The sequence below is a fragment of the Rhinoderma darwinii genome, unplaced genomic scaffold (assembly GCF_050947455.1).
Source record: "Rhinoderma darwinii isolate aRhiDar2 unplaced genomic scaffold, aRhiDar2.hap1 Scaffold_454, whole genome shotgun sequence".
Taxonomy (NCBI): Eukaryota; Metazoa; Chordata; class Amphibia; order Anura; family Rhinodermatidae; genus Rhinoderma; species Rhinoderma darwinii.
Window position 1 is genome coordinate 1 of NW_027463961.1, and position 215,887 is coordinate 215,887.

The 215,887-nt window shown below is 43.9% G+C and overlaps 2 long non-coding RNA genes across 4 annotated transcripts; one reads left to right on the plus strand and one right to left on the minus strand.

Moving 5' to 3' along the window:
* Positions 1-42,454: 42,454 nt before the first annotated feature.
* On the minus strand, positions 42,455-43,112 carry LOC142717120 (uncharacterized). Its single transcript, XR_012871788.1, has 3 exons — positions 42,928-43,112; positions 42,757-42,844; positions 42,455-42,664 (listed from the first exon to the last, which is right to left on the minus strand). It is a non-coding gene; the product is annotated as an uncharacterized LOC142717120 (long non-coding RNA).
* Positions 43,113-79,098: 35,986 nt separating this feature from the next.
* On the plus strand, positions 79,099-188,372 carry LOC142717121 (uncharacterized). 3 transcript variants are annotated; one of them, XR_012871791.1, is made up of 4 exons: positions 79,099-79,191; positions 79,357-79,471; positions 90,616-90,721; positions 188,074-188,372. It is a non-coding gene; the product is annotated as an uncharacterized LOC142717121 (long non-coding RNA). The 3 variants fall into 3 exon arrangements; XR_012871790.1 differs by lacking the exon at positions 188,074-188,372 and adding an exon at positions 139,777-141,034; XR_012871789.1 differs by lacking the exon at positions 188,074-188,372 and adding an exon at positions 111,473-112,966.
* The last annotated feature ends 27,515 nt before the right edge of the window (positions 188,373-215,887 follow it).

A 215,887-nucleotide genomic window follows, 5' to 3' on the forward strand; every position in this document is an offset into this window, starting at 1 on the left:
CACACCGCGCAATCACCGGGAATATAAAACCCCTCACACCGTGCAATCACCGGAAATATAAACCCCCCCCACACCGCGCAATCACCGGAAATATAAAACCCCTCACACCGCGCAATCACCGGAAATATAAAACCCCTCACACCACACAATCACCGGAAATATAAAACCCCTCACACCGCGCACTCACCGGAAATATAAAACCCCTCACACCGCGCAATCACCGGAAATATAAAACCCCTCACACCGCGCAATCACCGGAAATATAAACCCCCTCACACCGCGCAATCACCGGAAATATAAACCCCCCACACCGCGCAATCACCGGAAATATAAAACCCCTCACACCGCGCAATCACCGGAAATATAAACCCCTCACACCGCACAATCACCGGAAATATAAAACCCCTCACACCGCGCAATCACCGGAAATATAAACCCATCACACCACGCAATCACCGGAAATATAAACTCCTCACACCGCGCAATCACAGGAAATATAAACCCCTCACACCGCGCAATCACCGGAAATATAAAACCCCTCACACCGCGCAATCACCGGAAATATAAAACCCCCCACACCACGCAATCTCCGGAAATATAAACCCCCTCACACCGCGCAATCACCGGAAATATAAACCCCTCACACCGCGCAATCACCGGAAATATAAACCCCTCACACCGCGCAATCACCGTAAATATAAACCCCTCACACCGCGCAATCACCGGAAATATAAACCCCTCACACTGCGCAATCACCGGAAATATAAACCCCCCCACACCGCTCAATCACCGGAAATATAAACCTCCCCCACACCGCGCAATCACCGGAAATATAAAACCCCTCACACCGCGCAATCACCGGAAATATAAAACACCTCACACCGTGCAATCACCGGAAATATAAACCCCCCACACCGCGCAATCACCGGAAATATAAACCCCCCCCCCCCACACCGCGCAATCACCGGAAATATAAACCCCTCACACCGCGCAATCACCGGAAATATAAACCCCCCCACACCACGCAATCACCGGAAATACAAACCCCCCACACCGCGCAATCACCGGAAATATAAACCCCCCCACACCACGCAATCACCGGAAATACAAACCCCCCACACCGCGCAATCACCGGAAATATAAACCCCTCACCGCGCATTCACCGGAAATACAAACCCCCACACCGCGCAATCACCGGAAATACAAACCCCCCACACCGCGCAATCACCGGAAATATAAACCCCTCACACCGCGCAATCACCGGAAATATAAAACCCCCCACACCGCGCAATCACCGGAAATATAAACCCCTCACACCGCGCAATCACCGGAAATGTAAAACCCCTCACACCGCGCAACCACCGGAAATATAAACCCCCCCCCCCACACCGCGCAATCACCGGAAATATAAACCCCTCACACTGCGCAATCACCGGAAATATAAACCCCTCACACCGCGCAATCACCTTAAATATAAACCCCTCACACCGCGCAATCACCGGAAATATTAACCCCCCCCCCACACCGCGCAATCACCGGAAATATAAACCCCTCACACCGCGCAATCACCGGAAATATAAACCCCTCACACCGCGCAATCACCGGAAATATAAACCCCCCCCACACCGCGCAATCACCGGGAATATAAAACCCCCTCACACCGCGCAATCACCGGAAATATAAACCCCTCACACCGCGCAATCACCGGAAATATAAAACCCCACACACCGCGCAATCACCGGAAATATAAAACCCCCCACAACGCGCAATCACCGGAAATATAAAACCTCTCACACCGCGCAATCACCGGAAATATAAAACCCCTCACACCGCGCAATCACCGGAAATATCAAACCCCTCACACCGCGCAATCACCGGAAATATAAAACCCCCACACCGTGCAATCACCGGAAATATAAAACCCCTCACACCGCGCAATCACCGGAAATATAAACCCCCTCACACCGCGCAATCACCGTAAATATAAACCCCTCACACTGCGCAATCACCGGAAATATAAACCCCTCACACACCGCACAATCACCAGAAATATAAAACCCCCCCACACCGCGCAATCACCGGAAATATAACACCCCTCACAACGCGCAATCACCGGAAATATAAAAACCCCCACACCGCGCAATCTCCGGAAATATAAAACCCCCCACACCTCGCAATCAGCGGAAATATAAAACCCCTCACACCGCGCAATCACCGGAAATATAAAACCCCCCACACCTCGCAATCAGCGGAAATATAAAACCCCTCACACCGCGCAATCACTGGAAATATAAAACCCCTCACACCGGGCAATCACCGGAAATATAAACCCCTGATACCGCGCAATCTCCGGAAATATAAAACCCCCCACACAGCACAATCTCCGGAAATATAAAACCCCCCACACCTCGCAATCACCGGAAATATTAACCCCCTCACACCGCACAATCACCGGAAATATAAAACCCCTCACACCGCGCAATCACCGGAAGTATAAACCCCTCACACCGCGCAATCACCGGAAATATAAAACCTCCCCACACCACGCAATCACCGGAAATATAATCCCCCACACCGCGCAATCACCGGAAATATAAACCCCTCACACCGCGCAATCACCGGAAATATAAAACCCCTCACACCGCGCAATCACTGGAAATATAAAACCCCTCACACCGCGCAATCACCGGAAATATAAAACCCCTCACACCGGAAATATAAAACCCCTCACACCGCGCAATCACCGGAAATATAAACCCCTCACACCGCGCAATCACCGGAAATATAAAACCCCTCACAACGCGCAATCACCGGAAATATAAAACCCCTCACACCGCGCAATCACCGGAAATATTAACCCCCTCACACCGCGCAATCACCGGAAATATAAACCCCTCACACCGCGCAATTACCGGAAATATAAACCCCTTACACCGCGAAATAACCGGAAATATAAAGCCCCTCACACCGCGCAATCACCAGAAATATAAACCCCTCACACCACGCAATCTCCGGAAATATAAACCCCTCCACACCACGCAATCACCGGAAATATAAACCCCTCCACACCGCGCAATCACCGGAAATATAAAACCCCTCACACCGCGCAATCACCGGAAATATAAACCCCTCACACCGCATAATCACCGGAAATATAAAACCCCTCACACCGCGCAATCACCGGAAATATAAACCCCTCACACCACGCAATCTCCGGAAATATAAACCCCCCACACCGCGCAATCACCGGAAATATAATCCCCTCCACACCGCGCAATCACCAGAAATATAAAACCCCTCACACCGCGCAATCACAGGAAATATAAAACCCCTCACACCGCGCAATCACCGGAAATATAAAACCCCTCACACCGCGCAATCACCGGAAATATAAAACCCCCCACACCGCGCAATCACCGGAAATATAAAACCCTCCACACCGCGTAATCACAGGAAATATAAACCCCCTCACACCGCGCAATCACGGGAAATATAAAACCTCTCACACCGCGCAATCACCGGAAATATAAACCCCTCACACCGCGCAATCACCGGAAATATAAACCCCTCACACCGCGCAATCACCGGAAATATAAACCCAAAACAGATAAAAACAAGGACATTTATTCAAAAACACCGAAAAAGGCCATACTTACAAATGGACACAGCCAGGTCTGAAACGCTGATGAAGGCGAGTGAGCAGGTGCTTTAAATAATAATAGCCACTCCCACTAGTCTTGAGGGGAGTGGTATGTGGTGCATGGGATGTGTAGTAAGAAATAATAAATGAATAGTGTATGTGCAAGTGTAATAATGTGAGTGAAATATAGGGGGCAGTAATGAGTGAAGTGCCTAAAAAATAAATGAATAATGGGATGCAAGTGTGTGAAACATGGAGGAATAGTGTGTAAGTCATGAGGCGCAACGTGACTAGCCAGGTAGAAGCCTATTTGTGACGCCTTGATAATTCATAGAGCGGGCTACCCTGCTTGCTAGGCCAAACAACAACACACCATGCTCTCCCAGCATCAAAGACCTGGCCGTGTCCAAAAGAAGCGAATATAAGTAATAATGAAAAATACCTGGGGTATTAGTGATCATTTTGGCCAAAAGGACGCAAGCTCGCAATCCACGACAAGGATCCCCAGACTTGCGAGTCCCTAACTGGAGCGAAAAGCTCCTGATGTACAGACAAAACAGATAAAAACAAGGACATTTATTCAAAAACACCGAAAAAGGCCATACAAAGGGAAATATAAACCCCTCACACCGCGCAATCACCGGAAATATAAACCCCTCACACCGCGCAATCACCGGAAATACAAAACCCCTCACACCGCGCAATCACCGGAAATATAAACCCCTCACACCACGCAATCACCGGAAATATAAACCCCCCACACCGCGCAATCACCGGAAATATAAACCTCCTCACACCGAGCAATCACTGGAGATATAAACCCCTCACACCGCGCAATCACCGGAAATATAAACCCTTCACACCGCGCAATCACCGGAAATATAAACCCCTCACACCGCGCAATCACCGGAAATATAAACCCCCCCACACCGCGCAATCACCGGAAATTTAAACCCCTCACACCGCGCAATCACCGGAAATATAAACCCCTCACACCGCGCAATCACCGGAAATATAAATCCCTCACACCGCGCAATCACCGGAAATATAAAACACCGCACAATCACCGGAAATATAAACCCCTCACACCGCGCAATCACCGGAAATATAAACCCCTCACACCGCGCAATCACCGGAAATATAAACCCCCCCCACACCGCGCAATCACCGGAAATATAAACCCCTCACACCACGCAATCACCGGAAATATAAAACCCCTCACACTGCGGAATCACCGGAAATATAAACCCCCCCCCTCACACCGCGCAATCACCGAAAATATAAACCCCTCACACCGCGCAATCACCGGAAATATAAACCCCCTCACACCGCGGAATCACCGGAAATATAAACCCCTCACACCGCGCAATCACCGGAAATATAAACCCCCCTCACCGCACAATCACCGGAAATATAAACCCCCTCACACCGCGCAATCACCGGAAATATAAACCCCTCACACCGCGCAATCACAGGAAATATAAAACCCCCTCACACCGCGCAATCACCGGAAATATAAAACCCCCACACCGCGCAATCACAGGAAATATAAAACCCCTCACACCGCGCAATAACCCGAAATATAAAACCCTCACACCGCGCAATCACCGGAAATATAAAACCCCTCACACCGCGCAATCACCGGAAATATAAACCCCTCACACCGCGCAATCACCGGAAATATAAACCCCCTCACACCGCGGAATCACCGGAAATATAAACCCCTCACACCGCGCAATCACCGGAAATATAAACCCCCCTCACCGCACAATCACCGGAAATATAAACCCCCTCACACCGCGCAATCACCGGAAATATAAACCCCTCACACCGCGCAATCACAGGAAATATAAAACCCCCTCACACCGCGCAATCACCGGAAATATAAAACCCCCCACACCGCGCAATCACAGGAAATATAAAACCCCTCACACCGCGCAATAACCCGAAATATAAAACCCTCACACCGCGCAATCACCGGAAATATAAAACCCCTCACACCGCGCAATCACCGGAAATATAAAACCCCTCACACCGCGCAATCACCGGAAATATAAACCCCTCACACCGCGCAATCACCGGAAATATAAACCCCTCACACCGCGCAATCACCGGAAATATAAACCCCTCACACCGCGCAATCTCCGGAAATATAAAACCCCTCACCGCGCAATCACCAGAAATATAAACCCCCCCACACCGCGCAATCACTGGAAATATAAACCCCCCACACCGCGCAATCACCGGAAATATAAAACCCCTCACACCGCGCAATCACCGGAAATATAAAACCCCTCACACCGCGCAATCACCGGGAATATAAAACCCCCCACACCGCGCAATCACCGGAAATATAAACCCCTCACACCGGGCAATCACCGGAAATATAAACCCCCCCCCACACCGCGCAATCACCGGAAATATAAAACCCCTCACACCGCACAATCACTGGAAATATAAACCCCCTCACACCACGCAATCACCGGAAATATAAACCCCTCACACCGCGCAATCACCGGAAATATAAAACCCCTCACACCGTGCAATCACCGGAAATATAAACCCCCCCCACACCGCGCAATCACCGGAAATATAAAACCCCCCACACCGCGCAATCACCGGAAATATAAAACCCCTCACACCACACAATCACCGGAAATATAAAACCCCTCACACCGCGCACTCACCGGAAATATAAAACCCCTCACACCGCGCAATCACCGGAAATATAAAACCCCTCACACCGCGCAATCACCGGAAATATAAACCCCCTCACACCGCGCAATCACCGGAAATATAAACCCCCCACACCGCGCAATCACCGGAAATATAAAACCCCTCACACCGCGCAATCACCGGAAATATAAACCCCTCACACCGCACAATCACCGGAAATATAAAACCCCTCACACCGCGCAATCACCGGAAATATAAACCCATCACACCACGCAATCACCGGAAATATAAACTCCTCACACCGCGCAATCACAGGAAATATAAACCCCTCACACCGCGCAATCACCGGAAATATAAAACCCCTCACACCGCGCAATCACCGGAAATATAAAACCCCCCACACCACGCAATCTCCGGAAATATAAACCCCCTCACACCGCGCAATCACCGGAAATATAAACCCCTCACACCGCGCAATCACCGGAAATATAAACCCCTCACACCGCGCAATCACCGTAAATATAAACCCCTCACACCGCGCAATCACCGGAAATATAAACCCCTCACACTGCGCAATCACCGGAAATATAAACCCCCCCACACCGCTCAATCACCGGAAATATAAACCTCCCCCACACCGCGCAATCACCGGAAATATAAAACCCCTCACACCGCGCAATCACCGGAAATATAAAACACCTCACACCGTGCAATCACCGGAAATATAAACCCCCCACACCGCGCAATCACCGGAAATATAAACCCCCCCCCCCCCACACCGCGCAATCACCGGAAATATAAACCCCTCACACCGCGCAATCACCGGAAATATAAACCCCCCCACACCACGCAATCACCGGAAATACAAACCCCCCACACCGCGCAATCACCGGAAATATAAACCCCCCCACACCACGCAATCACCGGAAATACAAACCCCCCACACCGCGCAATCACCGGAAATATAAACCCCTCACCGCGCATTCACCGGAAATACAAACCCCCCACACCGCGCAATCACCGGAAATACAAACCCCCCACACCGCGCAATCACCGGAAATATAAACCCCTCACACCGCGCAATCACCGGAAATATAAAACCCCCCACACCGCGCAATCACCGGAAATATAAACCCCTCACACCGCGCAATCACCGGAAATGTAAAACCCCTCACACCGCGCAACCACCGGAAATATAAACCCCCCCCCCACACCGCGCAATCACCGGAAATATAAACCCCTCACACTGCGCAATCACCGGAAATATAAACCCCTCACACCGCGCAATCACCTTAAATATAAACCCCTCACACCGCGCAATCACCGGAAATATTAACCCCCCCCCCCACACCGCGCAATCACCGGAAATATAAACCCCTCACACCGCGCAATCACCGGAAATATAAACCCCTCACACCGCGCAATCACCGGAAATATAAACCCCCCCCACACCGCGCAATCACCGGGAATATAAAACCCCCTCACACCGCGCAATCACCGGAAATATAAACCCCTCACACCGCGCAATCACCGGAAATATAAAACCCCACACACCGCGCAATCACCGGAAATATAAAACCCCCCACAACGCGCAATCACCGGAAATATAAAACCTCTCACACCGCGCAATCACCGGAAATATAAAACCCCTCACACCGCGCAATCACCGGAAATATCAAACCCCTCACACCGCGCAATCACCGGAAATATAAAACCCCCACACCGTGCAATCACCGGAAATATAAAACCCCTCACACCGCGCAATCACCGGAAATATAAACCCCCTCACACCGCGCAATCACCGTAAATATAAACCCCTCACACTGCGCAATCACCGGAAATATAAACCCCTCACACACCGCACAATCACCAGAAATATAAAACCCCCCCACACCGCGCAATCACCGGAAATATAACACCCCTCACAACGCGCAATCACCGGAAATATAAAAACCCCCACACCGCGCAATCTCCGGAAATATAAAACCCCCCACACCTCGCAATCAGCGGAAATATAAAACCCCTCACACCGCGCAATCACCGGAAATATAAAACCCCCCACACCTCGCAATCAGCGGAAATATAAAACCCCTCACACCGCGCAATCACTGGAAATATAAAACCCCTCACACCGGGCAATCACCGGAAATATAAACCCCTGATACCGCGCAATCTCCGGAAATATAAAACCCCCCACACAGCACAATCTCCGGAAATATAAAACCCCCCACACCTCGCAATCACCGGAAATATTAACCCCCTCACACCGCACAATCACCGGAAATATAAAACCCCTCACACCGCGCAATCACCGGAAGTATAAACCCCTCACACCGCGCAATCACCGGAAATATAAAACCTCCCCACACCACGCAATCACCGGAAATATAATCCCCCACACCGCGCAATCACCGGAAATATAAACCCCTCACACCGCGCAATCACCGGAAATATAAAACCCCTCACACCGCGCAATCACTGGAAATATAAAACCCCTCACACCGCGCAATCACCGGAAATATAAAACCCCTCACACCGGAAATATAAAACCCCTCACACCGCGCAATCACCGGAAATATAAACCCCTCACACCGCGCAATCACCGGAAATATAAAACCCCTCACAACGCGCAATCACCGGAAATATAAAACCCCTCACACCGCGCAATCACCGGAAATATTAACCCCCTCACACCGCGCAATCACCGGAAATATAAACCCCTCACACCGCGCAATTACCGGAAATATAAACCCCTTACACCGCGAAATAACCGGAAATATAAAGCCCCTCACACCGCGCAATCACCAGAAATATAAACCCCTCACACCACGCAATCTCCGGAAATATAAACCCCTCCACACCACGCAATCACCGGAAATATAAACCCCTCCACACCGCGCAATCACCGGAAATATAAAACCCCTCACACCGCGCAATCACCGGAAATATAAACCCCTCACACCGCATAATCACCGGAAATATAAAACCCCTCACACCGCGCAATCACCGGAAATATAAACCCCTCACACCACGCAATCTCCGGAAATATAAACCCCCCACACCGCGCAATCACCGGAAATATAATCCCCTCCACACCGCGCAATCACCAGAAATATAAAACCCCTCACACCGCGCAATCACCGGAAATATAAAACCCCTCACACCGCGCAATCACCGGAAATATAAAACCCCTCACACCGCGCAATCACCGGAAATATAAACCCCTCACACCGCGCAATCACCGGAAATATAAAACCCCTCACACCGCGCAATCACCGGAAATATAAAACCTCTCACACCGCGCAATCACCGGAAATATAAACCCCTCACACCACGCAATCTCCGGAAATATAAACCCCCCCCCCACACCGTGCAATCACCGGAAATATAAACCCCTCCACACCACGCAATCACCGGAAATATAAAACCCCTCACACCGCGCAGTCACCGGAAATATAAACTCCTCACACCGCGCAATCACCGGAAATATAAACCCCCTCACACCTCGCAATCACCGGAAATATAAAACACTCACACCGCGCAATCACCGAATATATAAACCCCCCCACACCGCGCAATCACCGGAAATATAAAACCCCTCACACCGCGCAATCACCGGAAATATAAACCCCTCACAGCGCGCAATCACCGGAAATATAAAACCCCTCACACCGCGCAATCACCGGAAATATAAAACCCCTCACACCGCGCAATCACCGGAAATATAAAACCCCTCACACCGCGCAATCACCGGAAATATAAAACCCCTCACACCGCGCAATCACCGGAAATATAAAACCCCTCACACCGCGCAATCACTGGAAATATAAAACCCCTCACACCGCGCATTCACTGGAAATATAAAACCCCTCACACCGGAAATATAAAACCCCTCACACCGCGCAATCACCGGAAATATAAACCCCTCACACCGCGCAATCACCGGAAATATAAAACCCCTCACAACGCGCAATCACCGGAAATATAAAACCCCTCACACCGCGCAATCACCGTAAATATTAACCCCCTCACACCGCGCAATCACCGGAAATATAAACCCCTCACACCGCGCAATTACCGGAAATATAAACCCCTTACACCGCGAAATAACCGGAAATATAAAGCCCCTCACACCGCGCAATCACCAGAAATATAAACCCCTCACACCACGCAATCTCCGGAAATATAAACCCCCCCACACCACGCAATCACCGGAAATATAAACCCCTCCACACCGCGCAATCACCGGAAATATAAAACCCCTCACACCGCGCAATCACCGGAAATATAAACCCCTCACACCGCATAATCACCGGAAATATAAAACCCCTCACACCGCGCAATCACCGGAAATATAAACCCCTCACACCACGCAATCTCCGGAAATATAAAACCCCCCACACCTCGCAATCAGCGGAAATATAAAACCCCTCACACCGCGCAATCACCGGAAATATAAAACCCCTCACACCTCGCAATCAGCGGAAATATAAAACCCCTCACACCGCGCAATCACTGGAAATATAAAACCCCTCACACCAGGCAATCACCGGAAATATAAACCCCTGATACCGCGCAATCTCCGGAAATATAAAACCCCCCACACAGCACAATCTCCGGAAATATAAAACCCCCCACACCTCGCAATCACCGGAAATATTAACCCCCTCACACCGCACAATCACCGGAAATATAAAACCCCTCACACCGCGCAATCACCGGAAGTATAAACCCCTCACACCGCGCAATCACCGGAAATATAAAACCTCCCCACACCACGCAATCACCGGAAATATAATCCCCCACACCGCGCAATCACCGGAAATATAAACCCCTCACACCGCGCAATCACCGGAAATATAAAACCCCTCACACAGCGCAATCACTGGAAATATAAAACCCCTCACACCGCGCATTCACCGGAAATATAAAACCCCTCACACCGGAAATATAAAACCCCTCACACCGCGCAATCACCGGAAAAATAAACCCCTCACACCGCGCAATCACCGGAAATATAAAACCCCTCACAACGCGCAATCACCGGAAATATAAACCCCTCCACACCGCGCAATCACCGGAAATATAAAACCCCTCACACCGCGCAATCACCGGAAATATAAACCCCTCACACCGCATAATCACCGGAAATATAAAACCCCTCACACCGCGCAATCACCGGAAATATAAACCCCTCACACCACGCAATCTCCGGAAATATAAACCCCCCACACCGCGCAATCACCGGAAATATAATCCCCTCCACACCGCGCAATCACCAGAAATATAAAACCCCTCACACCGCGCAATCACCGGAAATATAAAACCCCTCACACCGCGCAATCACCGGAAATATAAAACCCCTCACACCGCGCAATCACCGGAAATATAAACCCCTCACACCGCGCAATCACCGGAAATATAAAACCCCTCACACCGCGCAATCACCGGAAATATAAAACCTCTCACACCGCGCAATCACCGGAAATATAAACCCCTCACACCACGCAATCTCCGGAAATATAAACCCCCCCCACACCGTGCAATCACCGGAAATATAAACCCCTCCACACCACGCAATCACCGGAAATATAAAACCCCTCACACCGCGCAGTCACCGGAAATATAAACTCCTTACACCGCGCAATCACCGGAAATATAAACCCCCTCACACCTCGCAATCACCGGAAATATAAAACACTCACACCGCGCAATCACCGAATATATAAACCCCCCCCACACCGCGCAATCACCGGAAATATAAAACCCCTCACACCGCGCAATCACCGGAAATATAAACCCCTCACACCCCGCAATCACAGGAAATATAAAACCCCTCACACCGCACAATCACCGGAAATATAAACCCCCTCACACCGCGCAATCACCGGAAATATAAAACCCCTCACACCGCGCAATCACCAGAAATATAAAACCCCTCACACCGCGCAATCACCGGAAATATAAACCCCTCACACGGCGCAATCACCGGAAATATAAAACCCCTCACACCGTGCAATCACCGGAAATATAAACCCCCTCACACCGCGCAATCACCGGAAATATAAACCCCTCACACTGCGCAATCACCGGAAATATAAACCCCTCACACCGCGCAATCAACGGAAATATAAACCACTCACACCGCGCAATCACCGGAAATATAAACCCCTCACACTGCGCAATCACCGGAAATATAAAACCACTCACACCGCGCAATCACCGGAAATATAAACCCCCTCACACCGCGCAATCACCGGAAATATAAACCCCTCACACTGCGCAATCACCGGAAATATAAACCCCTCACACCGCGCAATCAACGGAAATATAAACCACTCACACCGCGCAATCACCGGAAATATAAAACCCCTCACACCGCGCAATCACCGGAAATATAAACCCCCCCACAGCGCGCAATCACCGTAAATATAAACCCCTCCACACCGCGCAATCACCGGAAATATAAAACCCCTCACACCGCGCAATCACCGGAAATATAAACCCCTCACACCGCGCAATCACCGGAAATATAAAACCCCTCACACCGCGCAATCACCGGAAATATAAACCCCTCACACCGCGCAATCACCAGAAATATAAAACCCTCACACCGCGCAATCACCGGAAATATAAACCCCTCACAGCGCGCAATCACCGGAAATATAAAACCCCTCACACCGCGCAATCACCGGAAATATAAAACCCCTCACACCGCGCAATCACCGGAGATATAAACCCCTCACACCGCGCAATCACCGGAAATATAAACCCCTCACACAGCGCAATCACCGGAAATATAAAACCCCTCACACCGCGCAATCACCGGAAATATAAACCCCCTCCCACCGCGCAGTCACCGGAAATATAAAACCCCCCACACCGCGCAATCACCGGAAATATAAACCCCCTCACATCGCGCAATCACCGGAAATATAAAACCCCTCACACCGGGCAATCACCGGAAATATAAAACCCCTCACACCGGGCAATCACCGGAAATATAAATCCCTCATACCGCGCAATCACCGGAAATATAAAAACCCCCACACCGCGCAATCTCCGGAAATATAAAACCCCCCACACCTCGCAATCAGCGGAAATATAAAACCCCTCACACCGCGCAATCACCGGAAATATAAAACCCCCCACACCTCGCAATCAGCGGAAATATAAACCCCTCACACAGCGCAATCACCGGAAATATAAACCCCCCCCACACCACGCAATCACCGGAAATATAATCCCCTCACACCGCGCAATCACCGTAAATATAAACCCCTCACACCGCGCAATCACCGGAAATATAAACCCCTCACACTGCGCAATCACCGGAAATATAAACCCCCCCACACCGCTCAATCACCGGAAATATAAACCTCCCCCACACCGCGCAATCACCGGAAATATAAAACCCCTCACACCGCGCAATCACCGGAAATATAAAACACCTCACACCGTGCAATCACCGGAAATATAAACCCCCCACACCGCGCAATCACCGGAAATATAAACCCCCCCCCCCCCACACCGCGCAATCACCGGAAATATAAACCCCTCACACCGCGCAATCACCGGAAATATAAACCCCCCCACACCACGCAATCACCGGAAATACAAACCCCCCACACCGCGCAATCACCGGAAATATAAACCCCCCCACACCACGCAATCACCGGAAATACAAACCCCCCACACCGCGCAATCACCGGAAATATAAACCCCTCACCGCGCATTCACCGGAAATACAAACCCCCCACACCGCGCAATCACCGGAAATATAAACCCCTCACACCGCGCAATCACCGGAAATATAAAACCCCCCACACCGCGCAATCACCGGAAATATAAACCCCTCACACCGCGCAATCACCGGAAATGTAAAACCCCTCACACCGCGCAACCACCGGAAATATAAACCCCCCCCCCCACACCGCGCAATCACCGGAAATATAAACCCCTCACACTGCGCAATCACCGGAAATATAAACCCCTCACACCGCGCAATCACCTTAAATATAAACCCCTCACACCGCGCAATCACCTTAAATATAAACCCCTCACACCGCGCAATCACCGGAAATATTAACCCCCCCCCCACACCGCGCAATCACCGGAAATATAAACCCCTCACACCGCGCAATCACCGGAAATATAAACCCCTCACACCGCGCAATCACCGGAAATATAAACCCCCCCACACCGCGCAATCACCGGGAATATAAAACCCCCTCACACCGCGCAATCACCGGAAATATAAACCCCTCACACCGCGCAATCACCGGAAATATAAAACCCCACACACCGCGCAATCACCGGAAATATAAAACCCCCCACAACGCGCAATCACCGGAAATATAAAACCTCTCACACCGCGCAATCACCGGAAATATAAAACCCCTCACACCGCGCAATCACCGGAAATATCAAACCCCTCACACCGCGCAATCACCGGAAATATAAAACCCCCACACCGTGCAATCACCGGAAATATAAAACCCCTCACACCGCGCAATCACCGGAAATATAAACCCCCTCACACCGCGCAATCACCGTAAATATAAACCCCTCACACCGCGCAATCACCGGAAATATAAACCCCTCACACACCGCACAATCACCAGAAATATAAAACCCCCCCACACCGCGCAATCACCGGAAATATAACACCCCTCACAACGCGCAATCACCGGAAATATAAAAACCCCCACACCGCGCAATCTCCGGAAATATAAAACCCCCCACACCTCGCAATCAGCGGAAATATAAAACCCCTCACACCGCGCAATCACCGGAAATATAAAACCCCCCACACCTCGCAATCAGCGGAAATATAAAACCCCTCACACCGCGCAATCACTGGAAATATAAAACCCCTCACACCGGGCAATCACCGGAAATATAAACCCCTGATACCGCGCAATCTCCGGAAATATAAAACCCCCCACACAGCACAATCTCCGGAAATATAAAACCCCCCACACCTCGCAATCACCGGAAATATTAACCCCCTCACACCGCACAATCACCGGAAATATAAAACCCCTCACACCGCGCAATCACCGGAAGTATAAACCCCTCACACCGCGCAATCACCGGAAATATAAAACCTCCCCACACCACGCAATCACCGGAAATATAATCCCCCACACCGCGCAATCACCGGAAATATAAACCCCTCACACCGCGCAATCACCGGAAATATAAAACCCCTCACACCGCGTAATCACTGGAAATATAAAACCCCTCACACCGCGCAATCACCGGAAATATAAAACCCCTCACACCGGAAATATAAAACCCCTCACACCGCGCAATCACCGGAAATATAAACCCCTCACACCGCGCAATCACCGGAAATATAAAACCCCTCACACCGCGCAATCACCGGAAATATAAACTCCCTCACACCGTGCAATCACCGGAAATATAAACCCCTCACACCGCGCAATCACCGGAAATATAAACTCCCTCACACCGCGCAATCACCGGAAATATAAACCCCTCACACCGCGCAATCACCGGAAATATAAACCCCCCACACCACGCAATCACCGGAAATATAAACCCCTCCACACCGCGCAATCACCGGAAATATAAAACCCCTCACACCGCGCAATCACCGGAAATATAAACCCCTCACACCGCATAATCACCGGAAATATAAAACCCCTCACACCGCGCAATCACCGGAAATATAAACCCCTCACACCACGCAATCTCCGGAAATATAAAACCCCCCACACCTCGCAATCAGCGGAAATATAAAACCCCTCACACCGCGCAATCACCGGAAATATAAAACCCCTCACACCTCGCAATCAGCGGAAATATAAAACCCCTCACACCGCGCAATCACTGGAAATATAAAACCCCTCACACCAGGCAATCACCGGAAATATAAACCCCTGATACCGCGCAATCTCCGGAAATATAAAACCCCCCACACAGCACAATCTCCGGAAATATAAAACCCCCCACACCTCGCAATCACCGGAAATATTAACCCCCTCACACCGCACAATCACCGGAAATATAAAACCCCTCACACCGCGCAATCACCGGAAGTATAAACCCCTCACACCGCGCAATCACCGGAAATATAAAACCTCCCCACACCACGCAATCACCGGAAATATAATCCCCCACACCGCGCAATCACCGGAAATATAAACCCCTCACACCGCGCAATCACCGGAAATATAAAACCCCTCACACAGCGCAATCACTGGAAATATAAAACCCCTCACACCGCGCATTCACCGGAAATATAAAACCCCTCACACCGGAAATATAAAACCCCTCACACCGCGCAATCACCGGAAAAATAAACCCCTCACACCGCGCAATCACCGGAAATATAAAACCCCTCACAACGCGCAATCACCGGAAATATAAACCCCTCCACACCGCGCAATCACCGGAAATATAAAACCCCTCACACCGCGCAATCACCGGAAATATAAACCCCTCACACCGCATAATCACCGGAAATATAAAACCCCTCACACCGCGCAATCACCGGAAATATAAACCCCTCACACCACGCAATCTCCGGAAATATAAACCCCCCACACCGCGCAATCACCGGAAATATAATCCCCTCCACACCGCGCAATCACCAGAAATATAAAACCCCTCACACCGCGCAATCACCGGAAATATAAAACCCCTCACACCGCGCAATCACCGGAAATATAAAACCCCTCACACCGCGCAATCACCGGAAATATAAACCCCTCACACCGCGCAATCACCGGAAATATAAAACCCCTCACACCGCGCAATCACCGGAAATATAAAACCTCTCACACCGCGCAATCACCGGAAATATAAACCCCTCACACCACGCAATCTCCGGAAATATAAACCCCCCCCACACCGTGCAATCACCGGAAATATAAACCCCTCCACACCACGCAATCACCGGAAATATAAAACCCCTCACACCGCGCAGTCACCGGAAATATAAACTCCTTACACCGCGCAATCACCGGAAATATAAACCCCCTCACACCTCGCAATCACCGGAAATATAAAACACTCACACCGCGCAATCACCGAATATATAAACCCCCCCACACCGCGCAATCACCGGAAATATAAAACCCCTCACACCGCGCAATCACCGGAAATATAAACCCCTCACACCCCGCAATCACAGGAAATATAAAACCCCTCACACCGCACAATCACCGGAAATATAAACCCCCTCACACCGCGCAATCACCGGAAATATAAAACCCCTCACACCGCGCAATCACCAGAAATATAAAACCCCTCACACCGCGCAATCACCGGAAATATAAACCCCTCACACGGCGCAATCACCGGAAATATAAAACCCCTCACACCGTGCAATCACCGGAAATATAAACCCCCTCACACCGCGCAATCACCGGAAATATAAACCCCTCACACTGCGCAATCACCGGAAATATAAACCCCTCACACCGCGCAATCAACGGAAATATAAACCACTCACACCGCGCAATCACCGGAAATATAAACCCCTCACACTGCGCAATCACCGGAAATATAAAACCACTCACACCGCGCAATCACCGGAAATATAAACCCCCTCACACCGCGCAATCACCGGAAATATAAACCCCTCACACTGCGCAATCACCGGAAATATAAACCCCTCACACCGCGCAATCAACGGAAATATAAACCACTCACACCGCGCAATCACCGGAAATATAAAACCCCTCACACCGCGCAATCACCGGAAATATAAACCCCCCCACAGCGCGCAATCACCGTAAATATAAACCCCTCCACACCGCGCAATCACCGGAAATATAAAACCCCTCACACCGCGCAATCACCGGAAATATAAACCCCTCACACCGCGCAATCACCGGAAATATAAAACCCCTCACACCGCGCAATCACCGGAAATATAAACCCCTCACACCGCGCAATCACCAGAAATATAAAACCCTCACACCGCGCAATCACCGGAAATATAAACCCCTCACAGCGCGCAATCACCGGAAATATAAAACCCCTCACACCGCGCAATCACCGGAAATATAAAACCCCTCACACCGCGCAATCACCGGAGATATAAACCCCTCACACCGCGCAATCACCGGAAATATAAACCCCTCACACAGCGCAATCACCGGAAATATAAAACCCCTCACACCGCGCAATCACCGGAAATATAAACCCCCTCCCACCGCGCAGTCACCGGAAATATAAAACCCCCCACACCGCGCAATCACCGGAAATATAAACCCCCTCACATCGCGCAATCACCGGAAATATAAAACCCCTCACACCGGGCAATCACCGGAAATATAAAACCCCTCACACCGGGCAATCACCGGAAATATAAATCCCTCATACCGCGCAATCACCGGAAATATAAAAACCCCCACACCGCGCAATCTCCGGAAATATAAAACCCCCCACACCTCGCAATCAGCGGAAATATAAAACCCCTCACACCGCGCAATCACCGGAAATATAAAACCCCCCACACCTCGCAATCAGCGGAAATATAAACCCCTCACACAGCGCAATCACCGGAAATATAAACCCCCCCCACACCACGCAATCACCGGAAATATAATCCCCTCACACCGCGCAATCACCGTAAATATAAACCCCTCACACCGCGCAATCACCGGAAATATAAACCCCTCACACTGCGCAATCACCGGAAATATAAACCCCCCCACACCGCTCAATCACCGGAAATATAAACCTCCCCCACACCGCGCAATCACCGGAAATATAAAACCCCTCACACCGCGCAATCACCGGAAATATAAAACACCTCACACCGTGCAATCACCGGAAATATAAACCCCCCACACCGCGCAATCACCGGAAATATAAACCCCCCCCCCCCCACACCGCGCAATCACCGGAAATATAAACCCCTCACACCGCGCAATCACCGGAAATATAAACCCCCCCACACCACGCAATCACCGGAAATACAAACCCCCCACACCGCGCAATCACCGGAAATATAAACCCCCCCACACCACGCAATCACCGGAAATACAAACCCCCCACACCGCGCAATCACCGGAAATATAAACCCCTCACCGCGCATTCACCGGAAATACAAACCCCCCACACCGCGCAATCACCGGAAATATAAACCCCTCACACCGCGCAATCACCGGAAATATAAAACCCCCCACACCGCGCAATCACCGGAAATATAAACCCCTCACACCGCGCAATCACCGGAAATGTAAAACCCCTCACACCGCGCAACCACCGGAAATATAAACCCCCCCCCCCACACCGCGCAATCACCGGAAATATAAACCCCTCACACTGCGCAATCACCGGAAATATAAACCCCTCACACCGCGCAATCACCTTAAATATAAACCCCTCACACCGCGCAATCACCTTAAATATAAACCCCTCACACCGCGCAATCACCGGAAATATTAACCCCCCCCCCCACACCGCGCAATCACCGGAAATATAAACCCCTCACACCGCGCAATCACCGGAAATATAAACCCCTCACACCGCGCAATCACCGGAAATATAAACCCCCCCCACACCGCGCAATCACCGGGAATATAAAACCCCCTCACACCGCGCAATCACCGGAAATATAAACCCCTCACACCGCGCAATCACCGGAAATATAAAACCCCACACACCGCGCAATCACCGGAAATATAAAACCCCCCACAACGCGCAATCACCGGAAATATAAAACCTCTCACACCGCGCAATCACCGGAAATATAAAACCCCTCACACCGCGCAATCACCGGAAATATCAAACCCCTCACACCGTGCAATCACCGGAAATATAAAACCCCTCACACCGCGCAATCACCGGAAATATAAACCCCCTCACACCGCGCAATCACCGTAAATATAAACCCCTCACACCGCGCAATCACCGGAAATATAAACCCCTCACACACCGCACAATCACCAGAAATATAAAACCCCCCCACACCGCGCAATCACCGGAAATATAACACCCCTCACAACGCGCAATCACCGGAAATATAAAAACCCCCACACCGCGCAATCTCCGGAAATATAAAACCCCCCCACAACCTCGCAATCAGCGGAAATATAAAACCCCTCACACCGCGCAATCACCGGAAATATAAAACCCCCCACACCTCGCAATCAGCGGAAATATAAAACCCCTCACACCGCGCAATCACTGGAAATATAAAACCCCTCACACCGGGCAATCACCGGAAATATAAACCCCTGATACCGCGCAATCTCCGGAAATATAAAACCCCCCACACAGCACAATCTCCGGAAATATAAAACCCCCCACACCTCGCAATCACCGGAAATATTAACCCCCTCACACCGCACAATCACCGGAAATATAAAACCCCTCACACCGCGCAATCACCGGAAGTATAAACCCCTCACACCGCGCAATCACCGGAAATATAAAACCTCCCCACACCACGCAATCACCGGAAATATAATCCCCCACACCGCGCAATCACCGGAAATATAAACCCCTCACACCGCGCAATCACCGGAAATATAAAACCCCTCACACCGCGTAATCACTGGAAATATAAAACCCCTCACACCGCGCAATCACCGGAAATATAAAACCCCTCACACCGGAAATATAAAACCCCTCACACCGCGCAATCACCGGAAATATAAACCCCTCACACCGCGCAATCACCGGAAATATAAAACCCCTCACACCGCGCAATCACCGGAAATATAAACTCCCTCACACCGTGCAATCACCGGAAATATAAACCCCTCACACCGCGCAATCACCGGAAATATAAACTCCCTCACACCGCGCAATCACCGGAAATATAAACCCCTCACACCGCGCAATCACCGGAAATATAAACCCCCCACACCGCGCAATCACTGGAAATATAAACCCCTCACACCGCGCAATCACCGGAAATATAAAACTCCTCCCACCGCGCAATCACCGGAAATATAAACCCCTCACACCGCGCAATCACCGGAAATATAAACCCCCTCACACCGCGCAATCACCGGAAATATAAACCCCTCACACCGCGCAATCACCGGAAATATAAACCCCTCACACCGCGCAATCACCGGAAATATAAACCCCTCACACCGCGCAATCACCGGAAATATAAACCCCTCACACCACGCAATCACCGGAAATATAAACCCCCTCACACCGCGCAATCACCGGAAATATAAACCCCCTCACACCGCGCAATCACCGGAAATATAAAACCCCTCACACCGCGCAATCACCGGAAATATAAACCCCTCACACCGCGCAATCACTGGAGATATAAACCCCTCACACCGCGCAATCACCGGAAATATAAAACCCCTCACACCGCGCAATCACCGGAAATATAAAACCCCTCACACCGCGCAATCACTGGAGATATAAACCCCTCACACCGCGCAATCACCGGAAATATAAAACCCCTCACACCGCGCAATCACCGGAAATATAAACCCCTCACACCGCGCAATCACCGGAAATATAAACCCCTCACACCGTGCAATCACCGGAAATATAAACCCCTCACACCGCGCAATCACCGGAAATATAAAACCCCTCACACCGCACAATCACCGGAAATATAAAACCCCCCACACCGCGCAATCACCGGAAATATAAAACCCTCCACACCGCGTAATCACAGGAAATATAAACCCCCTCACACCGCGCAATCACGGGAAATATAAAACCTCTCACACCGCGCAATCACCGGAAATATAAACCCCTCACACCGCGCAATCACCGGAAATATAAACCCCTCACACCGCGCAATCACCGGAAATATAAACCCAAAACAGATAAAAACAAGGACATTTATTCAAAAACACCGAAAAAGGCCATACTTACAAATGGACACAGCCAGGTCTGAAACGCTGATGAAGGCGAGTGAGCAGGTGCTTTAAATAATAATAGCCACTCCCACTAGTCTTGAGGGGAGTGGTATGTGGTGCATGGGATGTGTAGTAAGAAATAATAAATGAATAGTGTATGTGCAAGTGTAATAATGTGAGTGAAATATAGGGGGCAGTAATGAGTGAAGTGCCTAAAAAATAAATGAATAATGGGATGCAAGTGTGTGAAACATGGAGGAATAGTGTGTAAGTCATGAGGCGCAACGTGACTAGCCAGGTAGAAGCCTATTTGTGACGCCTTGATAATTCATAGAGCGGGCTACCCTGCTTGCTAGGCCAAACAACAACACACCATGCTCTCCCAGCATCAAAGACCTGGCCGTGTCCAAAAGAAGCGAATATAAGTAATAATGAAAAATACCTGGGGTATTAGTGATCATTTTGGCCAAAAGGACGCAAGCTCGCAATCCACGACAAGGATCCCCAGACTTGCGAGTCCCTAACTGGAGCGAAAAGCTCCTGATGTACAGACAAAACAGATAAAAACAAGGACATTTATTCAAAAACACCGAAAAAGGCCATACAAAGGGAAATATAAACCCCTCACACCGCGCAATCACCGGAAATATAAACCCCTCACACCGCGCAATCACCGGAAATACAAAACCCCTCACACCGCGCAATCACCGGAAATATAAACCCCTCACACCACGCAATCACCGGAAATATAAACCCCCCACACCGCGCAATCACCGGAAATATAAACCTCCTCACACCGAGCAATCACTGGAGATATAAACCCCTCACACCGCGCAATCACCGGAAATATAAACCCTTCACACCGCGCAATCACCGGAAATATAAACCCCTCACACCGCGCAATCACCGGAAATATAAACCCCCCCACACCGCGCAATCACCGGAAATTTAAACCCCTCACACCGCGCAATCACCGGAAATATAAACCCCTCACACCGCGCAATCACCGGAAATATAAATCCCTCACACCGCGCAATCACCGGAAATATAAAACACCGCACAATCACCGGAAATATAAACCCCTCACACCGCGCAATCACCGGAAATATAAACCCCTCACACCGCGCAATCACCGGAAATATAAACCCCCCCACACCGCGCAATCACCGGAAATATAAACCCCTCACACCACGCAATCACCGGAAATATAAAACCCCTCACACTGCGGAATCACCGGAAATATAAACCCCCCCCCTCACACCGCGCAATCACCGAAAATATAAACCCCTCACACCGCGCAATCACCGGAAATATAAACCCCCTCACACCGCGGAATCACCGGAAATATAAACCCCTCACACCGCGCAATCACCGGAAATATAAACCCCCCTCACCGCACAATCACCGGAAATATAAACCCCCTCACACCGCGCAATCACCGGAAATATAAACCCCTCACACCGCGCAATCACAGGAAATATAAAACCCCCTCACACCGCGCAATCACCGGAAATATAAAACCCCCCACACCGCGCAATCACAGGAAATATAAAACCCCTCACACCGCGCAATAACCCGAAATATAAAACCCTCACACCGCGCAATCACCGGAAATATAAAACCCCTCACACCGCGCAATCACCGGAAATATAAAACCCCTCACACCGCGCAATCACCGGAAATATAAACCCCTCACACCGCGCAATCACCGGAAATATAAACCCCTCACACCGCGCAATCACCGGAAATATAAACCCCTCACACCGCGCAATCTCCGGAAATATAAAACCCCTCACCGCGCAATCACCAGAAATATAAACCCCCCCACACCGCGCAATCACTGGAAATATAAACCCCCCACACCGCGCAATCACCGGAAATATAAAACCCCTCACACCGCGCAATCACCGGAAATATAAAACCCCTCACACCGCGCAATCACCGGGAATATAAAACCCCCCACACCGCGCAATCACCGGAAATATAAACCCCTCACACCGGGCAATCACCGGAAATATAAACCCCCCCCCACACCGCGCAATCACCGGAAATATAAAACCCCTCACACCGCACAATCACTGGAAATATAAACCCCCTCACACCACGCAATCACCGGAAATATAAACCCCTCACACCGCGCAATCACCGGAAATATAAAACCCCTCACACCGTGCAATCACCGGAAATATAAACCCCCCCCACACCGCGCAATCACCGGAAATATAAAACCCCCCACACCGCGCAATCACCGGAAATATAAAACCCCTCACACCACACAATCACCGGAAATATAAAACCCCTCACACCGCGCACTCACCGGAAATATAAAACCCCTCACACCGCGCAATCACCGGAAATATAAAACCCCTCACACCGCGCAATCACCGGAAATATAAACCCCCTCACACCGCGCAATCACCGGAAATATAAACCCCCCACACCGCGCAATCACCGGAAATATAAAACCCCTCACACCGCGCAATCACCGGAAATATAAACCCCTCACACCGCACAATCACCGGAAATATAAAACCCCTCACACCGCGCAATCACCGGAAATATAAACCCATCACACCACGCAATCACCGGAAATATAAACTCCTCACACCGCGCAATCACAGGAAATATAAACCCCTCACACCGCGCAATCACCGGAAATATAAAACCCCTCACACCGCGCAATCACCGGAAATATAAAACCCCCCACACCACGCAATCTCCGGAAATATAAACCCCCTCACACCGCGCAATCACCGGAAATATAAACCCCTCACACCGCGCAATCACCGGAAATATAAACCCCTCACACCGCGCAATCACCGTAAATATAAACCCCTCACACCGCGCAATCACCGGAAATATAAACCCCTCACACTGCGCAATCACCGGAAATATAAACCCCCCCACACCGCTCAATCACCGGAAATATAAACCTCCCCCACACCGCGCAATCACCGGAAATATAAAACCCCTCACACCGCGCAATCACCGGAAATATAAAACACCTCACACCGTGCAATCACCGGAAATATAAACCCCCCACACCGCGCAATCACCGGAAATATAAACCCCCCCCCCCCACACCGCGCAATCACCGGAAATATAAACCCCTCACACCGCGCAATCACCGGAAATATAAACCCCCCCACACCACGCAATCACCGGAAATACAAACCCCCCACACCGCGCAATCACCGGAAATATAAACCCCCCCACACCACGCAATCACCGGAAATACAAACCCCCCACACCGCGCAATCACCGGAAATATAAACCCCTCACCGCGCATTCACCGGAAATACAAACCCCCCACACCGCGCAATCACCGGAAATATAAACCCCTCACACCGCGCAATCACCGGAAATATAAAACCCCCCACACCGCGCAATCACCGGAAATATAAACCCCTCACACCGCGCAATCACCGGAAATGTAAAACCCCTCACACCGCGCAACCACCGGAAATATAAACCCCCCCCCCCACACCGCGCAATCACCGGAAATATAAACCCCTCACACTGCGCAATCACCGGAAATATAAACCCCTCACACCGCGCAATCACCTTAAATATAAACCCCTCACACCGCGCAATCACCGGAAATATTAACCCCCCCCCCACACCGCGCAATCACCGGAAATATAAACCCCTCACACCGCGCAATCACCGGAAATATAAACCCCTCACACCGCGCAATCACCGGAAATATAAACCCCCCCCACACCGCGCAATCACCGGGAATATAAAACCCCCTCACACCGCGCAATCACCGGAAATATAAACCCCTCACACCGCGCAATCACCGGAAATATAAAACCCCACACACCGCGCAATCACCGGAAATATAAAACCCCCCACAACGCGCAATCACCGGAAATATAAAACCTCTCACACCGCGCAATCACCGGAAATATAAAACCCCTCACACCGCGCAATCACCGGAAATATCAAACCCCTCACACCGCGCAATCACCGGAAATATAAAACCCCCACACCGTGCAATCACCGGAAATATAAAACCCCTCACACCGCGCAATCACCGGAAATATAAACCCCCTCACACCGCGCAATCACCGTAAATATAAACCCCTCACACTGCGCAATCACCGGAAATATAAACCCCTCACACACCGCACAATCACCAGAAATATAAAACCCCCCCACACCGCGCAATCACCGGAAATATAACACCCCTCACAACGCGCAATCACCGGAAATATAAAAACCCCCACACCGCGCAATCTCCGGAAATATAAAACCCCCCACACCTCGCAATCAGCGGAAATATAAAACCCCTCACACCGCGCAATCACCGGAAATATAAAACCCCCCACACCTCGCAATCAGCGGAAATATAAAACCCCTCACACCGCGCAATCACTGGAAATATAAAACCCCTCACACCGGGCAATCACCGGAAATATAAACCCCTGATACCGCGCAATCTCCGGAAATATAAAACCCCCCACACAGCACAATCTCCGGAAATATAAAACCCCCCACACCTCGCAATCACCGGAAATATTAACCCCCTCACACCGCACAATCACCGGAAATATAAAACCCCTCACACCGCGCAATCACCGGAAGTATAAACCCCTCACACCGCGCAATCACCGGAAATATAAAACCTCCCCACACCACGCAATCACCGGAAATATAATCCCCCACACCGCGCAATCACCGGAAATATAAACCCCTCACACCGCGCAATCACCGGAAATATAAAACCCCTCACACCGCGCAATCACTGGAAATATAAAACCCCTCACACCGCGCAATCACCGGAAATATAAAACCCCTCACACCGGAAATATAAAACCCCTCACACCGCGCAATCACCGGAAATATAAACCCCTCACACCGCGCAATCACCGGAAATATAAAACCCCTCACAACGCGCAATCACCGGAAATATAAAACCCCTCACACCGCGCAATCACCGGAAATATTAACCCCCTCACACCGCGCAATCACCGGAAATATAAACCCCTCACACCGCGCAATTACCGGAAATATAAACCCCTTACACCGCGAAATAACCGGAAATATAAAGCCCCTCACACCGCGCAATCACCAGAAATATAAACCCCTCACACCACGCAATCTCCGGAAATATAAACCCCTCCACACCACGCAATCACCGGAAATATAAACCCCTCCACACCGCGCAATCACCGGAAATATAAAACCCCTCACACCGCGCAATCACCGGAAATATAAACCCCTCACACCGCATAATCACCGGAAATATAAAACCCCTCACACCGCGCAATCACCGGAAATATAAACCCCTCACACCACGCAATCTCCGGAAATATAAACCCCCCACACCGCGCAATCACCGGAAATATAATCCCCTCCACACCGCGCAATCACCAGAAATATAAAACCCCTCACACCGCGCAATCACCGGAAATATAAAACCCCTCACACCGCGCAATCACCGGAAATATAAAACCCCTCACACCGCGCAATCACCGGAAATATAAACCCCTCACACCGCGCAATCACCGGAAATATAAAACCCCTCACACCGCGCAATCACCGGAAATATAAAACCTCTCACACCGCGCAATCACCGGAAATATAAACCCCTCACACCACGCAATCTCCGGAAATATAAACCCCCCCCCCCACACCGTGCAATCACCGGAAATATAAACCCCTCCACACCACGCAATCACCGGAAATATAAAACCCCTCACACCGCGCAGTCACCGGAAATATAAACTCCTCACACCGCGCAATCACCGGAAATATAAACCCCCTCACACCTCGCAATCACCGGAAATATAAAACACTCACACCGCGCAATCACCGAATATATAAACCCCCCACACCGCGCAATCACCGGAAATATAAAACCCCTCACACCGCGCAATCACCGGAAATATAAACCCCTCACACCCCGCAATCACAGGAAATATAAAACCCCTCACACCGCACAATCACCGGAAATATAAACCCCCCCCCCCCACACCGCGCAATCGCCGGAAATATAAAACCCCTCACACCGCGCAATCACCAGAAATATAAAACCCCTCACACCGCGCAATCACCGGAAATATAAACCCCTCACACGGCGCAATCACCGGAAATATAAAACCCCTCACACCGCCAATCACCGGAAATATAAACCCCTCACACTGCGCAATCACCGGAAATATAAACCCCTCACACCGCGCAATCAACGGAAATATAAACCACTCACACCGCGCAATCACCGGAAATATAAAACCCCTCACACCGCGCAATCACCGGAAATATAAACCCCCCCACAGCGCGCAATCACCGTAAATATAAACCCCTCCACACCGCGCAATCACCGGAAATATAAAACCCCTCACACCGCACAATCACCGGAAATATAAACCCCTCACACCGCGCAATCACCGGAAATATAAAACCCCTCACACCGCGCAATCACCGGAAATATAAACCCCTCACACCGCGCAATCACCAGAAATATAAAACCCTCACACCGCGCAATCACCGGAAATATAAACCCCTCACAGCGCGCAATCACCGGAAATATAAAACCCCTCACACCGCGCAATCACCGGAAATATAAAACCCCTCACACCGCGCAATCACCGGAGATATAAACCCCTCACACCGCGCAATCACCGGAAATATAAACCCCTCACACCGCGCAATCACCGGAAATATAAAACCCCTCACACCGCGCAATCACCGGAAATATAAACCCCCTCCCACCGCGCAGTCACCGGAAATATAAAACCCCCCACACCGCGCAATCACCGGAAATATAAACCCCCTCACATCGCGCAATCACCGGAAATATAAAACCCCTCACACCGGGCAATCACCGGAAATATAAAACCCCTCACACCGGGCAATCACCGGAAATATAAATCCCTCATACCGCGCAATCACCGGAAATATAAAAACCCCCACACCGCGCAATCTCCGGAAATATAAAACCCCCCACACCTCGCAATCAGCGGAAATATAAAACCCCTCACACCGCGCAATCACCGGAAATATAAAACCCCCCACACCTCGCAATCAGCGGAAATATAAAACCCCTCACACCGCGCAATCACTGGAAATATAAAACCCCTCACACCGGGCAATCACCGGAAATATAAACCCCTGATACCGCGCAATCTCCGGAAATATAAAACCCCCCACACAGCACAATCTCCGGAAATATAAAACCCCCCACACCTCGCAATCACCGGAAATATTAACCCCCTCACACCGCACAATCACCGGAAATATAAAACCCCTCACACCGCGCAATCACCGGAAGTATAAACCCCTCACACCGCGCAATCACCGGAAATATAAAACCCCCCCACACCACGCAATCACCGGAAATATAATCCCCCACACCGCGCAATCACCGGAAATATAAAACCCCTCACACCGCGCAATCACCGGAAATATAAAACCTCTCACACCGCGCAATCACTGGAAATATAAAACCCCTCACACCGCGCATTCACTGGAAATATAAAACCCCTCACACCGGAAATATAAAACCCCTCACACCGCGCAATCACCGGAAATATAAACCCCTCACACCGCGCAATCACCGGAAATATAAAACCCCTCACAACGCGCAATCACCGGAAATATAAAACCCCTCACACCGCGCAATCACCGTAAATATTAACCCCCTCACACCGCGCAATCACCGGAAATATAAACCCCTCACACCGCGCAATTACCGGAAATATAAACCCCTTACACCGCGAAATAACCGGAAATATAAAGCCCCTCACACCGCGCAATCACCAGAAATATAAACCCCTCACACCACGCAATCTCCGGAAATATAAACCCCCCCACACCACGCAATCACCGGAAATATAAACCCCTCCACACCGCGCAATCACCGGAAATATAAAACCCCTCACACCGCGCAATCACCGGAAATATAAACCCCTCACACCGCATAATCACCGGAAATATAAAACCCCTCACACCGCGCAATCACCGGAAATATAAACCCCTCACACCACGCAATCTCCGGAAATATAAAACCCCCCACACCTCGCAATCAGCGGAAATATAAAACCCCTCACACCGCGCAATCACCGGAAATATAAAACCCCTCACACCTCGCAATCAGCGGAAATATAAAACCCCTCACACCGCGCAATCACTGGAAATATAAAACCCCTCACACCAGGCAATCACCGGAAATATAAACCCCTGATACCGCGCAATCTCCGGAAATATAAAACCCCCCACACAGCACAATCTCCGGAAATATAAAACCCCCCACACCTCGCAATCACCGGAAATATTAACCCCCTCACACCGCACAATCACCGGAAATATAAAACCCCTCACACCGCGCAATCACCGGAAGTATAAACCCCTCACACCGCGCAATCACCGGAAATATAAAACCTCCCCACACCACGCAATCACCGGAAATATAATCCCCCACACCGCGCAATCACCGGAAATATAAACCCCTCACACCGCGCAATCACCGGAAATATAAAACCCCTCACACAGCGCAATCACTGGAAATATAAAACCCCTCACACGCGCATTCACCGGAAATATAAAACCCCTCACACCGGAAATATAAAACCCCTCACACCGCGCAATCACCGGAAAAATAAACCCCTCACACCGCGCAATCACCGGAAATATAAAACCCCTCACAACGCGCAATCACCGGAAATATAAACCCCTCCACACCGCGCAATCACCGGAAATATAAAACCCCTCACACCGCGCAATCACCGGAAATATAAACCCCTCACACCGCATAATCACCGGAAATATAAAACCCCTCACACCGCGCAATCACCGGAAATATAAACCCCTCACACCACGCAATCTCCGGAAATATAAACCCCCCACACCGCGCAATCACCGGAAATATAATCCCCTCCACACCGCGCAATCACCAGAAATATAAAACCCCTCACACCGCGCAATCACCGGAAATATAAAACCCCTCACACCGCGCAATCACCGGAAATATAAAACCCCTCACACCGCGCAATCACCGGAAATATAAACCCCTCACACCGCGCAATCACCGGAAATATAAAACCCCTCACACCGCGCAATCACCGGAAATATAAAACCTCTCACACCGCGCAATCACCGGAAATATAAACCCCTCACACCACGCAATCTCCGGAAATATAAACCCCCCCCACACCGTGCAATCACCGGAAATATAAACCCCTCCACACCACGCAATCACCGGAAATATAAAACCCCTCACACCGCGCAGTCACCGGAAATATAAACTCCTTACACCGCGCAATCACCGGAAATATAAACCCCCTCACACCTCGCAATCACCGGAAATATAAAACACTCACACCGCGCAATCACCGAATATATAAACCCCCCCACACCGCGCAATCACCGGAAATATAAAACCCCTCACACCGCGCAATCACCGGAAATATAAACCCCTCACACCCCGCAATCACAGGAAATATAAAACCCCTCACACCGCACAATCACCGGAAATATAAACCCCCTCACACCGCGCAATCACCGGAAATATAAAACCCCTCACACCGCGCAATCACCAGAAATATAAAACCCCTCACACCGCGCAATCACCGGAAATATAAACCCCTCACACGGCGCAATCACCGGAAATATAAAACCCCTCACACCGTGCAATCACCGGAAATATAAACCCCCTCACACCGCGCAATCACCGGAAATATAAACCCCTCACACTGCGCAATCACCGGAAATATAAACCCCTCACACCGCGCAATCAACGGAAATATAAACCACTCACACCGCGCAATCACCGGAAATATAAACCCCTCACACTGCGCAATCACCGGAAATATAAAACCACTCACACCGCGCAATCACCGGAAATATAAACCCCCTCACACCGCGCAATCACCGGAAATATAAACCCCTCACACTGCGCAATCACCGGAAATATAAACCCCTCACACCGCGCAATCAACGGAAATATAAACCACTCACACCGCGCAATCACCGGAAATATAAAACCCCTCACACCGCGCAATCACCGGAAATATAAACCCCCCCACAGCGCGCAATCACCGTAAATATAAACCCCTCCACACCGCGCAATCACCGGAAATATAAAACCCCTCACACCGCGCAATCACCGGAAATATAAACCCCTCACACCGCGCAATCACCGGAAATATAAAACCCCTCACACCGCGCAATCACCGGAAATATAAACCCCTCACACCGCGCAATCACCAGAAATATAAAACCCTCACACCGCGCAATCACCGGAAATATAAACCCCTCACAGCGCGCAATCACCGGAAATATAAAACCCCTCACACCGCGCAATCACCGGAAATATAAAACCCCTCACACCGCGCAATCACCGGAGATATAAACCCCTCACACCGCGCAATCACCGGAAATATAAACCCCTCACACAGCGCAATCACCGGAAATATAAAACCCCTCACACCGCGCAATCACCGGAAATATAAACCCCCTCCCACCGCGCAGTCACCGGAAATATAAAACCCCCCACACCGCGCAATCACCGGAAATATAAACCCCCTCACATCGCGCAATCACCGGAAATATAAAACCCCTCACACCGGGCAATCACCGGAAATATAAAACCCCTCACACCGGGCAATCACCGGAAATATAAATCCCTCATACCGCGCAATCACCGGAAATATAAAAACCCCCACACCGCGCAATCTCCGGAAATATAAAACCCCCCACACCTCGCAATCAGCGGAAATATAAAACCCCTCACACCGCGCAATCACCGGAAATATAAAACCCCCCACACCTCGCAATCAGCGGAAATATAAAACCCCTCACACCGCGCAATCACTGGAAATATAAAACCCCTCACACCGGGCAATCACCGGAAATATAAACCCCTGATACCGCGCAATCTCCGGAAATATAAAACCCCCCACACAGCACAATCTCCGGAAATATTAACCCCCTCACACCGCACAATCACCGGAAATATAAAACCCCTCACACCGCGCAATCACCGGAAGTATAAACCCCTCACACCGCGCAATCACCGGAAATATAAACCCCCCCCACACCACGCAATCACCGGAAATATAATCCCCCACACCGCGCAATCACCGGAAATATAAACCCCTCACACCGCGCAATCACCGGAAATATAAAACCCCTCACACCGCGCAATCACTGGAAATATAAAACCCCTCACACCGCGCATTCACCGGAAATATAAAACCCCTCACACCGGAAATATAAAACCCCTCACACCGCGCAATCACCGGAAATATAAACCCCTCACACCGCGCAATCACCGGAAATATAAAACCCCTCACAACGCGCAATCACCGGAAATATAAAACCCCTCACACCGCGCAATCACCGGAAATATTAACCCCCTCACACCGCGCAATCACCGGAAATATAAACCCCTCACACCGCGCAATTACCGGAAATATAAACCCCTTACACCGCGAAATAACCGGAAATATAAAGCCCCTCACACCGCGCAATCACCAGAAATATAAACCCCTCACACCACGCAATCTCCGGAAATATAACCCCCCCCACACCACGCAATCACCGGAAATATAAACCCCTCCACACCGCGCAATCACCGGAAATATAAAACCCCTCACACCGCGCAATCACCGGAAATATAAACCCCTCACACCGCATAATCACCGGAAATATAAAACCCCTCACACCGCGCAATCACCGGAAATATAAACCCCTCACACCACGCAATCTCCGGAAATATAAACCCCCCACACCGCGCAATCACCGGAAATATAATCCCCTCCACACCGCGCAATCACCAGAAATATAAAACCCCTCACACCGCGCAATCACCGGAAATATAAAACCCCTCACACCGCGCAATCACCGGAAATATAAAACCCCTCACACCGCGCAATCACCGGAAATATAAAACCTCTCACACCGCGCAATCACCGGAAATATAAACCCCTCACACCACGCAATCTCCGGAAATATAAACCCCCCCCACACCGTGCAATCACCGGAAATATAAACCCCTCCACACCACGCAATCACCGGAAATATAAAACCCCTCACACCGCGCAGTCACCGGAAATATAAACTCCTCACACCGCGCAATCACCGGAAATATAAACCCCCTCCCACCTCGCAATCACCGGAAATATAAAACACTCACACCGCGCAATCACCGAATATATAAACCCCCCCCAACACCGCGCAATCACCGGAAATATAAAACCCCTCACACCGCGCAATCACCGGAAATATAAACCCCTCACACCCCGCAATCACAGGAAATATAAAACCCCTCACACCGCACAATCACCGGAAATATAAACCCCCCCCCCCACACTGCGCAATCGCCGGAAATATAAAACCCCTCACACCGCGCAATCACCAGAAATATAAAACCCCTCACACCGCGCAATCACCGGAAATATAAACCCCCCACACCGCGCAATCACCGGAAATATAAAACCCCCCCACACCGCGCTATCACCGGAAATATAAAACCCCTCACACCGCGCAATCACCGGAAATATAAAACCCCTCACACCGCGCAATCACCGGAAATATAAAACCCCTCACACCGCGCAATCACCGGAAATATAAAACCCCTCACACCGCGCAATAACCGGAAATATAAAACCCCTCACACCGCGCAATCACCGGAAATATAAAACCCCTCACACCGCGCAATCACCGGAAATATAAACCCCTCACACCGCGCAATCACCGGAAATATAAAACCCCTCACACCGCGCAATCACCGGAAATATAAAACCTCTCACACCGCGCAATCACCGGAAATATAAACCCCTCACACCAAGCAATCTCCGGAAATATAAACCCCCCCCCACACCGTGCAATCACCGGAAATATAAACCCCTCCACACCACGCAATCACCGGAAATATAAAACCCCTCACACCGCGCAGTCACCGGAAATATAAACTCCTCACACCGCGCAATCACCGGAAATATAAACCCCCTCACACCTCGCAATCACCGGAAATATAAAACACTCACACCGCGCAATCACCGGAAATATAAACCCCCCCACACCGCGCAATCCTCAGAAATATAAAACCCCTCACACCGCGCAATCACCGGAAATATAAACCCCTCACACCCCGCAATCACAGGAAATATAAAACCCCTCACACCGCACAATCACCGGAAATATAACCCCCCCCACACCGCGCAATCACCGGAAATATAAACCCCCTCACACCGCGCAATCACCGGAAATATAAACCCCTCACACCGCGCAATCTCCGGAAATATAAAACCCCTCACACCGCGCAATCACCGGAAATATAAACCCCCTCACACCGCGCAATCACCGGAAATATAAACCCCTCACACCGCGCAATCACCGGAAATATAAACCCCTCACACCGCGCAATCACCGGAAATATAAACCCCTCACACCGCGCAATCACCGGAAATATAAACCCCCCACACCGCGCAATCACCGGAAATATAAAACCCCACACACCGCGCAATCACCGGAAATATAAACCCCTCCACACCGCGCAATCACCGGAAATATAAACCCCTCACACCGCGCAATCACCGGAAATATAAACCCCTCACACCGCGCAATCACCGGAAATATAAACCCCTCACACCGCGCAATCACCGGAAATATAAACCCCCCACACCGCGCAATCACCGGAAATATAAACCCCCCCACACCGCGCAATCACCGGAAATATAAACCCCCTCACACCGCGCAATCACCGGAAATATAAACCCCTCACACCGCGCAATCTCCGGAAATATAAAACCCCTCACACCGCGCAATCACCGGAAATATAAACCCCCTCACACCGCGCAATCACCGGAAATATAAACCCCTCACACCGCGCAATCACCGGAAATATAAACCCCTCACACCGCGCAATCACCGGAAATATAAACCCCTCACACCGGGCAATCACTGGAAATATAAACCCCTCACACCGCGCAATCACCGGAAATATAAAACCCCTCACACCGCGCAATCACCGGAAATATAAACCCCCTCACACCGCGCAATCACCGGAAATATAAACCCCTCACACCGCGCAATCACCGGAAATATAAACCCCCCCACACCGCGCAATCACCGGAAATATAAACCCCCCCACACGCGCAATCACCGGAAATATAAACCCCCCACACCGCGCAATCACCGGAAATATAAACCCCTCACACCGCGCAATCACCGGAAATATTAACCCTTCACACCGCGCAATCACCGGAAATATAAAACCCCCCACACCGCGCAATCACCGGAAATATAAATCTCCTCACACCGCGCAATCACCGGAAATATAAACCCCTCACACCGCGCAATCACCGGAAATATAAACCCCCACACACCGCGCAATCACCGGAAATATAAACCCCCCCACACCGCGCAATCACCGGAAATATAAACCCCCCACACCGCGCAATCACCGGAAATATAAACCCCTCACACCGCGCAATCACCGGAAATATTAACCCTTCACACCGCGCAATCACCGGAAATCTAAACCCCTCACACAGCGCAATCACCGGAAATATAAAATCTTCACACCGCGCAATCACCGGAAATATAACACCTCACACCGCGCAATCATCGGAAATATAAAACCCCTCACACCGCGCAATCACTGGAAATATAAAACACCTCACACCGTGCAATCACCGGAAATATAAACCCCCCACACCGCGCAATCACCGGAAATATAAACCCCCCCCCCACACCGCGCAATCACCGGAAATATAAACCCCTCACACCGCGCAATCACCGGAAATATAAACCCCCCCCACACCACGCAATCACCGGAAATACAAACCCCCCACACCGCGCAATCACCGGAAATATAAACCCCTCACACCGCGCAATCACCGGAAATACAAACCCCCCACACCGCGCAATCACCGGAAATATAAACCCCTCACACCGCGAAATCCCTGGAAATATAAAACCCCCCACACCGCGCAATCACCGGAAATATAAACCCCTCACACCGCGCAATCACCGGAAATATAAAACCCCTCACACCGCGCAACCACCGGAAATATAAACCCCCCCCCACACCGCGCAATCAACGGAAATATAAACCCCTCACACTGCGCAATCACCGGAAATATAAACCCCTCACACCGCGCAATCACCGGAAATATAAACCCCTCACACCGCGCAATCACCGGAAATATTAACCCCCCCCACACCGCGCAATCACCGGAAATGTAAAACCCCCCACACCGCGCAATCACCGGAAATATAAACCCCTCACACCGCGCAATCACCGGAAATATAAACCCCCCCCACACCGCGCAATCACCGGGAATATAAAACCCCCTCACACCGCGCAATCACCGGAAATATAAAACCCCACACACCGCGCAATCACCGGAAATATAAAACCCCCCACAACGCGCAATCACCGGAAATATAAAACCCTCACACCGCGCAATCACCGGAAATATAAAACCCCTCACACCGCGCAATCACCGGAAATATCAAACCCCTCACACCGCGCAATCACCGGAAATATAAAACCCCCACACCGTGCAATCACCGGAAATATAAAACCCCTCACACCGCGCAATCACCGGAAATATAAACCCCCTCACACCGCGCAATCACCGTAAATATAAACCCCTCACACCGCGCAATCACCGGAAATATAAACCCCTCACACAGCACAATAACCGGAAATATAAACCCCTCACACCGCGCAATCACCGGAAATATAAAACCCCCACACCGAGCAATCTCCGGAAATATAAAACCCCTCACACCGCGCAATTACCGGAAATATAAAACCCCTCACACCGCGCAATCTCCGGAAATATAAACCCCCCCACAGCGCGCAATCACCGTAAATATAAACCCCTCCACACCGCGCAATCACCGGAAATATAAAACCCCTCACACCGCACAATCACCGGAAATATAAACCCCTCACACCGCGCAATCATCGGAAATATAAAACCCCTCACACCGCGCAATCACCGGAAATATAAACCCCCCACACCGCGCAATCACCGGAAATATAAACCCCTCACACCGCGCAATCACCGGAAATATAAAACCCCTCACACCGCGCAATCACCGGAAATATAAAACCCCTCACACCGCGCAATCACCGGAAATATAAAACCCCTCACACCGCGCAATCACCGGAAATATAAAACCCCTCACACCGCGCAATCACCGGAAATATAAACCCCCCACACCGCGCAATCACCGGAAATATAAACCCCTCACACCGCGCAATCACCGGAAATATAAAACCCCTCACACCGCGCAATCACCGGAAATATAAAACCCCTCACACCGCGCAATCACCGGAAATATAAAACCCCTCACACCGCGCAATCACCGGAAATATAAAACCCCACACACCGCGCAATCACCGGAAATATAAACCCCCTCCCACCGCGCAGTCACCGGAAATATAAAACCCCCCACACCGCGCAATCACCGGAAATATAAACCCCCTCACATCGCGCAATCACCGGAAATATAAAACCCCCACACCGCGCAATCACCGGAAATATAAAACCCCTCACACCGGGCAATCACCGGAAATATAAATCCCTCATACCGCGCAATCACCGGAAATATAAAAACCCCCACACCGCGCAATCTCCGGAAATATAAAACCCCCCACACCTCGCAATCAGCGGAAATATAAAACCCCTCACACCACGCAATCACCGGAAATATAAAACCCCCCACACCGCGCAATCATCGGAAATATAACCCCCTCACACCGCGCAATCACCGGAAATATAAACCCCCTCACACCGCGCAATCACCGGAAATATAAACCCCTCACACCGCGCAACCACCGGAAATCTAAAACCCCTCACACCGCGCAATCACCGGAAATATAAACCCCTCACACCGCGCAACCACCGGAAATATAAAACTCCTCACACCGCGCAATCACCGGAAATATAAACCCCTCACACCGCGCAATCACCGGAAATATAAACCCCTCACACAGCGCAATCACCGGAAATATAAAATCTTCACACCGCGCAATCACCGGAAATATAACACCTCACACCGCGCAATCATCGGAAATATGAAACCCCTCACACCGCGCAATCACCGGAAATATAAACATTTTACATATATCCTGATGTACCCCGCACAGATTACATATACCCTGATGTACTCCTCACATATTACATATACCCTGATGTACTCCTCACAGATTACATATACCCTGATGTACTCCTCACATCTTACATATATCCTGATGTACTCCTCACAGATTACATATACCCTGATGTACTCCTCACATCTTACATATACCCTGATGTACTCCTCACATATTACATATACCCTGATGTACTCCTCACATATTACATATATCCTGATGTACTCCTCACAGATTACATATACCCTGATGTACTCCTCACAGATTACATATACCCTGATGTACTCCGCACAGATTACATATACCCTGATGTACTCCTCACAGATTACATATACCCTGATGTACTCCTCACATCTTACATATACCCTGATGTACTCCTCACAGATTACATATACCCTGATGTACTCCTCACAGATTACATATACCCTGATTTACTCCTCACAGATTACATATACCCTGCTGTACTCCGTACAGATTACATATATCCTGATGTACTCCTCACATATTACATATATCTTGATGTACTCCTCACATCTTACATATACCCTGATGTACGCCTCACATATTACATATACCCTGATGTACTCCTCACATATTACATATACCCTGATGTACTCCTCACAGATTACATATACCCTGATGTACTCCTCACAGATTACATATATCCTGATGTACTCCTCACAGATTACATATATCCTGATGTACTCCTTACATATTACATATACCCTGATGTACTCCTCACATATTACATATACCCTGATGTACTCCTCACATATTACATATATCCTGATGTACTCCTTACATATTACATATACCCTGATGTACTCCTCACATATTACATATACCCTGATGTACTCCTCACATATTACATATACCCTGATGTACTCCTCACATATTACATATATCCTGATGTACTCCTTACATATTACATATACCCTGATGTACTCCTCACATATTACATATACCCTGATGTACTCCTCACATATTACATATATCCTGATGCACTCCTCACATATTACATATACCCTGATGTACTCCTCACAGATTACATATACCCTGATGTACTCCTCACATATTACATATACCCTGATGTACTCCTCACATATTACATATATCCTGATGTACTCCTTACAGATTACATATACCCTGATGTACTCCTCACATATTACATATACACTGATGTACTCCTCACAGATTACATATACCCTGATGTACTCCTCACAGATTACATATACTCTGATGTACTCCTCACATATTACATATACACTGATGTACTCCTCACAGATTACATATACCCTGATGTACTCCTCACATATTACATATACCCTGATGTACTACTCACATATTACATATACCCTGATGTACTCCTCACATATTACATATACCCTGATGTACTCCTCACATATTACATATACCCTGATGTACTACTCACATATTACATATACCCTGATGTACTCCTCACATATTACATATACCCTGATGTACTCCTCACATATTACATATACCCTGATGTACTCCTCACAGATTACATATACCCTGATGTACTCCTCACATATTACATATACCCTGATGTACTCCTCACATATTACATATACCCTGATGTATTCCTCACATATTACATATACCCTGATGTACTCCTCACATCTTACATATATCCTGATGTACCCCTCACAGATTACATATACCCTGATGTACTCCTCACATATTACATATACCCTGATGTACTCCTCACAGATTACATATACCCTGATATACTCCTCACATATTACATATACCCTGATGTACTCCTCACATATTACATATACCCTGATGTACTCCTCACAGATTACATATACCCTGATATACTCCTCACATATTACATATACCCTGATGTACTCCTCACAGATTACATATACCCTGATATACTCCTCACAGATTACATATATCCTGATGTACTCCTCACATATTACATATACCCTGATGTACTCCTCACAGATTACATATACCCTGATATACTCCTCACAGATTACATATATCCTGATGTACTCCTCACAGATTACATATATCCTGATGTACTCCTCACATATTACATATACCCTGATGTACTCCTCACAGATTAGATATACCCTGATGTACTCCTCACATATTACATATACCCTGATGTACTCCTCACAGATTACATATACCCTGATATACTCCTCACAGATTACATATACCCTGATGTACTCCTCACATATTACATATACCCTGATGTACTCCTTGTTATCGTTTCTTTCTTTTTGAATATAAAGAAATTTTGAGCTAAAACAACTTTTTATTTCCACTGCTCAATTCTAATACAATCGATGTAACACCTGTGGGGTCAAAATGCTCACTGCGGCCCTAAATGCTCACCCTGAGGGGTGTAGAATCCAAAATGGGGTCATTTGGGGAGGGTCTCCATACCTCCCAACAGTCCCAGATTCCAGGTGGTGTCCCGATCGGCCGCTGGCATGTCCCGGTGTCAACTACATCTACGTTCTCAGGACACAGATCAGGGCCACCGTACACACATGGTCGAACCGGGCAAATGCCGGGGCCCCCTGCTCTTATACGAGGGTCCACTCAGCTGACGGGTGCTTTATGCTGCCCAGCTCAATCTCACTTTGCACAAACTGGGGGTCTTTCATATTTGTTCTCCCGTTTCTGCCGCCGCGTGAGTTGCTCCGCAAAGAGTCCAGTAAGTCACATGGCACACTAAACACTGCAGAATCGGGGTAATAAATATTGAGCTGTGATTCTCTGTTATCATCTGCTGTGTTAGTGAAATAAAGGAATAAAATGATATCTGCAGAATAAGAGAAACATTCGGACATTTCACCCCCACTTTTTATGGGGGGGGGGGGGGGGTAATAGATTGTCCCTTGTTGGCATTACTTTATCTGTCCTTCTGTTTTATGTCGTTAGAAAATGTATAAATTTACCAGCAATTGTTTATATTTTCAAGAAAAATTCCAAAAAGCCTCCAGACAGATACAGAGTGATATATTCTGCAGATTATTGCACCACTGTCCTCTCTAGATATCTGCAGAACATTGCTCTGTCCTCTCCACCTCCTGACAGATACATAGTGACATATTCTGCAGAGTATTACACCTATAACCTTCGGACCCCCATAGAACACAGGTTCCCTGGATAAATTCCCCAATCTAGAAATGAAAACACTAAAAATGGTAAAAATAAATCTGTTTATTATAGAATCTGGTAGAATTTCTGTGCGGTTTTCTGTGGCTCCGGCCCTTTAACATGCGATGATCGGTGAGATGAAGAGGGGGAGGGTCCTTCTTCACCCGTGGATATGGCCGCCAGTCCACCCTTACACAGCTCGATCCTGGATCAGAAGAAACCGGAAACTTTTTTCATATTTTTCAAAGTCGGATCCTAGAAAAGGAAAAAATACAAATAAGCAAAAAAATTCACAAAACCTTCACCACAAGGAGAAGATGAAGACGAGCGGAAGACGTCAGACTTACCGGATCTCACGTCTGCTCATCACTGGAGGAGTCTTCATGGGAATTTCTGATGGTTTAGGTGGTAAAGACCACGATGTTGGGGTGACAACTGCAAAACAAATCAGAAATTCAGTGTCCAGGCGGCTGTAGAAGAGTCGTGAGGTGAGAAGATCATCAGTGGACGGCACTTACCTCACCTAAAGATGGTAACTGGGCCCCGAGCGGCAGATGGAAATAAGATGGCCGCTATCTCTCCCAGGGGTTGGGGGCCCTGATGGTAAATGGGCCCCAAGTGGCAGATGTTACTAAAATGGCCACTTTCTCTTTCGGGGGTTGGAGGCCCTGATGTTAAACGTAGCCCCCGAAAGGTCATCCATCTCCACATCCATACTCCCCCACCCCCACCTGCTCCTTGTAGACAGTGCCCCAAACACCAAAAAATTGTAATCCTCTAGGCCCCGTTCCCAAGACGAACTGAGCTGCTCCGCGACGGGATCCTTGCGTAGGCCGGCGTGATCCTGTAGCCTAGTGCAGAGTTTCCCATCCTTTTCGGACTCGAGGCACCACTGGAAAAATAAAATTTCCTCAGGGCACCCCTACCAAAAATTGTTTCGAGAAAGACAGAAAACAGCTAAAAACAAGCACTACACTTAGAATATGTTCACACAGCGTTTTTTGTAAAGCAGAAAATATCTTCCTCTAAATTCCTTCAGGAATTTTAAGGCAGATTTTGAATTGACAGCGTTGTTTGACTTTATTTTTTTTTTTTTTGCGTGATTCTTTAAGCCGTTGAAGCTAACGGAAAAGACGTAGGCAAAAAAAGCTCAAAACGAATGCCACAGGTATTTTCTGCCTCCTATTAACTTTAATTGGAGGTCAGAGGTGAAAACCACTTGAAGACCATCAGCCCCCCACTCACAGTAAAATGACCATTAGCCCCCCACTCACAGTAAAATGACCATCAGCCCGCCACTCTCACTTAAATGACCATCAGCCCACCACTCACAGATTCTCCTGTAGATAGTGCCACACAGCCCCATTGTAGTGCCACAGAGCCCCCTTGTAGATGATAGAACCCCCCCCCCTTCCTGTACATAGCGCTACTGTAGCTCCCTGAAAGAGCGGAATCCCCCTGTGGCCGGAGATTCCGCTCCTGGACGGAGCGCTTGATGACCGTCTATTTATGGACCGTGACGTCAAGGGCCTCTACTGAAGTGGAATCCCCGGTCACCGCATCAGCAACGCAGTGGACGGGGATTCCGCTTCAGGAGTTGTCACTGTCCATATATGGACAGAGACATCAAGCGCTCAATCCAGGAGCGGAATCCCCAGCCACACAGTGGCGCTAGCAGATAGCAGAGCAGGGAGATACCTTCCTGCTTTGCTATAGTATTCAATAGTACCTGTGTACTAATGACGCAGACACTATTGAATGTGGCTTTGCTACAGCTGTAGCAGCTGCTAGCAGTGCCGCCGGCCATGGGGGGCCCATCCCGACTGGCAGCATGGGCGTCCCCATGCCCGATGTAGCCGCTATTGCTGCTACGGGCGGAAAGGCAGATGCTGAGTCGCCGGGCCCGGGCGCTTCTGAAACGAGCAGGGGAAAGGTAGCCAGCGCAGCGCCCCCTTCCACCTGCTGGAGTGATGCACCCAGTGCAATGGCACACCATTCTGGCCGTCCCTTTGTGGCACTATGTACAAGGGGGGTTTGTGGCGTTCTCTACAAGGGGATGTTTGTGGCACTATCTACAAGGGGGGTTTGTGGCGTTCTCTACAAGGGGGGTTTGTGGCATTATCTACAAGGGGATGTGTGTGGCATTATCCACAAGGTGACGTGTGTGGCTCTCTCTACAAGGGGGCTGTGTGTGGCGCAATCTACTGGAGGGCTGTGTGCGGCGCAATCTACAGGAGGGCTGTGTGTGGCGCTATCTACACGGGGGCTGTGTGTGGCGCTATCTACAGGGGGGCTGTGTGTGGCCCTATCTACAAGTAGGCTGTGTGTGTCCCTATCAAGGGGGGCTGTGTGTAGTGATATGTACAGGTGGGCTGTGTGTCCCTATCTACTGGGGGGCTGTATGTGGCCATATCTACAGGGGGGCTGTGTGTGGCCCTATCTACAGGGGGGGCAGTGTGGAGCACCATCTAAAAGGAGCACACCATCTACAGTGTGACACTATCTGCGCTGGTATTTACGCTGCCAGTAGTGGTCAGCACATATCACCTCGCCCTAGTGATAAAGTGAGACATCACCTGCCTGTAAACAACCAGATAACCAGAGAGATACCGGCCACCATAGTGGTTGTCAGCCAAACTAGTGCAGACGGTTTTGTTTGTTTATTTGGATGCAGAAATTCTGGGAAGAAAACCATGCCCCATTACCCAGACCCATGAGATAAACCACGCCCCATAAGACACCCACCAAAGAAGCCACACCCTAATTGTCCTTGGAAAGAAATGTAAAAAGTTGACAACTATGTATAATCAGAACCAGAACCTTTTTTTTATTTTTCTGTGGATGTAGCGGAGTGAGGGCTTATTTTTTGTGGGACGAGCTGCAGTTTTTGATCATTTTATAATATTTTTTATTTATATTTTTAGAGCTGCTAGTCTTTTTTTATTTTACTGTTTTTTCTAAAAAAATGTATTCCTGTTCTGGGGGACTTGAACTAGTGATGATTAGATCTCCGGTACAAATCACTGTAATACTAATGTATCGCAATATATCGTGATTAATATTAAGGGGTTTATAGGAGCAGAAAGATGGCGGACCTTCATTGCCCCCCATGCTGCCATGACAACCATCCATCGTGTCACGTGGGGACGATGAGCTGTCAGGGAGGACCCCCGTCTTTCTTACAGCTTAGTTTCTGCAGTCGCTGTTGACCACAGAATCTAAGTATATAAATGGCCTTAATCACAGTTCTCTCAGGTTTCCAGCCTTTGCAGGTTTCCAGCCCAGGGTGTCAGGTGTTCCCTTTGTCGGTAAATGTCCTGTTCAGGAAGGGGTTAAATGAGTAAAATACAAGTTTATACTGAATCTTATCCCACAAAACAATGTATCAGTGTGTGTGGTAATATCTACAGGGAGCAGTGTGTGGTAATATCTACAGGGAGCAGTGTGTGGTAATATCTACAGGGAGCAGTGTGTGTGGTAATATCTACAGGGAGCAGTGTGTGGTAATATCTACAGGGAGCAGTGTGTGTGGTAATATCTACAGGGAGCAGTGTGTGGTAATATCTACAGGGAGCAGTGTGTGTGGTAATATCTACAGGGAGCAGTGTGTGTGGTAATATATACAGGGAGCAGTGTGTGTGGTAATATCTACAAGGGGCAGTGTGTGGCATTCCCTACAGGGAGCAGTGTGTGGTAATATCTACAGGGAGCAGTGTGTGGCATTCCCTACAGGGAGCAGTGTGTGGTAATATCTACAGGGAGCAGTGTGTGTGGTAATATCTACAGGGAGCAGTGTGTGGCATTCCCTACAGGGAGCAGTGTGTGTGGTAATATCTACAGGGAGCAGTGTGTGGTAATATCTACAGGGAGCAGTGTGTGTGGTAATATCTACAGGGAGCAGTGTGTGGTAATATCTACAGGGAGCAGTGTGTGTGGTAATATCTACAGGGAGCAGTGTGTGGTAATATCTACAGGGAGCAGTGTGTGTGGTAATATCTACAGGGAGCAGTGTGTGGTAATATCTACAGGGAGCAGTGTGTGGTAATATCTACAGGGAGCAGTGTGTGGTAATATCTACAGGGAGCAGTGTGTGGTAATATCTACAGGGAGCAGTGTGTGGTAATATCTACAGGGAGCAGTGTGTGGTAATATCTACAGGGAGCAGTGTGTGGTAATATCTACAGGGAGCAGTGTGTGTGGTAATATCTACAGGGAGCAGTGTGTGGTAATATCTACAGGGAGCAGTGTGTGGCATTCCCTACAGGGAGCAGTGTGTGGTAATATCTACAGGGAGCAGTGTGTGTGGTAATATCTACAGGGAGCAGTGTGTGGTAATATCTACAGGGAGCAGTGTGTGGTAATATCTACAGGGAGCAGTGTGTGGTAATATCTACAGGGAGCAGTGTGTGTGGTAATATCTACAGGGAGCAGTGTGTGGTAATATCTACAGGGAGCAGTGTGTGGCATTCCCTACAGGGAGCAGTGTGTGGTAATATCTACAGGGAGCAGTGTGTGTGGTAATATCTACAGGGAGCAGTGTGTGGTAATATCTACAGGGAGCAGTGTGTGTGGTAATATCTACAGGGAGCAGTGTGTGTGGTAATATGTACAGGGAGCAGTGTGTGGTAATATCTACAGGGAGCAGTGTGTGGTAATATCTACAAGGGGCAGTGTGTGTGGTAATATCTACAGGGAGCAGTGTGTGTGGTAATATCTACAGGGAGCAGTGTGTGTGGTAATATCTACAGGGAGCAGTGTGTGGTAATATCTACAAGGGGCAGTGTGTAGTAATATCTACAGGGAGCAGTGTGTGTGGTAATATCTACAGGGAGCAGTGTATGTGGTAATATCTACAGGGAGCAGTGTGTGTGGTAATATCTACAGGGAGCAGTGTGTGTGTGGTAATATCTACAGGGAGCAGTGTGTGGTAATATCTACAGGGACCAGTGTGTGTGGTAATATCTACAGGGAGCAGTGTGTGTGGTAATATCTACAGGGACCAGTGTGTGTGGTAATATATACAGGCAGCAGTGTGTGTGGTAATATCTACAGGGAGCAGTGTGTGGTAATATCTACAGGGGGCAGTGTGTGTGGTAATATCTACAGGGAGCAGTGTGTGTGGTAATATTTACAGGGAGCAGTGTGTGGTAATATCTACAGGGAGCAGTGTATGTGGTAATCTCTACAGGGAGCAGTGTGTGTGGTAATATCTACAGGGGGGCTGTGTGTGTGGTAATATCTACAGGGAGCAGTGTGTGGTAATATCTACAGGGAGCAGTGTGTGTGGTAATATCTACAGGAAGCAGTGTGTGGTAATATCTACAGGAAGCAGTGTGTGTGTGTGTGTGTGGTAATATCTACAGGGAGCAGTGTGTGTGGTAATATCTACAGGGAGCAGTGTGTGGTAATATCTACAGGGGGGCTGTGTGTGTGGTATTATCTACAGGGAGCAGTGTGTGTGGTAATATCTACAGGGAGCAGTGTGTGGTAATATCTACAGGGAGCAGTGTGTGTGGTAATATCTACAGGGAGCAGTGTGTGGTAATATCTACAGGGGGGCTGTGTGTGTGGTATTATCTACAGGGAGCAGTGTGTGTGGTAATATCTACAGGGAGCAGTGTGTGGTAATATCTACAGGGAGCAGTGTGTGGTAATATCTACAGGGAGCAGTGTGTGGTAATATCTACAGGGAGCAGTGTGTGTGGTAATATATACAGGGAGCAGTGTGTGTGTGGTAATATCTACAGGGGGGCTGTGTGTGTGGTAATATCTACAGGGAGCAGTGTGTGTGTGGTAATATATACAGGGAGCAGTGTGTGTGGTAATATCTACAGGGAGCAGTGTGTGTGGTAATATCTACAGGGAGCAGTGTGTGTGTGGTAATATCTACAGGGAGCAGTGTGTGTGGTAATATCTACAGGGAGCAGTGTGTGTGGTAATATGTACAGGGAGCAGTGTGTGTGTGGTAATATCTACAGGGAGCAGTGTGTGGTAATATCTACAAGGGGCAGTGTGTGGCATTCCCTACAGGGAGCAATGTGTGGCATTCCCTACAGGGAGCAGTGTGTGGCATTCCCTACAGGGAGCAGTGTGTGTGGTAATATCTACAGGGAGCAGTGTGTGTGGTAATATCTACAGGGAGCAGTGTGTGTGGTAATATCTACAGGGAGCAGTGTGTGGTAATATCTACAGGGAGCAGTGTGTGGTAATATCTACAGGGAGCAGTGTGTGGTAATATCTACAGGGAGCAGTGTGTGGTAATATCTACAGGGAGCAGTGTGTGGTAATATCTACAGGGAGCAGTGTGTGTGGTAATATCTACAGGGAGCAGTGTGTGTGGTAATATCTACAGGGAGCAGTGTGTGGTAATATCTACAGGGAGCAGTGTGTGTGGTAATATCTACAGGGAGCAGTGTGTGGTAATATCTACAGGGAGCAGTGTGTGGCATTCCCTACAGGGAGCAGTGTGTGGTAATATCTACAGGGAGCAGTGTGTGTGGTAATATCTACAGGGAGCAGTGTGTGTGGTAATATCTACAGGGAGCAGTGTGTGTGGTAATATCTACAGGGAGCAGTGTGTGGCATTCCCTACAGGGAGCAGTGTGTGTGGTAATATCTACAGGGAGCAGTGTGTGGTAATATCTACAGGGAGCAGTGTGTGTGGTAATATCTACAGGGAGCAGTGTGTGGTAATATCTACAGGGAGCAGTGTGTGTGGTAATATCTACAGGGAGCAGTGTGTGTGGTAATATCTACAGGGAGCAGTGTGTGGTAATATCTACAGGGAGCAGTGTGTGGTAATATCTACAGGGAGCAGTGTGTGGTAATATCTACAGGGAGCAGTGTGTGGTAATATCTACAGGGAGCAGTGTGTGTGGTAATATCTACAGGGAGCAGTGTGTGGTAATATCTACAGGGAGCAGTGTGTGTGGTAATATCTACAGGGAGCAGTGTGTGGTAATATCTACAGGGAGCAGTGTGTGGCATTCCCTACAGGGAGCAGTGTGTGTGGTAATATCTACAGGGAGCAGTGTGTGGTAATATCTACAGGGAGCAGTGTGTGTGGTAATATCTACAGGGAGCAGTGTGTGTGGTAATATGTACAGGGAGCAGTGTGTGGTAATATGTACAGGGAGCAGTGTGTGTGGTAATATCTACAGGGAGCAGTGTGTGTGGTAATATCTACAGGGAGCAGTGTGTGGTAATATCTACAGGGACCAGTGTGTGTGGTAATATCTACAGGGAGCAGTGTGTGTGGTAATATCTACAGGGAGCAGTGTGTGGTAATATCTACAGGGACCAGTGTGTGTGGTAATATATACAGGCAGCAGTGTGTGTGGTAATATCTACAGGGAGCAGTGTGTGGTAATATCTACAGGGGGCAGTGTGTGTGGTAATATCTACAGGGAGCAGTGTGTGTGGTAATATTTACAGGGAGCAGTGTGTGGTAATATCTACAGGGAGCAGTGTATGTGGTAATATCTACAGGGAGCAGTGTGTGTGGTAATATCTACAGGGGGGCTGTGTGTGTGGTAATATCTACAGGGAGCAGTGTGTGGTAATATCTACAGGGAGCAGTGTGTGTGGTAATATCTACAGGAAGCAGTGTGTGGTAATATCTACAGGAAGCAGTGTGTGTGTGGTAATATCTACAGGGAGCAGTGTGTGTGGTAATATCTACAGGGAGCAGTGTGTGGTAATATCTACAGGGAGCAGTGTGTGTGGTAATATCTACAGGGAGCAGTGTGTGGTAATATCTACAGGGAGCAGTGTGTGGTAATATCTACAGGGAGCAGTGTGTGGTAATATCTACAGGGAGCAGTGTGTGGTAATATCTACAGGGGGGCTGTGTGTGTGGTATTATCTACAGGGAGCAGTGTGTGTGGTAATATCTACAGGGAGCAGTGTGTGGTAATATCTACAGGGAGCAGTGTGTGGTAATATCTACAGGGAGCAGTGTGTGGTAATATCTACAGGGAGCAGTGTGTGTGGTAATATATACAGGGAGCAGTGTGTGTGTGTGGTAATATCTACAGGGGGGCTGTGTGTGTGGTAATATCTACAGGGAGCAGTGTGTGTGTGGTAATATATACAGGGAGCAGTGTGTGTGTGGTAATATCTACAGGGAGCAGTGTGTGTGGTAATATGTACAGGGAGCAGTGTGTGTGTGGTAATATCTACAGGGAGCAGTGTGTGGTAATATCTACAAGGGGCAGTGTGTGGCATTCCCTACAGGGAGCAATGTGTGGCATTCCCTACAGGGAGCAGTGTGTGGCATTCCCTACAGGGAGCAGTGTGTGTGGTAATATCTACAGGGAGCAGTGTGTGTGGTAATATCTACAGGGAGCAGTGTGTGTGGTAATATCTACAGGGAGCAGTGTGTGGTAATATCTACAGGGAGCAGTGTGTGGTAATATCTACAGGGAGCAGTGTGTGTGGTAATATCTACAGGGAGCAGTGTGTGGTAATATCTACAGGGAGCAGTGTGTGTGGTAATCTCTACAGGGAGCAGTGTGTGGTAATATGTACAGGGAGTAGTGTGTGGTAATATCTACAGGGAGCAGTGTGTGGTAATATCTACAAGGGGCAGTGTGTGGCATTCCCTACAGGGAGCAATGTGTGGCATTCCCTACAGGGAGCAGTGTGTGGCATTCCCTACAGGGAGCAGTGTGTGTGGTAATATCTACAGGGAGCAGTGTGTGTGGTAATATCTACAGGGAGCAGTGTGTGTGGTAATATCTACAGGGAGCAGTGTGTGGTAATATCTACAGGGAGCAGTGTGTGGTAATATCTACAGGGAGCAGTGTGTGGTAATATCTACAGGGAGCAGTGTGTGTGGTAATATCTACAGGGAGCAGTGTGTGGTAATATCTACAGGGAGCAGTGTGTGTGGTAATCTCTACAGGGAGCAGTGTGTGGTAATATGTACAGGGAGTAGTGTGTGGTAATATCTACAGGGAGCAGTGTGTGGTAATATCTACAGGGAGCAGTGTGTGGTAATATCTACAAGGGGCAGTGTGTGGCATTCCCTACAGGGAGCAATGTATGGCATTCCCTACAGGGAGCAGTGTGTGTGGCATTCCCTACAGGGAGCAGTGTGTGTGGTAATATCTACAGGGAGCAGTGTGTGGTAATATCTACAGGGAGCAGTGTGTGTGGTAATATCTACAGGGAGCAGTGTGTGGTAATATCTACAGGGAGCAGTGTGTGGCATTCCCTACAGGGAGCAGTGTGTGGTAATATCTACAGGGAGCAGTGTGTGTGGTAATATCTACAGGGAGCAGTGTGTGTGGTAATCTCTACAGGGAGCAGTGTGTGTGGTAATATCTACAGGGAGCAGTGTGTGGTAATATCTACAGGGAGCAGTGTGTGTGTGGTAATATCTACAGGGAGCAGTGTGCGTGGTAATATCTACAGGGATCAGTGTGTGTGGTAATATATACAGGGAGCAGTGTGTGTGGTAATATCTACAGGGAGCAGTGTGTGTGGTAATATCTACAGGGAGCAGTGTGTGTGTGTGTGTGGTAATATCTACAGGGAGCAGTGTGTGGTAATATCTACAGGGAGCAGTGTGTGTGGTAATATCTACAGGGAGCAGTGTGTGTGTGTGTGTGTGGTAATATCTACAGGGAGCAGTGTGTGGTAATATATACAGGGAGCAGTGTGTGGTAATATCTACAGGGAGCAGTGTGTGGTAATATCTACAGGGAGCAGTGTGTAGTAATATCTACAGGGAGCAGTGTGTGTGGTAATATCTACAGGGAGCAGTGTGTGTGGTAATATCTACAGGGAGCAGCGTGTGTGGTACTATCTACAGGGAGCAGCGTGTGTGGTACTATCTACAGGGAGCAGCGTGTGTGGTAATATCTACAGGGAGCAGTGTGTGGTAATATCTACAGGGAGCAGTGTGTGGCATTCCCTACAGGGAGCAGTGTGTGTGGTAATATCTACAGGGAGCAGTGTGTGTGGTAATATCTACAGGGAGCAGTGTGTGTGGTAATATCTACAGGGAGCAGTGTGTGTGGTAATATCTACAGGGAGCAGTGTGCGTGGTAATATCTACAGGGATCAGTGTGTGTGGTAATATATACAGGGAGCAGTGTGTGTGGTAATATCTACAGGGAGCAGTGTGTGGTAATATCTACAGGGAGCAGTGTGTGTGTGTGTAAAATATCTACAGGGAGCAGTGTGTGTGGTAATATCTACAGGGAGCAGTGTGTGTGGTAATATCTACAGGGAGCAGTGTGTGTGTGTGTGGTAATATCTACAGGGAGCAGTGTGTGGTAATATCTACAGGGAGCAGTGTTGTAATATCTACAGGGAGCAGTGTGTGGTAATATCTACAGGGAGCAGTGTGTGGTAATATCTACAGGGAGCAGTGTGTAGTAATATCTACAGGGAGCAGTGTGTGTGGTAATATCTACAGGGAGCAGTGTGTGTGGTAATATCTACAGGGAGCAGCGTGTGTGGTACTATCTACAGGGAGCAGTGTGTGTGGTAATATCTACAGGGAGCAGTGTGTGTGGTAATATCTACAGGGAGCAGTGTGTGGTAATATCTACAGGAAGCAGTGTGTGGTAATATCTACAGGAAGCAGTGTGTGCGTGTGGTAATATCTACAGGGAGCAGTGTGTGTGGTAATATCTACAGGGAGCAGTGTGTGGTAATATCTACAGGGGGGCTGTGTGTGTGGTATTATCTACAGGGAGCAGTGTGTGTGGTAATATCTACAGGGAGCAGTGTGTGTGGTAATATCTACAGGGAGCAGTGTGTGTGGTAATATCTACAGGGAGCAGCGTGTGTGGTACTATCTACAGGGAGCAGCGTGTGTGGTAATATCTACAGGGAGCAGTGTGTGGTAATATCTACAGGAAGCAGTGTGTTTGTGTGTGTGTGTGTGTGTGTGGTAATATCTACAGGAAGCAGTGTGTGCGTGTGGTAATATCTACAGGGAGCAGTGTGTGTGGTAATATCTACAGGGAGCAGTGTGTGGTAATATCTACAGGGGGGCTGTGTGTGTGGTATTATCTACAGGGAGCAGTGTGTATGGTAATATCTACAGGGAGCAGTGTGTGTGGTAATATCTACAGGGAGCAGTGTGTGTGGTAATATCTACAGGGAGCAGTGTGTGGTAATATCTACAGGGAGCAGTGTGTGGTAATATCTACAGGGAGCAGTGTGTGGTAATATCTACAGGGAGCAGTGTGTGGTAATATCTACAGGGAGCAGTGTGTGGTAATATCTACAGGGAGCAGTGTGTGTGTGGTAATATCTACAGGGAGCAGTGTGTGTGTGGTAATATCTACAGGGAGCAGTGTGTGTGGTAATATCTACAGGGAGCAGTGTGTGGTAATATCTACAGGGAGCAGTGTGTGGTAATATCTACAAGGAGCAGTGTGTGTGGTAATATATACAGGGAGCAGTGTGTGTGGTAATAGCTACAGGGAGCAGTGTGTGTGGTAATATCTACAGGGAACAGTGTGTGGTAATATCTACAGGGAGCAGTGTGTGGTAATATCTACAGGAAGCAGTGTGTGTGTGTGTGTGTGGTAATATCTACAGGAAGCAGTGTGTGTGTGTGGTAATATCTACAGGGAGCAGTGTGTGTGGTAATATCTACAGGGAGCAGTGTGTGGTAATATCTACAGGGAGCAGTGTGTGGTAATATCTACAGGGAGCAGTGTGTGTAGTAATATCTACAGGGAGAAGTGTGTGTGGTAATATCTACAGGGAGCAGTGTGTGTGGTAATATCTACAGGGAGCAGTGTGTGTGGTAATATCTACAGGGAGCAGTGTGTGTGGTAATATCTACAGGGAGCAGTGTGTGGTAATATATACAGGGAGCAGTGTGTGTGGTAATATCTACAGGGAGCAGTGTGTGGTAATATCTACAGGGAGCAGTGTGTGTGGTAATATCTACAGGAAGCAGTGTATGGTAATATCTACAGGGAGCAGTGTGTGTGGTAATATCTACAGGGAGCAGTGTGTAGTAATATCTACAGGGAGCAGTGTGTGGTAATATCTACAGGGAGCAGTGTGTGTGGTAATATATACAGGGAGCAGTGTGTGTGGTAATATCTACAGGGAGCAGTGTGTGTGTGGTAAAATTTACAGGGAGCAGTGTGTGGTAATATCTACAGGGAGCAGTGTGTGTGGTAATATCTACAGGGAGCAGTGTGTGTGGTAATATGTACAGGGAGTAGTGTGTGGTAATATCTACAGGGAGCAGTGTGTGGTAATATCTACAGGGAGCAGTGTGTGGTAATATCTACAGGGAGCAGTGTGTGGTAATATCTACAAGGAGCAGTGTGTGTGGTAATATATACAGGGAGCAGTGCGTGTGGTAATAGCTACAGGGAGCAGTGTGTGTGGTAATATCTACAGGGAACAGTGTGTGGTAATATCTACAGGGAGCAGTGTGTGGTAATATCTACAGGAAGCAGTGTGTGTGTGTGTGTGGTAATATCTACAGGAAGCAGTGTGTGTGTGTGGTAATATCTACAGGGAGCAGTGTGTGTGGTAATATCTACAGGGAGCAGTGTGTGGTAATATCTACAGGGGGGCTGTGTGTGTGGTAATATATACAGGGAGCTGTGTGTGTTTGGTATTATCTACAGGGAGCAGTGTGTGTGGTAATATGTACAGGGAGTAGTGTGTGGTAATATCTACAGGGAGCAGTGTGTGGTAATATCTACAGGGAGCAGTGTGTGGTAATATCTACAAGGAGCAGTGTGTGTGGTAATATATACAGGGAGCAGTGCGTGTGGTAATAGCTACAGGGAGCAGTGTGTGTGGTAATATCTACAGGGAACAGTGTGTGGTAATATCTACAGGGAGCAGTGTGTGGTAATATCTACAGGAAGCAGTGTGTGTGTGTGTGTGTGTGGTAATATCTACAGGAAGCAGTGTGTGTGTGTGGTAATATCTACAGGGAGCAGTGTGTGTGGTAATATCTACAGGGAGCAGTGTGTGGTAATATCTACAGGGGGGCTGTGTGTGTGGTAATATATACAGGGAGCTGTGTGTGTGGTATTATCTACAGGGAGCAGTGTGTGTGGTAATATCTACAGGGAGCAGTGTGTGGTAATATCTACAGGGGGGCTGTGTGTGTGGTATTATCTACAGGAAGCAGTGTGTGTGGTACTATCTACAGGGAGCAGCGTGTGTGGTAATATCTACAGGGAGCAGTGTGTGGTAATATCTACAGGGAGCAGTGTGGTATTATCTACAGGGAGCAGTGTGTGGTAATATCTACAGGGGGCAGTGTGTGGTAATATCTACAGGGGGCAGTGTGTGGTAATATCTACAGGGAGCAGTGTGTGGTAATATCTACAGGGAGCAGTGTGTGTGGTAATATCTACAGGGAGCAGTGTGTGTGGTAATATCTACAGGGAGCAGTGTGTGTGGTAATATCTACAGGGGGCAGTGTGTGGTAATATCTACAGGGGGCAGTGTGTGTGGTAATATCTACAGGGAGCAGTGTGTGTGGTAATATATACAGGGAGCAGTGTGTGTGGTAATATCTACAGGGAGCAGTGTGTGTGGTAATATCTACAGGGAGCAGTGTGTGTGGTAATATCTACAGGGAGCAGTGTGTGTGGTAATATCTACAGGGAGCAGTGTGTGTGGTAATATCTACAGGGGGCAGTGTGTGGTAATATCTACAGGGAGCAGTGTGTGGTAATATCTACAGGGAGCAGTGTGTGTGGTAATGTCTACAGGGAGCAGTGTGTAGTAATATCTACAGGGAGCAGTGCGTGGTAATATCTACAGGGAGCAGTGTGTGTGGTAATAGCTACAGGGGGGGCTGTGTGTGTGGTAATATCTACAGGGAGCAGTGTGTGGTAATATCTACAGGGAGCAGTGTGTGGTAATATCTACAGGAAGCAGTGTGTGTGTGTGGTAATATCTACAGGGAGCAGTGTGTGTGGTAATATCTACAGGGAGCAGTGTGTGGTAATATCTACAGGGGGGCTGTGTGTGTGGTATTATCTACAGGGAGCAGTGTGTGTGGTAATATCTACAGGGAGCAGTGTGTGTAGTAATATCTACAGGGAGCAGTGTGTGTGGTAATATCTACAGGGAGCAGTGTGTGTGGTAATATCTACAGGGAGCAGTGTGTGTGGTAATATCTACAGGGAGCAGTGTGTGGTAATATATACAGGGAGCAGTGTGTGTGGTAATATCTACAGGGAGCAGTGTGTGGTAATATCTACAGGGAGCAGTGTGTGTGGTAATATCTACAGGGAGCAGTGTGTGGTAATATCTACAGGGAGCAGTGTGTGGTAATATCTACAGGGAGCCGTGTGTGTGGTAAGATATACAGGGAGCAGTGTGTGGTAATATCTACAGGGAGCAGTGTGTGTGGTAATATCTACAGGGAGCAGTGTGTGTGGTAATATATACAGGGAGCAGTGTGTGTGGTAATATCTACAGGGAGCAGTGTGTGTGGTAATATCTACAGGGAGCAGTGTGTGTGGTAATATCTAGAGGAAGCAGTGTATGGTAATATCTACAGGGAGCAGTGTGTGTGGTAATATCTACAGGGAGCAGTGTGTAGTAATATCTACAGGGAGCAGTGTGTGTGGTAATATCTACAGGGAGCAGTGTGTGTGGTAATATCTACAGGGAGCAGTGTGTGGGGTAATATCTACAGGGAGCAGTGTGTGTGGTAATATCTACAGGGAGCAGTGTGTGTGGTAATATCTACAGGGAGCAGTGTGTAGTAATATCTACAGGGAGCAGTGTGTGTGGTAATATATACAGGGAGCAGTGTGTGTGGTAATATCTACAGGGAGCAGTGTGTGTGGTAATATCTACAGGGAGCAGTGTGTGGTAATATCTACAGGGAGCAGTGTGTGGTAATATATACAGGGAGCAGTGTGTGGTAATATCTACAGGGGGGCTGTGTGTGTGGTAATATCTACAGGGAGCAGTGTGTGTGGTAATATCTACAGGGAGCAGTGTGTGTGTGTGTGTGTGTGTGTGTGGTAATATCTACAGGAAGCAGTGTGTGTGGTACTATCTACAGGGAGCAGCGTGTGTGGTAATATCTACAGGGAGCAGTGTGTGGTAATATCTACAGGGGGGCTGTGTGTGTGGTAATATATACAGGGAGCAGTGTGTGTGGTATTATCTACAGGGAGCAGTGTGTGGTAATATCTACAGGGAGCAGTGTGTGTGGTAATATATACAGGGAGCAGTGTGTGTGGTAATATCTACAGGGAGCAGTGTGTGTGGTAATATCTACAGGGAGCAGTGTGTGTGGTAATATCTACAGGGAGCAGCGTGTGTGGTAATATCTACAGGGAGCAGTGTGTGTAGTAATATCTACAGGGAGCAGTGTGTGGTAATATCTACAGGGAGCAGTGTGTGGTAATATCTACAGGGAGCAGTGTGTGTAGTAATATCTACAGGGAGCAGTGTGTGTGGTAATATCTACAGGGAGCAGTGTGTGTGGTAATATCTACAGGGAGCAGTGTGTGGTAATATATACAGGGAGCAGTGTGTGTGGTAATATCTACAGGGAGCAGTGTGTGGTAATATCTACAGGGAGCAGTGTGTGTGGTAATATCTACAGGGAGCAGTGTGTGGTAATATCTACAGGGAGTAGTGTGTGTGGTAATATGTACAGGGAGCAGTGTGTGTGGTAATATATACAGGCAGCAGTGTGTGTGGTAATATCTACAGGGAGCAGTGTGTGGTAATATCTACAGGGGGCAGTGTGTGGTAATATCTACAGGGAGCAGTGTGTGTGGTAATATCAACAGGGAGCAGTGTGTGTGGTAATATCTACAGGGAGCAGTGTGTGTGGTAATATATACAGGGAGCAGTGTGTGTGTGGTAATATATACAGGGAGCAGTGTGTGTGGTAATATCTACAGGGAGCAGTGTGTGGTAATATCTACAGGGAGCAGTGTGTGTGGTAATATCTACAGAGGGCAGAGTGTGTGGTAATATGTACAGGGAGCAGTGTGTGTGGTAATATATACAGGCAGCAGTGTGTGTGGTAATACCTACAGGGAGCAGTGTGTGTGGTAATATAGCAGTGTGTGTGGTAATATATACAGGGAGCAGTGTGTGTGGTAATATCTACAGGGAGCAGTGTGTGGTAATATCTACAGGGAGCAGTGTGTGTGGTAATATCTACAGGGAGCAGTGTGTGTGGTAATATCTACAGGGAGCAGTGTGTGTGGTAATATCTACAGGGAGCAGTGTGTGTGGTAATATCTACAGGGAGCAGTGTGTGGTAATATCTACAGGGAGCAGTGTGTGTGGTAATATATACAGGGAGCAGTGTGTGTGGTAATATCTACAGGGAGCAGTGTGTGTGGTAATATCTACAGGGAGCAGTGTGGTAATATATACAGGGAGCAGTGTGTGTGGTAATATCTACAGGGAGCAGTGTGTGTGGTAATATATACAGGGAGCAGTGTGTGGTAATATCTACAGGGAGCAGTGTGTGTGGTAATATATACAGGGAGCAGTGTGTGTGGTAATATCTACAGGGGGCAGTGTGTGGTAATATCTACAGGGAGCAGTGTGTGTGGTAATATCTACAGGGAGCAGTGTGTGTGGTAATATCTACAGGGAGCAGTGTGTGTGGTAATATCTACAGGGAGCAGTGTGTGGTAATATATACAGGGAGCAGTGTGTGTGGTAATATATACAGGAAGCAGTGTGTGTGGTAATATATACAGGGAGCAGTGTGTGTGGTAATATCTACAGGGAGCAGTGTGTGGTAATATATACAGGGAGCAGTGTGTGTGGTAATATATACAGGGAGCAGTGTGTGTGGTAATATATACAGGGGGCAGTGTGTGTGGTAATATATACAGGGAGCAGTGTGTGTGGTAATATCTACAGGGAGCAGTGCGTGTGGTAATATCTACAGGGAGCAGTGCGTGTGGTAATATCTACAGGGAGCAGTGCGTGTGGTAATATCTACAGGGAGCAGTGCGTGTGGTAATATCTACAGGGAGCAGTGCGTGTGGTAATATCTACAGGGAGCAGTGCGTGTGGTAATATCTACAGGGAGCAGTGCGTGTGGTAATATCTACAGGGAGCAGTGTGTGTGGTAATATCTACAGGGAGCAGTGTGTGGTAATATCTACAGCGAGCAGTGTGTGTGGTAATATCTACAGGGAGCAGTGTGTGGTAATATCTACAGGGAGCAGTGTGTGTGGTAATATCTACAGGGAGCAGTGTGTGTGTGGTAATATCTACAGGGAGCAGTGTGTGTGGTAATATGTACAGGGAGTAGTGTGTGGTAATATCTACAGGGAGCAGTGTGTGGTAATATCTACAGGGAGCAGTGTGTGGTAATATCTACAGGGAGCAGTGTGTGGTAATATCTACAAGGAGCAGTGTGTGTGGTAATATATACAGGGAGCAGTGCGTGTGGTAATAGCTACAGGGAGCAGTGTGTGTGGTAATATCTACAGGGAACAGTGTGTGGTAATATCTACAGGGAGCAGTGTGTGGTAATATCTACAGGAAGCAGTGTGTGTGTGTGTGTGTGTGTGTGTGGTAATATCTACAGGAAGCAGTGTGTGTGTGTGTGGTAATATCTACAGGGAGCAGTGTGTGGTAATATCTACAGGGGGGCTGTGTGTGTGGTAATATATACAGGGAGCTGTGTGTGTGGTATTATCTACAGGGAGCAGTGTGTGTGGTAATATCTACAGGGAGCAGTGTGTGGTAATATCTACAGGGGGGCTGTGTGTGTGGTATTATCTACAGGAAGCAGTGTGTGTGGTACTATCTACAGGGAGCAGCGTGTGTGGTAATATCTACAGGGAGCAGTGTGTGGTAATATCTACAGGGAGCAGTGTGGTATTATCTACAGGGAGCAGTGTGTGGTAATATCTACAGGGGGCAGTGTGTGGTAATATCTACAGGGAGCAGTGTGTGGTAATATCTACAGGGAGCAGTGTGTGTGGTAATATCTACAGGGAGCAGTGTGTGTGGTAATATCTACAGGGAGCAGTGTGTGTGGTAATATCTACAGGGGGCAGTGTGTGGTAATATCTACAGGGGGCAGTGTGTGGTAATATCTACAGGGAGCAGTGTGTGGTAATATCTACAGGGGGCAGTGTGTGTGGTAATATCTACAGGGAGCAGTGTGTGTGGTAATATATACAGGGAGCAGTGTGTGTGGTAATATCTACAGGGAGCAGTGTGTGTGGTAATATCTACAGGGAGCAGTGTGTGTGGTAATATCTACAGGGAGCAGTGTGTGTGGTAATATCTACAGGGAGCAGTGTGTGGTAATATCTACAGGGAGCAGTGTGTGGTAATATCTACAGGGAGCAGTGTGTGTGGTAATATCTACAGGGAGCAGTGCGTAGTAATATCTACAGGGAGCAGTGTGTGTGGTAATAGCTACAGGGGGGGCTGTGTGTGTGGTAATATCTACAGGGAGCAGTGTGTGGTAATATCTACAGGGAGCAGTGTGTGGTAATATCTACAGGAAGCAGTGTGTATGTGTGTGTGGTAATATCTACAGGAAGCAGTGTGTGTGTGTGGTAATATCTACAGGGAGCAGTGTGTGTGGTAATATCTACAGGGAGCAGTGTGTGGTAATATCTACAGGGGGGCTGTGTGTGTGGTATTATCTACAGGGAGCAGTGTGTGTGGTAATATCTACAGGGAGCAGTGTGTGTAGTAATATCTACAGGGAGCAGTGTGTGTGGTAATATCTACAGGAAGCAGTGTGTGTGGTAATATCTACAGGGAGCAGTGTGTGTGGTAATATCTACAGGGAGCAGTGTGTGGTAATATATACAGGGAGCAGTGTGTGTGGTAATATCTACAGGGAGCAGTGTGTGGTAATATCTACAGGGAGCAGTGTGTGTGGTAATATCTACAGGGAGCAGTGTGTGGTAATATGTACAGGGAGCAGTGTGTGTGGTAATATCTACAGGGAGCAGTGTGTGTGGTAAGATATACAGGGAGCAGTGTGTGGTAATATCTACAGGGAGCAGTGTGTGTGGTAATATATACAGGGAGCAGTGTGTGTGGTAATATCTACAGGGAGCAGTGTGTGTGGTAATATCTACAGGGAGCAGTGTGTGTGGTAATATCTAGAGAAGCAGTGTATGGTAATATCTACAGGGAGCAGTGTGTGTGGTAATATCTACAGGGAGCAGTGTGTGTGGTAATATCTACAGGGGGCAGTGTGTGGTAATATCTACAGGGAGCAGTGTGTGGTAATATCTACAGGGAGCAGTGTGTGTGGTAATATCTACAGGGAGCAGTGTGTGTGGTAATATCTACAGGGAGCAGTGTGTGGGGTAATATCTACAGGGAGCAGTGTGTGTGGTAATATCTACAGGGAGCAGTGTGTGTGGTAATATCTACAGGGAGCAGTGTGTAGTAATATCTACAGGGAGCAGTGTGTGGTAATATCTACAGGGAGCAGTGTGTGTGGTAATATATACAGGGAGCAGTGTGTGTGGTAATATCTACAGGGAGCAGTGTGTGTGGTAATATCTACAGGGAGCAGTGTGTGGTAATATCTACAGGGAGCAGTGTGTGGTAATATATACAGGGAGCAGTGTGTGGTAATATCTACAGGGGGGCTGTGTGTGTGGTAATATCTACAGGGAGCAGTGTGTGTGGTAATATCTACAGGGAGCAGTGTGTGTGTGTGTGTGTGTGGTAATATCTACAGGAAGCAGTGTGTGTGGTACTATCTACAGGGAGCAGCGTGTGTGGTAATATCTACAGGGAGCAGTGTGTGGTAATATCTACAGGGGGGCTGTGTGTGTGGTAATATATACAGGGAGCAGTGTGTGTGGTATTATCTACAGGGAGCAGTGTGTGGTAATATCTACAGGGAGCAGTGTGTGGTAATATCTTCAGGGAGCAGTGTGTGTGGTAATATATACAGGAGCAGTGTGTGTGGTAATATCTACAGGGAGCAGTGTGTGTGGTAATATCTACAGGGAGCAGTGTGTGTGGTAATATCTACAGGGAGCAGTGTGTGGTAATATCTACAGGGAGCAGTGTGTGGTAATATCTACAGGGAGCAGTGTGTGTAGTAATATCTACAGGGAGCAGTGTGTGTGGTAATATCTACAGGGAGCAGTGTGTGTGGTAATATCTACAGGGAGCAGTGTGTGTGGTAATATCTACAGGGAGCAGTGTGTGGTAATATATACAGGGAGCAGTGTGTGTGGTAATATCTACAGGGAGCAGTGTGTGGTAATATCTACAGGGAGCAGTGTGTGTGGTAATATCTACAGGGAGCAGTGTGTGGTAATATCTACAGGGAGTAGTGTGTGTGGTAATATGTACAGGAGCAGTGTGTGTGGTAATATATACAGGCAGCAGTGTGTGTGGTAATATCTACAGGGAGCAGTGTGTGGTAATATCTACAGGGGGCAGTGTGTGGTAATATCTACAGGGAGCAGTGTGTGTGGTAATATCCTACAGGGAGCAGTGTGTGTGGTAATATCTACAGGGAGCAGTGTGTGTGGTAATATATACAGGGAGCAGTGTGTGTGTGGTAATATATACAGGGAGCAGTGTGTGTGGTAATATCTACAGGGAGCAGTGTGTGGTAATATCTACAGGGAGCAGTGTGTGTGGTAATATCTACAGAGGGCAGAGTGTGTGGTAATATGTACAGGGAGCAGTGTGTGTGTAATATATACAGGCAGCAGTGTGTGTGGTAATACCTACAGGGAGCAGTGTGTGTGGTAAATATAGCAGTGTGTGTGGTAATATATACAGGGAGCAGTGTGTGTGGTAATATCTACAGGGAGCAGTGTGTGGTAATATCTACAGGAGCAGTGTGTGTGGTAATATCTACAGGGAGCAGTGTGTGTGGTAATATCTACAGGGAGCAGTGTGTGTGGTAATATCTACAGGGAGCAGTGTGTGTGGTAATATCTACAGGGAGCAGTGTGTGGTAATATCTACAGGGAGCAGTGTGTGTGGTAATATATACAGGGAGCAGTGTGTGTGGTAATATCTACAGGGAGCAGTGTGTGTGGTAATATCTACAGGGAGCAGTGTGGTAATATATACAGGGAGCAGTGTGTGTGGTAATATCTACAGGGAGCAGTGTGTGTGGTAATATATACAGGGAGCAGTGTGTGGTAATATCTACAGGGAGCAGTGTGTGTGGTAATATCTACAGGGAGCAGTGTGTGTGGTAATATCTACAGGGGGCAGTGTGTGGTAATATCTACAGGGAGCAGTGTGTGTGGTAATATCTACAGGGAGCAGTGTGTGTGGTAATATCTACAGGGAGCAGTGTGTGTGGTAATATCTACAGGGAGCAGTGTGTGGTAATATATACAGGGAGCAGTGTGTGTGGTAATATATACAGGAAGCAGTGTGTGTGGTAATATATACAGGGAGCAGTGTGTGTGGTAATATCTACAGGGAGCAGTGTGTGGTAATATATACAGGGAGCAGTGTGTGTGGTAATATATACAGGGAGCAGTGTGTGTGGTAATATATACAGGGGGCAGTGTGTGTGGTAATATATACAGGGAGCAGTGCGTGTGGTAATATCTACAGGGAGCAGTGCGTGTGGTAATATCTACAGGGAGCAGTGCGTGTGGTAATATCTACAGGGAGCAGTGCGTGTGGTAATATCTACAGGGAGCAGTGCGTGTGGTAATATCTACAGGGAGCAGTGCGTGTGGTAATATCTACAAGGAGCAGTGCGTGTGGTAATATCTACAGGGAGCAGTGTGTGTGGTAATATCTACAGGGAGCAGTGTGTGGTAATATCTACAGCGAGCAGTGTGTGTGGTAATATCTACAGGGAGCAGTGTGTGGTAATATCTACAGGGAGCAGTGTGTGTGGTAATATCTACAGGGAGCAGTGTGTGTGTGGTAATATCTACAGGGAGCAGTGTGTGTGGTAATATCTACAGGGAGCAGTGTGTGTGGTAATATCTACAGGGAGCAGTGTGTGTGGTAATATCTACAGGGAGCAGTATGTGTGGTAATATCTACAGGGAGCAGTGTGTGTGGTAATATCTACAGGGAGCAGTGTGTGGTAATATCTACAGGAAGCAGTGTGTGTGTGTGTGTGTGTGTGTGGTAATATCTACAGGAAGCAGTGTGTGTGTGTGTGGTAATATCTACAGGGAGCAGTGTGTGTGGTAATATCTACAGGGAGCAGTGTGCGTGGTAATATCTACAGGGATCAGTGTGTGTGGTAATATCTACAGGGAGCAGTGTGTGTGTGGTAATATCTACAGGGAGCAGTGTGTGGTAATATCTACAGGGAGCAGTGTGTGGTATTATCTACAGGGAGCAGTGTGTGGTATTATCTACAGGGAGCAGTGTGTGGTATTATCTACAGGGAGCAGTGTGTGTGGTAATATCTACAGGGAGCAGTGTGTGGTAATATCTACAGGGAGCAGTGTGTGTGGTAATATCTACAGGGAGCAGTGTGTGTGGTAATATCTACAGGGAGCAGTGTGTGTGGTAATATCTACAGGGAGCAGTGTGTGTGTGTGGTAATATCTACAGGGAGCAGTGTGTGGTAATATATACAGGGTGCAGTGTGTGGTAATATCTACAGGGAGCAGTGTGTGGTAATATCTACAGGGAGCAGTGTGTGGTAATATCTACAGGGAGCAGTGTGTGTGGTAATATCTACAGGGAGCAGTGTGTGTGGTAATATCTACAGGGAGCAGCGTGTGTGGTACTATCTACAGGGAGCAGCGTGTGTGGTACTATCTACAGGGAGCAGCGTGTGTGGTAATATCTACAGGGAGCAGTGTGGGGTAATATCTACAGGGAGCAGTGTGTGATAATATCTACAGGGGGGCTGTGTGTGTGGTATTATCTACAGGGAGCAGTGTGTGTGGTAATATCTACAGGGAGCAGTGTGTGTGGTAATATCTACAGGGAGCAGTGTGTGTGGTAATATCTACAGGGAGCAGTGTGTGTGGTAATATCTACAGGGAGCAGTGTGTGGTAATATCTACAGGGAGCAGTGTGTGGTAATATCTACAGGGAGCAGTGTGTGGTAATATCTACAGGGAGCAGTGTGTGGTAATATCTACAGGGAGCAGTGTGTGGTAATATCTACAGGGAGCAGTGTGTGTGTGGTAATATCTACAGGGAGCAGTTTGTGTGGTAATATCTACAGGGAGCAGTGTGTGGTAATATCTACAGGGAGCAGTGTGTGGTAATATCTACAAGGAGCAGTGTGTGTGGTAATATATACAGGGAGCAGTGTGTGGTAATATCTACAAGGAGCAGTGTGTGTGGTAATATATACAGGGAGCAGTGTGTGTGGTAATAGCTACAGGGAGCAGTGTGTGTGGTAATATCTACAGGGAACAGTGTGTGGTAATATCTACAGGGAGCAGTGTGTGGTAATATCTACAGGAAGCAGTGTGTGTGTGTGTGGTAATATCTACAGGAAGCAGTGTGTGTGTGTGGTAATATCTACAGGGAGCAGTGTGTGGTAATATCTACAGGGAGCAGTGTGTGGTAATATCTACAGGGAGCAGTGTGTGTGGTAATATCTACAGGGAGCAGTGTGTGTGGTAATATCTACAGGGAGCAGTGTTTGTGGTAATATCTACAGGGAGCAGTGTGTGTGGTAATATCTACAGGGAGCAGTGTGTGTGGTAATATCTACAGAGAGCAGTGTGTGGTAATATCTACAGGGAGCAGTGTGTGGTAATATCTACAGGGAGCAGTGTGTGTAGTAATATCTACAGGGAGAAGTGTGTGTGGTAATATCTACAGGGAGCAGTGTGTGTGTGGTAATATCTACAGGGAGCAGTGTGTGTGGTAATATCTACAGGGAGCAGTGTGTGTGGTAATATCTACAGGGAGCAGTGTGTGTGGTAATATCTACAGGGAGCAGTGTGTGGTATTATCTACAGGGAGCAGTGTGTGTGGTAATATCTACAGGGAGCAGTGTGTGGTAATATCTACAGGGAGCAGTGTGTGTGGTAATATCTACAGGAAGCAGTGTATGGTAATATCTACAGGGAGCAGTGTGTGTGGTAATATCTACAGGGAGCAGTGTGTAGTAATATCTACAGGGAGCAGTGTGTGTGGTAATATCTACAGGGGGGCTGTGTGTGTGGTAATATCTACAGGGAGCAGTGTGTGGTAATATCTACAGGGAGCAGTGTGTGTGGTAATATCTACAGGGAGCAGTGTGTGGTAATATCTACAGGGAGCAGTGTGTGTGGTAATATGTACAGGGAACAGTGTGTGTGGTAATATCTACAGGGAGCAGTGTGTGTGGTAATATCTACAGGGAGCAGTGTGTGTGGTAATATCTACAGGGAGCAGTGTGTGTGGTAATATCTACAGGGAGCAGTGTGTGTGGTAATATCTACAGGGAGCAGTGTGTGGTAATATCTACAGGGAGCAGTGTGTGTGGTAATATGTACAGGGAGTAGTGTGTGGTAATATCTACAGGGAGCAGTGTGTGGTAATATCTACAGGGAGCAGTGTGTGTGGTAATATATACAGGGAGCAGTGCGTGTGGTAATAGCTACAGGGAGCAGTGTGTGGTAATATCTACAGGGAGCAGTGTGTGTGGTAATATCTACAGGGAGCAGTGTGTGGTAATATCTACAGGAAGCAGTGTGTGTGTGTGTGTGTGTGTGTGTGTGGTAATATCTACAGGGGGGCTGTGTGTGTGGTAATATATACAGGGAGCAGTGTGTGTGGTAATATCTACAGGGAGCAGTGTGTGTGGTAATATCTACAGGGAGCAGTGTGTGTAGTAATATCTACAGGGAGCAGTGTGTGGTAATATCTACAGGGAGCAGTGTGTGGTAATATATACAGGGAGCAGTGTGTGTGGTAATATCTACAGGGAGCAGTGTGTGTGGTAATATCTACAGGGAGCAGTGTGTGTGGTAATATCTACAGGGAGCAGTGTGTGGTAATATATACAGGGAGCAGTGTGTGTGGTAATATCTACAGGGAGCAGTGTGTGGTAATATCTACAGGGAGCAGTGTGTTTGGTAATATATACAGGGAGCAGCGTGTGGTAATATCTACAGGGAGCAGTGTGTGTGGTAATATCTACAGGGAGCAGTGTGTTTGGTAATATATACAGGGAGCAGCGTGTGGTAATATCTACAGGGAGCAGTGTGTGTGGTAATATATACAGGGAGCAGTGTGTGTGGTAATATATACAGGGAGCAGTGTGTGTGGTAATATCTACAGGGAGCAGTGTGTGTGGTAATATCTACAGGGAGCAGTGTGTGTGGTAATATCTACAGGGAGCAGTGTGGTATTATCTACAGGGGGCAGTGTGTGGTAATATCTACAGGGGGCAGTGTGTGTGGTAATATCTACAGGGAGCAGTGTGGTATTATCTACAGGGGGCAGTGTGTGGTAATATCTACAGGGGGCAGTGTGGTATTATCTACAGGGAGCAGTGTGTGGTAATATCTACAGGGAGCAGTGTATGTGGTAATATCTACAGGGAGCAGTGTGTGTGGTAATATCTACAGGGGGGCTGTGTGTGTGGTAATATCTACAGGGAGCAGTGTGTGTGGTAATATCTACAGGGAGCAGTGTGTGTGGTAATATCTACAGGGAGCAGTGTGTGTGGTAATATCTACAGGGAGCAGTGTGTGTGGTATTATCTACAGGGAGCAATGTGTGTGGTAATATCTACAGGGAGCAGTGTGTGGTAATATCTACAGGGAGCAGTGTGTGGTAATATCTACAGGGAGCAGTGTGTGTGGTAATATCTACAGGGAGCAGTGTGTGTGGTAATATCTACATGGAGCAGTGTGTGGTAATATCTACAGGGAGCAGTGTGTGGTAATATCTACAGGGAGCAGTGTGTGTGGTAATATGTACAGGGAGCAGTGTGTGTGGTAATATGTACAGGGAGCAGTGTGTGGTAATATGTACAGGGAGCAGCGTGTGTGGTAATATCTACAGGGAGCAGCGTGTGTGGTAATATCTACAGGGAGCAGCGTGTGTGGTAATATCTACAGGGAGCAGCGTGTGTGGTAATATCTACAGGGAGCAGCGTGTGTGGTAATATCTACAGGGAGCAGTGTGTGTGGTAATATCTACAGGGAGCAGTGTGTGTGGTAATATCTACAGGGAGCAGTGTGTGTGGTAATATCTACAGGGAGCAGTGTGTGTGGTAATATCTACAGGGAGCAGTGTGTGTGGTAATATCTACAGGGAGCAGTGTGTGTGGTAATATCTACAGGGAGCAGTGTGTGTGGTAATATCTACAGGGAGCAGTGTGTGTGGTAATATCTACAGGGAGCAGTGTGTGGTAATATCTACAGGGAGCAGTGTGTGGTAATATCTACAGGGAGCAGTGTGTGTGGTAATATCTACAGGGAGCAGTGTGTGTGGTAATATCTACAGGGAGCAGTGTGTGTGGTAATATCTACAGGGAGCAGTGTGTGGTAATATCTACAGGGAGCAGTGTGTGGTAATATCTACAGGGAGCAGTGTGTGTGGTAATATCTACAGGGAGCAGTGTGTGTGGTAATATCTACAGGGAGCAGTGTGTGGTAATATGTACAGGGAGCAGTGTGTGTGGTAATATATACAGGGTGCAGTGTGTGTGGTAATATCTACAGGGAGCAGTGTGTGGTAATATCTACAGGGAGCAGTGTGTGTGGTAATATGTACAGGGAGCAGTGTGTGTGGTAATATCTACAGGGAGCAGTGTGTGGTAATATCTACAGGGAGCAGTGTGTGTGGTAATATCTACAGGGAGCAGTGTGTGGTAATATCTACAGGGAGCAGTGTGTGGTAATATCTACAGGGAGCAGTGTGTGTGGTAATATCTACAGGGAGCAGTGTGTGTGGTAATATCTACAGGGAGCAGTGTGTGTGGTATTATCTACAGGGGGCAGTGTGTGGTAATATCTACAGGGGGCAGTGTGTGGTAATATCTACAGGGAGTAGTGTGTGGTAATATGTACAGGGAGCAGTGTGTGTGGTAATATCTACAGGGAGCAGTGTGTGTGGTAATATCTACAGGGAGCAGTGTGTGGTAATATCTACAGGGAGCAGTGTGTGGTAATATCTACAGGGAGCAGTGTGTGTGGTAATATGTACAGGGAGCAGTGTGTGTGGTAATATGTACAGGGAGCAGTGTGTGGTAATATGTACAGGGAGCAGTGTGTGTGGTAATATCTACAGGGAGCAGTGTGTGGTAATATCTACAGGGAGCAGTGTGTGTGGTAATATCTACAGGGAGCAGTGTGTGTGGTAATATCTACAGGGAGCAGTGTGTGTGGTAATATCTACAGGGAGCAGTGTGTGTGGTAATATCTACAGGGAGCAGTGTGTGTGGTAATATCTACAGGTAGCAGTGTGTGTGGTAATATCTACAGGGAGCAGTGTGTGGTAATATCTACAGGGAGCAGTGTGTGTGGTAATATCTACAGGGAGCAATGTGTGTGGTAATATCTACAGGGAGCAATGTGTGTGGTAATATATACAGGGAGCAGTGTGTGGTAATATCTACAGGGAGCAGTGTGTGGTAATATGTACAGGGAGCAGTGTGTGTGGTAATATCTACAGGGAGCAGTGTGTGTGGTAATATCTACAGGGAGCAGTGTGTGGTAATATCTACAGGGAGCAGTGTGTGGTAATATCTACAGGGAGCAGTGTGTGTGGTAATATGTACAGGGAGCAGTGTGTGTGGTAATATGTACAGGGAGCAGTGTGTGGTAATATGTACAGGGAGCAGTGTGTGGTAATATCTACAGGGAGCAGTGTGTGTGGTAATATCTACAGGGAGCAGTGTGTGTGGTAATATCTACAGGGAGCAGTGTGTGGTAATATCTACAGGGAGCAGTGTGTGGTAATATCTACAGGGAGCAGTGTGTGTGGTAATATGTACAGGGAGCAGTGTGTCGTAATATCTACAGGGAGCAGTGTGTGGTAATATCTACAGGGAGCAGTGTGTGTGGTAATATCTACAGGGAGCAGTGTGTGGTAATATCTACAGGGAGCAGTGTGTGTGGTAATATGTACAGGGAGCAGTGTGTGTGGTACTATCTACAGGGGGGGCTGTGTGTGGCCCTATCTATAGTGGGCTGTGTGTGGTGATATCTACAGGGGGGCTGTATGTGGCCCTATCTACAGGGGGGCTGTGTGTGGCATTATCTACAGGGGGCAGTGTGGAGCACCATCTACAAGGAGCACACCATCTACAGTGTGACACTATCTGCGCTGGTATTTACGCTGCCAGTAGTGGTCAGCACATATCACCTCGCCCTAGTGATAAAGTGAGACATCACCTGCCTGTAAACAACCAGATAACCAGAGAGATACCGGCCACCATAGTGGTTGTCAGCCAAACTAGTGCAGACGTTTTTGTTTGTTTATTTGGATGCAGAAATTCTGGGAAGAAAACCATGCCCCATTAGCCACACCCATGAGATAAACCACGCCCCATAAGACACCCACCAAAGAAGCCACACCCTAATTGTCCTTGGAAAAAAAAATAAAAACTGTATAATCAGAACCAGAACTTTTTTTATTTTTCCGTGGATGTAGCGGAGTGAGGGCTTATTTTTTGTGGGACGAGCTGCAGTTTTTGATCATTTTATAATATTTTTAATTTATATTTTTAGAGCTGCTAGTGTTTTTTTATTTTATTTTAAAAATGTTTTTTACGGTGTTCACCGTGCGGGTAAATAACATTATATTGTAATCGTTCTGACTCTTACGGATGCGGTGATACCAGTTATGTTTATGTTTTTACGGTGTTCACCGTGCGGGTAAATAACATTATATTGTAATCGTTCTGACTCTTACGGATGCGGTGATACCAGTTATGTTTATGTTTTTACGGTGTTCACCGTGCGGGTAAATAACATTATATTGTAATCGTTCTGACTCTTACGGATGCGGTGATACCAGTTATGTTTATGTTTTTTACGTTACTTTAGAGAAAAAATGGGAAAAGGGTTTGTGGAGGTTTTTTTTTTACATTTTAAATTATTTTTATTCATAAATGAAAACTTTATTTTACTGTTTTTTCAAAAAAAAATGTATTCCTGTTCTGGGGGACTTGAACTAGTGATGATTAGATCTCCGGTACAAATCACTGTAATACTAATGTATCGCAATATATCGTGATTAATATTAAGGGGTTTATAGGAGCAGAAAGATGGCGGACCTTCATTGCCCCCCATGCTGCCATGACAACCATCCATCGTGTCACGTGGGGACGATGAGCTGTCAGGGAGGACCCCCGTCTTTCTTACAGCTTAGTTTCTGCAGTCGCTGTTGACCACAGAATCTAAGTATATAAATGGCCTTAATCACAGTTCTCTCAGGTTTCCAGCCTTTGCAGGTTTCCAGCCCAGGGTGTCAGGTGTTCCCTTTGTCGGTAAATGTCCTGTTCAGGAAGGGGTTAAATGAGTAAAATACAAGTTTATACTGAATCTTATCCCACAAAACAATGTATCAGTGTGTGTGGTAATATCTACAGGGAGCAGTGTGTGGTAATATCTACAGGGAGCAGTGTGTGGTAATATCTACAGGGAGCAGTGTGTGTGGTAATATCTACAGGGAGCAGTGTGTGGTAATATCTACAGGGAGCAGTGTGTGTGGTAATATCTACAGGGAGCAGTGTGTGGTAATATCTACAGGGAGCAGTGTGTGTGGTAATATCTACAGGGAGCAGTGTGTGTGGTAATATATACAGGGAGCAGTGTGTGTGGTAATATCTACAAGGGGCAGTGTGTGGCATTCCCTACAGGGAGCAGTGTGTGGTAATATCTACAGGGAGCAGTGTGTGTGGTAATATGTACAGGGAGTAGTGTGTGGTAATATCTACAGGGAGCAGTGTGTGTGGTAATATCTACAGGGAGCAGTGTGTGTGGTAATATCTACAGGGAGCAGTGTGTGTGGTAATATCTACAGGGAGCAGTGTGTGGTAATATCTACAGGGAGCAGTGTGTGTGGTAATATGTACAGGGAGTAGTGTGTGGTAATATCTACAGGGAGCAGTGTGTGGTAATATCTACAGGGAGCAGTGTGTGTGGTAATATATACAGGGAGCAGTGCGTGTGGTAATAGCTACAGGGAGCAGTGTGTGGTAATATCTACAGGGAGCAGTGTGTGTGGTAATATCTACAGGGAGCAGTGTGTGGTAATATCTACAGGAAGCAGTGTGTGTGTGTGTGTGTGTGTGTGTGTGGTAATATCTACAGGGGGGCTGTGTGTGTGGTAATATATACAGGGAGCAGTGTGTGTGGTAATATCTACAGGGAGCAGTGTGTGTGGTAATATCTACAGGGAGCAGTGTGTGTAGTAATATCTACAGGGAGCAGTGTGTGGTAATATCTACAGGGAGCAGTGTGTGGTAATATATACAGGGAGCAGTGTGTGTGGTAATATCTACAGGGAGCAGTGTGTGTGGTAATATCTACAGGGAGCAGTGTGTGTGGTAATATCTACAGGGAGCAGTGTGTGGTAATATATACAGGGAGCAGTGTGTGTGGTAATATCTACAGGGAGCAGTGTGTGGTAATATCTACAGGGAGCAGTGTGTTTGGTAATATATACAGGGAGCAGCGTGTGGTAATATCTACAGGGAGCAGTGTGTGTGGTAATATCTACAGGGAGCAGTGTGTTTGGTAATATATACAGGGAGCAGCGTGTGGTAATATCTACAGGGAGCAGTGTGTGTGGTAATATATACAGGGAGCAGTGTGTGTGGTAATATATACAGGGAGCAGTGTGTGTGGTAATATCTACAGGGAGCAGTGTGTGTGGTAATATCTACAGGGAGCAGTGTGTGTGGTAATATCTACAGGGAGCAGTGTGGTATTATCTACAGGGGGCAGTGTGTGGTAATATCTACAGGGGGCAGTGTGTGTGGTAATATCTACAGGGAGCAGTGTGGTATTATCTACAGGGGGCAGTGTGTGGTAATATCTACAGGGGGCAGTGTGGTATTATCTACAGGGAGCAGTGTGTGGTAATATCTACAGGGAGCAGTGTATGTGGTAATATCTACAGGGAGCAGTGTGTGTGGTAATATCTACAGGGGGGCTGTGTGTGTGGTAATATCTACAGGGAGCAGTGTGTGTGGTAATATCTACAGGGAGCAGTGTGTGTGGTAATATCTACAGGGAGCAGTGTGTGTGGTAATATCTACAGGGAGCAGTGTGTGTGGTATTATCTACAGGGAGCAATGTGTGTGGTAATATCTACAGGGAGCAGTGTGTGGTAATATCTACAGGGAGCAGTGTGTGGTAATATCTACAGGGAGCAGTGTGTGTGGTAATATCTACAGGGAGCAGTGTGTGTGGTAATATCTACATGGAGCAGTGTGTGGTAATATCTACAGGGAGCAGTGTGTGGTAATATCTACAGGGAGCAGTGTGTGTGGTAATATGTACAGGGAGCAGTGTGTGTGGTAATATGTACAGGGAGCAGTGTGTGGTAATATGTACAGGGAGCAGCGTGTGTGGTAATATCTACAGGGAGCAGCGTGTGTGGTAATATCTACAGGGAGCAGCGTGTGTGGTAATATCTACAGGGAGCAGCGTGTGTGGTAATATCTACAGGGAGCAGCGTGTGTGGTAATATCTACAGGGAGCAGTGTGTGTGGTAATATCTACAGGGAGCAGTGTGTGTGGTAATATCTACAGGGAGCAGTGTGTGTGGTAATATCTACAGGGAGCAGTGTGTGTGGTAATATCTACAGGGAGCAGTGTGTGTGGTAATATCTACAGGGAGCAGTGTGTGTGGTAATATCTACAGGGAGCAGTGTGTGTGGTAATATCTACAGGGAGCAGTGTGTGTGGTAATATCTACAGGGAGCAGTGTGTGGTAATATCTACAGGGAGCAGTGTGTGGTAATATCTACAGGGAGCAGTGTGTGTGGTAATATCTACAGGGAGCAGTGTGTGTGGTAATATCTACAGGGAGCAGTGTGTGTGGTAATATCTACAGGGAGCAGTGTGTGGTAATATCTACAGGGAGCAGTGTGTGGTAATATCTACAGGGAGCAGTGTGTGTGGTAATATCTACAGGGAGCAGTGTGTGTGGTAATATCTACAGGGAGCAGTGTGTGGTAATATGTACAGGGAGCAGTGTGTGTGGTAATATATACAGGGTGCAGTGTGTGTGGTAATATCTACAGGGAGCAGTGTGTGGTAATATCTACAGGGAGCAGTGTGTGTGGTAATATGTACAGGGAGCAGTGTGTGTGGTAATATCTACAGGGAGCAGTGTGTGGTAATATCTACAGGGAGCAGTGTGTGTGGTAATATCTACAGGGAGCAGTGTGTGGTAATATCTACAGGGAGCAGTGTGTGGTAATATCTACAGGGAGCAGTGTGTGTGGTAATATCTACAGGGAGCAGTGTGTGTGGTAATATCTACAGGGAGCAGTGTGTGTGGTATTATCTACAGGGGGCAGTGTGTGGTAATATCTACAGGGGGCAGTGTGTGGTAATATCTACAGGGAGTAGTGTGTGGTAATATGTACAGGGAGCAGTGTGTGTGGTAATATCTACAGGGAGCAGTGTGTGTGGTAATATCTACAGGGAGCAGTGTGTGGTAATATCTACAGGGAGCAGTGTGTGGTAATATCTACAGGGAGCAGTGTGTGTGGTAATATGTACAGGGAGCAGTGTGTGTGGTAATATGTACAGGGAGCAGTGTGTGGTAATATGTACAGGGAGCAGTGTGTGTGGTAATATCTACAGGGAGCAGTGTGTGGTAATATCTACAGGGAGCAGTGTGTGTGGTAATATCTACAGGGAGCAGTGTGTGTGGTAATATCTACAGGGAGCAGTGTGTGTGGTAATATCTACAGGGAGCAGTGTGTGTGGTAATATCTACAGGGAGCAGTGTGTGTGGTAATATCTACAGGTAGCAGTGTGTGTGGTAATATCTACAGGGAGCAGTGTGTGGTAATATCTACAGGGAGCAGTGTGTGTGGTAATATCTACAGGGAGCAATGTGTGTGGTAATATCTACAGGGAGCAATGTGTGTGGTAATATATACAGGGAGCAGTGTGTGGTAATATCTACAGGGAGCAGTGTGTGGTAATATGTACAGGGAGCAGTGTGTGTGGTAATATCTACAGGGAGCAGTGTGTGTGGTAATATCTACAGGGAGCAGTGTGTGGTAATATCTACAGGGAGCAGTGTGTGGTAATATCTACAGGGAGCAGTGTGTGTGGTAATATGTACAGGGAGCAGTGTGTGTGGTAATATGTACAGGGAGCAGTGTGTGGTAATATGTACAGGGAGCAGTGTGTGGTAATATCTACAGGGAGCAGTGTGTGTGGTAATATCTACAGGGAGCAGTGTGTGTGGTAATATCTACAGGGAGCAGTGTGTGGTAATATCTACAGGGAGCAGTGTGTGGTAATATCTACAGGGAGCAGTGTGTGTGGTAATATGTACAGGGAGCAGTGTGTCGTAATATCTACAGGGAGCAGTGTGTGGTAATATCTACAGGGAGCAGTGTGTGTGGTAATATCTACAGGGAGCAGTGTGTGGTAATATCTACAGGGAGCAGTGTGTGTGGTAATATGTACAGGGAGCAGTGTGTGTGGTACTATCTACAGGGGGGGCTGTGTGTGGCCCTATCTATAGTGGGCTGTGTGTGGTGATATCTACAGGGGGGCTGTATGTGGCCCTATCTACAGGGGGGCTGTGTGTGGCATTATCTACAGGGGGCAGTGTGGAGCACCATCTACAAGGAGCACACCATCTACAGTGTGACACTATCTGCGCTGGTATTTACGCTGCCAGTAGTGGTCAGCACATATCACCTCGCCCTAGTGATAAAGTGAGACATCACCTGCCTGTAAACAACCAGATAACCAGAGAGATACCGGCCACCATAGTGGTTGTCAGCCAAACTAGTGCAGACGTTTTTGTTTGTTTATTTGGATGCAGAAATTCTGGGAAGAAAACCATGCCCCATTAGCCACACCCATGAGATAAACCACGCCCCATAAGACACCCACCAAAGAAGCCACACCCTAATTGTCCTTGGAAAAAAAAATAAAAACTGTATAATCAGAACCAGAACTTTTTTTATTTTTCCGTGGATGTAGCGGAGTGAGGGCTTATTTTTTGTGGGACGAGCTGCAGTTTTTGATCATTTTATAATATTTTTAATTTATATTTTTAGAGCTGCTAGTGTTTTTTTATTTTATTTTAAAAATGTTTTTTACGGTGTTCACCGTGCGGGTAAATAACATTATATTGTAATCGTTCTGACTCTTACGGATGCGGTGATACCAGTTATGTTTATGTTTTTACGGTGTTCACCGTGCGGGTAAATAACATTATATTGTAATCGTTCTGACTCTTACGGATGCGGTGATACCAGTTATGTTTATGTTTTTACGGTGTTCACCGTGCGGGTAAATAACATTATATTGTAATCGTTCTGACTCTTACGGATGCGGTGATACCAGTTATGTTTATGTTTTTTACGTTACTTTAGAGAAAAAATGGGAAAAGGGTTTGTGGAGGTTTTTTTTTTACATTTTAAATTATTTTTATTCATAAATGAAAACTTTATTTTACTGTTTTTTCAAAAAAAAATGTATTCCTGTTCTGGGGGACTTGAACTAGTGATGATTAGATCTCCGGTACAAATCACTGTAATACTAATGTATCGCAATATATCGTGATTAATATTAAGGGGTTTATAGGAGCAGAAAGATGGCGGACCTTCATTGCCCCCCATGCTGCCATGACAACCGTCCATCGTGTCGCGTGGGGACGATGAGCTGTCAGGGAGGACCCCCGTCTTTCTTACAGCTTAGTTTCTGCAGTCGCTGTTGACCACAGAATCTAAGTATATAAATGGCCTTAATCACAGTTCTCTCAGGTTTCCAGCCTTTGCAGGTTTCCAGCCCAGGGTGTCAGGTGTTCCCTATGTCGGTAAATGTCCTGTTCAGGAAGGGGTTAAATGAGTAAAATACAAGTTTATACTGAATCTTATTCCACAAAACAATGTATCACTCTGCTCTGCTCCACCTGCGCTATAACATGATGATAAGAGATCACACTGCATGTGCCCTTTATATATAATGTCACCTCAGCTGCTGCAGAACCTCACAGTTCATATCAAAACACAGACTGCATAGTGTGCACCACGTCTTGTGCGATGTCAGCAATGTCTCCCCAGTATCCGTCATGTGTCAGGTTGTCAGGAGTCAGGTCTTCATTGTCTGGGGGGGAATGTCTTCATTTTACTCTTCTCATCTGAGAGATATGCCATAAATGTCTGATATATGGGGGTCCCACCTCTATGTGGAGAACAGAAAATCTACATCTTATCCGCCCCATGTGCACATACCCTTAAAGAGGCTCTGTCACCAGATTTTCAAACCCCTATCTCGTATTGCAGCAGATCGGCGCTGCAATGTAGATAACAGTAAAGTTTTTTTTGTTTTTTTTTAAACGAGCATTTTTGGCCAAGTTATGACCATTTTTATATTTATGCAAATGAGCCTTTCTTAAGTACAACTGGGCGTGTTTAAAGTTAAGTCCAAGTCGGCGTGTATTATGTGTGTACATCGGGGCGTTTTTACTTGTTTTACTAGCTGGGCGTTGTGAATGGAAGTGTATGATGCTGACGAATCAGCATCATCCACTTCCATTCACAACGCCCTGCTAGTAAAAGAAGTAAACACACCCAGATGTACGCACATAATACACGCCGACTTGGACTTAACTTTAAACACGCCCAGTTGTACTTAAGAAAGGCTCATTTGCATAAATATAAAAATGGTCATAACTTGGCCAAAAATGCTCGTTTTTGAAAGAAAAAAAAACGTTACTGTAATCTACATTGCAGCGCCGATCTGCTGCAATACGAGATAGGGGTTTGAAAATCTGGTGACAGAGCCTCTTTAAAGTGACACGTCAGACTTGAGAAATGGTTCTGTCTTAAACAGGTCAAAAATAGGCCGTGGATTCCACTCCCAGAGGAGTCCCTGTCGTGACTGTCCATATATGGACAGAGACGTCAGGGGCTCCCTCTAGGATCACAATTCCTAGCCAAGTTGACGGCAACGCTCTGGCAAAGCATTCTGCTCCTAGTGGGAGCTTCAGTGGCGCTATCTACAGGTGCTGGGGTGCTATCTGCAGGGGTTTGGCATATAAGTTTGATTAAACTAAGGGGGAGATGTGCCGGCACTTGTGGAGAGAGCCGGCAGACAGGAAAGTGCAGCGCTGCACACATTAAACCCCTTTCCATTCTGCCAATGTTTATTTATATGACAACTGCCCGGGGCATCAGCGGTTTGAACGAATATTGCTGTATGGCCGTTGTGAAGGGGTTAATAAAAGCATATAGAAATATTGTCTATAAAGGTGTACACAGCCTTTAAGAGGCTAATAAGCATTTGACACACTGACAATTTTTTTGGGTTGCAGGGCACTCTCAAAATAGAGGCCCCTGTGTCCCGCCACTTTCATGTGTAACTGTGTCCATAGAAGGCAGATACAGGTAAATACTATGGTGGAGCAGGGAGCCAGTTACGCCCCGCCGTTCGCTCTGGTAGGGCACAGTCTCCTTTAGGCCTGTGGCTTACAAGGTGCAGGGACCTCGACACCGGTAGTGAGGACCTCAACATTGTAATTCCGGCTCTGATCAGTAAACATAGAAGTGTAGAGAGAAGTGTCTGATATATAGACAGATATACAGTAGTCATGTATTCAGTCACTGTGTGTTTCCTACAGATGGATCCAGTAGGAGAAATCCACCAGAGAGATGTCCCAGTCCTCTGTATTCCCAGGACTGTCCAGAGGAAAATCACAATGTCCCAGAGAATCATCAGGTAGATGAAGCTGAGCCGTATACCAGATCTATATAGGGGGTGCGGAGCTTTTTGGTCCTGCGGTCATAGATGTGGTCATAGATTTTGGCGATTTCTTATGTTGATCTGTTAGATTCTTCGCACTCTCTGCTGTATTGTACTGAATTGTTACATATGTGAAATCAGGGGGAAGATCTGACTGATATTAAAGTGGAGGATGAAGAAGAAGAAGAGCGGGTGAGGGGCGATCAACCATATAACAGTGAAGTGGAGGAGGAAATTCCAGGAGGTGTTACCAGAGGTAAGTGATAATGAATTTAGAAAGTGAATTGGGAGGTTTGTTAAGGTGGGGTTCCTCCTTAGTTCTACATTACAGTAACACGTCAGACACTGTATTATACATAGTGCAGGACCTGAGGGAGCTGTGACTGCACATAGAAGTTCTCTACAAGGTGATCTATGAATCCGGTCATGCACTAGGCTTAGTATCAGATTTTGGAGGCACCAGCTGTGATTAACAGCCGGGATCTGAGGAAACTCCGTTTAACCACTTACTCAGAAAATTACCTATTGTTTAAATCAAGTTTTTATGTTAAAAATATTTTTAAGATTTGTTTTCTTTTAAGTCATCTTTATTTCAAAATAATCCTAAAATCTTGCATTTTTCCCTCTGGCCACTGAGTCTTATAATAGACTGATCCTTCCTGTTCTGTAGAGATCAATTCTCAGCAGACATCTCATTATCATTACAGACAGGATTACACTGACAGGTAACACCTATATATAGATATCACATGATCAGGACTGGTCTTAGGTTGGATGGCACCCTGTGCGGGACTCCCTGTTGCCGCCCCCTACACAAACCAAATATGAACCACATATATAGACACGCACATACTGGAACATATATACTGTGCATACATAGAGACAGATATTTAGACATACAGGCAATTATACATACACACATCTGGAATATATACTTACAGGTAAATATGTAGACACACAGACACATATATATATATATATATATATATATATATATATACATATACATACACACACACACACACACACACACACACACTGTAACATATACACACACATACACACACACAGACACACATAGATTCTCACCATCTCTCCTTGCTGACAGGATCACAGGTTTCTTGCAGGACAGGCTGCCTCTTTCTCCTTACATTTGTATACCATTGGGGATTTACAAGTCGGATCCCTGGAGGCCGGCACCCTTATGCCCTGGAGGTTTTTGTTCTACTGTGCTGCCCATACACCTTCTCTCACACATTAACTCAATGTTGCCCATTATGACTGTGAGCTACATAATGGGATTAATTACATTAATGGAGGTTCAAAATTCATAAGACCATGAGCCTCAAATCAGAAAGTGGAAGGACTTTTTATTTTTGGGGGTTTTTTTATTTTTATTATTATTGTTAGCAAAGTATCGTTTTGGTATCTCAAATTGTAATTCTACACGAAGTATCGGTATCGAAGTCCAAATTCTGGTATTGTGACAATATTGTAGAAATCGCTTCTCAGCAGTCACCTCATTATCATCTCAGGCAGGATTACACTGACAGGTAACCCCTATATATAGATAACACAGGATCCACCATTTATAAGAGACTGATCCTTCCTGTTCTTTAGAGATCACTTCTCAGCAGTCATCTCTTTATCATCGCAGGCAGGATTACACTGACAGATAACCCCTATATATAGATAACACAGGATCCACCATTTATAAGAGACTGATCCTTCCTGTTCTTTAGAGATCGCTTCTCAGCAGTCCTCTCAGTATCATCACAGGCAGGATTACACTGACGGGTTACACCTATATATAGATAACACAGGATCCACCATTTATAAGAGACTGATCCTTCCTGTTCTTTAGAGATCACTTCTCAGCAGTCCTCTCAGTATCATCACAGGCAGGATTACACTGACGGGTTACACCTATATCCGATTCCTCAACATTAAAATTGCAACACCAAGGAGGAAACGTTTTGGAATTGTGGAAATCACAGGATCGATCGACATGTTAATAATATGCAAATGATAAAAAAATGGAAACAAAATATTCCAAACGCCTTGATTTATTCTGTGCCGAGTATGAGCGCCAAGTGCAGAAATACACGTACGTACATGCCTTGGCATTCTATCAATGAGGTTATTAATAGTTGTTATGCCACGCTGAATGCACTTGAGCACGCAAATTATCAAGATTGGCTGTTGGCAGCTCCCTTGCATTTGCTGTCCAATGACGTCCCAGAGGTGCTAGATGGGAGACAAGTCCAAAAGACGCTGCAGGCCATGGTAGCACGTTTAGGCCACACAGGCTGCTCACAGTAGCATGAGCAACATGCAGCCTGGCATTGTTCTGTTGAAAACTGGCTTCTGGGACACTTTGGAGAAATTGCTCCACAACCAAATGAATGTAACGCCGAACTGTTCGTGTACCTGAAATGAAGACTAGAGGGGTCAGGCTACTGTACATTATGCCACCCCACACCATAATCCCGGGAGTAGGGCCGGTGTCACGTTCCCTTGTGAAGGCCTCTTCATGGCATTGCCTACGTGGTTTTCAGACCAATTTCCGGCTATCATTGTGCCCGAGACAAAAGCAGGACTCATCGCTGAAGAGGATAGACCTCCATTCCATCCTCCATTGCCGTCTTGCTGTGCACCATGATAGCCTTTGAGAGCAGTGGTGTGTAGTCAATGGCACGTCTGGCTCATAGCCCAATGTCGTTCAAATGCCTTTTGATGGTTTGTGTCGACACTGGTTGCGGCCCTAGGCTTTTTGATGTGATGTCCAATTTCACTTGCAATACAGAGTCAATCGTTATGCGCCATTCTTCCAATCAGACGATCGGTTCGTGCATATATTCGCATCCGCGCACCTCTTTCTGTCATTCCCGTTCGTTGTTTTTCTCCTAACCTCCGGGACACTCAACGTTGAACAGTGCTGACATCTCGGCCTAGGTGCGTAGCGATCTGCAGGAGTGATAAACCAATGTCTGAAGTTCAAGGATTCTGTCTCTCTCCGTTTGCGACAAGTGGCGATAACGGGCACGTCAATGAACAGGAGACATTGCACAATCATCCCATAACATTTGATCTGATTTTTGAGGTTTCATGTGGCTGAAAAACTTTGCTCTCAATCTGGCGTTCATGCCTGTCCCACATGCCACAGATTGGAGCTACGTAGGTACTTGAAAATGTGATAATTTGCAGATCTTCGACACCTGCTACTTCCTCGATTTGCATAACCTTATGGCTTGTCCTACTTGGTGTTGCAATTGCAATGTTGAGTGTAAAATGAAGGCCCAAAAGCCCAGTATGTACTCCTTTGTTTCTGAGGCCTGTGTTTGGGTCTAGTAGCACACTAGGGCCACATATGGGATATTTCTAAAAACCGCAGAATCTGGACAATAAATATTGAGTTGTGTTTCTCTGTTATCACTTGCTGTGTTACAAAAATAAAATGGATTCAAATTGAATTTCTGCAAAAATAATTGAATTAGTAAATTTCACCTCCACTTTGCTTTAGTTCCTGTGAAACGCCTAAAGGGTTAGAAAGCGTTGTAAATGCGGTTTTGAAATAGGGTGATTTATGGGGGTTTCTAATATATAAGCCCCTCAAAGCCTCGTCAGGACTGAACTGTTCCCTAAAAATAGACTTTTGAAATGTTATTGAAAATGTGGGAAATTGCTGCTAAACGTATAGTTATGGTTTACTGTTTTTATGATTTATTATTATTATTATTTTTAGGGGGGATTCACACGAACGTGTATTCGGGCCGCGTGGTTTTCACGCGCCACGCAAAGACCAATACAAGTCTATGGGGCAGTACAGACAGTCCGTGCTTTTTGCGCAGCGTTTGACTGCTGCGCAAAAAACGCGACCGGTTCAATATCTCCGCGTATTTCACGCACCCATTGAAGTCAATGGGTGCGTGAAAACCACGCAGGTCGCACGGAAACACTTACGTGCGAACCGACTGAAACAGCGCACCAGCTGTCAAAAGGATGAATTTCAAACATCCAAATGGAGTGTCTTTGAGATGAACCCGGCAAAAAAATTTCCGGTACGCGACGTCAGGAGATAGTCACTGTCCAGGGTGCTGAAAGAGTTAAACTGTTTCAGCACCATGGACAGTGACTACCGATCCCAATAAACATGAACCTGTAAAAAAAACGAAGTTCTCACTTACCGATAACTCCCGGCTTCTTCCTCCAGTCTGACCTCCCGGGATGACAATTCAGTCCAAGTGACAGCTCCAACCAATCACAGGCCAAGCACAGGCTGCAGCGGTCACATGGACTGCCGCGCCATCCAGGGAGGTGGGGCCCGATGTCAAGAGAGGCGTGTCACCAAGGACGCGTCACCAAGGCAACGGCCGGGAAGTTCTCGGGTAAGTACCAACTTTTTCTTTTTTTTTTAACAGGTTGCTGTATATTGTGTTCGGCATTCACTGTCGAGGGTGCTCAAAGAGTTACTGCCGATCAGTTAGCTCTTTCAGCACCTTGGACAGTGACGGGCGTCGACTAGCCTCATCTCTATGATGGCGGCTGCGCGAAAATCACGCAGCCGCGCATCATACACGGATGACACACGGAGCTGTCAAATGGTTTTTGCGCGCGCAAAACGCTGCGTTGTTTGCGCGCGCAAAAACGCAACGTCCGTCTGTATCTGCCCTTACTGTGGTGGCACAGGTTAGCAGAGGACACATGATCTGTGTGTTCCCTGCCGTTTCCCCATGTAAATCACTACAAACTGTGTTTAGGGTTTTTGTGACCGGGAACTGATAAATTCACAGTACAGGATGGAGCTGGCAGTGTGACACCCCGATCCTGCAAATGGCATTGTGTGCAGAAGCACGCTGTTCTATTAAATACAGCGCGTAAATTGACAGGCTGCAGGTGCGGGGACCAGTCTATTAGCTTGTTAATTTACGTGGTGCAGGCGGTAAGCCGTTTTAAAAAAAGACTATTTTAATAAAAATAAAATTTTTAAAAAATTGTTCCACAATTTTTTTTTAAATAAAAATTAGTCAAGAAATTATATGTACTCCAAAATGGTACCAATGAAAACTACAACTCATCCCGCAAAAAACAAGCCCTCATACAGTTCTATCTATGAAAAATATAAAAAGTTATGTATTTCGGAATGCATCAACACAAAAATGACTTTTTTTTCCATAAAACATGTTTTTATTGTGTAAAAGTAATAAAACATAAAAAAATTTATATTTGGTATTACCATAATCATGCAGACACATTGAATAAAGTAACATTTTGATGTATGGTAAAAAAAATAAATCAAAAACAAATGGTGGAATTGTGGGGGTTTTTCTTTCTTTCGTCCCAAAATGAAAAGCTAATGAAAAAATGTTATGTACCCCCAAATAGTGGCATTGAAAAATACAACTTGCCACACAAAAACAGGCGCTCCTACATTGATGGAAAAATGAAAATAATATGACTCTTGGAATGTGAGGATGAAAAATCCAAAAATGCTTGGCCCTAAAGACCTACAATAGGCAGGTTAAGGCCAACATTTTATAGGGAAGGTGTCATGATTTTTATTTATTATTATTATTATTATATTGCTTTTAATATAATGTAAAGAAATAAATTATTTATTTGTGTTGTCACTTTCTACTTTTTAATGTATTCATACTTTTACTTCTATAATTTCTCTGCCGATTTTTTTTTCCATCTCTGTATGTGTTGATTAACGACACATACAGAGATGGAATACGGCAGCACAATGCATAGGACACAATGAACGGCTCCTGTCCATTGCCTCTGCTATCTGGCTCTCTACTGCACAGACGCAGGTCAGAGTCACACAGCAGAGAAGCTGTTTGTAGGGAGATAGCAGGCGCCATTATGAAGACCGGCTGCACTGCATGTAAGGTGTGTGTGTGTGTGTGTGTCTGTCTATCCCTTTCTCTCACAGACCCCCGCTCTCGTGACCTCCGACGGCCCCCCGTAGGGCCCCTGCCCCCTTGTCGCTAGATGTATTGTCAGTGTGGACAGTGTGCGAAGCTAAGCTTGTCAGATGTAGTATAGCTGAGTGTGTGTCTCTGTCTGTCCCCCTCTCACAGACACCCGCTCTCGTGACCCCCGACTACCCCCCCCTGGCGGACCCCCGGCCCCCCCCCTGGCGCTAGATGTATTGTCAGTGTGGACGGTGTGCGGAGCTAAGCTTGTCAGATGTAGTAGAGCTGAGTGTGTGTGTCTGTGTAGTAGAGCTGAGTGTGTGTGTCTGTGTAGCAGAGCTGAGTGAGTGTCTGTGTAGCAGAGCTGAGTGTGTATGTGTATGTATGTAGGAGTTCTGAGTGTGTGTTTGTGTGTGTGTAGCAGTGTTGAGTGTCGATGTATGTAACAGTGCTGACCGTGTGTATGTATGTAGCAGTGCTGTGTGTGTCTGTATGTAGCAGTACTGAGTGTGTGTGTTTCTGTATGTAGCCGTGCTGACTGTGTGTGTCTGTGTAGTAGAGCTAAGTATGTGTCTGTGTAGCAGAGCTGAGTGTGTCTGTGTAACAGAGCTGAGTGTGTCTGTGTAACAGAGCTGAGTGTGTCTGTGTAGCAGAGCTGAGTGTGTCTGTGTAGCAGAGCTGAGTGTGTTTGTGTAGCAGAACTGAGTGTCTGTGTAGCAGAGCTGAGTGTGTCTGTGTAATAGTGCTGAGTGTTTGTGTGTGTATGTATGTAGTAGTGCTGACTGTGTGTATGTATGTAGCACGTCTGTGTGTGTCCGTATGTAGCAGTGCTGAGTGTGTGTGTAAAGGATCTGCCAGGCACAGCTTCTGTATCAACGCCCATAGGTAATCAGTCTGCACCTGCTTCTATGTCTGTGAGACTGACTCCATCTTCCACCACTCAGGCTCTCCCACTCCTAAGCCTGCCATCCTATCACAGCCTGGCCAGACGGAGCTAGCTCCCGCCCTCTGTCTATTTATACCTGCCTTTCCTGTTCCTCCTTGCTTGTGATTCTTCTCGTTTGGTTTCCTTGCCCTGCTGCAGCTTCTTGAACTATTTGTCCTTGCTTCATATTGACCCTGGCTTACTGACTACTCTCCTGCTCTGCGTTTGGTACCTCGTACACTCCTGGTTGACTCGGCTTGTTCACTACTCTCCTGCTCTGCGTTTGGTACCTCGTACACTCCTGGTTTGACTCGGCTCGTTCACCACTCTTGTTGCTCACGGCGTTTCCGTGGGCAACGGCCCCATTTCCCTTAGCTTCTGTGTTCCCTTGTCTGTCTGTCGTGCACTTATTGAGCGTAGGGACCGTCGCCCAGTTGTAACCTGTCGCCTAGGGCGGGTCGTTGCAAGTAGGCAGGGACTGAGTGGCGGGTAGATTAGGGCTCACTTGTCTGTTTCCCTACCCCCGGTCATTACAGTGTGTGTCTGTATGTAGCAGTGCTGAGTGTGTGTCTGTGTAGTAGCGCTGAGTGTGTGTCTGTGCAGCAGAGCTGAGTGTGTGTCTGTGCAGCAGAGCTGAGTGTGTGTCTGTGTATCAGTGCTGTGTGTGTGTGTGTGTGTGTGTGTGTGTGTGTGTATAAGTAGCATTGCTGAGTGTGTATGTACGTAGCAGTGCTGGCTGTATGTGTGTATGTATGTAGAAGTGCTGACTGTGTATGTATGTGGCAGTGCTGTGTGTGTGTCTGTATGTAGCAGTGCTGAGTGTGTGTGTGTGTGTGTGTCTGTATGTAGCAGTGCTGAGTGTGTGTGTCTATGTAGCAGAGCTGAGTGTGTGTGTCTGTGTAGCAGTACTGAGTGTGTGTGTGTGTGTATATATGTAGCAGTGCTGAGTGTGTGTGTGTGTGTGTGTGTGTGTGTGTTAATGTATGTATGTAGCAGTGCTGACTGTGTGTATGTGTGTAGCAGTGCTTTGTGTGTGTGTGTAGCAGAGCGGAGTATGCACAGGCGTCGCTGATACTTCATAGCCACTTATCCGCTGTTTTGAAGAATCAGCGGCAAGCACCCCCCCGTCCACACACACACACACACACACACACACACACAAATCCCCCCAAATATGCAAAATCAAGCGTAATCAAGCATTTTTTTATGCAGTTTTTGGCACGTAAAATGCACACAAAAAAACTTGTCAAATACACGCCGTGTGAACCGGTCAACAAAAGTCATTCACTTCACTTTCATTATTCTAAGGGTATGTTCACACGCAGTGTTTTCAGCTGTTTTTCGGGCCGTAAACGTCCCGAAAAAAGCCTAAAAAATCGGAAAGAACGCCTACAAACATCTTCCCATTCCGACGGGGCGTTTTTTACACGGCCGTTTTTCAAAAACGGCACGTAAAAAGACGCCCGCCAAAAGAAGTGCATATCACTTCTTGGGACGTTTTTTTAACCTCTTCACGCGCTGCTCCGCAATAGTACGTCCTGCAGAGGGGTTAGTTCCCGCATCCAGACGTACTATTGCGGAGTAGTTCCCGGCGCACACTGTCCTAACGGACAGTGTCCGGGAACCGGGAAGTCAGCTGTCCCCGACAGCTGACACTCCAGCCTTGCCGGTAAGCGGACCATCGCCGCTGATTTCGGCAATTAACCCCATAAATGCGGCGACGGATTGCCGTCGCCGCATTTAAGTGGTTTGAAGCACATCAGCAGCCCCCACGAAGTGATCGTGGGGGCTACCGATGCTTGTCACGGCAATCGGAGGTCAGACAATGACCTCCGGGTTGCCATGTACGGAAGCCTCGGAGGAGCAGCCTCCGGCCGCTCCTCTGAGGCTTCCTGTCAGTGTGACTGTCACGTCACAATGACAGTTAGAGTACATCACACTACGTGTGTAGTGTAATGTACTCTAGCAGCGATCAGAGCTGCAAGTCTAAGTGTCCCCTAGTGGGACAAGTGAAAAAAGTAAAAAAAAGATAATAAAAAGGTTTTAAAAAAAGTGTAAAAATAAAAGTTAGAAGTTCTATAAACACTAAATGCTTTTTTTGCCTATAATAAGACTTTTATTATAGAAAAAAAATGAACCCGTTAAAAAAAGTACACATATCTGTTATCACCGCGTTCGTAACGACCCCAACTATAAAACTATAATGTTATTTTTCCCGCACGATGAACACCCCAAAAAAAATCAATAAAAAACTACACCAGAATCGCTATTTTTTGGTCACCACCCCTCCCAAAATAGAGAATAAAAAGTGATCAAAAAGTCGCATGTACCCGAAAATAATACCGATCAAAACTACAACCCGTCCCGCAAAAAACAAGCCCTTACACAGCTTTTTTGACGGAAAAATAAAAAAGTTATGGCTCTCAGAATATGGTGACAGAAAATAAATTATTTTATAAAAAAGTGATTTTATTGCGCAAACGCTGCAAAACATAAAAACTTATATACATCTGGTGTCGCCGTAATCGTACCGACCCGCAGAATAAAATATAATGGTCATTTATAGTGCACGGTGAACGCCGCAAAAAATAAACTAAAAAACATTCTCAGAATTGCTTGTTTTTGGTCACCCGGCTTGCAAAAAAATGTAATAAAAAGTGATCAAAAAAATTGCATGTACCCCAAAATGGTACCAATGAAAAGTACAGATTGTCCCGCAACAAATAAGCCCTCACGCGGCTCCGGTGGTGAAAAAAGAAAGAAGTTCTGGCTCTCAGATTATGGCGATGCAAAATGTGCAGTGTTTTCTAAAAGCGGATAAGATCCGACACCATTTATCAGTGCGACTCCGGCCACACATCTATTATGAATAAATGTCTCACAGGAGAGAGTAAGCGGTTAGGTACGACCAACATATATGTACACAGTACCCCCAAAATGTCAAATCAAAGAGTAGCAGGACTCCACTACATCATATAAAGAAATTGAGAACCAAGAGTCACAAGGCTACACATAATGTAAAAAATAAATGTTATTGCATATAAATATATCACCATATAACATACGTATTTATAAACAAAGCGAGGTTTCTAAAAAAAGGAAAGTTATATATGGATCACTCCACAGTATATTGAATCGCAGGAATGGTATAAATGCTATACCTTACCAAAGGGACATGGTATACATAACACAAGGGCATATATGTGATAGACAAAAGTAGTATACAAAAAACCCATGACGTCAGTAAGTAAGCTGCAATAGTGCATTATCAATATAATCTGCTGCCCATCATGCTACAAAATCACACAGTCATGTCTCCACATATAATGAGCGTATCACTTGGCCGTCTAAATAAAGTACTCCGAGGAAATCCCCGGTGCCATATATCCAAAGGGAATATACCGTGAATGTACCCAGTGGTGAAAAGATTGCCAATCTGGAAAAAACCAGAAGGAGCCAATAAATCAGATCTTACCCATAAATGTAATGGTGAGCCTGCGATCCACGTGGTCCACGTAACAAAGAATAACACCCCAACGCGCGTTTCGCTGTTCTAGCTTCCTCAGGGGGTATAATCTAAACTATATCCTGTCCTCCTTATATATTGTCCCTCATCATACTAGATTGAACGTTCCGTGTAGATTCACTCCTCATTGGTCCACGGCGCATGCGCGAGATTGTGTCAAAGGTCACAATACCTCGATCGCCTGTCGTCACACCGCTGTTGCGCCCGCGCGTCTCCAAAGACGCGTCTCCATGGAGATGGCGCAAGCGCACAGACGGCGTATTGAAGAGAGGAGACCGAGGGACAGACCCGACATCCCTGCAGCATGCGCAGCCCCAAAGTGAGGTAAGTATCTTACAACTACGTATGTCTCTATCTCTATTAGTGATCGATGCTACTCCTCTGGAAAAACTCACACGGTATATACCCCTTATGATACATGTAAAAAAAGGAGATGCCCCAGGGCAAATTATATATATCAGCGAAACATAACGCAAACATAAAGTGTACAATGTAAAAATGTGAAAAAGTGATATGAAAATGGACAAAACTAGGTATATTCAAAAAATAATAAGAATATATGCAGAACAGTGAAAAAAAGTGAAAATATTACTCATAATAATCACATCATAAATCGTTATAAAAATTATAACGAAAAAATGAGTTAAGATATAAAGTGACAATAAGTCAGTGAAATAAATATATATATAAATATTAAATACAGCAAATATGTGGAATAAACGTAAATCGTGAATCGTGACTAAGTGAAAAGAAAAAGGGGGGGGTGAAAAAGTGAAATTATACTGTTTATTATAAAATACAGAGTATATCTCTATAGTGTACAGAAAAAGCACATATTAAATCAATAATTAAGAACAAAAAAAGGGGGGGGGAGGGGAAATTGTTACAATAATATTCAAAAGAGTAGCATCATGAAGTAACATACAAGATATTTGTTTCAGACATAGTTGATATTTTAGTATAAGGACTGAATGTTCGTTCTCTCATCACTATATCAATCTGTGATAAATCGAATATTTATTTTCCAGATGTTTCCAATAACGTCACAGCCGTCCGGAAGAACACCTCACATTGCAAAAAGTTCAACAGAATCTAAACCTGGACACAAGAATATGCAGTTAATAGCAAACCAAGGTAGGACATGTATATAGTATAAATTAAAATCGCCTAAAATATTTTATTTGCAATGGACGAGGCTACCATTATTTATATTTTATAGAAAAGCAGAGAAGCTCAATTTCTCATTAAGACCTAGGGGGGTCATAGTTCCAAGGGTAGTGATCCATCTGCACTCCTTTTGTGCCAAGATCTTATTCGCATTTCCCCCTCTAACACCACAATGTACCATGTCTATGCCCCACGCCAAAAAGGTTTTAGGGTCACATCCATGGTGTAATTTAAAATGTTTCGGGATCGTCTTCAAAAGTGTTAAATCGCTGACATCCTTCGCAGCCAGGATATCCCTCACATGTTCACGAATCCGGACCCTGAGTTGTCTAGATGTTAAGCCAACGTAGACCTTTGGGCATCCACATGTTGCGTAGTAAATAACATGGGTTGTGCTGCATGATATATAATGCAGGATTTTAAAATGACGTTTGTTTTTAACGGAATTAAAAGAGGTTGTCCGCGCTATGTTGGCACATGCCACACAGTCACCACAGGGGTAACACCCCTGAATAGGGCCTCGTGTAGAGAAAGGATTAGATTGTAATGGTACATAATGGCTCTTCACCAATAAGTCTCTCAGATTTTTATTCCTTCTAGCCGTCATCTGAGGATTAGTTGGTAAAGCCTTTGAGAATGCAGGTTCTGTATGTAAAATCGGCCAATGTTTCTCCAGAACTGATCGCATTTGCCACTGGTTGTTAAAAGTGGAGATGAATCTAATTTTATTATCCTTCTGATCTTTCTTTTTTATACCTGTCGAATGTAACAGGTTCTTTCGTTCCGTATTTTTGGCACGACTGTATCCCTGCTTGATGCATCTGTGGCTATATCCCCTGGCTAGAAATCTCTTTGAGGTCCTGTGATTGCTCTTCAAATTTATCCTCAGAAGAGCAGATCCGCTTCATTCTCAGAAATTGACCAACTGGGACAGCCCTAGTAGTGGAATGTGGATGTGCTGAGGTAGCGTGCAGAAGGGAATTGACCGACGTCTCCTTTCTATAGACATCAGTCTGTAATACTCCCTCTGTATCAGCCTCAATTGTCACATCCAAAAAAATCCACTCTATATCTATCACAGGTATATGTCCATTTGATATTGAATGTATTCACATTCAGTACCTCCATGAACTCAATCAGCTGTTGTTCCGTACCTTGCCAAATGATAAGTACATCATCTATGTAGCGCAACCAGCACTGCACATGGTCAGCGGTGTGGGCGCCGTCACCCTGCAGAACCTGTCTCTCCCAGAAACCGAGAAACAGGTTCGCATATGCCGGAGCACACGCCGCACCCATCGCAGTGCCCTGCTTTTGTACATAGAAGGTATACTTGAACACGAAGAGATTGTGGGTAAGAATAAATTCTAAAAGTTCAATAATCAAATCTCTCATCTGGCTGTCCCAGTTGCTCATCTCCAAGAAGAAGCGGACCGCCTTCACCCCGTCTTGGTGTCGAATGCTTGTGTATAGTGACTCGACATCAGCCGTTACCAACAGCATATCCGACTCCAATATTATCCCATCAATTCTTGTAAGCATGTCAGTTGTGTCCTTTATGTGAGAGGGCAACGTTTCAACCAAGGGTTTTTGGTAAAAATCAATAAACCTGCATATCGGGTCACATAGGCCCTCTATCCCCGAAACTATAGGTCTCCCCGGGGGTTCAAATGCGTTTTTGTGAACCTTGGGTAGCAGATAGAAAGTAGGAATTCTAGGGTATTGGACCATAAGGCCATCAAACACCTTTTTTGGGATTATCCCTTTCTCCAAGGCTCTATTCAATATTTTACCCAATTCAGAGGAGTAGGTACTCATCGGATTATATGAGTTTCTCATATGTCCGTTTATCCCTCAGCTGACGGAAAGCCTCCCTCTCATAGAGGTTAGTTGGCCAGATCACAATGTTCCCCCCCTTGTCCGCTGGTTTATATACCACATCTTTATAAGATTGTAGTTGTTTCAAAGCTGACCTTTGATTTGCTGTCAAATTGTCATACTGTTTAATAATTGAAATTTGTTGGAAGTCCTCCATCACAAGTTTAGTGAAAATCTCCACTTGTGGACACAGGGACATGGGGGGAAACCTTGTTGACCTAGGGACTATCGAGGTTGGAAACCCACCTTGTTGAGGGGAAATTTGTTCTTGTAATAACTCCTCTAGAGCTGCTAGAGTTTCGTTTTCCAGGGTGCTATTCAAGCCCACATCTAAGTCTCCCCTACTGTGAAGTTTTCTCATCTATGAATTATTATTTATTTACCGCATTATTATACCCTCTTATTATGCCCTGATGTTCTCTGCACAGATTACATATACCCTGATGTACTCCTCACATATTACATATACCCTGATGTACTCCTCACATCTTACATATACCCTGATGTACTCCTCACATATTACATATACCCTGATGTACTCCTCACATCTTACATATACCCTGATGTACTCCTCACATATTACATATACCCTGATGTACTCCTCACAGATTACATATACCCTGATGTACTCCTCACAGTTTACATATACCCTGATGTACTCCTCACAGCTTACATATACCCTGATGTTCTCCTCACATATTACATATACCCTGATGTACTCCTCACATATTACATATACCCTGATATACTTCTCACATATTACCTATATCCTGATGTACTCCTCACATATTACATATACCCTGATGTACTCCTCACATATTACATATACCCTGATGTACTCCTCAGATTACATATACACTGATGTACTCCTCACATCTTACATATACCCTGATGTACTCCTCACATATTACATATACCCTGATGTACTCCTCACAGATTACATATACCCTGATGTACTCCTCACAGTTTACATATACCCTGATGTACTCCTCACAGCTTACATATACCCTGATGTAATCCTCACAGCTTACATATACCCTGATGTTCTCCTCACATATTACATATACCCTGATGTACTCCTCACATATTACATATACCCTGATATACTTCTCACATATTACCTATATCCTGATGTACTCCTCACATATTACATATACCCTGATGTACTCCTCACATATTACATATACCCTGATGTACTCCTCAGATTACATATACCCTGATGTACTCTTCACATCTTATATATACCCTGATGTACCCCTCACAGATTACATATACCCTGATGTACTCCTCACATCTTACATATACCCTGATGTACTCCTCACATCTTATATATACCCTGATGTACCCCTCACAGACTACATATACCCTGATGTACTCCTCACAGATTACATATACACTGATGTACTCCTCACATCTTACATATACCCTGATGTACTCCTCACATATTACATATACCCTGATGTACTCCTCACAGATTACATATACCCTGATGTACTCCTCACAGATTACATATACCCTGATGTACTCCTCACCGATTACATATACCCTGATGTACTCCTCACATATTACATATACCCGAATGTACTTGTTAGGGATCTGCCAGGTACTACGTCTAGGTATACTCCTGGGATTAATCAATCCACACCTGAGGCCAGACCTGTTCGACTGACACCATCTCCCACCAACCAGGGTGGCAGGCTCAGAAGTGGGAGAGCCTATCGCGGCCTGGTCAGTCGGAGTTAGCTCCGCCCCCTGTCCTTTATTACCTGCTGTGTTCTCCTCCTCAGTGCTTGTAATTCTTTTGGATTCCTGGCCCCACTGCTGCTTGCTCCAGCCTGCTTCTGCCGTGCTTCTGCCTTGCTGCTGTTCTGCTTAACCCGCTTGCTTTGCCTCCGGCTTGCTTCCTCCTCCGTGCTCACTTGGGTATACTCCACTTCATCCTGGTCCTGACAACTCTTCACCGCTCCGTTTCCTCGCGGAGTTCCGTGGGCTACTGCCCCTTCCCTTGCGTGTTCCCTGTTTGTTCTCCCGTGCACTTAGACAGCGTAGGGACCGCTGCCCAGTTGTACCCCGTCGCCTAGGGCGGGTCGTTGCAAGTAGGCAGGGACAGGGCGGTGGGTAGATTAGGGCTCACCTTTCCTTCACCTCCTTCCTGCCATTACATAATTACAAGCCACTTACCTAGTCTACCATTTCCCCTACGCTGACGCTATCATGGACCCCCTTGAGACCCTGACCCAGCAGATGCAGGGCCTCTCCCTACAGGTCCAGGCCCTGGCCCAGAGGGTCAACCAGGGTGACGCTGCCATAGTAGTTCCCCTCACCTCACCTCTAGAACCCGACGTCAAGTTACCTGACCGGTTCTCAGGAGACCGTAAGACGTTTCTCTCCTTCCGGGAGAGTTGCAGACTGTATTTCCGCCTTAAACCCCACTCCTCAGGTTCCGAGAACCAGCGGGTGGGTATCATCATATCCCGACTCCAGGAAGGGCCCCAAGAGTGGGCCTTCTCCTTGGCTCCTGACGCCCCTGAACTTTCCTCTGTTGATCGCTTTTTCTCTGCCCTCGGACTCATTTACGATGAGACTGACAGGACTGCTTTAGCCGAGAGTCAGCTGGTGACCTTACGTCAGGGTAGGAGACCGGTTGAGGAGTACTGTTCTGATTTTAGAAAGTGGTGCGTAGCTTCTCGGTGGAACGATCCGGCCCTAAGGTGCCAGTTTAGGTTAGGATTATCTGACGCCCTGAAGGATCTGCTGATTAGTTACCCCTCTTCTGACTCCCTTGACCAGGTTATGGCCCTAGCAGTACGACTTGACCGACGTCTCAGGGAACGTCAGCTTGAACGCTTCAATGTGCTCCCCTCTGACTTTTCTGCGATTCCCCCCGAGGTCCCGTCTCCTCGCCTCTCCACGGAGGACTCGGAGGTACCTATGCAACTCGGGGCCTCCATGTCCCCTCGACAACGTAGGGAGTTTTGCAGAATGAATGGTCTCTGCTTCTACTGTGGGGACGACAAGCATCTTCTGAACACCTGTCCCAGGCGCAAGAATAAAAAGCCGGAAAACTTCTGCGCCTAAGTGATCATCGGGGAGGTCACTTGGGCGCACAGGTATTTCCCGTTAATGTGAAACGCAATAAAATTTTGCTTCCCTTTCAGGTCTCGTTTGCTGGCCGGTCTGCCACTGGCAGTGCCTTCGTGGATTCTGGCTCATCTGCTAATATCATGTCTGTGGAATTTGCTATGTCTCTAAAAATGCCTTTTATTGATTTACCTTATCCTATCCCTGTAGTAGGTATCGACTCAACTCCCCTTGCTAATGGTTATTTTACTCAGCATACTCCTGTTTTTGAACTCCTGGTTGGCTCCATGCATTTGGAGCAGTGCTCTGTACTGGTGATGCAGGGATTATCGTCTGATCTGGTATTAGGTCTTCCCTGGTTGCAGTTGCATAATCCCACGTTTGATTGGAATACTGGGGATCTCACCAAATGGGGTAGTGAATGTCTTATGTCATGTCTTTCTGTTAACTCTATTTCTCCCCGGGAGGAGGTAAACATGCTTCCTGAGTTTGTTCAGGACTTCGCCGATGTGTTTTCTAAGGAGGCCTCCGAGGTGTTGCCCCCCCATAGAGATTACGATTGCGCCATCGATTTGGTGCCTGGTGCCAAGCTTCCTAAGGGTAGGATATTTAATCTTTCATGTCCTGAACGTGAAGCTATGAGGGTGTATATCCAAGAATGCCTGGCCAAGGGTTTCATTCGCCCCTCGACTTCTCCTGTAGGTGCTGGCTTCTTCTTTGTGGGGAAGAAGGATGGTGGTCTTAGGCCGTGCATTGATTATCGTAACCTGAATAAGGTCACCGTAAGGAACCAGTACCCACTTCCTTTGATTCCGGATCTTTTTAATCAGGTTCAGGGAGCCCAATGGTTTTCTAAGTTCGATCTACGGGGGGCATATAACCTTATCCGCATCAAACAGGGGGATGAGTGGAAAACTGCGTTCAACACACCCGAGGGTCATTTCGAATACCTGGTCATGCCCTTTGGGTTGTGTAATGCCCCTGCGGTCTTCCAGAATTTTATTAATGAAATCCTGAGAGATTACCTGGGTAATTTTCTTGTTGTGTACCTTGATGACATACTGGTGTTTTCCAAGGACTGGTCCTCCCACGTGGAGCATGTCAGGAAGGTGCTCCAGGTCCTTCGGGAGAATAATCTGTTTGCTTAGACTGAAAAATGTGTCTTTGGGGTACAGCAGATACCATTTTTAGGGCAAATCCTCACTCCTCATGAATTCTGCATGGACCCTGCCAAGGTTCAGGCTGTGGCGGAATGGGTCCAACCTGCCTCCCTTAAGGCGTTGCAGTGTTTTTTAGGGTTCGCCAACTATTACAGGAGATTTATTGCCAACTTCTCGGTCGTCGCTAAGCCTCTTACAGACCTTACTCGCAAGGGTGCTGATGTCCTCCATTGGTCCCCTGAGGCCGTCCAGGCCTTTGAGACCCTCAAGAAGTGCTTTATCTCGGCCCCCGTGCTGATTCAGCCCAACCAAGAGGAGCCATTTATTGTGGAGGTTGACGCATCCGAGGTGGGAGTGGGGGCGTCTTGTCCCAGGGTACCAGCTCCCTCACCCATCTCCGCCCCTGTGCTTACTTCTCTAGGAAGTTTTCGCCCACGGAGAGTAACTATGATATTGGCAACCGCGAACTTCTAGCCATTAAATGGGCTTTTAAAGAGTGGCGGCACTTCCTGGAGGGGGCCAGACACCAGGTAACGGTCCTTACGGATCACAAGAATCTGGTTTTTCTAGAATCGGCCCGGAGGCTTAATCCTAGACAAGCTCGGTGGGCACTATTCTTTACCAGATTTAATTTCTTGGTTACCTATAGGGCTGGGTCCAAGAATATTAAGGCTGATGCCCTGTCACGTAGTTTCATTGCCAATCCTCCTTCCGAGAAGGATCCTGCTTGTATTTTACCCCCTGGTATAATCGTTTCTGCCACGGATTCTGATTTAGCTTCTGATATCGCGGCTGATCAGGGTGCAGCTCCCGGGAACGTCCCTGGGGACAAACTGTTTGTTCCCCTGCAATACCGGCTAAGGGTACTCAGGGAAAACCATGACTCCGCTCTATCTGGTCATCCTGGCATCTTGGGCACCAAACACCTCATTACCAGAAACTATTGGTGGCCTGGGTTGCCTAAAGACGTTAGGGCTTACGTCGCCGCTTGTGAGGTTTGCGCTAGGTCCAAAACCCCTAGGTCCCGACCTGCGGGCCTACTACGTTCCTTGCCCATTCCCCAGAGACCTTGGACCCATATCTCCATGGATTTTATCACCGATTTGCCTTCATCTCAGGGCAAGTCGGTGGTGTGGGTGGTAGTAGACCGCTTCAGCAAGATGTGCCACTTTGTGCCCCTTAAGAAGCTACCTAACGCCAAGACGTTAGCTTCTTTGTTTGTGAAACACATCCTGCGTCTCCATGGGGCCCCAGTCAATATAATTTCTGACAGAGGGGTACAATTTGTTTCCTTATTTTGGAGAGCCTTTTGTAAAAAGTTGGAGATTGATCTGTCCTTCTCCTCCTCCTTCCATCCCGAAACTAATGGCCAAACGGAGAGGACTAACCAGTCCCTGGAACAATATTTAAGGTGTTTCATCTCTGACTGTCAATTCGATTGGGTCTCATTCCTTCCCCTTGCTGAATTTTCCCTGAATAACCGGGTCAGTAACTCGTCAGGGGTCTCCCCGTTTTTCTGTAATTTCGGGTTTAACCCAAGGTTCTCCTCCGTTTCCCCTGGTTGCTCCAATAATCCTGAGGTAGAGGATGTTCATCGGGAACTGTGCACTGTCTGGGCCCAGGTTCAGAAGAACCTAGAGGTGTCCCAGAGCGCACAAAAGATTCAGGCGGATAGTAGACGTTCTGCTAACCCCCGGTTTGTCGTCGGGGATTTGGTCTGGTTGTCGTCCAGGAACTTGCGCCTTAAGGTCCCGTCCAGGAAGTTTGCTCCCCGATTTATTGGGCCTTATAAGATCATTGAAGTCCTCAACCCTGTATCCTTCCGTCTGGAGCTGCCCCCATCCTTTCGCATACATGACGTCTTCCATGCCTCCCTCCTTAAACGCTGCTCCCCGTCCTGGTTCCCCTCGAGGAAACCTCCTGTTCCCGTTCTCACCCCTGAGGGGGTGGAATTCGAGGTGGCAAAGATTATGGACAGTAGGATGGTCCAGGGCTCCCTCCAGTACCTGGTCCATTGGAGAGGGTACGGGCCGGAGGAGAGGACTTGGGTACCTGCCCGTGATGTTCACGCTGGGGTATTGATCAGGAGGTTCCACCTTCTCTTCCCTACTAAACCGGGTCCTCTTAGTAAGGGTCCGGTGGCCCCTCATAAAAGGGGGAGTACTGTTAGGGATCTGCCAGGTACTACGTCTAGGTATACTCCTGGGATTAATTAATCCACACCTGAGGCCAGACCTGTTCGACTGACACCATCTCCGACCAACCAGGGTGGCAGGCTCAGAAGTGGGAGAGCCTATCGCGGCCTGGTCAGTCGGAGTTAGCTCCGCCCCCTGTCCTTTATTACCTGCTGTGTTCTCCTCCTCAGTGCTTGTAATTCTTTTGGATTCCTGGCCCCACTGCTGCTTGCTCCAGCCTGCTTCTGCCGTGCTTCTGCCTTGCTGCTGTTCTGCTTAACCCGCTTTGCTTTGCCTCCGGCTTGCTTCCTCCTCCGTGCTCACTTGGGTATACTCCACTTCATCCTGGTCCTGACAACTCTTTACCGCTCCGTTTCCTCGCGGCGTTCCGTGGGCTACTGCCCCTTCCCTTGCGTGTTCCCTGTTTGTTCTCCCGTGCACTTAGACAGCGTAGGGACCGCCGCCCAGTTGTACCCCGTCGCCTAGGGCGGGTCGTTGCAAGTAGGCAGGGACAGGGCGGTGGGTAGATTAGGGCTCACCTTCCCTTCACCTCCTTCCTGCCATTACAGTACTCCTCACATCTTACATATACCCTGATGTACTCCTCACAGATTACATATACCCTGATGTACTCCTCACAGATTACATATACCCTGATGTACTCCTCACAGATTACATATACCCTGATGTACTCCTCACAGATTACATATACCCTGATGTACTCCTCACAGATTACATATACCCTGATGTACTCCTCACAGATTACATATACCCTGATGTACTCCTCACAGATTACATATACCCTGATGTACTCCTCACAGATTACATATACCCTGATGTACTCCTCACAGATTACATATCCCCTGATGTACTCCTCACATCTTACATATACCCTGATGTACTCCTCACAGATTACATATACACTTATGTACTCCTCACAGATTACATATACACTGATGTACTCCTCACAGATTACATATACCCTGATGTGCTCCTCACAGATTACATATACCCTGATGTACTCCTCACAGATTACATATACACTGATGTACTCCTCACATCTTACATATACCCTGATGTACTCCTCACAGCTTACATATACCCTGATGTACACCGCACATATTACATATACCCTGATGTACTCCTCACATATTACATATACCCTAATGTACTCCTCACATATTACATATACCCTGATGTACTCCGCACATATTACATATACCCTGATGTACTCCTCACATATTACATATACCCTGATGTACTCCTCACAGATTACATATACCCTGATGTACTCCTCACAGATTACATATACCCTGATGTACTCCTCACCGATTACATATACCCTGATGTACTCCTCACATATTACATATACCCTAATGTACTCCTCACATCTTACATATACCCTGATGTACTCCTCACAGATTACATATACCCTGATGTACTCCTCACAGATTACATATACCCTGATGTACTCCTCACAGATTACATATACCCTGATGTACTCCTCACAGATTACATATACCCTGATGTACTCCTCACAGATTACATATACCCTGATGTACTCCTCACAGATTACATATACCGATGTACTCCTCACAGATTACATATACCCTGATGTACTCCTCACAGATTACATATACCCTGATGTACTCCTCACAGATTACATATACCCTGATGTACTCCTCACATATTACATATACCCTGATGTACTCCTCACAGCTTACATATACCCTGATGTACTCCTCACAGATTACATATATCCTGATGTACTCCTCACATATTACATATACCCTGATGTACTCCTCACAGATTACATTTACCCTGATGTACTCCTCACATCTTACATATACCCTGATGTACTCCTCACAGATTACATATACACTGATGTACTCCTCACAGATTACATATACACTGATGTACTCCTCACATCTTACATATACCCTGATGTACTCCTCACAGATTACATATACACTGATGTACTCCTCACATCTTACATATACCCTGATGTACTCCTCACATCTTACATATACCCTGATGTACTCCTCACAGATTACATATATCCTGATGTACTCCTCACATATTACATATACCCTGATGTACTCCTCACATATTACATATACCCTGATGTACTCCTCACAGATTACATATACCCTGATGTACTCCTCACAGATTACATATATCCTGATGTACTCCTCACATCTTACATATACCCTGATGTACTCCTCACAGATTACATATACCCTGATGTACTCCTCACATATTACATATACCCTGATGTACTCCTCACATATTACATATACCCTGATGTACTCCTCACATATTACATATACCCTGATGTACTCCTCACATATTACATATACCCTGATGTACTCCTCACATATTACATATACCCTGATGTACTCCTCACAGATTACATATACCCTGATGTACTCCTCACAGACTACATATACCCTGATGTACTCCTCACAGATTACATATACACTGATGTACTCCTCACATTTTACATATACCCTGATGTACTCCTCACATTTTACATATACCCTGATGTACTCCTCACAGATTACATATATCCTGATGTACTCCTCACATCTTACATATACCCTGATGTACTCCTCACATATTACATATACCCTGATGTACTCCTCACATATTACATATACCCTGATGTACTCCTCACAGATTACATATACCCTGATGTACTCCTCACAGATTACATATATCCTGATGTACTCCTCACATCTTACATATACCCTGATGTACTCCTCACAGATTACATATACCCTGATGTACTCCTCACAGACTACATATACCCTGATGTACTCCTCACAGACTACATATACCCTGATGTACTCCTCACAGATTACATATACACTGATGTACTCCTCACATTTTACATATACCCTGATGTACTCCTCACATATTACATATACCCTGATGTACTCCTCACAGATTACATATATCCTGATGTACTCCTCACATCTTACATATACCCTGATGTACTCCTCACATATTACATATACCCTGATGTACTCCTCACATATTACATATACCCTGATGTACTCCTCACAGATTACATATACCCTGATGTACTCCTCACATATTACATATACCCTGATGTACTCCTCACATATTACATATACCCTGATGTACTCCTCACATCTTACATATACCCTGATGTACTCCTCACAGATTACATATACCCTGATGTACTCCTCACAGATTACATATACCCTGATGTACTCCTCACAGATTACATTTACCCTGATGTACTCCTCACATCTTACATATACCCTGATGTACTCCTCACAGATTACATATACCCTGATGTACTCCTCACAGATTACATATACCCTGATGTACTCCTCACCGATTACATATACCCTGATGTACTCCTCACATATTACATATACCCTGATGTACTCCTCACATCTTACATATACCCTGATGTACTCCTCACAGATTACATATACCCTGATGTACTCCTCACAGATTACATATACCCTGATGTACTCCTCACAGATTACATTTACCCTGATGTACTCCTCACATCTTACATATACCCTGATGTACTCCTCACAGATTACATATACCCTGATGTACTCCTCACAGATTACATATACCCTGATGTACTCCTCACCGATTACATATACCCTGATGTACTCCTCACATATTACATATACCCTAATGTACTCCTCACATCTTACATATACCCTGATGTACTCCTCACAGATTACATATACCCTGATGTACTCCTCACAGATTACATATACCCTGATGTACTCCTCACAGATTACATATACCCTGATGTACTCCTCACAGATTACATATACCCTGATGTACTCCTCACAGATTACATATACCCTGATGTACTCCTCACAGATTACATATACCGATGTACTCCTCACAGATTACATATACCCTGATGTACTCCTCACAGATTACATATACCCTGATGTACTCCTCACAGATTACATATACCCTGATGTACTCCTCACATATTACATATACCCTGATGTACTCCTCACAGCTTACATATACCCTGATGTACTCCTCACAGATTACATATATCCTGATGTACTCCTCACATATTACATATACCCTGATGTACTCCTCACAGATTACATTTACCCTGATGTACTCCTCACATCTTACATATACCCTGATGTACTCCTCACAGATTACATATACACTGATGTACTCCTCACAGATTACATATACACTGATGTACTCCTCACATCTTACATATACCCTGATGTACTCCTCACAGATTACATATACACTGATGTACTCCTCACATCTTACATATACCCTGATGTACTCCTCACAGATTACATATATCCTGATGTACTCCTCACATATTACATATACCCTGATGTACTCCTCACATATTACATATACCCTGATGTACTCCTCACATATTACATATACCCTGATGTACTCCTCACAGATTACATATACCCTGATGTACTCCTCACAGATTACATATATCCTGATGTACTCCTCACATCTTACATATACCCTGATGTACTCCTCACAGATTACATATACCCTGATGTACTCCTCACAGACTACATATACCCTGATGTACTCCTCACAGACTACATATACCCTGATGTACTCCTCACAGATTACATATACACTGATGTACTCCTCACATTTTACATATACCCTGATGTACTCCTCACATATTACATATACCCTGATGTACTCCTCACAGATTACATATATCCTGATGTACTCCTCACATCTTACATATACCCTGATGTACTCCTCACATATTACATATACCCTGATGTACTCCTCACATATTACATATACCCTGATGTACTCCTCACAGATTACATATACCCTGATGTACTCCTCACATATTACATATACCCTGATGTACTCCTCACATATTACATATACCCTGATGTACTCCTCACATCTTACATATACCCTGATATACTCCTCACGGATTACATATACCCTGATGTACTCCTCACAGATTACATATACCCTGATGTACTCCTCACATATTACATATATCCTGATGTACTCCTCACATATTACATATACCCTGATGTACTTCTCACAGATTACATATACCCTGATGTACTCCTCACATATTACATATATCCTGATGTACTCCTCACATATTACATATACCCTGATGTACTCCTCACAGCTTACATATATCCAGATGTACTCCTCACATATTGCATTTACCCTGATTTACCCATTTTTCTTCAAAAGTAATGTAAAAAAATAAACCGAATTGATATCGCTACGTCCGTAAAAGGCCGAACTATTACAATATACCATCATTTAACTCGCACGGTGAACACCGTAAAAAACTTAAATAATTTAAACCGCCAAAATCGCTGTCGTTTTCATTTTTACTGCACGGCGAAAGCTGTAAAAACGAAAACCCAAAAAAATGGAATCAGATTTTTTTCCTATATTCCTATATTTAACTATTTTTTTTTCAGTTTCCCAGTACTTTTTATGGCACTTTAAATAGTGTCAGTAGAAACTACAGCTCCTCCCGCAAGAAATAAGCCCTCACATCTCTCTACTGACGGAAAAAGAAAAAAGTTATGGCTCTTGGAAGGCGGGTAGTGAAAAACTAAAATAAGAAAGCAAAAAATGGATCAGTCCTTAAAGGGTTAATTCATTTCTAATGAAAAAAATGTATGACTCCATGTGGGGTATTTCCGTATCCGGGAGAAATTGCTTTATAAAAATTGGTTGTTTATTTCTCCTTTATCCCTTTTGAAAATGAGAAAATGCAACCTTTTAGTGGAAAAAAATTGTGATATTAATTCTCTCCGCCTAATTCTAATAAATTCTGCAAAAGACCCGTGGAGTCTAAATGCTCACTATACCCCTATAAAAATTCCTTGAGGGGTGTAGTTTCCAAAATGGGGTAACTTGAGGGGCTTCCACTGTTTTGGTCCCTCCAGGGTGTTGCAAAGGCGGCATGGCACCGAAAAACAATGCAGCAAAATCCGTGCTCCAAAATCCAAATGGCGCTACTTCCCTTCTGAGCGCTGCCATGGGTCCAATCAGCAGTTTATTACCACATATGGGGTATTGCCGTAATCAGGAGAAAATGCTTTACATATGTTGTGGTTCTTTATTCCTTGTAAAAATTAAAAATTTCTATGCTTTTTCAGAAAAAAAGTTGATTTTCATTTTCACTGCCTAATTCCACTAAATTCTGCAAAAAACCTGTGTCGTCAAAATGCTAACTATACCCCTAGATAAATTCCTTGAGAGGTGTAGTTTCCAAAATGGGGTCACTTTTGGAGGGTTTCCCCTTTTTTGGTCCCTCCAGGGTGTTGCAAACGCGACATGGAACCGAAAACCAATTCAGCAAAATCCATGCTCCAAAATCCAAATGGCGCTCCTTTTCTTCTGAGCCTTGCTGTGGGTCCAATCAGCAGTTTATTACCACATATGGGATATTGCCGTAATCGGGAGACAATGCTTTACAAATGTTGGGGTGCATTTTCTTTATTATCTCTTGTAAATATTAAAAATTTCTATGTTTTTTCAGAAAAAAGTCGATTTTCATTTTTACAGACTAATTCTGATAAATTTAGCGGAAAAACCTGTGCGGTCAAAATGCTAACTATACACCTAGATAAATTCCTTGAGGGGTGAAGTTTCCCAAATGGGGTAACTTTTGGGGTGTTTCCACTGTTTTGGCACCACAAGACCTCTTCAAACCTGACAAGGTGCCTAAAATATATTCTAAAAAAAAAAGGAGGCCCAAAATCCACTAGGTGCTCCTTTGCTTCTGAGGCCTGTGCTTCAGTCCTTTATCACACTAGGGCCACATGTGGGATATTTCTAAAAACTTCAGAATCTGGGCAATAAATATTGAGTTGCATTTCTCTGGTAAAACCTTCTGTGTTCCAATTTTTTTTTTATTAGAAATGAATTTCGGCAAAAAAAATTAAATTTGTAAATTTCACCTCTACTTTGCTTTAATTCCTGTGAAACGCCTAAAGGGTTAAAACACTTTGTTGATGCTGATTCGAATACCTTGAGGGGTGCAGTTTTCAAAATGGGGTGACTTCTGGGGATTTTCTAATATATAAGGCCCTCAAAGCCACCTCAGAACTGAACTGGTTCCTGAAAAAATAGCCTTTTGAAATTTTCTTTAACCCCTTAATGACCGCCGATAAGCCTTTTCACGGCGGTCATTAATGGGCTTTATTCTACAGCGCCGCCATTCTATGTAGAATAAAGTAAACAGAGCAGGGAGCCGTCAAATCTCCCTGCTCTCAGCTGCCAGAGGCTTTGCCGGGTGAGATCGATATTCGTATCCATCTCACCCGTTTAACCCTTCAGATGCGGTGCACAATAGCGTGCACCGCATCTGAATGGTTTTGGAGAGAGGGAGGGAGCTCCCTCTCTCTCCCACCGACACCCGGCGATAAAATCGCCGAGTGTCAGTGTCTTCTATGGCAGCCGGGGGTCTAATAAAGGCCCCCAGGTCTGCCTGGAGCGAATGCCTGCTAGATAATGCCGCAGGCATGACCTAGCAGATGCCTGTCCGTTTTAAACGGACAGGCAGTAATACACTGCTTACAAAAGTATTGCAGTGTATTACAATAGCGATCGGAGGATAGTGAAGTCCCCTAGTGGGACTAGTATAAAAGTAAAAAAAGTTTAATAAAGTTAATTTTAAAAAAAAGTGAAAAAAAAAATGAAAAACCCACTTTTTCCCCTTACAAAATGCTTTACTATTAAAAAAAAATACAATAAAGCAAAAAAGTTAGACATATTTGGTATCGCCGCGTCCGTAACGACCCCGACTATAAAGCTGTTACATTATTTAACCCGCACTGTGAACGCCGTAAAAAATAAAATAAAAAACAATGGAAAAATTGCTGTTTTCTGTTAATCCTGACTAAAAAGTGATCAAAAGTCGCATCTACTCTCAAATGGTACCAATAAAAACTGCAAGTCGTCCCGCAAAAAACAAGACCTTATACAGCTATGCCGACGCAAAAATAAAAAAGTTACAGCTCTTCGAATGTGACAATGGAAAAATGTAAAAAATGGCTTGGACATTAGGGCCCAGAATGCAAGCAGGGGGAAGGGGTTAAAATATGAGAAATTGCTGCTAAAGTTCTAAGCCTTGTAACGGCCTAGAAAAATAAAAGGACGTTCAAAAAATGATGCCAATCTAAAGTAGACATATGGGGGGATGGTAATTAGTAACTATTTTGTGTGGTATTACTATCTGTTTTACAAGCAGATACGTTTAAATTTAGAAAAATGCTAATTTTTGGAAATTTTTTCTAAATTGTGGTGTTTTTCAGAAATAAATACCAAAATTATCGACAACATTTTTTCACTAACATAAAGTACAACATGTCACGAGAAAACAATCTCAGAATCGCTTGGATAGGTAAAAGCATTCCAATGTTATTACCACATAAAGTAACACATGTCAGATTTTAAAAAATTGGCTGGGTCCTGAAGGCCAAAACAGGCTGGGTCCTGAAGGGGTTAAGCGGTTTTTCATTGACTTTATAGAAAAACCGCTCCAAAAACTATTGTAAAAAACAGCGCCAAAAACGTGAGTTTGATTAAAAAATGGCTGAAAATCAGGAGCTGTTTTCCCTCTGTTTCGTAAGCGTGTGAACGTACCCTTAGCCTTTTGGTGTGTCCTATAGCTTCTGCCATTTGGACAATCACACCCAAAATGGCAGCCGGACACTGCTTAGCAATTTGAAGACACCTTTTCCTGGCTTGTAGGAGGGGGGGTGAGATTCCCTCCCACATTTACGGCAGCTGTGAGTCAGGTTGCTTTGCCTTATTCACCTTGCTGTAATTCTGGGAAGTGCTCCCTCTGGTGGCCAACATAGGAAAACATGTCAAATTATTATTTAATTTTTAATACTTTCCACCATGTGGAAGAAAAAAAAATACAGCAAAAAACGTAAAAAATATAATAGAAATAAGTAACTTACTTTAAAAAAAAAGGTTTAATTCGCGACACATTTCCATTAAGGGTTAACCTCTTCCCGACATCCGCCGTGTATATACAGTGCACATTGCATGGTGGAGTATGGAGCTCCATTGAACGAGCGTGTCGGCTGTATCTATCTCGAGCGCGATGTCGCTTGTTTAACGCCTTAAACGCCACGGTCATAGCGACCGCGGCATTTCAGAGGTTAGAAATAGGGGCGGCCCCCTGTAATGTGCATAATAATTAGGAACATCGTGTATGTAACCCGCAAGGTGAACGTTGAAAAAATGTAAGCGCCAGAATCGCTGTTTTTTTGGTCACTTCATCTCCCACATAAAATTTAACAAAAAGTCTCATGTACCCCAAGGTGGTACTAATAGAAACTACAAAATAAGCCCTCATACCGATCAATCGACGGAAAAAAAAGTTATGGATTTCCGAATATGGCGACAGATTTCATATTATATTTGTAACAATCAGTTTTTTCCTTGTAAAAGTAGTAAAACAAAAAAAACCGATATAAATACTATAAAACTATATAAATTTGGTGTCGCCGTAATCGTATTTACTGGTAGAATAAAGTAAACATTTCGCTTTTACCGCACGGTGTATGCCGTAAAAATGAAACCCCCCAAAAGATTGAGGAATTGCTGTTATTTTCCTATTCCACCCCGCAAATGCCAGTGAAATGGTGGTGTGAAAATCAAGCACTTGTCCTGCAATATACAAGCCATTGTACGGATATATTGATGGGAAAATAAAAAGGTTATGGGTTATGAAAGGTGGGGAGGAAAAAACGAAATCTGAAAAATGGCTGCAGCGGGAAGGGGTTAAATACCATATTATCAACAATTCCCTAATATATATATTCGAGGTCCTTTCGTTAACTCCTTCCCGCCGCAGCCCTTTTTCAGATTTTCATTTTGTTTTTTTCCTCTCCACATTCCAGATGCCATAACGCCTTTTATTTATCCATCGATATAGTACTATGAGGGCTTGATTTTTGCGGGACGAGTTGTCGTTTTTTGTAGCACCATTTATTTTGCCATATAATGTACTAGGAAACGGGAAAAAAATGATTTGTGGGGTAGAAAATGAAAAAAACAGCGATTCCTTCATGGTTTATTGCCCGCTGTTTTTACGGAATTCACTGTGCAATTAAAGCAACATGATAACTTTATTCTGCGGGTCAATACGACTACAGCGATACCAAATATATATAGTTTTTTCTATATTTTACTACTTTTACAAGTAAAAACCTAAGTGTAAAAAAGAGAATTTATTTTGCGTCGCCAAATTCCGAGAGCCACAACTTTTTTATTTTAACGTCGATTAAGTGGTATGAGGGCTTATTTTTTGCGGGATAAGCTGTCGTTTTTAATAATACCATTCAGTGTGTAAATGATCACTTTTTATTTCATTTTTTGTGGGAGATTAGGTGAGCAAAAAATAGAGATTCTGGCGTTTTACAATTATTTATTTTTACGGCGTTCACCATGCGGGTTAAATAGAGATATATTGTAATATTTCAGACCTTTACGGACGCGGCGATAACAATTATGTTTATTTATTTCTTTACTATGCTCTAGGGGAAAAATGGGAAAAGGTTTTTTTTTTTACTTTTAATATACATATATTTTTTTTACATAAAAAAAAACTTTAACTCATTTTTACTTTTTTTTTTATTAGTGCCCCTAGGGGGCTTCAACCAGCGATCGCTAGATCACTTTCACGATATACTGCAAGGGTATGTTCACACGTAGTCAACAAAAATGTCTGAAAATCCAGAGCTGTTTTCAAGGGAAAACAGACCCTGCTTTTCAGACGCTTTTTTACCAACTCGCATTTTTCGCAGCGTTTTCACGCCGTTTTCGCAGCGTTTTTTACGTCCGTTTTTGGAGCTGTTTTCATTGGAGTCTATGAGAAAACCGCTCCAAAAACGTCCAAAGAAGTGTCCTGCACTTCTTTTGACGAGGCTGTATTTTTACGCGTCGTCGTTTGACAGCTGTCAAACGACGACGCGTAAATAACAGGTCGTCTGCACAGTACGTCGGCAAACTCAAATGAATGGGCAGATGTTTGCCAACGTATTTGAGACGTATTTCCAGACGTAAAACGAGGCAAAATACGCCTCGTATACGTCTGAAATTTGGCCGTGTGAACATACCCCAATACTAATGACTGTCAGAATTACGATGTACTGCAATACAACTATTAAGCCCTGCCGGAGGCAGGTCTTAATAGGTGTACAAAGATGGCCGACCTGGGGGCCTTCATTAGGCCCCCAGGCAGCCGTAGCAACCATCGTCCTCCCATGATTGTGTTGCGGGGGCGCGATAAGCTGTTAGAGGGGGTCGCCCCCCTCTTTCTAACTATTTAAATGCTGCGGTCTCTGTTGAGCCCGCTCCATACTTCGCCTACCCGACTTTGGCGTATGGATACGTAAAATGTCGCAAAGGGGTTAATGCTCATCAGTGTTTGTAGTGCTAGAGCAGGTGTTTTCAGCAGAAAACTCCATTACATTCCGTTGTTGGTACGATTAAAGCCTAGTTTGGGCCTTTAGGCTCAGAGCCCATTTTTCAAATCTGACAAATTACAATTTATGTGGTAATAACGTCGGAATGCTTAAACCTATCCAATCGATTCTGAGACTGTTTTCTCGTGACACATTGGGCTTCATGTTAGTGGTAAAATTTGGTCGATATATTCAGTGTTTATTTGTGAAAAATTGCAAAATTTAGAGAAAATTTAGAAAAAAAAATTTTTTTCTGAATTTAAATGCATCTGCTTGTAAAACAGATGGTTATACCACCCAAAATAGTTACTTTTTTTTAAGGTACTTGCTCAGTTCCGAAGTGGCTTTGAGGGGCTTATGTATTAGAAACCCCCATAAAACACCCCATTTTACAAACTAGACCCCTCATTGTATTCAAAACAGCATTTAGAAGGTTTTTTTACCCTTTATGCATTTCACAGGAATTAAATCATAGTGGATGTGAAATTTGCAAATTTCATTTTTCTTGCTGAATTTCAATTTTATTAAAAAAAATTCTGTAACACAGAAGGTTTTACCAGAGAAACACTAATAAATATGTATTGTCCAGATTCTGCAGTTTTTAGAAATGTCCCACATGTGGCTCTAGTGCGCTCGTGGACTAAAACACAAGCCCCAGAAGCAAAGAAGCACCTAGTGCATTTTGGGGCCTCCTTTTTTATTAGAATATATTTTAGGCAGCATGCCAGGTTTGAAGAGGTGTTGAGGTGCCAAAACAGTAGGAATTTCCCAAAAGTGACCCCATTTTGGAAACTACACTCCTCAAGGAATTAATTTATGGTTGTTGTTCCGATTTTGATCCCACAGTTTTTACACAGCACGAATTGGGCTGTGAAATTTAAAAAATTAAATTTTTTCCAATAAAATGTCATTTTTCTTCAACATTTCTTATTTTCACAGGGAAGAAAATACCCCATTTTGTTGCCCAATTTCTCCTGAGTGCAGCAATACCCCATTTGTGGCTATAAACTTCCGTTTAGGCCCGTGGGAGGCCTCAGAAGGGAAGGAGTGCTGTGTGTTCTTTGGAGTGCAGATTTTGCTGGATTGGTTTTCGGTGCCATGTCGCATTTGCAGAGCCCCAGAGGTATCAAAGCAATGGAAACCCACCAGAAGTGACCCCATTTTGGAAACTACACCCCTCAAGGAATTCATTTATGAGTGTTGTGACAATTTAGACCACACCATTTTTTCACAGAATTTATTTGAATTGGGCTGTGAATTAACAAAAATGTAATTTTTTCCAATGATATGTCGTTTCGGCTAAAAATGTAAAATTTTCACAAGGAATAAAATACCCCATTTTGTTGCCCAATTTGTTCTGAGTGCGGCAATATCCCAGTTGTGGTGATAAACTGCCGTTTGGCCCATCGGGGGCTCAGAAGGAAAGGACCACCATTTGGCCTACTGGGGATTTTCTGGTGCTAAGTCATGTATGCAGAAGCCCCTGAGGTACCAGTACAGTTGAAACCCCCAAGAAGTGACCCCGTTTTAAAAACTACACCCCTTAAGGCATTCATCTAGAGGTTTAGTGAGCATTTTGACCGGAAGCCTACACCCCATAAACTGTAATGTGGGTTCTCCTGGGTATGGCAATACCCTCAATGTGGCTGTTATCAGCTGCCTGGACACACAGCAGGGCCCAGAGGGGAAAGACGAGGGGGGATAAGATGTGCGGAGTTCATCAGGGTAAGTAAAACTGGGGTAGATTAAAAATCAAGGGATGTATGATACATTTTAAAACACTTTCATACAGAGCCCTGGTTTTTCGGGGCACTCGTCACATTGATATATTGTGTCCTTCCTTATCCCCCTCTTATATCAGACTTTGTACCTCTTGACTTTTTCCTTTCTTGCCAGTTTGGGGAACTTCTCCTGGAAAGTGTTGCCCTGGTACGATGCGTGTGGCCTCGCTTCCAGAAGTACTGGGTATCCCCCTTCTTGGTCCCTAAAGATTAGTTTCTTGATAACCACCTCTTGAAATTCCAGGAAATTTCCCGTCTGGCCTGCACATCGACGTAGCACGTACGCATTGTACAATGCCATCTGTATGATGTGCACGGCCAGCTTCTTATACCACACCGTATGGCGCTGTAGGGCTTCAGGACATGATCTGATAAGTCCACCCCTCCCAAGTACCTATTATAGTCCAGGATGTAGTCTGGTTTGGGGGTCTCTGTACTGGTACCTCGTACAGGTACATGGGTACTGGTGTGACATCTCTCTTGTCCTTGTACGTGACACAATATGTTGCTGCTAGATTGTGCCCTGCTCTCACCCCTTCTGAGTGTTTGCCCTGCAGAGTCTTAGGGAGGCCTCTCAGATTTCTTCTAGCAGTGCCGCATGCCGCAGTACTTCTGGAAGCGAGGCACTTGAAGAGTGGGACGCTGGTATAAAAATTATCCAGGTAGAGGTGGTAACCCTGGTCCAGCAGTGAGTGCACCAAATCCCACACAATTTTTGTATTAACTCCCAGTAAGGGGGGGGGGGGCATTCTGGGGGCTGAATACTGGTGTCCTTCCCTTCATATATCCTAAATCTGTAGGTATACCCTGATGCACTCGCGCACAGCTTATACATCTTCACGCCATACCTTGCCCTCTTACCCGGCAGGTACTGGCGGAATTGAACCCTCCCTTTAAAATGTACCAAGGACTCATCAATAGAAATACACTTCTTGGGGTGTATGCTTGGGAAAACCGGGCACTGAAATGGTCTAATAGGGGTCTCAGTTTATACAAACATTTAAAACTGGGGTCATCTCGGGGTGGGCACGGCTCATTATCAGTATAATGTAAGAAGCGAAGAATTGCCTAATTTATTTATTTTTTGGGGTTCCAGTTCAGTTCTGAAGTTGCTTTGAGGGGCCCATATATTAGAAACCCCTATCAAGCACCCCATTTTAGAAACTAGACCCCTCAAAGTATTCACAACAGCATTTAGAAAGTTTATTAACCCTTTAGGTGTTTCACAGGAATTTAGAGCAAAGTAGAGGTGAAATTTACATATTTATTTATTTTTGTCAGAAAATCCTTTTTATACGATTTTTTTCTAGAACACAAAAGGATTTACCAGAGAAACGCAACTCAATACTTATTGCCCAGATTCTGCAGTTTTGAGAAATATCCAATATGTGGCCCTCGGGCGGTAATGGACTGAAGCACCGGCCTCCGAAGCATAGGACCACCTAGTGGATTTTGAGGCCTCTTTTTTATTAGGCACCATGTCCGGTTTGAAGAGGTCTTGTGGTGCCAAAACAGTGGAAACCCCCAAAAAGTGACCCCATTTTTGAAACTAGACCCCTTGAGGAATCCATTGTAGTTTTCTTGGGGGGCATGCGACTTTTTGATCAGTTTTTGTTCTATTTTTAAATGGCGCGGTGACTAAAAAACTGCAATTCTACTATTGTTTTTTTCATTCTTTTTTTTTTACAGCGTTCACCGTGCGCTATAAATGACATTGACTTTATTCTGCGGGGCGATACGATTACGGCGATACCGGATGTTTATAGGTTTTTTATGTCTTATGGCGTTTGCACAATAAAATACTTTTTATAAAAAATCATTCCCTTTTTGTGTTACCTTATTCTAAGAGCCAGAACGTTTTTATTTTTCCATCAATAAAGCCGTGCGAGGACTTATTTTTTGCGTAACGAACTGTAGTTTCGATCAGCACCATTTTTAGGTACATGCGACTTTTTGAACTAATTTTATTCCATTTTTTGGGAGGTGAAGTGACCAAACAATTATGATTCTGGTACGGTTATTATTATTTTCTTTTATGGCGTTCACCGTGCGGGATAAATAACGAAATAATTTGTAGTTCAGGCCGTTACGGATGCGGCGATACCAATTATGTATAGTTTATTTGTTTATTTTAATAATAAAGGACTGATAAGAGAAAAGGGGGGATTTTTACTTTTTATTACTCTTAAAACTTTTATTTTCTTATTTTTACACAACTTTTTTTTACTTTTTTTTACTTTGTCCCACTAGGGGACTTGGGGGCAGGAGGCCCTGATCGCTATTCTAATACACTGCATTACATGCGTAGTGTAGTGTATTAGAGCTGTCAGCTACTCACTATGTCAGGACCTACTAGGCTTCCGTCGATGGCGTAGCCGGAGTCCATTGTTAGGACTCTGGTTGCCATAGCCACCATCGCTGGCCGCTATCATGTAGCGGGCCGTCGATGGCGGTTTAACCTCTAAGAAGCCGCGATCGCTATTGAACGCGGCTTCTGAGGGGTCAATCTGCGGGGACCACCGCGATTGGTCCCTGCACACTGAGCTGTGATAGCCTGCTGTCGGAAACAGCAGCTATCACAGCTCATAAACGCGCCCCGCGCGAACGGCACCATGTTTCATCCATGACATACTATTATGTCATGGAGCGGGAATGATGCACTTACCATGACATAATAGTACGTCCTGGAGCGTTAAGGGGTTAAGGTGAATTTGATGACCTTGCTGCTGCACGCCTCTTTTATTTGAGATGACCCCTATTATAAAACAAAGCATTCCATTAGGCGGTGTGTCGGACCCTTATTCAGCTGACTGATGTCTCTGATTTGATTCTCAGTTAAACGGCTACAATATTTTTATTTGTTGGTCTTTGACGTTTTCTATTATTAATGCTTTTGCTTTTTCAGCATTTTTAGGCTTATATCTTGAAGAGAAAACTAGACTTTTTATTTGTGATCGTCATTATCTACCGTAAATGTAATTGTGTCAATGGCAATGATTGGGGGGGGGGGGCTGATATGTGTAATTATCTATTTTTTTACCTTTTTATTTTAATGGCCTTTCCCTCAAAGGTAAGAAAAGACATTTGGGGAATTTTTATTACATTTTATTTTTATTACACTATACTTTTCCTCTGTAACTGGTTGTGCACAGAAGGGGAGATCAGCCGTGTTATACTGGACTATGGTCACTGATAGGGCTGTGCTGGGTCTAGCTAGACCCTGCAGCAGGCTCCTACTACCCGCATCTCCGCAATCATGTGACCAGTCACATGACCACCGGGACCAATAGCGGAAGCAACCTCTACTCTATAAATGTGTACATGAGTACAGAGAAGACAGAAGTGGTGAAAACCACCGGGATCTTCTCTCCGGGGTCCCTGGCAGTCTTTGACGGACGGGCACCCAAAATTCAGCTGCCCAATTGCTTGTGTAGGAAGCTTAAACCTGCACCGTGTGTGTATATATAATATATGTGTGTGTATATATATATATATATAATCCCCCCCAAAAAAAAAAAGAAGAGGCAGCACTCCAAGAAAATTGGTGAGAAAAGGTGGTGTGTTTATTCACCCCAGGCAGGCAATGTTTCGATCCGTCGCTATGGGATCTTTGTCAAGCAATGACCAACAATCTTAACGGTATATATAAACCAGTGTGGTAATACAATCAGTGATTCAACCTGAGTTAACAAGTAGGAACAGGTGATACATTAGTGGTTACCGTGGTTACAACATAACAACCTCAGGGTATGTTCACACGCAGTGTTTTCAGATGTAATTCGGGCGTTTTACGCCTCGCATTACGCCTGAAAAAACGCCTACAATCATCTGCCCATTGCTTTCAATGGGTTTTACGGTGCTCTGTTCCCACGCGGTGTAATGTTACGCGTGGCTGTCAAAATACGGCGCTTAAAAAGACGCCCACGAAAAATAAATGCATGTCACTTCTTGGGATGCGAGTTGCTACAAAAACGTCTGAAAATCAGGAGCTGTTTTCGCCTGAAAACAGCTCAGTATTTTCAGACGTTTTTGGTCACTGCGTGTGAACATACCCTCAGTGAGCATGAGGCATCTGCGCAGAGAGCCCTCTGTTATAGCAGTGTGTATAGCAGTACAGTGTATACAGTGTTTAACCCTTTCAAGACCGAGCTCATTTTGGCCTTCAGGACCAGCCCCATTTTTTCAAATCTGACGTGTCACTTTATGCGGTAATAACTCTGGAATGCTTTTGCCTATCCAAGCGATTCTGAGATTGTTTTCTCGTGACATATTGTACTTTATATTAGTGGAAAAATTAGGTCAATAAATTCATTGTTTATTTTTGAAAAACACAAATTTAGAGAAAATTTGCAAAAATTATGATTTTTCTCATTTTAAATGTATCTGCTTGTAAAACAGATAGTAATACCGCACAAAATAGTTACTATTTCCCATATTCCATATGTCTACTTTATATTTGCATAGTTTTTTAAACATTATTTTGTTTTTCTAGGACGTTACAAGGCTTAGAACTTTACCAGCAATTTCTCACATTTTCAAGAAAATTTCAAAAGGCTATTTTTCAAGGACCAGTTCAGTTCTGAAGTGGCTTTGAGGGCCTTTTGTATTAGATAGACCCAATAAATCACCCCATATTAAAAACTGCACCCCTCAAAGTGTTCAAAACAGCATTCAGAAAGTTTCTTAACCCTTTAGGCGTTTCGCAGGAATTAAAGCAATGTAGAGGGGAAATTGACAAATTTTATTTTTTTTGCTGCAATTCATTTGTAATACATTTTTTTTCTGTAACACAGAAGGTTTTGCCAGAGAAACGCAACACAATATTTATTGCCCAGATTCTGCAGTTTTTAGAAATATCCCACATGTGGCCCAAGTGTGATAATGCACTGAAATACCGCCCTCAGAAGCAAAGGAGCACCTAGTGGATTTTGTGGCCTCCTTTTTTTAGAATATATTTTAGGCACCATGTCGGGTTTGAAGAGGTCTTGTAGTGCCAAAACAGTGGAAATCCCCCAAAAGTGACACGGTATTGGAAATTGCACACCTCAAGGAATTTATCTAGGGGTATAGTTAGCATCTTGACCCCACAGGTCTTCTGCTATATTTATTGGAGTTTGAATGTGAAAGTGAAAATTACTTTCTGAAAAAATATATAAAAAAAAAATATTTGCAAGGCATAAAGAATAAAAAGCACCCCAAAACTTGTAAAGCTACTTCTCCCAATTTTAGCAATACCCCATATGTGGTACTAAACTGCTGTTTGGACCCACGGCAGAGCTCAGAAGGGAAGGAGCGCCATTCGGATTGTGAAGCGCAGATTGTGCTGGATTGGTTTTCAGTGCCATGTCGCGTTTGCAACGCCCTGGAGGGAGCAAAACGGTGGAAACCCCCCAAAAGTGACCCCATTTTGTAGACTACACCCCTCAAGGAATTTTTCTAGGGGTATAGTTAGCATTTTGACCCCACAGTTTTTTTTGCTGAATTTAGTGGAATTAGGCCGTGAAATTGAAAATCTACTTTTTTCTAAAAAACATAGAAATTTTTAATTTTTACAATGAATAAAGGAGAAAAATCACCCTAAAATTTTTAAAGCAATTTGTCCTGATTACAGCAATACGCCAGATGTGGTAATAAACTGCTGTTTGGACCCACGGCAGGACTCAGAAGTGAAGGAACAATATTTGGCTTTTGGAGCTCAAATGTAGCTGGAATGGTTTTCGGGTGTCATGTCGCATTTGCAAAGCCCCTGAGGTACCAAAACAGTGGAAACCTCCCAAAAGTCCCTTTAGGGGACTGGAACGAGCGATCATTAGGTCGCTGGTACAATACACTGCAGTACTAATGTATTGCAGTATATCATCATTTATACAGACTCCTGTAACAGCGCGATCGCTGTTCCTGTCCATTAGTCCCGGGTGTCAGCTGTAATACACAGTGGACACCTGCAGAATATGGAGCGAGCGCAGCGCATGAGCCCGCTCCATATATAACCCCCCGCACCACAACATGCTATTAAGTCGTGGTGCGCGAAGGCGTTAATGCGCAGCGGATGGTGCAAAGTGAAAATTTAAATTTTCCACTGATATGCCATTTTAATGCACAATATCTTGTGCCCAGTTTGTGCCACTGAAGACAAATACCTCATACAATGTTGAGCGGGTTCTCCCGGATATAAAATATCATATATGTGGACGTAAACTGGTGTTTGGGCACGCTGTGGGGCTCAGAAGGGAGGGAGCGCCATTTGGCTTTCGGAGCGCAGAGTTTTCTTGGTAACTGTTCTGTTTTGGGTTTTGCTGGTATTTCAGTTTATGATGTGGGGGTATGTGCAAATTGGGCAGAGTACATCAAATAAATAAATAATAATCCGCAGATATGTGGCCAATGTCGCACTGATAAATGGCGCCCGATCTTATCTGCTTTTGGACACTGCACAATTTCTGTCGCTATATTCTGAGAGACAGAACTTTTTTTCTTCACCGGAGCCGTGCGAGGGCTTTTTTTATCACTTTTTATTAGATTTTTTTTGGCAATCAAAGTGACAAAAAAACAAATTCTGACAATGTTTTTTGTCTTTTTTTTTTTACACTTTTCACCGCGCGCTATAAATGACATTTTACTTTATTCTGCGGATTGATACGATTACGCCGATACCAGATGTATATAGTTTTTTTATGTTTTGTGGCATTTGCGCAATAAAATCACTTTTCGATAAAATTATTTTTTGTGTCGCCATATTCTGAGAGCCATAACTTTTTTATTTTTCAGTCAAAAAGCTGTGTAAGGGCTTGTTTTTTGCGGGACAGGTTGTCGTTTTTATTGGTACTATTTTAGGGTACATGCAAATTTTTGATCACTTTTTATTCTATATTTTTGGAGGGTTGATGACCAAAAAAATTGTGATTCTGACATTGTTTTTTAATTATTTTTTTGCGCTGTTCACTGTGCGGGAAAAATAACATTATAGTTTTATAGTTGGGGTCGTTGTGAACGCGGTGATACCAAATATGTGTACTTTTTTTTAACATTTTCATTTTTTCCTATAATAAAAGTCTTCTTATAGGAAAAAAAGCATTTTTTGTTTTGTAACTTTTATAACTTGTTTTTACACTTTTATAAAACATTTTTATTACTTTATTTTTTACTTCAAGACTGGCAGCACTGATCGCTGCTATAATACATTACACTACCTAGGTAGTATAACGTATTATAAACTGTCAGTGTGACGCTGAGAGTCACACTGACAGGAAGCTTATGAGGACCGGCCTCCGGCTGGTTCTCATAAGCTGCTGTGCATGGCAGACCCGGGGGCTGTTGTATGGCCCCCGGTTTTGCCTTTTAACCGATTGCAGCACCTCCAATCGGTCCCCGGGAAAGTTTGTTGTAGCAACAAACTTTCCAGTTCGTTGCTACAACAAACTTTCCCTACGCATGACCAGGATCTGAACCAATTAGGTCCCGGTCATGTCTCCGGGACCAGAGGCAGGGGTTAACAGCGCGATCCAGGTGTCAGCGCTAGTCTGAGACACCCGGATCGTGCTTTTAACACCCACCGTGAATTATGAACCCCTTGAGGAAAAAGCTTATTTTGGCCTTCAGGACCAGACCCATTTTTTCAAATCTGATATGTGTCACTTTATGTGGTAATGACTTGGGAATGCTTTTACCTATCAAAGTGATTCTGAGATTGTTTTCTCGTGACTTATTGTACTTTATGATAGTGGAAAAATTTGGTCGATAAATTCGATATTTATTAATGAAAAACACCAACATTTCGTGAAAAATGCCAAAAATTAGCATTTTTCTAAATTTAAATGTATCTGCTTGTAAGACAGGCCGTTATACCACACAAAATTGTTGCTAACTAACATCCCCCATATGTCTACTTTAGATTGGCATCGTTTTTTGAACATCCTTTTATTTTTCTATGACATCACAAGGCTTAGAACTTTAGCAGCAATTTCTCACATTTTCAAGAAAATTTCAAAAGGCTATTTTTACAGGGGCCAGTTCAGTTGTCAAGCGGCTTTTAGGGCTTTCTATATTAGAAACCCCCATAAATCACCCTATTTTAAAAACTTCACCCCTCAAAGTATTCAAAACAGCATTTAGAAAGTTTCTTAACCCTTTAAACGTTTCACAGGAATAAAAGAAACATAGAGGGGAAATGTTCAAATTTTTTTTTTGCAGAAATTCATTTTTAATCTATTTTTACTAGGTTTTACCAGACAAACGCAACTCAATATTTATTGCCCAGATTCTGCAGTTTTTAGAAATATCCCACATGTGGCCCTAGTGTGGTAATGGACTGAAGCACTGGCCTCAGAAGCAAAGGAGCACCTAGAGGATTTTGGGGCCTCCTTTTTATTAGAATATATTTTAGGCACAATGTTGGGTTTGAAGGGCTCTTGTGGTGCCAAAACAGTGGAAATCCACCAAAAGTGACCCCATTTGGGAAACTACACCCCTTGAGGAAATTATCTAGGGGTATAGTGAGCATTTTGACCCCGCAGGTTTTTTGCAGAAATTATTGAAAGTGGGCCATGAAAATCTACATTCTTTCAAAGAAAATGTAGGTTTAGCTAATTTTTTCTAATTTCCACAAGGACTAAATAAGAAAAAGCACAGCAACATTTGTAAAGCAGTTTCTCCCGAGTAAAACAATACCCCACATGTGGTAATAAACGGCTGTTTGGAGACACAACAGGGCTTAGAAGATAAAGAGCGCCATTTGGCTTTTGGAGCTCAAATTTAGCAGGAATGGTTTGCGGAGGCCAGGTCAGATTGGCAAAGCCCCTGAGGGGACCAAAACAGTGAAAACACCAAAAAAGTGACTCCATTGAGAAAACTACACCCCTTGAGGAATCCATCTAGGGGTGTAGTGAGCATTTTGACCCCACAGGTGTTTCATAGATTTTATTAGAATTGGGCAGTGAAAATAAAAAAAATCCTTTTTCTTCAATAAGACGTAGTAGCTTTAGTTCCAAATTGTTCATTTTCTCAACAAATAAAAAAAAAGAAAAGTACCCCAACATTTGTAAAGCAGCTTCTCTCGGCAATACCCCACACGTGGTCATAAACTGCTGTTTGGGCACATTTGCAATGTCCCTGTGGGACCAAAACAGTGGAAACCTCCCAGAAGTGACCCCATTGTGGAAACAACACCCTCAAGGTATTCACCTAGGGGTGTAGTAAGCATGTTAACCCCACAGGTGTTGTGCAGAAATTCGTGTGCACTCGATGTGGGATAGTGAAAATGGGAATTTTTCCTTAGATACGCCAATATGTGGTGCCCAGCTTGTGCCGCCATAACAAGACAGCTCTATAATTATGCTGTGTTTCCCGGTTTTAGAAACGCCCTACATGTGGCCCTAATCTTTTGCCTGGACATTCGACAGGGCTCAGGAGTGAAAGCGTACCATGTAAAATTGAGGCCTAATTTGGCAACATATAAAGTATTGGTTCAAAATTGCAGAGGCTTTGATGTGAAATAATAAAAGAAACCCCTGACTAGTGACCCCATTTTGGAAACTGCACCCCTCAAGGCATTTATTAAGGGGCGTAGTGAGCATTTTCACCCCACGTGTCTTTTCCATAAATGATTGCGCTGCGGAAGGTGCAAATTAAATTTTTTCCCTAGATATGCCAATTCCATGGCAAATATGTCGTGCCCAGCTTGTGCCACTGGGGACACACACCCAAAAATTGTTAAAAGGGTTCTCCCGGTTACGGCGATGCCATATATGTGGAAGTAAACAGCTGTTTGGGCACACTGTAGGGCTCAGATGGGTGGGAGCGCCATTTGGCTTTTGGAGCGTGGATTTTGCTTGGTAATAGTTTGTTTGGAGTTTTACTGGTGTTTCCGTTTATAATCTGGGGCATATGTGAGCTGGGCAGAGTATATCAGGGGCATAGTCAGGTAGTATAATAATAAGGTAAAAAAAATAATTTTGCCGGGAAAGTGTTGTCCTGGTATAATACGTGCGCCCTCGCTTCCAGCGGATATATTTGGGCCCTCCCCTTCCTGGTTCCCTAATTTTAGTGCCTTGATACATCGCCTTTTGAAACAGAAGAAATTTTCCCCTCGGGCTGCACAACTGGATATTTTTCTTTCCTGACTTATTGGAGCCTTAAATTATTTTATTTTTTCATAGACGTAGTGGTATGAGGGCTTTTTTTTTTTTGCGGAACGAGCTGTAGTTGTTATTGGTACCATATTGGGGTACATGAAACTTATTGGTCACTTGTTATCCTTTTTTTGGGAGGCAACGTGACAAAAAAAACATCAATTCTGGCATCGTTTTTTAGTTTTTTTTTTATACAGTGTTCAACATGCGTTATAAACTACATGTTACCTTTATTCTGCGGGTCAGTATGATTCCGCCGATACCTAATTTATAGAACTTTTTTATAACTTTTTGCACAATAAAATTACTTTTGGAAAGAGAATGTATTTTTTTCTGTCGCCATGTTGTGAGAGACATAACTTTAATTTTTTTGTATTTTTTTCTGCCATTATTTTTTAGTTGTTTTTTTTACGGCATTCACTGCGCTGGATAAATAACATAATATATTTATAGTTTAGGTCATTACGGTCGCAGCGATACCAAATATGTATGGTTTATTTATTTTTTTCAATAATAAATGACTTGATAAGGGAAAAAGGGGGAGATTGTGTTTTATTTTATTACTTGAAACTTTTATTGTATTTTTTACAACTTTTATTTTAACTTTTTTTTGTTACACTTTTCTTTAGTCCCACTAGGGGACTTGAAGGTCCAACTGTTTGTTTGATGTTCTAATACATTGCACTACCTATGTAGTGCAATGTATTGGAACTGTCAGTTGTTCACTGACAGCAAGCCAATCAGGCTCCGCCTCTGGGCGGGGCCTAATCAGCTTCCGTAATGGTAGACAGGAGGCCATTGTTACGGCTCCTGTTGCCATAGTAGCAGTCGCCAGCCTAGCGATCGCATGGCAAGGCTGCCGATTTGTTACAAATCCCTAGGATGCAACGATCACAATGGATTGCTGCATCGAAGGGGTTAATGCCAGGAATCGGAGCTATCTCTAAGGGTCTAAGAGTATTCAGCCTGAATATCCATTCAAGTTCCCTTTTTTTTTTAAAAAAGCCACTTTGTCACCACCTCAACCTAGGGGTGGGATGTGGTCAATTATCCTGAATTTTAACTGTTTCTCCGTATGGTTCATTTCAGCGAAGTGCTTGGAGACAGGTAAGTCTAACTGTCACGAAGGGTCTGTGAACCCACTCGGCCGTACCGCCTTGGCAGTAAGGCAGCTGGCCAACAGAGAGCAGGTGAGAGTCTATAGGTCTATAGGTACCTGTGGCAGCTCAGACAGCAGCAGGGCAGGCTTGGCTGGGACTTAGGTAGCAGGCAGACGTCAGGAAAGGTGGAGCAGGTCAGACGTGGATGTAGCGCAGCATGACTTTGGCACGGCTCGGTGCTAAACCTGGAATGTATGGATTGCTAGGTACAGGAACTGGAAACAAGTATAGATACAGGGACAGGGACTGTTTAAGAGCGGGCACGAGCATGCGCGCGCACCCTACGGGGTTCGGCAGATGTGAGTGGATGCGAGCACTGGCGTCTCCTGAGGAGGCTGGGGCCAGCACTTGCCGACTCGTGGCTGCGGCTGTCAAGGGGAGGTTGGAGCTGACAGCCCGCAGCCACGGACATAACAGTATCCCCCCTCTTATTGGGACCAGAGCGAGAGAGAAACTTCAGAAGAGTAGGGGCATTGAGGTTCTCCTCTGGCTCCCAGGACCTCTCTTCAGGACCAAACCCCCTCCAATCCACCAAATAAAAAGGGGAGTCTTGGAATAGCGGTTCAGGATCACAGGTTTCAGGAGGGAGACATGGAAGGAGTTGGGAATCCTGAGGGTAGGAGGCAGCCGGAGCTTGTAGGCGACAGGATTGATCTGTGCAGAACCTCGAATGGTCCGAGGAACCTGGGGAAAATTTACATGACGGCACCCTCAGTCGGATATTCCTGGATGACAGCCAGACCTTAGTGCCAGGAAGAAACCGAGGAGGCTCTCTTCGCCTTGTGTCAGCCTTCTGTTTCATGCGGTTCCACTGCCATTAGGATGGAGGATCGAGTCTGCTGCCAGATCTTCAAAAAGTCTCTAAACGTGGAATCAGCTGCAGGTACCTTGGAAGTATCAGGCACCGGGAGAGGAATTCGTGGGTGTTGGTCGTAGACAATGCAGAACGGTGTATTCCTAGTAGACTCGCTGGTGTGGTTATTGTAGGAGAACTCCGCCCACGGGAGCAGCTTCACCCAGTCATCATGCTACTTGGAGATGAAGTGGTGTATGTAGTTCTCCAAAATCTGGTTGATCCTCTCGACCTGACAATTAGACTGAGGATGGTAGGCAGAAGAAAAGTCCAACTTCACGCCAAGAAGTCCGCAGAGGGCTCTCCAGAACCTCGAGGTGAACTGAACCCCCCGATCAGACACAATATGCTGCGGCAAGCCGTGCAGGCGGAAGATGTGTTGGATAAATAACTTGGCCAACTGAGGAGCAGAAGGAAGACCGGTAAGAGGAACAAAGTGGGCCATCTTCGAAAATCGGTCCACCACCAGCAGAGAGAGGCAGGTCCGTGATAAAGTCCATCGCTATATGCTGCCAGGGAGCATTGGGCACAGGCAATGGCTGGAGCAGGCCAGCAGCTCTGGAGTGGGTGGCCTTGTTGGCTGCACATACAGCACAGGAAGTAACGAAGTCCACAATATCTTTGGGCAGAGTGGACCACCAGAAATGACGAGCAATCAAATCCCGGGTCTTGCGTAACCCCGCATGACCTGCCAGTCTAGAGTGACCCCAGCGGAGGATTCTTCCACGATCAGCCAGGTGCACAAAAGTCCTCCCAGGAGGAATGTCCCCAATTTGCAGGGGGTTGACCGAGACAATGCAAGATGGATCGATAATGTTCTGTGGACTCTCAATGGTGTCTTCTGTCTCGAAAGACCTGGACAAGGCATCGGCCATCACATTATTGTCGTCCGGGCGATAATGAAGCTCAAACTGGAACCTTGCAAAGAACAGTGACCACCTGGCCTGACGAGGGTTCAACCGTTGGGCCGTCTGGAGGTAGGTCAGATTCTTGTGGTCCGTAAAAATCAAGATTGGATGAGCTGTGCACTCTAGTAGATGTCTCCACTCCTCCAGGGCCAATTTGATGCGAGTAGTTGCGTTCTGCGGAAGAGAAGAGCTTGGAAAAGTAACCACATACCATTTACTTGCCCTTGGGACCTCTCTGGAACAGGAGTGCACCAGCGCCTCTGCAATATGAGCAGTGTCTGAAACCATTCCCCCTGTCTCTTTTTAATCTTTGGGATAAAAGTCTTCGCTTGTTGTTTGCGAATTAAGGCCGTCATCATTTTATTCCCCTTGTCACCATGAGCATATTGCTTATATTTTGAAATTTGGATGAGGTGGGCGGATTTAACATTAAGAATGTCTTTCACCTTATCTCTAAGACTAGTCAATTCCGCTAATGAAGAGATGGCTACTGTCTTCTTGTGTACTCCCTCCAAAAGGGCAATCTGAGAAAATAAAGAATTTAGTACAGCATTGGTCTTTTTCTTTACATGCGTTCCCAGGGAAATAAGCTCACCTCTGATCACCGATTTATGAGCCTCCCACACAATCGGATTCGAAATAGAATCTGAAACATTATGAGTGAAATATTGAGATAAATGGTTTTCAATAATCTGGGCATTAGTCTTATCCGCTATAAGAGTGTCATTAAGTCTCCAACACCAATCTCCCTTAGGAATACCTACTAAACTTATAGACACTAAAATCGGGGCATGGTCTGATAATAAAATATGGCCTATATCCGCAGAACGGACTAGTGAAGTATACTGCTGCGAAAGAAAAATATAATCTAATCTGTGATATGTATTGTGGGTGGGTGAGAAATAAGAATAATCCTTATCTAACGGATGCAGCAGTCTCCAGACATCTGTCAAGTGCAGGGAATTCAAAGCCTTGTTCAAGTGTGCTAGCGTCTTATACAAGGCATGCTGTGATCCCGTGGTGTCTAAAATCAGATTAAGGGGTAAATTCAGGTCTCCCCCACCACCAAAATCCCTTCAGAAAAATCACGTAACATGTTCAGAGTCCGAATAAGCCAACATTAGGAGAATATAGATTAGCGAAGGTATACATCACTGTATTTTAACGATATATATTGTGCTCCCACAAATATGAACATTTGAAAATTCACTGAAGTGATAAATGAGTAAAATGTATAATTGCGGACTTGGCGGATCAGATAACACAATGGCCTTCAGTCACGTTCCGTAGAGGTAAAAACATCAGGGATAGGGTGATGCAGAGTTGTTTTGATCCAATAATCCAAAAGGGTACTTGGTTAGACAGGCAGATACTGGGTACACACAGATGTGGTAGTTGTAGAGCCTGTGATTTCATTCAAAGTGGAAAAAAATTCAAAAGTGTTACCACCAAGGTTGAGTATGATATCCGAGATTTTGTGAACTGCAAAACGGCTGGAGTTGTCTATTTAATCACATGTCCGTGCCCACTGAATTACGTGGGCAAGACGATACGGCAGTTTCGGCGCCGGATTAGGGAACATGTTGGAGATGTTACAAATGAAAGAGATACTTCCATATCAAAACATGTGCATGCAAAACATCAAGGCAGGGCAGAATGTTTAAAATTTCAGGCAATTGAATTGGTACGTCCTCCCAAACGGGGAGGGGATTGGGATAACCTCATTCTGCGTAAAGAGGCCCAATGGATCTACAGACTGGCTTGCGTACATCCTGAAGGTTTAAACGAGCAAACAAATTATACCTGTTTTATTTAATACACAATCCATATCAAGTCATAGGGCTTTTTTGGTCCTCTGGGTGGGGGTATGGTAATGCATTCCTAGTCCCAGTGTAGTCACTTGAAATATATCAATCAATAAGTAGCAGGTATGGCAATTGAGTCCGGGAGTGTGTCAAATGTTTTAAGTGAGGTTTACAATTACGTCGTTCTTCTATCCATATATTATGTATTTTCAGGGTAGGTGCTCCTATCGTAGTAGTCCAATTGCGGCCCTGAGCTGATCCGCAACATATATCCAACCTTATAGTGTTATACTCCATCCTTGAATAGCATGAGGCTTTGTGTAGTAAATAGATACTTCTACAGCCTCCCATTGAGTCCGCATGCTCTGTGTTGTTTACATTGTTACTTCCGGGTATGTCAGCTGACAGCCGGGAGTCACATGGTTGAGCATCATGGATGTGCTGGGCCAGTGTGATTGGCTGTTTGATGTATGCTGCCGGAGCCAGGGGGCGGAGTATTCAGTTCATAGTGACTCAGAGTCCCAGAGTGAAGCATGCCGCTGACATCTATGCGTGCATGCTTCCGTGTTGTGCAGTAGAATATCTGCTGCTGAAGATATATCGCTGGCATCCTGGCCAGACTGACAGACCCCTGATGATAAGTATAGAAACGCGTAGGGTCGGCTGAAGTGAGGGAATTTTGCGTAGGGGGCAGTGGCATTGTTGTGCATCTGTACATTGGAAGAATCTGGTGCGGTTAACGCAGGCTCCTGTGTGAACGAGGGTCCAAACCACTGCTTTACCAATGTTATACGCTGATTCCATATTTTGATATCTCTGTTTACATACCCAGTCATTAAGGGTTCGCAAACGAACTAGGACTGGGAGTATTCTGTTTAATACGTTTTTAAATACACGGTTGGGCTTTTCACAGTGGTGATTGTACCCCTGTTTTTAGATAGCTATGAAATAAAAATTATACATTTTACTCATTTATCACTTCAGTGAATTTTCAAATGTTCATATTTGTGGGAGCACAATATATATCGTTAAAATACAGTGAATTATTACAAATTAGTACAGTTCATTATACAATTTAATATATCTGGGTATGGCAGCCTTTGCACTCTCTGACCTAAATACAGAAGGATGGATCAGTGAGGCAAAAAGCGTCTTCTCTGAGTGTGAACTGACGTATACAACGCAGGGTGTGTCCCTTAAATCCACTTTTAAAAACCTCACTAGATTACACAAGGATTATACAAGAAGTTGGTGGGAAATCCAGAGTCTAGAGAACTATCTTAAGAACAAAATAGTGCCTAGAGGCCTCAGAGTCCCTATTACCCCAGCCCCCAGATTAAAGACACCTAACATTAAAGAGAGGTGGGAGCAGGAGATTACAGGGAGTTCACTGAGATTTATGCAAATTTTGGTTGAGGAAGAGATTATTCAGTTTGATCACATCAGTGTGGAACTGAAAAAAGAGATTGAGACAGTCAAGACTCTGGTTGATACCCCAGGTTTTGATAAAAAGGATAAAACCTTGCAACAATCCTTAGAGAGGTTTACTTGTCATCTAAAAGAGCGTAAGCACTTCCAGTTCCAGAGTGATCTGCAGGAATTTAGGGAGAAAAAAGCTTATGATTTTGTTAATCAGCAACAACAACAACATCAGCAGGGAAATAGGGGTCAAAGAGAATCTGACCCCTCTACATCTGAGAGTGAAACAACAGACTCTGAAAGAGTAGGCCCATTCTCTGGGACTGGTGGTGGTAGACAAAAAGGTAGACAAAAATTTAGGGGAGGTGCCAGAGGTAGGAATAGAGGCCGAGCCAGAGCTTCTTCCAACAGTGGCAGTAATAATTTTTTATCCAACAATCCCCCCATTTCCCGCTACATGCTGAGGGGACAAAAGGATTTATAAAGGGAATAGGAACGGATAAGTTACAAATAATTAATTTATCGGAACATATTCTGAGTCCATCTGAGATCATGCTTTTAGAGAAGGGACTTTCATTTGTCCCCACAGTAAAATTTGGTTCATTTACCTGGATCAAGGATTTGAATTTGTTTGCTCGTAAATTAAAATGGATTAAGTTTTTCAAACATTACAACAGGAAAAAATGTCTGGAAATGGGTCTAGAGGAATCTGATTTAGAAGGACTAGAAGCACTGGAAGGGTTACTTGAAGAATCAAGTAGAACCCCAGGACTGGGTCCTTTTACTAATCTAAGAACTAGAAGTAGGAAGTTGCCGCCATTGGGAGATTTTACCAACGTAGATCTGTTCGTAGATTTGGTGGGTGAAGAGATCAAAGCTTTGAGTCAGGATATGAGGGGCATTGATAACAATCTGTCTTGGTCTGAACGTGTAGCTCTTACCACTTTGGAAAAAAGACGTAATATCATTCTAAAAGCATCCGATAAGGGTGGGAACATTGTGGTCATGAGTCGAGAAGACTATAAGAAAATGTGTGAGGACATTTTGCTCAATCCTGACTGTTACACCATTCTAAAAGATAACCCCACAGCAGTGTTCAAGAAGGAGCTTTTAGGTATCCTGCGGGATGCAAAGAGCAGGTCTTTGATCAGTGCTAGCGAATTCAACTTTCTATTTCCTCAATTTCCTATTATGGCATGCTTTTATAGCCTGCCAAAAATCCACAAGGGCTATCCTCCCCTACGTGGTAGACCCATTGTATCAGGTATTAATAATCTTACCCAGAATGTGAGTACATATATAGACCAGGTGCTGCGTCCGTTTGTGCTAGGTCTCACATCATATGTACGGGATACCATGGATGTTTTAAAACAAATTGAGGGTATCACTTTGGAACAAAATAAATTTCTGGCGAGTTTGGATGTGGAGGCTTTGTATTCCTCCATTCCACATAGACTTGGCTGTGAAGCAGTGGAATACTTTCTAAAATCTAGGGGCACTCAATATGTGGCTCATAACCAGCTTATTTTGCAATTATTACACTTTGTGTTAGAAAGGAATGTTTTTATCTTTGAAGACCGTATTTTTCATCAGCAACGTGGTACAGCAATGGGGAGTCCCACTGCTCCAACTTATGCAAACTTGTCTCTTGGTTGGTGGGAAGAGACAGTTGTCTTTGGGGATACATTTGTCAAATGGACTTCATCAATAGGTATCTGGATTAGATATATTGATGACGTGTTGTTGCTCTGGAATTCCACAGTGGAGGAATTCAATAATTTTGTGGCAGCCCTTAATACAAACGATCTAGGGCTCAGGTTCACATGTGAAATCAGTGATCAGGAATTATCTTTTTTAGATCTTAAGATAATTAAAACTAAGGAAGGCACAATACGTACTAAAGTACACCGAAAGGAGACCGCAACCAATAGTTTCCTACAATGGAACAGTTGTCACCCTTATCCCCTCAAACGTGGGATTCCCAGAGGCCAATTCATGAGAGTACGCCGAAATTGTAGTTCAATGGACGATTTTGAGTCACAGGCACATGACCTCACAAACAGATTGAAGGAGAGGGGATTCCCTAAGGGGGTAATTAGAAAGGCCTATGAGGGAGCGAGGGATGCAGATAGGCAGAGCCTTTTAGTCCCTAGACAACGTCAAGAGGAAAGGGTCACTAGGCTCATAGGTACTTTTGACTCCAAACAATCTGAGATCATGGAAATCCTCAAGAGGTATTGGCGTATCCTAGGAGCCGATGCGGACTTGGCGGATCAGATAACACAATGGCCTTCAGTCACGTTCCGTAGAGGTAAAAACATCAGGGATAGGGTGATGCAGAGTTGTTTTGATCCAATAATCCAAAAGGGTACTTGGTTAGACAGGCAGATACCGGGTACACACAGATGTGGTAGTTGTAGAGCCTGTGATTTCATTCAAAGTGGAAAAAAATTCAAAAGTGTTACCACCAAGGTTGAGTATGATATCCGAGATTTTGTGAACTGCAAAACGGCTGGAGTTGTCTATTTAATCACATGTCCGTGCCCACTGAATTACGTGGGCAAGACGATACGGCAGTTTCGGCGCCGGATTAGGGAACATGTTGGAGATGTTACAAATGAAAGAGATACTTCCATATCAAAACATGTGCATGCAAAACATCAAGGCAGGGAAGAATGTTTAACATTTCAGGCAATTGAATTGGTACGTCCTCTTAAACGGGGGGGGGGGGGGGGATTGGGATAACCTAATTCTGCGTAAAGAGGCCCAATGGATCTACAGACTGGCTTGCGTACATCCTGAAGGTTTAAACGAGCAAACAAATTATACCTGTTTTATTTAATACACAATCCATATCAAGTCATAGGGCTTTTTTGGTCCTCTGGGTGGGGGTATGGTAATGCATTCCTAGTCCCAGTGTAGTCACTTGAAATATATCAATCAATAAGTAGCAGGTATGGCAATTGAGTCCAGGAGTGTGTCAAATGGTTTAAGTGAGGTTTACAATTACGTCGTTCTTCTATCCATATATTATGTATTTTCAGGGTAGGTGCTCCTATCGTGGTAGTCCAATTGCGGCCCTGAGCTGATCCGCAACATATATCCAACCTTATAGTGTTATACTCCATCCTTGAATAGCATGAGGCTTTGTGTAGTAAATAGATACTTCTACAGCCTCCCATTGAGTCTGCATGCTCTGTGTTGTTTACATTGTTACTTCCGGGTATGTCAGCTGACAGCCGGGAGTCACATGGTTGAGCATCATGGATGTGCTGGGCCAGTGTGATTGGCTGTTTGATGTATGCTGCCGGAGCCAGGGGGCGGAGTATTCAGTTCATAGTAACTCAGAGTCCCAGAGTGAAGCATGCCGCTAACATCTATGCGTGCATGCTTCCGTGTTGTGCAGTAGAATATCTGCTGCTGAAGATATATCGCTGGCATCCTGGCCAGACTGACAGACCCCTGATGATAAGTATAGAAACGCGTAGGGTCGGGTGAAGTGAGGGAATTTTGCGTAGGGGGCAGTGGCATTGTTGTGCATCTGTACATTGGGAGAATCTGGTGCGGTTAACGCAGGCTCCTGTGTGAACGAGGGTCCAAACCACTGCTTTACCAATGTTATACGCTGATTCCATATTTTGATATCTCTGTTTACATACCCAGTCATTAAGGGTTCGCAAACGAACTAGGACTGGGAGTATTCTGTTTAATACGTTTTTAAATACACGGTTGGGCTTTTCACAGTGGTGATTTTACCCCTGTTTTTAGATAGCTATGAAATAAAAATTATACGAAGGTATACATCATTACATATTTTCCCTTTTATAAATAAGTATCTAACATCCGAGTCTTCCAATTGCGTTAACAACGAAAATGGAATGCATTTATGTATAGCTATGCTAACACCTCGAGCTGCAGACTGATAAGGGCAATGGAACCATAAATTAAAATCTCTGGTAGGAAGAGTAGGGAGTTTTGTACGATTGAAATGGGTTTCTTGTAAGGGGACCACGTTTGCAGTCTGCTTTTTCAACATTCTAATAACTTGACTATGCTTCTGTGTATAACGGTTCTCACCTGTTTGTTCGTGGATCCTCTGTGTCGTCTGGGAGATGGTGCTTGGAACCCAGGCAACGCTTGGCACAGCGGGTAGAGGTGGTCGGATGGATAGGCAGAAGTCAGGACAGGCAGCAGACGTCATAACGGGTATGGCAGCAATAGGTCAAGGCAGGCGTCGTAACCGGTATGGATAGCAATAGGTCAAGGCAGGCGGCAGACAAGGATGGTGAAGTTCAGGCAGAGGTCAGTAACGGGAAATCCAGACAAAAAGGCAGAAGGGACGGAAACAGGGAACCAGGGCACAGGGAAAATCATGGGGAACTTCGTTCAACAAGCATGGATTCAGGGAAGGAGGAACCTTAAATAGGAAGTCTTAGGAATTAAGGCGCGCGCTGGCCCTTTAAGACAGGACAAGTCAGCGCGCGCGCCCTCTAGTGACTGCAGCCGCTCATTGAGGATGACGGCCGCGGAGGGAGGTAAGGGCTGCACTTACCTGACGCCATCCAGAGCCAGCAGAGCGTTTGGATCGGGTAAGTGGAGCTCGGGATGAGCATGTGGTAATGGAGGACGCCGGAGCAGAGGCCGTGGGGAAGGTGGGGAACGGTGCGGCAGCCATTACAGTACCCCCCATTTACGCCCCCTCTTTTTAGGCTTGCTTGGAAACCTTCGCTCAAAGACCTTGATAAGAGCTTGGGCGTTGATATTCTCCACGGGCTCCCATGACCTCTCCTCAGGACCATAATCTTTCCAGTCCACTAGGTACCATAATCTCCCCCGTGAACTTTTGACATCCAGGATCTCTTGAATTTCAAATTTGGCATTATCCTGCCAGCGGAGGATGGACAGGAATTTTCTTTGAAAAACGGTTGAGTATAGTGGGTTTCAGCAGAGAAATATGGAAGGAATTAGAGATTTTCAGAGACTGAGGAAGGCGAAGTCTGAAAGTTACTGGATTGATTTGTTTTGTTATTTCATAGGGGCCCAGAAACCGAGGAGCTAGATTGTAACAAGGGGTCTTCAGACGTATGTACCGGGTGGACAGCCAGACTTTATCCCTAGGAAGGAGCTGCGGCGGGAAACCTGCCTCTTTTATCCGTGTCTCTCTAAAACCTGGCTACGGCTTTGTGGATGGAGTCCTTGGCCTTTTGCCATATCCATACAAAGTCGCGGTGGACCGTGTTAGCAGCTGGAACCTCAGAAGGTGCAGAGACTGGTAGGGGAATTCCTGGATGCTGGCCAAACACCAAGAAGAAGGGAGAAGAGCGGATAGATTCCCCCGTATGGTTGTTGTAGGCAAATTCGGCCCATGGAAGCAGACTTGCCCAGTCGTCTTGTTGCGGAAACACGAAATTCCTGAGGAAACGTTCAAGTATTTGGTTTATCCGCTCTACTTGACCATTGGATTGAGGATGGTACGCGGAAGAGAAGTCTAGTTTGACCTCCAGCAGTTTTCACAAGGCTATCCAGAACTTTGATGTGAACTGAACTCCTCTGGCAGAAACAATATGCTTAGGAAGACCATGCAGGCGAAAGATGTGCTTGATAAACAGCGTTGCCAGTCGGGAAGATGACGGAAGGCCTGAGAGAGGTACGAAGTGCGCCATCTTAGAAAAGCGATCCACTACAAACCAGATCACTGTACACCCAGCAGAACTAGGCAGATCAGTGATGAAGTCCATGGCAATGTGCGACCAGGGAGAGTCAGGCACGGGCAGAGGGTGCAAAAGGCCAGCAGGTCTTGAATGGGAGACTTTATTTTGAGAGCAGGTGGAGCAGGCTGAAACAAAGTCTTTAGTGTCTTGGGACATGGAAGGCCACCAGTACTGACGGCCAATCAAATTGAGGCATGACCCCAATGAAGAACACAATCCCTTTGTTTAGGGGGTACGTAGGTCTTTAATCGAGGAATGTGTACCACTTCAGCTGGAGCAGCATTCACAATACGTTTAGGATCTATAATAAACTGTGGGCTGGGCTATTGGTCTGTGGGGTCAAAACATCGAGATAAAGCGTCAGCCTTGGTATTCTTTCCAGCGGGTCTGTAGTGAAGCTGAAAATCGAATCTGGAGAAGAATAATGCCAACCGAGCTTGACGAGAGTTTAGGCGTTGAGCAGTCTGTAAGTATAGGAGGTTCTTATGATCTGTGTAAATGATGATGGGATGCCGTGCACCCTCAAGCAAATGTCTCCATTCCTCCAGGGCCAATTTAATAGCTAAAAGTTCTTTATCTCCAATTCCATAATTTTTTTCAGCGGATGTGAACGATTTGGAGAAAAACGCAGGCCACCAGTCTCCCTCCACAAGTCTTTTGTGAAAGGATAGCTCCGACTCCCACAGATGAAGCATCGACCTTTAGAACAAAGGGTTTGGTGGAATCCGGTCTATGTAGGACTGAAGCAGAAGAGAAGGCAACTTTAAGAGCTTGGAATGCAGTTTCAGCCTCCGTGGTCCAGTCTTTAGCATTAACCCCTTTTTTGGTCAGAGCAGAAATAGGAGCTATCATAGAGGAGAAATGAGGAATAATCTGGTGGGGTAATAATTTGCAAATCCCAGCAGGCGTTGGACAGCTTTGAGTCCTTGTGGACGAGGCCAGTTGAGAATAGAAGATAGCTTGGCTGGATCCATTTGAAGTCCCTGGTCGGAAATGACATACCCCAAGAAAGGCAGGCTGGTTCTCTCGAAGAGGCATTTCTCTAGCTTGGCAAACAGAGTGTTCTCACGCAGCCGCTGTAACACTTGGCGCACATGCACACGATAAGTTTGAATATTGGGAGAAAAGATTAAAATGTCATCTAGGTATACCACCACACAGCTGTACAACAGATCTCGAAATATGTCATTAACAAAAGCCTGGAAAACTACAGGAGCATTACAAAGTCCAAAGGGCATGACAAGGTATTCAAAATGCCCATCACAAGTGTTGAAGGCGGTTTTCCATTCGTCACCCTCGCGGATGCGGATGAGGTTATAAGCTCCACAAAGGTCTAGTTTGGTGAAGATTTTTGCCCTCTGTAGGCGGTCAAAGAGTGCCGAGATCAATGGTAACGGGTACTTGTTCTTCAACGTGATATTATTCAATCCTCGGTAATCAATACAAGGACGCAAGGAGCCGTCTTTTTTTCCCTCAAAGAAAAACCCTGCGCCAGCAGGAGAGGAGGACTTACGGATGAATCCTCTCTCCAGATTTTCTTGGATATACAGAGACATGGTCTCCGTCTCGGGCAAAGACAGAGGGTAGACTCTGCCTCTGGGAGGCGTCGAGTTGGGGACCAGGTATATGGCCTGTGAGGAGGCAGCGATTTAGCTTGTTGTTTACAGAAAACATCCGAGAAGCTTTTGTATGGAGTAGGAAGTCCTGCTGAGTTAGGTTCTGTAGACTGAGGCATGGGTGGGCGAATAGATTGTAGACAATGTTGGTGATAGAAGTCACTCCAGCTGGTAATTTGACCTCCAGTCCAGTCAATAACAGGAGAGTGCTTCTGCAACCACGGTAGACCTAGTAGCAAAGAGTTTAGAGTTCTTTAAAACATAGAAGGAGATACGTTCCTGGTGCAGTGCCCCAGTTAACAGGAGAATGGGTTCGGTGACGAGATAGTTTCCTGTAGAAGCCTCCCATCTACAGAAGCAATGGACAACGGTTTTGTTAGTTTTTGCACTGGGATTTGGTAGCGATTTACCAAGGACTGGCACAGAAAATTCCCAGCGGATCCGGAATCTAGGAAGGCTTGAATGCAGAAAGTGGTTTCTGCAAAGGACCGCTTCGCTGGTATGGTCATCTTCTGAGAGGAAGGTTTTCCACCTAGTGTAGCCTCTCCTACTTGCCCTAGGCATTGGAGTTTTCCGGCCTCACTGGACAGTCTCTAAGGAAGTGCGTTTTACCACCACAATACAAACATAAATTCAACTTGCGTCTTTTCTGACGCTCCTCATGCTTGAGTCTTGTTCTCTCCACCTGCATGGGTTTGTCCGACCGATATGAAGATGAGGCCAGAAAAGGTCTTTGGAAGGTTGGTGCCAACCGTGATGTCCGATTGCTTCGAGCAGATTCTTGTTGTCTCTCACGGAAACGTATATCTATACGATTGGCAAGAGTAATCAAGTCATCCAAGGACAGTGGAAGGTCTCGGCCAGCAAGTTCATCCTCGATTCGGCCCGCCAGACCCTCCCAGAAGGTAGATACCAAAGCCTCATTATTCCACTGGAGTTCAGTAGCCAGGGTGCGAAACTGAATGGTGTATTGGTCTACAGTGGAGGTTCCTTGCCGGAGCTTGAGTAGAGAGGAAGCTGCAGAAGAGGCTCGACCTGGTTCTTCAAACACCCTTTTAAACGTGGAGAGAAAGTTCTGAATGTTGTACATGATGGGGTCGTTTCTCTCCCACAAGGGAAATGCCCAAGCCAGCGCTTCACCAGACAGCAGGGACAGGATGTAGGCCACCTTAGCCTGGTCTGAGGAAAAATGATGCGCCATGACTTCAAAGTGGATGGTGCACTGGTTAAAAAATCCCCTGCAGGTCTTGGGGTCTCCCTCATAGTGGGCAGGCGTAGGTAAATGTAGTCCCGGACTGTAGACAGTAGCTTGCGGTGGTGGTATCGGAGGCGCTAGTTCGTTCAAACGAGTGGACACATTCTGCAGTAGCTGAAACAGCTGATCTTGGCGGACTCGTTGTCTGGAAAGCTCCTGAGCCATATCAGCCGTGTCAATCAGGGCTGTGTCAAGGGGATCCATGGCTTGTTCAACCAATAGCGGTTCTCACCGGGTTGTTCGTGGCTCCTCGGTGTCGCCTGGGAGATGGTGTTTGGAACCCAGGCAACACTTGACACAGTGGGTAGAGGCGGTCGGATGGATAGGCAGAAGTTAGGACAGGCAGCAGACGTCGTAACGGGTATGGCAGCAATAGGTCAAGGCAGGCAGCAGACGTCGTAACGGGTATGGAAGCAATAGGTCAAGGCAGGCGGCAGACAAGGATGGTCAAGTTCAGGCAGAGGTCAGTAACGGGAAATCCAGACAAAAGGCAGAAGGGACGGAAACAGGGAACCAGGGCACAGGGAAACTCACGGGGAACTTGGTTGAACAAGCATGGATGCAGGGAAGGAGGAACCTTAAATAGGAAGTCTTATTAAGGCGCGCGCTGACCCTTTATGACAGGACGAGTCAGCGCGCGCGCCCTCTAGTGACTGCAGCCGCACATCGAGGATGACGGCCGCGGAGGGAGGTAAGGGATGCACTTACCTGACGCTGTCCAGAGCCAGCAGAGCGTCCGGATCGGGTAAGTGGAGCTCGGGATGAGCATGTGGTAATCGAGGACGCCGGAACCGGAGCAGAGGCCGTGGGGAAGGCGGGGAACGTTACAATGTGGCACATTCAGACCCCTCACATTATGCGATACAATCTTAAGTTCCGCCATAGCCCCCAAAAATCCACCTCAATATCTTTTCAGACCACATGACATTACAAAAATAACAAAAAAGTAATAGAATAGTAAATAACCGTATTCCATAAAGGAATAAAACAAAAGCTATGGAAAAGGGTGTAATTCCAGCATCTAGAGGAACAAGCAGCATCACCCTAAAGAAAGGAGAAATACACATACAAGTTGGGGGGTCACTATAGAATACATGAGATTAACCTCAAGGCATAACAACCCAAACCCCACCCAAGCAGCTTTTTATATTTCAAGTGTAATACCAATAAGACACTTCAAGTACACTTATAATACATTATACAATCAAATGTGAGGACCATAAAACAATCAGTAGTCAACTTATAACAATGCAGTTATGACTATAAATCTCCCCAAAGCCCATACAGGAGTAAGGAAACTGAACGGGAAGTCATCAATTAGTGCAAGGAGTTATGTAGATATATATTTACTACGGAGCGACCAAGAGTCCTCAGGTCGAATCCACTCTTTGGGTCATGGGAGTGCTTTTCTTTCCTCACGGCGAGCGATGTCCAGACACCCTTGTCCAGGGATCAGTCTCACGTAGAGCAGGTATCCTCAGAGGTTGAGCTAAAGGAAGCCATGATGGAATGTCTATAGGTTGTAATCCAAGTAAATGCCAAGCAGCACGAAGATCCTCTGGTTTCCTAATCACAATTTGCTTACCCTGCTTAATGTTTGCCACTCCAAAAGAATACAGCCAATGAAACGGGATGTTGTTAGCCCGCAACATATCTAACAGCGGCTTCAATATGCTACGTTTGGCAAGAGTTGAGGACAGCAAATCTTGGAAAAGAAGAATAGGGGTTCCCTCATAACAAACTCCTTCTGAAGCCCTTGCTTGCTTCAGAAGTGCAGCTGTATCCACATAGCTAAGTAGACCACAGATTACATCTCGAGGTGGATCTTGCAAACGTGGTTTAGCTCTCAAGGCCCGATGTATATGTTCAATGTGAATTGATGCAGCTCTATCCTCTCCCAATATAGAAACAAAAATCTCCCGAGCAACTTTAGGCAAAACCTCATGTGAAATGGATTCCGGAAGGCCGCGAATCCTAATATTCTTGCGGCAACTTGTTTTCCCGATCTTCAGCTTGCAATAAAGCAATAAAGCCATGTTAATGTGGTCATGTTGTATATGTATAAGTCTTTTGTACAGCCTCTCCAAATTTGACCTCCTCCGTATGTGTGGACTCAAGCATGTGCACCCTGTCCCCTATATGTCGCAAGACTGCTTTTATATCTGCCAAATCTAAGGCTAAGGGGCCCAGGGCTTTAAAAATAACTCTTTTAATGAATCCTCTTGACACAGGGACATAAGTAGACTCACCCCCAGCCTCCGATTGATCTCCTGTGCTTCCGGCGCCATCTTGGATGTACGCGTCGGAGAGCGCTCTAGAGTTTTCTTCAAAAACTTGTCCAAATTGGCTTGGTTTTTCCCCGGTTTGGGGGTGATTGAGGGGTCTTTGCCCTTATCTTTGATGGTCCTCACCATACTGCCGTGTCCTATCTCGCTATGAGTTCGGGTAAGTCGGGTTGCAGCAGTAGCTCCGGATCAAGCCACCTTCTCTGCTCGCTGTCAAGCTCTGCCCCCTTCTCTTTAAATAAGTGTAACCACCCTACCATCAGCACGTTTTTTAACCCTACAATTGTTTTTGTGTCTTGTACTAAACAATATTTTTTTATTAGGTATCTGATGTACCATCTCTCTTCAGTCTGAGTGCCTGTATATAGGAAATATGAGCTTTGGACCCAGATGACCCCCTATAATACGGACTGAGAAAATGCCAATAAATTTCGTGTACAGTGACGTAGCTCAATATTGATACCCTGCTATGTCTTCCTCTTTTTTTTAGTTTCCTTTTGAGAAGTGTTTTATGTCACATGTTGTTGTTTTTTATGAAATGACCCTAACTGTGGTCTCTTTTGCATATTTCTTTGCCGTGGGATATATGTGTGATGTGTAATCACATCCACATCTATATTCCTCTAAATTTTACACAGTGACCTCACTAATTAGTGTAACCAAACTTGTCTCACGAGGTCTAATATAATTAATGTTGTATTATGTTCACTATATTTTCCCACTAGTCATCGAGTTGTATATAAGCATTCTCTGGGAGATTATTTCTCTCCCCCTCTTCTGAATGTCAACATTCACGCATCTATCACAATCCTTGGCAATACACGCAATACTCATTGGCTATCATTTGGTCCTTGGGGATATATTGAATGGGTGGGGTTTGCTACGTCATTAGTTTAGCAACATGTTACTTGCGATTCTCCTTGTCCCAGTTGTCCTATGAGGTGCGCACTCCAAGTGCACGTGACCGGGTGTGTTGCTTGCTCCGTTTCCACCTCCCATAGCGCAATGTGCATGTCTGGTATTCCTGGTACACGTCAGGAACCCGGATGTGCGCTACGGAGCTGGAGGCCGGAAGTGGGGCATGCCTCACTTCCGGTTGCGTCGGTGGACATGCGCCGCTATTCTATGGACGCTGAATAAACAGAAAACACCTGGGCATTGCACTATTTAAAACCAAGACTGCAACAAGACACTATACATCCCCTGAGGAAGCAGACATCGCGAAACGCGTGTTGGGTTTAATACTTGCTATCCAGCCTTCCAGGAATACTGACATGGGTAAGGTTCTCCATACCTATTTATGATATTCAAGCTCTCCCTTCTGAAAAACTGCCCCTAGGACTATTATGTATATTACTTTATGGGTGTTCACATGAGGGATTAGCTGTTTATAGGACAACACACCTCCCATCTCATATCTCCTCAGTGTAAGGAATACAGTGCAATATTTATTGCTATATACACGTGGATAGCCTGTTTACTTGTATTATACAATATTATAGAGTCTCTCCATTTCATTATGTACCTTTTTAAATGTTTGTTTTATATGTGTAAATAATACAATTTGTTATATTTTATATATACCTGGCTTCGTACTCTGATTTTTCTATATATAAATATCTATTATGGAGTTGCCTTTGCATTAAATGTGGGAGGGTGTCCGATAGTGACATTACCTAGCCCATTGCTATCATGCATTAGGAGTTTATAGAATTACAATCTTATAACGCGCTTGAAATTTTGAGAAACTATTGGGGCATCCTCGGCTTAGACCCAGATGTCAGTGAAAAAGTTATGAAATATCCTTCTGTCACATATCGTCGGGGGATGGATTTTAAGGGACAGGCTAGTTAAAAGTCATCTTTCAACACCTGCCGCATCAAACACATGGCTGGGTAAAACTAACATTCTTTTAAATGTGGAGGATGTAAAGCCTGCGAGTATCTCCACCCTAGCAAAAACTTCAATGGTGCAACCACAGTAACCTCATATGCGAATAGACTTTATTAATTGTATTGTATTAATATGGTAGTCTCTGAGACACATACTATATACACACAGAGACACACATTGTATATACACACATAGATACTCACCATCTCTCCTTGCTGACAGGATCACAGGCTTCGGACAGGATCACAGGCTTCGGACAGGATGGGCTCTGGGCGGAGCTTCCTCTGCTTCTTGGCTCTTATTTACGTGTATGTAACTAAGAGCAGAGCACAGAGTAGAGGCAGAGCCCAGTGGCACCCCCTACATGCTGGGAGGGTGCAGCGCCCTGTGCGCTCGCACATCCCTAAGGCCGGCCCTGCCTGCTGCCTATAGTATACATTTGTATGTGCGTCCTGAGGACGCACATACAAGTGAATGTGTCTGTCACTAGCACCGGTGCCCCCTCCAGTGCTCGCAATGTCACTGCATCAGCCCACCACCCGTGAGGCGGGCTTTAAAGTTTAGTGAGCGTGCAGATCGTGGAATGTGGGCAGCCGCGCACCTTATAGGGAACACTGGACCTGAGTCATCTGACCTCGTGTCACTGTGAGGTCAGGTGACTGGAGCGGTCCACTCCCGGGCCATCACAGACCACAGAACGGTGCCGCAGGAACTCCTGGCTCTTCCTAATGCTGATCGCTGCTGCAGGTGTGAGACATACAGGGCACATATCAAAGCAATTTCTCCAGAGTACGGAAATACCCCATATGTGGTCATAAACTGCTGTTTGGACACAGGGCGGGGCTCAGAAAGGCAGGAGCGCTATTTGGCATGCAGATTTTTGCTGGATTGGTTTTTGGGTGCCATGCTGCATTTGCAAAACCCTAAGGTACCAGAGTACAGTGGAAGCCCCCAAGAAGTTACCCCATTTTGGAAACTACACCCCTCAAGGCATTAAACATTTGCCTGGACATATGACAGAGCTCAGAAGTGAAGAGCAACATGCGCATTTGAGGTCCATTGTGGTGATTTTCACAGCATTGGCCCACAATTGCAGGGCTCTGAGGTCAAATAGTAAAACAAACGCCCAAGTAGTGACCCATATTTTGGAAACTGCACCCTTTAAGGCATTTTAAGGGGTGTAGTGAGCATTTTGCCCCCACAGGTGTTTTTCCATTAGTAATTAATGCGCAGCGGATGGTGAAAAGTGAAAATTGCAATTTTCCGCTGATATGCCATTTTAGTGAACAATATGTTGTGCCCAGTTTGTGCCACAGAAGACACACATCTCATAAACTGCTAAGCTGGTTACCCCAGGTATGGCGATGCCATATATGACATGGGGCCTAAGTGGAACGTGCTTATGCGGCCGCAATGCCCCCTAAAATCCACGGGAGTCTTGCGGCACCATTAATTTCTATGGGCCCGTGCACATGACCGTGTTTTCCACGGTCCGTGCATGGCCCAGGAGACTGGACCGCAGAACACGGCTGTAATAAGATATGTCCGTTCTTTCTGCGGTCCAGGCTCCATGTCTTATTACAGCCGTGTTCTGCGGTCGAGGTTCATAGAAAATAATGGACGCGACCATGTACATGGCCACGATTTCCGGGCGGCTCGCGGGTGACAATATGCGGCCCAACGACCCGAAAATCATGGCCGTGCAAATGGCTACGGGCGTGTGCATAAGGGCCTTAGTCGAGGATGATAAAAATAAGCAGATGAGCAGGCCCGAGGGGAACTTTCCTTCTAATATTTGGGAACCAGGAAGAGAAGGGCCCAAACATATCTGCTGGAAGTGAGGTCGCCCGTATTATACCAGGACAACACTTTCCCAGCAAAATTCCCCAAACTACAGAGGTGCAAAGTGTCGACCAAAAGGGTGATCAGAAAGGACATTATTTATTAGTGTAAAACTGGCCTTTTCAGAAAGGATTGTTTTACAGCATAACACACATGTATGGATATGTATTATTTACCCCATTATTATACCCTCTTATTATACTACCCTGATGTACTCCGCACAGATTACATGTACCCTAATATACTCCGCACAGATTACATATACCCTAATGTTCTCCGCACAGCTTACATATACCCTGATGTAATCCTCACAGATTATATATATATCCTGATGTACTCCTCACAGATTACATATATCCTGATGTTTCCTCACACATTACATATACCCTAATGTACTCCTCACAGATTACCTATACCCTGATGTACTCCTCACAGATTACCTATACCCTGATGTACTCCTCACAGATTACATATATCCTGATGTACTCCTCAGATTACATATACCCTGATGTACTCCTCAGATTACATATACCCTGATGTACTCCTCACATATTACATATACCCTGATGTACTCCTCACAGATTACATATATTCTGATGTACTCCTCACAGATTACATATACCCTGATGTACTCCTCACATATTACATATACCCTGATGTACTCCTCACATATTACATATACCCTGATGTACTCCTCACAGAATACATATACCCTGATGTACTCCTCACAGATTACATATACCCTGATGTACTCTGCACATTTTACATATACCCTGATGTACTCCTCACATATTACATATACCCTGATGTACTCCTCACATATTACATATATCCTGATGTACTCCTCACAGATTACATATACCCTGATGTTCTCCTCACATATTACATATACCCTGATGTACTCTGCACATTTTACATATACCCTGATGTACTCCTCACATATTACATATACCCTGATGTACTCCTCAGATTACATATACCCTGATGTACTCCTCACATATTACACATACCCTGATGTACTACTCACATATTACATATACCCTGATGTACGCCTCAGAGATTACATATATCCTGATGTACTCCTCACAGATTACATATACCCTGATGTACTCCTCACATATTACATATACCCTGATGTACTCCTCACATATTACATATACCCTGATGTACTCCTCACAGATTACATATATCCTGATGTACTCCTCACAGATTACATATACCCTGATGTACTCCTCACATATTACATATACCCTGATGTACTCCTCACATATTACATATACCCTGATGTACTCCTCACAGATTACATATATCCTGATGTACTCCTCACAGATTACATATACCCTGATGTACTCCTCACAGATTACATATACCCTGATGTACTCCTCACATATTACATATACCCTGATGTACTCCGCACATTTTACATATACCCTGATGTACTCCTCACATTTTACATATACCCTGATGTACTCCTCACAGATTACATATATCCTGATGTACTCCTCACATATTACATATACCCTGATGTACTCTTCACAGATTACATATATCCTGATGTACTCTTCACAGATTACATATATCCTGATGTACTCCTCACATATTACATATACCCTGATGTACTCCTCACAGATTACATATACCCTGATGTACTCCTCAGATTACATATACCCTGATATACTCCTCACAGATTACATATATCCTGATGTACTCCTCACATTTTACATATACCCTGATGTACTCTTCACATATTACATATACCCTGATGTACTCCTCACATATTACATATACCCTGATGTACTCCTCACATATTACATATACCCTGATATACTCCTCACATATTACATATACCCTGATGTACTCCTCAGATTACATATATCCTGATGTACTCCTCACATATTACATATACCCTGATGTACTCCTCACAGATTACATATACCCTGATGTACTCCTCAGATTACATATACCCTGATATACTCCTCACAGATTACATATATCCTGATGTACTCCTCACATTTTACATATACCCTGATGTACTCTTCACATATTACATATACCCTGATGTACTCCTCACAGATTACATATACCCTGATGTACTCCTCACAGATTACATATATCCTGATGTACTCCTCACATATTACATATACCCTGATGTACTCTTCACAGATTACATATATCCTGATGTACTCCTCACATATTACATATACCCTGATGTACTCCTCACAGATTACATATACCCTGATGTACTCCTCATCTTACATATACCCTGATATACTCCTCACAGATTACATATATCCTGATGTACTCCTCACAGATTACATATATCCTGATATACTCCTACATATTACATATACCCTGATGTACTCTTCACTGTGTAATAAAAATGGTTGCAATTCCTAAACGTTTCACAGGATATTTTTGTTCAACCCCTTGAATTAAACATGAAAGTCTACAGTTCAATTGCATCTCAGTTGTTTCATTTCAAATCCAATGTGGTGGCATGTAGAGCCCAAATTATGAGGATTGTGTCACTGGCCAAATAATTCTGGACCTAACTGTATGTCATCTGGGCCAAGGTAAAATCAGTTCTTCTCATTTGTCCATCTAAAAGGATCAGAAAACATGGTTGCAGACTTCCTCAGATGGAAACATCCAGATTTGAGTATCTGAGGATCTAGTATATGCCCATGCACAGCCACTTCTCCAATAATTCTCCGCCATGATGCAGCAGTCGACTCATCAGGCAGGTCAGGGGACCCCTATTTTCCACATAGGTGCGGGTACCACCTCCATCTACCAGCAATTTATGGCACATCCTGCGTTGGAAATACTCCTTTATTCTGCTCTATTCGCACATTGCAGCTTCCTGCTTCCCTATGATTATGAGGCGTGATGGCACCATGTCTTGTCTCCAAGGCAGCCAATCTTCACCATGTGATGTGACATCATTGCTTTGTAAACAGAGACAGACAGACAACCCTTTCTAGGTACATTGATGAAACCTAATTCAACAAACACGGAGAATAAAACAAGCACTTTATTAAAAAAAATAAAATTCTAACAACACGTTACACATAAGGTTTAGTGTCAGATGGGAGATCATTGCGGCTGTGTCAGAATAGGAACGGTAGTTCATGTAAAAACCTGCTCTGTGGATGGTAACACAACTACAAAGTTTTTTCAAGTGTAAGGTAAAACGCTAATGTCGTTTTGGGCTTACTCACAATCATCATACCCTTCACAAGTACACGTGTACGGAGCCTGCAGTGTCTCCGACTTCAGTCACGTAAGGACACCCCATGTAATCTTTTTTTCTTTACATATTTTGACATGTGCATCAATATTTAATGTTCATTCATACAGTATAAAAAGATTTAAAAAAATACCTCACAGATATGCCACTTCCTTCTATGGCTCAATTACCTGGTTCTGCCCCTTTATAAGGCCTCATTCACACTGTATTTTGGCTACCATTTGGCATCAGTATTTGTAAGCCAAAACTGGGGACGGAACTTAAGCAGAGAAAAGTATAATGGAAAGATTTGCATGTCTTCCATGCTTTGGACCTAGTACTAGTTATGCCTTACAAATACTGATGCAAAATACTGACCAAAATATGCAAATGTAAATGAGGCTTTACGGTTTAGTAGTCTCTTATATGGGAGATTTTGTTTCCTACTCTTTCATGGGGAGCATGCAAAACTAGTTTTCACCCCCCCCCCCCCCAGCATCTTGCTAACATTTAGAACTAGGCATTCACTTGGCCATTCAAGAATCCTCCATTTCTTTTTTTTTTTGGCCAGTCCTTGGTGGGTTTACTTGTATTGCCATGATCCAAAGCCTACTTTAAAGGGTAACTAAATGTTCAACAAACTTCTGACATGTCATAAGTTTTGATTGGGGGGTCCGAGCACTTAGACCCCCACCAATCGCTAAAATGAAGTGGCAGAAGCGCTCGTGTGAGCGCTCAGCCGCTGCATTTCTGTTCCTCTTTTTCCGGAAAACAATGTATCTGAGTACGGGCTCAATAGAAAGTCTATGAGCTCGTACTCCGATACATCAGCTTTCCGGAAAAAGCCAAACAGAAACGAAGCAGCTGAGCGATCACACGAGCACTTCTGCCGCTTCGTTTTAAAGATTGGTAGGGGTCTCCATGCTCGGACCCCCACCAATAAAAACTTATGACATGTCATTATGACATGTTATAGGATAAGTATCTGCATTTGACCGGATACGTGGTTCAACAGTGTTCACTAAGCTCGATCTGCGAGGCGCTTACAATCTCATCCGCATCAAGCCTGGCGATGAATGGAAGATGGCCTTTAACACCAGGAATGGCCATTACGAGTACTTAGTCATGCCCTTCGGCCTGAGTAATGCACCCGCAGTGTTCCAGAGTTTAATAAATAAGATTTTCTGTGACATGCTGTACCACTTCATTGTCCTTTATCTGGACGACATCTTGATCTTTTCCCGTTCACTTTCGGATCACCGCAACCACGTTTGCCATGTCCTAACCCAACTGAGAGACAATCCGCTTTATTGTAAACTGGAGAAGTGTCTCTTCGAGCAATCCTCTGTTCCATTTCTGGGATACATTTAGTCGGGCACCAGACTCAAGATGGATCCAGTCAAGGTAGAGGCTATTCAAGACTGGCCGCAACCCAGTAGGCTAAAGGCCGTTCAGAGGTTGGCCAACTATTACCGGCGATTTATTCAGGGATTCTCCTCCTTGATAGCCCCGATTGCAGCCCTCACCCGTAAGTCGGCCGATCCCAAACTGTGGACTCCAGAGGCCAATCAAGGATTAAATCAGTTGACAGCAGAGTTCCTCTCTGCTCCAATCCTCAACCAGCCTGATTCGTCTCTTCCCTTCTTCCTGGAAGTGGATGCCTCCTCCTTCGCTGTGGGAGGTGTTCTGTCCCAACGGCAGGTCTCGGAAAGAATGCACTCCTGTGGGTTCTTTTCCAGAAGTTTCTCTCCCACGGAGAAGAATTATGGGATCGGGAACAAAGAACTCCTAGCCATCAAGCTTGTTTTAGAGGAATGGAGGCACCTACTGGAAGGAGCCTCACATCCTGTTACGAATTATACCGATCATAAGCATCTCCTGTACCTACACTCTAATCGACATCTGAACCCTCGTCAAGCCAGATGGTCGTGGTTATTCTCACAGTTCAATCTACCCATCACTTATTGCGCAGGTTCCAAGAACGTCAATGGATGTACATTATGAGCCAGAGTTTATAGTTGACCCCAAAAGGATTGTCCTGGCAGCTACATCAGTGATGCTGCCAAATCCTCCTCCTGGTAAAGCCATGGTGCCTTCTAAGCCCAGACTTTTCTCTTGGGCCCGCAGTTCCCAATTCATGACGCCTAACTATAGGACAGCCCATATATGCCTCTCTCTGAGCACCAACAGGTGCCAGAGTATCAGGTCATTTCTACCTAGCTCCAGCATTGTACTATACCTGATCTAACTTCCTGTGTTACGACTCTGCTTGTATCTCTGACCTCTGCATCTGTGCCTGTGATCCTGACCACGCTATTATATCCTGATCATGAGCTGCATCTGTGGTAACATCTGCACGATTCAAGGCTACTTCTTTTAAGGCACCCAATTTGCAGATTCCCCGCAGAGAAGTCCAAACAGCCTTGCGTCGGTCCCTGATGAAAACCGGGGGGTCTGTTAGTATCGACGCCTCGGTGCTTTTAAGCGCCACTAAAAGCTGACAAAATGGAATCCCATCCTCCCAGCCAGGTTCGTGGCAGTCTGCCAATGTAGAATTCATAGTGGATTCTAGGATGAGGAGCTGCCCAGGTCCTGATACGGTTTAGCAGTCCCAAACCATAACAAGTTGTATGTTATTTCGTTATTTTTCTGGTGAAATGCAGTCTATAATTTATGCCAAACATGTCTTCTGATACAGGGGACAAATACATTTTTGATTCTTCTTTCCATAGCAGACAGTTGCATGCTTTTTTCCAAGGGGTTCATGAGCAAACTTCACTCTTTCCCTGATGTTTTTTTCTGGATAGCTAAGGTTTTCTTTTGGCACACCCACATGTAGTTTTCTGTAAAGAAATTATGGGGTTCTCAGTAACTTATTTCAGCATCTTGTGTTCTGCTCTCAGGCTGATCTTACGGAGACAGACTGGCCTGGACCAATTGGCAGTTGTCTGAAATCTCCACATGTAGATGGTTTTCTGGACAGTGGAATGATTGACATCTAATATTTTGGCCATCTTCCCGTTCCTGAATTATAGACATCCATAACCTTTCTGAAGGCCTCAGAGCATTCTGGCATGGTGATACCACACATTTCAATAACAAAGGGCAAACCAAATGTCAAAGGTTTAAATGAGACACATTCCTCCTAGATCCTCTCTAAGGCTGTAATCACACTTGCAGCTTTTTTAGCCAAATCCAAGAGTGTATTAAAAAGACATGTAAAATATAAATGAAGGAATGAGTCAAACTCCAGGTCACAAATAGTAGTGTTTCAGAAATGTCTGCTGCTGTCCCATTTATTTGAATGGGGCTTTCTAGTATCCATGTGCATGCTGCAGAAACAACCCTGTATGGAATGGTTTTCAGTTTCACAAATTTCTGCTACAAATCTTTCCCAGAAGTGAATCTTACCTGAGGGTAAGAACAAATGAAATCGCCAGCCGCAACATTACTTACATAGGTGACGAATGTGTACACGATGTAGCAGGTAAATACTGTGGTATTACCAGAAAAATCATGTAGCCATTCGCCACCGCATATGTGCGTGATTTCGGGCTCCACACCTGATTCTAATTGTAGGTGTTTAAGGTAGTGATAATACACTTCTGATATTTACAAAAAAAATAAAAAATCTTTTGCATTTTTTTTTTCTAACTGCAAAGTTAATTTGTTAGTGTTTTTTTGTTCAATTCCATCACCTATATCTTGTTATACTGTTTTAATGAAAGTCAAATATAAAAATGTCCATTTATTTTAAAAACAAAAACTCACATTGTCCTTACTGTCACTCTGGATTCTCCTGAACATCAAAACGACTTTTCCACTGTGTGACTTCTCTGATGAGCCCCAAGTTTGCCTATACTATTAAAACATTTCCCACATTCTGAACATGAACATGGCTTTTCCCCATGTGACTTCTCTCATGTTTAACAAGACGTGATTCATCTATAAAACATTTCCTGCATTCTGAACATGAATACGGTTTCTCTCCTGTGTGAATTCTCTCATGAATAACAAGACTTGATTTATCTGTATAACATTTCCCACATTCTGAACATGAATAAGGCTTCTCTCCTGTGTGAGTTCTCTGATGATCCCTAAGTTTGTCTTTAGTAGCAAAACATTTTCCACATTCTGAACATGAATGTGGCTTCTCTCCTGTGTGAATTCTTCCATGTCTAACAAGACTTGAACTATCTTTAAAACATTTCCCACATTCTGAACATGAATATGGCTTCTCTCCTGTGTGAATTCTCACATGTTTAGCAAGACTTGATTTTTGTGTAAAACATTTCCCACATTCTGAACATGAGTATGGCTTCTCCCCTGTGTGAATTCTCTCATGTCTAACAAGATCTGATATTTGTGAAAAACATTTCTCACATAGTGGACATGTAAAACAAGATGTGATTTATCTGTAAAAATTTTCCCACATTCTGAGCATGAATACAGCTTACCTCCCGCGTTAATTCTTCTGTTTGTAAAATGACGAGAACATTTTGTGAACGGTTTACAACATTGAAACCTTTTACCCACTCTTTGACCTGTACTTGTTGCAACTATCTGTGGTTGGTCAGGAGAAGATTCCTCATGATTAGTGGAATTATGTAACAGATCTGTACTTTGAAGTCCTGGCTGTACATTAAGGGTAATGAGGTTTTCTCCTGAAGACTGCTGCATGATCTCTTCATCTTCTACTTTATAATTAATCGATAACATGAAGTTTCCCTCAGAATTCGTACTGGGAATTTCTGTAAGGATTAAAAATGTATTGTGTGATTTTGTTACAAAACACAAAAGTTGACACAAAGTTGACACATGTATGACGTTCATATTAGGCTGGAAACACACATGCATTCTTTTGAGCCAAAGCCAGAAGTGGATCAAGCAGGAGGGAGAAGTTTAAGCAAAGACCTTTGAATCAATACCTGGCTTCAGTTAAAAAAACCTGCCTCAAAAGCTATATGTGTTGTGATGATGCATTTTGTGTGGTTTATTGTGAGCCCTCAGGGATGCATTTTGTAATCAGGTACCACAGGTCGCGCAGCCATAAGACATAAAGTGTCCTCATTGTCCAGTCCCCACAGGGGATCATCAGGAGGCACCACCATCACTCAGCTAGTGTGCAGAGCAGCAAACCAAGCAGATCCAATTACCTCCCCCACCTGTGTTCTCATCCTTGCTGTGGCAGACAATAGTTGGACAATACACATAATACGGTAGTACAAAAGACCACAACTCACATACAGACAGTAGAAATACAAACTAAAGTCATTATAACAAATGATGGTGACTAGAAACTGCCAAGATGTTCCTCCCCCTGAGGGGTATATAAGGGCTTGACGTGGGGAAGAGAGGGATCTCCTGGATGTAGACTTTAATGAGAGCTGAAGCTGATGCCAGCGCTCTGAGGAGTTTCCTGTATTTACCTGATTTTGTGGACTGTGTGCTGTCCCTGCGTGAAGGGCGACCTGGTCTGTCAGCATTGGATACAATAAATCCTGTTGGAGTTGCCCTGTCTTCACTGGCTCTGTTGATCGTATATTAACCTAACGAACCCCATGACAACTGGTGTCAGAAGCGGGATCAACAGAGCGCAGCCCCATGGAGAACCACCCAGCGAATGAGTTCCGTAACTGGACCGTCCTTAGTCTCCAAGAACGAGCCCGAGAACTTGGACTGAACTACCAGTGACTATCTAAAAAGCCATTAATTGATCTACTGGTGAGTGCTAGCCAGATCACCTCCTCCCAGGTGGCTAATGGACATGCTCCAGAGACAGGGGCTCTTACCACTAAGAGCCAATGGTTGGTGTGGTAAGAGGAGGAAATGGCAGATCTGGGACCAGTCGTTACTCCGGAGTAATAGTTGGAAGCTGCTCGCATGGCAAAAAACAGAGACAAGCTGCAATGGAGGCTGAAAGAGGCTAGAATATTACCTGGGGTGAGAACCAGAGAATCCAGGAACCTTTACGGGTCACCCAGAAGTACTTCAAGACATTTTATGAGGTAACTGGGGATGTGGAAGGGTTTTTCTAGGACTTTGAACATCAGAGCGCCCTGCTGGATGTACCCACCTCTGATTGGATGCGTTTTTTAGTGGGGCTCCTTGAAGGTGGAGCCGCAGAAGCATACCGGACCCTAGACGCACAGTGGAACCGGGACTAAAACATTGTGAAACAAACTATTTTGTATTACTATGTAGTCATGCCAGACTCACATCGGGCCCAATTCTGAGACCTTCCCTGTACTACTGGAGGATCTTTTAGGATGTATGCCCATAAAATGTCCCAGGCGTGTCGGAGATGGCTGGAAGTGGATTCACTGTGGAAGATATTCTGCATGGGTTCCAGTTTTAAGCCAAGTGCCCCCAGGAAATACGGAAATGGTTCCGGGAATGGGAGCCATCAACATTGAATAGAGCTGCAGCCCTGGCTGATGAGGCACTAACCATCAAACCTCAGTGGAGGAGTCTGCTGGACAATAAACCTCAGCCGAACCCAGCCCCCCGGGCACCTCCTGTCATATATGCCCCTCAACCCATCCGCAGGCCGATGACAACCAGGCCAAACAATCCGGGGACCCCACAATTCTGACCACGATATGGAAGGTTCTCAGAAAGTAAATGTTATAGGTGGGGTCAGCCGGGCCCTTTACAGTCCAGGTGCCCCTCAAGAAATCGAAGGGAGCTCCGATCTTTTCCCCCTCGCCCTCGGCATCTTGTGCACTCCATCCTGCCTGAGGAAGAGTTACCACCACCCCCACCAGAGTGGACTGCTGAACCCTGCACCATGGAGACACCCTCTGGCATGTATAGCATTCAACCCCTTACGCAAAGTTACCCAGAGCAAAGGCAGCGCCATCTGCAGGATGACACTGGGGCATTCCTGACCATTGCTGACCCCCGTGTTGTTCGGCCAGAGGCAATCGATCAAGGCCCAGGAATACCCATCGAACTTGTAGGGTGTACTCGCAAATATATCCAGAAGGCTGCTGTACATTTGAATTATGGTTACGGGGAAAGACTCTGGATTGGTGTTATGGGGGGACTCCTTGTGGATGTTCTCCTTGGGAATGACATTGGGGAATTACAGTGCCATTTTGTGGGAGCCGTCACCCGACACCAAGCTGCCCAAGCACAGAGAGTTTCGGAATTGACTGTGGAGCAGCCTCCAGGACCCCCAACCGAACTGGTAAGAGCTGCATCAACTGATTCTACATTGGGGGACTTTTGGGACCGAGAAGAGTTTAGGCAAGAAATAGAAGATGATCCGACCTTGGCAGCTATTAAACTAAGGGCAGAAACTGGGCAGGAGGGAAAGAATGGGGATAGGATCACCAGAGATAAGGGATTGTATTATCGTTTAGTAGAGGCCCGGGGTGGGATCATCCCTGAAGTGACTACCAAGCAACTCATTGTCCCTCAAAAGTATAGGCTGCAACTACTCCAACTGGCTCAGGACATCCCCTTATTGAGACATAAAGGTAGGAAACGGACAGAGAAAAGACTCACCCACAACTTTTACTGGCCTGGCATTTCGCAATCGATAGTTCAATACTGCCGTACCTGTGATTTGTGCCAATGGATGCGACATCCAGGCGCCCGTCACAAGGTACCCATGCAACCCCTGCCAATCATTGAGGAGCCATTTCAGCTTTTAGCTGTAGATATAATAGGAACTCTAGTGCACCCCAGCAGAACAGGGAAACAGTATATCCTGACGGTGATGGATTATGCCACCGGTATCCTGAGGCCGTGGCTCTGTCCAGCATTACAGCCATAAAGGTAGCAGAGGCTCTTGTTACCGTCTTCACCCGAGTAGGATTTCCCAGTGAAATACTATCAGATCAAGGGATCCAGTTCACGTCAGACTTGGTCCAGTTCCTGCGGCGTCCGAGCCATTCGCACCACCCCATACCACCCCGAACCAATGGACTGTGTGACCATTTTAATGGAACCCTAAAAATTTGCTACGTGCCTTTGCAGACACTGAACGGGACTGGGAGCAATACCTGCCACATCTCCTGTTTGCCTACCCAAGAGTCAACCGGATTTTCCCCTTTCGAACTGCTCTATGGTCGAAGGGTCCGTGGGGTCCTCACCCTTCTAAAGGAATACTGGGAGGGAGATATCACCGACACTGGAGTACCTGTCATTCCTTATGTTCTGGAATTTCGAGAACGCCTTACCCGACTAGTGACCTTGGCTAAAGAACGCCTGCAAGGGGCCCAGTATAGCCAGAAGACCTGGTATGATCGGAAAGCAAGGACCCGTGAATTTATTGAAGGGCAACAAGTGCTCATGATTATCGCTGCCCCTGCCAACAAGCTTCAAGCAACATGGGATGGCCCTTACCGAGTTATCCGAAAATGTAATGACACTAATTACGTCATTGCCATGAACCCTAGTGGCCGGCGACAAGAGACTGTCCACATCAACATGCTGAAAGATTACCACGACCGGTCCCTACCTGTTTTGGCCATTTGCTATCCCCCTAGTGATAAGGAAGGAGACAACTCCCTCCCGGACTTTCTACATCTGGCTCGAGCTGGGGGTACTCTGGACCAAGTGCCCCTGGGACCCCATCTGTTGAATATCCAAAAGGGTGATATTCTCGGCTTGCTGGGACCGAGGGCTTCCGTGTTTTCCTCAGCGCCGGACGGACAACACTCACTAACCACCACGTGGAAACTCCAGGACAACGCCCGATCCAGCAGGCCCGCTACCGAGTTCCTGAGGCCGTTCGGGACATGATCAAGAATGAACTGGCGGACATGAAACAACTTTGGATTATTAGGCCATCTCAGAGCCCCTGGGCCTCCCCTCTGATACTGGTTCCCAAAAAGGATGGCACAACGCGATTCTGCGTAGATTACCGGAGCCTAAATGATGCCACCAAATGTGACGAGTACCCTATGCCCCAGATTGATGATCTGTTGGATCGGCTGGCCAGTGTTTAATTTGTAACTACATAAGACTTGAGCAAGGGGTACTGGCAGATACCCCTAAAAGAGGACACCCGGAAGCGATCTGCATTTATTACCCCCTTTGGACTCTTGAGTTCCTGGGAATGCCCTTTGGGATGAAAAATGCCCCAGCAACCTTCCAAAGATCGGTAGACCGGCTGTTAGAACAATGTCAGGACTTTGCCTGTGCATACTTGGATGATATTGCCATTTTCAGCACATCATGGGAGGAACATCTTAAACACTTAGGCATAGTGTTAGACCATGTTCTTGCAGCAGGACTGACAATTCGCCCTGATAAATGCCAGTTGGGTATGGCTGAGGTGCAATATCTGGGGCACAGAGTAGGAGGGGGAACCTAAGACCTGAGCCTGCCAAGGTGGAAGCCATTAGCAACTGGCCTACCTCTAAAAATAAGAAACAAGTACTGGCCTTTTTGAGGACCGCCAGTTACTACCGAAAATGAGTTTCCGATTTCAGTTCCCTGGCAATGCCCCTAAATGACCTGACCCGCAAAAACATGCCTAGTATGGTGAAGTGGACACCTGCCTGTGAGGAAGCCTTTATAGCATTAAAGACGGCTCTCACCACTGCCCCTGTCTTGGCCGCACCAGACTACAAGCACAGGTTCCTTGTGCAGACAGATGCATCCACCTACGGTATTGGAGCAGTTCTTAGCCAGATAAACGCGGCTGGGCTTGAACATCCAGTTGCTTTCATCAGTCGTAAACTACTAGATCGGGAAGTTGCCTGTGCCACTATTGAAAGACAGTGCCCTGCCATCGTATGGGCTCTCAAAATTACAGCCATACCTTTATGACAGAGACTTTACAATTGTAACGGATCACAATCCCCTCACATGGCTGAACCGAGGGTCAGGGGACAATGGACGATTACTGCGGTGGAGCCTGTCCTTACAACCTTACAGCTTCTCCATCCAATACAAACGGGGAAGCCAACACCAAAATGCTGATGGACTGTCCCTACAAGAAGAGCCATAGACCCCCCCCCCCCGTGCTGATCGAGGAACCCGGCAACTGTTGGGAATTATTTTGCGGTCGTACAATGAACTATCAAAAGTAGATCAGTGTGCACTACGAAAAAAACACCCCGATCACCTAATTATATATATACATACGTATATATATATATATATATATATATATATATATATATATATATATACATATATATATATACAAACGAGGAAATAGACGCAGCACTCCAAAAGTAGTTGCAAAGATAGTGGTTTATTCACCCATGTACAGAAATAGCTACGTTTCAGTCCTCTCAGCAGGACCTTTGTCAAGCTTGACAAAGGTCCTGCTGAGAGGACTGAAACGTAGCTATTTCTGTACATGGGTGAATAAACCACTATATTTGCAACTACTTTTGGAGTGCTGCGTCTATTTCCTCGTTTGTGTATCCAATTCAGGACCGTGTGGATGACGGTCAAGAAGTGCAACTTTTTTCTACCTAATATATATATATATATATATATATATATATATATATATATATATATATATATATATATTATATAATAGATTAAGGTTAGGATTTAGGGCTGTAATAGCAGTACTATCTGTAAGGCTAGATCAGGGCTTTATTAGGGTTAGGGCTTTATTTTATTTTTACGTCTGTTATAAAAAACAAAAACGAAACAAGCAAAACAAAAAAAAAGAAAAAAAAAAGTTTTAAGCTGGGTACCCACAGGGGCGGATACGCTACGTAAAAATCACGCAGCGTGTCCAACCTAGAACCCGCAGTATATTTAGTCCCAAAATCGCACTACATTGTGGTGCAGTTTTTCTAACGGAATATTCGCTGCGGAAAAAAGCCGTTCATACTTACACCCTCCCTCCTCTGATGTCCGCTCCAGCCTCCCTGGATGACATTGCAAGAACTGTGATGCTGCAGCCTGTGATTGGCTGCAGGGGTCATATGGGACGCAACGTCATCCCAGGAGGAAGGAGGGCATTTTGGGTAAGTATGTTTTTTTTTTCCGGAAGTGCGATCTTTACGATTACGCCGCAAAACTTGGCTTTCTGTTGCGGGTTTTGAATCCTCATTGAATTGAATGGGAATACTCGCAATGGAAAATCAACAATAACTCAGAATAATTTGACATGCTGCGGAATTAAATTCTGCACCGCAGGTAAATTTATTGACGTTTACACTGCAGGTTTTTTTCCGCAGCGTGGGCATGAGATTTGGTAAATCTCACCTACTTTGCTGCTACTGAAAATGCTGCGGAATTTCCGCTACGTGTAGGAACTCGGCCTTAGTGTTATTCTTAGGCTTACTTTAGGTTATATTAGGACGTATAGAGCTTGTGTATGTACCCACACATAATGTCTCAGAGAATGTACCGTGCGGAGCAAGCCTCACTATGCTTCGACAGTTCTGAGAGACCGACACCGCTTCAGAAGCGGAACCTTTTTCCGACAGTGGCGATTCCAATTCTACCACTGGACCCCATAGCCCTATGGTGGTAGATACAGCCGTCGCTGTCGAGGTGTCAAGTGCAGGGCCGAGTGTTGCAGTCCCTCCTGCAATGTGGGATCCCGCACTATAGTTTTCTCCCCAAGTACCCCAAATGGAAGCGACTCCAGGAATTAATGTCGATGTTGCAAATATTACAGCCTATGATTTTTTTTATTTATACGTATGTGATACAGTCCTACAATTAATTGTCCAGCAGACTAATCTTTATGCTATTTAATTTGTTCTGCAAAAGTCTGCATCTATGTACTTAAGAATGTGGAATGGCACAAGTGTCCCAGAAATTAAAATATTTTTAGGCATTACTCTCAATTTGGGTTTGGTTAAAAAAACAAAAACATCTGTCCGGTCCTACTGGACTTCTAGTGCTGTCCACGCTATCCCTGTATTTGTAGCAGTGATGTCCAGAAACCGCTATGAAGCCCTAATGCGGTTCATGTATTTTACCAAAAATTCCCAAGTCCCCCCAAGAAGTGACCCAGGCTGTGATTGGCTTAATAAATTAATGCCATTAATCGCCCTTCTAAGGGATTTATCTGTAGATGAATCACTTATGAGCTTTAAAGGCCGTATTTCTTTTTGTCAATTCATCCCCTCCAAACGAGCCAGATATGGGGTAAAAATGAAACAAATTTATTGGGGGTGTAGATCTTTCAGACCAGGTGCTTCAACCTTACCCGGTGAAGAAAAAATATGCCTAGTACAAAAAGGTGCCAATCTCCTTAATTCAGATTACTACGTATAACAGTTTTGTTCTTTTTAAAAAGGCCTAAGTAACGCTCACTTTTTTTCAGTACCAGGAGCAGGAGTTTTGATTCCACTATACCTGCGAGTCTGAATATGTGCGCAGACTTTCAGAGCGCCACTTTTTACACCCCGTCCCTTTCACCGAGACCCAAAAATATCTCCAAAAAAGGTGCCGGGTATGTAGTAAGCAGGGAAGGAGTAGGGATACCCGCTTTTACTCCCCATGTGTCTATCAAAACCAGGCCTTTGAAACTACCCCTCTTTCAAAACCTATCACACAGATTACAATTACTAATATTAACACAAAAAAAAAAAAGGGGGTGTGGGTCTTTTTAGGGAGTCGATTTATTTATATTTTCTTTTTAGTTTGTGGGATTTCCAAGTAGGGAGGATTTCTTTTGGGAAAGGTCATAGAGCATATTTTTTCAGACCGTGAAACTAATTTTACTCTTTATGATTTTATTTATTTGTGGGTGATCAAGTCCTGGAATTACATTTTCCAGTACAAAATCCCACTGCTATCAATGGACCCCCAATGTCCCTGAACTAAATTTTTTGGGGGGAATTACATTATTAACCCCTTAAGGACGCATTTTTGAAATCTGACATATTTCACTTTATGTGGTAATAACGTCGGAATGCTTAAACCTATCCAAGCGATTCTGAGATTGTTTTCTCGTGACACATTGGGCTTTATGTTAGTGGCAAAATTTGGACGATATATTCAGTGTTTATTGGTGAAAAATTGCAAAATTTAGAGAAAATTTATAAAAAATAGCATTTTTCAAAATATAAATGCATCTGCTTGTAAAACAGACAGTTATACCACCCAAAATAGTTACTAGTTCACATTTCCCATATGTCTACTTTAGATTGGCATAGTTTTTTGAACATTCTTTTATTTTTCTTGGACGTTACAAGGCTTAGAACATAAACAGCAATTTCTCATATTTTTAAGAAAATTTCAAAAGCCCTTTTTTAAGGTACCTCTTGAGTTCTGAAGAGGCTTTGAGGGGCCTATGTATTAGAAACCCCCATAAAAACCCCATTTTGAAAACTAGACTCATCAAAGTATTCAAAACAGCATTTAGAAAGTTTATTTAACCCTTCAGGCATTTCACAGAAATTCAAGAAAAGTAGAGGTGAAATTTGCAAATTAAATTTTTCTTGCTGAATTTCAATTGTATAAAAAAAAATTCTGTAACACAGAAGGTTTTACCAGAAAAACAATACTAAATATGTTTTTGCCAGATTCTGCAGTTTTTAGAAATGTCCCACATGTGGCCCTACTGCGCTCGTGGACTGAAACACAAGCCCCAGAAGCAAAGAAGCGCCTAGTGCATTTTGAGGCCTCTTTTTTATTAGAATATATTTTAGGCAGCATGCCAGGTTTGAAGAGGTGTTGAGGTGCCAAAACAGTAGGAATCCCCAAAAAGTGACCCCATTTCGGAAACTAAACCCCTCAAGGAATTCATTTATGGTTGTTGTTACCATTTTGACCCCACGGTTTTTACACAGCACGTATTTGAATTGGGCTATGAAATTAAAAAAATGTAATTTTTTCCAATAAGATGTCATTTTTTATCAAAATTTCTTATTTTCACAGGGAACAAAATACCCCATTTTGTTGCCCAATTTGTCCTGAGTGCAGCAATACCCCATTTGTGGTGATAAACTGCCGTTTGGGCCCATGGGTGGCCTTAGAAGGGAAGGAGCGCTGTGTGTTCTTTGGAGTGCAGATTTTGTTGGATTGGTTTTCGGGTGCCATGTCGCTTTTGCAGAGCCCCAGAGGTATCAAAGCAATGAAAACCCACCAGAAGTGACCCCATTTTGGAAACTACACCCCTCAAGGAATTAATTGATGGGTATTGTGACCATTAAGACCCCATAGTTTCTTCACAGAACTTATTTGAATTGGGCTGGGAATTTAAAAAAAATATATATTTTCCAATAATATGTAGTTTTAGCTAAAAATTTCTTATTTTCACAAGAAATAAAACACTCCATTTTGTTGCCCAATTTGTCCTGAGTGCAGCAATACCCCATTTGTGGTGCTAAACTGCCGTTTGGGCCCATAGGGGGGCTTAGAAGGAAAGGAGCACTATTTGTTCTTTGGAGTCCAGATTTTGCTGGATTGGTTTTCGGGTGCCATGTCGCATTTGCAGAGCCCCAGAGATATCAAAGCAATGAAAACCCACCAGAAGTGACCCCATTTCGGAAACTACACCCCTCAAGGAATTAATTTATGGTTGTTGTTACCATTTTGACCCCACAGTTTTTACACAGCACGTATTTGAATTGGGCTGTGAAATGAAAAAAAAATACATTTTTTCCAATAAGATGTCATTTTTCATCAACATTTCTTATTTTCACAGGGAACAAAATACCCCATTTTGTTGCCCAATTTGTCCTGAGTGCAGCAATAACCCATTTGTGGTGATAAACTGCCGTTTGGGCCCATGGGTGGCCTCAGAAGGGAAGGAGCGCTGTGTGTTCTTTGGAGTGCAGATTTTGCTGGATTGGTTTTCGGGTGCAATGTCGCATTTGCAGAGCCCCAGAGGTATCAAAGCAATGGAAACCCACCAGAAGTGACCCCATTTTGGAAACTACACCCCTCAAGGAATTCATTTATGAGTGTTGCGACAATTTAGACCCCATAGTTTCTTCACAGAACTTATTTGAATTGGGCTGGGAATTTAAAAAAAATATATATTTTCCAATAATATGTAGTTTTAGCTAAAAATTTCTTATTTTCACAAGAAATAAAACACTCCATTTTGTTGCCCAATTTGTCCTGAGTGCAGCAATACCCCATTTGTGGTGCTAAACTGCCGTTTGGGCCCATAGGGGGGCTTAGAAGGAAAGGAGCACTATTTGTTCTTTGGAGTCCAGATTTTGCTGGATTGGTTTTCGGGTGCCATGTCGCATTTGCAGAGCCCCAGAGGTATCAAAGCAATGGAAACCCACCAGAAGTGACCCCATTTTGGAAACTACCCCCTCAAGGAATTCATTTATTGGGGTTGTGACCATTTTGACCCCATAGTTTTTTCACATAACTTATTTGAATTGGGCTGGGAATTCAAACAAAATTTATTTTTTCCAATAATATGTAGTTTTGGCTGAAAATTTCTTATTTTCACAAGAAATAAAATACCCCATTTTGTTGCCCAATTTGTCCTGAGTGCGGCAATGCCCAATTTGTGGTGATAAACTGACGTTTGGGACCATGGGAGGGCTCAGAAGGAAAGGACCACCATTTGGCCTACTGGGGATTTTCTGGTGCGAAGTCATGTATGCAGAAGCCCCTGAGGTAACAGTACAGTTGAAACCTCCAAGAAGTGACCCCATTTTAAAAACTACACCCCTTAAGGCATTCATTTAGAGGTGTAGTGAGCATTTTGACCGGAGACATACACCCTATAAACTGTAATGTGTGTTCCCACGGGTATGGCAATACCCTACATGTGGCTGTTATCAGCTGCCTGGGCACGCAGCAGGGCTCAGAGGGGAAAGACGACGGGGGATAAGCTGTGCGGAGTGCATCAGGGTAAGTAAAACTGGGGTAGATTAAAAATCAAGGGATGTGTAATGACAAGGTAGGGAGACAGACAGGTGAGCCCTAATCTACCCGCCACTCAGTCCCTGCCTACTTGCAACGACCCGTCCTAAGCGACAGGGTACAACTGGGCGACGGTCCCTACGCTCAGTAAGTGCAAGACAGACAAAACAGACAGGGGTACACAGAAGATAGGGAAACGGGGCAGCTGCCCACGGAGACACCGTGAGCAACAAGAGTGGTGAACGAGCCGAGTCAAACAAGGAGTGAGCAAGGTACAAAACGCTGAGCAGGAGAGTTGTCAGAAAGCCAAGGTCAATAACAAGCAGAGGATCAGTAGTACAAGCAGCAGCAGCAGCAAGCCAGGAAACAAGCATAGAAGAATCACAGGCAAAGGAGGAACAGGAAAGGCAGCTATAAATAGACAGTGGGCGGGAACTAGCTCCGTCTGGCCAGGCTGTGATAGGCTCTCCCACTCCTAAGCCTGACATCCTGAGTGGTGGAAGATGGAGTCAGTCTCACAGACATAGGAGCAGGTGCAGACTGATTGCCCACGGGCGTCGACACAGAACCTGTGTCTGGCAAATCCTTTACAGGATGTATGATAAATTTTGAAGCACTCTTTCATATGGAGCCTTAGTTTTTCGGGACACGTGTCACATTGATATATTGTGTCCTTCCTTATCCCCCTCTTATAGCAGACTTTGTACCTATTTTCACTTTTTCCTTTCTTGCCAGTTTGGGGAACTTCTCCTGGAAAGTGTTGCCCTGGTATGATGCGTGTGGCCATGCTTCCAGAAGTACTGGGTGCCCCCCCCCTTCTTGGTCCCTAAAAATTAGTTTCTTGATAACCACCTCTTGAAATTTTAGGAAAGTTCCCCTCTGGCCTGTACATCGACGTAACACGTACACATTGTACAATGCCATCTGTATGATGTGCACGGCCAGCTTCTTATACCACACCGCATGGCGCTGTAGGGCTTCAGGGCTTGATCTAACAAGTCCACCCCTCCCATGTACCTACTGTAGTCCAGGATGCAGTCTGGTTTAGGGGTCTTTGTACTGGTACCTCGTACAGGTACATGGGTACTGGTGTGACATCTCTCTTGTCCTTGTACTTGACACACAATATGTTGCTGCTAGATTGTGCCCTGCTCTCACCCCCTCTGAGTGTTTGCCCAAGCAGAGTCTTAGGGAGGCCTCTCAGATTTCTTCTAGCGGTGCCGCATGACTTCTGGAAGCGAGGCAGTTGAAGAGAGGGACGCTGGTATAAAAATTATCCAGGTAGAGGTGGTAACCCTGGTCTAGCAGTGGGTGCACCAAATCCCACACAATTTTTGCATTAACTCCCAGTAAGGGGGGGGAGGGCATTCTGGGGGCTGAATACTGGTGTCCTTCCCTTCATATATCCTAAATTTGTAGGTATACCCTGATGCACTCTCGCACCGCTTATACGTCTTCACGCCATACCTTGCCCTCTTACTCGGCAGGTACTCGCGGAATTGAAGCCTCCCTTTAAAATGTACCAAGGACTCCTCAATAGAAATACACTTCTCGGGGGTGTATGCTTGGGAAAACCGGACACTGACACGGTCTAATAGGGGTCTCCGTTTATACAAACGGGCAAAACTGGGTTCGTCTTGGAGTAGGCCATGCTCATCAGGAGAAGCAAATTATTGCCTTATTTTTTTTTTTTTTTTAGGTTCCACTTCATTTCTGAAGTTGCTTTGAGGGGCCCATATATTAGACACCCCTATGAAACACCCCATTTTAGAAACTAGACCCCTCAAAGTATTCACAACAGCATTTAGAAAGTTTATGAACCCTTTAGGTGTTTCACAGGAATTTAGAGCAAAGTAGAGGTGAAATTTACATATTTATTTTTGTCAGAAAATCCTTTTTATGCAATTTTTTTTCTATAACACAAAAGGTTTTACCAGAGAAACGCAACTCAAAATGTATTGCCCAGATTCTGCAGTTTTGAGAAATATCCCACATGTGGCTCTAGTGCGGTAATGGACTGAAGCACCGGCCTCAGAAGCAAAGGAAGACCTAGTGGATTTTGAGGCCTCCTTTTTATTAGGCACCATGTCCGGTTTGAAGAGGTCTTGTGGTGCCAAAACAGTGGAAACCCCCCAAAAGTGACCCCATTTTGGAAACTAGACCCCTTGAGGAATTCATTGCAGTTTTCATGGGGTGCATGCGGCTGTTTGATCAGTTTTTATTCTATTTTTTTTACAGCGTTCACCGTGCGCTATAAATGACACATTGACTTTATTCTGCGGGGCGATACGATTACGGCGATACCGGATGTTTATAGTTTTTTTGATGTCTTATGGCGTTTGCACAATAAAATACGTTTTGGAAAAAATCATTCCCTTTTTGTGTTACCTTATTCTAAGAGCCAGAACTTTTTTATTTTTCCATCAAGAAAGCCGTGCGAGGACTTATTTTTTGCGTAACGAACTGTAGTTTCGATCAGGAGCATTTTTAGGTACATGCGACTTTTTGATCTCTTTTTATTCCATTTTTTGGGATGTGAAGTGACCAAACAATTGTGATTGTGGTACGGTCTATTATTATTTTCTTTTACGGCGTTCACCGCGCGGGATAAATAACTAAATAATTTTGTAGTTCAGGCCGTTACGGACGCGGCGATACCAATTATGTATAGTTTGTTTGTTTGTTTATATATTTTTATTAATAATAAAGGACTGATAAGGGAAAAAGGGGGGATTTTTACTTTTAATACTTTTAAAACTTTTATTTTCTTATTTTTACACATCTTTTTTTTACTTTATTACTTTGTCCCACTAGGGGACTTGAGGGCAGGAGGCCCTGATCGCTATTCTAATACACTGCACTACATGCGTAGTGCAGTGTATTGGAGTGGTCAGCTACTCACTGACAGCAAGAATAGTGGGTCCTGACTTCGTCAGGACCCACTAGGCTTCCGTCGATGGCATAGCCGGACGCCATTATACGTGCCCTATCTCCTATATAAGTAAAGAGGCTCTGTCACCACATTATAAGTGTCCTATCTCCTATACAAGTAAAGAGGCTCTGTCACCACATTATAAGTGCCCTATCTCTTATATAAGTAAAGAGGCTCTGTCACCACATTATAAGTGCCCTATCTCCTATATAAGTAAAGAGACTCTGTCACCACATTATAAGTGTACTATCTCCTATACAAGTAAAGAGGCTCTGTCACCACATTATAAGTGTCCTATCTCCTATATAAGTAAAGAGGCTGTCACCACATTATAAGTGCCCTATCTCTTATATAAGTAAAGAGGCTCTGTCACCACATTATAAGTGCCCTATCTCCTATATAAGTAAAGAGGCTCTGTCACCACATTATAAGTGTCCTATCTCCTATATAAGTAAAGAGGCTCTGTCACCACATTATAAGTGCCCTATCTCCTATATAAGTAAAGAGGCTCTGTCACCACATTATAAGTGTCCTATCTCCTATATAAGTAAAGAGGCTCTGTCACCACATTATAAGTGTCCTATCTCCTATATAAGTAAAGAGGCTCTGTCTCCACATTATAAGTGCCCTGTCTCCTATATAAGTAAAGAGACTCTGTCACCACATTATAAGTGTCCTATCTCCTATATAAGTAAAGAGGCTCTGTCACCACATTATAAGTGTCCTATCTCCTATATAAGTAAAGAGACTCTGTCACCACATTATAAGTGTCCTATCTCCTATATAAGTAAAGAGGCTCTGTCTCCACATTATAAGTGTCCTATCTCCTATATAAGTAAAGAGACTCTGTCACCACATTATAAGTGCCCTATCTCCTATATAAGTAAAGAGGCTGTCACCACATTATAAGTGCCCTATCTCCCATATAAGTAAAGAGGCTGTCACCACATTATAAGTGTCCTATCTCCTATATAAGTAAAGAGACTCTGTCACCACATTATAAGTGCCCTATCTCCCATATAAGTAAAGAGACTGTCACCACATTATAAGTGTCCTGTCTCCTATATAAGTAAAGAGGCTCTGTCACCACATTATAAGTGCCCTATCTCCTATATAAGTAAAGAGGCTCTGTCACCACATTATAAGTGTCCTATCTCCTATATAAGTAAAGAGGCTCTGTCACCACATTATAAGTGTCCTATCTCCTATATAAGTAAAGAGGCTCTGTCACCACATTATAAGTGCCCTATCTCCTATATAGGTAAAGAGACTCTGTCACCACATTATAAGTGCACTATCTCCTATATAAGTAAAGAGACTCTGTCACCACATTATAAGTGTCCTATCTCCTATATAAGTAAAGAGACTCTGTCACCACATTATAAGTGTCCTATCTCCTATATAAGTAAAGAGGCTCTGTCACCACATTATAAGTGTCCTATCTCCTATATAAGTAAAGAGGCTGTCACCACATTATAAGTGTCCTATCTCCTATATAAGTAAAGAGACTCTGTCACCACATTATAAGTGTCCTATCTCCTATATAAGTAAAGAGGCTGTCACCACATTATAAGTGCCCTATCTCCTATATAAGTAAAGAGACTCTGTCACCACATTATAAGTGTCCTATCTCCCATATAAGTAAAGAGGCTCTGTCACCACATTATAAGTGCCCTATCTCCCATATAAGTAAAGAGGCTCTGTCACCACATTATAAGTGCCCTATCTCCTATATAAGTAAAGAGGCTCTGTCACCACATTATAAGTGTCCTATCTCCTATATAAGTAAAGAGACTCTGTCACCACATTATAAGTGCCCTATCTCCCATATAAGTAAAGAGACTGTCACCACATTATAAGTGCCCTATCTCCCATATAAGTAAAGAGACTGTCACCACATTATAAGTGTCCTATCTCCTATATAGGTAAAGAGACTCTGTCACCACATTATAAGTGCGCTATCTCCTATATAAGTAAAGAGACTCTGTCACCACATTATAAGTGTCCTATCTCCTATATAAGTAAAGAGACTCTGTCACCACATTATAAGTGTCCTATCTCCTATATAAGTAAAGAGACTCTGTCACCACATTATAAGTGCCCTATCTCCTATATAAGTAAAGAGGCTCTGTCACCACATTATAAGTGCCCTATCTCCTATATAAGTAAAGAGACTCTGTCACCACATTATAAGTGCCCTATCTCCCATATAAGTAAAGAGGCTGTCACCTCATTATAAGTGTCCTATCTCCTATATAAGTAAAGAGGCTCCGTCACCACATTATAAGTGTCCTATCTCCTATATAAGTAAAGAGGCTCTGTCACCACATTATAAGTGCCCTATCTCCTATATAAGTAAAGAGGCTCTGTCACCACATTATAAGTGCCCTATCTCCTATATAAGTAAAGAGGCTCTGTCACCACATTATAAGTGCCCTATCTCCTATATAAGTAAAGAGACTCTGTCACCACATTATAAGTGTCCTATCTCCTATATAAGTAAAGAGACTCTGTCACCACATTATAAGTGTCCTATCTCCTATATAAGTAAAGAGACTCTGTCACCACATTATAAGTGTCCTATCTCCTATATAAGTAAAGAGGCTCTGTCACCACATTATAAGTGTCCTATCTCCTATATAAGTAAAGAGGCTCTGTCACCACATTATAAGTGCCCTATCTCCTATATAAGTAAAGAGGCTCTGTCACCACATTATAAGTGTCCTATCTCCTATATAAGTAAAGAGGCTCTGTCACCACATTATAAGTGTCCTATCTCCTATATAAGTAAAGAGGCTCTGTCACCACATTATAAGTGTCCTATCTCCTATATAAGTAAAGAGACTCTGTCACCACATTATAAGTGCCCTATCTCCTATATAAGTAAAGAGGCTCTGTCACCACATTATAAGTGTCCTATCTCCTATATAAGTAAAGAGGCTCTGTCACCACATTATAAGTGTCCTGTTTCCTATATAAGTAAAGAGACTCTGTCACCACATTATAAGTGCCCTATCTCCTATATAAGTAAAGAGGCTCTGTCACCACGTTATAAGTGCCCTATCTCCTATATAAGTAAAGAGGCTGTCACCACATTATAAGTGTCCTATCTCCTATATAAGTAAAGAGACTCTGTCACCACATTATAAGTGCCCTATCTCCTATATAAGTAAAGAGGCTCTGTCACCACATTATAAGTGTCCTATCTCCTATATAAGTAAAGAGGCTCTGTCACCACATTATAAGTGCCCTATCTCCTATATAAGTAAAGAGGCTCTGTCACCACATTATAAGTGTCCTATCTCCTATATAAGTAAAGAGGCTCTGTCACCACACTATAAGTGTCCTATCTCCTATATAAGTAAAGAGACTTTGTCACCACATTATAAGTGCCCTATCTCCTATATAAGTAAAGAGGCTGTCACCACATTATAAGTGCCCTATCTCCTATATAAGTAAAGAGGCTCTGTCACCACATTATAAGTGTCCTATCTCCTATATAAGTAAAGAGACTCTGTCACCACATTATAAGTTCCCTATCTCCTATATAAGTAAAGAGACTCTGTCACCACATTATAAGTGTCCTATCTCCTATATAAGTAAAGAGGCTGTCACCACATTATAAGTGCCCTATCTCCTATATAAGTAAAGAGGCTCTGTCACCACATTATAAGTGTCCTATCTCCTATATAAGTAAAGAGACTCTGTCACCACATTATAAGTGCCCTATCTCCTATATAAGTAAAGAGACTCTGTCACCACATTATAAGTGTCCTATCTCCTATATAAGTAAAGAGGCTCTGTCACCGCATTATAAGTGTCCTATCTCCTATATAAATAAAGAGGCTGTCACCACATTATAAGTGTCCTATCTCCTATATAAGTAAAGAGGCTCTGTCACCACATTATAAGTGCCCTATCTCCTATATAAGTAAAGAGGCTCTGTCACCACATTATAAGTGTCCTATCTCCTATATAAGTAAAGAGGCTCTGTCACCACATTATAAGTGCCCTATCTCCTATATAAGTAAAGAGACTCTGTCACCACATTATAAGTGTCCTATCTCCTATATAAGTAAAGAGACTGTCACCACATTATAAGTGTCCTATCTCCTATATAAGTAAAGAGGCTCTGTCACCACATTATAAGTGTCCTATCTCCTATATAAGTAATGAGACTCTGTCACCACATTATAAGTGTCCTATCTCCCATATAAGTAAAGAGACTCTGTCACCACATTATAAGTGTCCTATCTCCTATATAAGTAAAGAGACTCTGTCACCACATTATAAGTGCCCTATCTCCTATATAAGTAAAGAGGCTCTGTCACCACATTATAAGTGCCCTATCTCCTATATAAGTAAAGAGACTCTGTCACCACATTATAAGTGTCCTATCTCCTATATAAGTAAAGAGGCTCTGTCACCACATTATAAGTGTCCTGTTTCCTATATAAGTAAAGAGACTCTGTCACCACATTATAAGTGCCCTATCTCCTATATAAGTAAAGAGGCTGTCACCACATTATAAGTGTCCTATTTCCTATATAAGTAAAGAGGCTCTGTCACCACATTATAAGTGCCCTATCTCCTATATAAGTAAAGAGGCTGTCACCACATTATAAGTGCCCTATCTCCTATATAAGTAAAGAGGCTCTGTCACCACATTATAAGTGTCCTATCTCCTATATAAGTAAAGAGGCTGTCACCACATTATAAGTGCCCTATCTCCTATATAAGTAAAGAGGCTCTGTCACCACATTATAAGTGTCCTATCTCCTATATAAGTAATTAGACTCTGTCACCACATTATAAGTGTCCTATCTCCTATATAAGTAAAGAGGCTGTCACCACATTATAAGTGTCCTATCTCCTATATAAGTAAAGAGACTCTGTCACCACATTATAAGTGCCCTGTCTCCTATATAAGTAAAGAGGCTCTGTCACCACATTATAAGTGTCCTATCTCCTATATAAGTAAAGAGGCTCTGTCACCACATTATAAGTGTCCTATCTCCTATATAAGTAAAGAGGCTGTCACCACATTATAAGTGTCCTATCTCCTATATAAGTAAAGAGGCTCTGTCACCACACTATAAGTGCCCTATCTCCTATATAAGTAAAGAGGCTCTGTCACCACATTATAAGTGTCCTATCTCCTATATAAGTAAAGAGGCTCTGTCACCACATTATAAGTGTCCTATCTCCTATATAAGTAAAGAGGCTCTGTCACCACATTATAAGTGCCCTGTCTCCTATATAAGTAAAGAGGCTCTGTCACCACATTATAAGTGTCCTATCTCCTATATAAGTAAAGAGGCTCTGTCACCACATTATAAGTGTCCTATCTCCTATATAAGTAAAGAGGCTGTCACCACATTATAAGTGCCCTATCTCCTATATAAGTAATGAGGCTCTGTCACCACATTATAAGTGCCCTATCTCCTATATAAGTAAAGGGGCTCTGTCACCACATTATAAGTGTCCTATCTCCTATATAAGTAAAGAGGCTCTGTCACCACACTATAAGTGCCCTATCTCCTATATAAGTAAAGAGGCTCTGTCACCACATTATAAGTGTCCTATCTCCTATATAAGTAAAGAGGCTGTCACCACATTATAAGTGTCCTATCTCCTATATAAGTAAAGAGGCTGTCACCACATTATAAGTGCCCTATCTCCTATATAAGTAAAGAGGCTCTGTCACCACATTATAAGTGCCCTATCTTCTATATAAGTAAAGAGGCTCTGTCACCACATTATAAGTGTCCTATCTCCTATATAAGTAATGAGGCTCTGTCACTACATTATAAGTGCCCTATCTCCTATATAAGTAAAGAGGCTCTGTCACCACATTATAAGTGCCCTATCTCCTATATAAGTAAAGAGACTCTGTCACCACATTATAAGTGTCCTATCTCCTATATAAGTAAAGAGGCTCTGTCACCACATTATAAGTGTCCTATCTCCTATATAAGTAAAGAGGCTGTCACCACATTATAAGTGTACTATCTCTTATATAAGTAAAGAGACTCTGTCACCACATTATAAGTGCCCTATCTCCTATATAAGTAAAGAGACTGTCACCACATTATAAGTGCCCTATCTCCTATATAAGTAAAGAGGCTCTGTCACCACATTATAAGTGTCCTATCTCCTATATAAGTAAAGAGACTCTGTCACCACATTATAAGTGCCCTATCTCCTATATAAGTAAAGAGGCTCTGTCACCACATTATAAGTGCCCTATCTCCTATATAAGTAAAGAGGCTCTGTCACCACATTATAAGTGTCCTATCTCCTATATAAGTAAAGAGGCTCTGTCACCACATTATAAGTGTCCTATCTCCTATATAAGTAAAGAGGCTGTCACCACATTATAACTGCCCTATCTCCTATATAAGTAAAGAGGCTCTGTCACCACATTATAAGTGTCCTATCTCCTATATAAGTAAAGAGGCTGTCACCACATTATAAGTGCCCTATCTCCTATATAAGTAAAGCGGCTGTCACCACATTATAAGTGCCCTATCTCCTATATAAGTAAAGAGACTCTGTCACCACATTATAAGTGTCCTATCTCCTATATAAGTAAAGAGGCTGTCACCACATTATAAGTGCCCTATCTCCTATATAAGTAAAGCGGCTGTCACCACATTATAAGTGCCCTATCTCCTATATAAGTAAAGAGGCTCTGTCACCACATTATAAGTGCCCTATCTCCTATATAAGTAAAGAGGCTCTGTCACCACATTATAAGTGTCCTATCTCCTATATAAGTAAAGAGGCTCTGTCACCACATTATAAGTGTCCTATCTCCTATATAAGTAAAGAGGCTCTGTCACCACATTATAAGTGTCCTATCTCCTATATAAGTAAAGAGACACTGTCACCACATTATAAGTGTCCTATCTCCTATATAAGTAAAGAGGCTCTGTCACCACATTATAAGTGTCCTATCTCCTATATAAGTAAAGAGGCTCTGTCACCACATTATAAGTGTCCTATCTCCTATATAAGTAAAGAGACACTGTCACCACATTATAAGTGCCCTATCTCCTATATAAGTAAAGAGGTTCTGTCACCACATTATAAGTGCCCTATCTCCTATATAAGTAAAGAGGCTCTGTCACCACATTATAAGTGCCCTATCTCTTATATAAGTAAAGAGACTCTGTCACCACATTATAAGTGTCCTATCTCCTATATAAGTAAAGAGGCTCTGTCACCACATTATAAGTGTCCTATCTCCTATATAAGTAAAGAGGCTCTGTCACCACATTATAAGTGCCCTATCTCCTATATAAGTAAAGAGGCTCTGTCACCACATTATAAGTGTCCTATCTCCTATATAAGTAAAGAGGCTCTGTCACCACATTATAAGTGTCCTATCTCCTATATAAGTAAAGAGACTGTCACCACATTATAAGTGCCCTATCTCCTATATAAGTAAAGAGGCTCTGTCACCACATTATAAGTGCCCTATCTCTTATATAAGTAAAGAGGCTCTGTCACCACATTATAAGTGCCCTATCTCCTATATAAGTAAAGAGGCTCTGTCACCACATTATAAGTGCCCTATCTCTTATATAAGTAAAGAGACTCTGTCACCACATTATAAGTGCCCTATCTCCTATATAAGTAAAGAGGCTCTGTCACCACATTATAAGTGCCCTATCTCCTATATAAGTAAAGAGGCTCTGTCACCACATTATAAGTGCCCTATCTCTTATATAAGTAAAGAGACTCTGTCACCACATTATAAATGCCCTATCTCCTATATAAGTAAAGAGGCTCTGTCACCACATTATAAGTGTCCTATCTCCTATATAAGTAAAGAGGCTCTGTCACCACATTATAAGTGCCCTATCTTCTATATAAGTAAAGAGGCTCTGTCACCACATTATAAGTGTCCTATCTCCTATATAAGTAAAGAGGCTCTGTCACCACATTATAAGTGCCCTATCTCCTATATAAGTAAAGAGGCTCTGTCATCACATTATAAGTGTCCTATCTCCTATATAAGTAAAGAGGCTCTGTCACCACATTATAAGTGTCCTATCTCCTATATAAGTAATGAGGCTCTGTCACCACATTATAAGTGTCCTATCTCCTATATAAGTAAAGAGACTCTGTCACCACATTATAAGTGTCCTATCTCCTATATAAGTAATGAGACTCTGTCACCACATTATAAGTGCCCTATCTCCTACATGATGTGATCGGCGCTGTAATGTCGGTGACAGTAATGCTTTTTATTTAGAAAACGTTCTATATTTACCACGTTAGGAGCGATTTTAGCTTTATGCTAATAAGTTTCTTAATGCCCAACTGGGCGTGTTTTTCCATTAGACCAAGTGGGCGTTGTAAAGAGGAGTGTATGACGCTGACCAATCAGCATCATGCACTTCTCTCCATTCATTTAGTCACCGCATAGTAAGGGTATGTTCACACAGCTTATTTACGGACGTAATTCGGGCGTTTTCCGCCTCGATTTACATCCGAAAATGCGGCTCGATAGCATCGGCAAACATCTGCCCATTGAAAGCAATGGGTTTTACGTTGGTCTATTCCCACGAGGCGTAAATTTACGCGTCGCTGTCAAAAGATGGCGCGTAAATAGACGCCCGCGTCAAAGAAGTGCCTGTCACTTCTTCAGACGTAAATGAAGCCGTTTTCCATTGACTCCATGGAAAAACAGCTTCATTTACGTCCGTAATTGACGCCGCGAAAAAGCGCCTCAACATGCCATGTCGGCTGAAATTACGGAGCTGTTTTCTCCTGAAAATAGCCCCGTAATTTCAGCCGTTACGGACACTGCCGTGTGAACATACCCTAACACTGCGTTGTTCACTATGTGCTGTCTTAGGCTATGTTCACACGGGGTATTTTGCAGAGTTTTTTTACGCAGAAACCGCGTCGCAAAACTCGGCAAAAACGGCCCGAGAACGCCTCCCATTGATTTCAATGGGAGGCGTCGACGTCTTTTTCCCGCGAGCAGTAAAACTGCCTCGCGGGAAAAAGAAGCGACATGCCCTATCTTCGGGCGCTTCCGCCTCTGACCTCCCATTGACTTCAATGGGAGGCAGGAGAAAGCGTATTTCTCGCTGTTTTATGCCCGCGGCGCTCAATGGCCGCGGGCGAAAAACGGCACGATAATCGCCGCGAAAATCGGCGTGCAGGGAGAGGAATATCTGCCTCAAAGTTCCAAACGGAATTTTGAGGCAGATATTCCTCCCCCAAAATACTCCGTGTGAACATAGCCTGTTTAGACAGCCCAGCCAGGAAGGGATGTCTATTCACAATCCCGACACTTCGTTAACGTATCTGTGGTACTTACAGCAGAGCAAGCGTAATCTCCCTGTAACCTGTGATTTATAGCGAGATCTCGCTATTTAAGTAATAGTACGTCCTGGTAAAAACTGCCATTCCGCCCCCATCCCTTCTGTGAGCAATGACAACTGCTGTCACAAACAGCAGTTGTCACATCTCCTTCCCCAGGGTCCCCGCCGATTAACTCCTTAGAAGCCGCGTTCAATAGCGTTTGCGGCTTCTAAGTGGTTAGAACACAATCGACGGCCCCGCAAAGTGATTACATATGCCCTGATGTACTCCGCATAGTTTACATATATCCTGATGTACTCCTCACAGATTACATATACCCTGATGTACTCCGCACAGATTACATATACCCTGATGTACTCCTCACAGATTACATATACCCTGATGTACCCCGCTCAGATTACATATACCCTGATGTACTCCTCACAGATTACATATACCCTGATGTACTCCTCACAGTTTACATATATCCTGATGTACTCCTCACATATTACATATACCCTGATGTACTCCTCACAGATTACATATACCCTGATGTACTCCTCACATATTCCATATACCCTGATGTACTCCTCACATATTACATATACCCTGATGTACTCCTCACAGATTACATATACCCTGATGTACTCCTCACAGATTACATATACCCTGATGTACTCCTCACATATTACATATACCCTGATGTACTCCTCACATATTACATATATCCTGATGTACTCCTCACAGATTACATATACACTGATGTACTCCTCACAGATTACATATACCCTGATGTACTCCTCACAGATTACATATACCCTGATGTACTCCACACAGATTACATATATCCTGATGTACTCCTCATTGATTACATATACTCTGATGTACTCCTCACATATTACATATACCCTGATGTACTCCTCAGATTACATATACCCTGATGTACTCCTCACATATTACATACACCCTGATGTACTCCTCACAGATTACATATACCCTGATGTACTCCTCACATATTACATATACCCTGATGTACTCCTCACATATTACATATACCCTGATGTACTCCTCACATCTTACATATACCCTGATGTACTCCACACAAATTACATATACCCTGATGTACTCCTCACAGATTACATATACCCTGATGTACTCCTCACACCTTACATATACCCTGATGTACTCCTCACAGCTTACATATACCCTGATGTACTCCTCACAGCTTACATATACCCTGATGTACTCAACCCAGTTTACATATACCCTGATGTACTCCTCACAGATTACATATATCCTGATGTACTCCTCACAGATGACATATATCCTGATGTACTCCTCACAGTTTACATATACCCTGATGTACTCCTCACAGATTACATATACCCTGATGTACTCTTCACAGATTACATATACCCTGATGTACTACTCACAGATTACATATACCCTGATGTACTCCTCACAATTTACATATACCCTGATGTACTCATCACAGCTTACATATACCCTGATGTACTCCTCACAGATTACATATATCCTGATGTACTCCTCACAGATTGCATATATCCTGATGTACTCCTTACATATACCCTGATGTACTCCTCACATATTACATATACCCTGATGTACTCCTCACAGATTACATATACACTGATGTACTCCTCACATATTACATATACCCTGATGTACTCCTCACATATTACATATATCCTGATGTACTCCTCACAGATTACATATACCTTGATGTACTCCTCACATATTACATATACCCTGATGTACTCCTCACATATTACATATACCTTGATGTACTCCTCACATATTACATATACCCTGATGTACTCCTCACATATTACATATACCCTGATGTACTCCTCACATATTACATATATCCTGATGTACTCCTCACAGATTACATATATCCTGATGTACTCCTCACAGTTTACATATACCCTGATGTACTCCTCACAGATTACATATACCCTGATGTACTCCTCACAGATTACATATACCCTGATGTACTACTCACAGATTACATATACCCTGATGTACTCCTCACAATTTACATATACCCTGATGTACTCATCACAGCTTACATATACCCTGATGTACTCCTCACAGATTACATATACCCTGATGTACTCTTCACAGATTACATATACCCTGATGTACTACTCACAGATTACATATACCCTGATGTACTCCTCACAATTTACATATACCCTGATGTACTCATCACAGCTTACATATACCCTGATGTACTCCTCACAGATTACATATATCCTGATGTACTCCTCACAGATTGCATATATCCTGATGTACTCCTTACATATACCCTGATGTACTCCTCACATATTACATATACCCTGATGTACTCCTCACAGATTACATATACACTGATGTACTCCTCACATATTACATATACCCTGATGTACTCCTCACAGATTACATATACCCTGATGTACTCCTCACATATTACATATACCCTGATGTACTCCTCACAGATTACATATATCCTGATGTACTCCTCACATATTACATATATCCTGATGTACTCCTCACAGATTACATACACCTTGATGTACTCCTCACATATTACATATACCCTGATGTACTCCTCACATATTACATATACCTTGATGTACTCCTCACATATTACATATACCCTGATGTACTCCTCACATATTACATATACCCTGATGTACTCCTCACATATTACATATATCCTGATGTACTCCTCACAGATTACATATATCCTGATGTACTCCTCACAGTTTACATATACCCTGATGTACTCCTCACAGATTACATATACCCTGATGTACTCCTCACAGATTACATATACCCTGATGTACTACTCACAGATTACATATACCCTGATGTACTCCTCACAATTTACATATACCCTGATGTACTCCTCCCAGCTTACATATACCCTGATGTACTCCTCACAGATTACATATATCCTGATGTACTACTCACAGATTGCATATATCCTGATGTACTCCTTACATATACCCTGATGTACTCCTCACATATTACATATACCCTGATGTACTCCTCACAGATTACATATACACTGATGTACTCCTCACAGATTACATATACCCTGATGTACTCCTCACAGATTACATATACCCTGATGTACTCCACACAGATTACATATATCCTGATGTACTCCTCATTGATTACATATACTCTGATGTACTCCTCACATATTACATATACCCTGATGTACTCCTCAGATTACATATACCCTGATGTACTCCTCACATATTACATATACCCTGATGTACTCCTCACAGATTACATATACCCTGATGTACTCCTCACATATTACATATACCCTGATGTACTCCTCACATCTTACATATACCCTGATGTACTCCACACAAATTACATATACCCTGATGTACTCCTCACAGATTACATATACCCTGATGTACTCCTCACAGATTACATATACCCTGATGTTCTCCTCACATCTTACATATATCCTGATGTACTCCTCACAATTTACATATACCCTGATGTACTCCTCACAGATTACATATACCCTGATGTACTCCGCACAGATTACATATATCCTGATGTACTCCTCACAGATTGCATATATCCTGATGTACTCCTTACATATACCCTGATTTACTCCTCACATATTACATATACCCTGATGTACTCCTCACAGATTACATATACACTGATGTACTCCTCACAGATTACATATACCCTGATGTACTCCTCACAGATTACATATACCCTGATGTACTCCACACAGATTACATATATCCTGATGTACTCCTCACAGATTACATATACCCTGATGTACTACTCACAGATTACATATACCCTGATGTACTCCTCACAATTTACATATACCCTAATGTACTCCTCACAGCTTACATATACCCTGATGTACTCCTCACAGATTACATATATCCTGATGTACTCCTCACAGATTGCATATATCCTGATGTACTCCTTACATATACCCTGATGTACTCCTCACATATTACATAAACCCTGATGTACTCCTCACAGATTACATATACACTGATGTACTCCTCACAGATTACATATACCCTGATGTACTCCTCACAGATTACATATACCCTGATGTACTCCACACAGATTACATATATCTTGATGTACTCCTCATTGATTACATATACTCTGATGTACTCCTCACATATTACATATACCCTGATGTACTCCTCAGATTACATATACCCTGATGTACTCCTCACATATTACATATACCCTGATGTACTCCTCACAGATTACATATACCCTGATGTACTCCTCACATATTACATATACCCTGATGTACTCCTCACATCTTACATATACCCTGATGTACTCCACACAAATTACATATACACTGATGTACTACTCACATATTACATATACCCTGATGTTCTCCTCACATTTTACATATATCCTGATGTACTACTCACAGATTACATATACCCTGATGTACTACTCACAGATTACATATATCCTGATGTACTCCTCACATATTACATATATCCTGATGTACTCCTCACATATTACATATACCCTGATGTACCCCTCACATATTACATATACCCTGATGTACCCCTCACAGATTACATATACCCTGATGTACTCCTCACAGATTACATATACCCTGATGTACTCCTCACATATTACATATACCCTGATGTACTCCTCACAGATTACATATACCCTGATGTACACCTCACATATTACATATACCCTGATGTACTCCTCACATTTTACATATAACCTGATATACTCCTCACAGATTACATATACCCAGATGTACTCCTCACATATTACATATACCCTGATGTACTCCTCACATCTTACATATACCCTGATGTACTACTAACAGATTACATATACCCTGATGTACTCCTCACAGATTACACATACCCTGATGTACTCCTCACAGATTACATATACCCTGATGTACTCCTCAGATTACATATATCCTGATGTACTCCTCACATATTACATATACCCTGATGTACTCCTCACACCTTACATATACCCTGATGTACTCCTCACAGCTTACATATACCCTGATGTACTCCTCACACCTTATATATACCCTGATGTACTCAACCCAGTTTACATATACCCTGATGTACTCCTCACATATTACATATATCCTGATGTACTCCTCACAGATTACATATATCCTGATGTACTCCTCACAGTTTACATATACCCTGATGTACTCCTCACAGATTACATATACCCTGATGTACTCCTCACAGATTACATATACCCTGATGTACTACTCACAGATTACATATACCCTGATGTACTCCTCACAATTTACAAATACCCTGATGTAATCCTCATAGATAACATATATCCTGATGTACTCCTCACAGTTTACATATACCCTGATGTACTTGTCACAGATTACATTTACCCTGATGTACTCCTCACATACTACATATACCCTGATATACTCCGCACAGCTTACATATACCCTGATGTACTCCTCACAGTTTACATATACCCTGATGTACTCCTCACAGATTACATATATCCTGATGTACTCCGCCCATCTTACATATACCCTGATGTACTCCGCACAGCTTACATATACCCTGATGTACTCTGTCCAGCTTACATATACCCTGATGTACTCCGCTCAGATTACATATACTCTAATGTACTACGCAGATTACATATCCTGATGTACTCCGCCCAGTTTACATATACCCTGATGTACTCAGCACAGATTACATATATCCTGATGTACTCCTCACAGTTTACATATACTCTGATGTACTCCGTCCTGCTTACATATACCCTGATGTACTCCGCTCAGATTACATATACCCTGATGTACTCCTCACGGCTTACATATACCCTGATGTACTCAACCCAGCTTACATATACCCTGATGTACTCCTCACGTATTACATATATCCTGATGTACTCCTCACAGATTACATATATCCTGATGTACTCCTCACAGATTACATATATCCTGATGTACTCCTCACAATTTACAAATACCCTGATGTACTTTTCACAGATTACATATACCCGGATGTAATCCTCATAGATAACATATCTCCTGATGTACTCCTCACAGTTTACATATACCCTGATGTACTCGTCACAGATTACATATACCCTGATGTACTCCTCATAGATAACATATATCCTGATGTACTCCTCACATATTACATATACCCTGATATACTCCGCACAGCTTACATATACCCTGATGTACTCCACACAGTTTACATATACCCTGATGTACTCCTCACAGATTACATATATCCTGATGTACTCCGCCCATTTTACATATACCCTGATGTACTCCGCACAGTTTACATATACCCTGATGTACTCCGCTCAGATTACATATACCCTAATGTACTACGCAGATTACATATCCTGATGTACTCCGCCCAGTTTACATATACCCTGATGTACTCAGCACAGATTACATATAGCCTGATGGGCTCCTCACATATTACATATACCCTGATGTACTCCTCACATATTACATATACCCTGATGTACTCCTCACAGATTACATATATCCTGATGAACTCCTCACAGATTACATATACCCTAATGTACTCCTCACATATTACATATACCCTGATATACTCCTCACATCTTACATATAGCCTGATGTACTCCTCACATATTACATATACACTGATGTACTCCTCACAGATTACATATACCCTAATGTACGCCTCACAGATAACATATACCCTAATGTACTCCTCCCATTTTACATATATCCTGATGTACTCCTCACATATTACATATACCCTGATGTACTCCTCACAGATTACATATATCCTGATGTACTCCTCACATATTACATATACCCTGATGTACTCCTCACAGATTACATATTCCCTGATATACTCCTCACATATTACATATACCCTGATGTGCTCCTCACATACTACATATACCCTGATATACTCCGCACAGCTTACATATACCCTGATGTACTCCTCACAGTTTACATATACCCTGATGTACTCCTCACAGATTACATATATCCTGATGTACTCCGCCCATCTTACATATACCCTGATGTACTCCGCACAGCTTACATATACCCTGATGTACTCTGTCCAGCTTACATATACCCTGATGTACTCCGCTCAGATTACATATACTCTAATGTACTACGCAGATTACATATCCTGATGTACTCCGCCCAGTTTACATATACCCTGATGTACTCAGCACAGATTACATATATCCTGATGTACTCCTCACAGTTTACATATACTCTGATGTACTCCGTCCTGCTTACATATACCCTGATGTACTCCGCTCAGATTACATATACCCTGATGTACTCCTCACGGCTTACATATACCCTGATGTACTCAACCCAGCTTACATATACCCTGATGTACTCCTCACGTATTACATATATCCTGATGTACTCCTCACAGATTACATATATCCTGATGTACTCCTCACAGATTACATATATCCTGATGTACTCCTCACAATTTACAAATACCCTGATGTACTTTTCACAGATTACATATACCCGGATGTAATCCTCATAGATAACATATCTCCTGATGTACTCCTCACAGTTTACATATACCCTGATGTACTCGTCACAGATTACATATACCCTGATGTACTCCTCATAGATAACATATATCCTGATGTACTCCTCACATATTACATATACCCTGATATACTCCGCACAGCTTACATATACCCTGATGTACTCCACACAGTTTACATATACCCTGATGTACTCCTCACAGATTACATATATCCTGATGTACTCCGCCCATTTTACATATACCCTGATGTACTCCGCACAGTTTACATATACCCTGATGTACTCCGCTCAGATTACATATACCCTAATGTACTACGCAGATTACATATCCTGATGTACTCCGCCCAGTTTACATATACCCTGATGTACTCAGCACAGATTACATATAGCCTGATGGGCTCCTCACATATTACATATACCCTGATGTACTCCTCACATATTACATATACCCTGATGTACTCCTCACAGATTACATATATCCTGATGTACTCCTCACAGATTACATATACCCTAATGTACTCCTCACATATTACATATACCCTGATATACTCCTCACATCTTACATATAGCCTGATGTACTCCTCACATATTACATATACACTGATGTACTCCTCACAGATTACATATACCCTAATGTACGCCTCACAGATAACATATACCCTAATGTACTCCTCCCATTTTACATATATCCTGATGTACTCCTCACATATTACATATACCCTGATGTACTCCTCACAGATTACATATATCCTGATGTACTCCTCACATATTACATATACCCTGATGTACTCCTCACAGATTACATATTCCCTGATATACTCCTCACATATTACATATACCCTGATGTGCTCCTCACATATTACATATACCCTGATGTACTCCTCCCATATTACATATACCCTGATGTACTCCTCACATATTACATATACCCTGATGTACTCCTCACAGATTACATATACCCTGATGTACTCCTCACAGATTACATATACCCTGATGTACTCCTCACATATTACATATACCCTGATGTACTCCTCACATATTACATATACCCTGATGTATTCCTCACAGATTACATATACCCTGATGTACTCCTCACATATTACATATATCCTGATGTACTCCTCACATATTACATATAACCTGATGTACTCCTCACAGATTACATATACCCTGATGTGCTCCTCACATATTACATATATCCTGATGTACTCCTCACATATTACATATATCCTGATGTACTCCTCACATCTTACATATACCCTGATGTACTCCTCACATATTACATATACCCTGATGTGCTCCTCACATCGTACTCCTCACATATTACATATATCCTGATGTACTCCTCACAGATTACATATACCCTGATGTACTCCTCACATATTACATATACCCTGATGTACTCCTCACAGATTACATATACCCTGATGTACTCCTCACATATTACATATACCCTGATGTACTCCTCACATATTACATATACCCTGATGTACTCCTCATATATTACATATACACTGATGTACTCCTCACAGATTACATATACCCTAAAGTACTCCTCACAGATAACATATACCCTAATGTACTCCTCCCATTTTACATATATCCTGATGTACTCCTCACATATTACATATACCCTGATGTACTCCTCACAGATTACATATATCCTGATGTACTCCTCACATATTACATATACCCTGATGTATTCCTCACATATTACATATATCCTGATGTACTCCTCACATATTACATATACCCTGATGTATTCCTCACATATTACATATATCCTGATGTACTCCTCACAGATTACATATTCCCTGATATACTCCTCACATATTACATATACCCTGATGTGCTCCTCACATATTACATATACCCTGATGTACTCCTCACAGCTTACATATACCCTGATGTACTCCTCACATATTACATATACCCTGATGTACTCCTCACATCTTACATATACCCTGATGTACTCCGCACAGCTTACATATACCCTGATGTACTCCTCACATATTACATATACCCTGATGTACTCCTCACATATTACATATACCCTGATGTACTCCTCCCATATTACATATACCCTGATGTACTCCTCACATCTTACATATACCCTGATGTACTCCGCACAGCTTACATATACCCTGATGTACTCCGCACAGCTTACATATACCCTGATGTACTCCTCACATATTACATATACCCTGATGTACTCCTCACATATTACATATACCCTGATGTACTCCTCCCATATTACATATACCCTGATGTACTCCTCACATATTACATATACCCTGATGTACTCCTCCCATATTACATATACCCTGATGTACTCCTCACATATTACATATACCCTGATGTACTCCTCACAGATTACATATACCCTGATGTACTCCTCACATATTACATATACCCTGATGTACTCCTCACAGATTACATATACCCTGATGTACTCCTCACAGATTACATATACCCTGATGTACTCCTCACAGATTACATATACCCTGATGTACTCCTCACAGATTACATATACCCTGATGTACTCCTCACAGATTACATATACCCTGATGTACTCCTCACAGATTACATATACCCTGATGTACTCCTCACATATTCCATATACCCTGATGTACTCCTCACAGATTACATATACCCTGATGTACTCCTTGTTATCGTTTCTTTCTTTTTAAATATAAATAAATTTTGAGCTAAAACGACTTTATTTCCACTGCTCAATTCTAATACAATCGATGTAACACCTGTGGTGTCAAAATGCTCACTGCAGCCCTAAATGCTCGCCCTGAGGGGTGTAGAATCCAAAATGGGGTCATTTGGGGAGGGTCTCCATACCTCCGAACACTCCCAGATTCCAGGTGGTGTCCCGATCGGCCGCTGGCATGTCCCGGTGTCAACTGCATCTACGTTCTCAGGACACAGACCAGGGCCAGCGTCCACACATGGTCGAATCGGGCAAATGCCGGGGCCCCCTGCTCTTATAGGGGGGTCCACTCAGCTGACGGCTGCTTTATGCTGCCCAGCTCAATTTCACTTTGCACAAACTGGGGGTCTTTCATATTTGTTCTCCCGTTTCTGCCGCCGCGTGAGTTGCTCCGCAAAGAGTCCAATAAGTCACATGGCACACTAGGGCCACATATGTCATATCACTAAACACTGCAGAATCGGGGTAATAAATATTGAGCTGTGATTCTCTGTTATCATCTGCTGTGTTAGTGAAATAAAGGAATAAAATTATATCTGCAGAATAAGAGAAACATTCGGACATTTCACCCCCACTTTTTATGGGGGGGGGGTAATATATTGTCCCTTGTTGGCATTACTTTATCTGTCCTTCTGTTTTATGTCGTTAGAAAATGTATAAATTTACCAGCAATTGTTTATATTTTCAAGAAAAATTCCAAAAAGCCTCCAGACAGATACAGAGTGATATATTCTGCAGATTATTACACCACTGACCTCTCTACAGATCTGCAGAACATTGCTCTGTCCTCTACTGACAGATACAGAGTGATATATTCTGCAGATTATTACACCACTGACCTCTCTACAGATCTGCAGAACATTGCTCTGTCCTCTCCACCTCCTGACAGATACAGAGTGATATATTCTGCAGATTATTACACCACTGACCTCTCTAGAGACCTGCAGAACATTGCTCTGTCCTCTCCACCTCCTGACAGATACAGAGTGATATATTCTGCAGATTATTACACCACTGACCTCTCTACAGATCTGCAGAACATTGCTCTGTCCTCTACTGATAGATACAGAGTGATATATTCTGCAGATTATTACACCACTGACCTCTCTACAGATCTGCAGAACATTGCTCTGTCCTCTACTGACAGATACATAGTGATATATTCTGCAGAGTATTACACCACTGACCTCTCTACAGATCTGCAGAACATTGCTCTGTCCTCTACTGACAGATACAGAGTGATATATTCTGCAGATTATTACACCACTGACCTCTCTACAGATCTGCAGAACATTGCTCTGTCCTCTACTGACAGATACAGAGTGATATATTCTGCAGATTATTACACCACTGACCTCTCTACAGATCTGCAGAACATTGCTCTGTCCTCTCCACCTCCTGACAGATACAGAGTGATATATTCTGCAGATTATTACACCACTGACCTGTCTACAGATCTGCAGAACATTGCTCTGTCCTCTACTGACAGATACAGAGTGATATATTCTGCAGATTATTACACCACTGACCTCTCTACAGATCTGCAGAACATTGCTCTGTCCTCTACTGACAGATACAGAGTGATATATTCTGCAGATTATTACACCACTGACCTCTCTACAGATCTGCAGAACATTGCTCTGTCCTCTACTGACAGATACAGAGTGATATATTCTGCAGATTATTACACCACTGACCTCTCTACAGATCTGCAGAACATTGCTCTGTCCTCTACTGACAGATACATAGTGATATATTCTGCAGATTATTACACCACTGACCTCTCTAGAGATCTGCAGAACATTGCTCTGTCCTCTACTGACAGATACATAGTGATATATTCTGCAGAGTATTACACCACTGACCTCTCTACAGATCTGCAGAACATTGCTCTGTCCTCTACTGACAGATACAGAGTGATATATTCTGCAGATTATTACACCACTGACCTCTCTACAGATCTGCAGAACATTGCTCTGTCCTCTCCACCTCCTGACAGATACAGAGTGATATATTCTGCAGATTATTACACCACTGACCTGTCTACAGATCTGCAGAACATTGCTCTGTCCTCTACTGACAGATACAGAGTGATATATTCTGCAGATTATTACACCACTGACCTCTCTACAGATCTGCAGAACATTGCTCTGTCCTCTACTGACAGATACAGAGTGATATATTCTGCAGATTATTACACCACTGACCTCTCTACAGATCTGCAGAACATTGCTCTGTCCTCTCCACCTCCTGACAGATACATAGTGATATATTCTGCAGATTATTACACCACTGACCTCTCTACAGATCTGCAGAACATTGCTCTGTCCTCTACTGACAGATACAGTGTGATATATTCTGCAGATTATTACACCACTGACCTCTCTACAGATCTGCAGAACATTGCTCTGTCCTCTACTGACAGATACAGAGTGATATATTCTGCAGATTATTACACCACTGACCTCTCTACAGATCTGCAGAACATTGCTCTGTCCTCTACTGACAGATACAGAGTGATATATTCTGCAGATTATTACACCACTGACCTCTCTACAGATCTGCAGAACATTGCTCTGTCCTCTACTGACAGATACAGAGTGATATATTCTGCAGATTATTACACCACTGACCTCTCTACAGATCTGCAGAACATTGCTCTGTCCTCTACTGACAGATACAGAGTGATATATTCTGCAGATTATTACACCACTGACCTGTCTACAGATCTGCAGAACATTGCTCTGTCCTCTACTGACAGATACATAGTGATATATTCTGCAGATTATTACACCACTGACCTGTCTAGATATCTGCAGAACATTGCTCTGTCCTCTACTGACAGATACATAGTGATATATTCTGCAGATTATTACACCACTGACCTCTCTACAGATCTGCAGAACATTGCTCTGTCCTCTCCACCTCCTGACAGATACATAGTGATATATTCTGCAGATTATTACACCACTGACCTGTCTACAGATCTGCAGAACATTGCTCTGTCCTCTACTGACAGATACAGAGTGATATATTCTGCAGATTATTACACCACTGACCTCTCTAGATATCTGCAGAACATTGCTCTGTCCTCTCCACCTCCTGACAGATACAGAGTGATATATTCTGCAGATTATTGCACCACTGACCTCTCTACAGATCTGCAGAACATTGCTCTGTCCTCTCCACCTCCTGACAGATACATAGTGATATATTCTGCAGAGTATTACACCTATAACCTTCGGACCCCCATAGAACACAGGTTCCCTGGATAAATTCCCCAATCTAGAAATGAAAACACTAAAAATGGTAAAAATAAATCTGTTTATTATAGAATCTGGTAGAATTTCTGTGCGGTTTTCTGTGGCTCCGGCCCTTTAACATGCGATGATCGGTGAGATGAAGAGGGGGAGGGTCCTTCTTCACCCGTGGATATGGCCGCCAGTCCACCCTTACACAGCTCGATCCTGGATCAGAAGAAACCGGAAACGTTTTTCATATTTTTCAAAGTCGGATCCTAGAAAAGGAAAAAATACAAATAAGCAAAAAAATTCACAAAACCTTCACCACAAGGAGAAGATGAAGACGAGCGGAAGACGTCAGACTTACCGGATCTCACGTCTGCTCATCACTGGAGGAGTCTTCATGGGAATTTCTGATGGTTTAGGTGGTAAAGACCACAATATTGGGGTGACAACTGCAAAACAAACCAGAAATTCAGTGTCCAGGCGGCTGTAGAAGAGTCGTGAGGTGAGAAGATCATCAGTGGACGGCACTTACCTCACCTAAAGATGGTAAATGGGCCCCGAGCGGCAGATGGAAATAAGATGGCCGCTATCTCTCCCGGGGGTTGGGGGCCCTGATGGTAAATGGGCCCCAAGTGGCAGATGTTACTAAAATGGCCACTTTCTCTTTCGGGGGTTGGAGGCCCTGATGTTAACCGTAGCCCCCGAAAGGTCGTCCATCTCCACATCAGGAGCTGGAAATTGGCGTCCGCCAACCTCCATCTTCCCATCCTCCATCTCCACGTCCTCTGGAAACTGGCGTCCGCCAGCCTCCATCTTCTCATCCTCCTCCTCCATCTCCACGTCCTCTGGAAACTGGCGTCCGCCAGCCTCCATCTTCTCATCCTCCTCCTCCATCTCCACGTCCTCCGGAAATTGGCGTCCGCCAACCTCCATCTTCTCTACAACACTCATCATTGGAAACATCACCATCCTCCTCTTCTTCATATGAGACACGTCCATGATGAGAGCCAGCAAGAGAAACTGACACCGCGGTCAATGTGTGACCCCAATTTATAAACTTGATGATGTCACAACCTGAGGGCCATTATGTGCAAACGGAACACATGCAGATCACAGGCCCCGCCCTTCACATGACATCACGCTCAGATTCTCTAGAGGACGTCACGCTCAGAGAAATAGAATCTGCCCACATTCTAGATGACATCACAAGAAGCGTATCCCAGTGAACCGTTACAACAGAGCGGCCATTTATAACGTAATATGGTAGAAGAATACAGACAGTCGGGGGTTTTAAATAAAACATTTTTACACCGTTCACTGTGTGAGTCAAATAATGCCATGTTGTAATAGTTCCGGACTTTTACAGATGCAGCGATACCAATTTTATTATTATTTTTTTATTTTTACATTGTGCTTGGGGAAAATGGGAAATGTTTTTTTTTAACTTTAGATTATTTTTTTTTACACACATTTTATTAGTTCCCCTAGGGGACTTGAACCAGTGATCATTAGATCGCTGGTACAATACACTGCAATACATGGATGAGTTACGGAAACAGCGTAACTCGCTGAGCTACGCTGTTTCCGGAACTCCCATAGTAGTGAATGTCAGTTATAGAAGCAGCGTAGCGTGCTACTCTGTAGCCGTAACTACTATTCAGTTCTATGGGAGTTGCGGAAACTGCGTAGCTCAGAGAGTTACGCTGTTTGCGTACCTCGAACATGTAACCAGGAAGTGAAGTGGCCGGAAGACCGCGGAGCCGGGTAAGATGGAATGGGGCTTAGGGGGTCCCGTTCTAGAGATATTACACCTGTGGATATGTCATAAATGTCCTTCGTAGGAAAACCAATATAAATGCTGCGGTCGCTATTGACCACAGTATTTAACTAGTTAAACAGCGCCATCTCTGTTCCTAGCCGGTAGTGCAGCGTGTCAGAAGCTGACACCTGCAGTGTATGGGGCAGGCTCAGCGCGTGAGCCCGCTCCATACATCATCCCCTCCCCCGCCTGATGATGTGCTGGCACATCACGGGTCGGGAAGGGGTTAAGTAAGGAGCGGTCAGGGGGCCCGGCACTGCCGACTATAACACGCAGGGACTTGTTAGCAAGATTTATTCTTGCTAAAAACTGCGCCTTATAGTCCGAAAAATACTTTATATATATATTGATTGTAGATTTTTTCAATTGTATTTTCGGTACATAATTAACCCTTTCATGACCAGGGGTCATTGATGCCCCTGCGTCCAGGTCACATTTTCCGTTTCTGATTTGCACTTCTTTAGACGATAATAACTTTGCAACCGCTTTGAATATCACAACTATTTTAACTTTGATTTTTACAAGACTTATGAGGCTTTCATTTTCTAGATTAGTTTAATTAATTCCATGTTTTACAATTTTATTATGAGCAGAAAAATCACAAAAAAAATTGAAAAATAAACAATTTTGTAATTTTTTAAAATAGATTTACCCGTTATTTATGTGTGTGTGTGCGTATGTTATATATATATATAAATATATACACATATATATATATACACACATACATATATACACATACATACACACATACATATATACACATACATACACACATACATATATACACATACATACACACACACATACATATATACACATACATACATACACATACATACACATACATACATACACATATATACACATACATACACACATACATATATACACATACATACATATATACACATACATATATACACACACATACATATATACACATACATATATACACATACATACACACACATATATACACATATACATATATACACATACATATATACACATACATACACACACATACATATATACACACACATACATATATACACACACATATATACACATACATATATACACATACATACACACATACATATATACACATACATACACACATACATATATACACATACATATATACACATACATATATACACATACATATATACACATACACACACACATATACACACATCCATACACACATATACATATATACACATACATATATACACATACATACACACATACATATATACACATACATACACACATACATATATACACATACATACACACATACATATATACACATACATACACACATACATACACACATACATATATACACATACATACATACACATACATACACATACATACATACACATATATACACATACATACACACATACATATATACACACACACACACACATACATACATACACATACATATATACACACACATACATACATATATACACATACATACACACACATACATATATCCACATACATACACACACATACACATACATACATATATACACATACATATATACACACTGTTGCAGTTCTTTAACCCCTTAACGCTCCATGACCTACTATTAGGTCATGCTAACTGTAGCGTTCGTGCTCAGTGACCTAATAGTAGGTCATGGAGTAAACACGGCGCCGTTCACGCGGGGCGCGTTCATGAGCTGTGATAGCTGCTGTTTCCGACAGCAGGCTATCACAGCTCAATGTGCCGGGACCGATCGCGGAGCTTCCCCGCCGATTAACCCCTCAGAAGCCACGTTCAATAGCGATCGCGGCTTCTTAGGGGTTAATCCGCCATCGCCGGCCTGCTACACGATAGCGGCCGGCGATGGTGACTATGGCAACCGGACACCAAACAATGGCGTCCGGCTATGCCATAGACGGAAGCCTAGTGGTTCCTGACAACGTCAGGACCCACTATGCTTGCTGTCAGTGAGTAGCTGACAGTTCTAATACACTGCACTACGCATGTAGTGCAGTGTATTAGAATTGCGATCAGGGCCTCCTGCCCTCAAGTCCCCTAGTGGGACAAAGTAATAAAGTTAAAAAATAGTTAAAAAAAGATGTGTAAAAATAAGAAAATAAAAGTTTTAAAAAGTATTAAAAGTAAAAATCCCCCCTTTTCCCTTATCAGTCATTTATTATTAATAAAAATATATAAACAAACAAATAAACTATACATAATTGGTATCGCCGCGTCCGTAACGGCCTGAACTACAAAATGATTTCGTTATTTATCCCGCACGGTGAACGCCGTAAAATAAAATAATAATAGACCGTACCACAATCACAATTGTTTGGTCACTTCACCTCGCAAAAAATTGAAGAAAAAGAGATCAAAAAGTCGCATGTACCGAAAAATGGTCCTGATCGAAACTACAGTTCGTTACGCAAAAAATAAGTCCTCGCACGGCTTTATTGATGGAAAAATAAAGAAGTTCTGGCTCTTAGAATAAGGTAACACAAAAAGTAAATGATTGTTTACAAAACTTATTTTATTGTGCAAACGCCATAATACATAAAAAAAACTATAAACATCTGGTATCGCCGTAATCGTATCGCCCCGCAGAATAAAGTGAATGTCATTTATAGCGCACGGTGAACGCAGTAAAAAAAAAAGAATGAAAAAACAATAGTAGAATTGCTGTTTTTAGTCACCACGCCACCTAAAAATAGAATAAAAACTGATCAAAAAGCCGCATGCACCCCAAGAAAACTACAATGGATTCCTCAAGGGGTCTAGTTTCAAAATTGGGGTCACTTTTGGGGGGTTTCCACTGTTTTGGCACCACAAGACCTCTTCAAACCGGACATGGTGCCTAATAAAAAAGAGGCCTCAAAATCCACTAGGTCTTCCTTTGCTTCGGAGGCCGGTGCTTCAGTCCATTACCGCACTAGGGCCACATGTGGGATATTTCTCAAAACTGCAGAATCTGGGCAATACATTTTGAGTTGCGTTTCTCTGGTAAATCCTTTTGTGTTATAGAAAAAAAATTGCATAAAAAGGATTTTCTGTCAAAAATAAATATGTAAATTTCACCTCTACTTTGCTCTAAATTCCTGTGAAACACCTAAAGGGTTCATAAACTTTCTAAATGCTGTTGTGAATACTTTGAGGGGTCTAGTTTCTAAAATGGGGTGTTTGATGGGGGTTTCTAATATATGGGCCCCTCAAAGCAACTTCAGAAATGAACTGGAACCTAAAAAAATAAATAAATTAGGCAATACTTCGCTTCTTACATTATACTGATAATGAGCCGTGCCCACCCCGAGATGACCCCAGTTTTGACCGTTTGTATAAACGGAGACCCCTATTAGACCGTGCCAGTGCCCGGTTTTCCCAGCATTCACCCCCGAGAATTGTATTTCTATTGATGAGTCCCTGGTACATTTTAAAGGGAGGGTTCAATTCCGCGAGTACCTGCCGGGTAAGAGGGCAACGTATGGCGTGAAGATGTATGAGCTGCGAGAGTGAATCAGGGTATACCTACAGATTTAGGATACATGAAGGAAAGGCCACCCCCAAACCAGACTGCATCCTGGACTACAGTAGGTACTTGGGAGGGATGGACTTGTCAAATCAAGTCCTGAAGCCCTACAGCGCCATGCGGTGTGGTATAAGAAGCTGTTTGTGCACATCATACAGATGGCATTGTACAATGCGTTACGTGCTACGTCGATGTACAGGCCAGACGGGAACTTTCCTGGAATTTCAAGAGGTGGTTATCAAGAAACTAATCTTTAGGGACCAGGAAGGGGGGGCACCCAGTACTTCTGGAAGCGAGGCCACACGCATCGTACCAGGGCAACACTTTCCAGGAGAAGTTCCAAAACCGGTGGAAAGGGAAAGAGTCAAAAGAGGTGCAGAGTCTGCTATAAGAGGGCGATAAGGAGGGACACAATATACCAAAGTGACGCGTGTCCTGAAAAACCAGAGCTCTGTATAAAAGATTGTTTTAAAATTGATCATACATCCCTTGATTTTTAATCTACCCCAGTTTTACTTACCCTGATGCACTCCGCACAGCTTATCCCCCCTCGTCTTTCCCTTCTGAGCCCTGCTGTGTGCCCAGGCAGCTGATAACAGCCACATGTAGGGTACTACCGTACCCAGGAGAACCCACATTACATCTTATGGGGTGTATATCTCCGGTGGCGCATGCTGGGCACACTATATCGGACACTGACATGCCATATATATATATATAAAATTGCAAATCTCACTCTGCACCATCTGCTGCACATTATCTTTTACACAGTACCTGTGGGGTCAAAATGCTCACTACACCTCTAGTCTTAAGGGGTGTCGTTTTTAAAATGGGGTCACTTCTCGGGGGTTTCAACTGTACTGGTGCCTCAGGGGCTTCTGCATACATGACTTAGCACCAGAAAAGCTTCAGTAGGCCAAATGGTGGTCCTTTCCTTCTGATGCCTCACATGGGCCCAAACGTCAGTTTATCACCACAAATTGGGCATTGCCGCACTCAGGACAAATTGGGCAACAAAATGGGGTATTTTATTTCTTGTGAAAATAAGACATTTTCACCCAAAACTACATATTATTGGAAAAAATTAATTTTGTTTGAATTCCCAGTCCAATTCAAATAAGTTCTGTGAAAAAACTATGGGGTCAAAATGGTCACAACACCCATAAATGAATTCCTTGAGGGGTGTAGTTTCCAAAATGGGGTCACTTCTGGTGGGTTTCCATTGCTTTGATACCTCTGGGGCTCTGCAAATGCGACATGGCACCCGAAAACCAATCCAGCAAAATCTGCACTCCAAAGAACACACAGCGCTCCTTCCCTTCTGAGGCCACCCATGGGCCCAAACGGCAGTTTATCACCACAAATGGGGTATTGCTGCATTCAGGACAAATTGGGCAACAAAATGGGGTATTTTGTTCCCTGTGAAAATAAGAAATTTTTATCAAAAATGACATCTTATTGGAAAAAATTTCATTTTTTTAATTTCACAGCCCAATTCAAATATGTGCTGTGTAAAAACTGTGCGGTCAAAATGGTAACAACAACCATAAATTAATTCCTTGAGGGGTGTAGTTTCCGAAATGGGGTCACTTTTTGGGGATTCCTACTGTTTTGGCACCTCAACACCTCTCCAAACCTGGCATGCTGCCTAAAATATATTCTAATAAAAAAGAGGCCTCAAAATGCACTAGGTGCTTCTTTGCTTCTGGGGCTTGTGTTTTAGTCCACGAGCGCACTAGATACACATGTGGGACATTTCTAAAAACTGCAGAATCTGGACAATACATATTTAGTAGTGTTTCTCTGGTAAAACCTTCTTTGTTACAGAAAAAAATTGAATAAAATTGAAATTCAGCTGAAAAAATTAAATTTGCAAATTTCATTTCCACTTTGCTTTAATTCCTGTGAAATGCCTGAAGGGTTAAAAAACTTCTAAATGCTGATTTGAATACTTTGAAGGGTCTAGTTTTTAAAATGGGGTGTTTTATGGGGGTTTCTAATACATAGGCCCCTCAAATCCACTTCAGCACTGAACTGGTACCTTCAAAAAAAGGCTTTTGAAATTTTCTTAAGAATATGAGAAATTGCTGTTTATGTTCTAAGCCTTGTAACGTCCAAGAAAAATAACAGAATGTTCAAAAAACGATGCCAATCTAAAGTAGACATATGGGAAATGTGAACTAGTAACTATTTTGGGTGGTATAACCGTCTGTTTTACAAGCAGATGCATTTAAATTCTGAAAAATGCTATTTCTTGTAAATTTTCTCAAAATTTTGCAATTTTTCACAAATGAAGACTGAATATATCGTCCAAATTTTACCACGAACATAAAGCCCAATGTGTCACAAGAAAACAATCTCAGAATCGCTTGGGTAGGTTTAAGCATTCCGACGTTATTACCACATAAAATGAAATATGTCAGATTTGAAAAATCTAGGCTGCGTCCTTAAGGTGTCACGGAAAATTTTATTTTTTATATAATATTGCTTTTAGTAGGTCATTAAAATAAATTGTATTTATTTGTGTTGTACTTTTTATTTTTTTCTTTCTTTTTCTTCTCTATGGGGGCTACCATTTTTTTTTTCATCTCTGTATGTGTTGATTAACGACACATACAGAGATGGAATACGGCAGCTACAATGCATAGGAGTCAATGAACGGCTCCCGTCCATTGTATCTGCTCTCTGGCTCTGTACTGCGCAGACGCAGGTCAGAGTCACACAGCAGAGCAGCTGTTTGCAGGGAGAGAGCAGGCGCCATCATGAAGACCAGCTGCACTGCATGTAAGATGTGTGTGTCTGTCCCACTCTCTATCTCACAGACCCCCGCTCTCGTGACCCCCCCCCCACACCCGACGGCCCCCCCTGTAGTCGTGCAGGAGACTCTGTATAAAGGACACATGATGTAACTGTCCTGGGAATGCTGGGTGATAATATGCCCGGTGTTAGTGTGGTCACCCAGCTTTCCCAGACCCCTGTCACATTCCCAAACAGTCTCAGCACAACTAGAGAGATTTACCGTTCAGGGGTCTGGGAAAGCTGGGTGACGACAATTACCCCTCCTACTGGAGTATGTTTGGGGATGTGACTAATGAACCTCTCACACTCCAGTAGGAGGGGTAATGGTGGTCACCCAGCTTTCCCAGAAGCAGATATAACCAGGAAAGGGCTGGATTGATGGGCTGAGGGTTCACAGGGTTTTTGGTGATCCCCCTCTGTCATGTGATCAGACCTAGGTTACCGGTTCATCAGACGGGGTTCACGTGACTATAAATCTGTCCATAACAAGAGACAGTGCACTCAGGACAAGCCCTGCCCTCATGCCGTAGTTGTGGTTCTGTCTGCAGTGATGGCGGTGGGTGGCTCTGACACCCTCCTCCCCCGTCGGGTCATCTCAGGACAGAAGGGGTGTCCGGATTGGAGACACAGCGCCGCACCTGTCCTCAGGTTGTGTCTGGTATTGCAGTTCACCTCCATTGAAGTGAATAGGACAGAGCTGTAATACCACACCCGACCTGAGGACAGGTGCGGCGCCATGTTTTACTGGACGATCCCTTTAACACTTTTCTCGTGCCTGCAGAGCTGTGTGTGGGGCAGAGCGGAGTGTTAACGCGCGCCGCTGATACTTCATAGCCGCTTATCAGCTCTTTTGAAGAATCAGCGGCAAGCACCCCCCCCCCCCCCCACACACACACACACACAAACACGCAAAATCAAGTGTAATCAAGAGGTTTTTGATGTGGTTTTTATAGCAAAGAAGGGAAAGGGAGACCCCGCTGGCTGGCAGGCACAACACTGTAACAAAGTGAAACTAATCTGCGGTTAGGCAAAATAGAGAAGGGTTGCCCTTGTTTCCAGCCAGATACAGGAGTATTCAATAAGATAAAATATAACTTTTATTGGGTATGATTAAATAAGTAAATGATCAAAGACAAAACGACACTCGTTTAAAAACAAGCCAATGCTCACTGGCAGTAGAAGATCTGCGTGCTGAGATGCAAACAGTCAGTCCAGTGTAATGGGTCAGTGTTTAGACAGCGTCTGCAGTACGCTGAAATTGCAAAACAAGATCATAGCAGCGGCTGACAGTCAGTGAGACATTGCGTATAAAACATAGCGAGAAGCCCCCCCGACATGTTTCGCTACGAACGTAGCGTCCTCAGGGGTTCATATGGGGCTACTGACGGCGTATTGTGGATCCACACCCTTTTAAAGCCTCGGTCCGTCATGACAGTGGGCGTCGGTCCGCAGGGACCCAATGAAAAGAGGCTAAACAGACCGGCCGTCAATAGTGAGACGAGCGGGTCGTAAGGCCAATCAGAATGGCCAATGGACTGCACCAATCAGAAATCCAGGAGGGCGCGCCTGCGCACAAAAAGTCGGCGCACATCCTTAAAGGGTGGGAAGACCTTCTAACCGATAATTCTCTACGCATGCTTCACTACCCCTTGGACTTTGAAAAAAGTGCCTTTGATCAAATTAACCTCCAGTTGCAAAAGGAAATTGAGGATATTAAAATCTTCAGTACCACATCCGAATATAACAACTGTGAAATCAAACTACAAAGAAATATCGAAAGCCTGCAAAGAGAAATGAAGGAACGCAACACCGTAAATATATACGAGACCGCAAAGACTTTGAAACGGGACAAGCGTATTCATTCCGTAAACACACACACCCCCAGTTATCCATCGTGAAATTAGATCTACTGACTACTCTGAATCTGATATCTCCGGTACAGATGACCCTAGGCCATCCCTTGAGAATAAGAGACTGGGGACAAAGCGAAAAACCAATAACAGGAGATATAATCCTCCAAAAAGAACCTTTTTACCTCTTAAAGTAAATAAACAAATATGCCCTATACAACCTGGCCAAGAAAATCCATCCAGAGTACCCATGTCGGCTCCCTCTTCTTCCTCCTCCTATGCTTTACCCACTATGTTCACAACCAATACGGTTACCACCCCCTTCACAGCGGGGAAGAACACTGGACCATTGGGAGCAAGCATTACAGTGTCAAGTGGCACTGGGAAGAGTCCATCTACTCTAAATACTCCGTTTCCTTTTTTAGGACCACCCAATTTGGGTTGGAATCAGGTGAGTTGAGGGACTTGAAGTCAGGGGACCTGATGACTAAAAATGACAGAATGCAGATATATAATTTATCTTCTTTCCAACTGAACCCATATCAGATGGCGCTTCTACAGAAAGGCCTTTCATACCCTCCCACCCCTGGCTATGACGAATTCACTTGGACCAAAGATCTAAATTTATTTGCACGGAAGTTAGCTCTACTTAAACATTTTAAAGTTAACCCTTCTCCGAACACTCCAAATACTCCCAATGAATTGAGGACTCTTACTGACCTCGAAGCACTTCTTAATGAAAATGAATTTGGAGCTACTATGGCCACGGGTCCTTTCTCGTCTTTGCGACCAGAGTCACACATGACACCACCGTTCTCCCAATATGGCCACATCGACATATTTGTCAAGATTGTCAGTGCAGATCTACGAGGGTTAAAATACGCTAAATCCAAAGTCTTTGGTAACCTCAGTCATATGGAGCAGGTTGCATTGGATGAACTCTCTAAGAATGAATCCATCATTGTTAAGCCATCTGACAAGGGGGGTAACACTGTCGTTATGGATAGGGATGATTACACATCTATGGTCCACAGACTTTTAGATCATGTGTCCACTTATACCATTCTTGCAAAAAATCCTACCGAACAGTTCACTAGTGAATTACATTCCTTACTTTCGGAGGCAAAATCACAGTTTCTCATCACACAGGATGAGTTTAAAAGAATGTTTAATCCTAATCCAACCCTTTCAACATTCTACGCCTTGCCTAAGGTTCATAAAACATCTCGTCCAATACCAGGCAGACCTATCGTTTTCGGGGAACGATAACCTCACGCAAGGGATTAGTTATAAGTAGATGAGATGCTCTAATCCTTTGTCACAGCCTTGCCCTCCTATCTTAGAGATACTAAGGACACTGTCACCAGGATCCAGGGGATTTCTGTTACAGCCACCACCTTAATAGCCAGCATTGATGTTGAATCTCTATACACTAACATTAGACACGATCTTGGTTTAACTGCTGTGCAATATGTTTTGAGCACGAAGGGCACTCAGTTCCAAGCACACAATGGATTCATTATTTGACTACTTAAAATTATTTTATCCCACAATAATTTTATGTTCGATGGCGAATTTTACCATCAAATAAAAGGCAGTGCCACGGGCACAGTTTGTGCACCCACATATGCTAATCTTTTTTTACGGTGGTGGGAAGATAGTTTTGTTTTCACGGATGATTTATGTTTTTTTACCTGTCACATTTTATTCTGGGGTCGATACATTGATGATATTCTTATTTTTTGGGATGGGGACAAATCACTTTTCTTGGACTTTATGGAGATTCTCAACATCAATGACATAGGCATGAAATTCACTTACGAAATACACGAGAAAGAAATTAATTTCCTGGATCTCAAAATCTCGCTGGACCCTGGTGGCAGTGTGCACACCGACATCTATCAGAAGACTACTGCTACCAACAATTTCCTACATTGGGAAAGTTTCCACCCTCCGGCCATGAAAAAGGGTATTCCCATAGGACAGTATCTCAGAGCGAAAAGAAACTGCTCCGATGAGAAGTCCTTCCAATCTGAATGTGACAAACTTTGACAAATTTTGCGCACGTGGGTACCCTAAAAAGTCCCTACATAGAGCTTATGCCAGAGCTAGAGCCATCACTAGAGGGGAGTTACTTTATGGAAGAGGGAAGATAAATGCTCCATTATCACCCCAAATTAGATGCATAGGCAATTTTGATATATGCTCTCCTCAGATTTTCTAAATACTGCAAAAACATTGGCCTATTCTTCAAGCTGAGACAACCTAAACAAAACCTCACACCAAAAAATGGTGTATGCTGGGGTCCCTTATTGCAAGTAGACAACCTAGAAGCGAACCATGAAGGGACATAGCCCTTAAAGAAATAGTATACTGAATGATATACAAAAGTACAAAAAATCTTTATTAAATATAATCACCAATAACATATAATGGAATAAAAGATGGGATACATCATACACGGAGATATATACAGCAGGGTCAGATGGCATAGACCATAGACAAACAGAGTCAACCATACAAGGATGACCAAACCACGCTCAGATAGTTCATATGACAGAATTATAAACCCATGGGTATAAGGTAATAAGGCCCACACGTAGTATAGAGCTACCAGCTGATTATGACAATATGCAGAGATAGACAATAAGGTCTATCATTGCCTACAAAATATATAGCAATACATGAAAAGTGAAGCTAGAAGCATCCAAAGACAACATATAGGCTCAAATGGCCAGAAAGATATAACTCTGACGAAGCCGGTCTACAGGGCGAAACGCGCGTCGAGGCGTTCATTCATCCATCCACTTTTTTGATCTCCTGCACTCCTTATCATGTCCCAGGGTATGTGCTAGCTTTTTCAGCCTCTACATGATTGTACTACTGCGTCCAGCTATTGTCAGTTATATCTTTCTGGCCGTTTTAGCCTATATGTTGTCTAACACAGGGCTGTGTTGGGTGAATAAATTCACATTTTTTGCTGAGTGCTGCTTCTAGTCTCTTTTCTTGGATATATGTATGAGGAGTACGTCACTCCTTAATTTTTGAAGCTAGCACCAACCGTTTCTTGGCTATCTACACAGTGCCGCTCCTATACCCTGTTCTATAGTATATATATATATATATATATATATATATATATATATATATATATATATAGGTGTAACCTGTCAGTGTAACCCTGCCTGTAATGATAATGAGATGGTACATTATGAATGGTGGATCCTGTGTTATCTATATATACACGTTACCTGTCAGTGTAATCCTGCCTGTGATGATAATGAGAGGTGTGATGAGAAGTGATCTATACAGAACAGGAAGGGTCAGTCCATTATGAATTGTGGATTCTGTATTATCTATATATAGATGTTACCTGTCAGTGTAATCCTGCCTGTGATGATAATGAGATGAGTGCTGAGAAATGATCTCTACAGAACAGGAAGGGTCAGTCTATTATGAATGGTGGATTCTTTGTTATCTACATATATAGATGTTACCTGTCAGTGTAATCCTGCCTGTGATGATAATGAGAGGTGTGATGAGAAGTGATCTATACAGAACAGGAAGGGTCAGTCCATTATGAATGGTGGATTCTGTATTATCTATATATAGATGTTACCTGTCAGTGTAATCCTGTCTGTGACGATAATGAGATGAGTGCTGAGAAATGTTCTCTACAGAACAGGGAGGATCAGTCTATTATGAATGGTGGATTCTGTATTATCTATATATAGATGTTACTTGTCAGTGTAATCCTGCCTGTGATGATAATGAGATGACTGCTGAGAAATGATCTATACAGAACAGGAAGGATCAGTCCATTATGAATGGTGGATTCTGTATTATCTATATATAGATGTTACCTGTCAGTGTAATCCTGCCTGTGATGATAATGAGATGAGTGCTGAGAAATGATCTCTACAGAACAGGAAGGGTCAGTCTATTATGAATGGTGGATTCTTTGTTATCTACATATATAGATGTTACCTGTCAGTGTAATCCTGCCTGTGATGATAATGAGAGGTGTGATGAGAAGTGATCTATACAGAACAGGAAGGGTCAGTCCATTATGAATGGTGGATTCTGTATTATCTATATATAGATGTTACCTGTCAATGTAAACCTGCCTGTGATGATAATGAGATGACTGCTGAGAAATGATCTCTACAGAACAGGAAGGGTCAGTCCATTATGAATGGTGGATTCTGTATTATCTATATATAGATGTTACCTGTCAGTGTAATCCTGCCTGTGATGATAAGGAGATGAGTGCTGAGAAATGATCTCTACAGAACAGGAAGGGTCAGTCTATTATGAATGGTGGATTCTTTGTTATCTACATATATAGATGTTACCTGTCAGTGTAATCCTGCCTGTGATGATAATGAGATGACTGCTGAGAACTGTAAGGAGCAGTCTACTATGAGACTCATTGGCCAGAGGGCAAACTGCAAGATTAGATAAAGACAAAAAAATAATATAAAAAAAACGCACCAAAAAATCATAAAAAATATGTTTAAACGAAAATTGATTTAAACAATAGATCATTTTCTGATGACACATTCTCTGTAAGTGGTTGAACTGAGCTTTCCTAGATCTCGGCCTAGAGTGCAGCTGTTAATCGCAGCCGCTGCCCCCCAAAATCTGATGCTAAACCTAGTGCATGACCGGATTCAGAGAACGCCTTGTAGAGAACTTCTATGTGCAGTCACAGCTCCCTCAGGTGCTGCACTATGTATAATACAGTGTCTGACGTGTTACTGTAATGTAGAACTAAGGAGGAACCCCACCTTAAAGAGAACAGAAAGGAGAAGACCTTTTCTCTCCTCAGTAGATGTTGACTCGCTCATTGCTGTGACGCTATCTAATCATAGTGGACAGCCTCACAGCGATGCAAAAGACCTGCAGGAAATTTCACAAAATCAGCAGGTTTTCTGCATCGCTGTGAAGCGGTCCGCTCTGATTGGACAGCGTCACAACAAAAAGTGAGGCAACGCCTACTGAGGAGAGATGGTGTCTCCTCTTTGTACCTTTAATTACAACACGCATATGTTAGGTGCAAAACGGAGTAAGGGCTGTAGTGGAACAACATGGAGGGGGGCAAAAAAGAAAATGACAGCGTTGGAATCTGGAGGACGCCAAGTATAAGGGGAGGAATGTGGTTAAAAAAACAACAACAAATAACACAGCAGGTCCTGCTTAATAAACCACGGAGTTCACTTTCTAAATTCATTATTACTGACCTCTGGTAACACCTCCTGGAATTTCCTCCTCCGGTTCACTCTTACACGGTTGATCGACCCTCACTCGCTCTTCTTCTTCATCCTCTGTTTTAATAATAGTCAGATCTTCCCCCTGATTTCACATATGTAACAATTCAGTACAATACAGCAGAGAGTGCGAAGAATCTAACAGATCAACATAAGAAACCACCAAAATCTATGACCCCATCTATGACCGTTAGGGATGCACGATGCCTCGAAACTTCCATACTGTTTAGATACCGTTATGTCATGTATTTCGATACTTAGCTCTGCGGCCGCACAGCTCAGTATAGTAACACATGAATGTATGAGAGCGGGGCTGCGGCTGTGTGATAGTCATTGCCCCGCTCCTGAGTCATGACGAGTGCGCGGGGTCAGGATGATGCGTTGCGGCCAGCGCTGCACTAATGATTGCCGGCACTGAAGACAGAACATGGCGGGCGCGCTGCAAAACACCCCCATGTTCTGTCTTCAGTGCCTGCACCGCCGCTTATTATAGTGCAGCGCCGGCCGCATCACCTCATGCTGACCGCGCTCTCACTTATGTCAGGAGCGGGGCAATGGTTGTATTACGCATCCGCAGCCCCGCTCTATAACGGCGGAGATCAGAGAAACCTCTCATCTCCGCCGCTATTCCCCTGAATGCTGCGATCACAGCGAACTGCAGCATTCAGGAGAAAGGGAGATGCCCCTTGGATCGCATCGCAGGAATCCCTGTGACGCGATTGAGGGACATACCATATATGGGAAGACAGCCCAGGGTCCATTGAAGGACCCCAGGGCTGTCCTACCATATTTCCTGTTGTTAGGGCATATTGAGGTATGTCCTAACAGCTGCCTGTGTACTATCAGTGCACAGGCTAATATACTGGTATGTAGATATATGCCTGTGTACTATCAGTATATAGATATCTGCCTGTGTACTATCAGTATATAGATATATGCCTGTGTACTATCAGTATATAGATATATGCCTGTGTACTATCAGTTTATAGATATATGCCTGTGTACTATCAGTATATAGATATAAGCCTGTGTATTATCAGTGTATAGATATATGCCTGTGTACTATCAGTATATAGATATATGCCTGTGTACTATCAGTATATAGATATATGCCTGTGTGCTATCAGTATATAGATATAGGCCTGTGTACTATCAGTGTATAGATATATGCCTGTGTGCTATCAGTGTATAGATATATGCCTGTGTACTATCAGTATATAGATATATGCCTGTGTACTATCAGTATATAGATATATGCCTGTGTATTATCAGTGTATAGATATATGCCTGTGTACTATCAGTATATAGATATATGCCTGTGTACTATCAGTATATAGATATATGCCTGTGTATTATCAGTGTATAGATATATGCCTGTGTACTATCAGTATATAGATATATGCCTGTGTGCTATCAGTATATAGATATATGCCTGTGTGCTATCAGTATATAGATATAGGCCTGTGTGCTATCAGTATATAGATATATGCCTGTGTACTGTCAGTATATAGATATATGCCTGTGTACTATCAGTATATAGATATATGCCTGTGTACTATCAGTATATAGATATATGCCTGTGTGCTATCAGTATATAGATATACGCCTGTGTACTATCAGTATATAGATATACGCCTGTGTGCTATCAGTATATAGATATATGCCTGTGTACTATCAGTATATAGATATAGGCCTGTGTACTATCAGTGTATAGATATATGCCTGTGTGCTATCAGTGTATAGATATATGCCTGTGTACTGTCAGTATATAGATATATGCCTGTGTACTATCAGTATATAGATATATGCCTGTGTGCTATCAGTATATAGATATAGGCCTGTGTACTATCAGTGTATAGATATATGCCTGTGTGCTATCAGTATATAGATATATGCCTGTGTACTATCAGTATATAGATATATGCCTGTGTACTATCAGTATATAGATATATGCCTGTGTACTATCAGTATATAGATATATGCCTGTGTACTATCAGTATATAGATATATGCCTGTGTACTATCAGTATATAGATGTATGCCTGTGTGCTATCAGTATATAGATATATCCCTGTGTACTATCAGTATATAGATATATGGCTGTGTGCTATCAGTATATAGATATATGCCTGTGTACTATCAGTATATAGATATATGCCTGTGTACTATCAGTGTATAGATATATGCCTGTGTACTATCAGTATATAGATATATGCCTGTGTGCTATCAGTATATAGATATATGCCTGTGTACTATCAGTATATAGATATATGCCTGTGTGCTATCAGTATATAGATATATGCCTGTGTGCTATCAGTATATAGATTTATGCCTGTGTGCTATCAGTATATAGATATATGCCTGTGTGCTATCAGTATATAGATATATGCCTGTGTACTATCAGTGTATAGATATATGACTGTGTACTATCAGTATATAGATATATGCCTGTGTACTATCAGTGTATAGATATATGCCTGTGTACTATCAGTATGTAGATATATGCCTGTGTACTATCAGTATATAGATATATGCCTGTGTACTATCAGTATATAGATATATACCTGTGTGCTATCAGTATATAGATATATGCCTGTGTACTATCAGTATATAGATATATGCCTGTGTACTATCAGTATATAGATATATACCTGTGTACTATCAGTATATAGATATATACCTGTGTACTATCAGTATATAGATATATACCTGTGTACTATCAGTATATAGATATATGCCTGTGTACTATCAGTGTATAGATATACGCCTGTGTGCTATCAGTATATAGATATACGCCTGTGTACTATCAGTATATAGATATACGCCTGTGTACTATCAGTATATAGATATATGCCTGTGTACTATCAGTATATAGATATGTGCCTGTGTACTATCAGTATATAGATATATGCCTGTGTGCTATCAGTATATAGATATATGCCTGTGTACTATCAGTATATAGATATATGCCTGTGTACTATCAGTATATAGATATATACCTGTGTACTATCAGTATATAGATATATGCCTGTGTACTATCAGTATATAGATATATGGCTGAGTGCTATCAGTATATAGATATATGCCTGTGTACTATCAGTATATAGATATATGCCTGTGAGCTATCAGTATATAGATATATGCCTGTGTACTATCAGTATATAGATATATGCCTGTGTACTATCAGTGTATAGATATATGCCTGTGTACTATCAGTATATAGATATATGCCTGTGTACTATCAGTATATAGATATATGGCTGTGTGCTATCAGTATATAGATATATGCCTGTGTACTATCAGTATATAGATATATGCCTGTGAGCTATCAGTATATAGATATATGCCTGTGTACTATCAGTATATAGATATCTGCCTGTGTACTATCAGTGTATAGATATATGCCTGTGTACTATCAGTATATAGATATATGCCTGTGTGCTATCAGTGTATAGATATATGCCTGTGTACTATCAGTATATAGATATATGCCTGTGTACTATCAGTATATAGATATATGGCTGAGTGCTATCAGTATATAGATATATGCCTGTGTACTATCAGTATATAGATATATGCCTGTGTACTATCAGTATATAGATATATGGCTGTGTGCTATCAGTATATAGATATATGCCTGTGTACTATCAGTATATAGATATATGCCTGTGTACTATCAGTATATAGATATATGCCTGTGTACTATCAGTATATAGATATATGCCTGTGTACTATCAGTATATAGATATATGCCAGTGTACTATCAGTATATAGATATATGCCTGTGTGCTATCAGTATATAGATATATGCCTGTGTGCTATCAGTATATAGATATATGCCTGTGTACTATCAGTATATAGATATATGCCTGTGTACTATCAGTATATAGATATACGCCTGTGTACTATCAGTATATAGATATACGCCTGTGTACTATCAGTATATAGATATATGCCTGTGTACTATCAGTATATAGATATATGCCTGTGTACTATCAGTATATAGATATATGCCAGTGTACTATCAGTATATAGATATATGCCTGTGTGCTATCAGTATATAGATATATGCCTGTGTGCTATCAGTATATAGATATATGCCTGTGTGCTATCAGTATATAGATATGTGCCTGTGTACTATCAGTATATAGATATATGGCTGTGTGCTATCAGTGTATAGATATATGCCTGTGTGCTATCAGTGTATAGATATATGCCTGTGTACTATCAGTATATAGATATATGCCTGTGTACTATCAGTATATAGATATATGGCTGTGTACTATCAGTATATAGATATATGGCTGTGTGCTATCAGTGTATAGATATATGCCTGTGTACTATCAGTGTATAGATATATGCCTGTGTACTATCAGGGTATAGATATATGCCTGTGTGCTATCAGTATATAGATATATGCCTGTGTACTATCAGTATATAGATATATGCCTGTGTACTATCAGTATATAGATATATGCCTGTGTACTATCAGTATATAGATATATGCCTGTGTACTATCAGTATATAGATATATGCCTGTGTACTATCAGTATATAGATATATGGCTGTGTACTATCAGTATATAGATATAGGCCTGTGTACTATCAGTATATAGATATATGCCTGTGTGATATCAGTATATAGATATATGCCTGTGTGCTATCAGTATATAGATATATGCCTGTGTACTATCAGTATATAGATATATGCCTGTGTACTATCAGTATATAGATATATGCCTGTGTACTATCAGTATATAGATATATGCCTGTGTACTATCAGTGTATAGATATATGCCTGTGTACTATCAGTGTATAGATATATGCCTGTGTACTATCAGTATATAGATATATGCCTGTGTACTATCAGTATATAGATATATGGCTGTGTGCTATCAGTATATAGATATATGCCTGTGTACTATCAGTATATAGATATATGCCTGTGTACTATCAGTATATAGATATATGGCTGTGTACTATCAGTATATAGATATATGCCTGTGTACTATCAGTATATAGATGTATGCCTGTGTACTATCAGTATATAGATATATGGCTGTGTACTATCAGTATATAGATATATGCCTGTGTACTATCAGTATATAGATATATGGCTGTGTACTATCAGTATATATATATATGCCTGTGTACTATCAGTGTATAGATATATGCCTGTGTACTATCAGTATATAGATATACGCCTGTGTGCTATCAGTATATAGATATATGCCTGTGTACTATCAGTATATAGATATATGCCTGTGTACTATCAGTATATAGATATATGCCTGTGTACTATCAGTATATAGATATATGCCTGTGTACTATCAGTATATAGATATATGCCTGTGTACTATCAGTATATAGATATATGCCTGTGTGCTATCAGTGTATAGATATATACCTGTGTACTATCAGTATATAGATATATGCCTGTGTACTATCAGTATATAGATATATGCCTGTGTACTATCAGTATATAGATATATGCCTGTGTACTATCAGTATATAGATATATGCCTGTGTACTATCAGTATATAGATATATGCCTGTGTGCTATCAGTATATAGATGTATGCCTGTGTACTATCAGTATATAGATATATGCCTGTGTACTATCAGTATATAGATGTATGCCTGTGTACTATCAGTATATAGATATATGCCTGTGTACTATCAGTATATAGATATATGCCTGTGTACTATCAGTATATCGATATATGTCTGTGTACTATCAGTATATAGATATACGCCTGTGTACTATCAGTATATAGATATATGCCTGTGTACTATCAGTATATAGATATACGCCTGTGTGCTATCAGTGTATAGATATATGCCTGTGTACTATCAGTGTATAGATATACGCCTGTGTACTATCAGTATATAGATATACGCCTGTGTACTATCAGTATATAGATATACGCCTGTGTACTATCAGTGTATAGATATATGCCTGTGTGCTATCAGTATATAGATATATGCCTGTGTACTATCAGTGTATAGATATATGCCTGTGTACTATCAGTATATAGATATATGCCTGTGTGCTATCAGTATATAGATATATGCCTGTGTACTATCAGTATATAGATATATGCCTGTGTACTATCAGTGTATAGATATATGCCTGTGTGCTATCAGTGTATAGATATATGCCTGTGTACTATCAGTGTATAGATATATGCCTGTGTACTATCAGTATATAGATATATGCCTGTGTACTATCAGTATATAGATATATGCCTGTGTGCTATCAGTATATAGATATATGCCTGTGTACTATCAGTGTATAGATATATGCCTGTGTACTATCAGTGTATAGATATATGCCTGTGTACTATCAGTATATAGATATATGCCTGTGTACTATCAGTATAGAGATATATGGCTGTGTACTATCAGTATATAGATATATGCCTGTGTGCTATCAGTGTATAGATATATGCCTGTGTACTATCAGTATATAGATATACGCCTGTGTACTATCAGTATATAGATATACGCCTGTGTACTATCAGTATATAGATATATGCCTGTGTACTATCAGTATATAGATATGTGCCTGTGTACTATCAGTATATAGATATAGGCCTGTGTACTATCAGTATATAGATATATACCTGTGTACTATCAGTATATAGATATATGCCTGTGTACTATCAGTATATAGATATATGCCTGTGTACTATCAGTATATAGATATATGGCTGAGTGCTATCAGTATATAGATATATGCCTGTGTACTATCAGTATATAGATATATGCCTGTGTACTATCAGTATATAGATATATGGCTGTGTGCTATCAGTATATAGATATATGCCTGTGTACTATCAGTATATAGATATATGCCTGTGTGCTATCAGTATATAGATATATGCCTGTGTGCTATCAGTATATAGATATATGCCTGTGAGCTATCAGTATATAGATATATGCCTGTGTGCTATCAGTGTATAGATATATGCCTGTGTACTATCAGTATATAGATATATGCCTGTGTACTATCAGTATATAGATATATGCCTGTGTATTATCAGTGTATAGATATATGCCTGTGTACTATCAGTATATAGATATATGCCTGTGTACTATCAGTATATAGATGTATGCCTGTGTACTATCAGTGTATAGATATATGCTTGTGTACTATCAGTGTATAGATATATGCTTGTGTACTATCAGTATATAGATATATGCCTGTGTACTATCAGTATATAGATATATGCCTGTGTACTATCAGTATATAGATATACGCCTGTGTACTATCAGTATATAGATATACGCCTGTGTACTATCAGTATATAGATATACGCCTGTGTACTATCAGTATATAGATATACGCCTGTGTACTATCAGTATAAAGATATATGCCTGTGTACTATTAGTATATAGATATATGCCTGTGTACTATCAGTATATAGATATATGCCTGTGTACTATCAGTATATAGATATATGCCTGTGTGCTATCAGTATATAGATATATGCCTGTGTGTTATCAGTATATAGATATATGCCTGTGTGCTATCAGTATATAGATATATGCCTGTGTGCTATCAGTATATAGATATATGCCTGTGTGCTATCAGTATATAGATATATGCCTGTGTGCTATCAGTATATAGATATATGCCTGTGTACTATCAGTATATAGATATATGCCTGTGTACTATCAGTATATAGATATATGCCTGTGTACTATCAGTATATAGATATATGGCTGTGTACTATCAGTATATAGATATATGCCTGTGTATTATCAGTGTATAGATATATGCCTGTGTACTATCAGTATATAGATATATGCCTGTGTACTATCAGTATATAGATATATGCCTGTGTACTATCAGTATATAGATATATGCCTGTGTACTATTAGTATATAGATATATGCCTGTGTACTATCAGTATATAGATATATGCCTGTGTACTATCAGTATATAGATATATGCCTGTGTGCTATCAGTATATAGATATATGGCTGTGTACTAATATATGCCTGTGTTCTATCAGTGTATAGATATATGCCTGTGTGCTATCAGTATATAGATATATGCCTGTGTGCTATCAGTATATAGATATATGGCTGTGTACTATCAGTATATAGATATACGCCTGTGTGCTATCAGTGTATAGATATATGCCTGTGTACTATCAGTATATAGATATATGCCTGTGTACTATCAGTATATAGATATATGGCTGTGTACTATCAGTATATAGATATATGGCTGTGTGCTATCAGTGTATAGATATATGCCTGTGTACTATCAGTATATAGATATACGCCTGTGTACTATCAGTATATAGATATACGCCTGTATACTATCAGTATATAGATATACGCCTGTGTACTATCAGTATATAGATATATGCCTGTGTGCTATCAGTGTATAGATATATGCCTGTGTACTATCAGTATATAGATATATGCCTGTGTACTATCAGTATATAGATATATGGCTGTGTACTATCAGTATATAGATATATGGCTGTGTGCTATCAGTGTATAGATATATGCCTGTGTACTATCAGTATATAGATATATGGCTGTGTACTATCAGTATATAGATATATGCCTGTGTGCTATCAGTATATAGATATACGCCTGTGTACTATCAGTATATAGATATACGCCTGTATACTATCAGTATATAGATATACGCCTGTGTACTATCAGTATATAGATATACGCCTGTGTACTATCAGTGTATAGATATATGCCTGTGTACTATCAGTGTATAGATATATGCCTGTGTACTATCTGTATATAGATATATGCCTGTGTGCTATCAGTATATAGATATATGGCTGTGTGCTATCAGTATATAGATATATGCCTGTGTACTATCAGTATATAGATATACGCCTGTGTGCTATCAGTATATAGATATATGCCTGTGTACTATCAGTATATAGATATATGCCTGTGTACTATCAGTATATAGATATATGCCTGTGTACTATCAGTATATAGATATATGCCTGTGTACTATCAGTATATAGATATATGCCTGTGTACTATCAGTGTATAGATATATGCCTGTGTACTATCAGTGTATAGATATATGCCTGTGTGCTATCAGTATATAGATATATGCCTGTGTGCTATCAGTATATAGATATATACCTGTGTACTATCAGTATATAGATATATGCCTGTGTACTATCAGTATATAGATATATGCCTGTGTACTATCAGTATATAGATATATGCCTGTGTACTATCAGTGTATAGATATATGCCTGTGTACTATCAGTATATAGATATATGCCTGTGTACTATCAGTATATAGATATATGGCTGTGTACTATCAGTATATAGATATATGCCTGTGTACTATCAGTGTATAGATATACGCCTGTGTACTATCAGTGTATAGATATACGCCTGTGTACTATCAGTGTATAGATATACGCCTGTGTGCTATCAGTGTATAGATATACGCCTGTGTGCTATCAGTGTATAGATATATGCCAGTGTACTATCAGTATATAGATATATGCCTGTGTACTATCAGTATATAGATATATGCCTGTGTACTATCAGTATATAGATATACGCCTGTGTGCTATCAGTATATAGATATACGCCTGTGTACTATCAGTATATAGATATACGCCTGTGTACTATCAGTATATAGATATCTGCCTGTGTACTATCAGTATATAGATATCTGCCTGTGTACTATCAGTATATAGATATCTGCCTGTGTGCTATCAGTATATAGATATATGCCTGTGTACTATCAGTATATAGATATGTGCCTGTGTACTATCAGTATATAGATATAGGCCTGTGTACTATCAGTATATAGATATATACCTGTGTACTATCAGTATATAGATATATGCCTGTGTACTATCAGTATATAGATATATGCCTGTGTACTATCAGTATATAGATATATGGCTGAGTGCTATCAGTATATAGATATATGCCTGTGTACTATCAGTATATAGATATATGCCTGTGTACTATCAGTATATAGATATATGGCTGTGTGCTATCAGTATATAGATATATGCCTGTGTACTATCAGTATATAGATATATGCCTGTGTGCTATCAGTATATAGATATATGCCTGTGTACTATCAGTATATAGATATATGCCTGTGAGCTATCAGTATATAGATATATGCCTGTGTGCTATCAGTGTATAGATATATGCCTGTGTACTATCAGTATATAGATATATGCCTGTGTACTATCAGTATATAGATATATGCCTGTGTATTATCAGTGTATAGATATATGCCTGTGTACTATCAGTATATAGATATATGCCTGTGTACTATCAGTATATAGATGTATGCCTGTGTACTATCAGTGTATAGATATATGCTTGTGTACTATCAGTGTATAGATATATGCTTGTGTACTATCAGTATATAGATATATGCCTGTGTACTATCAGTATATAGATATATGCCTGTGTACTATCAGTATATAGATATACGCCTGTGTACTATCAGTATATAGATATACGCCTGTGTACTATCAGTATATAGATATACGCCTGTGTACTATCAGTATATAGATATACGCCTGTGTACTATCAGTATAAAGATATATGCCTGTGTACTATTAGTATATAGATATATGCCTGTGTACTATCAGTATATAGATATATGCCTGTGTACTATCAGTATATAGATATATGCCTGTGTGCTATCAGTATATAGATATATGGCTGTGTACTAATATATGCCTGTGTTCTATCAGTGTATAGATATATGCCTGTGTGCTATCAGTATATAGATATATGCCTGTGTGCTATCAGTATATAGATATATGCCTGTGTACTATCAGTATATAGATATATGCCTGTGTACTATCAGTATATAGATATATGCCTGTGTACTATCAGTATATAGATATATGGCTGTGTACTATCAGTATATAGATATATGCCTGTGTATTATCAGTGTATAGATATATGCCTGTGTACTATCAGTATATAGATATATGCCTGTGTACTATCAGTATATAGATATATGCCTGTGTACTATCAGTATATAGATATATGCCTGTGTACTATTAGTATATAGATATATGCCTGTGTACTATCAGTATATAGATATATGCCTGTGTACTATCAGTATATAGATATATGCTTGTGTGCTATCAGTATATAGATATATGGCTGTGTACTAATATATGCCTGTGTTCTATCAGTGTATAGATATATGCCTGTGTGCTATCAGTATATAGATATATGCCTGTGTGCTATCAGTATATAGATATATGGCTGTGTACTATCAGTATATAGATATACGCCTGTGTGCTATCAGTGTATAGATATATGCCTGTGTACTATCAGTATATAGATATATGCCTGTGTACTATCAGTATATAGATATATGGCTGTGTACTATCAGTATATAGATATATGGCTGTGTGCTATCAGTGTATAGATATATGCCTGTGTACTATCAGTATATAGATATACGCCTGTGTACTATCAGTATATAGATATACGCCTGTATACTATCAGTATATAGATATACGCCTGTGTACTATCAGTATATAGATATATGCCTGTGTGCTATCAGTGTATAGATATATGCCTGTGTACTATCAGTATATAGATATATGCCTGTGTACTATCAGTATATAGATATATGGCTGTGTACTATCAGTATATAGATATATGGCTGTGTGCTATCAGTGTATAGATATATGCCTGTGTACTATCAGTATATAGATATACGCCTGTGTACTATCAGTATATAGATATACGCCTGTATACTATCAGTATATAGATATACGCCTGTGTACTATCAGTATATAGATATACGCCTGTGTACTATCAGTGTATAGATATATGCCTGTGTACTATCAGTGTATAGATATATGCCTGTGTACTATCTGTATATAGATATATGCCTGTGTACTATCAGTATATAGATATATGCCTGTGTACTATCAGTATATAGATATATGCCTGTGTACTATCAGTGTATAGATATATGCCTGTGTACTATCAGTGTATAGATATATGCCTGTGTGCTATCAGTATATAGATATATGCCTGTGTGCTATCAGTATATAGATATATACCTGTGTACTATCAGTATATAGATATATGCCTGTGTACTATCAGTATATAGATATATGCCTGTGTACTATCAGTATATAGATATATGCCTGTGTACTATCAGTGTATAGATATATGCCTGTGTACTATCAGTATATAGATATATGCCTGTGTACTATCAGTATATAGATATATGGCTGTGTACTATCAGTATATAGATATATGCCTGTGTACTATCAGTGTATAGATATACGCCTGTGTACTATCAGTGTATAGATATACGCCTGTGTGCTATCAGTGTATAGATATACGCCTGTGTGCTATCAGTGTATAGATATATGCCAGTGTACTATCAGTATATAGATATATGCCTGTGTACTATCAGTATATAGATATATGCCTGTGTACTATCAGTATATAGATATACGCCTGTGTGCTATCAGTATATAGATATACGCCTGTGTACTATCAGTATATAGATATACGCCTGTGTACTATCAGTATATAGATATCTGCCTGTGTACTATCAGTATATAGATATCTGCCTGTGTACTATCAGTATATAGATATCTGCC